Here is a 288,358-nt window from a genome sequence, read left to right as displayed (position 1 = left end):
CGGTAAACAAATGTATAATTATTGGTGCCACCTCGTGGTGTAGAGGTTCACTCGCCTGACTTTGATGCGGGCAGGCGCGGGCCCAATTCCCGCTGGTGGCGGTATGATTCGGAGTACAGATGGTTGTTTGTTTCTCTGTGTGCCCTATGACTGACTGACGACCAGTCTAGGGTGTAGTTTTTTTAATTATATATATATATATATATATATATATATATATATATATATATATATATATATATATATATATATATATATATATATATATATATATATATATATACACACATACATACATACATACATACATATATGTATATATAATATATATACATATATATATATATATATGTATATATACATACATGTATATATATACATATATATGTATGTATATACATATATGTATATATATATATATATATATATATATATATATATATATATAATTTATGTAGTTACTTATTTATGTTTTTATTGGGAAACATTGACTTGACTAGTCTGCCTTTCGCCTGAAGACAGCTGGGTTAGGCTCCAGCAACCTCTGCAGCCCTTTCGAGGATGGGCGGTGTGGAAGATGATTGATGAATGAAAAACAAAAGTATAATTAAATATGGAATTTGACGCAATAATGAATCTAGAATATTAGTTACGCACTATGCAAAGTACTTTGTAGTAAAAATACTGATTCCAGGAATTTTCACATCCTTTGCCTCCTGTAGGTGTGCTATTATTAGAAGAACAAAAAACCTTTCCCACAGCGGCTGTTTTGTTGCACATACAATAAAAATGAAATAGCACAAGTGACCCCAAAAAATCATGTTGTTAGATGTCAGACAAGAAAATAATTTTGACTCCAGTTACATGCAGACAATAGGTGTAGTTTTGAACAGGGATCATTGTCAGTGTTGATTTCAGGAAAAGTCACACTGTGCATCACACTGGTAAAGCCACCCATTGTTTCATCAGGTGAAGGAGCAACAGCAGGACATGTTGCCTTTGGAAGCTGTTTACTTCCCCACCTTGAGTGCAAGAAGGAAACAGAAAACTAAATAACATGACACACTGCATTGGTAGCGTGCATATAGTGTACCATTTTCTACCATTTAAAATAGTCCAAACTAGTGCTGTGACCAAAAAAGCATTTAATCAACATCAGGGTATTAGGAGAAAAAATAAAAGTGACTTGGTAGGAAGCTACTCAATCGATTAAAAATTCGGCGGTAATCCAGAGATACATTTTTGTGTTGAACTGTGCCTCAGCTATTATGGGGCTACAAATTGGTTATCGTTGCTTCACATTGTTTTTCTTCTTTGAAACACAGTGAGTGCAGGCAAAATTGTGTTTTCTTATTTGAAAACACTGTCAGTGGTTATACAACAAGTGTTAGCAAGGAGGAAGTAGTGAATGGCTATAGTCGTGGACCAACTTTAAATAAAAGCTTTATCAAGTACTGCTGTGTATTGGCCGTTTATTTTGAAGCGATTCCAAAACAATTGCAGCCGTAGGCCTCTCATTTCATCAAAACTCTGCAGACTAGCGAGGCCAAAAAAATCTAATTATTATTGCTATCTGAAAAAGACATCACCAAAATGTTTAAAACGTGTTCATTCATTCATTTTCAATACTGCCATTGGCGGGTTCCCGGGATGCCGGAGCCTATCCCAGCTTACTCCGGCAAAAGGCGAACTACACTCTTAACTAGTCACCAGTCAGTTGTATGGCAATGTTGGAATAATGATTAATACCATTAAATCATTATTAGTAATATTTAATTAAAACTGGAAGACATCGTTCACAACTGATTACAACTTGCAAGGAGATACACTCATAACGCGCCTTCGTTCCTGAGCATTCTGACGTGCAGTCTCCTCTTCTCTGTATTTAGTCGCACATAACTGAAAACATTTAATGTAATCTGATTCAAAACAATTGCATAAGGTAACCAAATAGCACCCTTGAGGCCGGCGTCCCAGTCAAAACAATTTATGAGTCCTTCGTAGATCATTGCGAACTTGCATCTGGGTGTCTAGGTTGCGAGGTCTATCTCCCAGTAAACAGTCCTTGGAGGGTGAGGTGTTATGTCAACAAGCTGGAGCCAGCAGGGTGACCTCGAGTTTGCCCCAGTTTCAAATTAAAGACACTTATACAAAAGTAATTAAAATACATACATCTATAATATTATCCAGAATAACCCCAACAGGCACAAACATCCATTAGAACGTGCAATCACACTACCCACATTATAGTCAGGCAAAAGAACCACTGCACCCAATATTGCATAACGGTGTGTTGTTGTTTTGGTACTGTTTTTGCTGGTACAGAATCCAGCATATTTCTTAACAGTGTCGGTCTGGATTTTCCCTTTTATTGCAGACCAAATATAACCTATGTTTTTTGTGGTCCCATTTAACAAACTGCTATGCAAATCTTTTTTTCTTTTAAATGTGTTAGTATCAGTCTATACTTGAGATTTTGTTTACATTTCCTACAGGCCCTGGGGAAAGACCCTGAACTGGTGGCCAGCCAATACGATATATATATATATATATATATATATCGTATTGGCTGGCCACCAGTTCATATATATATATATATATAGATATATATATATATATATATATATATATATATATATATATACATATATCTATCTATATATATATATATATATATATATATATATATATATATATATATATATATATATATATATATATATATATATATATATATATATATATATATATATATAGGCTGGCCACCAGTTCAGGGTCTTTTTACCATCCTCTTACAAGATGTCACAAAGAACGAAATGTCATTTAGGACAGCGGTCATCCAAATGTTTTTTAACTGCGGACCGGTAAAGTGCTTCCTATTTTCTAGTGGACAAAAGTATGTGGAGGGGGGATGGTGCACGGACGATGTCCACCACAGCAAAAACAAGTCACAAGCATAAAAGCAATTATTTATCACTTTTATAACAACTGTTCTCATTTCAAGTAGGAGGGAGATTGAAAACATTAATATTTATTTCTCTGACAGACTGGCACCAGGTCGCTCGCAGACCAGTAACAGTCCATGAACCGATGGTTGGGGACCACTGATTGTAGACACATAACACTGGATATATCAGTCTTTGAAAGTACCATCTTAGCACACACACACACATACACACACACACACATCTAAACATACGTTCATACAATAGTACATTAATAGTGCACAGTAATACACAGTGTAGAAAGCACAGAGTAGGACCTTGGTACATGAAAACATTGAGCAGTCCCTTTTTCCTTATCCTGCTCCCACCACTTGTTTAGAGTTCTCTCATGCTCTCCAATGAAGCGTATGTCTCAGAATCTCATCTTTTTCCTCCATTGTGTTACGTTCGCTTTCTCAACATCTACGCTCTCTCTTTACTTTTTGATATCCTTCATCTCCTTGGAGCACCTATGAACACATCCTTCCTTCTCTTCCTATATTTATCATTTTTATCTCACTGTCCCTCCTTCCCCGCTCAAGTCTCTACACTCCCTTTACGCCAATCTCAGTGGGCTAAAATCCCACTGGCTGAAAGTAAAGAGGGAGGAAAGAGCTTGAAATTGTAAAATGTTGAATTTTGACGATTCGGTGCGGCATTAAACACCAGCTACTTTCCCAGTGAAACCACGTGGTGGTAGAGAAGTAAAGGAAGGGAAAAACAAACAAGCAACCAAAACAAGTCATATTAATCACTGTAATTGTGTGGGTGCTTTTGGTACCCAAGCGGTCGGGTGCCGATGAGGGATAGTGCTGCTCACAGACCTCCCTCGAGCACATGAATCACAGCCAGAGTTGCTTGCCGGCCGCCACGGAACAAAAGACGGAGATGAAAAATGCAGCAATTAAGTGATTTGATTTCGCTGCTACCCTTCTGTATTTCTCTCTTCAAGCCTGTTTTAGAGCCACACCCACACACATGAACAAGAAAATAACACAAGATGGGGGTAAAAAAGAATTAATATGGAGAGAAGAACATGCACAGAAAAACATAAAATTCAACCATATTCACCACATGGACATGCAAAAACACATGCACATTCACATTCACATATGAGCTGTACAGTATACTGTAGCAAGAAGTAAAAGTTGATGAATTTAATTTATTCATGCTTTAGTCAATAGTTTACAGGATTGGTCTAACTATTCGATAAAGGGTGAAGTGGGTGCAGGATTTCATTCTACCGTAATCCCTCAAATATCGGGATAATCGAAAAATCGTGAGGTAGGGTCACCCCTATTATAACTACCACAATACATGCTTTACAAGCCTTTTGTGCCAAGTACACAAAATCAAAAAGTATATGTTTATTAAATATTATAACTATAAACATACCCAAAGACTGTAATGCAGGGGCGGCCAACTCCGTTCCTTGAGAGCCCCTATCCGGACTGTTTTGCATATCTCCCTCCACCAACACACCTGAATCAAATAATCTTGATCGGTATCAAACAACCCAACTCATTGGCCACACGTCATTTGTCACTTGGTCAAAGCAGTTGTGAGGAAAATATTTGGTCGGAAAAAAATTGATGCTTACATTGGCAGTACGTGGTCATTCGTTCATTTTCCTTACCGCTTACCGCTTATCCTCACAAGAGTCGAGGGGTTGCCTATCCCAGCCAACTGTAGGCACCAATTGGGAGGCACCCTGGATTGTTTGCCTGCCAATCCCAGGGCACAAGGAGACAACCATTCACACTCACACTCATACCTACATAGAGGCAAATTAGAGTGTTCAACCAGCCTACACTGCATGTATTTGGGATGTGGGAGGTGTAGTTCCAATTGGCCAATGAATTAATCCTTTTCCGAAAAAAAGGGAAAAACGATTGAATTTCTTTAAAAATAATAAATAAATAAAAAAAATAACTAAAATGTTGGCCACAGTAATGAAACAAAAAAAGAAGAGCACAGTTTGTTACATCATTCGGTTGTAGTGGTAGTATTCTCTTCAATAGCAAAATTGGATTTTGTTTTGGGGTATTTTACAAAGAAAAGGACTATGGCTTGTAGCTCAGCGAAGTCCAATCTATCGAAGTCAGTAAAGTACCCCCCGCCCCACGTGATAGGGAGACTTTAAATAGAGGGCATTTGCTGTTCACTGCATTTCATTCATTCATTATTTGTACCGCGCATCCTCATAAGGGTTGTGGGGGTTGCTGGAGTGCCTATCTCAGCTGAGATCCGGCAAAAGCCAGTCAGCTGTAGGGCACATAGAGAAACAGACAACCATTCGCACCCACAATCATACGACCAATGAGCGTGAATCGATCCCCCACTTGCCTGTACCGAAGTGAGGCGAGTCAACCACTACACCCTCAGGTGACTTTATTCACTGCATTTTCCCCCAAAATGTCTCTTTTTTTCAGGAAATTTACCAGTAATAGCTATTATTTGCCTGGTAATGTTCAAGTGTATGCAACACCCTGCAGTAGCTATTTACATTGTGTAAATATTAAATCTGATATTGCAGCCCGGCGGGTGAGTGGTTAGCATGTCGGCCTCACAGTTCTGGAGCTGAGGACTCGATCACAGGTCGGTCCTCACTGTGTGGAGTTTGCATTTTCGCCCCGAGCTTGGGCCGGTTTCTCCAGGTACTCCTGTTTCCTCCCAGATCCAAAAAATATGCAAAGTAGGCTGGTTGAACACTCTAAAATGCCCCTAGATATGAGTGTGCACGTGAATGGTTGTCCGTCTCCTGGTGCCCTGTGATTGGCTAGCCACTGATTCAGGGTGTCCCCTGCCTGTTCCCCGTAGTCGGCTGGGATTGGATCCAGCACCCACCGTGACCCTATTGAGGATAAGTAGTTCCGAAAATTAATGTCTGATGTCGCTAAGTGGCTAAGTGTGTTTTTCTTTTTATTTCTGCTATGCATCACCCAAAAAAAGTATTTTCATGATTTCTTATCTTCAATAATTATTTAGGCGATCATCTACAACTGGAGTATTTTGCTTAGCCACCCATTGCCAACTAAGGACCAGAGCCTCTGATTTGGAGGCGTTGATTCTCATCCTGACTGCTTCACACTTGGCTGCAAACCACTCCTGCAGGGGATGAAGATAGCCGAATTTCATTTGCGAAACTTAATATTAAATCTAGAATTGGTGAACAGAATCAATGACACTGGGCAATCTGGGAAGAGTCCAGCTCCCCGTAAAGGAATTCACATGATTTGCAGAAGATTGCTAGAAAGAGGAAAACATTTATTACTAATATTATCTTGCATTCTATAAAAAAATTACTACTAGTAATAATAATAATAATGACGATAATAATAATAATATAATAATTATTATTATGATAATAATATAATTGTTATTATTATTGTAATAAAATCACCATTTATAAATTCTGCTCATGTTAAAAAGAGAAAATCAACAAATTTCAGGATAGATTTATTAGTAAATTGACAAAGTTCTTTTGAGAAGAAATATTTCCTCTTTCCTCTTCTATTGCAGTCATATACAAATTTTCAGTATACCAATTTTCCTCCTACAAGCTGGAGGGTCAAAGGACCTTACACTAGGACATTTTAAATGCACGTGTCTGGCATGGGGGTGGGGCTTAACATGACAGGGCTAAGCACGTGCAATTAAGAGCAGGTGTAAGTGGTTAGGATGTTAGGTGTGTGTGGGCGTGTGAGCGTGTGTGTGCGGGGGTGCACATTTGCGTGGGGGTGCGTGTGTTTGAGTGTATGGCCAACCTCGGCATCAGGCCATGATGGACTACTTCACAGAGCCAAACATCCATTCAGCAGGCTGCACGCTCATTAATCCTGCCAAACTCCACTTGTTACATGCACGCACAGGAAATCATGAGGCTAGGTAAACAGGGAACTGCTGCAATCCATCAATGCGTGCCAATAAAGACAAGAACACACCAATACGTGGCTCATTTCCACATCTATGGATTGCTGGCCTCTCCTCTCCATTTTAACAACATATACTGAACAACTGGGGAAGAACTTGGTGCTAGTTCCATGCTGTAATCATAGACTGTAAAGAAGAACTGAAAAGAGTGCAGACGACGTCATGCATAGTGTTCGCGTTCTCTTCAGAAGCTTGCCTCAAGGCGGCAGTGGAACAGACGCGTTGTTTTTCTCCATGTTCATAAAGCCCATATTTGGGCAGTCTCTATGTTAGTCTAAGAGCAGGAACATCAACTCGGTAAAGATTATAAGCCTCGGAAAAGTGAGTAGCAATTGTCTATGGAAAGAGAAGTCAATTACTTTTGCGACTAATGCTTTAACAAGAGTTTGACATTATGCTAAATTACATTTGAGCGTTTACTGTAAATGTCATTTCAATGAAAATTAGACTTGGTTTCTTGTGATTCATTCAAGGTCAACATTTTATGTTTAAAGTTACAATTTTGTTGCTTTGGGTTTTATTATACACTTTAGAATCAAGAGTTTTTGCCTCGAGCCTTTTTGCATAAATTTGGCCTTATCTCAAACCTACCTCATGCACATGCATATTGCCTTCAAGGAGCACAACTACTGTACTGAGAGAGCTCTGGTTATGTTTTGTGCATTTCTTACAGAATTTCGATAAAAGGTCAAAAACTCACCCAATCAACGAATTTACATTTGAAAAGCTGAAATGTACACCAGATATAACAGAATCAAACATTTTGCCATATCAGCGCGTCGGCGCGTAGTTTTGATTTTATGTTTTCTCAAAAGAAGCAAACCGTTGTTTCGGAAGAATGATGTTTTCTAAAACCGAATTGCCCTGTGATTGGGTGGCTATGTATATGTATACATTGGAAATCTGTACCGTGCATCCTCGCAAGGGTTGCGGGGGTTGCTGAAGCTCATTCAATTTGAGCGAAAATCAGACTACATCCTGGACAGGTCAGCTAGTCTGTCATAGGGCACATAGAGAGACAGACAAACATTTGCAGGCCCAATCCCATCACCACCAAGCGAGAATCGACCCCCCGCTTACTCGCACCGAAATCAGGCAAGTGACCGTTTACGACTTAAGGCGGCGGTAAATGTTTTGATGCATGTTTTAATGTCTAATCCTACAAGTACGTTTCCACCCCACCAAGTTGTATGCTGTATTTGTATAAATTAGATCAGGAATAGGAAAAAAATAAAACCTTAAGAAATTGGTATCATTTTTTTGGTCTGATTCTTTAAAAGCTTTTTTTCCAGCTCCATGTTTTGTGTCAGACAAATGATATGGCCTGGATTTAGCACCATATTAGGGGAGAGAAATACTGCCATAACGCCTCGGAAGAAATCAATAGAGCTTGACCTCAGTTTGACCTTTAGTAAAACGGAGAAGTTATGGGATCACACTTGACTTGGTATTATCTTGTTTGATGTGTGGTTTCCAAGCAGCAATGCTCTCAGTCCTCATATTTCTTTTCTTTTCATCGCACTTGCCTCAATTGTTGTTGTTATTTGTTTCATGCCTAATTTTTGTGATAACAGACAGTTAATCACACATTCAAACCACAAAACAAATGCTATATGATGCTGGTAATAAAGTCCACTGGTTAAGTCCAGAGTTAGAGCAGATTTGTCATAGCAGTACTTCTCCCTCGATGGAAAAAACAAGACCATCAGCTAAATGTATTGTTTGACTGAGGGGGTACAATAGAATTCATGCTAATTTAGCCCTGGAAGGGTGGGCTTTCTAGTTTCTACACCATTTATGTCCCAGCTCTCGTATTAGAATCTGGTTCTAAATGTGACAACCCTTCAGGAAGATAGATTCTAACATGCTAATAAACACCATTACAAGCTGTAGAAACAACACAACGGTGGCAAAAATAAAATATAAAAAAAACATTCACAATAAACCCTCTCAATCCATGGACATATCGTATACACATAGTATTACCAAATGCTGAAAGGATCACCTGATTTAAGGACTCATAAAGGTTACACTGGATTACTATATCACAGTCTCAAAGAAATTGAAGAACCATCAAGGGCATTTTGCAGGGTGACCAGGCAACAATGGCTGTTGAATGAGCAACATCCAACAAATTGAATGATGCTCTACAATGATATCAAAAACAACTTGAGAGTCCATTACAGTTTGATAAAAGGAGAACGACCCTTCCTGATGACCCAATACTGAACTTCTCCCGCAATGCCTCAGAGGAAGACGACAACACCCAAACTAGGTTAAGCCAGTTGGTACCGAGCAATCAGAGTAGCTTATTGCCACATAGATGCTCTCCATTCAGACTTCGCGTGGTGATGGTGCGTGTGCAGGTGTGTATGTGTAGGTTTCTGTTACGGTACGAAAAGAAGCAGTAAACAAGGCCAACAGATGTTTCATATCAAAAGCCAGAGTGTAATAATTTGTTCGACTATTTTACACATGGACAGTTAAAAATATTAGATCTACAATAGGACTTAGTATTGGACGGGGACTGTATATGTAGTAACTTATTTAAATAGAAATTAATTTATTTAATAGATCAATTTCATCCACGGACATTACTACTTTTTAAAAGATTTGTTTTTGTATTTTTTGTTCATATTTTTATTTTATTTACATCAAAAGGGCTAAAATACGCTCTAAAATACTTGTATAGTGTAAAATGTGCTTCTACCTCATGTGCATGAAACTCAAGAACTTCAATTTTGTGCTCAAGGACACATGAACACAACTAACACATGAACAAAACACAAAGCTTTGAGAATCTTTCTCCACTTCTAGAACCACATCAAAAAATATAGGTATCCCATTTACCCAACAATTAACGCAAGCCAATCACACTGACCAATTGACACCAGCAAATAAACACATGGCTGCGTATAAACCTCCCATAAACAAGCATCACAGAGTATTTGCGCCCAGACTGAAGTCATCATGGGCCTGTAAAGCATTAGCCTCTGTGTGACTCGGGCCACTCCAGAAATAGTCCCTGTAATGTATGCTCACTGACATATTCTCTTTTGCACAATAGTGCCCTTAATAACACACTCGATTTCTGTTGGCATAAATAAGGGCTCCATTTCCATCTTATTTAATGCAAATGAGAGAAGCGGCACCCAAACAGGTAGTGGGAGTAGTGTGTGTAAGTGGAGTGTGGAAGTGTGTAGTCGCTGAGTGTAGAGGCATGATTGGGGACGAGCGAATTCAAATGAGCATTGGAGAGACCCAACAATGTGCCATCGACTCCCCCGCCGGCCTGCCATCAGTGTGACAGACAGCGTCACTTAGGGGCCAAGCCGCCTGCACAGTGCGCCATTACAAGGGCCAACGCAAAACCAATATTTATCCAAGCAAATGGTTCTCATGAGAGGGATGATGATTTCAGATATGAGTCGCACTCCAGTAGGAGGCGCTGGTGGAGCCATCAGCTGTGTTTCATTGGTCGAAAGACTTTACAAGACCTACAGAATTTGAGAGTTCACGTTGTTTTTACCAAAACCATTCATTACTGACACAAAAAAATGAAATTAACCACAGTATTGGAAAAAGCATCACAGCTATTTGAGATGGGCTCGAGAATTATTTGGATATCGGTCTGACTCTACCATCTTTAAGGCAAGATCTTACTGAAAAGTTAATACAACACTGGATTCAAATAAATGTTGTGAGGTTTATTGAAACAATGCCACAGCAAATCCGCACTGTAATCAAAGTTAAAGGCAATTCAATACAATTTTAGAGTATATGTATGATCTTTTTTGGGGGCGGGCAATGTACTTTGCAGTGTTCAGATTATAGTTTGGTTCATAAGAACTAACCCTTACCCTCAACATTATAAAGTACAATACCACTGTGGTGAACTAGAAGACCACACATTTAACACAATGCCTTAATGGCTCATTAATTTGGTGAATTAATAGTGCACATGTTATGTTATGTACATGTTGTGTGTGTAACCACACATTATAAGGCTGCGACTAAACGAGCACAATCCTGTTTAAATCAGAGCTAGACATTGTTACAGCCATACTAAAACAAAGCAATACTGCCAAAACATTTTTTCACGTAGATATAATCTGGTATCATGTAGAGGCTGAGGAGACACTGCAATGCTGGCCAGTCACCCAATGTTTTTTGCAATTAATTTTCATTGTTATTTTCAGTGTCTAAAGATTTTGTCCTCATCTTGACTTTAGTACTGTTGAGCTTTCCCGCAAATATACTCATTAAGGAAATTTTCTGTCAGTTTTTGACAGCGCTTTACCTGGACTGTTTTTTTTCCCAGTCTAAATGTTCACATGGAAAATTTACTTAAACCATCATATATGAAAGATATGCAATTCAAATTTCATAATGATCAATGACACAGACTAACTTAATTATGATGCCGCACACAGTGCCATCTATGATAGAGTGGCTGGCAGCTGGTGAAGGTAAACCAAAAGGTTTACAGGTGGATTTTGGTCAGAAACAAACCCCCATACACACTGGCATCAAGGAAAGGTTAATGTCTTTCTCTCTTGATTTCTGTATCCCCCAGATGAGGTCTGTGTGACTTACAGCAGGTCCAGACTGAATTAGATTAAATCATAAATTACCCACCGACCCCCATATCATCTGCATCGCCCCATCCGACTCTACCCTCGCTGGTCTTTTCCCTATCACATTTGGTTCCTTTCTTTCTTCTCCTCTTCCATTCCACATGCCTTTCTCAACCTCCTCTACTATTATTTTCCTCCAAGTCTAATCATTATTCTCTTGTATTCACCCCCTCGTTTTTTCCATCACCATTCGCTACAATAGAGTGTGGGTGCAACATTTGGCCACAGCGCAGTATTAGCCTCCACATGTGATACATTTTTCAGGTTAGGTGTGTGTGTGTTTATGGGATGCAGTGTGAAAGTAGCTCCATTGCTTATCTTCTTTTGCATTTGAATTAAAACATCTGTGATAGAATTTGGAGGGGGGTAGTGAATGGGGCCGCATGCTGCATGGTAATATCAACTGTTTTAATGAACTGAAATATATTTTCATTTTTAGTCAAAGACTTTAAGGAAGTTTAATTGCACTGACACGATCCAAAAGCAAATAGTCCTCTTCGCCAATTTGTAAGATGTAATGTGCTTAAACGATTGGAACCGATTCTGCTCTTGTTAGGTAATATGATTCAAAATGGTCTTGGCATGTATAAAAATTACACAAAATTGTACTATAAATCCAAGGATAAATAGCTGCCAGTATCTTTTTTTTTAAATTTTTGGTTAGGGCAATATTGTTACAGGTCTTGTGTGGGATTTCAATAGGTTGAGTAGTTAGACTAAAAATAAAGGCAACATGTCTTAGTTAGTGTGCCGAATAGCCATTCCTTTGAATTAAAACATTTAGTTATGGTAAAAATCATATCCAGCAGTATTTGAGATCAACGTAGTGTTGTGCTGAAAAAATTACCATGCATTGTTCAGATCCAATAATAAGACATCTGTGTTAATGATATAATATTATTATTTATAAACCTCCTAGTACCAAAGCTTATTTTAGCTTTAACCGAGCATTTCGGCTGAAAAAAACAAGCCAGCAATCGACCAAAAAAAAAACAGTACCTCCTCTAGTCCCCTTCAACCCCCACACCCTTCGCTCCAATGCTCCACTGGGGAGAAAAGGGAAATAAAATTGAGTGACCCTGCAGCACCCCCTCCTCCCCACTGCTCTCTTCATCCTCCCCCTTACAGTGTGAAATCAAATTTCCATGAAGCTCCCAAATCTGTTGCACAGTGAGGTGATTTATCAGGGATGCAAAGAGCATGCAGAAACAATCTTTATTACATCCATTTCCTGCTTGTCAGTCGGGATCATGTTGGCTGTTCATTAAAGGCGCGGCGCAGGTGAGGAGAATGCATCCCGATGCCTTGATAGATTGTCTGCTCCCCTGTGGTGACAGCAGCTGGATGGATTGAACAGCGGGGGGCAAGGAGGTTGGGGAAAAAAGCGCTGACTCTGTCGCTCCCCCTGTCAGACACACTTTTTACATGGCCGGCCTGTGTCATCTCTACCAAGAAGCCCACACCAAACATATATGCACATACAGGATTATAACAATCCCAATCACTGAGCAGTGAGTCTGCATGAATACAAACAAATTATATATATATATTTATATTTATATATATATATATATATATATATATATATATATATATATATATATATATATATATATATATATATATATATATATATATATATATATATATATATAAATAAAGTTGTGATGTACTGAAGGCGCAAAGTGGTGAAAGATGACAGTACATGTTGGTAAGGCACTGGCGGCCCGGTGGGAGTGGTTATCTTGTCGGCCTCACAGTTCCAGGGTGGAGGGTTCGAGCCCAGTTGGGTCTTCATAGTGTCGAGTTTGCATGTTCTTTCCCGGGCTGGTGTGGGTTTTCTCCCAGTACTCTCCCACATCGTATGAGCGTGAAAATGAAAATTTTCCATAATAAACGTGTGAAGGACCTTGGTTAGAATTTTTATTGCATTGCACCATTGCCAGAACAATACATACACATGAACTGTCTGTTCATGGCAAATAGATCCTCTTCTGATGAAGAGCTTGTATTAAGACACTGTATGAATAAAATTTACGACTCACGGGCCAAAGCAGAAGAGAAGAAACTCAGTGGTTTGAGTAAAAAGAGTCAAAAACGATAGTTCCTGTTCAGACACTGAGACTGGCGCGCCCCACGTTTCCATGTGATATTTTCCCTCACCACTTGGGAACAGTAAGCACAGGCAAAGGCTGGAGTATCAGCCACTCTCCCACCTGACCGGTACGTCTTCTGTGTGAAAGGATCATCGAGCGCAAGTCCGGCTTCAGGCAAATGTCACCAGTCAGGCATGCGCAAAATGATATTCTTCTCACTGATGGACAAAACCACTTACTGTATGTAGAGGAAAGACAGCCCAATGGAGGGAGCGGAGTCTGATTCTTCAGTCAGAAAATCTTCAGATACAAAAATATTATTTTTTTCTTTTTTTCAGAAACAGTCCTAATTACTGTACTGTGTAGTGTTGGGTAAGGTTGTTTTTTAAGTGGTTATGATCTTCAATACAAAAATGTGACTCAGTACAAACAGTACAGGTAGTGCAGTGAAGTACACAGATGAGAGAGAGTGAGAGACAGAAAGAGAGAGAGAAGAGAGAGAAGAGAGAGCAAGAGAGAGAGAAAGGATAGGAGAGAGATTTGTGGACAGCAACGCGCTCGTAACATAACATAAACTTTAAATTTAACTCAAAAGAACTTAGATTACTATACACACACATATATAAATATACGTTACACTAAATTTAAACATTCTCCATGCCTCAGAACCGAACGTATCCCATTCTGTTTTTTTTTATTATCGAACCAGTTACAACTCGCTTTGAAGGGTTTTGCTGGTGTCTTTTTCAGAAGCTTGCTTTGCTTTCAAGTACATGTAGACTCCGCTGGCTTTCTCGTAGATTATTAGACTCGGTCATGCTATCTCCAGTAAAAAAATGCAACCTGTACGGCCCAGTGTTCATAGATATCTTTAAGCGAGGGAGATGCGACGAGAAAGACAGAGCGATGCTGTTCTCATCAGCCCCCTCTGGCATACTCGGCCGCCTGGACGGCCGCCTCGGGAACCATCTTGTATTCTCGTATTTCAAATGTGTCTCGTATCTCAAGGCAAAAATTTGCTTGGAATTTTCCCCGTATCTCAATTTTGTCGTATGTTGAGACACTCATATGTCAAGGTATTACTGTACGTGGGATTTGATTAGATTCAACTGAACTCAACTAATATGAGTACAGTAGTTAATAGAAATTAACAAACAAGTAGACAACAAATAATAATCAGAGCTACTTGTATTTGACTTATTTCAGGAGTTCATACCCTGCGTCATGGTGAGCCCAACTAGTCAGAATTTCTTATGCTCCTCCTCTACCAGAAAAATGAAATTTCACATAAAGGGATAGGACTGACAAGGTCCTCTCCTCTGCCTGCCATCCTTCTTTTTTCCTCACGTGACCTCCTTGGCCCCTTGTACAGGTGGAAGAGAGCGCATGTGAAAGGGCTTTTTTGGGCTGTGCCCAGGTGAGTCCCATGGGTGCAGGCCCTGCTATCTGGCCAATAGCTAGCTGCTGCTAGCAGCTGGAGAGAGCTGGTATGAGCCAAAAAAGAAACTATGACGTAAAGGGCAAAGGGAGTGGCATTCAGTCCGAGAACTTGTTTGGATTCATGCACCCCAAAATGGAAGAAAATACGTTTCCCAAAATTTGACCATCACTGGGATGGTTCCATACCGAGGACCAAATTTCCATGGGCGATCGTACCGGTGTTCTTTGAACAGCGTTGATCACAGCATAGCTCCTAGGATCATTGGGACACACAAACCCCTCCACCACATGAAGATGACAACTCAAGAGAGGGAGGACCCTATGACCTCAGGTCATGTACTATCTATCTCCAGCATATCAACCACATTCACTTTCTGAACACTTCAGTAATCAGACTACAAACTACAAATCAAATTTACTACTACACTTTGCAAATACATAGTTTTAGACATTTTCTACTTCGTTTTCAATGAACGCATTGGAGAACCAAAGACAAATCGCCAAAGTGCTTGAATGCACATATATGAAAACAAGGCACACCAACGGAAGCTAGTATATCAATATTTCAGAATAGTGAGATTTCAATTAATTCTTGATGAATGAGTCCACAAGATGACACTCTCATTTCCCTGGTTGCCACATATTCCAATAATCAGATGGAAATAAATCCTCATTATGGCATGATTGGGACAAAAATTAGGAAGATGGTAGTGTTGGGAATGGAGGGGACACAGAGAAAGATGGTTACCACCACCCTCTTACCTTTCTGCATTTATATATTTTTAAAAAACACAATTGTACTAAATGGTGATTTACAAATGGCGGATTACTAAGTAGAAGTGATCAAAGTTTGGCACATATTCAAATTAGCTCAGTTGAATTCTGGAAGAAGTATTTTATTCTATTACAGGTATAAATGATGTTTTGCTTGGTGTAAGTGTTCATTTTTATTCCAACCCTATCATTTTGCACTGCTAATGTGTTTTGAGTGAGGTTTTTGCTGGAGAATTTTCTCTGTCACAATTTGGATATTGTACATTTGGGTTTCATCTATCTATCCCCATGATGACCTCCCTTGGCCTCATGCCACCCCAATATGATGCTGGATAAATATGGATAGAATTTTAATAAAGAAGAGCCTGTAGATTTCAACCATTCTTAACACCTCCAACACTAGGAACCAACAGACTGATGAACATACGGCTGTAGCTAACAGACAATGTGTTCAGCCAAGAAACAACTTCGCCTCATTGAGATTTGGCATTTCTTAAATTTTACAGGTGCCTCTTTGGTGCCTGGCTTATCTGAGGAACTACAACTTCACCGAAGTCCTCCTCTTTGGAGCCCATCCCAGCTGACTTCAGGCCAGAGGTGAGGGACTCTTTGAATTGGTGGGCCAATCGCAGGGTACAAGTAGACAAACAACCATTCACGCTCGCACTCATACCAATTTAGAGTGTCCAATTAGCCTACCATGCATTTCTTTGGAATGTGGGAGGAAACTGAAATACCCGGAGAAAACTCACGCAGGGCCAGGGAGAACATGAAAACTCCACACAGGTGGACGACCTGGATTTGAACCCAGGACCGCACAGCTGTGAGGAAGGACATACGCAATGGACTCCACAAGCATTAGAAATATTAATTCATTCATTTTACAAGCCACTTATCCACCAAGCATGTTTTAGGGATGTGGGAGGAAAATTGAGTAACCGGAGAAACCCAAGCAAGCCCAAGAAGAACATACAAACGCCACACAGTGAGGACCCACCTGGGATCAAACCCTCAACCCCAGAACTGTGAGGCCAACACGCTAACATCTCTTCCAACAAGCAACTGCTTTATATGAGTAATTTTAAACGTGACATTACAAGAAACATTATCATATTATATATTAGAAACTTCAACCTGGAGTGTGGCTGAATATTTACTTCACTGTTGTACTTTGCATGTCCTTCATTATTTTTTAATAGAAATTGTGATACTACAACAGGGTGAGTAGCTGCAACGACAAAACAAAAAACATTACAACCATAACTGATGCATGAGTCTGCCCTGGGTGCTGCACTGTAATCACAAATCTAACCAGCCTGGGGATTAAAAACAAACATTCATTCATGGAAAAAACGGAAAAAATGATTTCATCATATTTTAATGATTTTAGAGCAAGTGCATTAAAACAATGTGAACGTCATTTTTATTGACTGAGTGTTTGTAGGGTACCGTATTCAAGCTGTAGGTTACCGAATTTTATTGATCATTAAGGGGCTGGAGATAAACCATTCAGACAGTCATTCGTTTTCTGTTTTGCTTATCCTCACGAGGGTTGCAGGGGTGGTGGAGACTATATTGGGTGCCAGCTAATCGCAAGGCATATTGAGACGAACAATCATTCACGCTCAGACCTCGGGACAATTTAGCGTGTTCAACCAGACTACTAAGCATGATTTTGTTATGTAGAGAAAACCCATGCAGGCACAGGGTGAACATGCAAACTCAAGACAGGAAGTTCTAAGCCCAGCAGGCATTGCACCCTCAATTTCAGAACTGTGAGGGGGACCTACTAACCACTTTTCCCACCATGATGCTCGCAGATAAACCCAAAATGAGATAATAATCAGTCCAACGTCAAACATCAAGAGCAACCTATTCCCACCCTCACAAACATGCAGACAGCCATTACAATATACTAACTGAGCATTTCAATATACTTTGTTGTTGTTGTTATTGCGATGAGGAAAGAGAAAAGAGAGGAAAAATAACACAATTGCGAAAGAGCAGCTCAGTAGGGGTTTGAGTATCTGTGTGTGTGTGTGTGTGTGTGTGTGTGTGTGTGTGTGTGTGTGTGTGTGTGTGTGTGTGCATGCATGCGTGTGCGTGCATGTGTGTGTGTTTGAAAAGGTTGCATCTAGGGAGCAGCACTGCTTTGTAGTAGGGCAGAATAAAGATGAATGGAAGCAGCTAGTAAGCCAGCGTCCATCACAGATCCAGCCTTGGGGAATTTAAATACACAACCATACACAACCAAACACACTCAAACCACGCACACTTTTGACAACTTGGATATAACAATATACAGAGACTACTTCAGACTCGGTTAACATTACAGAGTGAAAATGAAATCGAAGTCACCCATACAAGCCCATAAAAAATGTATATAGTTAGTATTTGCCACAACAAATCACTACAAAGTTGGAAAACACACAAAACTAGAATCACACCTGTCAAACATAAACACTTACAATTGAAAATTCAACGTTACGTTCTTTTGGCCAGGAAAAAAGAACTATATAAGTCCACACCAAAAGCCAAGAGCCAATATTCAATACTAGAATTTTTTTACTTATACTGGGCTCCTGGGCAGACAATATTAAGTTCACAGTTTGAACATTTTAATCCTATATCTCTACATTGTGAATTTAGGAAAATCTGTCTGGTCATAGTTACGCTACAGTTGATATTGTTCTTGTGAAACTTTTAAGTCCTACTCTTGCACTATTCATGAACCAATAATCTTGAAATTCAGTAGCTATGTACCATGGGCCAATTATTGATTATTTTGTATCAGAGCTTATTAATTGATTGCAAAATGAATGGTTGAGAATTAGCCAGTAGAGGCCAGCCTTCTTTAGAATAGTGTCCAAACTATTCCAAAAAGGGCCACAGTGGGTGTGGATTTTTGTTCCAATGGATCCAACACAGAGTTTTAGTTTAACCAATGAGGTTTCTTCTGAACCCAGCTGCACTTGACGGCAATCAACTAATTACGGTTTAAAGGCACCAGATTGGTGACAATGTATCCTTTTCATCGGTTGGAATGAAAACCTGTATCCACTGGGGCCCTTGAAGACCGGTTTGGACACCCCGTAGTTTAGGGATTTTCCAGTGTAGGGCATTCACTTACAACTCATGGACCTATTGGTGCCTGTGATGCCTTTAGATTGTGTTTTCCCATAGAAGGCATCCTTCACCCTTAACATCTGCTCGTTTTTCTCCAAACACACAAATGATTTGTCTGTCAAAATTAAAGCAAGTGAATTTGCAAAACTCTCGCCTGCTTTTTTAGGGTTTTTTTTCTGGTGGAATTGGTGCTAAAATGAAATACAATTTGTGTTGGAAGAGTGAACAGCAACAATATGCCACCATTCTAGAAGAATATAGCTGAAAATGCTTGGCATACATACAGATGGTGTTCACAAAGCTTTTGTGGGAGGAAGTTCATTGTTGAGGTCACATGCAGAGCGCTTGTCGCTCCAACAAACACCTCAGGGAAGCTTTTAAATAAGTGTGAATTGCCAACCTTCCAGGACGTCACCTGATGGGAGCAAACTAAAGAACAGAAAAAAAGAAGTCTAACTTTGTGCTGTTGCAGCAGAAAATATCAACATTTTAAAAAGGATTCCTTTATCATTCCAAATTATGTTCAGTAATTTATTTTATATTGGGCCTATTTACACAAAACAACCAACAAAACTCATAGTTGATCTTATCTATTCCTTTAATTTAAAATGCCGCTTAAACGCCAATGGTTTTATTAGCCTATTAAGAATATTGTCATTCCCTACTCAAATGTATGTAAAAAAAAAACATAGTACATGAGAACCATCCATCAATTCTCTGCATCTTTTATACTCACCAGAATCATGGGTATGCTGGAGTGAGCGTATCACAAATAGCTCTGAATATTATTGTTTTTTATTGTGGTCTGAAAGGTAGGAACTGTATATCTGGTGCCATCTCTGCACAAGATGATAAAGATATCAGTCTTGGTGGCATCAGCAGTAATATTTATTCATTCATCTTCCATACCGTGCTCCCTCATGAGGGTTGCGTGTGTTGCTGGAGTCCTATCCCGATTTCAGGCGAAAGGCAGATTATACTTTAGACTGGTTGTCAGGACACACAGAGACAGATGACCATTCGCACTCACAATTATACTGCCAGCAGCAGGAATCGAGCCTGCGCCTGCCCGCAGCGAAGTCAGTCAAGTGAACCTCTACCCCAGGGGTCGGGAACCTTTTTGATGGAAAGAGCCATAAAGAATTCACATTTTTTAATCCTTGAGAGCCCTACTCCGAATTTAAAAGTCAACATACATGAAAATGTGTGCCTTTTTTAGTCACGACTCACGTCACCACTTTTAAAGTACAAAAAGTCTCTGAATTATTTTGATAACATTATTACATTGTTGCTAATCAATGAGTAGCAATGAAAATATCCATGCAGAAGAGTGTAATGAAAAAAGAATGATTATAAGGCGCTGGAGGTAGTGTCAATGCCATAATACCAACGTAAGGCTCCTATTGCTGAGCTTTATCACTAGCAGTTTCCATAGTTTACCTCACAGAGCCATATGTGGCTGCTGAGCCATAGGTTCTCTTCGCCTGCTCTACCCCATCAGAGTGCCCAGTAGTAATAATAGATTGTAAATATTGCATGTGACATAAACATGTTTTTCTCTTGAGGGCAGAAAAAAACAGGAGTTGTGTACATTGTATTTGTTGTGCTGTATCTATTTGTTGAAGTGGACAAAGTACCCTGTGGCTGTTTCAAAATATCTATTAAAATGGAAGCTTCTATTTGAGCAAATAACTAAGGAAGGTATATTATAGAGAAATTGTCAGTACTGGTGAATGTCAAAATTGTGCTGAGGGTACAACTGAGGTCTTGTTGTTGTATCACAGTTGTGTGTCAGTGTTACTGCAAGCCTCATCAAACCCAGACATCCATTTGAGATCTCGGGTGTCTACTTCTCCAGTCACACATTAAAATCTGACAGACTTGCCTGTCAGTGAATCTTTCAACATGTGGACAAGATCAGAGAGGGAAAGTGGGATACGTCCCCAAAACCCTGGTAAATACATAGACGTTCCCCTTTCTTTCACCCTTCTTGAAGGTAAGGTACTGGTCACTAAAGGTCTCCTCAGTTGCCTGTCAGTCCTCTCCTCTGGGAGGCCACCAACACTCAGAGCCGTCACATGGTCATATGGTGTTTTTAATTCCATGTCCCAAAACTCTAACAACAGCAACTACCGTACTCTAGGTCAGTGGTTTGTAGCACAAGGAAGGAAAATAGGTAAGCAAGAAAAATCCCAAATCATAGTTGTTGTTTTTTGATGATGAAACATTAAGAGTGGTGGTGCAGATGAATTGGTCTGAAAAAGGAGCTTTGAGGGAAACAGGTGGTGACAAAAACAACAAGCATACTTCTCAGAAAAAAGATGACACCACAAAGAAAAAGAAAAACAGAAGAATATGGAACAAAAAACAAACAAACAGAACACAAATGCTAAGATGCTCCCAATTTATGAAGTACAAAATATTTTTACAATGCCTGTTAATAGCAATACCCTATGGGTTAAAGCTATTGCACTGGTCCTTAAACAGTGAATGTAAAATGCCCCTATAAGAACGTAGGGTAACACTATGAAACTCACAATATTCCCCTCTATAATACTATTTCACATGTGAAAAGCAATGGAAGAACCTCCCCTGACTAACGCGTCTCTACAAAACACATTAATACACATTCAGTCTCTTCACTAGGTTGATGCATACAGCTTTGATCTGATGAAGTTGGTGCTGCGGAAGATGGGCGCACTAAATCAAACAGAGGAAATATGCACACTCACCCACATCAGCCTAAGGCCATCACAGTCTAACAATACAACTGAGAGAACACGACAGTATTTTTTTATACACTTAGTCAGTTAGCTTGAAACCCTTCAATGTTGCACGTTCGTGAATGAGCCCCAAATGCTGTGTGTTGTTACCGGAAAGGAGCCGAGAAGCAGAGGATAATTTGTGTACGGAATCTAATCAAATGGAAATTTGTGTGGTTGATGAGAGGTGGGAAAAATCCTAATAAAATATTCATGCATCCAAGACTGTTATTTATTTAAAACATTTTTATTAATTCATTTTTTGTAAACCGCTTATGAGGATGGGGTGGAGAAAACCCACGCAAACCGGAGGCGAACATGCAAACTCCACACAGTGGGGACCGACATGGGATCGAACCCTCAACCCCTGAACTGTGACGCCAGGACTCTAACCACTCATAGTAGTAATAGTAGTAGTAGTAGTAGCAGTAGTAGTAGCAGTAGTAGTAGTAGTAGTAGCAGCAGTAGTAGTAGCAGCAGTAGTAGTAGTAGTAATAGTAGTAGTAGTCATAGTAGTAGTGGTAGTAGTCAATTTAGAGTGTCCAATCAGCCTACCATGCATGTTTTTGGAATGTGGGAGGAAACCCACATAGGCCCGGGGAGAACATGTAAACTCCACACAGATGGACATGACCTGGATTTGAACCCAGGACCCCAGAGCTGTGAGGCCGACGCGCTAACCACTCGTTCCGCCGGGCCGCCCAAATTGTCGTATTGTTGAGTTTATTATCATCATATGTATAATTACTTAGTCCTCCCTTTGCTAATATAAATAATATGCTGAAGGGTTGAGCCTGGTACAATTTTTCAAAAATGTATGTCATATTCAAGAAAGTAAGTGGCAGGACAGCCACTGAAAAAAACACTACAGTCTTAGATGAAGATAATGTTTAAGAAATGTAATTTCACTGTGAATAACTAACTTGTTTGGGTTTTCTCCAGGTACTTTGGTTTTCTCCCATGTATCCAAAACATGGTAGGATGGTTGAACACTCTAGGTCTGAGTGTGCGTGTGAATGGCTGTCTGTCTCCTTGTGCCGTGCCCTGCGACTAGCCACCAATTCAGGGTGTATACCGCACGGTGCCCATATTTGGCTGGGATAGGCTTCAGCACCCCCTGCAAACCATGTGAGCATAATCGGTATGGCAAAATGGATGAATGGATTTAATTGTGATTGTTAGATGTGCCATGCATTGTGTAACTCATCACCAGATATAGGAGATTTGGACTGTATCATAGTATAACAGTATCATTTTACAAATTGGGATTTTTCAATTCAACATAAATAACAATATAACTGTTTGAGTATTATTCAGTCTTATTTCAGTTTTTAGAAAAATTGAAATACAACCCCTCCAAGCACTGTTTTGTAATTACAGAGGACCACAAGATCATAATATACTGTATAACTGCAAGGAAAATGCTGCTTACATCACTATATATTACAGACGCTCCCCTACTTACGAACGAGTTAGGTTTCGAGCGATTGTTCAGAAGTTGAATTTGTTCGTAAGTTGCTCAGTGCTATATTTTGTATTATAATTTATGTTTAAGGCCTATATAAGTATATTGAAGGTTTATATAAGTGCATTTGTATGTTTAAGGCTTGTATAAGTAACACTCATTGGTTTGTACTGAAAAAACATTTAATAACATGGAGAGAATACATACAGTACTGTATACATACATTAGAGAGAGAGAGAGAGAGAGAGAGAGAGATTTACTAGAAACTGTTCGAAAGAAGCTATCTAATGACGATTGCAGTTTTCTTTTTTTCATCATAAATGATACGGTAGCACTGTATGGCATCATTCAATTGATTTGCAAACTTTGTGCAACGTTCAATATTTGGGTCCTGCTGCTCGATCTTTATGTTTATAAATGGTACTGACAGTCGAACGATTCAAGTTATATTTGCGTGCAACGCTCACCACTTTCTCACACGCATCAAGCTTCGTTATTATTGCCAATAATTTCAAATGAAATGGCTTGCCTCTTCCTTGCACCTCCCTCAATAGACATAAATGCAATTTGCAGACATGTTCGTATGTACCGTTGTTCGTAACTCGAATGTTCGTAAGTAGGGGAGCGTCTGTACACACAAATCACTGTGTGTGTGTGTGTGTGCGTGCGTGCGTGTGTGTGTGTGTGCCTAAGTATGTTGCTTTGGAGAAGCAGCCAGGACACTGATCAATACACATGATAGGAAGCTAATCGCTCTATGCCAATGCAGGACCTGACAGCTACTAATAGCACAAACTCACAGGGGAATGTGTGTGTGCATGTGTCTTAATGGCAGACAGAGACTCTTTAGGGAGTGTTCTTCAAGGTTAGACTCAGGGGATGAGGGGCAATTGACCGCACTGTCTATGACACTGACCTCTCCACTGTCAGCACATTCATCATCCAGCAGTGACATATTATAGACAGCACGGGTGCACCAACAAAACTCACACTCAGACACACACTAAGACACCAGAAAAAAATAGGGAATAAACAGTGTGGTTATGTCAAATGAAGTAATTTCATAATACGAAAAACATGGAATAATAAAAATGATTGAAATTGTATTCCTACTGGTTAATCCTTCTTGTGATCAAATGCATTTATTTATTGTGAGTTTATTTTTAATAACTAGCAGGAGGAGCAATTGCATTGATTCATACCATACAATCAAGTTGTTCAGCGGAGCATATGAATGAGGAAATAATTGGCATTAATATTGCCAGGTTAGCTTGAGATTTGATTTTCCTTAGTGGTGATGGAAGGCGGAAGGGGTGTGGTTACTCTGAATTTTGAAAAATACAAAAATAGACAGTCCATAATAAATATGTATGGGAAAGCCAATTCAATATAACGAGTGAACAAAGAATGATTTGGAGCATTTTGATGATTGAAAGGCTGCGGAAAGCTGACAGATCCACCAGTGACTATGTGAACTGGAAGTAAGAAAGTGACCAAAGAGACGTGTGTGTGTGTGCGTGTGTGTGTACATTTTCTGATGACACTGTATGTGTGTTTGTTCCACTTCTCTGGAGGGGGCATGAGTGATTGAGAAAGGTGAGAAGGAAACAAAGAGAAATGTTTGCATGTGTGCATTGTATGATGGTGTCACCCCATGAATGAGTGACTATGGAAGCTAATAGGCAGCTGCAGCAGTGTGATACCAGCCAAGTCGCAGAGATATCGGCGCTGACATTTTGGGCTTCGCCACCCGTCCACTACCTCCTGGGAAAAAATGGCGATGACAGTGACAGTGGCCACACGCCTACACTCCCTTTTCTCCACCTCACCTGTCAATCACAATGCTGTCCTTCCTGAGGGTCTGTTGGATAAGACCACAACTGCCATTTTGACATGCAGCCGTGAATACACTTCACGGTCCAGGCTACTAGGACCTAGACTCTGATGCACTGCTGATCCATATCTGTGCCCCAAATCACCCACGCCTTCATTGAACACCTCAACCACAACTGCTGAAAAAGAGTGTCTGAGCGTGGATGCATATGACAGAGATTGATGTAGAGTAAAAATGAAACAGAGACAGAAAGAATTGAGAAATGTGAGTTCTTCAGAGTTCTAAAAAGCAAGTAAAGAAAAATGCATCAAGTGAAAGAGAGGAGAAGGATAATGCTGAGATACACTCTGCCCCCTCCTCTCCCCTTCTTTCGGAGAACCTCTTGGCCTCCCCTCCCTCGCCTTCTCCCTGCCTACCCCTGGGCCCTCTGGTGTTGCTCACTCCATTGTGTCAGCTTTCAGAAGTGCTCAGTTTGAGTGGCAGGCCGTCACAGATCAGTTCCCTGCTAAAGCGGCCCGGCAGGCCGAGGTGACGGGCCAGGAAGGGATCTAAGTGGGGTTTATCAGCGCTTCTTAACGCCTCTCCAGCTCTCTGACACAAAAGAGAGGGGGTATTAAACATCTAAAGCAAACCAAAAAGCGTGAAAGCTCCTTATAGGGCCGCGGGATTGGGGATGTGACTGGAGTCTTTAGAGAAATAGCAAAATGAGAGAAATAGGGAAGAAAAAGTGGGGCTGAAAAAAGGACATAGAAGCTGTACTGCAGGAACGTTGAGGGGAAATTTTAATGTTATTTCTGGCGAGTGTAAACAGGAGTGTAGCTGCTAAAAACACAGGCAGAATATAGCAAACGGGTGCGTTTGAAGAGCTCGCCACCCGATTTCATTGAACATTGGAATATCGTATGAACAACTCAACATAACAAATATGTCAAAGTGAAGAGCTAGGTGAGATTTTCTCTCTCTCTCTAACTGCGATGAACACTGGGGGTACTGTCATGTCATGGTTCTATCACTGCACCCACAGAAGACACTTCCCCGTGGAAGGCTGACTGAAGTTGGCCAATAAGCTTCAATCACTTTCAGATTGCAATTTAAAATACCCACCAAAAATTTGTGACAGCTGCATAATTCATGTGGGTTTTATGAATGCTACATTGTTGCACTGTATAATATTTTTGGTTGTTGTATGGTGAAGTTAGGTATATATGCGTGGTAAAATAAAACTAATAGCAAGGAGTAGCGAAGCATAGATAGTTTTCTAGTGCAAACTACAAATTCACTTCTCTTTTACTTGGTCAAACAATTAGCTGATTAACGTTGTCCTGATCCCACTATGTCTGAAAATCTGTCTAGGCTCGGTCTCCTTAGAATTCTAACACTTCTGCATAAGATTGTATCCTTGTTAAAATTAAAGAAAAAAAAAAAGAGTATAGAAGAACACAAGAGACAACATTTAACATTTTATCTAAAACAAAAAAGTATGCCACTTTATATGATGCTAACCGTGCTTGCTGGTTTAATGTAGTAGTATCTCTCACAAAGCATGGCAATTGTTGAAAATATTCTGCATGTTTTTGCTAGAAAAAAACTCAAGCAGCACTGCCTTAGAGAAAGATGCTTTCAATCTCAATGGGACAAACCTGATTAAATAAAAGAAAACAATGACTCATTTGTGACTACTACTGTGTAAGCATGTGGAACATGATTTACCAAGATCTAACTGAAGGTCCTGCATTTCGTGTTCAATCACTTCAACAGATTTTGAGCACTGTGGGGACTTGGTAAAATAAAATTTAAATACTGAATATAGCTGGGCATCCCGCCGGATGAGTGGTTAGCACGTCAGCCTGACATTTCTGGGGTACTAGGTTCGATCCCATGTCGGTCCTCCTGTGTGAAGTTTGCATGTTCTTTCAGGGCTTGCGTGGGTTTCCTCTAGGTACTCCAATTTCCTCCCACATCCCAAAAACATACAGGGTTAGGCAGGCTGTTGAACACTCTGAATTGCCCCTATGTATGAGTGTGAGCGTGAACGATTGGCTGGCCACCAATTCAGGGTGTCCCCTGCCTGGTGCCCGTAGCTAGCTGGGATTAAGCTCCATCCTTCGTTTGATTTAACTTGGGTGTAACAATTGTTCAGTAAATCTGTATTTAAAACTGAAAGAAGTCTGCCCTAAAGCGCTAATAATGCAAACAGGATCCAACAGTACAACGCTCAGTTTTAAAAAGAATGAAAAAAACGACAACAACTGAGATCTCAAATGACAAAGCACACGCAAAACACTGGAAAATAAAAAACACACATAAAACCAAAAAAAAAAAGAACAGTAGATCTCAGTTGACAAACCTCACATAAAAACACTGGAAAATGGAAAGAAACAAAAAAACAGTAGAAGACATTTTTAAAAATGCAATAAAGTACCAGTTCAAAATCTCCCAGGGAACCTACATAAGGACGAACTAAATATAATCACATCCTAAACAGAGAATAACAGCCGCATGTAGGATTTCACTTTGTTTGCATTGCAACTTATGTGAGAGAGAAAGTTCCTAATATGTTATTAATTGCAGAGCATACATTTTGTGGTCTCTTCTGTAAGTTATCTTCGAGGCCCCATATGTTAATATTGAGCCGTTTTCCACTGCCTGGCTAATTATATCATTAGCAATGTGATTATTACAATAGCTCAATGTTGCGTTTGCTGACTGTGGGTAAGATCAATTGGGATTACATAGTGGCAAAACCTTCCTTTTTCTGAGAAACCACCATGGACCTTGATTAAGTGTTTGCTGTAAACAATGGCTTGTTTTACTGCTTGCTGAAAATGAGATGGAGTTGCTTTCTCATTGTTCATTGTAAACAAATCAGTAATTGATAGGTGTTATAACAACTACTGTAAATTACACTGATTTAGAGAGGTTATCGCTCTACAAAAAATACTACAAAACTATTAGTTTACAATTATATTAGGTTTGTTCTTCCATTCTTGCACAGATGTCTGATCCTCTGTAACTAATTTCAATTGTCATGTAAATTGCACAAAAATAAGATGTATTAATTTCCCCAAAACAATACATTATACCATACAACTGCTCTCTTCTAATAGTTATTCCCAAAGTGTGGAAGACTTTTTCACTTTGCTGAGCTCTCAAGAGTCAATAAAAATATGCAAAGGGAAACTAAGGAAATTGCTTTTTACCAAGGCTTTTCAAGAATTTCCCATTTCAGCTTGCTGACTTAGTAGCTGGACAGTTGTTACAATATTAACATTTAATGTGCACAAAATATTTAGTGAACCTTCACTTGGCAACGTTAGACTGCTGGCTGTGTACTGAGCATATTTAGAATCTCAGCTAAAACTCTCAATGCAGCACCCTGATCAGTGAAATGCAATCTTCAAAATGGGAGCAGGTTAAGTGCTGTGAGTGAAATGTTCAGTTTTTACTTATTTATTTGATGGTTTTGCATGTTGTTAATTGTGCAATTTATTTGGTTTGTGTTATGGTTCTGGTTGTTTTTGGTTGAGGCCAGAGTTCTGGGTCACTCTGGATAAAACTCAAGGCCAGAGTTTGACCCGTTCCACCCATTTCTGCTGTCACGGGATGTCTCAGAGGGTGACTGTTTCCTTGGTAACATAAGCCATGCAAGTGGCTACATTGTGTACTGCTGGAAAAAGAAGTAGACAGCCTGAACGTGGCAAGAAAAGGTGCAAAATTCATCCTCAGGATGAGTAAATAACTTTCATCTATGAGTTGCAAGACATTTTTTGCTAATCAAAACTAGACACTGATTAAAACAACAGCTGCCCAAATGAATATCCATTTGCATATACATGCTGAGTAAAATCAGAGCCAAACTGATGGTGTGAGTTTATACTTAAGGTGGCCATGCAAATGTATTACACAGCCATGTCTAAGTAGCTGATGACACTGATTTGCTGGAGTTACAAATCTACTTCCCACTGAGTTACAGACAACCCCAATCAGGCCATTAAAAATAGAGAGAGAAAGAGAGGGAGAGAGAGAAAGAGAGATTGAGAGAGAAAGAGAGAGAGAGAGAGAGAGAGAGAGAGAGAGAGAGATCATTAGAATGATACGTGATTCAATCTACAGATTAAGATGAGCAGAATCATATTCAATACTATTAATTTTTTTTTAAATTGGAATGTTGTAGTTTTGCATGTATCATTTATCATACATTTGCTATATTTAATACAAGCTTTGCATCAAATTGAATGCATTCTTGATTTAGACAAAGAGTCATCATCATTTAATTTCTTGCCACCAATGAAGGACGTTTTGTTTATCCTTATTCATGTGCCGAGGTGTCTTGGAGTGCTTTCTTGTTTTGACTATAGTGATGAGATGGTGTGTTTTGGAAACTCTGATGTCCCAAAGTTATTATCCACCCTTCCCTTAAGAGTTGTGACATCCATGTAATCAGGGTCTCCAAATGTAATAAAAATGTACAAAAGAAAAGAAAGGGCAGAACGCTGTTGGGGAATTCTGACAATTAGCTCCCAATGACCATCCTCCTTGCAAGGGAAAATCCAAAATGGTGTCTTCCCTCTTCGTTTCTGCATGCTTTTATGGATGTTTAAACGGTAAGCCTGACAAATGTACTGAATTGCCCTTACCAGCAGCTTCCAGTCTTCCCACTCTTAATACCAAATCCCTTGCGTCTTACTCGTGTGTGTTCACATTTTCAGAAAACATAATGGTTACGATCCGATTACTATTTTTGCAAAACATGAGTTCTCTCTCTTTCTGCACAGACACGATAAGGTGAGGGGGCTAAACATTTTTCAAAAATACAAAGAGAGATCATTGACAAAAAATTGACAATTTATTTTGACTTTTAATCTATTTGCACAGTATAAATTTCAGAGTACCCACTCAACCACAGTTTTTATAAAGGGTCTCTGTAAGAGGTGGAATGAAATAAAAAGCACACCGTTTATTTAACCTCATCCTGGCCCTTCCATTCCCAAGCTTTATAAACTCAATCGTATTGACCGCCTGGGAGAGTTGGGGCTAACTAAGTGAAACATACTCGGCTGCAGTTGTGTGCACATTTGTGTGTGTGTGTGTGTTTTTACTGATTCTATCTTCCTTCACTTTCATTCGCTCTACTCTTTGTCCCTGAGGTGCATCAGGCTTGGGACTGCCGAGTAATTTGTCCCAAATTGAGTTCCTTTTTGCTGGCAGATACAGGCCACATCATGGCCATTTAGAGAGAGACAGAGAAGAGAGATAGATGGCGGGAGGGGATCAACACACAAATTATTTGCTAAATGTTCACACTAATTTCTCTCTTTACCTTTCACAGTTTTTTCCATTTTTCTCTTTTGTATATTTCCTTGCTGTCTCTGTGTCTTCAAGGACCACATGACCATTCACCAGCTACTTTTTTTATATAATTTTTTGAAGTCTCCTTGTGTATTTGAATATGAATAAATGGTTCTTTCCCTTTGCTGGATTTGCTGGATTCTGCATGTTCTCCCTTTTTAAATACCTTTTATTTCTTGATTCTGTGTAATTTCTGCTAAGGTATCAAGTGATTATTATGTGATTAGTGAATATTCCTTCCAAGCAAGATTTATAAATTAACAGTTGGTTCCTTCTTTGAATGTTTGCATCCTGCCAGATTTGGACACAATATGACATAGTACTCATATGCACAGACGTCTTGAGAGATAAAGTTTTCATTTTTAATGCTGGCAGTCCATCGGAGCTAAGTTGAGCACATCCGCTCGCCCTGATGTTGGCTCACTCCATTAAACTCAGCAGGGAGGCTGCAGGCTGATGGGGGGCCTTGCGTGAAGAATAGCAAGACAATGGAGATACGGTGCAAGAATGTTCATGTAATGGAGGGAAGACAGGATGGAGAGACCAATGAATGAGAACTAACAACACAGATTATACATGTGGAAAAGGGTGAATCTTTGACTGCAGGAGATTCATTCATTTCTTTTCCATGCCGCTTAACATCACAAGGGTTGCGGTGGGTGCTGGAGCCGATCCCAGCAAACTACTTGCACTAGGCAGGTTACACCCTAGATTTTAGGCCAGCTAATCACAGGGCACAAAGAGTCAGACAACCCTACACGCTCACACTCAGACCTTGAGGCAATTTTGATTGCTCAACCAATCTGGCATTTTTTTGGGAAGTAGGAAGAAACAGGAGTACCCAAAGAAAACTCATGCATGCACGCTGCAGGAAGTGAAAATTCAATATAGTTTTTTACTTTGGGCAGGAACTTTTATGTAACTCCCACTGTGCTTGCTGTTAACCGTGACTTCTCTCAGCATTGACTCTCATCTCTCATCTCGTCTTCTTCAGTTTTATCCGAGGTCGGGTCGCGGGGGCAGCAGCTTCAGCAGGGAAGCCCAGAATTCCATCTCCCCAGCCACTTCATCCAGCTCCTCCGGGAGGACGCCAAGGCGTTTCCGAGACAGCCGGTCGCCTCCATGGCCTCCTCCCGGTGGGACGTGCCCTGAACACCTCCCAAGGGAGGCATCCAGGGAGCATCCTGAGCCCCTCCCGGATGACTGAGCTTCTCACCTTATCTCTAAAGGAGAGTCTCGACACCCTGCGGAGGAAACTCATTTCACCCGCTTGTATCCGAGATCTCGTTCTTTCGGTCACGACTCAGAGACGTGATTATAAATGAGGGGGGAACGTAGATTGACCAGTAAGTAGAGAGCCTCTGCTTTTGGAGAGTCTGCATCACTGCAGACGCTGCACCGATCCGCCTGTAGATCTCCGGCTCCATTCTTCCCTCACTCGTGAACAAGACTCCAAGGTACTTTAACTCCTCTACCTGAGGAAGGACCTGATTCCTGACCCGGAGAGGGCATGCGACTTTTTTTCTGGCTGAAGACTATGGTCTCAGATTTGGAGGTGCTGATTCTCATCCCGACCGCTTCACTGTCAGTTATGAATTGTTCCAGCGAGAGTTGGAGATCGCAGGCTGAAGAAGCTAACAGAACCACATCATTTGCAAAAAGCAGGTATGCAATACTGAGGCCACCAAACCGGACCCCCTCAATGCCAAGGCTGCGCCTAGATATTCTGTCCATAAAAGTTATGAACAGAATCGGTGACATAGGGCAGCCCTGGCAGAGTCCAACCTTGACCTGCGTGTCCAAGACATGCAGCCACGGGTCCGATGACACGACCACAAAGTCAATCATCAAACTGGAGCCTAGGGTGTTCTGGTGCCAAGTGCACACATGATCCCTATGCTTGAACATGGTGGGCATTCTTCCCAATAACTCCCCTCCAGGTCTCACCATCATCGCCCCCATGAGCATAGAAGTCCCCCAGCAGAACGTGGGTTTCCCCCGAAGAAGCACTCTCCAGCACCCCTTCCAGGGACTCCATAAATGGTGGGTACTCTAAATTGCCATTTGGTGCAAACGCACAAACAACAGTCAGGTCCTGTAATGTAAAGACTGAACATGCAACTGTTAAAATCTCATACCTTCCTTGACATGATGAGGGATGCCAGTAATATTTATCTTTCATTTCTATGTGTTTCTCAATGTGAAAGATTCTTCAGGCAAAACATCCACAGTTCACCAACAAAAACATTATTTTCATGATTTAAGAGAGCCGAGAAATCTCTTCAAGATATTTTTTGTTGACTGTCATCTCAATATTGCTGATGCTCAACTGTATTACACTAGCTATGACATACAGTTGTACACTTAGGTAGCATTTAAAACAAACAAATTTTGTTCCTTATGCCTCCGTCAAGAAGGGTCACAGCAAACAATATGAGGGCAATCAAGGAACCACTGGTATGCCTTTCTCCCTACTAATGAAGGCGTTTTGAAAAAGTAATCTAATTCTCCAGCTGCAATTAAGGCTGGGAGTGCCTTGTCACTATCAATTATCTGCTCCTTCACTCATTTTCTTCAATGTGGATGCTGAGTCTGCATGACAGACAAAATCTATCTCATCTGTCAACCAGTGTGTTCCAAAACAAAAATATAAAGATTCGATAATGCAATCATTACAGTTGTTTGCAAAATGATTGTTAAAAATATAGAATGAATAATTTGCAGGCATTAGGCAGCAGGATACCTTCATGGCAGAATGCATGTCATACTGTTGACCCGAATTGAAATAGCACAAAGGGTTGTTGTAAGTTATACTGATTTTAACATGCACGCTGCAAACAAATATATAACATATAACCAATATTCTAAAGCCCTTGTCACACAATCGGGAGGCCAGTGTGAAAGGGGCCTGTGGCAACACGTAATATGACATCAAGATATCACGTAGACATAGCCACATCCAAGAAGAAAAAGTAGCAAGCCGAGCACTCTTGTCCCACTCACGAATGCACTGATTATCACAACTTTCTTCATTTTAAAGAGGAAAGACAAATTATAGCAGCCATAAAAAGAATTTACTAGAAGAGCGTTTCGACTTTAACATTAATATACCCAATGGAAGAGGATGCACATCGAGAAGTACGCACAATTGAACATACCGCTGCCCCAATTGCAAAGGAGCAAAATATATGGATACCAATTGGATACCAACTGGATCCAATTGTGTTTGAAGAACTCATTGTAAAATGGGATAAATAAAAACAAATTAAAAAACAAATGACCAATCAAATGATCAGGATTTACTCAGGTGATAAACCTGGTTGAGTAACTCTTCAGCTCAAGATTCAACTGCCTAGCTCCACCTCAAACAAAAACAGCCGTCTCACGAGCACATAAATTTGCATATTCTGGACAGAGTAGACAGGTGGTTTGAACTAGAGAAAGGCCATCTGAAGTTGAAAGCCTCTCTAAACAGAGGAAAAGACTTCTGACATCACCTCCCATCTTTCACATACAATCTATCTAAACTTACAAAGAGAATAAACAATTGAGCCTCTAACTAACATATAACCAATGGCAGACTGTAAGTGGCTGGATGGCTTTCACTCCTAGCCTGTTCATAATGCATATTAGGTTTAATTTCGTGCATGTACTGCATATTCCCTAAATCCCTGAATTAACCTATTATTCATATTCATTTATCTTCCATAATGCTTACCCTCATAAGTGTTTCATGTCTTCATGTCGTCTCATATGCCAGTGTCTTATCTTTGAGTAACATTCAGAATTTAGCAAGCTGTTGCTGTCAGGCTGCGTGAAATCTGTACTTCAGAGTCAACAATGTTGCTTCTGTGTGCTGTGAGTGAACTTGCATGTATAGTTGCGATAGCCAATCAAGTCACGAGTTGCGGCAGCAAGGCCTTCTAGTTGACTTCATTGAATGTGATTTTATGTGTCCAGTGATGGTATACCCACTTCTGAGATGTGGGCAGTGTAGTTAAACAAAACCAAAACACTTGCTTTTATAAATCTACAATCACAGAAGGAAAAGAAAACAGAGATTCAGTGGGTAATTTATTAGTAATGCCATTTTAAAAATAGGAACAGGTAGCTCGTGTTAGACATACCCAACCCTCTCCCAAGCTTTCTAACTTCAGTTGGAAAGAGTTTACTCGCCACTTTCAGCAAACTAATTAGTTCCTCCGTCTTACAGCTTGTGAGAACATTTGAGATTCTTCTTTTTGCTGGGAGTGCCTTTTGTTTCTTAATAGCACATGTACATTGGCTGGGATGTGGCCCACTTAGTGGAAGTGAATGACAGCCCACAACTGGCCCATGCAATTCGTCCCCACATTGATATTTTTGAAGCTTTGTACCTGTGGCTTTCTCACATATAAAATGTGAACGATTAATCACTCAAACTATCTATGTTGAGAATACCATTGGCCATTTTATTTTGCCTTGCAGACCAAAAATGATTATAGTCTTTCCTGGCGTTCGGACACATCCTGGTTACCACTCTGTAAAAGGCCACAAGCGCAAGGAATTGTGGGTATAACTGATATCACATTTGTTCCAAAAACATCAATACCTATCAGTTCTTTTTCTCTTTGAACATTATTAATCCATTAATATGGCTCTAAGAAACTCAATCTGCATTTTTAGGTTCTTTGAGTATTTTTCACACTAAACTTTTCTTTCACTTTCAAGTAGATATACAAAATTTTTAACAGCTAAATGGAACATTGACAAGAGAGTTTCCACAGAAGAAATTGTTGATGGACAGGGGCCTCTCTACAAGTCATCTTGAAGGTCTATTTGTGGACTTGGGCCTCGAATTTGGATGGTAAATCGTTGGGTTTGGAAACCTACGCCCAAGCTTGTGCTGACCCGATTAACCTCTTCCATGAACCAATAAACTCTGCTCAGATGAGTGATGAAACATCAGAACAGTCCAATTAATATACATGGCCCTTCCATTCATTCATCCATCTGCCCATCCATCCATCCATCCATGCATCCATTTTATTAGCTACTTTTGAGAAAAAAATCTCTGAGTGTCAATGTGTTTCCATGTTCATCATCAGCAGTTCTTGTCTTTGCCTCTCTCGCTTTTCTTTTTTCTTCTTCTTTTTCTTTTTCAATCGTGTTATTGAAAGTTAGAGATCTGTTTGCTAAGAAACTCTTTTTTTTTCATTTTCTTACAAAGTGCTTCAATACATCACACATCCAACACTGGCATTTGGAGTTAGACATCATCTTCCCCAAAATGGGGAGGCCTTAGGGGGGGGTGCTTTCTCTCCCCCTTTTGGGCTCTACTACGTGCATTTTCCTCTCTCTCTTACCTTCAATTCCCACCAGAGTTCCCCACCTGGGATAGAGACCATATCTTTCTTACCCACACTCTCCACGATTCCTTCATTTATAAATGACGAGTGAGGTATGAGTCAGGCCGGGAGCGTGGGGATGGGCGTTGGAGGGTGGAAGGTAAGTTGGCTGGGAGAGAAGCTGCGATGTAGGACAGTAAGCAAAGGGAGAGAGAAAATATTAAAGCGATAGAGATAGGGGAGACTGAATGAATAGTGTGGGGCTAAGAGAGAGAGGGTAGGGAGAAAGAGATAAGGAAAATGGAGAAAAGCTCAATGGAGTGAATTAAATTGGGGGACGAAAGTGGATGGTAAGAAGACAGCGCGGATGTATGTGTGTGTGCATACTTCATTCACAAGCTACATTTGTGCATCTTGCATGAGAAAATGGAAATCGACAGGGTATGAGCAAGGGCAGCCAAATGAGTTACATTTCCAGCCTGCATCTAGTGCAGCGTTGCCCTCCATTCAGCCTGTGGCCAGTACCCTTCTTAATTTCACTGTCTCTGCTCTTTTTATACTGAGGAGTCAGACTGAACTCTGGAGCTCCCTACCTAATGGAATGGACCCATGATCAACCATTAGAGGATTGGTGTTCCTTTGTGTGCCCCTGGGTACCAGTGCACTGCTTTTCCTTTTCAATCATATGCATGTTTCCTTCATATAAAGGTTTGTAGGCATGATGGACATTACAGCCAGGAGTGATCCTTTAAGGGTAAGGCATAAAAAAGTTGTTGTTTTTTTATCCAACTGTGGCTATTTTAAAAGGATGAAAACCATTGTAGAAGCAATGTGGATGTATGAGATTTCAGAGAAAGAAATATCCTGAATCTCTTAGACAGCAACCCCAATTGAACACAAGACATTTGAGTGATTTCATTTAGCCGGTAAATCCAGAACTCTTCTGCAATTACATTTGCTTTACTCAGATAGAAACCACACCTCTAAATGTACGTACAAAGAGGCATGAGAGGGGGGGATGTTTTGGGGCTGCTCGCATGGAGCGGATTGGAGATTGAATCTCTCGATGATCTGATAGCGAGACACTGAGCCAAGCTGTTCTGTAGTAATGCTATGCTAATGATATGGTAATGATATGGTAATCTGTCGTCGTTATTCCTCCTGACAGAAAAAAAGGCGAATCTTTGAGCCCTTTCACCATTGGTTGCAGACCGGGGACTATTTGATGTCAGAGTTCAACACAAAATAAGCACCTAAAAGTACAAATTCATACATGTCCACACTTGTACACACATTAGAAATTACTTTTAAAAAAGGTTTGCTAAATAATACTCGCCAGCTGATGATGTAGTGGTTCATTCGACTCCCGTGTGGGCAGTTTGGGATCGATTACCGTTCAGTGGCCGTGTGACTGTGTGCAAATATTTATCTGTCTCTCTGTGCCCTATGGCTGACTGGCAACCAATTTAGCGTGTAGTCTGCATTTCGCCCGAAGTCAGCTGGGATAGGCTGCAGCACCCCGTAACTCTGACCAGGATAAGCAGTGTTGAAAATGAATTAATGAATATATAAAATTCCAATTATCTTATGTTTGGATACAATGAATTGCACAGTCATCAAACTTGGATGGAAGGTGCATGTTTGGCAGAATAAGAAATAGTGAATTGCATTTAACTGATTGGACAAAAATTGCTATAGATATGATATAAATCAGACCGCTGACAACCAATTCAGGGTTTACTTGTCTACCGTTTATTGTTAGCTCTAGGAAAGGCTGTAGCACCCCAGCTTGTATATTATATATATAGATATATACCATCCCGTGCATTTCATATGCCCCCTTAAAACTAATGTGGTGATGAATCTGCTTTAAATTGATACATTTGTATCCTCGAATTTGAAAGGTAATTGTAAATGTCAGGGTAATCCAAATTGAGCACCACACAAGCCTACAATGTATTTTAAAAATGTTTTAGGCAACAAATATTGATCCACGGAATCAATATGGGTACAATCTTATCAATGTACCTCAAACGCAAAAATGTAGTCGGTCTCAGGGTTTCGGTGAAGCCTCTGCCACAGAGGTCAAGACACATCGACTCATGATGTCTATACAAGATAACATGCCCCGCTTGACCATCACTGGCTGCAGATGATCATGTGACATTGCTTGGCCAATCAGTGCTACGATGAATTTATATAGCTTGAATATGGAAAAATATATATTTTAAATATATTTTATTTTACACTAAAGTAGGGTTCGATGAATGCGCATATGAAACTAGTGGGGTTCGGTAGCCCCAACAAGGTTAAGAACCACTGTCCTATGATCATTGGGAAAAACAAACCTCTCAACCACAATAAAGTGATAACTCATTGGGGTGCTTTTAATATCGTATTAGGTCAATGAACTAATATGAGTAGAAAGTTGACATACTGTAAAAGAGTGATACTTTCTCATCAGCATTAGGCAAGTGGAGCTGCACGGCAGGACTGCAAGGATGACAGGACTATATTAATTCATTAATTTTCTGAACCGCTAAGGGTCACGGTGGGTGCTCATCCGCCCTGATACCATATTGGTACATTCTAAATTGCCTCTTGGTATGAGTGTGAGCGTGAATTTGTGTGCATTGGGACTTTTTGATGCGACTCAGGGTGGTCTAGTCAGTGTGTCTCAGAAGTGGAATGGTCCTGGCATTTTTAACAGATTATTTTAAATTATGCTTTGAAATCATGTGGTAGCCAATTGCAGCAATTTTCAAGCTCTTCTTATTTTACAAAGCTGCATCAGATCTGCATGGGACAAGGTGGTCAAATCAAGTGCCTGCATACAATAGGGACAATGGGAAGACAGAGACCAGAATGCAGTATCCAATATGCTCCTGGTAAAGGTCAAAGATATATTTTATTCATGATTCAGGCAGCAGAGGTAGCAACAGCACCAGGGCCAAGGTTAAAATGTGCTTGCATTCTGATTCTCCAAAGCCAATGCTGCACCTCTTTACACACAAGACCAGCGCATATACTGAGACATATCAACAATGACAATGCATTCACCCACAGCTAGCTCGTATCATTCATCAATAACTTCTCTGAACTGTGTTTTCAGTTGGTCTGCCAGAAGAAAAATCCTTGTGAAAAAGGCTGCCCCAAAATTGACCTCATTTTGACTGGCCATTACATTCAACTTTATCGGACATACGTGTACATATGTTCACTCAGCTTCCACTCGCAATTCTACTTCATTGGAAAAGGTCTTTGGATTTCTTATCAATTTTAATGGCTTAATAATTTTTCTGAAGGGGGAATGTGCAGACATAAGAGTTTTCTTACTGAACTTTCTTAAACTTAATTGTTTATCAAACTAGTAAATATTTTGTCTCTTGCACAACAACACTATGTATATTTAAAACATCATTCACCCAATATGATACATACAGTAGTACCTCTACCTAACCCTCACCCTGTGCAGACATAAGAGTTTTCGTACTGAACTTTGTTATGTCTGCACATTCCCCCTTCAATACATATTTCATACAAAATTGTTATACTTGTATAATTGTTAAATGTTTTTTACGTTTTTTTTCTCGTTGTAAAATACATGTCTCTACTTACAAAAAAGATAGAAAGTTACGAAACCCCTTTTGGAACAAATTAATTTCATAGGTAGAGGTACTACTGTATGAATTACATTGGGTGAATGATGTTTTAAATATACGTAGGTTTGTTGTGCAAGAGACAAAATATTTACTAGTTTGCTAAACAATTAAGTTTCTTCTAATTATGTCGGATGAATATTCATTCATTCATTTTCTGAACTGCTTTATCCCCATTATGGTCGCGGGGGGTGCTGGAGCCTATCCCAGCTAACTTCGGGCCAGAGGCAGGGGACACCCTGAATTGGTGGCCAGCCGATCGCAGGGCACGTGGATACAGACAACCATCCAGTCTCACACTCATACCTAGGGGCAATTTATTGTCCAATCAGCCTACCATGCATGTTTTTGGAATGTGGGAGGAAACCGGAGTACCCAAAGAAAACCCACGCAGGCCAAGGGAGAATATGTAAACTCCACACAGGTGGACCGACCTGGATTTGAACCCAGGACCCCAGATTTGTGAGGCCGACATTCTAACCACTCAAGCCGCCGAGCCGCCTCGGATGAATATTAATGATTGCTAAATAAAAATACTAATAATAGGTGGCACAATGTTTGAGTATTAAGCATGTTTACCTCACATTTCCAAGGTCAAAGATTCAATCCCGGACTCCATTATTGTGTGGAGATTGCATGGGTTTTCTCCAGGTATTCCAGTTCATCCCAGAAAACATGCATAGCAGGCGGAATGACCAAATTTTCCTTGATGATAAAACAATGCATTTTATCATCTGTTCATTCATTTTTTTAGTACATTACAAAATCTTAAAAATCCACTTCACAAAGCAATGCTCAGAATACCTGTACCCTTTTCGGACATGAAAACACAACTTAAGTATCCTCTATAGCAGGGATAGGGAATATATGGTTCGTGAGCCATAAGTACACATATTTTCATGTCGCTCAAGGAATATCATTTGACAATTTGAATTGTTTATGGCTCTCTCTGTCAAAAAGGTTACCAGCCCCCAGTCTATAGGGAGTACAGATTGCAGGTGATTATTTCACAAATTAGAAGATTTTGTTTTATTTAAAATTTTTAAATCAAATTTTTCTGCTCTACTGTCGGTGGCATGCCATGTTCAAAAGGCAGAAAAAAATCTCTAGGCAATGTAAATTACTGGGATATACATTCACTGATCTCTTGTCAACATTGATGCAGTTTAGAAGGCCTTTTATACAGCCAAGCAAGCAAGGGCGGTTGGTCCAATGATGCCTCTCTGTGGCCAATAGATTATAATGCAGGAAGAATCAGAATATCACAATAACTGACATTCATTTTCAATTTAAACTAGTATTCACAGTTGCCTAAAAGACTTCCAGCAATAGGTATAACACACTCTGGATTTGCCAGTTGAGAATTAGAGATTACATCCATTCACACTGTCACCAAAGTGAGAAGCGAACCCATGCTACTGTGGATGAAAATCTGGCGAAGGAACCACTATATCATTAGTCATTGAAAAAGATCACATTAATTGTCTTGCAAATTAAAATTGAACTGATACACAGAGAAGAGTGGTTAGTACGCCTGTCTCACATTTCTGATTTCGAGTTGTTCAATCCCCAATGGTTTCCAACCTTCCTGTGTGCAGTTTGCATGTTCTTCACAGGCCTGGGTTTTCTCCAGGTACTCCACTCCCACATCCCAAAAACATGCATGGTTGGATGGTTGAACACTGTAAACAGTCCCCAGGTATAAATGTGAACATGAATACTTTCCAGTTCCTTGTGCTCAGCCTCGGCTGGCCACCAATTCGGTGTGTCCCCACATTCTATTCAAGGGTTTTCTTGATTCAACACATGTGGTTGTTATCAGGTGTGGGCCTGGCCTGTGAAATTGAACTCAGTTTTCCTACAATTGTGATAAGTCACAGTTATTTTGTCACTTAACAAAGAGGGGCAATTACTTTTTCACAAAGGCCCAGACAAGTTTGTAAATTTTTCTGCCTTGGTAAATAGAATCATCATCATTTACAAACTGCATTTTCTCTTTTCTTGGAGTGTCTCTGTGTCCTATGAAAATTGATTTGATGGTCTGAAACCTGTGTGTGATAAATATGCAAAAAACACAGAAATCAGGATATATATTTGGGACAGTATGAATTGTTTTGTGTTTCTTGAGACACATTTTCTTCTAATGTATAAAATTTTAATCATACAAATGTCTAGTATGTAATGTTGGTACTGAACCGCAAGAAACACAAAACAATTCATAATGTCCCAAATACCTGCCTGCCAAGAATCCAAAGACAAAATGAGAATTCCACAGCTGTAGACATCAAAAGAAATATTTCACCCAGTCTGATGAAGTCTGGAATTTAGGCGTTACCAACCTTGATTCAAATGCTTCAAGAATAACAATGGCAGTTGAGTGAGGTCAGACACGAAGCTCAAAAGATTGAAAACCTAATCAATTGTCTCTACCTTTAGTTCGGCTTCTCATTAATGGGAATCTCTATTTTGCAATATGTCAATCCAAACAAACTGATCAAATACAGTCCGTTCTGTTGTTATATTTATGTAATTCAAGTCAAATCAACTGCAGCCTACCTGCAGTATTTTGAAAAAGCTGACAGCTGTTTAAATTCTACCACACCTTTCAGCTTCAATCTCTGAAGTTTCTGATTGAAATCGATTACCTAAGTCGGGGCTCGAACCCCAGGCATTCCCACTGAAGTGAAGACCAGGCTACGTAACCCACCCAGCAAGGAGCAGACCCCGGGCAGAGACAAAGGGAGAGGAAGGGAGAAAGAGCGCGTACAATGAACAGTGCTTGTGCCTCAGGGTCTACTGGGAAGCTGATAAAGTACCTGGACATTTTTATAGACAAACTACTTATTTCTGTCCTCATATCGCTTTGGAAGACTGATAACTTTATATTCCTCTCAGTCAGAGGAATGGGGGGCGGGTCCTCTCAAGAGTTTAATTGATCAAGCTGTAGCCACAAGGTCTTTTTTCTGGAGATAAAAGGGACTACCATTTTTGCCTGTACAATATGGCGATCTTTTAGAAAGTACTCTCAATGCTAAAATGGGTGGGAATGGGGGGGCACTCATTATGCAAAGTCATTACTGGCCTACAACTATTCTGCTTAAAGAGAGGGAGTTAATAGTAAAATTGTATCCTAAGGATTTCTAGAGGTCAAACGACCAGTCTTGTGATAACATTGTCTCTGAAGATTACTACTAAAATGTAAAGATAACCATTTTGAGGTCAACCTGAATACTTTGTACATGGTTTTTTTAAAAGGTGTAGCAACAAGGCAATTTATTATGTTTTGGAGCCTATGATGTCCTTATGAGATTAAAACACAGAGCATAGTAAACAAGTTTGCATCCGCTTCACATGATTAAAAAAACATCTTGAATTTTGTTTTACAATCATGGCATAGGAGTGATTTTTATTTAACGTGAGCGGACGTTTCGTCGACGGACAGTTGGTCGACGGACACTTCGTCCCCGGACGTTTCGTCGAACGGACGTTTGGTCGCTGGACAGTTCGTCGAACAGACATTTCGTCGACGGACTAAATATCTAATATCAAAATTATTAAATTGCGTATTATTGGCATGTGTGTACATCGCCGTATTCGCTCGCTCCCGGATTTGCTCGCTCTCAAAATTATAATCATGACAGAGAGAGAGAGAGAGAGAGAGAGAGAGAGAGAGAGAGAGTTTACAGTTGAAAGCGATCAACTAGGTAATCTCTCGCTCTCAAAATTATAATCATGAGAGTGAGAGAGAGAAAGAGAGAGTTTGACATTGATTGCATTGACAATGTCAGAGCATTAATATCTAAATATCTATAGTCTATAGATATGAGCATTAATATCTAAATATCTATAGTCTATAGATATTTAGATATTAATGCTCTGACATTGTCAATGCAACCAATGACAAACTCTCGCTCATGATTGTAATTTTGAGAGCGAGAGATTACCTGGTTGATCGCTTTCAACAGTAAACTCTCTCTCTCTCTCGCTCATGATTATAATTTTGAGAGCGAGCGAATCCGGCGACGAATAACATGTACACACACGCCAATAATACGCAACTTATTGATAATTTTGATATTAGATATTTAGATATTAATGCTCTGACATTGTCAATGCAATCAATGACAAACTCTCTCTCTCATGATTATAATTTTGAGAGCAAGCGAATCCGAGAGCGAGCGAATCCGGCGACGAATAGCATGTACACACACGCCAATAATATGCAACTTATTGATAATTTTGATATTAGATATTAATGCTCTGACATTGTCAATGCAATCAATAACAAACTCTCTCTCTCTCATGATTATAATTTTGAGAGCGAGCGAACCTGGCGACGATTATCATGTACACACACGCCAATAATACGCAACTTATTGATAATTTTGATATTAGATATTTAGATATTAATGCTCTGACATTGTCAATGCAATCAATGACAAACTCTCTCTCATGATTATAATTTTGAGACCAAGAGATTACCTGGTTGATCGCTTTCAACAGTAAACTCTCTCTCATGATTATAATTTTGAGAGCGAGCGATTCCGGCGACGAATTGTCCGTTCGACGAAATGTCCGGCGACGAATCCGGCGACGGATTGTCCGTCGACGAAATGTCCGGCGACGAAATGTCTGCTTAACGAACTGTCCGGCGACCAAACGTCCGGGGACGAAGTGTCCGTCGACCAAGCGTCCGTCGACGAAACGTCCGGGTACCATTTTGAAGGCTGAAAGCCTGTCAGGGTGCCAGTATTTCGGTATTTTTTGTGTCGAATCTAGCTTTCATTTGTGAACCACTTGTCTTGACCCTTGTGAGGACAAGCGGTACAGTAAAGAACGAATATTTAAATTTTAATCTCATAATATTAATTTTTTTCTTTCAGAATATTACAATAAATGACTTCTTGGCAGGTACTTCCCCACGGCACACCTGACAATGGCTCACTCAGCATAGTGGTTTCAGTGGGAAAAAAAACTGTATAAGTGGGTGTAACTCACCACCGAAAATGGCTATACACATTTTTTTATGCTTTTGAACACAAAAACAGATTCTCAAGTATTAAGGATCTAAGAAAATTGCAATAACTACCAGTTATATTTTATATAAAGGCCATTTACATTAGGTGCTTGCATTGTTTTTGTTCTTTAAGGAAAATGAAAAGACCAAATCCAAGAAATAATTAAAAGTAATTTTTATGACTGCTTACTTTAAACCTTTACTGCAGTTTTGTTAAAATGTACTGTGCCTGCTGTTTTTTCAAGTTTTAGTTCATGTTTTCATTTTCATATCTCCCAAAAAGGACTACTCTACTGGATGTAAATTATTTTGTTCTGTGTTTTGTATGCTTTATTTAATGTGATGAAGCTGGAAGGGAGTTTCCAATAGAAAGTCATTTGATTTTTTATGCATAATTACGGTGACAATGTATTCAATTTGGGAACACTGCCTATTATTTATTTACCTGAATGTGTGCAGATTCTGTTACATAATCTCAGATCTCGTGCAACATTGTTGTGTCTTTTCTAAAATCAACTTGTACTTTATGTGTAGTTGCATTGTGGGATGCACTCTGTTAACATCTTTCTTTCTTTAGTGTTTCATTCAAGAAATATTCACCCCCCCATTCTCGCCCAGGGGGAGTACATTGTTTGTAATGTTAAATGTTGTTTGACACTCCCCAAAAGAACCCTAATATTGTGATATACTATATCTATTGTTTGCAATAAGAGGCATCTGTAACACTCATCAGACATTTTCCCCATTCTTCTAAATACAATTTAACTTGATTTTATCCTGTTGAGCTCTCAGTCTGAATGGGATACAGTGCTTTGGCATTTATGTTGTGCCATTTGAACAAGTCAACAACACTGGATTATATGCGAAAAGAGCATGTAACAAAAGGTTCCGTTTAACCAATTTATTTAGCAATCAACAGAAAAACTACCCTACTGTCAACCTGACCTTTGCTTTGCAATCAACAATGTCATTTCTTCCTACTCCATGCTGTGTCTGCCACTGGTCAATGCCAAATCTGAGTAAAAGTGACTCACATGTACAGAACTGGTAATTGAAAGCTCAAAATATGATCTCAGGGGCTGTGACAGGAGATCAAATGTCACGTTCAAATTCAACAGAGCGCTGTAGAAATGTAGTGTATAGTTGGTCACTTTTGTTGGCCTTCAAACTTCAATTTTGATCTTAACCACGTAAAAAAATGTGAGGTTGGAGTTTGGGGATTTTAACAAATTGGCACACGGATTTGTTGTTGTTTGGGTGTTTGAACCACAGTGGAAATTTACATAACTAGATTTTTTTTCCATGGTGTAAAAACTTTGGCCAAGTTAAAACAATACAGGCCATATATGCTGTCATATCTGCTTTAAAAATGCCTTGATTATTTTTGTTCACATTGGGATCCATATCAGTTTGTATGGGACTGAATGCAAATGTTTCTGTGGATCCAACACTTCACTGAACAGGGAATGTAGCAGAGGCAATTTTAACAATAGTTCTGTTGCATTTTTTCATTGATATAGAACAGCACTGCATCTAATTAAAACGATTTGAATCATCATCTTTGTAGGGATTTAGCAGCCGGGTAATGGCTAATCCCGGGGACGTGTGAACACCGGTGAAGTGTAAAGAAACTAAGATAATATTAACTTAATTACTTACAAATGTAGAAAATATGACATATGCAACTGTACATCTTAACAACAACAAAAATGGAAAGAAATCCCAGTGAATGGCAATAGTTTTATTCACAATTGTTTTACCTACAGTGATGGAAGAGCATTCAATTATTCTCCCTTTCACTAAACATCACTGTCATAGATGAACAGATATATTTTAATTTAATAATTTGTTCAAACTGCGTGAAATTGGACTAGTTCTTATTACTTAATAATTTTGTAGCTCAGGTTTTTATGCTGTCAAACTATTATTCCATCATTTTGTCAGATAATCTGATCTTGAAGGGAATGACGATTTTTCACTGCTGGGACCCTTGCATGCAGTTAACTCAAAGATCATTTCGTGCTGAGCGGCATTGCCATAATCTTTATGTATTTATTTATGTCATAAATCATCTTTCTTACCTCTAGTTAAAATATGGTGGCAACGTGGAAGCGAATTATTTAGAACGATTTAAGAGTGACTCCTCCTGTCATTTAAAGGAATCACAAAGCCACACCCATTGTCACATTTTGGCCCAATCAAAAACCCAAACGTTTCTTGGCGCATGCGCATCGCTCAAGCGCGGGACAGTCCAGGAACACAAACAATGGAAGCACCGTACCATCAAATGAATGTACAAAGTGTTATTCAATCGAAATTCAGCAAGTAAAGGTATGTTTACGTTTTAGTGTTGTTTGCTTATCCAGTTGTTCAATTTTTTCATTGTTTTCATTTTCTGTAACTAACACTCTTCAGAGTCAAAGGTAAAGTGCCATCTAACATATTTACGTTTTCCTTAAGCGTCTACGCGTTTTACCCAGCATGTTTTTTTCAATGTAAAACATAACATTCTCTACGCTAAACAGATGTTGACACTTCAAACGTTTTTATGGAGGAATTGACTATGTTCGGTAACAAAAACATTTTTTTTCTCCACTTCAGATCTTTAACTAGAACTAGTTCTTAATTGGTAGCGATCATCATGCTGTTTGATTATTAAACCTTATTATGTTTTTTTATAATTATAAATACATTTGGCTCACAGTTCTGGGGTCGTGAGTTCGATTCCTGGTCGGTCCTCACTTTGGAGTTTGCATGTTATCTCCGGGCTTGCGTGGGTTTTCTCAGGGTACTCCCATTTCCTTCCACATCCCAATTACATGCAGAGTAGGCTGGTTGAACACTAAATTCCACCCAGGTATGAGGATGATTAATACAATGTTGATGAAAACTAAATTACATACTCCTTACAGTCCAGTGTAACACTGAAGTTCTTTTTTTCCATAGTATTTAACTCATTGATTGCCATTAATGGCGAGACAAGCCTTAGTGTGAAGGCTCATCTTTCAGTGCCATTGGCTTTCATTAATTCGCCCCTCCCAATCAAAATTGATTAGACACCTAGTGCTGTCAAAAAAAAACATAATTTGTGCATGAAACGGTTAACATAGTATGATGCCATATTTTCTTGTACTAATTGCATTGTTTTCACTTTTGACTGAAAGGTGACAGTGAAGGGCAGAATGGCAGACGACTTCAGCCAGTCCCTCACTCCGCCGGTGTCACCTACAGATGGTCTTTGTGAACTTTCCCCAGCAAGACCACCATGTTTCTGCTGCGCGGAAGCTAAAGATGATCCAATTGGGGCACTGTCAAGTGAGGGGTATACTGCTAGAGGGTCACTAAAAAGGTCAATGGATTTTAATGTCATTAACTGCACAAAATAACTGTATTTAATCAATAATTACATTGTTTGAACCAAATATGCAGGTTGTTGCTGTGTCTTGATCCTGCTCCTGCAGACTATGAGAGTGACACTGTGGAGATCTTTGGTTTGACCTGGGTTACGGAAACAGCATTGGTTGAATCCACAAAACTGCTTTTTGGCATGCTTAGGTGAACCTAATAAGTAATCACATTCATTCCATCTCTTCTCTAGTCAGCCACACTGCACATTTGGACAAACGGCAACTCAGAATTCAATGTCAACCCAACATGCATGCTATTGTAATTATGCAAAGACCAACTTGTGGTGATTTCATGCTTATTTTGTTACTCAAATTAGTAAATAATCAAACATGCATCCATTTTCAACACACCATCTTTGCCAGGGTCGTAGGGAATAATCAAACAGGTTTTGCATACTGTCGTAATTTGTATTTAATTAAACAAACCTTACAATGTGTTTTCCTATTCAGGCAAAAGATATACAGGCTCGAGACTATGGCACAACAGATCTCCCATGACTTTGGTAACTAACAAAGATTCTATATCTGTTCCAAAGTGCAGCTAATGTTTTTGCTATTTATGAATTGGCAAACTCAAATGTCGGGTCATTAAGTCGCTGGTTGAAATGTGAATCGATTTATCATGAAACATATGGAACTTTTCAAAGATAAAAGATTTCGATTTTTTGAGAATGTACTATACTGAAAAAATATTACAAATATTCTTATTATTGTAACCACTCTAGGGAATACATCCCAAAAGTAGTCTCCATGTGTACCTCTGTTGTTCTGTTGTGCTAACTTTCAAACATGCACTGAATCCAATTATGGTCGCTCATTTGAAGTCATCCATCTTCTGTACCACACATCCTCATAAGGGTTACAAGGGTTGCTGGAGCCTATCCCAGCTGACTTCGGCCAAAATGCAGACTACACCTTAGACTGGTTGCCAGCCAGCCGCGGGATATGTAGAGAGACTTTCGACCATTTGCACTCATAATCATAACGCCACCAGCGGGAATCGAGCCTGCGCCTCTCCGCGCCGTAGTCAGGCGAGTGAACTACTACCCCATCAGGCACCCCGTTTGAAGACATTATGACCAATTAATTACAATTACCGTAGAAAAAAAACTGGCAGCGGTGGAACCAAATTGGCCCTTGGCCGACGTTATAGTGATTACATTTTGGTTGAAGGAAAATTGTGGAGTCTCTCAAAAGTTTCTTGTATTTTTTAGGTCAAAGAGGCAACCTTCACTATGAAGCTTCTGAGCTCAGAGAACAGTGTGTTTCATTTCTTCAATATGTTAAAGTCTTCCTACACAGGTAGTCTTAAGAAGGAATTTGTCAGGGTTTCTGTGTAATATTTGTAATGCGTTTAACTTACCTGTGTTTAAGATACCTGAAGGCTTCCTACAGCCTTGATGAACATCCATCCCATCCTTATGAGGAATTGGAAGGTCAACTTCCATCTGTTCTAATAGAAGAGTTGATTGGCATCATCATACTCACTGGACGCCTTAAAGACTTGCCGGCGAACATTCAAAATGCTTTCACTATACAGAATCCTGCAAAGGTACTTCTGGCATTTCGAGTTTACTGTACAGTTTAGAGTGAGCGTTTAGGGTTACACTCGAAATACACGATATTCTTTGTTGATTGACTTAGCCAAACGCTGCACGTTTCTATTGTTCCAGAACAGAAGAACATTAACTTTGATCATCTGAAGCAAAGCTCCAACGATGACTTAGCAAAATGTTAAAATTTTATTCCAAATCAAAAAAATGACAAGACACGAGAGGCAGTAGAGGTCAAAACTGAACCTAATGTCCCATCATCGCCCCATGCGAAAAATATCCAGAGAATTTGACAGAATTGTTCAGTCTTTTTGAAGGGGGGCGAGAGGCGGAGCTACCGATCTGATTTGCTGTCGGGGGGTATTGAATCAGGCTAATGAGTTTGTGCGTCGTTGTGGTCATGACAACACTGATTATATTCTGTCAAACGCCAACAGTTTGCAGTTGTTGCACTCCAAAGGACAATTCAAATATGGATTACAGGGATAACAAGTATTGATAGTTTACAAAGAGGCATAAATATTTTATTGCAATTTAGTTTGCTATTGAATTGGTCACTTCTGTGTTCACAGATTTTGCCTCCCTCATGGCATTTGTTACACCTTCACCTTGATATCCACTGGTCAGTCTTGGAGATCCTCCACTTATTTGGCAACAAGATGCAAGGTATGTTAGCCTACACTCGCTTAGTTAAATATGTTGAAATGTGAAGCATTTCCTAAATGATGTCATTTTCAGACATTATCATATAAGAACAATTTAAATAAAGTGCATTTGTGCGACTATTGAAGAGACAGTGATGCAAATGTTTGATGGACAGCATTATTTCACTCTTATAGGGATTTGTTTTGATTGTAATGGGTGGTGTACCAGTCCTCTGACCTTTTGCAGCATTGTGCCCTAACCGTTTTAACACTTCTTCTGCCCAGGCCAGGTAGTGTACGCACACCAGTTTGTGGACCTGACTGGAGAGAACCTGACTGATGCCAGTCTGTTTGAGGATCACATTTGTAACCTCCTTTGTGACCTTACTGGTCTGGCCATGAGCAAGTACGGCAAGGTGGGTCTAAAGCAAAAGCACAAATAAAATAGCGATTAAGATATAGCACGAATGTAGAATTCATTTAAAATATTTTGTTGTGCAGACAACATACAGAACTCACTAGCATCAACGAGACTCACTCACTATCCATGATGTTACTAGGAACAAAATATGAAATACTTTTTCATAATTCTGCCACTTGCATAGTCTGTATAATATCGTGTATTAAGGGGTTTTAAGTTTTGGCAAAGAGTAAGGCATATTCCAAAAATAGACTTTTATTAATGGCAATAATGACCCCACATCCTGCAGCTGTAAAGTTGGGCTTTCAAAATAAAAGCATTGTGCTAAGTGGTAATACTCCCTCAAGCTAAGACAGGAGTGGCCAACTCAGGTCCCTTGAGAAACCGGAGTACTCAGAGAAAACCCATGCAAGTCCGGGTAGAACATGCAAATTTCACACAGGGAAGACCCACCTGGGCTTGAACCCACAATCACAGAACTGTGAGGCAAACGCGCCAACCACTCTACTACCGCGCCGCTGGCATTGATTATAATAAAGGCGAGTGATTTTTATTTATTCATATTTTTAGGTAAGACCTACAGAGGTTCTGAGTGGCCATCATTACCTCTGCTCCTGCACAAAAGAACTTTGGATCTTAATCATTCACCTTTTGCAATATAGGAATAAAAAGCTACACTCACAGGTGATGTAATATCGATGCAGATGTGTGTTAGTTTGTACAAATACTATATATTCACTCGCTTGTCTCTTTTATTTCTGTAGTGTTTTTGGGGCTATATGAATTCATTATTGAGGCCTCTGGTGTTAGGGAAACCTGCAGCAGAACAATTCAGTGGCCTCCCGACACACTGCAAGGACCCTCTCGGATTCTCATGGTGGCTGATCACTCATTTAGCAATGTTAGGGCAGTACAGTCAAAATGGCATCATCCAGGATGAGGTATTTTTTTATTGCAACTATCCCATTACTATTATTAAATACTGCATGTGTAAAAGTATTATTCTTGTTGAAAGTTGGTTCATCAGATGAGTGAATGCTAATTTTGAAATGTCTTTGATCTTTATTTTTTTTATCTCCTGCATCCATCCATCCATTCAGAAATCCTTAGAAGACAATTGGACATTCGTGGAAGAGTTGGTTAAATTGACTTGTAAACTACAGGTCAGCTCTTGATCAATTTTGTTAAACAAAGGGGGTGGTTGTAATTTGGTCTATGTCGATTATTACACCGCTCTAAATGTATATGGTTGTATAATCACAGGGAAGTCTTGGAGAGGAGCAGGTCAGGATGCATGTACACTGCTGTCTGTCTCTCTCTCTCCTATGGAAACCCAGTACCAACGTAGTTTCCATCCTCTGGGACTACTACGGTAAAAACCTGGTGAGCTCATATACTTGGTTTATTTCAAATACTTTTCATACATAGGAATTTCAAGTAGAAATATCAGGTGTTTCCAAGTTTGTGTGATGTGACATTTAGTTAAACAACTGGATAGTTATAATGTTCCGTCTTTTTATTCAAGGGTGCCACATTCACTGTACCGTGGCTTGGTGTAAGTGGACTGGGCACTTTGTGCAAGACACCTATGTCACTGTTGGAGCAGGCCCACAATTGCTGTGATCCACCTCCCATCCGTTCCCCAGAACTCACTCAGCTGTACCGTTCAGCCAATTCATTCCACATCTTCCTGCGAGTACTGGCACTGTGTCTGTCTCAGGATAAGTTGGGGGGAGTACCACAGAGACAGATCAAAGGAAGGTAAAGCTTGACTATTGGCACAAAATCAAACAACTGTATCTTTATGTTTCTATGCCAACGATGTATGGTTAATGGTTAAACAGAACGTTTAAGTATTCTTCTATCTGATGGCAGGCGGTACCACAAAGCTTGTTCGAAACTGTTGCTATAGTATATATATATTCTATCAACCTCATCTAAAGCTGCGTCCGCAGCATTGGCTCAAAAACACTTGGAGATAATGTGCGTGAGTGTTAAGATCTGGTGGTTCAATTGGCGTTTTGACAGTTTTTGAAAGGGTTTCAAACAATATCAACATGATTAGCTATTGTGTCTTCGGCTATACAAATCGGACTGGAACGGTAAGAAAAGTTTTCTCATTCCCAAGAGGAAACGGGCCTCTTCAGAAACACCGAAGGATTTATAACAATCATTAGGATGCTTTCCGTCTGACAGGGTTAGTTGTTGATAGTGTTTTTTTTCGTGATCTTATAATGAGTCCACTTGTTCTGTCGGCGCTGTCATGCATTCTAAGCCAAAGCTGGGCGCATGATTTAATGACTTAATTGTTTATCAATCAAAAAATTGATCTATTCAAACAAAAGAATAAGTCATGGTTTCCTGCAAGTACAAGCAGTCGTTGACTTGCAACCACATTCGGGCCTGTCAGATTGGTCCTGTGGTCTCAAACCGGTCCTCAAAGGGCCGCAGTGGGTGCAGGTTTTCATTCCAACTCAACAAGAGGATACCTTTTGCAAGTGTAATCAGTTAATCAGTTGATTGCAGCCAGGTGCTACTTATTTTAGAAGACACCTGATTGGTTAAAATGTCGGCACTGGATCGGCTTGAACAAAAACCAGGACCCACTGCGTCCCTTGGCGGAATCGGTTTGAGACACCTGAAAGCGATCTGGTCGCATGTCTATCCATGTTGTGTATACTGTATGGTGCATTTGTATTCCCCAATTCCAATTGAAGTTATCGTTTGCGAGACATGCACTCCTTGTTTTTTTTTTTTAAAGGGAGAGAGAGAAAAGAGCAGGCTCGTCAGAAAAGAAATGAGTTTGTGTTGGAATATTAACAAAATAACTCGCCAGTCCTTTTGTTGTTTGGAGGTGCAACACTTCTTTGTCGAATGAAAAGCACTTGAGTAGGTGTACAGTAGCAGTGTTGACAGATTGGGTGAACTTCCCACCAAACTTAGTGGTTTATATCTATGGTGTGATTAGTTTGGAGTCTTTGTGATCTGGCTACCCAGAGGTGCAACGCGCCATTAAAAAGCAGTTAGAAAGTGAAGAGGCATTATCTCCTGATTGACCTTTAAAGATCGCACTGTCATGATTCATGCTTCACGAATTTTGCATTTGTAAAGTCGAACAGACGTAACTCGCATTGGTCGTAAGTCGATAACTGCCTGTATATCAATCCGTATTGAGTTCGAGTAGGCTCCAATTTCAATGAATAAATTGAGATGAGGTAATTATGGTGTGCCACTGGATTTTTTGAAACTACCATGTTTTCTGGTCTACACCGCTGCTCAAAAGTTTTGCGTCGGTCACTCAGAGAATTTTGGGTTTTCCATAAAACTGTCACACTTATTTATTTATATATCAAATGAGTAGAAAAATAATATAAATATATTGTTTAGTCATTGACACAGTTGTAAATAATTATTCCCCCAAATTAATGGAACAACCCTTATGTTTGAATATGTAAGAACTCAATCAAGTCGTGGAACATCTTACATCACATACAAGCTGGGCACCAAAACAAGGCTGCCATAGATAAGCCTGCCTAATGACTTCCCTCTGTCTGGGATGAGCTCAGTAGCATTGCAGACATGGGGGCTAATTAGCTAACGAGCGTGGCGCTTAATTCGCCTTAGGAAAGCTGGGGTGGATAGCAATTGGGGTGGAGGGGGGTTTTCGGAGGGGATCTGTTGGTGGCAGGCTTTAGGGTGTATGCATTAAACCAGACTTGGCAGGAATAAATCCAGACCCTCATCATCCCCATTCCGTTCCCTCAACCGAGGCTATCACTCCCTCCTTACCCCTCAGGAGGCACATATACCTTCAATATTTGGGTAATCCTGGATGGCCTAGGGAAACGGTCATTGGAACACCTGCTTAAAGTCCAAGAAAATATAGTCCCAAATAAAGAGTATGATAGGATGAACACCAAAAACTGGGTGTATCGAAGACATCCTTTTTGGTTGTTAGACGCTCTTTAATTTAAGCATCTGTTACCTGCTGTTTAGATTCAAAATACATGTGGTTCTTGACTCTCTGGTCTGCTTAGTTTTGTGGCAAAGATCTTTAGGTGAGAGAGTTCTTGAAGTCAATTTACTCGTATTGCAAATCAGATTTCTCTATTGAGTTTAATTAAAATGTCATTATTCAGTTCTGATGCATGCAAAGCTGTTGAACTGGAGAATCTTGCAAAGCTGTCACACCCCACTGTATGCGGGTTGCATTTCTGAAGGGGGGAGGGTGTTTGTTTTTTTTCCTTTGAGTTTCAAAAACATACACACATACAACAGCATTTTCACACGCATATAATAATAACTAACTAGTTCTACCATAAAGCTGAGCGTTAACAACTCTTGCCAATGCAAATAGGGCATCACCGACACTGGTATCGGCATCAATACTGATTCAGCACTAAAATCACCCTATCGATATCAGAAGATTTTGTAGCAATGATCACAATATTAACTCTTCAAAATCAAGATTCCTACCAACATTGTCCACTGATAACACAGAGCTAGGTATTGAACTCAGTATCAGTGTAACACTAATAATAAGTGCTAATTTGCTGCACCAACAAATATAGAACAAAAAAACACTCCTAAGAAATTTAATTTTCAGTGTGAGAAAGTAAGACTATTTGTGAACCCATACATTTCTTGTTTGAAATCGATGTTTGTCTGTGACCTGAGTTTTTCTTTGTTTTCTCTCTGAGCCTAGTTTATTTTCAATTTACTATTGTAGTTATACTTCTGAAACAATTGTCTTATGGCCAGTCACTTTTGGTGTTTTGACCCAAGTAACATTACTACTTATCTTTTGCGGACTGTTTGTCAATGATTTTGGAAGATGAGAAGGCATTTTTTTTCCTTACCAGGTGAGTAGAATGCCAACTGAAAGCATGGCAGTAAGTGTGTGTGTGTGCGTGCTCCCGTGTTTTTATTGATTCTTTTCTGGTGTTGCAGTAAATTGGTTTGGCCGTAGAGAGGGACCAAGCGCCTACTGCTGTGTGTCTGAGTGTCTCTGACATTTAACATGATCTTTAAAGACATTTCTCCACAGTGCCCCCAGGATCTAACAGCATGCTGGTTGTTTCACCATTCTTATTCCCTCTCCCACTTTATTTATCCCTTATGACTCACGCAAACACAGTTGCAGGGCTGCCCAGATAGGCCAGATTTACCCCTCAGTGCTTTTAAGGTGATAGAGGCAGGTGGTAAATAGGATCATGGGAGTGGAATGTTTAGCCACCGAAGACTAAAAGGACACATTACCTATGAAGAAGTGATTCTGATTAAATGATGATAGCAATTTAATGTGCAAATTCTGCCATTAACATAGCACTTTCTATCTATTCTGTCATTTAAATGACCATACAGTAATACCTTGCGATACGATCTTAATTCGTTCCGGGACCGAGCTTGTATGTCAATTTACTCGTATCTCATATAAAATGTTCCCATAGAAATTAACTAAATACTACAAATTTATCTGTTTCAACCCTCAGAAAAAAACACCAAAAACAGGATATTGCAATGGAAAAATAGCTCTTTATTTGTTCTAATTAACCACCAACTCACAAAGTAACAAATACCTATCTAGTGGTTATGATCTTCAATACTAAAATGTGACAATATTCAGTAAGAGCAGACTAGCGCAGAGTGCGCGGAGGAAGGAGAGAGACTTGACAAGACCCCATTTAGTTTTTTTTTTAATTATCGGACTAGCCATGACTCGCTTAGAAGGGTTTTGCTGGTGTCTTTTTCAGATGCCTGTTTTGCTTTCAAGTCCATGTTGATTCCGCTGGCTTTTTCGTTGATTGTCTACCCGGTCATGCTATCTCCAGTAAAAAACGCAACCTGTAAGGCCCGGTCGGTGCTCGTAGATATCTTTACGCGAGGGAGATGCGGTGAGAAAGACAGCGATGCTGTTCTCATAAGCAGCCTCTCGCATACTCGGCCATCCGGGAACCATCTGGTATGCTCGTATCTCAAATTTGTCTCGTATCTCAAGGCAAAAAATTGCTCGGAATTTTCCTTGTATCAAATTTCTCGTATATTGGGACACTCGTATGTCAAGGCATTACTGTACTATTAAACAATATGCTTGCTGTCATTACTGGTTTTCTTGTTCTTTTTTAGGATTTGCTCAAAGTTCTCTTCAAAGAAGATGCAGGAATTGTCGGAGGCTGGACTTATGAATTTCCTGCTCCTGTTTCTGGTGGTTGCCAGGAAAGTGGAGCTGGAAGATGTTTCCAGTAAAATCTGTGAACTGTTAGCTTTCCTGCCTTCTGACTGCCCCCCAGGACACCGCACACTGGTGTGGATAGGACAGCTGTCACTGGTGTTGCTATTTCAGGTATGTTCAACCACCCAAAAAACGATAAGAGAAAAAAAAATGCAAGCATGGTTCAATAAAATAAATTTTGATCCTCTCTTAATCACTTTAATTTTTGTGTTCTATCATTTAGGAGAGGGGCTTGGATTTTGGCCCTCTAGCTAGTGGATTGGCCACATCCTTTAATCATACTGCTAAGGAGTTCTACAATAAAACTACGGAGGTGTCTCGTAAACTTGCCCTCTGGAGGCCTCTGGCTTCATACCTTGACGGGGTGGCTGAAGTCTTTGAAACAAGTACCAGGCTCAACCTATCAGAAGAAAAACTTCTCAATGAAGGGTTTGTTTGGTTGTTGCCAGCCTGTCGTCAGTCTGAACTCAACTCTGCACTTGGCTTCCTGCAAACTGTCCTCGCCCAACTCAGGTGAGAGATTACTTGTTTGTCAAAATTTTCACTCTCACCCATATTTTATTTTCCTCCCACTGATAAAATGTAAGGTAAGGTGGAAAAAAGTTCTAATCTGCCTGCAAATTTGTGCAAAGTTGCAAGTTTTGCTACCAAGGGTAATTGTTTTTATTGAGACTGGCACTAATCTAAAAAAATAATAAGATGCTATTTTGTACTAAAACCATAACGATAATTATCGTGAAATAATTTTTGTCAACAATAATATTAAAAACTAATAAAAATGTGATAATTTTAAACTGCAATGACAACACCCGACCACCACAAAGAACAGGGGCGCAGTTGCGAGATGAACGCTAGTTCCAGATTAAACGCTCAGGAGAAGAAGGGAATGATGGGGAAAACATGTTTTAGCTTGTTAGCAATAGAGTCTAACATGGAGCATTGACGCAAAAGGACAATGACTTGGTCAGAATAAGCGATTATGAGATATCAGGATAACACCGAGCCGACCCAAGTGAATTCTCCCTGGACGTTTTTGTTCTTTTCTTTTTTTAAAAATGCCTCGTTAGAGCAGCCTTATCGAAAATGTCCTTAACCCACTGTCCTCAGTTGAGGACAACCTGTAATGTTTTTCTTACTTGATATCAAGGTGGTTCCCCATTTTATGTAAATGTTGCAAAAATCTAAAACTTGTTATCTTGTGTTAAAATGGGTTAAGTTCATCAAACTTTCTTTTTTTTTATTATAAATGGCCATATGTGAGGTAAATTTACAGTTGCTTTTTGTGAGGCTGAAAATAGTCTCCTCGCCAATGGTGATGATGTCTTCAGTTTATTATTTTATTTATTTCATATTGCAAAGCAACTTTTGGTTTGAAGGCAAATTTATAGGAATCAAGATGCCTGTCAAAATTTCTCCAGATTTTATTCTTTACGTTTCATAATCTTTATTGCATAACAGAAACACAAAAATATATTTTTAAATTATCATATCTCATACTCTCTTTTCTTTATAAAGTAAGGTAACATACCATATTTTCATGACTATAAGGCGCACTTAAAAGTCTTAAATTTTCTCCAAAATAGACATGGCGCCTTATAATCCAGTGCGCTTTATATATGGACCAATACTAAAATTGTTATCACGATAAAATAAAATAAATCAGTCGATAGGGTACACCATCCTCTAAAGCTCTCACAACTACGGCAAGCAGCCCCCAACTCTACTATTTTCCCCGTAGAAAAAGTACTGGGCAGAGACTGCTGGGATATATAGTTATTTTGTCAATACACCCAGTATGACGACGAGCACACTAATTTGGTGCTCGCCGTCATTCCAGCTGGATTTACAAAAGAACTCCTGCCGCTAGGTGTTGGCGTCAACAGAGATTTCAAAGCTAAACTGCGAACTATATATATACAGTGGTACCTCGACATACGATCGTAATCCGTTCCGAGACTGAGATCGTATGTCGAGCTTTTCGGACTCGAGCGAACGTTTCCCATTGATATGAATTGAAAAGAAATTAATTCGTTACAACCCTCTGAAAAAACACCAAAAACAGGATATTGGATTGGAAAAAAATGTTTTATTCACTTATTTCAATTTTTGTTTCTTAGTAATTCATTTTAAATAAGCTCGAAACAAATCAAAAAGACAGTACAGCACAATGCTCTGATTTTGGTGGTTTCAAGGCACAAGTGGTGAAGAGAAATCACTCATCCTCTGTGGTATAGGAAGCCCTGCACTGACCCCTTTTACCAACAACAGAAATAATTATAACATAATAAAATAAAAACTATGCTTCTTGGCCTCTCCTCCACAATGAAACATGTTAATTTAGCTCCTCAATCCTTTGGGGTCAACAATTTGCCTATGGCACAATTATAAATTGTGGCAATTTAGTTGATTGGCAAATTTAGCAGGTGCATCATTATACCTATTAAGAGCCGTGTCGAATCTGCACACATTAAGATGATTATTGTGCCAGTGGCCGAGAAGGTGGCACGTCCGAGTGTTCACCCTTGATGGCACTTGTCCAACAAGCCAGTCCCAAGACTAATTCCCCAGTTTTATTCCATCCCATGTCTCTCGCCTTTGGTGAAGTGGGGGGTGTCACTGGTTGATGAGGTTAGCTGGCAGTGGCACAACCTGTTGGATCTGTTTTCCACAGAAACAATTAACTCCAATCCCCTTGGCTTAATAGAAGACAGGCCTACCTTTGAGGTCATTACAACCTCTCACTTGATATCTACCCTTTTATCGTCATCAGGAAAAAAAATCGACAGGAGAAATCAATGAATCTGGGTCATGATAGAATTGGGGGAAATTTTATGTCATACAATTTGAGAAATTCTTGCTGATGATGTAAAGCAGGAAAAATGTAATAATAGGTGGATAGAAATAATAGAATAAGATATTTTTCAAATTTTACTTGTTTAAAGATTGTAGTTTTTTTTCTCCCTTAAACTGTGGTAAATAAGATAAAGATAGGAAGTCAATTTCTACTGAAAACCTAATAGTTAACTAAGAACAGAATGCTAACATTAGCATGGTTTTGCAATGATGTTATGCCAAGTGTTGTAAACATCAAGAGTCATGCAATATATTTTTTGAGCTATAAGACTATTAAAATATTTCATTTTACGCTAAAATTACTCAAACTTAAAAACATTCAGGTACACCTTATGTTTGATTTCGAATTGTGCTTAATTACTTAAAACGCTTTGCTTGCAAATAACTGTATTATGCTCCTCCAGTCATCAAACCCACACATTAGCATACCTGTCAACCTCTGCCGATAACTGCCCTTATAAATGATTATGATTCCCCTTACAAACCCCCCAAAAAACCTTACAAACACCGTACTCGTACGGTGTTTGTAAGGTTTTTTGGGGGGTTTGTAAGGGGAATCATAATCATTTATAAGGGCAGTTATCTGCAGAGGTTGACAGGTATGCATTAGCCACATAATAAGTACTTTAATAAACTAATCGATAATCACAACATGACAAGATAAAGAACTAATGACAATACATAATAATCAGATGCGGTACAAAAAAGCATTGATCTGTACGGTGAGTTAATCAAGCCTGTGATAATAATTTGTGATGATAAATGTGTAGCAGAAAACAGAATTTTAAAGCCAAATTGAAAATATATTTTTCTATTTTGGAATTACCCATCCCCCTTTCAAACGTTACTGTTTTAGATAAAGCCAAATTTTATTACATTTGATAGATATGATTTTTTTCAAAAAAATAAATAAATAAATATGCTGAGTAATTTGAAGGCCAACTAGTTTTAAGACTAATCAGTTGATTTAATAATATCTTGGTCAAATGAGTTGACTTGTCTACTCAAAAGTGTGGATGTGTGGTTAATGTTTTTGTCTTTAGGAGACTTGTTTTTTAAGACCTTGTCACGTGCACAGGAGTAAAAAGAGGATCAGCTGATGTACTCATGCTGTGTCAGTAACTTGGCACAATTTTTCATGAATGTGTTTTTTTTGTGGGTACACAATGTAAGGAGTGTCAGTTAGCAGGATTAAGCAGTTTCTCTGACGATGCCTCGTACAATGAGGGCTGGTGTATGTGAAAGGCCCATTCCGCAGAAGTAACGAGGCTAATGAATTCAGAGTCTAATCGATTGTCTCAGCTCTCTCTGGATTAGATGCAACCTTGCTGGAAGGGAAAAAGTGAAATGTGTCTGTACAGATGGAAATGGGATAGTATGTGGATATGAGCCTGGGAGGGGGTTCCTACCCGGTACTCGGTGCACACCTCAACCCCTGTTTCCCCACACCCCCATCTGGGCAGATGAGGGGGGACAGGAGGATCACCTCCAGTCTAAATGAGATTACTGCTTCTTCAGCTGCTTATCTGGGCTAATGCCAGCCACTATGGGGCTGTTCGTGAGGCTGAGGCTAGGGCCAGGGATGAGCCAGAAGAGCCAAAGTACATTGTGTGCACAGAGGATCAGCACCATGCTCCCCCTCTATACACGTAATATCCTCCCCTCCTTCCCCATCTCATTCTACACTCTGCTGCTCTACACCACAGCACACCACAGCCCGAGTAATCCCCCAGGAGAGAAGAAAGAAAATACTTAAAACGCAGTGAGAGAGGAACAGTAGAGAAATAGGATTAATAATAAAAAGTAAGGTTGTGTGGGGGGGGTGAGGGGTGTTGTTTTAAAATCTTGCACAATAGATAAGACTTTTGCATTTATTTATCTGTGTTTTTCCAGACGGGCACATCAGTGCTGTGTCCAGTCACGACCCACCTTGACCCGGTGGACTACCAACAATCTTGGGAAAGACCCCCACCTAGCGGTAGCGGTAGCACTCTGGGCCCACTTCTTCCCCTTTCTTCGTGATTTGCGCCTCTCTCAGACACCTCCGGGCCAGTTGGCAGACGCAGCTGCGGGTCGGTATCATTTTCATCATAATCAGAGAGGACAAAGTGAGCCTGGAAAATGTGCACAGTAAAGGGTTAACGGGAGAAACTTAAATCTTGTTGCTTTTTGAACTGTCATGGAAAAATTGTGAACACAATCTAGAAAATGTTTAAATTATGTTGTAATTAATGGAATATATTGAAAACATGTTTTTTTGCATGAATTAATCAAGTCCTAAATCAATGAAGTGAGGGGAAGGTAAATTCGTGTTGTTACATACAGAAAAATAAAATGTCACACAGATCTTGAATGTACAAGTTGAAACATGGGTGTCTCTAACTATTCAAAATTATTTATTGACCTTAGGCTTCACACTTCTGGCATTCGAGCTACCTACCTCTGCCCCCCAGGACCTTCAACCCAGTCCAGTTCAGTCCATCTTGCAATGCTTTGGCTGGGACAACATCGTTCATCCACTTCTTGTCACGCGCTATCTTCCACATTTACTCCAAAACAGGTACAACTTAGCATTTTAAGTACTACCCACACTGACCGTACCTTTGATGCAAAGTTTCAAAAAGGAAATAAAAACACTTCTAATCTGGTCTATTGTATGCTGAGTCTTCAGGTACTGTGGATCTATGGAATTATATACACATTATTTGTTTTCCAAAAGTGTGTTCAGGTTCTTCATAAGGTGCAAAAGCAATCGTTCCGTGCCTGTCTTTTTCAGAGATCTGATGTCTTCACTTGGTGGTGATCGTGGCAATGCTGTGTCAGGATCGTCACAAAGTTTGTCAATCAGAGCCTGGTTCCGATGTGTCCTCCAGCAACACTTACACAAGAGCCCTGATGGATCTGACAGCCGAGCAGGTAAAGACAGTTTTTATTCTAAGTAGACCTGGGCGAGAGGACAAAAATTTTTATCACAATAAAAAATATATAAACATTGATCGTTATCGATAATAATCACTAACTATCGCATCCTGCGTCTTTCTAATTTGAAACTTCAAATTTCTGTCAATAAGTAAATGATTTTACTGGTTATTCAAATATCAAAAAAGCAATTATACCTTACTTAAAAAAATATACATGATGATTTTAAAAAAGTGTTTTTATTGTTCTCTCGTGCAATAAGAGATGAGACAACTACCTTCAAACACTATGTAAAGTAATGAATAATAAAACCCGCTGCAATTTCAACAGGCATCCTTATTTTTATAAATTTGCCTTCAAAACTGCTGTGAAAACTGCTTATCTTCACAATGTTCGCGAGGGTGCTGGAGCCTCTCCCAGCCCATAATGACGAAAATGTTATGGAAGTTATTCTTGCTAAAAATTGCCTTATAATGCTGAGCATTAAAGTATATTAAGTATCATTCATTTATTTTCCTTATTGCTTATCTTCACAAGGGTTGCGGGGGGTGCTTGGACATCTTCCAGCCAACTAGGAGTACCAGGCAGACGGCACCCTGAGTTGGTGGCCAGACAATCGCAGGGCACAAGGAGACGGACAACCGTATTAACTATAATTATTATCTAAATTGTATAATTACATTCTAAAAAAAACCTCTGAGATTGCTTAAAAAAGTAAAAACAAGGCGGGTGGGAATAAAGGCCTCACAGTGGGGGTCCTGGGTTCAAATCCAGGTCGGTCCACCTGTGTGGAGTTTGCATGTTCTCCCCAGGCCTGCATGGGCTTTCTCTGGGTATGATATATATCCATATCCTAAAATGGGACATTTATACCGAGAGATGTTACACGGATATATTTGATTGATCAAAAAAATGTACACGCTTCAACAATCAGGGTTGCGACCTCATTCATATGCAGTGGCCTGTCACTCGGGGGAGCCAGACACCACAAGTCCCATTCGTGTTCTCACTACATTTATAAAAATCGAAAAATCATAAACACTTTACCCTGTCTGAAGCAGACAAAGTCCTCCTTCAACTCCCTACCTTATCATTTTATATACTCAGGGCTAGCGGCTAACAACGCTAGCCCTAGCATCACAGCTTTCTTGGAGAACACTGTGACAATCAGTCAGTTCAAATCAAAACACCCTTAAAATGTTCTTCCATAATGGGATCAAACATCGGACCTTGTGTGTGCTTTGCTGGGCAGTCCTCGGAGTGCTGGCTGAAAATAGCTTATAGTTTACAGCAGATATCAATCTATTTAAAATTGTTCTATTGTAGCGCCATGTAACAAGAGATGAGGTCACATTTATATATGTGCTCAATTTTTCTCGTCTTTCTTGGTTATTTTTGCAATCCACAAATCTAATGGTGCCTAAGACTTTGCCATCGCAGTGTATGTATTCAGTCTGCTTTTTCAATACAGTAATACTTTGACATACGAGTGCCCCAACATACGAGCAATTTGAGATACGAGTAAAATTCCAAGCAAATATTTGCCTTGAGATACGAGACAAATTTTGAGATACGACCATACAAGACAGCCAGGTAGCCGAGACGCGAGAGGCTGCCTATGATTTCAGCGCACTCGCTGCATTTTCTTCATGCAAAGATATCTATGAGCACTGGACATTTTTCCATGTTTTTTTGCGTAAATCAGTGCCGAATTAAGGGAAAAACAATGGGTCCAAAGCAATCCGGTGCAATGAAGGGTATTTCGAAGAAAAGGCGTATGATGACAATCAATATTAAGCATGAATTAATCGAAAACCATGAGTAGTGTACGCGTGACTGAGCTGGCTTGCCAATACGTATGGTGAAGCAGAAAGTTTGCCTCGAAAGCCGCGGTGGAATACATTAGCCTATTTGCCTTGGTTATTGCACAAGAAGGTTTAAATTTAGTGTACCGTAAGATTAGAACTTTTTTTAAGTGTGTGTGTGTATAGGAATCTAAGTTCATTTAAGTTAAATTAAAGCTTGTTATGTTACGAGCCCATCCTTCAAGTCTCGCTCTCTCTCCCCTCCGCGCACTGCGTTGTACTGAATAATGTCTAATTTTGGTATTAAACATCATAACCACTAGTTATCTGTTACTCTGTTAGTAGATGGTAAATTACAACCAATAAAAATGGTTTTCCATTGTAATATCCTGTTTTTGGGTGTTTTTTTTCAGAGGGTGGGAACGAATTAATTTGTATTTAGTTCATTTATTTCTATGAGAAATGTTGATTTGAGATATGAGTAAATGGACATATGAGCTCGGTCCCGGAACGCATTAAGCCCGTATCTCAAGGTATAACTGTACATAAAATGTTTCTTATCTATGCATTGAACGATGCTCAGACCCTGTAGTGTTTGTGCCCCCTGTGGGGCAGCATGAGTCAGCAGTGCAGTTATTTTTCCCTAACCCAGAGGTTGTGGTTTCAATTCCCCACCCTGGTGACCTTCTCTAAGTGTTTGAGCAAGATAGTGAACCCCACGTTGTTCCTCACGCTACTTCATTAGTAGGTAAATAAGAATTGTGTCTAAGCGCTTTGAGTACCTTGACGGTAGAAAACACTATACAAGTGTAAGTACATTGACCATTTCCCTTATCCTGCAGACCAGGTTTTGGAGGAACAGCTTTGCGAACTGACCCGAGTGGTCCTGATGCTTCCTGAGGTGGAGAGTCTCCTGCAAAAAGCAAACCTCAGCCCAACCGCGTCAGTGACAAACCCCACTGCAGCCCTGGAAATATTTGTAAAGGTTTGTAAGATAATGGGTGACACGTGTGCTCTTTTGTAGCTAAATTAACCAGGTCTATCTTTGAATTTTCAGGCAATTTACTCTAAGACATACTCTCCTGTTGTTATTTAATGCAAAGAAGACCAATTGATTTAACATTTACATACTTATGAAATTAATACATAAGCTTTTATGTAAGAATGCAAGTCTGTAATATCAAGTCTTGAGTCATATTTGCTTTTTCTTGGGTTAGGCTGTAGGTACAGTGTATAGCAAGCTGCAGGTTTTGTCTGAGCGTTCAGCCATGGTGATAAGAGCCCTGGACTACATAGGAGACATTCTTAAACACATAAAACCTTCCTTCGTCAGTAAGAATCAGAAAGGAATTCGTCTAGCCTATTGGGCAGTAGGTAAGAGTCACAAGACCCAATTGAGAAAGCATGTGGACCCTTGAAACAGTCTTGTCAGTTTGCTTATCTTTCTTGGACCTTGTGTGCTAGGCTGTGTAGTGAAGCACTGGAGCCCCCTGTTGGTCACTTCCCGAGCACAGCAGTTACTCTTCCGCACTGTGGACAGACTGCTACTCCCCCACAATCTCGCCCAACAAGACAAAGCTCTCAGGGACAGCCTTCCACTCTATCTACAGGTTTGCTAAATGTACAAGTACATTCCCATATTTGTGAGCCATTCCACCGAAATCAGACGGCAATAATGAGATTTTTGGCTGCCGTTTTAGTCCTTTTGACAAGCTCTCCAAAACTCCAAAGATATTGGAAATCCAATTAGTCTAAGTGCAGTAATCACATTCAAGAACTTTCAGATTTATGGAAATGTAAGCTTCTCCCAAACTGAGAAAATGCCCAAAGAAGCCATGAGGCATTTTTGGATTTCACTCTATTGCACATGTGTCAAAGTGGCAGCCCGGGGGGCAAATCTGGCCGGCCGCATCATTTTGTGTGGCCTGGGAAAGTAAATCATGAGTGCCGACTTTCTGTTTTAGGATCAAATTAAAATGAAGAGTATAGATTTATATTAAATTTCCTGATTTGCCCCCTTTTAAATCAATAAATGTAATTTTTTAATCAATTTTTTTCTGTTTTTAGTTCAAAAATCGTTTTGTAAAATCTGAAAATATATTTTAAAAAAGCTAAAATAAACAATGTTTTAGATCTATAAAAACTGAATATTCAGGGCTTTTAATCCAATTATAAAAAAAAAAATCTAAATATATCTAAAATGGTCCGGCCCACGTGAAATCAAGTTGACGTTAAAGCGGCCCGCGAACCAACCCGAGTCTGACACCCTTGCTCTATTGCATTTAAAAGCTGATATCTGTGGCACTCTTTTCTTTTTCTAAATGCTTAAATAAACAATTTGGGGATGCAAAATTTGAAGTAAAATTTCTGAGGTAATAAGTTAAATAATAAAAAAAACACTTTTGATTAAATGCACATTGCCTTCAGAGTGGCTCATTTTGACACTGTGGCAGATGCACTTGTTTTTTGGTGATATGCCCCAGATTTGGTTGTGCCTCTATCAACACGTATCCGCCTGCAGGGTCTGTCAGTGGCTTGTAGTGTGTCCCAGTCACAAGGAATGTACCTCAAGCAGCAGCTTCGCTCCATCATCCAGAGATATCTTGATTATTTCCTTCCCACGTCACCTTCACTGGGCAGCGTTGCCAATCATCCAGTGCTTCTCAGCGCATGCGAGGACATGCCAAATACTCCTGGGTCTTCGTTGAGGAGGACAATCTTGCAGGTGCTCTGGTACGTCTCCACGATTAAATCGGATTCTGGTTTGAATGTCAATTCCCGATTTAAATTTCCAGCCGCATTACAACTTTTTTTTTTCTTTCCTCTCGTCAGCGAGAGCTTCCTTCAGTTCAAAGGTCATTGTCCTCCACCTCGCCTCGTGTCTGTCCTGTTATTCCTATCGGAACTTCTAAGACGCAACGGTGATTTAGACCCGGGCCTCCTCGTTATTCCACTTCCTTCTTTACTTCGTTGCTTGATGCTGGTCAGTGACCCTCAAGGTGAGTTATAATTGCGTTGGTTGACCACTTTTTAACAGGCACGTACGTGAATATCAGTAAATTCAATTTTCTAGGTGTGGCATTTGAATGTGTTGGGATATTCTAGAACATTTTGAAAATGTGACCTCAAGCCATTTGAAAAATTCGAGTGCGGTCGATTGGTCGCCGGTCTTTTGGTCGCCCGTTGTCGCGGTCGGGGCGACCAAAAGACCGGCGACCAAAAGACGGCGACCAAAAGACCGACGACCAAAAGACCGACGCCCAAAAGACCGGCGACAAAAGAAGGTAAAACAACACGGTCTACGCATCAATAAAAGCCAACAATGGCCATGAGCAGTTTCACTGACCCGACGTGAGAGTGTATGAGTTTGTATGTACATGCGTTGTCCCTTTAAGAAGCTACGTCAGTCAGGGTCTTAACAAGTTCTCCAACAAAACACAATAAAAGTACGGGAAATTTTGAGCTTTTCTTTAGCCTAATAATTAATAGGGCATTAAGTATGACTAAATAGTAATTCGCAGTTTGTATTTAGGGAATTTGAGCAACAATTTAAATGGTAATTATCACTTACCTTCCGGGCGACCAATCGACCGTGTACCGAAAAATTTGGGGTTGAATTCTCGTACATGTTTTTGTACAGTGAGGAAGCTGAGCACAGATGCACTCCAACTTGTGGTAGAGCGATGCACTGAGCAAGGCCCATGTGAGCAATTGATATCTGCGTTAAGGTAACTATTATGGTACAGTAAACAACAGTGTGGCAAAGTGTTTGGATTTTATGCATGCTAGATGTCATGATTTTATCGTGTTCATTTTATGTTCCAAGGTCATTTGTGGCAGAAAACGAAGGAGTCTACGACAGGCAGGTTTACACTGTTCTCGAGACAGTGGCTATTTTAGATCCTCCTGTCGTGAATGCCCTTATTCCTTCTCTAACGCTCACTTTGAGAAACAACGAACACAAGAGAGGACAAGGAAAGAATGCCACCTTAAGGTGAGTAAGCGGATAAGTCACATGGTATTCTTGTTGCTTTCTTTTAATTTGACAGCTTCTTCTCTCTGTTTAAACAGAAGTGCATACAAGAAACTGCTGTGCCTTCTCGGGGAGATTGGGCAGGCAGAAATAACAAGTTTGGAAGCAGAATGAAGGGCTAAGACCACAAATTGGCCCTAAGCATATTTTTTCATTCAAATTCTTTGTTGCAAAATGTTTTGTAATATATATTGTGAATGTTAGGTCACACGTGATATGAGGAATGTAGGAAAGATGCTGTCCAGAAGGTATTAAAACAAATATTGTGGAGTGAATTTGCAATATTGTAGAAGTGCACTGCACAATAGCGAGAGCTTTTTCTTTGATTTCTCCCTCCGATGCCGGTTAATACCTATTGAATATTATGCAATGTACGTGTATGACTTGATTGTATAATTCATTCATTTTCAAACCGCTTATCCTCACAAAGGTCATGGGTGGGTGGGTGCTCTTCTCTTTAGCCAATCCCGGCTAAATACAGACACCAGGCGGGGGATAGCAAGCCAATCACAGGGCACAGTGGAACAAACACCCATTCACGCTTACACTCATAACTAGAGGAAATTCAAAGTGTTCAACCAGCCTACCATGCATGTTTTTGGAATGTGGGAGGAAATCGTCGTATCTCGGGAAAACCCACCGGGGAGAACGTGCAAACTCCACGCAGTGAGGACCCACCTCATGCCGAACCCTCGACCCCAGAACTATAAGGCCGACATGTGAACCACTCCTCCCCGTACCACATGATTGTATTATATTGTATATATATTGTATAGTAAATGTGTAGGCTTTAAATGGCACAAATTAATAGATCATGTATTCAGTATTATTTGTAAAGTGAGTGCAGTCAGGTGCTGATAACTAGTGGGTTGGAATTCTCAAATACCCATATAAAACTGAGTGTTGGCAAGATTAGAGTTCTCCCAGAGGAGAAAAAAAATGGTGTCAAAAAGGTTTAATATTGTACGTTTTTGTAAGCCACAGCACTGCAGTGCTGATTTTCTTCTCACATCAGTGCAACTCTTCACTCACAGTAGAATTCATCTGTTGCCTGAATTTACCATTCATTTATAGCTGCTCAGTGATCAAAGATATTATATAATTCTTCATTGTCTATAGTTGTAGCAATAATACTTAAATCACATTTACAGGTTGTTGTTTTTTTAATAAATGGACATACAATATTTGCTCAAATAAAGGCTGATGAGAAAATTGCAACATCACACTGGATTTTTTGGGTTCAAGCAACCCATTTAGAAAATCAGGGGGATAAATGGAGTATCTGTACATTTATATACTGAGAATGTTAAGTATTGTATAGTTTGTTAATAAGCAAGACTTGGTCTTGAATATGGAATGATTTGTTTTAGAGATGAACATTACAATGCTGCAGTCATTTTCAAAAAATGTTGCTCAGGTTTATTGACTTGTTACATGATGGATAAAGAAGCACGTTGAAATAGTTCCGTTCCAGGCATTTAGTGCTTGCATATTCTGTATAAAAAGCCTATTTTTTAATGGCTAGATGACAGGGTGGCTGCTTCAAATTTTAGGGAAACACTATAGCTGACAGATTTGACTTGCAGCAAGTCTCATTACATTTTTTCATATTTTAAATATAATGTATCTGTTCCTCAGTCCTGTTTTAATCCTTTAATATAATGGAGTCCACCAGTGGATTAAACAGCACCAATCCGGTGATGGGGTATTTGAAGTGTCTGAAGGTTGGGGCATGTAAAATATGGAGCAGGGAGGAAACAAGTTGCAATCCCGTTGGAGGCGAAGGGTAAGGTTGGCCCGTAGAAAACTTCTTCTTTTCCCTCTCGACTCAGATCCAGAACCTGAAACGATATACACCCATGTTGATTTCTACGCTCAAAAACAAATCTCTTATATAGTTTGTGTGCAATTCATGTTAATTGTGTAAAAAAAAATCATAATGTGCAGATTTATATATCATTAAAATGCCTGAGGAAAATTGTGAGGAGTTAAATCATATTTGCATTAATTTCATGTAATATCCAATGAATGTCTTAATAATATCACAGTGCTGGAATTACTCTATTTTCTGTAGGAAAAAAAGTTTCAAATGTTGACATGCTCACCTGAATGCATGCCAGAGGTTCATTGGTCCAAATCGAGTACCCTCCAACCACATAGATTCTGTCATCATGGACCGCAACTCCAGACTCATTCTGACCTGAGAAGAGATTTAAGCGTCAAAAAAAGGACACCCCGACAGTTGCAACTCCCACGCGAGGTCCCTGTCAGAGATAAACATGCAGAAAGCAGGTCACGTAGAGGTGGTGATTGGAGAACCCAGTCCTGAACTTTTGCAAAACACCTGTCGTATACTAGGTAGCATATCTTGTTGATTTATACAGTATGAAAAACAAGCTGTTGTTGGACCAAGTCTTGTTGATGAATACCAATTATTTTGTCATGCTTCAATAAAAAGTCAATAATATGCTTTTGTACTCTAGTCCCCCAACATTCAGCATATTATTTAAATAATACAACACTAACCCTGTACACATGTATTATTGTTACCTTATCTGTCAAAAGGCAATTTTCATGAAACTTTGGAGGTAAAAAGTTTATTTAAAGGTACTGTGAAGTCATTTTGATGATATAAATACATGAAATCAGTTTGAAAATAAACTGAAAAGTGCTGAAAACATGGGCACAAGTTGAGAACTGTTGCAGAATCTCTGAGTTATTGGCAGTAACTCTTGGGCAGATTTTTCCAGTTTTTGTTTTAGGCGTGTTTAAAACGTGCAGTGTTGTTGCCATGAGAAGAAGTCCAGCAAGGACCAATCCCACAATGCCTTTAATATGTATATTTCCTGGAAAGTTATTTAAACTATGGAAAAATGAGAAGATAAAAAAACACTTAAAGAGGCACACAAATGGAAATCTATTTTATAAACAATCGCCCTACCACCCACGCTTATTGGGAGAGTTGGTATGATCCATTTGCAAAAGTGATACACCGCCATACACCCATGCAAACCTCTAAAAAATCAACAACAATAAGGTGTTGGAATTAGGATAAAGACATGTTTGTAACTGCAAAAGTACAAACTGGTTGAACATTAAATTGCCCTTAGGTGCCCTTAGTGTGAGCGTGAGATTGGCTGGCTGCTGTCTCCGGGCCAGAGGCGGGGGACACCCTGAATCGGTAGCGAGCCAATCGCAGGGCACGTGTAGACGGACAACCATGCACACTCACACCCATACCTAGGGGCAATTTAGAGTGTCCAATCAGCCTACAATGCATGTTTTTGGAATGTGGGAGGAAACCAGAGTACCCAGAGGAAACCCACATAGGCCCAGGGAGAACAGGCAAACTCCACACAGATGGACATGACCTGGATTTGAACCCAGGACCCCAGAACTGTGAGGCCGATGTGCTAACCACACCGCAAATTACACTCAATATTATTTTAAAGCCACCAAGTTCAAATAGTCTAAAACAGACCATACAATCAATCACAAGATGCGAGCACACCACATTTAAAAGGGGTGAGGGGAGCCATTTTGATTTTCGGCGAAAGAAATTGGCATATTGTTGGCCCCTCAAGATACATGTGAAGCATGCAAATCAAGGCAACTTTTTTGTTTGTTTTGAGCATTCTTCACCTGTGAGAAGACTGAAAGAGCAGCGGGTCCATTGGTCCACGTCCAGATTGTAGGAGTCGATGTGGCGCACCAAAATCCGGTCATTATTGTAATCCAGGTCATTCCCTCCGAGTACGTAAAGCTGTCTTTTCAAAGCTGCCATGACATGGTAGACCCGCCTCTGCAACATGGGACTGCGTGCTACCCACTGGTCCTGAAGGGGAGGGAAGGAGATGGGAGGTGAATGAGGGGTTTCAAGGCAGTTAGTATGAGGCAATATATATATTATATATATATTATATATATATATATATATATATATATAATATATATATATATATATATATATATATATATATATATATATATATATATATGTATATATATATATATATATATATATATATATATATATATATATATATACAGGTGAGTGGATGAATAAGATTCATAATCCAACATACTATATATATATATAGTATGTTGGATTATGAATCTTATTCATCCACTCACCTGTGTATGTGTATGTATATATATATATATATATATATATATATATATATATATATATATATATATATATATATATATATATTGCCTGGGAAAAGCGCACTTTGTGGAGAAGCACTATCATTTTCGTCATACGCAGCTGGGTATGATGACATACGCAGCTGGGTATGATGACAATTAGGCTTTTGTCTAGTCAATGATGATGACAAGCCTAAGTCTGATTTTATTTTTATTTATATATATATATATATATATATATATATATATATATATATATATATATACATATATATACATATACACATATATACATACATATACATACATACACACACACACACACACACACACACATATATATATATATACATTCCTTGGGAATTTGGTGTATTGCAGTATTCTCAGTACACTAGGTCAATAAAGTGACAATGAAGTTCTGCCATTCTATTTTAGACAATCCCCACTCATTGGCTAGTGTAGTTACAAAGTGTATTGAAGGTGAATTTGATTCAGAGGGTGTGTGCGCATGGCAGCGTTTATGCGAGAGCGCGATTTTTTTTCTGATTATTATTTTGTATTATTATTTTTGGAGACAGAGAGAGGGAGAAGGCGGGCTTGATTGAGGCACAGGAACTGTTTGTGCATGTGTGTGTGTTTGTGTTGACGGGTGGCCATCTGTTCAGGGTATAGTGGATGAGGGGGTTGCTGTTGCTCTGGCAGGTGAACGCAGATTGGCGGTGAATACAAATCAGCCTCCCCTTGCTTCCAGGCCAACATGAACAAACATGGACCCATATGGATGTGCGCTTTACATTCAAACATGCCACATACCTCCACATTATGTGCAGCCTTAAAAATATGCAGGGGCCTTGTTAACAGCTGCATACATAGACACACTACAGCTCGCTGTATTCTACTGTAATTAGCAGTATGAGAATATTGTACTTCAAATCCTATTTGACTGTGTGATTTCATAGGGCAGTTTGTCCCTAGCGGTGTGAGATCATCAGATGGGCTGTGGGAAATTATAATTTCAATTATTAAAATCAAAATTATTAATTGGAAAAAAAGAAAGAAAAATGCTCATATTTATCAGCGATATGTAGTGACACTTTTGTACCTCATTCATTCTCCGAACCGCTTGCTGCCAGTCCTGAAGCCTCTCCCATCTAACTATGGGGACCACGCGGGGGATACCCTGAACTCGTGGCCAGCCAATCACAGGGCACAAGGAGACAAAGGACAACCATTCACGCTCACACTCTAGGGGCAATTTAGAGTGTTCAATCAGCCTACACTGCATGTTTTTGGGGATTTGGGAGGAAACCAGAGTAACTGGAGAAAACCCATGCGAGCCTGGGGCGAAGATGCGAACTCCACACAGTGAGTCAAACTGGGATTGAACCCTCAACCCCTTACCTGTGAGGCCAACACTTTAAACACGCCTACCTGACTGCCCCTTTTATAACTATTTTTTGTTATTTCGTCACGAGACACTTTCTAACGTGAAATTACTCCCTAATTGCCAAGTAAACACTGCAAAACATTTATTCATTTATCTTCTGAAACACTTATCCTCACCTGGATTTCAGGGTGCTGGAGCATATCCCTGGTAACTATGGCCAACAGGCTGGGTACACCCTGAATCGGTTGCCAGGCATTTGCATACACATAGAGGGAAAATTTGGAGTCTTTAATCAACTGACAATGCATGGGGAGGAATGCAAAATGCACATAGGAAGACTGGACTGGACTGCATTGATTTTTTTGTCTTATATTTTATAAAGGAAACAAAGTGAGATGTGAACGTGGGTTCCCTCAATGACAGAGTTATGCATGGTCAGGGTTATCTACATAGTGTGGTTGAATAAAGGGTTGCCAGTATACTCTATAGAACAGTGTTTCCCAACCTTTTTTGAGCCGCGGTACACTTGCATGGAAAAAATCTCAAGGCACACCACTAGCTCAAAATCTTCTAATTTAAAACTATGTCACCTATATTAACATTATAAAGTCGTTCTCCTCAGAGTTTTATTAACAGTAATTAAATAATCCCCATCAAAATTTTCCAAAATCGATTTTTTTCACACCGATATAACGTCATCAAAGTTGATGTCCGCAGACCCCGAACAGCTTTAAGCTCGACTGATGTTAAAATAATTAATGCAATGTTTTTTAACCTTATTTAAATTTTTGACTTTTTCTCCCAATATTACGCAAAAAGTAATGTGCTCACAGAGTCTTTACGTCGCCAAAAGTTGATGCCCCTGAAACCAAACAACTTCTGGTTCACGTACCGTAAAAACAGGAAAATGACTTAAATCTCGTAATATTACGACATTTTTTCTTCCCAATATTACTTCAACCACCTAACATTACGAGAAAAGCCATTCTGTGCTGACACAACTTGAGATGAACTATTGAGATTTCTCTCTTGGATTATTACGATGTATGATTTCTTGTAATTTCCCGTGGAACACCTGAGAATCGCTCACGGCACACTGGTTGGGAAAAACTGCTATTGAAGGTATCATTTGTGAGGTAGTTACCTGATCTGTACTAAAAAATATAAGTTTTTAAATTAGCACAACTCATTTTATCAGGTCAAAAGTGTTAACTTGGTGAGTTACGAATACAAGAAATTACTGACTATAACACCAAAATTTAAATTAACACCATTAAAACAAACATTTTAATTAGCACAACATTCTGGAAGTTGTATTTTTACAGTGTACTACTCTACCAAGCCAAACTAAAAATAGCATTAGCCACCCATTCTACGCCAAATGACGCTTTAAAAGCAAACTAATGGGAAATATTTGTATCCTCTTCCTAACATAAATTGTGTTTGGAAGGTTTTTATTTTGTCGCAAACCTTTGTTTGTAAAGCCCGTATTTCCCTTTTAAATTGTGGTACTTTTGGAAGGAACATGCATTTGTGCATTGAGTAGCAAAACTGAGTACATTGTCTGCATCCATGAAAACTATGCCAAATCTTCTCGCCCAATGCCAAACAGCTTGTTATGTTGTTGCTAGTGACTCGTCTTTTGAGCTTCTGCTGGTGTTGGCAACACGTGTAGTAGAAGCACGCGGAAGAATGTTATGTTTGGTTCACATTCTGCCAACGGCTATTGTATCATGACGTCAATGTGTGCAGAAGACACGGACAACATTATGCCAATTGCTGGACCAATGAAATCACATTTTTCAGCTAAAGGCAGATGGCAGGTGTAGAGCAGATTCTCCCCTCACTGGAAACCAAGACATCATTGGATTCCCTCTGAATGGAGGGAGGTAGATATCCCAAATTAGATCTATGACCACTTCTAATTCAATTTCCTGAAAGTCTGTACAAAACTCTATCCTCCAAGATAACAACACTAGTGCCTGAGAGCAAGGTGTATCACACCACCAGAATCTGGCAGTGAAGAATGAATGACCAGTAAGCAATCCTGACCACAACATTGTTGGTTGGACGTTGCCAAAATTAGAAGCACAACCAACAAAATGACCAGAAATAAAGGTTGAGCAATGATTTTCCACCGCACAGCAGGTGTAGACAAGCATAAGGACGTGCCTGTTTTTTTTATGTTAATGGTTCTTTCAGGTCCTTTTCAGACTGCAATTCTGAAAAATTATTTAAATTGTTAAATTGCCAATGATTCCTGTCACCAAACAAGTGTCATTTGCAACAAACTGCTCTGCATAGTAATGAAGGAATTCATACATTTTCCCTTGGGTGCAACCCACAGAATCACCTTAGTTGCACTTCCATAAATCCACTACGTATTTGTTCAACAAGAAGCAATGTGCCATGCACCATAATACTCTCCTTCTACATGACCGGACGTTTGGTCGCCCGGACATTTGGTCGCCCGGACGTCTGGTCGCCGGACGTTTGGTCTCCCGGGTGAATATAATTTTGAGAGCTGGTTTCAACAGTAGATATTTAGATATTAAACTCTCTCTCTCTCATGAATATAATTTTGAGAGCTGGTTTCAACAGTAAACTCTCGGTCATGTTGTCAAACGTCCGGCGACCAATAGTCCGGGCAACCAAACGTCAGGGCGACCAAACGTACGGCGACCAAACGTCCGGCGACCAAACGTCCGAGTACCCTCCTGCTATACTTTTATTCATTCATTCAGCTTCTGTACCTCTTTTCTCCATGAACGTGCTTATTTACAATACAGGAGAAGTTCCATCTTAAAGATAATGTTAATACAATTGATTAAAATGGGGTTCTACATTTCATTGTGTAATTGTTCAAAATAATGCATTGCACAGCCCAATTCTGCCTCCAGTACAACTGTTTAAATTGGTAGTTACCTGATCTGGCTTGTATACCATCAGGCGATTCTGATACTGAGCTGTGTTTGTCACCCCACCTGGGAAACAAAATAAAATCATTCAGAAAACAGTAAAGGATTTAACAGCAAATGCAAACCTGTGTTTCAGTATGTATTGTTCATTTTATACACCAAACTAACAGGACACATGGACAATGCACTTTACAATTCCAATTGATCATGGATGAAAACATGGCATTGCTCTTTCTGAGCTGCAAAAAAAACTTTCACTCAAGGGTCAATTACTAAAAAAAATCAATAAGACACTGGAGTACATCTGACATTTTGTTCTGTCCAATTATCCAGAATCCAAGTAAAGCTCATTCACGTTCATTTCAGACTCACCCAACTACAGTAGAGTAGTACCTCTACTTACCAAAATAACTTGGATTTTTCGTAATTGTTGTATTTTATATTATTTTATATAGTGGTTCTTAATCTGGGTTCGATCGAACCCTAGGGGTTCGGTGGAGCCTCTGCCACAGAGGTCAAGACACATCTACTCATCATGTCTATTCGCAATAACATGCCCCGCTTGACCATTACTGGCTGCAGATGATCACGTGACATTACTTGGCCAATCAGTGCTGCGAGGAATTTATATATCCTGAATTTGAAAAAATAATCAAATTTCATTTCACAATTAAGTAGGGTTCGGTGAATGCTTACATTGAATTAGCATAATCTCCTCAACAATCTTTAATACTACCAATCTAAACCCTTTAAAAATAACATATTATAAAAGTATATCAATTTTGTAGCGGCCCGGTGAAGCGAGTGGTTAGCGTGTCGGCCTCACAGCTCTGGGGTCTTTGGTTCAAATCCAGGTCGGTCCACCTGTGTAGCGTTTGCATGTTCCCCTGTGTGGGTTTCCTCCGGGTACTCCGGTTTCCTCCCACATTCCAAATACATGCATGGTTGGCTGATTGGACACTCTACATTGCCCCTAGGTATGGGTGTGAGTGTGCATGGTTGACCGTCTCCTTGTGCCCTGCGATCGGCTGGCCACCGATTCAGGGTGCCCCCTGCCTCTGGCCCGCAGTCAGCTGGGATTGGCTCCAGCACCCCCCGCGACCCGAATGAGGATAAAGCGGTTCCAAAAATGAGGGATGAGATGATCAATTTTGTATGAAATATGGTGTAAATGCATGTATATATGCAAAAAAAGAGCAAAAATAAGAACATTATTTAGCAAGCCATTAAAATTACGCCAAAATAAATTAAATTAAATCTCAATATTAGAAACCGATTTGTTACAATATGTAAACAAGTAATACATATAATAATGTAAACACCCCAATAATAAACCCACAACTTCAAATTATGTTAGGGACATTAAAGAAACAACTCTGTGACGAACAAGGGTTGGCACAAGAATCAGGAGCTCAGAGTTTGAGTCTGCCAGCAAGACAAGGAAGGTCATATCTTGACTCACTAATTATTCTTTGACGTCGATGGCTCCTCTGCTAAACTGGCTGGCTTCGACAGCGCGCTAACCTTGCGCATCACAGAGCCACTGCTTCCTGCTTGCGAATGGGAGGCCAGAGAGGTGTTGGAAGTTATCTAATAGGAAACTCCGGCACGACAATATAAAAAGAAAAGAAATATTGGATTCAAGAAGTTGTAGCGTCGCATGTGTGTAGGGATGTCATGCATTTGCGGGCGTAAGTGCTGATGGTTACTGTGCTAATGTTGAAGAGAAATATTTCTTAAAATCACATATATTCTTGCATTGCTTTAAAATAATGTGTATTTATATGTAGGTTCTTAGCTATCTTTTTGTTTGGAGACAGGACATCTGGGGAATTTACGCTTTTACATAACTAATTCAGTTGCCCAAGCAGGGGGCCCGATTGTTCTCAATTCGTCTCCTTGGGACAGGACATGACTTGAGTCACACCCACTTGTTCATTTGCATGTACTAGACTTAAAAGGGGACTTGTCTAGGGAGCGTGGGCCTCTCTCCAACCCGGAAGCCCCTGAAGGGTGGAAGGAAAGGGAGCCCGGACTTGTCTGTATTGTCTAAATGTTCTGTCTATATGTGTTTTAAATTGTGTTATTATTCTATGTCCTCTTTGCACTTTGTTTTATTGTCTTGGAATCAAGTTTGTAACTTCTTCTGTCTACTTGAGAGAATTTAAAAAATTGCGAATAGAAGAAGCCGGCCTAGCTCTTTAACACACAAAAAAAATAGCATCTTCTAGAACACAGGTGTCAAAGTGGCGGCCCGGGGGCCAAATCTGGCCCGCCGCATCATTTTGTGCGGCCCGAGAAAGTAAATCATGAGTGCCGACTTTCTGTTTTAGGATGAAATTAAAATGAAGAGTATAGATGTATATTAAATTTCCTGATTTTCCCCCTTTTAAATCAATAATTGTAATTTTTTAATCATTTTTTTCTGTTTTTAGTTCAAAAATCATTTTGTAAAATCTAAAAATATAAAAAAAGCCAAAATAAACATTGTTTTAGATCTATAAAAAAAAATTGAATATTCAGGCCCTTTAATCCAGTTCAATTAATCCATTTATTTAAAAAAATCTAAATATTATATCTAAAATGGTCCGGCCCACATAAAATCGATTTGACGTTAAAGCGGCCCGCGAGCCAACCCGAGTCTGACACCCTTGTTCTAGAATGTAAATAGGTGTGCATGAGGTTATCCTGCATGGATGTCGTTGAAGGAGGTGAGGGGCAAGTGAATCTGTCTTACATGCTAACCCCCAAGAGCACTTCAGATTAACTCTTGTAAACGCTGCATGCAGTACGAAAGTATTACATTTCTATTTTGCTGATCGTTTGTAAGTTGGACAGCTGTACTTATCTTGGAACACTTATTCCCATATCAAAGTGATTCATAACTTGACAATTTAATATGTACAAGCATTCGGAAGTAGAAGAATCACTGTACTAAGTTTTGATTGGTTATGCTTTGTTCACTGGAGCACACAAAATGTATTTGCATTTCTCTTGTCACACGTGTGGGTAATATGAACTATATTTGATGAATTAATTGACTATGAAGTGATGTCATAAATGTACAGCACAAAGATCACACAAATACATGGAATTTTTGAGCGACTACCTGAGACCCAGAGCAGATTTTCAGCCACACACCCTGCATGGCATGAAAGTGAACGGTCGAAGGGTTGCACATACGTCCACTTATTCTTCTTAGGACAGTAACGCTCTACAGAGGGAAGCACCTGCCTCAGCTCATTCCTGCCGCCCACTGCATACAGGTACTGACCCAAAGCTCCCAGTACAAAGTGTTCTCTGCACGCCTTCATGGAGGCTATCTCAGTCCACCTGTTGGCCCTGGGATCGTATCGACAAGCAGTCCTAACGGCGCACGTCCTCCCACTGGTGTGCTCCATCTCCCCTCCTACGACAAAGAGGAAGTTCCCCATCACAGCCACACAGTGGTGGCTGCGCCCAGTGGGCATGGGTGCCAACTCGCTCCAGTTCGAGCCTCCCGCCACAGGTAGGTGATCTTGTGCAGCCGGATTAAAGTAACGCAGTTCCCGCACTCTGCACACCTCACGCTTTCTTCCGCCAGCTATATACAAGGTGAGGGATTGGAAGCGAGGCCTGGTGCGGGCTGACTGGTGAAGGGGCTGTGCAAAGGTGCCACGGTGATAATCCAGGGCTTCATCTACCAGAGCTGCAACAGTAGAGCTTGATTGCACCAGGGGGTGGCTACGGGCTAGGTGGTGCAGTGTTGAGATGTCCATCAGGCCGTAGCGGACTTGTTGCAGAAGGTCCTCAGTGTATTGGTAGCGGCAGTCATGTTCCAACCACATGACAACAAACTATAAAAAGAAGGTGAGGAAAATGAAATTGATAAGTAACAGTGGAATTTCCCAATTTCATGGACAATAGGATATTTGCCAATCTTTACAGTCTGCCACAATTAAATTAACGGCCTCTGATCGACTAATATCGACGATATAATGTATGCATTCACATTATCAGTTACACTTTACAATAGAAATACATAATGCCATTTTATGTTGTTGGCAATTCATTTGACATTTGAAATAACACCATTAAGCAGTTACCGTATTTTCACGACTATTCGGCGCATCGTATTTTACGCCGCAGTGTCAGTAACGAGTGCTATTTCTGTATTTTAGACACACAAAGCACGCACCGTTTTTTTAGACGCATATATATTATATATTATATATGGATGAACATCGAAACGCAATAGCGCTGGCTACCGGAAGTAGCCTATTTCCGGGTTCCGGTGCGCAGTGACTGCTGGGAAATATGGTTCTTGCACGCTACACCCACACGCTAAAAACACATTTTTAAAAAGGCAACGGAAGCAAAACTGAGTTCGGTTGTACTTTATTTAGACATTTTACAACTTACTCACGTCATCATCACCCACAAATCCATCAAAGTCCTAATTTTCTGTGTCCGAATTAAACAATTGCCCAAATGAGTCTTCCAAAACACCAGGTCCCGCGGTTGTAGTTCTTAAGCCTCCGGGAATGACGGCAAGCTCCGAGTTATTAAATAATATAATATATATATATATATATATATATAGTTCGCAGTCCACCTTTGAATGCTCCGTTGAAGCCAACATTTAGCGGCAGGATTTCTTTTGTAAATACAGCCGAAATGACGGCCAGCACCAAATTAGTGTGGTCGCCGTCATACTGAGTGTATTGAAGAACTCTATATCCCAGCAGTCACTGCGCAGTACTTTATCTACGGGAAATAGTAGAGTCTGGGGCTGCTTGGCGTAGTTAGTTGTATACTATACGTATATATACGTATATATATGTATTTATATACATATATATATATATACATATATATATATACATATATATATATATATATATATATATATATATATATATATATATATATATATATATATATATATATAGGCAAAAATGTTGCAAGGGCAAAAAAAACTTTTTAGGATTATTTAGGACGTTGTGATAGAATAATCAGTTTGCTACAGAAGGACATTTGTAAACATTTTTGACTGTTAGCACCCAAGAAGGTTCAAAACAGCATAAAAGCGAAAACAAAAATAGTAAAAGAAGGCAAAAATACTGAATAATATTTTTTTAGAAGGGAAGAAGGGAAGATACAATGTAGGACTCATAATTATTTTTTAAAGATGCCTACAGGCTATCATGAACGAGTCCGTCAAACCACCACAACATCTAAAAGTCAAAACTGTAAATATCCACAGGCACACTTTTGTTTAATGCAGCTGAACTGGGTAATTGAACTTCAGAGCTGCAGAAGGTTATTGAGTTTCTATGAGGTGTGAATGTGAGCAAGATTTTTGCAATTACTGGTTTCAAAATCACATAAACAAAGCAATTTTAATGTGAAGATAATTTAGGTTAAATGTACTCATATGCAATATGTGGCAATATTTTAGGGAGAAGTTGATGCAGGCCTAAATCATACAAAACGTTGTCTTTGTCTTAGCTTTGCTCTCCTATCAAACATCACACTTAAAGGTAGCAAACTGTAACAAACACACAAGCCAGGATTCCATCATTTTGTGGTAATAGCAGTGTGTTTGCCGTTGCTCAGCGTGCTTTCCTTCTCTTCAAAGCTCGGAAGTGACAGCGAGCGTGCATCCCTGTGTGTGTGTTTGTGTGTGTGTGTGAGTGTGCGTGTGCGCACGTGTGTGTTCGCACGGCGGCAGCTGACTGTGAAGGTCACGCTGCATCACACAACTTCCTCGGGGCACAGAATAAATCAACTCCTTCCGCTCCACACTGAAAGAGCAAGTGAGTGAGTATGCTTATGTGTGTGTGTAAAAATTGTGTGTGTGTATAAAGGGTAAAGTGAGAGAAAGAGATAGTGAGGGAGAGACAGGAGGCAATGGGGTGAGGTACATGAAGACAGAGCAAAGGATGGCACGAAAGAAGAAGAGAGAACAAAGGTTAGGGAAAATGCGATTTTCCGAGCGTGAGAGTCTCTGAGAAAACTCAGGGTGACAATGATTGACAGCTGAGCTATATCGTTCCGATATTGCTGTGCCCACCCCCCTCAGAATTTCGGCCGATGGCCCCCGCTTCCTGTCCGCTTCCGTCTGATGCTCAAATTAACCTTCTGGGCGCAGTGAAGGAGGCCTAAAGCAGCCTAATCAGGGACTGATTATGGCGATGGCGGCTGGTTAAGGGGTCAGCGTAATTGTGCCATCAGAGGCCTGATTGTTTTCAATCAGACGGGCGAGCGACTGACAGCTGGGGGATTGGGGCCCTGATAGAGGCGCGGAGGGCCTAATCAGAAAGGAGAAGAGGAGAAAGGGAAAAAGGGAGCACGAGCGGTGGAAGGAGGGAGGGCGCATAGGGAGGCTGATTGGTGCAAATGAACAGTCAAAATGGCAAGTCCTCACGCCGCAAAAACGCCTCACAATCTACGCACACACCTTGACACTTCATCAAACGGACACACCACTCATGCTTAGTTACACGCATGCATGAATGCAAGGCAATCAATCACATACAGTCAGAAAAAGACCGTTGTAATTGCAGGTCAACACAAACAAATAATACATCAGATGCAGATGGCAGTGTTTAATTTGTTACGTTAGCTGTGTTTGCCTAGTATTGTGCCAATCTTTCCTAGGTGTTATTTTGGTAGATGTACACCAAGATGCAATTAGCATGAGGATGAAAACTGTGGCATTGTTTCACATTTTCATCCGCCAAGTGAAAGAGAATATAGATTGTGATATCATAGTTCCAGGGGCTGTAAATGAATGCAATTAAGGCTGAACAATATTTGAAAATAATCGATATTGCGAATTTTGTGTGTTTGTGTTATAATGCGATATACTTACATTAAAGTCATTAATTCATTCATTTTCTGAACCACTTTATCCTCATTAGGGTCGCGAGGGGTGCTGGATGCTATCCCAACAACAATGCACACTCACACCCATACCTAGGGGGCAATTTAGAGTGTCTAATCAGCCTATCATGCATAGTTTTGGAATGTGGGATGAAACCAGAGTACCCAGAGGAAACCCATGTAGGCACAGGGAGAACATGCAAACTCCACACAGGTGGACCGACTTGGATTTGAACCCAGGACCCCAACTGTGAGGCCGATGCACTAACCATTCTCACCACCGGGCCGCATTAAAATCATTATATTCCTTATTTTTATGTTACCTGAACCAGAAGAAGTTCAGTCCACGTACAATGCGGTTCAAATGAGAAATCATTCACTGCAAAAATTCTTGGTGTTTTTAGGTCCCCCCAGCACGGGGTGCCCCTAGACCTATCCGAATACTATCTTAACAGTTGCCCTGGTTCTTTAGTATCAATTTTGAGTTTTTATGCAACAGATTAGCAAAAGTACAAACAGGCAAAATATAGTTAGAATTTGAGCACAGGAGCCCTGTGCCAACTTTGTGATGAGTCTAGAACAGGCCTCATACTAATGATGTCTGTGGCTTTGCCTAATGGGGCCAGGAGAAGCGAGTGGTTAGCGCGTCGGCCTCACGGCTCTGGGGTCCTGGGTTCAAATCCAGGTCACGTCCACCTGTGTTTAGTTTTCATGTTCTCCCCGGGCCTGCGTGGGTTTCCTCCGGATACTTCGGCTCCCACATTCCAAAACCATGCATGGTAGGCTGATTGGACATGTTACGATCGCGCCGAGACATCGTGGCGCGATCGGGGAGATTCTGACCCAGTAGCGGGGAAGCAGGAGGAAACGAGATGGGCTGTTCTCATGACAGTAACTTTTAATGACTCAAAAAGGCTTTACAAAACAACAAGGGCTTGTACATCCCAAAACGAAACAAAACCCGGAGTATGGGGAATAGTACCTTGTAGCGATGTATATGCTGTAACACGTAGGGTGTCACACAGGACGATCCGACAATCACTAACTACTTCCGTGGTACTTAAATACCCACATCAGGAAGTAATCAAGGATCGTTTGCAGCTGCTCTAACCTGACGGCAAGCCAGGAGGGACAAACGGGCCACTCCTGACAGGACATTTGAAATTGCACATAGGTATGGGTGTGAGTGTGCATGGTTGTCGCTCTCCTTGTGCCCTGCAATCGGCTGGCCACCGGTTCAGGGTGTTGTCCCCCGCCTCTGACCTGGAGTCAGCTGGGATAGTCTCCAGCACCCCCCGCAACCATAATGAGAATAAAGTGGTTCAGAAAATGAGATGAGATTTTGCCTAATGGGTGGCTTTGACCTTGGATCCATGTGATGTGTGTGAGCTCGACTGTCAATATACTAATACAGTGTGAGTAATACAAATATATACTATAGTCTATGAAAAATGTTTGTATAAGCAGTGCTTAAATTATTCTATAAGAAATAATAATTCACTGTCAAAATATAACAAATCCATAAAATGATTGTGCATTCAAAGCAGCAAATCCACAAAATCTTGCTTTGTGTCACAGGAGGTCTCTAAACTCAAAGCATTCATTCCGCTGCACTCTCACGGTTTGGAAACCACTCCGTCATATCGATTCACACCCACATTATTGTCCATTATATTTCATCTTTTATCAATAGGATCATGAAATCCCCCGCAAAATATTTAAATATTAAGACTCATACCTTGATTTTTGGTAAATAGGTGTTGAGACTAGAGATTTTATTTCCATGAGTTTCCATCTAAAACTGATAATTTAAAAATAAAAAAACTGAAAAAACATGTGAACTGAATTCATGTGGCCAGAGACCAAATGTTTATCACATTATACCTCACAGTTTTGAGGTTCTGATTCAACCAATGACTTCAACCAACTGATTACTACACTTTTAAGACAACAGTTTGGTGAAAATATATCATCTTCATTAATTGGAATTAAACCCTGCCCTAAATGCAGCCCTTGCGGACTGGTTTGGACACCCATGTTTTAAAATTTATATGCAAATCCTTTGCTTGCAATAATAGTAAACTTTTGCATACGTCACTTTCAGATCACACTAAGTGGCTGAATGGGGGAGGGGGGTTGGGATATGTATTCATCATTATTTGCAGGTAAAATATATGCATTGAATATGATTTATGATTCAGTTCACTTTTGTGAATTCCTGTGTAGCTTTGTTGACACATAATTTAGTTCTATCATTCTTTAAATATGCAGAGAACATGTTTTACTTCAATGGTGATTCATCTGACCGAAAAGAGGGAATTCAAGACCAAGACAAATCTCAAAAGTTTGCAAGACTTTGGTAAAACTTTTTCATTGTCTATTAAAAGGTTCAGCAAAAATGCAAATGCTCATATTTTTGCATTTTGGCAAATTCCAGTCTAACCCTTCTCTTCTGACTAATACATTGTTTACACAGAGAAGCTTCTGTTCTCTTGTTAATTAAGTCTTGTGGAAACCATAGAGTGAATTACTTTTATTGCATTAAAGTATCATGCTCAAACTATTGGTGATGTCAGTCATCAATATTTTTGGGCCTGTATATTTTAATTTCTAACTAATTACTCAAAAAAAACAGGACAGTAGTTTAAAATTTACAGATTATAAAAGTCCCCCCCAGATATTTGACCAAAACACTGGTTGATCCATTAATATCAGAAAATGGGCAAAAAAATATGTGAATTATTTTGTTTACGAAAATGCAAATATTAAGCACTAAAATAATAAATCTTTTTTTTACAGAAAAGCAGAAAGTATTCATTGTTGAGGGCCAGAAATTCAAAGGATTTGTACAATTTTATGTTCAACAAGTTATACAATTGATTGATCGATTATCAAAAGTTATTAATTCATTTGATAAAAGATTAGTTATCAATTAGTCGATTGTTTCACAAATGTGTTCTATATAAATTAGTTTGTTTCTTGGTGCCCTTCCAATCTTATTTTTTTTAATATACTTTTTTAAAAATATCTTTTGATGTTATTATACTGTATCAGGATTGCAAATGGGTGAGTGCATCTACTAATCTGATATTTTTTTTGTCATTTTAAGATAATTGGCCATTCATTGATAAATTGGTGTGTTAGACACACTAAGGGGGAGGAAAGTTATATAATAAATCATAGTGTGACATCAAAGTGACACATATTGTCAGGAGCAGCTCGTTTGTCCCTCCTGGCTTGCCGTTAGGCTAGAGCAGCTACAAGTGATTCTTGATTACTTCCCGATGTGGGTATTTAAGCACCACGGAAGTGGTAGTCATTGTCGGATCGTCCTGTGTGATACTGCATACATCGCTGCAAAGGTACTGTTCTCCATGCTCCGGTTTTGTTTCGTTTTGGGATGTACAAGTCCTTGTTATTTTGTAAGGCGTTTTGAGTCATTAACGTTACGATCATGAGCACAGTTCGTCTCGCCTCCTCCTGCTTCCCCGCTAATGGGTCCAAATCCCTCCGATGGTGCCACGACGTCTCGGCGCGTTCGTAACACATTTGCTCTTTTACAGAGCAATTTGATTAACAAACCACACAAAAGACACATTTTTATCAGGTCAGACTCATCTTACACAAAAAAAATTGGATTTCAGTGGAAGTCCCCCTAAAATAACATATACAAGAACCAAAGATGCCAAATATATTCTGTAATTCAGACAAAAAATACAATATATATGTTTACTATGACAATGAAAAGTTGCTATTGAACAACACCCACTACTTTTCCATACCTTCCATATGTCTTCTTCACTCAGCGAGGTAAGTCGGTCACTCTTGAGGACCTCATTGAGGAGGCGAAACGGCAGCTGTAGGGCCTCCTCCTGTCTTGTTTGGCTCAGGTCAGACAGGTGGCCCACCAAAAAGTCCACCACAGCCTCCTCCAATGAAGGAAGGTGGAAGAGGTCAGCCACACGGTACAATTCCAAGTAGTTGACGCTGCTGAGTTCCTGCAGACATGCAGAGACTGCTTTTACATCGCAAGAACCTTAAATAGCTATAAAAAAACTGGCTCCACTGCTCTTTAAATTAAAAAAAGGCCAACATTATTTCGAAAAATAGACGACAAGTAGCTGAATGTACATCTCTGACTTTGTTGCAAGGTGCTATTAACGTAAAGGCAATACAATATTATAGTAAAACTGAAGTCCTACTTGCGAACAAATGCCACATATTCCCATTTGCCAAACATTTATTACAGAACGCATATGCTTTATCAGACAAGCCACAAATGTGCCGTTTTTATATTACGCGAAAGCTGATTTCAATCTTACATTGTAATGAAAAAGCAGTGAGGGAGAAAGGCAAAAAGTGTGTGTGCATTTGTGGGGGTGTTGAATCAAAGTGTATTAAAAATGTGGAATATGACTGCCACCTTCTGGCATCAGTGACTAAAACACTAGTGCTGTATATTTCTTAGTATTGCCAGTAGTATGCTTGTTATCAATAGTAATCAGATTACCATGGCGACTTGAATCATATATTATGCATGTGTGTTTATTGTCACTGAAATTCATAAGCAATCACATGCACATTTCAGTTTGAGATGAAAAGGGCCTGTAGTAATCTGTTCCTCCATATTGTGCTGAAACCACCAGATGGCTCACAAGAGCAATATTTATGTTGGGATTTAATTGAGCGAAAAACTTGCATCATAACCTACAGTTGTATATTTATTACAGTGAACAGTGTTTCTGAATATACTGACCTTGTAATCACAAACAAATGTCAACCGTGGGATTTTAAATTATGTACAGTATGTTATGGATTTGAAATAACAGGAACAGTTCCAGGATGTGGACCAATGTGTGCAATAACCCATAAATCCCCAAAAAGGTAAAAATAATCGCAACTCATGCAGACTAAATGCACCCCAACTTAAAAAGGAGCATGTGTGTGTTTATACTCTTTATGTTTTAGGGTTAAAGATAAGATTTCCCCATCTTCCATCTGTACCTGATGATGTTACACGATGTTAAAACAAACAAAAAGATTTAAAATTAATACATCCATTATCCTAAATAGATTGATAGGATCATCACAGCTTCCCATTCTTCAGCCTGATTGACTTTGATTACACATTAGACAATGATTACATTGGGGAACCCAATTTTACTTGTTGTTTTATGTATGACGGTTCTTTATTTTTATTTTTTGGGGATTCACAATCTAAACCAGACCACAGTTCTTCTCTGTCACGTTGTTTTCTAAGTAAAAGAGCCCCGTTTTCTTAAAAGGTGCACTCTACTCGACTCTATTTTGCCCATATTTTGACATTTTTAATGAATAAAATTGGTTTGGATATGTTATCCAAGTAGTTTTTGATTCCACTCATGTTTGCATGCGAGATCCCTCTGCAGACACTACAATTTGTTACGGTGTGACATGATAGGCCCACAGACGTACTGTAATGTACATGCAGTTGCTGAAATTGGGAAACATTAGGGAGTTTCAGGAGATATCCCCAACTTTATGCCTCGATGCTGATGATGACCAGAATATTATTATATGTGTTACAGCTAATAGTGCACTGTGCAGTGTAAGTCCCACGCCAAAGCCCTTTTGGCAAAGCCTAGATTCAGCTGGCAAATGTTTTTCTCAACCAGATTATTCTCTTCAATCAGCGACTGGAAGGGGAGATTGCGGTCATGGCCTTAATTTGCATTTTTGGCCTGAAAAATTGCTCTTCCTCACCTAGATTTGGACAGAGCCCTGTGGGAAGTAGTTTAAAAGTTTTACTGGGACATCTGAAAAGTCATCAACCTGGGAGAGCGAGGCCATCCTGTGACATCTACTGTACTCAAGGTGGCTATGCAGGCAAGGCATTTATTCATTCATTCTAGTGATCGACCGATATGTTTTTCAGAACCAATACTAATAACTGATTATTATTAGTTAGAGGAGGCAGATAATCGATATTAGGAATTGATATTCATTTGCAGTAAAAGTGTAAAACAATTGTGTAAAAAAAATAATAATGAAGCCCTGAACTTCTTAGAACTTTATTTAATCACACAAATATATAGAGAAAGAAATGACAAAATCAAAATGATCAATTCCACTCCTATATTCATTCATCCAATCATCTTCCATACCACCCATCCTGGAAAGGGTTTCAGGGGTTGCTGGAGCCTAACCCAGCTACACTCTAGCTAGACTGGTCGCCAGTCAGTCGTAGAGCACACAGAGAGACAAAAGACCATCTGCACCCCCAATCATACCACCACCAGCGAGAATCGAGCCTGCGCCTGCCTGCAGCGAACTCAGGCAAATGAACCTCTACAACACGAGGCGGCCCCTCCACTCCTATATTTATCAAGAAATATATTGAGGATTCTTACAACTTATGTTGATGTATGTTATTGAATGGCGGCCCGGTGTTGTTAGTGGTTAGCGCATCGGCCTCACAGCTCTGGGGTCCTAGGTTCGAATCCAGCTCATGTCCAGCTGTGTGGAGTTTGCATGTTCTCCCTGGGCCTGCGTGGGTTTCCTCTGGGTACTCCGGTTTCCTCATACATTCCAAAAACATGCATGGTAGGTTGATTGGACACTCTAAATTGCCCCTAGGTATGGGTGTGAGTTGGCATGGTTGTTCCCCGCCTCTGACCGGGAGACAGCTGGGATTGGCTCCAGCACCCCCCACGACCCTAATGAGGATAAAGTGGTTTAGAAAATGAGAGGAGATGTTATTGAATGTGCAATTCAACTTTATTTGTATTGCGGCAAGGCAATAGATGGTTCAATTTCCATTAGTGTTTGTGTGAGTGTGTGTATCTATTACCAATAAAGGCCGCTGCGAATTGAAGCATATCAGTTGCAACAACATCAAAGGCCTTGACTTAACAAGCAGCTGGTCATTTATGTTTTTTCCCTCTCCCTTATCCTTACAAGGAGTGGAGGGATGATAGAACCTATCCCAGCCCATTATGGGTAGTAGGCATTGGACATCCTGATTTGGTTGCCAGCCAATCACAGAGCGTAAGGAAATGGAAAACCATTTACGCCAACACTTATTCTACCTAGGGGCAATTTAGAGTGTTAAAGCAGCCTACTGTGCAAGTTTTGGGATGTGGAAGGAAACCGGACTACCCATAGGAAATCAACGAAGGCACAGAGGGAACCTAACTCCATACCGGAAGATTGGAACCCACCAGAGATTGAACCCTTGATCTCAGAGCCGCAAGGCGGATGTGCTAAGCATTTGTCCACTGTGCCACCCTTTTATTTATATATATTATATGTTGACAAGCCGCCTCACGGTGTAGAGGTTCACTCGCCTGACTTCGGTGCGGACAGGCGCAATCTCAATTCCTTGGTGGCAGTATGATAGTGAGTGTGAATGGTCGTTTGTCTCTCTGTGTGCCATATGGGTGACTGGCGATCAGTCTAGGGCACATGTCTCAAACCGATTCCACCGAGGGCCGCAGTGGGTCCTGGTCTTTGTTCCAACCGATTCAGTACCGACATTTTAACCAATCAGGTGTCTTCTAAAATAAGTAGCACCTGACTTTAATTAACTGATTGCACTTGCAAAAGGTATCCTCTTGTTGAGTTGGAATGAAAACCTGCACCCACTGCGGCCCTTTGAGGACCGGTTTGACACCCCTGGTCTAGGGTGTCCTAGTCTGCCTTTTGAACAAGGTCAGCTGGCATAGGCTCCAACAACCCCCCGCAAGCCTTATGAGGATGCGCGGTATGGAAGATGACTGAATGAATTATATGTTGACATTATATAATCAATTCAGTTCAGAATACAGATTTACTCTTTTTATTGGGTCATTGATTTCTTTTATAATTTGTTTAGTTACTGTGGTGTCATGTCATCAAACAAGGAGACATATAAATGCATGCTGTCTATGACCTTAAAAGAGTAAGATTTGGCATATTTGCCTACCTCAATGAGGTAGTGGGAGCAGATACTGAGGAGCTCCAGCAGTTGAAGGTGGCTCCCGGCAGACAAAACATCCTGGATCACCGCTGGCTCCAGCACAATCTGCCCACACGAGAAGATTGTCTTTGTAATGTCTCATTAACACCCTCGATACATTTAGTGTATGTATGTGTTTTGAAAAGAAGAAAAAAAGTTAATCTATAGTAACTGTTGTTATATTCAACTATAAACATTAATCATGATTTTTTACAGGCTGAAGCCTGTCGAGAAACCACTCAAGTACTAAAGTAGTTGTTATTGTTGTTCATTTTGTTCTTGTGAAATATAACTTTTAAGTCCTACCTCTATGTTATTTGTGAACTAATCACATTGAACGTTGTAGCTATGTGGTATGGGCCATTAACTATCAATCATCTGAGCCTGTTTTATTTTTGCATATCAGGGTAGAATAACTAATTGCGGACTTGTTTTTTCCTGTTTTTTTATGAGTTTTTGTCTTGCTTTTGTTACGATCGCGTCGAGACGTCGTGGCGCGATCGGAGCGATTTGGACCCAGTAGCAGGGAAGCAGGAGGGGACGAGACGAACTGTGCTCATGACAGTAACTTTAACGACTCAAAAAGCTTTACAAAATAACAAGGACTTGTACATCCCAAAACGAAACAAAACTGGAGCATGGTGAACAGTACCTTTGCAGCGATGTATGCAGTGTCACGCAGGACGATCCGGCACTGACAACCACTTCCGTGGTGCTTAAATACCCACATCAGGAAGTAATCAAGAATCACTCGCAGCTGCTATAGCCTAACGGCAAGCCAAGAGGGACAAACGAGCTGCGCCTGACAGCTTTCAGCCTGTGATGTGTTTTAACACATTCATTCTTGCTTTTCCAGCAACCAAATGTGAAAACTGAATCCATCTAATTATAGTGTATCAATTATCACTATTATCACAAAGTGTAGGAGTATTCTGAAGCCAAGCTAAAGATTTAGAACGATTGAGACTGTGAATACCAACACGTCAGGCTCCTGTATTTTTAAGTAGCACATGAAAATACATATATACCAGTAATTGTCCAAACCTAAACTTTAACTATGTTATTTGACAATGATAACGCTGACTGACTTCTCTTCTTACCATTGTCATTATGAGGTTGACAATTGCATCAAGGTACTGTGATTATCTTCTTGAGCCAATTTTTTTTGATGATATTTGTGTTTTCTAAAAAGGGACTTACAATAAATATGCAATTTACTAGTGAATAGCAATGATGGATAGGTCTATTGGACTCAATCATCTTTAGAAAAATGGAAAAACATGCCAACTTGCGGGATTACACTATTTTACACAACTGTGTTTTGTCTGCTTTGGAGCTCTTTTGCTTCCTCCCAAGTTATTTCATGCCATATTAGTTTTGCACCTGCTGCAGTTTTCATTTGTGATTGTTCATATGTGCTTAAATGAAACCAATTCTGTCCTATTTCAAGATGCCTCCTAGTTATGAGTTCCAAGTGTCTGGGTGGACTAGAAAGTATTCTAGTTTGCATTTAAGTGGGAAGAATACATTGTTTTTCAATTGTATAAAATAATGCCCTCATTCTTCAAATCCCATTTGCAATTGGTAATAATACCAGAGAGAGATGCATGTAAATAGAACAAATTCAACAAACTCATGCAAACTGACAGTGTGTTCAATTTAAAATATGAACATGTGCATTTAAATTGCTCAACCTTTAAATTATATTTATATATGCAGTCAGGCAATTGTTATGACAGTTCTGAAATTGTAACCAATTCATTTGAATGAACGGCAGGATGAAATATTAACTAAAAGCTTCTCTTTGCTTCCTCATGTATGTTCATAAATGACTGAAAGAAATGCAATACTGCTAACATACATTACAAGTAAATATGCAACAATATAAGTATGTGCACGTCATGTGGCTTGAGTGGACTCCCCTACTTCTAAGAGGACAGGAGCAACTTGTGATAATCCATTCAGCAGTGCTGCCCTACTTAGCCACATAGCCATGACTGCAATGGTGCTTGCTACAAGGTGAGAAATATGACTCCATCAGCCTTTGACTTGATATCCAGCATTCAAAATGTATCATGCAGCGGTAGGCTGGAGTATTAAACATTATTTTGTGCAATATTGGACTCAGTCTCAGTTTTAATCTAATGAGTCAGATTTTCCAAAAATGTATAATAATTTAAATCACACAATCAATCCGTGATATCTCTGTGAAGACCAAAATTCACTTTCGCTATGCCCACACACAAATATGCGCTAAATTTTCCAGTACACACAACAGTGACAGCTCAAAAGTGTGGATGGTGAAGGTCTTTATTTCCTTTTCCATTAACATTGGTGCTAGAACATTTAAACCCCACACAGCCCAAAGTGTATTTTGCAACCAACAGAAAACTCTTTTCACTTTTTTTTAAAAATTGCAGCAAGTACAGTGGTACCTCGACATACGATCGTAATCCGTTCCGAGACTGAGATCGTATGTCGAGCTTTTCGTAACTCGAGCGAACGTTTCCCATTGAAATGAATTGAAAACAAATTAATTCGTTCCAACCCTCTGAAAAAACACCAAAAACAGGATATTGGATTGGAAAAAATGTTTTATTTCTTCTAATTCGCCATATATTGACAAAGTAATAAATAACGAGTGGTTTAATAGTAATAAAATGTGTTTAATAGAAGTCAAATTAGACGCATTTCGAAGTGGGAAGAGAGAGAGACACGGAGAGGGGGAGGGGGGATGTTAATTCGTTCCAATCCTCTGAAAAAACACCAAAAACAGGATATTGGATTGGAAAAAAAATGTTATTTCTTCTAATTCGCCATATATGTATTGACAAAGTAATAAATAACGAGTGGTTTAATAGTAATAAAATCTGTTTAATAGAAGAAAAAATAGACGCATTTCGCGGAGGGTAGAGATACACGGCATACACGGAGGCGGAGGGGGGGTGTTCGGGGGGACTTTATCCACGGCACTTTTAAACGAACAAACAAATTTAAATTTACTTGGATTAATATATACAGACACTCAAACATACATTTAATGTAACTTTACCCAAAACTGAATTCTAATTTTGTTTTAATTTGTTTTTACCTTCGTTTTCCGGGTTAGCGGTTTGCCACGCCTCCACCCTCACGTTCGCTATCGATGGGCTGTTTGCTGTTGTATTTCCTTCAAAATATTCCGAAAATGATGCACACAAATGTCCTCACAATAGGATAACGCATGACCACTTGCCAACGAGAAGTAGTCTTGAATGAGCGATCGCGGGAGCTAAGGCTAAGGAAAGAATAACAGGAAATGCAATAGCTGAGTTTACCCACGTATTGATTGTGGGTAATGAAGTTTTATTCTGAAAAAGGGGGCCATTGCCTATGGGTGTTGTGTGCACGAGTATACTTCATTACCCAGAAAGCCCTCTTTTTGCCCGCGCATGCGCGTTGTGCGTTTCCTGGTCAAAACTCTTCTGAATAAATCGTCCAGTGCTCGTAGATATCTGTAATACACGAAAGAGATGCGGAAAAAAGACAGTGCGCTACAATGATAAACAGCCTCTCATGTCATGGCCACCTTGCTTGGTCGCATCTCGAAATGTTGATCGTATCACGGGCGAATTATTCGATCGAAATTTTCGTCGTACCACGAGCTGATCGTAGGTCGAGGTACCACTGTACTTGCGAATTTTCACCTCCGAAAAGCACCTTCAGTTCTATCTTATAGGTGCAGGGTATCTTATTTTCATATCTCAGTAGGTGTGATTCCATGGGGAAGTTAACATTACAGTTTTGGGTGTTATTTTTACATGTGGTTAGTGAAATAATTGTGCTGCATATTAAGGTGTGTGTCCCTTCAACAGAGGTTATTGCGCTCCTTAATCTAATGCACCGAATACAACTGCATAAACAAATTTCCTGAGTTAGATTGTCAGGGTTTTGTCCTTGAGTGAATAAGCTTTGAGCAAGCTGAGGGTGTTTGCGGATTTGAAATAAATTTGTAGAAAATCCCACCAACAGGCAAAAAGACAAGAATACAAAACGCAAAGTTAAACATTAAGGTGAGGCAACTCACCTCCTAGACATAATGGAGTGATGGCTTTTTCCTTCTACAATGTTTCACTTGTCAAAAAACCTTTATAATACGTTTAAGTGAATTAAAGGTAGACTTAGTTTGTATACACGGCAGTGGCGGGCCATCAGGGCCTTCAAGGCCTTCTCTGCTGGCCTAAGAAATATCTGAATCATATTATATTTTGTCCATCAATACGTACTTATTATTCCAAATGGTCTGTTAGCTTCCTTTCATTGCTTTTCCCCCTGGTTGCACTGCTTCCAGGTGTGTGTTTTCATATTGAAGCATTTAACCAATCACATTTCAGCCATTATTTGTTGCCAGATCAGATCTGCCTCAAAGCCTGCACAATCAGTTCTTGCGGGCTCTGCTGCATTAAACTAGACTGTTGCTTTTAACCAATCAGATTTCGAGTTGGCAACCCCACAATGATTTTTCATAGGCGTTAGCATTTTGCTGGCTGGGACATGTCATTGCTTTCACAAACTATGATTGGCTAGTAGGCGGGCAAAAGCAGTACCGAGGCAGCCGAGATCGCAAACTCCACCCACTATGGCCGACAGAAGCAAAAACAAATAGATTCTGTTTGCTCACAAAGCTATTTTCTAGACGGACTTTTTCAGGAAAAAAATTGACATCATTAAGAAAGGGCGGTCAACTCCGAAGCTAGCAAGTCTGTTACAGCCGGGAAAATGGTGTGTGGGGCACTTTCAGCGCGCTAACTTAGCTCCACAAGCAAATAGTATATTATTGTGTTGATTTAATGCCATTTTCAAAACGGACTATGCTGGAAATATGACAGGACAGGCTCGACTTTCATCATTAGCTTCGATGGCGATAGGAAAGAAGGAAGAAAGAAAGGAGGATGGATATTGTGTGAAAAGGATTTTTGGTGAGTAAAATTACAAATATGGCTATATTCCTAAATAATATTTCGATTGTGGGCCAAGTTCTGATATCTGAAAAGCTCCAGTGTTTGTATTTAAGCTCCAGTGTTTGTATTTAATCACAAAATGCTGCTAGGAAGTGGATTTTACCCCAGTTTAATTTTTGGCGTTTCACCATTGACGTCCATCGCTGTCTTTTCCCGGGAAAAATCACCCACCTGGCCTGGTTGTAATGTCTCAAAAGCTCCAGTATTTGTATTCAATCAATAAATGATGCTAGGAAGTGGATTTTACCTAATTTTAGCATTTTAGTGCATTTTTTGTCATTTCATGTATGGACGTATCGACGTTCATCGCTGTCTTTTTTACCGGGGAAATGATACTCCGGGCCCGGTTCTGATGTCTAAAAAGCTCCAGTATTTGTATTTAATCAATAAATGCTGTTTTTGGCTGGATTTTACCCCATTTTCGGGCAATGTTTGCCCGTACGCCATTGACGTTCATCGCTGTCTTTTCCCGGGAAAATCACCCCCTGGCCTGGTTTTAATGTCTGAAAAGCTCCAGACCTTTCTGTGTGGAGCTTGAATGTTCTCCCCGGCCTGGATTTTCTCTGGGTACAACCCAAAAACATGCATAGCAAGCTGGTGGAATACTCTAAACTGCCCCTAGGTGTATGAGCATGAACGGTCTCCTTGTGCCCTGCAATTGTCTGGCCACCAATTTAGGGTGTCCCCCGGCCGGTGCCCATAGTTAGCTGGGTTAGGCTCCAGCACTGCCCTGCAAGGATAAGCGGTATGGAAAATGAATGAATAAATAATAAAAAAATAATAAAAATAAAAAGAGAGTACAATGGTACCTCGACCTACGATCAGCTCTACCTACGACATGCTCGAGGTACGATGAAAATTTCGATTGAATAATTTGCCCTAGAAACGATCAAAATTTAGAGATCAAGCGAGGTGGCCATGACATGAGAGGTTGTTTATCATTGTAGCACACTGTCTTTTTTTGCCACATCTCTTTCGTGTATTACAGATATCTACGAGCACTGAACGATTTATTCAGACGAGTTTCTCCTACGCATCGACCAGGAAACGCACAACGCGCATGCGTGGGCAAAAAGAGGGCTTTCTGGGTAATGAAGTATACTCGTGCACACAACACCGATAGCCAATGGCGCCCTTTCTCAGAATAAAACTTCATTACCCACAATCAATACGTGGGTAGGCTGTTATTCCTTCCTTAGCCTCTTAGCTCCCGCGATCGCTCATTCAAGACTACTTCTCGTTGGCAAGTGGTCGTGCGTTATCCTATTGTGAGGACATTTGTTTGCATCATTTTCGGAATATTTTGAAGGGAATACAACAGCAAACAGCCCATCGATAGCGAATGTGAGGGTGGAGGCGTGGCAAACAGCTAACCCGCCCAGAACGATGGTAAAAAAATAATAAACTAAATTAGAATTCAGTTTTGTGTAAAGTTACATTAAACATATGTTAATTTAAATTTGTTTTTTCCGTTACGAGTGCGTTGTCGTGTAAAGTCCCCCCGAAACCCCAACCCGCCTCCTCTGTGAGTCTCTCTCTCCCGTCGGCGAAATCCGCCCATTTTTAGTCATATTAAACACATTTTATTACTATTAAACCACTAGTTATGTGTTACTTTGTTAATAGATGGCGAATTAGAAGAAATAAAACATTTTTTCCAATCCAATATCCTGTTTTTGGTGTTTTTTCAGAGGGTTGGAACAAATTAATTTGTTTTAGTTCATTTCAATGGGAAACGTTCGCTCGAGTTACGAAAAGCTCGATATACGATCTCAGTCCCGGAACAGATTAAGATCGTATGTTGAGGTACCACTGTAGTGTCTTAGGCTTTGGAACTTTTTCTGAACTTTCCCATACCATCACTAACATTGAGTGAACTAAAATGAGTTTTTACATTGTGAACAAGAGTTTTAAAACATATTTCTGTGCCTGCTATATGATCAAGAATAAAAATGTTAAAATGCTATTTGAGCATTGCCTTTAACATTATTTAAGGTTCTTACTGTTTTGATTGGAATCTGTTTGACTTTGACGACCCACTGTTTAAGCTTAAAAACAAAACAGCAAAGAGTGTGTTGGAACACTTATATTTTACAGTCACGAATAAAACATCCCGTGACAGCATGTTTCATTAACCTGCAGGCCTGTATGACATGTGGCTGATGGATTGTAGTGGGTCATTATTTACGGTGTGAGGATAAGCATATTGCCCTCATCTCATCTGCTACCATCTCTTCTGGGCAGACGGATAGCTGAGCCAACTGATGCAGGCGGCTCGCAAGCCTGCAGTTGACCTACTTACACTCCCCGACCAACTACAGTACTACTTGCTCACTGTGGAAATAAAATTAGGGAGTAATTACTACTTGAGTCCATGGGCTCTCGGTATCCAAAATGAGCTGCTTGGTTGCTTGTTGGACTCAATATTGCTGATGGTAAAAAGGCTAGTCAAGGTCGTATGATATGATCAGACACTTGGTGAGAGTACACGAACAGTAGAAAAATGAATGCAGTGAGTCGCACATGCTATGCTATCCATGCTATGCTCAGAGTTGCCCAAAAATGTGACTGTGACATGGTCAACAAAATGAGCAACAGTGATCCATTTTAGCAATCTGTTTGTGCTAGAATTACTGGGTGTATTATAAAAAGTTGTCAGCTGCTTAAAACATGGTTTTCCACTGACAAAGTGTCCTTGGGTAAATTAATTATTGTACATAATTGGAAATCAGATAATGTTCTCAATAGTTTGACCTGGTTAAATAAAAGATCTGGGAAAAAATTGGGATTCCCTGCATAGATATTTATTGCAACAAGGGATTATTGATGCTATATTTTAACATAATTTCTTACATCACACTTACACACACGGTATGATTCACAAAATGCAATTTTGGTACACTCTGTGATGTAATGATTTCATGATAATAAAATTGAATTGAGCTGCTAAAATATTTTTGCGTTTTATCTGGAAATATATCGGTGCGACTTCCAACTCGTTTTTTCTATGACAGGTCATAAATGGTCCAATCATAAAAACTCCCTGAGTCCCAGAGGCACACTGCTGATTAAATTTATGATGGTGAGATTAAAGTGCTAATCTGCAAAACCCTTTATTTAGATGATGTCGTTGGCTGCATGAAAAATGGCACAGAGAAATGCCCAATTTAATGGGCAGAGCTGTAAAACAAAAACACTCTTAAAAGGATTAAACATGATTAATGCAGTTATTAATGATGAGTCCGGTATTAAACTGTAATATGGGAGAGGTGTAAAACCCAAATAAAATGAAAGATGAAATCTAGAGTACACCATTTGTACCTCTCTGGCTGCTAAAATGCTAAGGTATGTAATACCTTAACATACGAGTGCCTCGACTTACGAGAAATTTGAGATGAAAGGAAAATTCCGAGTAACTATTTGGCTTCAGATACGAGACAAATTTGAGATACGAGCATACGAGACAGCCTGGTGGCCGAGCCTGCGAGAGGCTGCTTATGATAACAGCAAACTGTCTTTCTCGGTCGTGACATGACACAGCGTGGGTCAGGGAAGGGGATAAAAAGCACGTCTGGGTTTTATTAGTGTGTTTAAGCGGACGTACATATCGCAGTGCACAACAAACTCTCAGCTAGCAAGGGAACCATAAAAAAGGAACAAGTACTGACTGAGAAGTATCTCATCTCATTTTCTGAACCGCATTACCCTCACTAGGGTCGCGGGGGGTACTGGAGCCTATCCCAGCTGACTACGGGCCGGAGGTGGAGGACACCCTGAATTGGTGGCCAGCCAATCGGAGGATTGAGAAGTATAACACTCCATATAATAGAATTAACTACTGATTGTGAAGTCATGTGATGAATAAGAAAAAACTATTCATTCCCTTCACATAATCCCATGATTGGATTGGATTGGATTGGATAACTTTATTCATCCGGTATTCGGGAAATTTCATTGTGGCAGTAGCAAGAGGGTGATTAGACAGAACAACAAAGCAAAAGGAAGGATTAGTGATATATATATAATTAAAATAAACGTTTTCTTTCTTTTATCAAATTATTCCATCTAGCTGCCTGACTACTGCATCTACTACTGCCTGTGAGTCTTTTTACCTGTCCAGTGTAGGCAAAGTCCAAGGCATGCTTGAGTCCAACGCTGGTCACCCCTTGCAGAGTCACTTCATCTGCCACACTTTCCACCATGCACAGGCTGAACATGGCCTAAAGACACAACAAAATAATGAAGCAAGACAATAGACTGTAGTTTTGCTCAGAGAAACTCTTAAATACTAATACTTAAATGTAATACTTATATGCATTAAGTGTGAGTTGTAGTTGCACTGGTTAATGAGTTGTGGAGCTGCAGAAAACACAACAACACAGTTCATTTAAAACCTGCCAGAAATACAAACAGCCAACATATTTCTGGTATTGATCACCTTTCTCTGGCTCAAAGTTAAGCATAAATCATAAATATCCCAATTCAGTTCCTTATGATACATAGCAACTCTATCATTCTGATATGTGTACCCAAGCGTACAACAATGTCAGTGAAAAAGTAAAGAGGCAGCCACGGTGACTAGTGTCTGACCCGCTGAGTCCAACTTTGCATCAGTTCATCAAAGCTATTGATTTCTGTCATGCTAGGATGAGTTGTCACCCACTGATAAGGGGACCAATTCAGCAGTGTGACAGTAAAGAACAAAAGGGTGATATTTAAAGCATAGGAAACAAAACGTAATAAGCCCCATAAATCTGAGTATAGTTACATTTATTTACTGATCATTTCCAGCTACTTCTCCCAACAGACGTACCAATTTTGTGAATAAATTTCAGCCAGAATTGGGGCATCATGAAAATAAGGAAGTTTGAATTAACATTAACCAAGTTATTATGCCATTCATTCATTTTCTGAACCGCTTATCCTCACAAGGGTCGCAGGGGGTGCTGGAGACTATCCCAGCTGACTCCGGGCACAATCGGGGGCCAGTCGTTGGCAGGGCACAAGGAGACGGACAATAATTCACACTCGCGCTCATGCCTAGGCGTAATTTAGAGTGTCCAAGCTGCCTAACATGCATGTTTTTGGAATGTGAGAGGAAACTGGAGTACCTGGAGAAAACCCACACAGACCCAAGGAGAACATGGAAACTCCTCACAGGAGGATTGACCTGGATTTGAACCCAGGAGCCCAGAATTGTGTGTCATATGGCCCAGGTATTTCTGATTGTCTCGTCAACCCATGTCTGTCTATTTAAACCCAGTGTATTTGTCAGTCCTTGTTGGATTGTCTTGTGTTAGTTCACGTGTGCGCTCCCCATGAACAGAGCTCCTCATTTCCCCATGTCTTCCCCCTCAGGTTTGGTTATGATCTTTGGTTCTTAAGTTCTTGTTATTTTTGAGATACTCAGGTTATTAAAGTTTTTGTTAGTGCAGCTTCACTCACTGTCTCTGCCTGTTTCCCTGCATTTTGGTCTTACCACACCCTGCAGTTGTAACATTGCGATTAGAATAGTTCGGGAACCTTGTTACATAGTATTCCACAAACTGTTAAATGAGAACAGTTACACTTGGAAAAGGCAATGCTACGAAGGCCAAAAGCAAGCTTGCTGTGATTTAACCAGATTTTGTGATTTATTGGATATTTGGTGGATGCGGCTGATGGGGGTCATGGTACATTCTCCTGACTTTGGCGCAGGCAGGGAGGAATTGATTTCCTACTCAGTAGCGTTGTAATTGCAAGTGTGAATAGTTGTCTGTCCGTGTGTGCCCTACAATTGACTTGTGACCAGTTTAGAGTGTAGTTTGCTTTTCGCCCCAAATCAGGCGAGTCAAGCTCCAAGCCATTTGAATAATATGGCGGAATGTAAAGCGGTTCCTAAAGATAGGCCATTGTCCAAAGTTTTGTAAGAAACTTAATTCCCTCATTAAATGAGAGGGAATTATAACATCATGTAAACCTTTTTCGTTTTCATGTGTAAATCTATCCCAGATTGATACATGTAATATATTCGTAGAGGACATACAGAACAATCAATCTGGCATGCCAGGTTAACTCCTGTCTTCTATGCAATTCATAAGTGCAATTCGGTGTCTGCATCACCTCATTGGAAGCACAAAGTTAAATCATCTCTTTCTATCATGAAAACAAAGTGCATTTCTCCCAAAACTTCAATTGAGTTTGTGATGATTCATGGCACACATTAACTTTAACTAGGCATCACCACCTCTCCTCAGGCTAATAGCCACGCCAGAGTAGGAACAGTTTGAATTCGTGTTGATTTTTGTCCAGTTCTTGCACAGCATAGTTGATTTACCACTGAGGTAATTAAACATATGCAGCCTCATTAAGCAAAGGAAGTCCTTTGGGACCAGAAAAATAAGGTAGAGGCACAGTAGTGCATCTGCAGAGAGCAGTCTATCAACTATAAAGAGCAGGGTCTTCCAAACTTCAGTTTGACAGGGAGTGTCTATAGAGCTTTTTGTCCCTTTAGCATGGCTGTTCTTGACCTTCATGTAGGTGCCAAGGGACATCTGATGATGGATGGCTGTGTTGACTCTGGATATACTGAATCATTGAGTCGTGTTCACTGCAGTCATTTTCCCAAGAAGCTGCAAGCAATGTGCAGGCCTGCGCGCAGCCTGATTTTTCGGACAGAATAAATGATTACTGTACTTATATTATTCAAACACATTAAACCATTAGCCTGCACATGTTTTGCCTGGGATGATTCACAATTTCACAAAGTTGTTTTTTGTGGGCATTAAAAAACATCAACTTAAAATGAGGAATTATAAAGGCACATCCATGCAGTAATTATATAATAATTATCTTATATTATTTTCTGTGATTGGCTAGCCACCAATTCAGGGTGTCCCTGCCTGGTGCCACAGCTGGGATAGGCTCCAGCACCCCCCAGGTAGGTGGCAGTGAATTAATATTCATTCATGATAAGCGTCTGTTCATTCGCTGCCATCCTTCCCACTTCAAACATATTGAATGTTTACTAGTTATAAACAAATTTTGTGAAAAATACAAAAAACTTGCTTTTCTGTTTTTTCATCTTATTGTACAATATCAGAGAAGGGTTTCCTGATTCATGTAATTCTTGCATCACCGTATTGTGGGATAATCATTATTGTGAGCCTTGTATTGCAAATTGTATCGTATCTACCCTTATTACATACTGCTCCCCTTTGTGGAATAGTTTCGACGAACCTGGTTTACTTAGCAAATGAACATTTTCCGCTTCACCCTGTCCTTCACCATCGAAGTCTGATCTTTCTGATCTTTTCTCCAAAACATCTAACAGAAAACAAGAAGCACTGGTTTCTGGGATAATGTGTGGAAATGTATTGCATAGCCCGAACGAAACAAAAATGTGTTTCAAATACAATAATTATCTTCGTAGAATATTCTGAACACCAATTTACATGCTAATAATGGTTTAAGTATAATTTTGATGCCAATCTCAAGTTACCAAAAATCAAAATGGCTCAAAAAGTCAAAAAGAGTCAGAGAAAAAAAGATTGTTTTTTTTTTTAATTTGTATTCAATTAGTTTGATATTCTAAGGTACCAAATGAAATGCTTTAGCTTGTAAATAATATAACGTTGACCTCACTTTTACTTTTGTCTAAGATGTGCAGAGCTCACAGTTCCATGGGTGCATAATGCTGGCGTGACTGATTGACTTTTCAGGCGTTTTAGTAATGTGACGACATTGGAAGAGGCAGGTGACCCATGTAAGTAATTCATGCTTGGTTAAGTATCTCATTACAATCACTCACCACTGAGTCAAATATTGTCTTAACATCACTAAAGGGGATGTCTGGTGACAGAAACTGGGTGAGGGACAGTTCTAACACGATCACGATTCACTAGCAGTTTAATCTCAAACGTTCTGACCAGTACACAAACCAGTACACTTAGCATGAAATTGTCCACCTTTTTTACAGCAGTCAAAAAACGAATTTTAGCAAGGAGTGGTGTTTGTAACATTTCCCTCAAACAAAAGATGAAATCCTTCAGGGCAATTTAGTTGGATTTACCAATCTGCCTTTTAATTTAAAGAAGGATTAGTTTTGATTTGTTAATTTTGCACTTTTCTTGTGAAGTTTTTGTCTTTTGGGTTGCCCAACTGTTATGGCTAAACTTTACCGTAATGTGGCAAGGAATTGCTGGGATGCAATTAGCAGAATAAATATATTGTAGCCTTTTAATTTGGTTTTGTATTGCATTTTGTATCAATACACACTGTAAATGAAAAATGAATCAAGTAATGAGTCAAAGATGCATTTAATTAAACATGATGCACTTAAACGTGTTTGTCTTGATGTGTGTCAAAATGGAACCAACTTTCAATGTACCTGAACAGTATAATCACAATTATTACTTGTAGAAATCCCGGTGTATTTGTGCATTAATAATATTTGTCATTAAATATCAGCCCTATTCACAAAGTTTTACAGTCATTAAAAAGTTTTTTATCCATGTGGATCAATCATCCACATACATAGAGATAAAAGGAATGATCAAAGCGGTAGATTTCAACAATGTTGAAATGTTTCAATCCAAATAATCAAATAGTTTCAAGCAGTTGTCACCAAATTTTCCCTTAATTATTTAAAAAGTATTTAGTTATAGAAAGCATCTCACACTAGGATGAGTGATTTACAAATAATCATTTGAAATAATAAACGCCAGCTGGGGTTTATACAAATTATCATTTTATTCAGCAACTCTTTATTCATTCAATAAAATAATGAAATGGTTAGAATCGAAGGTCATTTGAGCAATATTTAGAAGTATCTACATTAATCAGTAACAAAATGTATCTCAGTTTACATTATAAACTAAGGTGAACATTTGTATTAAGCTCATCAACATATAAAGAAGACAGCATAAGACATACAGAAGATACCTGTCAAAATGTTCATTTATCCAGAGGAATAAATTCACTGGGAATTGACTTGATTATACTTAGACTGTTCCTGTTGCCTAAATCTTCTGCAACTTCTTTTGCTACAACTCAAAAATGTAATCTAAGCCATGTAATGTAGCAAGTCGACAAACAAAATAACAAGTGTCAATAGATAATATTTCTGAATTTTACACAACAGGGTCTGTTTGTGGTGGCACAAAGTCTATAAAACCTCCTGCAGTCCGCATTGCAGGGCATTCATAAATCAAATGACTGTGTGCAGCTGGGAGTCTCATCTTATCTCATATTCTGAACTTCTTTTTCCTCACTCGGGTCACTGGGGGTGCTAGAGCCTATCCCAGCTTACTTCGGGCCAGAGGCGGGGGACACCCTGAATTGGTGGCCTGCTAATCGCAGGGCACAAGGGGACAAACAACCATTCACGCTCACACTCATACCTAGGGGGAATTTAGTGTGTCTAATCAGCCTACCATGCATGTCTTTGGAATTTGGGAGGAAATCAGAGTACCCGGAGAAAACCCACGCAGGCCCGGAGAGAACATGCAAACTCCACACAGGAGGACCGACCTGGATTTGAACCCAGGTCCCCCACTGTGAGGCCGACGCGCTAACCACTCAGGCGCCGGGCCGCCCCAGGTGGGAGTCACCAACATAGTTTTCGAGGAGTGTGGTACTATTCTTTTCAAATGCAAACTGGCATTCTGACTATTGTAGTGAGGCCTCTGACCATCGACAAGAATGATAGGGTGAAAACATTCTAATTATTCTTCCATTTAGTCTTAAAAAGTATATCGTCGAGCTGCCTCAATAATCAAAAGATACAGAGTATTTGTTATTTGCTGTAGTCAAATCATTTTTATCTCTTTGGAATGGATTCCATAACTGTTTTGTATGTGAGAGATAGGTTATGTAGTAAGCCGCCTCTGAGTAGAGATAGTCATTACACCTTTATGTAGACTAAGGGTGTCAGACTCGGGTTGGTTCGCGGGCCGCATTAACGTCAACTCAGTTTCATGTGGGCCGGACCATTTTAGGTATAATATTTAGATTTTTTTTTAATAAATGGATTAAAAGAACTGGATTTAAAGCCCTGAATATTCAGTTTTTTATAGATCTAAAACAATGTTTAAATAGCTTTTTTTATATATATTTTTAGATTTTACAAAATGATTTTTGAACTAAAAGCACAGAAAAAAATGATTAAAAAATTACAATTATTGATTTGAAAGGGGGAAAATCAGGAAATTTAATATACATCTATACTCTTCATTTTAATTTGATCCTGAAACAGAAAGTCGGCACTCATGATTTACTTTCCCGGGCCACACAAAATGATGCGGCGGGCCAGATTTGACCCCCGGGCCGCCACTTTGACACATGTGGGTTATGTAGTAAGCCACCTCTGAGTAGAGATGGTCATTACACCTTTATGTAGACAGACTTTCACTCCTCTGTCAAATCATCTGTCTTTCTGTCAACAACATGCACATTTAGGTCTTCAAAAGAGTACCACCTCTTCTTGAGGTGCAGACAGCTGAGTTTTGACACAAGACCCAATGGCCTTGTTCCGATGAGTCCTGCACCTGCTTAGTGGTTGTTAGGTTTACCTGGTGTATTTTCAGTATATTTGCAGTATAGTACTCACAAAATGCAATGTCCTGTCTATATCGTGCACCAGCCTTTATCACAGATTGTTAACATATTTCAAATGTACAGTAATGCTGTGTTGATTAACCAGCCTTCTGAGTGTCTAAGACATAACTGATACACATAATGACACTATTGTGACCCTTTTCTTTTTTATCCACCTTTCTCTTGTCCCCTCTGGAATTAGAACTCCTCTTTTCGCAAATGATCAGCTGAGCCATTTAAGAGTTTTGAAAGCCTTTTTTAAGTGCCTATGCTCTCTCCAGACCAATAACTTCTAACTAGACAGTCCCAAGAAGGTGAACAATCTGATGTCTCTGATTTAGAATATGTTCCAAGAAATGTATCATTACACTTCTTTTAGCATTGTTTAAATACCCAACAGCAGTTGAGGTTTGGCTTGACAATCAATCGCGTATTTTCACAATACAGTACATTTAGACTTACCCGGAAGTAATCACTGCATGCAGCAAGAATGGCTTTGTGAGCATGGAACTTTTGTTCCCCAGCCACCAGGGTGACATCACATAAAAGTCCATCTTTCCTCTGCTGGTTCAGGGCAGAAAGGACCGAGTCCTGATGGGACTTGGATTGGCAGAGTCTATGTCCTGTCAGCATCTCTCTGCTGATTGACAAACACACAAGCACACATATAATACAGTTAAACCCGGAATAAATATTTTTGAATTTGATATATTGATTAGCCTTCTGAAATTGAAGCATTGTATTTTTCCCCCTTTCTATTGGGAGATGAAGCGGCCGGGCGGTTGAGTGGTCAGCACCTCGGCCTCACAGCTCTGGGGTACTGGGTTCAAATCCAGTTCGGTCCACCCGTGTGCAGATTGCATGTTCTCCCTGGCCCTGCGTGGGTTTTCTCCGGTTACTCCAGTTTCCTCCCACATTGCAAAAACGTGCATGGTAGGCTGATTGGACACTCTATATTGCCCTTAGGTATGGGTGTGAGTGTGAATGGTTGTATGTCTCCTTGTGCCCTGCGATCAGCCGGCTGGCCACCGATTCAGGGTGTACCCCAGGACTGACCCGAAGTCAGCTGGGATAGCCTCCAGCACCCCCCGCGACTCTTGTGAGGATAGGGCAGTTCAGAGAATAAATGAATTAATGGATATTTGGTGTTGTTTAAACTTGGTAACTACATTGACTGTTGAAATGCTACCTAGCAAAAAAGGCAGCTAATACAAAGCAATACAGTGTCAAATTAAATCAGCATTTACACAAGTATATGTATACAAAAGAAATGTTGTGTCAACCAACGTCTGGTTATTGAATTTGCCTCTTATTATTAATAATATTTCCCAATCAAAGTATTTAATGATGTATATAAAAGATATGCTACATTGGGAAAGTCAATATGTCAGAGTCAACCTCTAAATGATTACCAAGTAATGCTGTATGCTATAAAGTAGTCAGGCAAAAAAAAACAAAAAAATCTCAACCCTTCTCCTCTTCTACGCCTCCATCATCAGCATGCCACAAAGTCCATACAAATCTGTCTCTGTCCATTTTGTGTTGGCTATTCCTGTGACTACTGCAGCCTGCCTGGCGACACACTCTCTAGTGTTTGGGTGTAGGACAGCGAATAATGGCAGTGAGTGGGTTTGAATGCATGTGTTTGTAAGTGGGTCCAGAAGTGTGATTACCAATGAGTCAGGGAATTTTTGGAAAGTAAGTCCCTTCAGGGGCGGCCCGGCTGAGGAGTGGTTAACGTGTGGGCCTCACAATTCTGGGGTCCTGAGTTCGAATCTGGGTCGGTCCACCTGTGTGGAGTTTGCATATTCTCCCTGAGCCTGCGTGGGTTTTCTCCAGGTACTCTAGTTTCCTCCCACATTGCATAATCATGCATGGCAGGCTGGTTGAACACTCTAAATTGCCCCTAGGTAGGAGTGTGAGAGTGAATGGCTGTCTGTCTCCTCATGTCCTGCGATTGGCTGGCCACCAATTCAGGGTGTCCCCCACCTCTGGGATAGGCCCCAGCATCCCCTGCGACCCTTGTGAGGATAAAGCGGTTCAGAAAATGAATGAATGAGTCCCTTCCAATGATTCCATGAAAATACATGGCTATAAAGTGAAAGGGAAAGAGGTATGAAATAAAACGAACATACGAATATTATAAACTTATCTTGTACGTATAAGACATAAGGCAATCCAACATTTGATGTCCTTGGTCTGGAAGAGGTAAAATCAGTTGGAGAAAAACGTAGCCTGAATGTTTCAATGTAAAGGGTGACCCCCCCCCCCCCCCCCCCCAAATGATTTTTTAAGTGCATATTGGCAGGCATAAGCAAGTGACAGCACTGTAAGACAGCGACCTTGAGCAAGCAAACACTGCCATTTTAGTGACCATGGTAAATTCAGAATGAAATTCACAGTATTCCACCTATTAAGAGGGTACAGTGGTCAATGAGGCATTTCAACAACAAATTATTCACAGGAAGAGCCCATCTGAAGGAAGTAATTTTAAATAAATGAAAATGCCATCATGGTTTCTCAAACGGCATGTTTTCAAGGTTTCCTTTACTATGAACAAAGGTATGTTTCTTGCATCACTTTTGGCTGAATTGGATTGATATAAAGGTCTTGTTTTTTATGTCTTCTTGTATAATATTGTCATATATCGTGGTAAATGAGGAAATTGTGGCATAGCGTTTCGAATACATTGAAGGTAGGAAAGAGCTATAGATGTGTAAGGCCATTTACCATTTTCCCCAGCAGGTCTACCTAATGGAATATGGAAGCAATTTTACTATCACAGTTCATGATGCCAACAAATAAACACGTACAGGATTTCAGTTTTACGCTCTATGTACATGTACGTATATCTGAGCTCACTACAAAAAAATTGTCCTTGTGAGATTGTTTCAATCAATTCAATTAATGCCAGGTGACGACTAGTAATTATTTGTTTTCACAGGTAATACCATGCATCACATTGAATCCAATACAGAGCTGCCAACTAGTCCCAAATTTTTGGCATTTACCCAGAAAAGCAACGCAAACACCGGGCCTCTGGAAACCTCCCGAAACTCCAGAAATCCCCAAAAATGTCACTTACTTTTTTTTGAAGCAACCAGTTCGGAAAAGTACCAAAATTCAAATTTTAACGCCTCAAAATTCACATCATCGCTATGGCTTCCGACATCTTGATTCAACTGCACTGTAAACCAGAAGAATTTGGAAACACGAGAGCATTATGAATCATCCAAGTTCCATGAATGATTCGTCTTGAGCGACTTCAGCGTGGCAATCGATTCGGAATAGGTAGGCTTTATCGCTTTAACATTTTACTTTTCATTTTTTGCATAAGGGAAGTAAACCACTAAACCACCAGTCTTTTGTTGTGAAACAAATCCTGTCATTTCCAAGGTTGTTCTAAAGGAAGTTCAAGTAGCGCAAAATGGATCACAATTTGGATGAAACTTTTAAGAAATCCAGAAACTCGCAGAATTTTATTGCTTCTTATTCGACAAAATATCCCAAAGGACCGACATTTGCACATTGCACAACATGCATGTGCGACTTCAGCGTGACACATGGTGGAATTACTGACAGTGAAACGCACGTAGAAGGACCCAAACACAAGGATACACTTATTTTCATTATGCTGTACTTTTTAAATAGTTTGCAAAAAGACAATATCTCAATTAATGAAAAAACATGATTATAACAGTTTGATTTAAATTGTCCTACGCTTATTTTTTTTTACATTTTATATTACGTAATTTTGCTTGAATCGCATTCATTCCAGAAATACTCTGGAAATGGGAAAACTGTACTCCTGAAATGGGGTCGACGGAGCTTGGCAGCTCTGCCAATAGGATCACATTTACTGTTCAGGTTGTGTGGACTGACCAGGTTTTTACCTGAGGCCGGGTTCAGGAGGCATGCCCTTGGACGCAGGATGAAGGGTCTTGTGAAAAGGTCGAGTGGAGGTGATATATGTCTCCTGAGGTCTGAAGTCTCCTCGCCGGCTACACACATCAGCCTGATAGAACAGAAGAGAGAGAGTGTCAGCTTTCGTCAGTCCATCCAATCCACACAAATGCAGTGTGGCAAGCCTCTGTGTGACGAGTGAAAAGATGCAACTGCACATCAACCATTATGTCACACCGTCAACTTCTCACTTGACTCACACACTGACCATTATTATTCTTCGAGTTTCCTGTGTGAGGGGTGGTGTTGATGAAAAGCCACACTGTGACAGTGACGGGCAGTTTTACATTGTTGAGTGGAATAATAAGCACTTTGAAAACACAGGCGGTCAAATTACACTAATAATTTATAATTCCTTGTATTTATAATTAAATTAAAATGTCAGATTGGTCATGTGTATTGCATCATATCCCAGGGCGTATTAGCCGCACCCTTAAAATTGCCTTTAAATCGTTGCATTTTACAATTTCTCGCGTATAAGCCACCCCTTGATTCACAAGTTTCACCTCCATATCCCTTTGAAGGGAAAATCTTAAGAAAAATCATCGTACGTTGTATTTCTGAGATACTGTATGAATCGAAAGCACATTATTAGGGTGTCAGGCTGTCAGACACTTTAACAAAACAAATGGCTGAGTGTTAAGACCTACCGTATGCATGCATATACATCTATGTGTATGTATGTATATATGTGTGTATGTACACGTATGTGTATATGTGTATATATATATATATATATATATATATATATATTCAGCAACACACATTTATTTATATATTTATTCATGTATTTATTGATTAACTTACATATTACCTATCTATTTATGTCTAAAATGCCTTTCCTATTTCTGCATCCTCACCCTCTTGCTACTGTGACAACGGAATTTCACAAATACGGGATGAATAAAGTTATCCAATCCAATCCAATAATTCATCCAGTAATGGCTGTTTTCTTAAAGCTAAACAGAAAATAACCAGCAAATAGTAAACTGTACTTGCCGACATCTGCTGGTATAGCAAGTCTTGTGCACATATAAGACGTACCCTTGATTCAGTCATCATTTTTTGAGTTACAAATGCGGCTTATATGCGGGGAAAATACGGTAGTACACCAAGCAATTACGTAAGGCATTAATGTCAGCACTGATTGAAAAACTTCCACACAGTAGGGTATTCTCATATGGCTATTAACAATCTGTTTATATAAGCAAAAGTGTAGTCTTGATCTCATCTTCCTTTACAGAGTAGTTCCTGGCAAGATGAAGTTATCGATCCGTTCAAGAGTGACCTTCAAATGCATGGCTACAGACAAATGCATCTGACAGATGAGGTCGAGAAAGGGCCGTTTGGCATCTGCAATGGCGACCAATGGATGATTGCTGAATTAAATACAATAATTATAATACAACTGGAAGAGGAGCATGTCAATTCAATTCTACAAACAAGTCAGCTTTACAGATTGGGCTGCATTTCCTGTTTTTGTGATAGTATACAGGTGCTTTTTGAATCATATAGTAGAAAACAAAATGCACTGATGATCGCATGAAGTGAGCCATTTTCGCTACAATAGTATTTTGTGTAAGACAAGAAAAAATACGAATTTATACTCGAATACATCATGAAATGATGAGTGATGGTGTAGGCTGTAGGAGGTTTGTGTTGCCTCATAAGTAGACCGTGGTTGGACTAGCACTTTCCAAAAGCTTCCAGCGGTCAAATGGTTTCTAAGCAACAGGCCAGCGCCTTACTCCGAAAAGTAAATCATACACAATACTATATATTGTAGACAGTTACATTCAGGAATGCATGTTGTCACATGTGCTACAGCTCACGCACCTCATATGTCAGTGTCCTGTCCTCGTACGAATCCTCTTTGACAATGATAATGTCCGATCCCGTTTCTGTAGAACCACATCTGTAGGCAAAACCAGCAAGCCCGAAGGTGAGCAACGAGTCTGTCAACAACACTTTATCTGTGTTAGTGACAGACTGTAGCACTTAGAATTTTTGCAACAGAACTCCGCCTCCATGGTGGTCACATGAATATGGACAAAAAGGGAGACGTAGCGTCTCCGTGTGGACAAAAGAGGAAAGCAATATAGGTCTGGACACCAGGGGGCGTCATGGAGTTTCGAAAAGTACAACTCTCAATTTTTCCGCTGCTTGGCTTGATTCTGTTTCCACGGACAATAATATTAGATGTCGCCACTGTAAAATAAGTAAAAAGGCAAGTTTAAAAAAACGGGAAGTTAAACAATTGCATACTTAAATTCGCAATCACGACATCGCCTTTTTCAGGAAATCAACCAAGATCACTCATCATATATTAAATTCATGGAAACGTTGCTTTATTTTTAAATGAAGGGGCGGGCAACACAATTTAAATTGGTCACATACACACGTTAGAAACACAAACATCCAATAACAAACACTTAATTGGTAAATTTTCATAATATTTACCCACTGCATTTCTTTCCACATTCCCTTCTGTAAAGAGTAACACTGAAATTTCCCATGGACACAAAGGCAACGCGGGATTGGAGTAGACCAAATGGAGCGCTTTGGGTCTTTTCAGGAAACAGAATATCAAATTTCATTCAGGATTTACTCCTCAATGTATCAGTGTATTTAGCGCAGCACTAATTCGCGTCATAACAGTTGTTGGTAAGCTTGTTTCTTTAATCCTCCCTTTTCGCTGTTTAAAACTTTTGTGCATTGAGCTCAATTGGAATGGGCCGCCTTTCCGTGGTTGGCAATGGAGGCAGTAATGTTTACAGCACACTCCCTCAAATTGCCATCAAACGGCGTCGTAACGATATCTACGGTTTTTAACCTGCAATATTCGATCCTTACTTGGAATGGTAATAGTCATTTATTACTCAATTTTCTCGAGTAGGCTGTTAAGATTGCTGAGTGAAATGCATGTTTTGTTAGCCTATTTTTGTGGGTTCCACATTCGAATATGTTTACAGGGACAGAATACATATGTATATTGTTTTTTTATTATTTACAATACATTTAACATAGAGTGGACTTCTCACTCATTCGGTTTTCCAAAGTCGATACATTAACAATAACTAACATTCATGCTCGATTAGTCAAAAAAGCTTAGATTTTCATTGAACTGAATCATTGTCTCATCTCATCTCCCATCTCATTCTCTGAACCTCTTTATTCTCACTAGGGTCGCGGGGGGTGCTGGAGCCTATCCCAGCTGACTTCGGGCCAGAGGCAGGGGACACCCTGAATTGGTGGCCAGCCAATCGCAGGGCACAAGCAGACAAACGACCATTCATGCTCACACTCATACCTAGGGGCAATTTAGTGTGTCCAAACAGCCTACCAGGCATGTCTTTGTAATGTGGGAGGAAACTGGAGTACCTGGAGAAAACCCACACAAACCCAGGGAGAACATGCAAACGCCACACAGGTGGACCGACCTGGATTTGAACCTAGGTCTCTGTGAGGCCGACGAGCTAACCACTGAGCTGCTGGGCTGCCCCTGAAGCATTGTGTATTTTTAAACTTTCAAACCTAATTGAATACGGTATTTACTTAGAAACAGAAAGTTTCGTGTCAATTCACCTAATTGGGGCCAATATATATGTTTGATATATTTGATGGTGGCCAAGATGGTGTATCATGAGTTTAGGGGAAAATTTCTTTATGGTAGCACAATAAGTATATATTATTTATTTTTGGGATGACTGTACGTTCTACATGACTCTGCCATTAAGGTGTACAATTGCATGGATTTTATGAACAATGTATATAATAGTATCAGATTCTGGATGTGTAATGGCTGTGCCGATTTCTTTTAATTCCAGGCATTTGGGATACCTCTCACTAAGTAAAACACATGCAGTGGGCTAATGGGAAAGCTACAACCTCTCCTGCTGTCATCACCTCCACTGAGATGACCCCGGGATAGGTGGAACAGTGAGAGCCAGGGGTGTTATTTATGCTAAACCTCCTCAAACGGATCTTAAAGAAACAAGTCTTTCCCAACATTTTTTCCTGGATTCCCAGTGGCCCCTTACTATAATGATGTTGCTTCTGTTGAGTCTGCTTTGGCTACAACGCTGCTGTGCTCACAGCCTCTTTACATGCGAGCCCATTAAGGTTCATCGATGCCTGGGAATGTCCTACAATATGACTTTCTTTCCTAACATGATGGAGCACTATGATCAGGATGATGCAGCTCATAAAATGGAGGTGAGTCTTTTTTGTATATACAGTCAAATACAGTCCTGCCTCTACTTACGAAATTAATTGGCCAGGACTTTTTTCGTAACTTGAAAATTTCGTAAGTAGAGATGTACTTTATATGTAAATTATCTTAATTCGTTCCACAGTCATCACACAACTACCAACTAAACAAGCGTCCAATTTTGTATGAACGATTTGAGGAAACACAAAAATGAGAGAAAATTATAAATGATTTATTAATGTCTTAAAATAAATCAAGCATATGAAAATGTGCCCTGCACCCCTGAAATAGTTTCCTCCGCGTCCATTATAAGGAGATGTGATACCTGCGTTTGTCCGCCAGATAGCGGCAAGAGCCCGTTCTACCATGGGCGAAAGCCGTACACTTTGTAGTACTACTTTTTAAAATTTTACGTTTGCCGTGTGTGTGTGCATGCGTGCGTGTGTGTGTGAGAGAGAGAAAATATATGCTGCGTTGCAATTGTACGGTTTTTAATCGCTTAATAAGAGGAATTGCAATCATTAATAATTTTGAGGCTGGCTCCACAATTCATTTTTTTTCATGCTTTTGGTTTGCCATATAGATGCTATGGGAAGATGTACTGTAAGTAATAGCATATTTATTCCTACTTGTAGACTCTGCTTATCTATCATTATACGATCACAGTGTTGTTTTATGAGTTATTTTGCTAAAGACCGAAGCAAGAGGAATGTAAAATTACAAATGCATGAGACCAAACACGAAGTCCCCATTTCTCCTCTTGCGCTTTGTTAAAGCATAGTATGGGCATTCATTTATTTTCTGTACTGCTTATCATCACAAGAGTCGCATGGGGTGCTGGAGCCTATCCCAGCTAACTATGGGCACCAGGCAGGGGACACCCTGAATCAGTGAACAGCCAATCACAAGGCGACAGACAACTATTCACGCACACACTCAAACCTTGGGGCAATTTGAAGTGTTCAACCAGCCTACCATGCATGTTTTTGAGATGTGGGAGGAAACCGGAGAAGACCCACGCAAGCAAGGGAGAACATGCAAACTCTACACAGGAATGTCCGAACCTGGGCAAAATGGTATTACTTATTTCAAATCAGACAATACCATACAGAAAAATCCTAAATATTTTTTTAGTGTATTTTTTTTACAGTGTGCCTACATTGTTTCTTTACTTGGCATGTGTTTGAAGAAATACTGTACACACGTTTGCAATCCTGTTGAATTTCAGTCTGAGAATAGTGCATGGCATTTTAACAGTATGAGAAGCCCCTATTTTCATCAATAGTTACATCATATCTCCCACCCAAAGGCTGTAGTATAGAATTACAGATGTTATAATGGCAAGAGTGATGATTTATGTGCTGAGGGAATCTTTTGTGTATGTGATCTGGCAAAGGTAAAGGCTTCTGGTTTCACATCAGCTTCAGCCAAAGGCAACTAATCATCAACTTTCTTGTGTGGAGGCTTTGATTTGTTCAGGAAAGGGATGGGCACGCCCACTGTCACACAATGCCTTGCTGCATACCAGAATGAATACACTCTCTCTGTTACTCTCTCTCTAGCTTCTTCTCTTGTATATAATCATACCTCGTATGAATTATGTCTAGGCGAGTAATCGAATTGGCGTCAGATTAAGCCTGAGCCCAACTCAGTATTTCACAACCAACTTTATAAAATATAGGTTCCCTGTTTTATCCCATAGCCCATAATTCAACTGGCAGTTACCTGTATTTGAAGTGTCAGAATATGAAGGGGATTACATCATCCAGTAACATACTTTTAACAAAGTAGCATAATTTGAGACTACTCAAATTTGAATAGTCATAGAGGTGGAATACGTATTTGGATAGAAAATCCTACCAACTGCTAACCCTGTGAAAACAGTTGGCACTTATCACCTTTGCAAGAGAAATTCACAGGGATTCCTCAACATTAACTGCAGAGAAACCAGGACATTTTCTGTGTGAAAAGCATGCAAACCCCAGCGATCTCAACTATCAGACTGGATTTCAGAAAGGGTATCAAAGGTGGATTAGCAGTCTGTGTTGATGTTTGTTATGGTCACAAATATTAGTGGACTGTTGGTTCAGGGCAAATGATGACTTTTCAATTATTTGAAATAGTCCGTAACTCAGTGGACCGGTAGGGGAGTGGTTAGTGCGTTAGCCTCAGTGTACTAGAGTCGAGGGTTCAATCCCAGGTCGGTCCTCACTGTGGATTTTGCATGTTTTCCCCAGGGCTTGCGAGGGTTTTCTCCAGGTACTTTGGCTTCCTCCCACTTCCCAAAAATTTGCAGGGAAGGCTGGTTGAGCGCTTTAAATTGCCCCTAAGTATAAGGGTGCGCGTGAATGGTTGTCCATCTCCATGTGCAATGTGATTGGCTGGCCACCGATTCAGGATGTCCCTTGCCTGGTGCGCATATTTGGCTGGGATAGGGTCCAGCACCCCCTGTGACCCTTGGGAGAATAAGTTGTTCGGAAGAGACGACTCAAGGGCTGAGTCTCATGGTAAAAGAAACTGATTTCCTTGTCTTCTATACGGTAGCACAAGAAAAAAGATTGTGAGCAATAAATGGTCTCCTTTGTGGTGTTGTTTCAAACTGCATCTTATGTTAATAATGTTAATACTTGACTCTGGTTGCACCCAATGACCATTAGCTGTTGCAGTCTAGCCTCGATTATCACGAATTCACTTCTTTGCGATTTTTCTTCTGCCATTAATTATTGTAATTTTTTATTTATTGTTTTATTTTTTCATAAAAATGTGAAAATCCACGCTGAAACTCGTAAGCGGAACCCACTCTGACTACTAGGACTCAGCACTGAAGAAGAAAAAAAGGGTTGTTATAATAGGAGTGACCCTACTTTTTCTGATTTTTCGATGTCTGGTCTACATTAACCACGATATTTGAGGGATTACTGTATTGCCATTTTAAAGAAGCTAATTAACAGATCCAAAGTAAAAAAATATATATAAAAAATCTGCACCAACTAATAATCCCCAATTAACAGTTGTGTTTAAGGTGCAATATTGAATGTTTACTCCAATTTTACAGGATCATTAAGTAAATAGGAACCGATTTCATAATGAAAATAAAACACCATGTATTTCTAAATATTCCTGTCATTGCAGCCATTCATGCCCCTGGCAACTCTTCGCTGTTCTCCAAATGTCCATCACTTCCTGTGCCAGGCCTTTTTCCCAGAATGCACTGAGGAGAACACGGTGCTACATCCATGCAAAGAGGAGTGTGAGGCTGTTATGTTCGATTGTCTGGAGAACATTCAGATTTTTGGCATCATCTGGCCTCCTGAACTCCAGTGTGACAAGTAAGACATGCAGGTTCACAGAAATTATGCAATATCAGATCATTTAAATGTTTATTCTGTTTTAGACTTGACTCCTGCGTTCTTCAAGACAATTCTAAGCTTCCTGCAACCACCCCAATGACCTCCACATCTGTTAAGAGGGACTTGGGCTTTTGGTGCCCACTGCAATTGAAAGCGAAATCTGGCCACGGTGCCTCATTCCTGGGTGCTCCAGACTGTGCTCCACCTTGTTCCAATATGTATTTCAAACCCCACGATATTGAATTTGCCAAGAGCTTTATTGGCGTATGCTCCATCATCTGCTTGGCTGCCACTCTATTTACCTTTCTTACTTTCCTCATTGATGTCAAACGTTTTCGCTACCCCGAGCGTCCCATAATATTCTATGCTGTTTGCTACAGCTTTGTTTCACTCATATACTTCATTGGCTTCCTGCTGGGCAACAGTGCAGCCTGCAGCAAGGCAGTCCATTCAACTAGTGTGGACACAGTTGTCTTGGGTTCTCAGAGCAAAGGCTGCACACTTCTCTTTATGCTTCTTTACTTCTTCTCAATTGCGGGAATTGTCTGGTGGGTAATACTCACCATCACCTGGTTCCTGGCAGCTGGACCCAAATGGAGCTGCGAAGCCATCGAAAAGAAAGCGGTAAGATTGAACAATTATTTCCGAAATGGAGCAGATGAAAATATTTTACTGTGTTCTGAGGAGACTGAAATTAATTTAAATTTCCTCAGTAGTGACAGGCTTAGGCTTCAAGGGTAATGTTGCATGTTAATCAAAGGTCTCCTGTGTCTTCTGTCTTCAGGTGTGGTTCCACTCTGTCGCCTGGGGTATCCCTGGGGCATTAACCGTCATGCTGTTAGCTCTGAACAAGGTCGAAGGGGACAACATCAGTGGGGTTTGCTTCGTGGGACTTTACGATTTGGAGGCCCTGCGCTACTTTGTTATCGCTCCTCTGTGTGTGGGCGTCATAGTTGGGCTCTTCCTCATCCTTGCGGGCATCATTTCTCTTAATCACGTGCGGCAGGTTATCCAGCACGATGAGCGCAACCAGGAAAAACTCAAGAGGTTCATGATACGCATTGGCGTGTTCAGTTGCCTCTACCTGGTCCCGCTGGTTACCTTGTTAGCTTGCTACATATATGAACAGAATCAACGCAGCACCTGGGAGAACACATGGATCAATGACCGTTGCCAAGAATACAGCATCCCATGCTCGTACAAGGTAGGTCTTAAACACTCCGCTAAATTGGAGAAGCAAGCTAAGAAAATATATTAACGCCAGACTGGATTAATTTTCTAAAATAGCTGCTTGAGTAGAGGATAGCTGGAGATACATTTTCGATGGCCAATAAGTGTCAGGCAAACTGCATAGTCGAAACACTTCGCAAAAAGACAAAATCACGACACTTACCGGCCACCGTACAATTTAGACTTACTAAAAAAAATATTTGCTTAAAAAAGAGAAACTCACTAAGCACAAGTGAAAAAGCTTTTGTTTTGGATGATCTATCAATCCATTTTCAACACAATTTATCCTGTTCGGAGTTGCGGCTAACTTGATTATCCCAACTATCTGCCAAAGCCAGCAAATGCACCGCCACATCAGCTAGCTTTGAAACTTGAACTGGTCACTGTCAATCACGGTATAATTAAAGAGCTTGACCATACACTGCCTGCAGCAAAACCAGCAAATACACCACACCACCAACGACCCTTTGTTTTTGTTTTTTTTCCAGAGGAAGAAAATATTCAAGGATCACTTCAGTTTGTTTCCTTTACCAAAAAAAATGTAAAGATGGGGGGATCTTTTTTGTTAAGCTAAAACTGGTGGATCATCGTAAGCTGTTAAGAACTGGGAAAAAAGAAGTCTTCAAATAAATAGGGTAGTTGTGACATAAAAATGCTCCAATCTTTTGCTTGATGGCCAACGTAGGAAATTCACAAGTCCCTCCAACATGCAGTTTTGAGCAGTCTTGCTCACCTAATTAACATAAACAATGCTTTCCAAATTTAACTGCCAATCCATGCCATAGTGAACTAAGCAAACATTATGTACACATGCCACTTACGTTTTTGCTGTACTGTGTTACATGAACGGTAAGTGTTCACAGCTTTAACAGTGATCCTTTTGTCGTTCTTCTTCCTCTCAGAAAACCGAGAATGAGCGTCCTGACTTCTCTCTGTTCCTGGTAAAGTACTTGATGACCCTGATCGTAGGAATATCTGCAGTATTCTGGGTCAGCAGCAAAAAGACTTGTTCTGAGTGGGCCTACTTCTTCAACAGGACCCGCAAAACTGAGTAAAGAATATTTTGGTTCTGTTGTCATGATGGTGGTCTTTTGTGACAGACATGTTTTAGGTTTTTGCTTCATTTCCCTACAATTTGTGATCCACAGTCCTATCAGTGAAAGCCGGCGGGTACTTCAGGAGTCCTGTGAGTTCTTCCTCAAACATAACAGCCGTGTCCAGCACAAGAAGAAGCACTACAAGTCAACCTCACATAAACTCAAGGTCATCTCAAAGTCTATGGGGACAAGTACTGGTGCCACACCAACCAGTGCATCGATTGGTGCAGGAACTTCACCTCTGGAAAATCACGAGTCCCACACAAAGGGCTACATAAAGGAGCACTTGGACAAGGGGACTTCTAGCCGAAGCTCCAGGCGTGAAGATGGAGATCGTGAGCGAGAAGGGGGAGAGAGACGTAGCAAAGGAGGGAGTTCTTGTAAAGTTAGTTGTCAATCAGAGAGTTTACACAGCAGAGTACCAGATGAAAGGTAAAATACATTTTTGTATGAAAATCATCCTTCAATATGCCTACTTTTTTCAAAGGCACAATTTTTAAAGATTTTTGACACAATGTTTATCATGCCGTATCTTGTCAACCAAGTGGTTAGCGCGTCGCTCTCACAGTTCTGGGGTTTTGTTCGAAACCAGGTCTGGCCACCTGTGGAGTTTGCATGTCCTCCCCAGGCTTGCGGGTGTTGTCTCCGGGTACTCCGGTTTACTCCCAGACCCCAAAAACATGCATGGTAGCACGTGGGCCTCACAAATTCTGGGGTCCTGGGTTTGAATCTGGGTCGGTCCACCTGTGTGGAGTTTGCATATTCTCCCCGAGCCTGCGTGGGTTTTCTCCGGGTACTCTGGTTTCCTCCCACATTGCAAAAACATGCATGGTAGGCTGGTTGAACACTCTAAATTGCCCCTACGTATGAGTGTGAGTGTGAATGGTTGTCCGTCTCCTCGCGCCCTGCGATCGGCTGGCCAACGATTCAGACCCTTGGGAGAATAAGCGGTTCAGAAAATGAATAAATGTTTATCATCCACCAATATTTCAATTTGAGGGAAATTTAATTAAACCATTGGAGGGTCGAACTGTCTCCATCATACAGTTTAACCTTGCTAAAGGTAAAGCCACTTTTAAACCACAAACGTTAAATTGCAGGTCCTCCTCACACAACATATCACACGGGTTGTAATAAATTAACCAGGACAAAACACAGTTATTATTATTAAAGATTGTATTACGGGACGATAAAACCTGCATGCTTTTTACTGCGAATACTGTTTTCATGAAGACAGCTTGCATATCTACAGACTAATTTTGTCTTTGTCCTAGAATGACACCAAAGAGTGAGGAGTCAGAAGTCAGACCAGTTCCAATTGTCTACCAGCATTCAGCTTTAAGCGCATCTCCCAGCATCGATGACACCACTAACCAGCAGGTGCCCGAGGTGTATGAGGAGAGAGAAAATATAAAGGACAGCAACTGCTGAGACACCATGTTTTAAGGATGTCCCACTAGACTGACGACAGGCTTCACTTCACTTGACCTTGATTGTATCATTTAGCTGATAGCGTTGTATAGTTGAGGAAAAGTTTCTTAAAGTCCAACAAATGTCACAATGCAATATTTTTCTCTGTATTTTAAAGTCATTTTGGGGTATGCCTACATCCTGAAAAAATTAAGATATTTAGTCATTTAGTAAAGTTTTTACCTATAAAGCTCTATGCCAATTACTTTAATACTATATGTGGGCTCATTTGAAGCCCAAGTTTTTTCTTCTATACTCAGTGGACCTTTTGCAATCACTGAATTAGTCACTACACTAGGGATTTTAACGTTAGTTGCTGTTTTTTGCTTTTGACCATCAGATTAAGAAGGTTAAAAGCCGCCTACTACTAAAAAAACATGTTAGAAGATCTCTGGATCATTAACTTTTTGTTTGTATTTTTATACTGCTTAATGTATATTTGTTTTGCTGCCTGTTCCTGTTATACATCTGTAAACTGTTGGTTGGCCATATGGAAGCTATTTTCAGTGTCATTAATTTGAGAAACACGTCTTTTATGGTTAACCAAGATAGATGTTTAACGTGAGTAATTCTGTGATCTCATCATTGGCATCACTGTTGTAAAACCAGTTGCTGGAAACAAAACTATTTGGTGACCAGAGGCTAGTACTTATTTTTATTGCGAAAGGATACGTTTGCAAATTTGCTACGGGGCTATTTATAAAACAGATTACACTGTAGTTCTTTGAATGATTTTTCTTTTCCTTTGTCTTGTTTGTTGGGTAAGGGCTGTTCTTCTTTATTTTTTTCTTCTTAAAATGTAACCTTGCTATTTTAGTGTCAGGGCCATGGATGAGGTTGATTTAAAGGGAATTCTTGTCCAATCATCTATTTCGAATGATGTGCCCTGTAGCATTTTATTGTATACTTTGACATTGTCTTGCTGCTGGCTTTTAAGGATTTTTTTTATAGTATAACATTAAAAGAATAAATAAAAATTGATGTACGCCATTCATTTGGGATCTGGTAAATATCTCCATTATCACAACACAGGGTTTGGAGTAGCGGCTCGGCGACTGAGTGATTAGGTTTTTATTAGAATCCAGGTCTGGCCACCTGTGTGGAGTTTGCATGTTCGGGCCGGGTGTACGTGGGTTTTCTCTGGGTACTCTGGTTTCTTCCCACATTGAACACTCTAAATTGGCCCTAGGTATGACTGTGAGTGTGAATGGTTGTCCGTCTCCTTGTACCCTGCAATCGGCTGGCCACCGATTCAGGGTGTTGTCCCCCGCTGTGTGCCCGATGTCAGCTGGGATAGGCTCCAGCACCCCCTGCCACCCTTGTGAGGATAAGCAGTTCAGAAAATGAATGAATAGCTTTTGCATTTGGCAATGAACTACTGCCAGGAGACGCTCACATGAACACCATGGCTGTTGCTGCGTTGTTTGCTTTGGAAGGGTTTCTTCAAGAAGGTTGACTGGCCCCTTCCCGCTGGTCCTTCCCCCACTGGACTAAAAGAGTGGAAAATTGGAGCGACTTCATGCTCCCTAAGTTCCTAGTTAGAGCGCCCACTTGCACACTGTGGTGATGATGTCTCTCCTTGTCCAGCGCTTCTTACTGCTGCTCGCCTGCGTGACTTTACCCGTGTATGGTGTGGAAAAGGTGAGAAGTAGAGCATACCGAAAGGATCCTGATGCTGACAAGGTAAGAGATTGCAAATATATCTCAATCGACGTGTAGCGATGTGGCATTTTGCAAAGTGGGGGACCTTGTGGACGACCAGTCATGCCGTGCCTCAGATGAGCCTCACATTTCTTTGTATAAAGTGCACTTTTATGTTTGGGATATCTTATTGCTGATGCGTATAGTAACTTAAATCCATATGCTATAAAAAATAAATAAATAAATAAAAACATCCCACAAGGGGTTGTGTTGACGTGCATTATGATTTGCAGTTTTGGAAATATGCCACTCAGATAGTTATGTAGTTTATTTAAACTTTAGGTTTTATTGTCAGAAATAATGCTAAATAGGAAGCAAAGCATCTGCCTGTATATCAATGTCTTGTTTTTATATAATTAAAGAGGCAAAGGGTGTAAATATATATATATATACTATATATATATATATATATATATATATATATATATATATATATATATATATATATATATATATATATATATATATATATATATATATATATATTTTTTTTTAAACTATTATTTCTCATCCCACCCTACACACTCCTAGCATTCTTGTACGTATTAGTATACATAGTACTATAGTGGGTGGCCTCTGGTGGAATAGAATTCACACACATCCTCTGTCCTGTCCTCTGTTGAGGATCTATCAACTGAAAGCCATCTCATCTCATTTTCTTAACGGCTTTATCGTCACTTGGGTCGCCGGGGGTGCTGGAGCCTATCCCAGCCGACTTCAGGCCAGAGGCAGGGGACACCCTGAATTGGTGGCCAGCCAATCACAGGGCACAAGGAAACAAACAACCATTCACGCTCACACTCATACCTAGGGGCAATTTAGAAGATCCAATTAGCCTACCGTGCACGTCTTTGTAATGTGGGAGGAAACTGGAGTACCTGGAGAAAACCCACACAAACCCAGGGAGAACATGCAAACGCCACACAGGTGGACCGACCTGGATTTGAACCTAGGTCTCTGTGAGGCTGACGCGCTAACCACTGAGCTCCTGGGCTGCCCCTCAACTGAAAGTGAAACTGTTTATTTTGTTAAGACTTACCAGACCCCCTTCCCCCTTCAATTTCCCATTAAAACTTCTACACCCTTCAGTCGGAGAAGCCCAAATACATCATCTGAGCTGCTCTTTTCTGACCACTGTGGAAGGATATGCTTAACAGAATGTTGTTCCATAATATAATTTTGTGGTATTGGAAACCCAAACTGAACTCTGCAATCTGAAGGATCACAATTTTTATTGTTAAAAAAGCATGGCAATCACAAATCCCCTTTGTTTTCATCATTCCAAGCATTCAAATTACACTTTAGAGATCAGTCTGTGCTACAGCAAGAAATGCATCAGGGTTCTCAGCACCTTCAGTCAAATACCGCCTTTATGCTTCATCTACAGTAATGGGCTGTGTTCAAAATCATTCAGTATAATTCATGCAAACATTAAAGTTCCATCTGGAAGTCAGTATTTTGGTCAAGTGGACAGTGAATCCATTCATTCTTGTGCTCAGAAAATCTTAAAACCTGAGATGTATTCTTAATTTTGTTCGAAATCAAATAGCCGCAGAAATATTTTATACACTACCAAATCTCATTTTTACCTATACTTTTCTGCAAATGCAAGCTTTCCCGTTTAATATAAAGCTAATATTACATCCACGTATCCTTCAAAGCCACTCAATGACTTTAACAGACTATAGACATCTGTTTCCCCCAGCTGAAATGAGAACACCACAAATCCTTCTACATAAAGGAATTTTTTAGATGTTCATCTTCTGAAGTACAGTTTTAGACAGCACCCGAGGGATTGAAACTGACTCATTGAGTGTGGTTTAGTAGCTCTTTGTTCTCATCTCCTGAGCCTCCCCCACAAACCTAATGTATTTTGGTTATGTACCCCTCACTGTTCCACATTTGCTTTTGGAGCAAAATACATTAAGCACACGCGTCCCTTAGGCATTAATATATAGGCATGGGATGAAACCGTTACAAGTCAAAAGGCCAGTTTTAGGTGGTCTTTATAGCAATAAAAATCTATAAATAGATATTTCAGAGTCACCTCATGATGTAAGTATTGCTTACTGTATATTGTACTTGTATTAGTCTTTCATTTTGACTATGGCAAATTTTCGCAGAACTGTGTATATATTTGAGTCAAATTACAAATGTATTATTCTTTAAACCTCTGGCTATAGGATTTTGTATCAATTAGACTTAGCAGGATTTTGTATCAATTAGACTTAGCCGGATGAGGAAATATCACCGCTAAACTCTCAGAACATCATCTACAACATGGTCTTAAGTCATTCAGCTGGTCTAAGGTGTTGGTCCCATTTCATCTTATTTGGATTTGACCTCTCAAAAGAATGTGGTTAAATATATTGAAAAATAAAGATATCAGATCAGTGAGAGTTTATTTTTCCTTTCTTTTTCCTAATGAATTTAAAAATAACTAGTCCAGCTTCTTATCGACAAAACAGCTGGCTAATTTAATGTTGCCACTCTGCATGAACTACACTCAGGAAGCAGGAAGTTATACAATGATCTCATTCTTAACACCCACTTTCACTCCAACTTGCTTGCTCCTGTAGTATGGCAGCTGCATGCAGGGTCCCGCAGGAACAACCGGCAGAGACGGTAACCCCGGCGCAAATGGCATCCCGGGAACGCCAGGTATCCCTGGACGTGACGGCCTCAAAGGCGAGAAGGGTGAATGTGTCAATGAGATCTTTGAGGAACCCTGGAGGCCTAACTACAAACAGTGTGCCTGGAACTCCTTGAATTATGGGATCGACCTGGGAAAAATTGCAGTAAGTACATTTGCACTTGCTGTAACCCACTTGATACAGTCATATTCTTTGCCAGCTGGAAAATATTGTTGTTAGGAAAAACATAATTCTACTAAATACTACATGGAGGAAAATCTGTAAAAGGAATTTAAAGCAGCTCAAGCTCAGCCACTGTTTAATCAGACCAGATCAGGAAAAGTGAATTTCTCTAATGAGTTTAAATTGTTATTTCTCACTGTGAGTCATAATCAAGCTATTGGTTTTATCTTTGCTTTTTTATGTCTTCTGGGAAGTAAGGCTTGTAATAAAGGTTGTACGTTGTGTTGAATGATTTGTTAATGATGTGAAAGACAAGAAGGATTGGCGAATAACATCGACAAATACATTCAATCATCTTTGCCACGCATCCTCAAAAGGGTTGCTGGAATCTAACCCAGCTGGGGAAAGGCAAACTGCACCCTAGAATTGTCACCAGTCAGCCTCAGGGAACACAGAGAGACAAACAATCAATCATACCATCAACAATTGGAATCGAGCCCATGCCTGGCCGCACCAAAGTCAGGAGAGTGAACCTCTACACCCGCAGGCACCTTGACAAATACAAACTTCCATATTATACAGTACAAGAAAGTGAACATATAAGCAACAGAAATCTTTGAATAGTGATGAATAGATAAAATAGTGACCTAGAATTTGCCATTCCCCACTGCTTTTTTGTAGGATTGCACGTTCACCAAGCTGAGAACAGACAGTGCCCTGAGAGTTCTTTTCAGTGGCTCCCTCAGACTCAAGTGCAAGAACGCGTGTTGTCAGCGTTGGTACTTCACTTTCAATGGAGCAGAGTGCACAGCACCACTTCCCATAGAGTCCATCATATACTTGGACCAAGGCAGTCCAGAGCTCAATTCCACCATCAACATTCACAGAACATCTTCAGGTATGAATTTATGAAAAAATAAAATATAGTGTTGTATGTACATTATTATTGTACACACAATGCCAGTAATATGCAACTTATTGATAATTTTAATATTAGATATTTAGATATTAATGCTCTGACATTGTCAATGCAATCAATGACAAACTTGCTCTCATGATTATAATTTTGAGAGCGAGCGATTCCGGCGACGAATAACATGTACACACGCCCATAATACGCAATTTATTGATAATTTTGATATTAGATATTTAGATATCAATGCTCTGACATTGTCAATGCAATTACAAACTCTCTCTCTCTCTCTCTCTCTCTCATGATTATAATTTTGAGAGCGAGAGATTACCTGGTTGATTGCTTTCCACAGTAAACTCTCTCTCTCTCTCTCTCTCTCTCTCTCTCTCTCATGATTATAATTTTGAGACCGAGCGAATCCGGCGAAGAATTGTCCGTTCGACGAAATGTCCGGCGACGAATTGTCCGTCGACCAAACATCCGTTCGACGAAACGTCCGGTCGACGAAGTGTCCGTTGACCAAACGTCCGAGGACGAAGTGTCCGTCGACCAAGTGTCCATCGACGAAACGTCCGGTCACGATTGTCAACCAAGCTTAGTGTTTTTTTGTGTTTAAGAACATATCATGGGCATTGTAGACTATATAATTAGAACATAGGTGGACACACAACACAATACATTCATTCATTTTCCATATCGCTTAACCTCACGAGGGTAACGGGGGTGCTGGAGCCTATCCCATCTATCTACGGGCACCAGGTGGGGGAATCCTTGAATTGATGGCCAGCCAATCGCAGGGCACAAGGAGACAGACAACCATTCGCGCTCACACAGCCTACTTTACATGTTTTTGGGATGTGTGAGGAAACCGTAGTACCCTGAGAAGACCCACTCAAACCCGGGGTGAACATGCAAACTCCACACAGGAAGGTCCTGGACCTGGGATCAAACCCTCAATCTTAGCAATGAGGGGCCGACACACTAACCACTCGCACACTGGTTTTCCCCAACACAATACATGCTGGGCTATTTAGAAAATTGAATATATCTATTTTACACTTTCTATTCTAGTCCATCCCAGGGGTGGAGGTTGATTTTAAATTGATATAAAGCAAAAGGCAGATTACACCCTTGGGGTTAATGAAAGTGCCACACTGAAAGTCAAGCGAATGAACAATTGTAACATCAGGGACTCAAAAACTTTCAGTTTGGAAATGTTGCAGGGTGTGCAAATTTTGAGAAATGTCAGGTTTCATTGGGAAAGATGATGTAAAAAACATCCCTAATTTAATATTACTAGTTTCATGTTGGCAGCCCAGTGGCACGAGTGCTTACCGCGTTTTTAGCATTTTACAAGGTTTCCAATACTTGTGGTAAGCTTTTCAGATAACTGGACAGAATTAAAAGACAAACCACAGTTTATGTCGAGCTATTAATTTCCATGGCAGTTTCAACTATTGTGGCGATTGGAAAGTAAACATTGGGAAAGGTCACATGCTATTACAGCAGTTTTGTAGCCATGCATTTTGAGTGTTCCCTACAATTTATGTCCTTTCTTTGTCTCTGTTCTTTTTTGTGCCAGTGGAAGGACTGTGTGAGGGTGTCAAAGCAGGGTTGGTGGACGTGGCCGTATGGGTGGGGACCTGCGCTGACTATCCCCGCGGCGATGCATCTACAGGATGGAATTCAGTTTCCAGGATTATAATTGAAGAGCTTCCCAAATGAAAATAGTTATATAAGAATGGGGCCAGCTTTGTGTAGTATGCTATCTGGTCTTCCAAAATTAGCATATATGGTTTACTGAGGCCTCGCAAGATTTCTGATAGGAACCTCAATGTTTTGCTGTCACAATTCACTCTTTCATAATCCAGTCTTTTTATAGGGAAAACTATCATTTGTACTGTATTGTACAGTATTTTTTTTCACTTGCTGGTGCGGTCGGCATTAATTGCCAACATGTACTTGTTTTACCGCACTATAAGGCACATCTTCAATATCTTAAAAGTTGCTGCATATATATAGGGGGCACTGGACATAGTAGTAGTGGTGGTGGCAGTGGTAATAGTAGGGGATTATTTTATGCATCCACTACATAGAGCTGTAGGAGTGGTGGTTATGAGTTGTGTTAGATGGGGCTGGGCTAAAGAGAATTTCATACAATGATTAAAAAATATTGATCCATATAGGGATTATAATGCACACTGCCCGGTTTAGAGAAAACTGAAGTCTTTTACTTGTGACTTATAGTGCGGAAAATACGGTATGTCTTTTTTTTAACTTGAATTTCCACTGTTTAATAAAGCAGATTTTTGTCCAAGTTTGTAACCTTTTGACTGCCCACATTCAAAAACGACACTATATACAACTAATGGAGGAGTGATGGTGATTGTTAGTACTTAAAAACATCAACAGGACAGAAAATAGCATCCAAACTTTCGTACAATTACACCCAGCTATTGATTAATTAACCCCCCCCCAAAAAAAAGGAAAATAGAAATAGCGAGACAACACTAGGAGTGTCCAGTTCTGAGTTTATAGCCCCCAAAATAATACAATTTAAAAAGAGAAAGTCTTTGTTTCTGGCTTAACACAGTTCATTACAAATGTATTTATGGTAATATTTTTAGGACAAGTGATGCCCATTGAATTATCAAAAATAGACAATTTAATTTCAGGTCTCTTGTATTTATCTCTCACACTTCATTTTCAGATCAATAGTTTTAACTGTAACTGTAGCAATTTTGGAGATACTCATTTGTGTTAAACAAAACCCTCAAATATTTATATGTAGTGCAAACATTTATCACTGGGCAGGAAAAAAATCATCCTCATTCCACACTTAGTAGAGAAACAAGGCAACTTATTTCATTCCTTTTCAATGGAACGCTCAAGGCATTTCACTGAAATTAATATTCCAAGTACTCATATCATGATTATCCATCCAGGTACTGTTGCTGTTGAACAACTCGGTTCAAGTCCATACTTTTCTTTTTTGCCATTGGAGCTTGTCACCTTGGATCAAGGAGGAAGCGGGAGACATTTTCATAAACTAAAAATGTAATGCAGCATGCTGGAGTGACACGAATCAAGTTGGGGACGATGCCTTTGTAGAACCCAATGGGGCCTTCATTCCTGCAGAGAGAGTCCTACACGATTACAAATGCTAATGCCGTACAGTAATCCACTGATCGCTTTATGAACATTTGCAGAAAGCATCACTGGTGGATGATGATCAAATAGTTTAGTCAACATCATACCTCCACGTCCGTTTGATGACATCAATAAGACCGTTATAGCTATTGTGCTGGTCTTGCAGTCGAGCGCGGACCACTTGATATGGGTATGTTGTAGCCACAGCGAAGATTTTGGATAGTGCTGCCATCGTGATGTATTCCAATGCATTCTGTTGAAATGCAATGATTACGTGATCAATGAACCAAGAAAAGTATTAGGTGCAACAGTTAGCCAGGCAATATACTGGAACATCAAGTGTGGTTTGCCACTGATTCAACTGAGGCTCGAGGGGTTAAATGACTCACAAGCTTTGCATCAGAAGGAACTTTCTTGTATTGATTGTAGTCTCTCTTGAGTTCCTCGTAGGCCATGAATTGGAGTGCACCGTGAGACGTTCCAAATAGTCCAGGAATGTAACCCTTTAACATTGGTATGCTTTGTAAGTAATTTCAATGACTTTCTGAACCATACAATGAACAAAACAACACATCACGGCCTTATTTACATAAAGAATTTTCATTAGCATTTTAGAAAACACGTGCCCAGACAGAACTAGGTTGAAAGGAATTGTGGTGATACTGCATTCACCTTTTACCACCATTTAGTTATTTTTTTTCTTCTATATTTTGGTGGGGGACATCCAGTGACACAATGTGAAAACGATGGCAGAATAACCCTCCAGTTCAAGGGTGTCAGACTCGGGTTGGTTCGCGGGCCGCGTTAACGTCACCTCGATTTCATGTGGGCCGGACCATTTTATAGTATTTAGATTTTTTTTTTTTAAACATGGATTAAAAGAACTGGATTAAAAGCCCTGAATATTCAGTTTTTTTATAGATCTAAAACAATGTTTATTTTAGCTTTTTTAAATATTTTTTTAGATTTTACAAAAGGATTTTTGAACTAAAAACACAGAAAGAATTGATTAAAAAATTACAATTATTGATTTAAAAGGGGGAAAATCAGGAAATGTAATATACATCTATACTCTTCATTTTAATTTGATCCTAAAACAGAAAGTCGGCACTCATGATTTACTTTCCCGGGCCAGACCAAATGATGCGGTGGGCCAGATTTGGCCCCCGGGCCGCCACTTTGACACATGTGCTCTAGTTAGTTGACAGCACCACAAGCCGTCAAGTGACTTGTGTAATTATTTTATAATTATGGACCACAATTTTAGCTTTATAATGTGGTTTCACATTGTGAAAGTTATCATTATCTTTATCCTGAATGTACACACAGAGCTATTGACAGTAGCGGTATTTGATTGATAGCTTAACATTGGACATTTACATCATTGGACAAACTCCCCAAATTAGAGAACTGAGAATGTCTTGAATTTTCTTCATTTTGAGGCCTTATCTTGTGTGGTCTAATCATTCAAACTTGACAAGGTTGTGTACAAATATTGTGTATTTTATAATATGTAACAACCATAATGGATGATACACACTTATTAAGACACAATTTGAGATTTGTTTCCCTAATATGCTTCTTGGATCAATTAAGATGGCAAAATGAAGACTGAAATACGGTAATTGTATGCTATTTCTTCATTGCCCGATATTGCATTGCCTGGTTCTCGCTACGTTACACAATGTCCAATGGAAAGAACGTTTAATTTCCTTTTGGAGACATTTATTGCTACTCTACATAAAAGGTCACCGCATCAAAATTGTGTGGATTTGGTGCCCTCTAAGGGCGTTCACGGAAAAGGGAGTTAAATACAGTTGTGTCATCTTTATAGCTGTTATCGCATGCATATTTAAACAGGTTTAAACATAATTACATAACCCAGATTTTAACAAGTTGATTCTAGCTTGTATTAATTTATGTATAACACATACGTACTGACCCTGTAGAGGCCTGGCACTCCCTCTGTGCGATAGATCTTGAGCAAGGCATCCAGCATCCCCTTGTATTGTTTACTAGTTGGGTCTGAACTGTACTGCAGTACAAGCCTGGTCTTAGTCACCCAAATGGGGTTAGTTATGGTGAGTGTCAAAATGCCTGTAGGGAGAGAAGCAAAGGTTATTGTTCCAATAAAAATTGAAATTTCACTGAAAGACATTTTGAGACACCTCACTGAATTTATCAAGTTGTTAAGGCACTTTCGAAGAAGAACAATACAAAAGAGTATTAATACCTGATTAAGACTTTAGTCCAAACTAACTAACAGTGTAGTTCACACTAACCTGCTTCGGCTGCGGACACCAGATGCTCTGTAGCTGTCAGTTCTGTTTGGCGGCCTTCCTTTACATAAGCTTTTATTGCATTGTAGCTGCGGATGATGGAATGCGTCATGAACCAAAATAAATGTCGATGGTAAATTAGTAGTAACACACTTACAAAAAAAAGTAGAGCCCCCAAGAGGCTCCAGCACCCCACACGTTGGGGGTGACTCCTTGATAGAGTCCCCTTAGTCCCTCCTGGTGCCACACGCTCTTCATACAATGCAGTATACCATTATACTTGGGTCTCAATTCCAAACCATCACTCACTGTTAGAAAAGACGTAAAAAAAGGTAATTCACAGTCCAAAAAAAAACAACAACAACATATGACTTATCAAAGGTTTGCTATTGTGTTGTGCTTGGAATCTTTAAAGAATTTCGAATCTGGTGACTGTTTTGATAAATAAAATTTGCAATGATCTTTTATTGTGAAGATAGCTGACGTAGAAAATTTAAATAAATAAATTCTATTAAAAGGGAGATTTTTTTTTAACTTGTTCAGTGATAACAATGATAGAATACTAAAACACAGATGTTTTTTTAAGGCAGTGGCTCCTTAGCCGGTAACCGGTCAAATAGTCCCAGGGGCTATTTAGCCAGTAACGGGTCAAATAGCCTATATGGCCTCATATGGCTATTTGCTGGTAAGAATTCTGTGTGGGGTAAATAGTAAGAAACTACGGCTATGGAGCCACTGCCTAAATAATAGTCATTATTTTTTCTTATTTTACCTTTCTGTCTTAATGATCTGATTTGGTGATTCTTAATGATCCCATTAACTTTGATTTGCTTTGTACTTTGTGCTTTTGCTTTGTTGTTCTGTCTAATCACCCTCTGCTACTGTCACAATGAAATTTCCCAAATACGGGATGAATAAAGTTATCCAATCCAAGTAAATCCCTATTCACCTAATGTTAAAATCTATCAATTAGCCATAACACATCAAATTTCAATATGATTGGTTGAATGGTTTAGAAAATCCCCTATTCACTCAATTATAGATAATAGGTTACCGGCTAAATAGCCCCTGGGACTATTTGACCGGTTACCGGCTAAGTAGCCACTGCCTTTTTTTTAATTCAAGTCTAAATCCAGCATTTGTCATTGCAGCATTATTGTCGTATGGGCACTCAAATTTTAAGAGCATAATGATCTTTCAATGTTTAGCATCATGTCTTACCTGCAAACCTGATTTTGACCAGGTCGAGAGGATGCAGAACCAGTGTTGAGACAACACCTCCGCTGAGTCCTGCGACCAGGTTTTCTACCTTCACATGTCTGAAAACCTGCTGGATATGTCCAGCGAGTGACACTGCAGATGCCGGGTTTTTACTACTAACGCCAATGGCATCATGATTTGGGCCGGTGCTCATGCTTACCAACGTTCGCTGTAGCTCGCAAAGCTAACTGTGTACACACATGTAGTCACAAATCATCAAAAGGTTTACTAGACAAGTCATAGTCACAGAAATAAAGTCGTCACGACGATGCAGCAATATAGCTTCTTTGAAATTGTCTCATCGCGGGCCCAACCTTGATAGTAACCCACGTTTTTAACATGTGGTGGTGTCAAACGCAGTTAAGTGACATTATCCAAAATGTCAAGTAGCAGTAACACCAGTGGTCGACCTTGTTGATCGGAAGTTCATCATCGAAGCTAACGCAAACTTTGTAGTTTATCCGGTTTTGAATTTCGGCATAAAACATCATGTACACGTAAACCTACTGAATATATAATATTCAAACAATGTTTTATTTCCATTTGAAATATCTTACAAGTATTTTATCATGTTATTTGAAAAATCATGTTATCATTCAGGTGTTTTCGAACACTACGTGATACATAATATTTGGCCTGGAAGCATTTAAGGATACTAAACACAATATTATGGAGGAAGTCGGGTAGTCTTCGGAGATGTGGACCTCTTACTTTTATTTTTGTTGCGTACTATAGTGAACTTCCTTTCTGACGTAATAGGACTTTGGGACAGGCATCCGATGATTCCCACAATGCACCGCGGTTTCCGCAAACGACTCTTCCTTCTTAAACATGTGCTGCAGTCTTTCGTGATTGTAAGGATCATTTTAATCCTGAATTGAATTAATTGTATTTCACCATTCTTCTTCTTACCATAAAATGAAAGTAAAAGTTCTTTCGAGGAACCCGGACGACTACGTCCGGGAAACCAAGCTAGATATTCAGCGTGGTAAGTAAAGTAAACCATCTTTGCTATCTACTTCTAGCCTGTGTAGATGTGGTAACATATTAAGAGTCATGCAATTAAAAACAACACATCAAATGATATTTTTAAAAACATAGTATTATCTTGTTTTTTTCTATATCATAAGGAAGTTAGTAATTTATCTAGTAATGGTTGTTTTCTTACTGCTAAACAGCAAATAACCAACAAATAGTAAATTATAATTTGCCAACGTCCACTGGTGAAAAATAGTATAGCAACGCTGTAAGTCTTGTGCGCATATAAGCTGTACCCTTAATTCAGTCATGTTTTTTTTTGTTACAAATATGGCTTATATGCGAGAAAATACAGTACCGTTTATTTGTTGACTGACTGTCTGAGAATTTGTCCTAAATATTAAATACAAAAAAAGATAACTAAAATATTTGTGGTTTGTGTCTATTGTTTCCACCAGTTCCTCGAAACTATGACCCCACACTTCACCCATTTGAAGTATGCAGAGAATATACCCTGGCCCTTAATGCCACTAAGCTCGATAGGGTGTTTGCAAAGCCTTTTGTGGCCTCGTTGGATGGACACAGAGATGGAGTGAACTGTATGGCCAAGCACCCCAAGAGCCTCTCCACGTTTCTGTCTGGCTCTTGTGATGGAGAGGTAATCATTCACTTACCATACACATGTATTATGGTTCAGATATTTCTTTATGTAGCATGAAGCCACTCAAATGTTTTTCTCTTATATCATCCATAGGTTAAAGTGTGGAATCTTCCGAAACGTGAATGCCTCTACACATTCCAAGCCCATGAAGGTTTTGTCCGTGCAATCATTGTCCGTTTTTGTGGAACGTCATTCTTCACGGTGACTAGTGTTTTCGTCATGCCAGAAATGCCTATTGATATCCCTGTAGTTTTCATATATCACTTCTAAAAGGAATGGTCTTGTTACAGGTTGGGGATGACAGAACAATTAAGCAATGGAAAATGGAAGTACCAGGTTATGGTGAGGCAGTGGAGCCACTTAATACAGTTCTAGGCAAGGTATGGAGAGCACAACCCCTTATTAGTTGATATAAAAAAGAACCAAGATCCACCTTCTCTCAATTACATGGCATTGTCCATTTGGGTACCTATAGCTATGTTGGTATCCAAATAGATAAAGTTCAACAAAATGAAGATTGTGAAACTAAATCCTTTTCCATTGCAGACAGTTTTCACAGGACTTGACCATCATCATCATGAAGGTTTGTTTGCAACATGCGGCCAGCAAGTGGACATTTGGGATGAGCAAAGGAGCAGCCCCATCCGTTCTTTTACTTGGGGTGTAGACAGCTTCAGCGCTGTTCGTTTTAACCAAGTGGAGGTAAGTCTCTGCAGTATGTTTTTCATTTGTACTTGTGTAGTTCTCTCTCAGAGTCGAAAACATTTTGCTTTAGTTGTTGCATTACACATCATACGACTTGAACTTTTTCTAGATTTGTCATAACCAAGGCTTTTTGCTGGTAGTTTTTATACAATGTGGTCTACCATTATACAATATACAAGCCTTAATCTAATGAGTGTTTATAAAAAATAATAATATTTATTTTCTATTTTTCTTTTTTGCCGCATCTTTTTCGTGTATAACCGATATCTACGAGCACTGGGCGGAGCGTTTCATTTTTTTTCCCGTCACTCAGCGCGAATGGCGTAGCGATCGCTAGTACGAGGAGTATATATTACTTCTCGTTGGCAAGTGGTCGTCCGTTATCCTATTGTGAGGACATTTGTGTGCATCATTTTCGGAATATTTTGAAAGGAATACAAAAGCAAACAGCCCATCGATAGTGAAAGTCAGGTTGGAGGCGGGGCAAATACTAGAGCCAACCCGGCCGGGAGAAGAAAGGTATAAAAATGTAAAACAAAATTAGAATTAAGCTTAGTGTAAGTTTAGATTAAATTTGTTTTTGAGTGTGTGCATCGTAATCCAAGTTCATTTAAATTTGTTTATGTTATATTACGATTCAACGGTGAAAAAAGTCTCCCCCGCTCTAGCAGACCCAGCAGATTTGATCACTTTTTTTCTGTTCACCCATAATAAAGTCTTTAAAAGAACCAAACTTCTTGAATGTTTTTTGTGACAAAGAAGTATCTTTTCCAATCACTCTATCAGAGAAAAATCTGAGTTGTAAAAATAACTGGAAACTGAAGAGAGCCATGACATTATGTTCTTCACAAGTGTATGATAACTTTTGACCACAACTGTATGCACATAAGGGACTCATGCGTAGGTTTAGCGGTCTACCATGCACTGAAAACTAAGAGTAAAAGTGCACAACCACAGAATTGTCCGCAATGATATATTTTCACCTCAATGGTCCATATATGTCCATAGAATGAAAAAGTGTAGGATGTGTTGGCACATAATTACACCTGGCTTGCATTTTATGCCCCATTTATATTTTACAAATAAAGTGGGGCATGCACATTGTGTTCAGTCGCATTACGTTGATAGAGACCACATTCCTAACAACCTATCACACGTTTGAAAAGTCTATTTATTATTTAAAATCCCATTATATCACTTTACCTGTGCCATGTAAAACCAACGCAAGTTTCGGTTATGGATTATAAGTGGCCTAGTTAAGTTTAGTTCACTATGTAATTTAACCGGTGTAGAATGTTAGCACAGACCCTGAGGTTGAATCAATTCTGTAATGCTGACCTTATTATTTTTTTGTCAGACTGAACTGCTTGCAAGCTGTGCCTCTGACAGAAGCATTGTACTGTATGACATGAGAGAAGCAGCCCCACTTAAAAAAGTATGGTGATGGCACTTTGTTTTTTCAGGTTTCAGTTTTGCATGCAGTTATATTTATTATTATTTTTTCCCCTTTCTTAGGTTATTATGACAATGAGGAGCAACACACTGTGCTGGAATCCAATGCAGGCCTATTACTTTACATGTTGTAATGAAGACTATAAGTGAGTAAATTGATAACAATATTAGACGTCCCCGTTTTTAGCAAATGTATTTTTATTGGGGGGAGGATTTGTTTGCCCTTTTTTCCTTGATATTTTTCAGTTTAGTTTTTTAAAGTTTCTCTTTTGCAATAAGTTTTGTCCTTTTACCTGTCTCCGTAGTCTTTACACATACGACATGAGACATTTGATGAAGCCGCTCATCGTACACGAAGACCATGTTTCTGCAGTGCTGGATGTTGACTATTCCCCCACTGGTAGAGAGTTTGCATCTGCTAGTTTTGACAAGACCATTCGCATTTTTGCCAAAGATGGTGGCCATAGTAGGTAAGCAAAAGGCAGAATTTGTTTCCTGTAACTTGAGTTCTAATTGAGCTTTGAAGGTGTTGGGAATGGTACACAGTCGATTGGTCGCCCGGAAGGTTATTGATAATTACCATTTAAATCGTTGCTCAAATTCCCTAAATACAAACTGCGAATTACTATTTATTCATACTTAATGCTCTAGTAATTATTAGGCTAAAGAAAAGCTCCAAATTTCCCGGACTTTTATTGTTTTTTGTTGGAGAACTTGTTAAGACCCTGACTGACGTACCTTCCCAAGGGGACAACTCATGTACATACAAACTCTTATACACTCACACGTCGGCTCAGTGAAACTGCTCATGGCCATTGTTGGCTTTTATTGATGCGTAGACCGTGTTGTTTTACCTTGTTTTGTCGCCGGTCTTTTGGTCGTCGAACTTTTGGTCGCCGGTCTTTTGGTCGCCGGTCTTTTGGTCACCCGCTGTCGCGGTCCGGGCGACCAAAAGACCGCGACCAAAAGACCGCGACCAAAAGACCGCGACCAAAAGACCGGCGACCAATCGACCGCACACGGTTGGGAATTATTGAAATGAATACTTCATCAAACACAAGACAGCACTTGAAAATAAGTATTAGCAAGTAAAACTGAAATCAAACTATTTGACGAGTACATGTCTAAAATGCCCATTCATTGATTAAACATTGAGTTTACTTCAACTTTTACTTTGTTTATGTGTTTGCTAGGGAGGTCTACCACACCAAACGCATGCAGCATGCCATCTGCATAAAGTGGTCAGCCGATAACCGCTACATTCTGGGTGGGTCAGATGAAATGAATATTCGTCTGTGGAAAGCGAACGCATCCGAGAAACTAGGAGTGGTAAGTACATTTTTTTACTAAAAAGTTTGGAACTCTGTTCAAATAGACTACACCCATTTAGATGAAACTTCAATCTTCCTCAATTGTCAGACACCCTGATTAATTACCTGACGGCTGACACCCACCTTGGCTTTGTCAGGATAAGTTAAACATTCTGATTGAGGGCAAGATCACTCTTATTAAGTGAAATTACCAGTAGAAGGAAGCCCAGCGGACATCTACTCACCTCTGCAGTTGTTTGATAAAATACTTAGGAATTAATTAGTATTGACATCTCTCAACACGGTTACCCAGTCAGACAGTGCAGTCTGTCAAAAAAATAAGTAGCTTTCTTTGCTCTGGTGAGATGTGCTCATCTGTTAAATAAAGATCCCTGTTAATGGTTATCAAGTATTTTAATTTAGCAAATATAATGTATAGCTTTGTAATAATAATCAATGCTGCCCTGCCCCCATTTCCTTCAGCCATCTTTACAAATCAGTCTCTCCTGCTTATTTTCTTAATGCTGCTGTTTGGAATTTTGGCTCACTTAGCGGATGTTTTACTGTCACTCTGTAAGGAAAGATTTATTCAAAAGTATTGCACTTAAAGAAATCAGACAGGGTCTGCTCCTATCAGCAGTTTAAATCAACCAATCACTTAAAGCGGACCGCTCGCAACATAATGAAGCATTAACAATCAAGCTGGAGCTGTCTTTGATTATCAAGAAATACAGAAATGCTGAATCAAGCCATCCGTGATAACTTCTCTTTTAAGTTGCTGAAGTTCACTTTTTTTCTTTGAAAACTTTATTTTAAGGCACAGACAACATCTTACATAAATTACTCACACAAAACTTCTCAAAGTATTTAGTATGCAAATAGCCAATTTCTTAGACATCTGATAATGGAGAAAATAAAAAATGGAGAATTATTTTTGATGTTGATAGTGTGCTATACACGTTATGAATAAAAAACTGACTGCAATGATGTGGACATGCCAATTTCAATATTCTATTCAAAATAAAACATGGATTAGATACAGACACGCATACATGACAGACCAAAGGTATTAACTTGAGAAAATGTATAATTTTTAGGGAAACATGTCGATTTTAAAGTTAATGGTGTCGACAAATCTCAAAGTTGTGGCAGGCAGCAATTGAGTGTGCCAAAGTTCATTATGAAAAAGTAACATTGGTAGTTTTTAAACAATTTGTTACAAGTGTTTGGGAACGATTAAGAACTATAAAAACATACGAGCATATGGTCTTGCTGCCAAAAATACGATTCATTCACCATCAAATGTATTTTCTAAAATATTCAAATACTACTAATAATTATGAGTTCTTCATGCACACACATGTCTACTCTCACAGTTTTCAGATACAGTGGTACCTCGTCATACGACCGTTCGTCATACGGAATGCTCGTCTTACGGGGGAAATTTCGATCGAATAATTCGCCCGTGATGCGGTCAAAGTTTCGTGATGCGACCAAGCCAGGTTGCCATGGCATTTTTTTTGGCATATCTTTCGTGTATAACAATATTTACGAGCACCGGATGAGCTATTCAGACCAGGAAACGCACAACGCGCATGCGCGGTGAAAAGAGGGCTTTCTGGGTAATGAAGTATACTCGTGCTCGCAAAAGTATCCCCGGTAGCAACTCTATCATAGGCGCCGTTCGATGGGACGCGAACACAGATGCTACAAGCTAAAAGGAGCCGCTAGCCAGCGCCCCTGTAGCTCCCATGAGAAATCCGACTCGGATCGCTGCCGCCTGTGCGACGAGGAAACAGAGTCGTCTGAACACTTATGGCTCCGCTGTCCGGCCTTAATGACCGAACGCTACCATCGCGGCTTGGGCAACTCCCTGGATGAACTTATCCGTGTTCCAGTGGCAGCCCTAGCGCTGCTGAGGGTAATCCTCAGGCGCCTGAGGTGAAAAAGAAGAAGAAGAAGAAGAAGAAGAAGATGAGCAGCGGGGCGATCGCTGATAAGACTGCTTGCTGCTCGTTGGCAAGTGGTCGTGCGTTCTCCGATTGTGAGGACATTTGTGTGCATCATTTTCGGAATATTTTGAAGGGAATAGTACGACAGCAAACAGCCCATCGATAGCGAACGTGAGGGTGGAGTGTTTGTTCTGTTTACGAGTGCGTTGTGTGGAGGGAAAAAAAAAACGAAGCCCCTCTCCCCTCGGCGAAATCCGGCCAATTTTAGTTAGATTAAACACTTTATTTCTATTAAACCACTCGTTATTTATTACTTTGTCAATATATGGCGAATTATAAGAAATAAAACATTTTTTTTTCAATCCAATATCCTGTTTCTGGTGTTTTTTTCAGAGAGTTGGAACGAATTAAATTGTTTCCCATTCATTTCAATGGGAAACTTTACCTCGAGTTACGAGTAACTTGTCATACGAGCTCAGTCCCGGAACGGATTAAGCTCGTATCTCGAGGTACCACTGTAATTTAGTTTTTTGTTTGTTTGAGATATTTGCAATTTCATGGTCATTCTTTGTCGTAATTCACTGATCAAAACACTGTCAGTGATGTGGATTAAATCCGACTTTTCCATTTCTCACGATTTAGCTTCCACCCCGAGAGAGGGACGTCACCAACTACCGCAAAAAGCTAACAGAGAAGTTCAAGCACTTCCCGCAGGTCCGACGCATCGCGCAGCATCGACATCTCCCGAAGGCCGTCTACAATCAGGCCAAGGAGCTGAGAGTAATGAAAGATGCCCGCCGCAGAAAGTGAGTCATTTTTTCCACTTCTGTTAAATAGTGCTCATTGAAGGGGGCGTCCATGGAGTCCAAGTGCATCGGTTTTGGTGCCTTGGTTTGCTGCCAGTTATGGCATCTTTCTTTCCATTCAGTTCATGGAAAATCCCCCTCACAGGGCTTCCCTATTAGAAATTTCCATTCCATCCTGTATGTACACATTCACTATTTAGATGGAGGATTGATTGTCCCACTTCACCCTGGCCATAGTACACTGTATTTGATTCACCAGCAGTTTTCTCAGTGAGCTAATTTGTGTGCAGAATAATGTGCTTTGTGTGGTTAATGTGATATTCTTAGAGTGCATTTGTGTAGTTGTTAGTAATTTTGCTGGTTGATCATGCAGTATTTTCCTCCTGCTGTTTGCTCACCCCTGAGTCTTTCATCCCATCTGTTATCACCAGCAGACTCTTCTCACTGTCTTTCATCCTTGTTTTTCAGGGAGAAGAATATCCGGGCACACAGCAAGCCAGGAAGTATACCTGTCTTGTCTGAAAAACAGAAGCACACTATTTCTGTGGTTAGCTAAAAACAGAACTGCAATATGAAGGGGCAACATACTCAGCATGTGATCAGACTGTTTTCACCTGGGAATCTTGAAAGCACCCTTTCACTGGAAATGCTTTGATGACAAGACAAAGCATTCCAATTTAACCTTTCAATTAATATCAAAGTGTGTTGTCTCGTGTTCAAATTTGACATGTTCAAGGTTCCTTTATACCTGACCTTTACCAGGGGTGCTTGGCAAACCAGATTGCAGCCAAAGATCATCTTGGGCATTGGAAGAAATTGGTTAACTATTACTTAATTGATCAGGACTCTTATTAGAATCTATATATGCCAGTGACATATACTAGTGTCAGGCAAAAAAAAGAAGTTGCTTTTGAGTTAGATGGTATTGCTTCCTGTCCACATATTCACCTCTGTTTATTAAATCAACAAATCCAAATCTAATACCAAGTGCATCTGCAAGAGAACACAGAATATATAATGACTTTTTTTTTTCTAACATTTTCAAAATTTTTATGTTTGGTTATGTACTGTTCAAGATTTTTGGGGTACTCAAACTATGTCGGGTAATACTGCTTTAATGCACACAATGTTGTTATTGTCAATGTGACTCCAACCAGTGGATGGATATATAATAATAAATTCAGAATCTGAGTATCCATTAAGACCTGCCAGTCAAGTTCACAATGCTTGTCTTCACTTTTTTTTTAAAACACTTCCAGTATTACTTTGATGTTTAATTAATTATATTCAAATCTTCCTGCATTGTAATTAAAGTATGAAACTCCAGATCTGGCTAAATGTAACTTCCATGAGGTTTATAATGCAACCATATGTGTAGTTCTTGTATATGTTGGGTATGTTCTTTTAAAATATATTTCAATCTCCTATTTATATTAGAAAAAAACTCATATGTTTGCTTTGGTATTATTTAGTGGTAAGTATTAGGTTTTCTAGAATGTTTCATTTAAAATTCATGAGCCAACATGTCACTGTTTGATTTAAAGCATTTCACCTACCTGTTGTTTGACGTGGTGCTAATTTGATTACAGGTCTTGTGAGGTATTCCTTCTATCCTCTTAAAGCTGTCATTTAAATCCAATCCCCACAACTACCTGCGTATGGTTGAGACGAGAGTGACTAACAAGGTTTCTGAAATGATGGCTTATAAATTTTTCTGGACAAGTGAGCAACAAGGAATTGCTCAACAATTATTTTTGACTACAGCAAATTATTCAGTCTTTAATTAGAGTGGTAAACAGAAAGCTAAAGGTTTAGCTTTCTATAATTGATGTGAATACATTTCTGCTAATTAAGTAGATGCAACTATTTCTAATTACAGGGAAACATTTGACATTTTTATTTCTTATTTTTACGTTTTTATTTTGTAGCAAAAAATACACTACATACCTGCAACTAATTTGTACGATGTTTAAACCAAGGGTGTCCAAATTTGTAATTTCTTTGAGGGACAGAAAATTCTAAGAATTCACGGGCCTAATTGAAATCCATCCCCTTACATTTTTCAAACAGAGAATTGTAGACATGCCCACCACTCACCCACCAGGCCACCCCATATATTGATTGGCCGTGGTGCACTTGGTAGGTATTGCAAGTTGTGTTGTCCGAATGGTCAGCGGTTTGATTCCATGCTATGATTCCCCATCTGTTGATGTGTCTTTGGGCAAGGTGTAGATTCCTATTTTGCCCTTATGTTGCATTACCTGTGAAGGCTGGGACTGTGTAAGTCAGGGGTGTTCAAAGTTTTATTCTTCAAGATCAGGGGTGGGCAAACAATTCCAGAAAAGGGCCGCAGTGGGTGCGGGTTTTCATTTCAACCCTTAAAGAGGACACCTTTTCACCAATCTGGTGCCCTACAAGTGCAATCAGTGGATTGCAGTCCGGTGCTTCTTGTTTTCTGCAGAAATCTCATTGGATAAGCTGTCAGTGCTGGATCGGTTGGAACAAAAACCTGCACCCACAGTGGCCTTCGAGGACCGGTTTACCCACCTCTGTTCAAGATCTACTTTTCATGCAGTCAATCTCCCGCGATCTACCTTTTTTCCTGGCTCCTGACAAAGCTCAGCAGTTATGTTTGTTGACTATTTCCAGGTTTATGAACATGTATGGGAGGGAGTAAGTGGGTACAGGGGTGAAAATCCACTTAGGGTTCATTCACTACTTACTGCAGATACGCCAAATTTATATACTAATAGCATTGCTAAGGGAATGCACAGACTGGATCCAATCTTAGTGTTGTGCGATCTACCGGTAGATCGTGATCTACGTATCAAGCACCCCTGGTGTAAGTGAATGTATGCTAATATAAACACTTTGGGTATGGTAAAGCGTGTAGATAATTTTCTATATAAGTAATTTTTTTACCCTATGTAAACACTCCTGAAACAAACATTGCAGAATTTGCAATATCTCGCAACTGCAAGAAAATCTCAAAATAGCTCAATTTATTACATTGTATTATTTTTCTCTTTTTTAATAGTGAGGCACTGTGTAAGTCAGCGGTCCCCAACCACCTGGTGGCGGTCTGTTAGAGAAACGAATATATTACCGTTTTCAATCTCAACCTCCTACTTGTAATGAGTAAAGTTGTTATAATAATAATGATAACAATAATAATAAATAATTGCTATTATGCTAGGGACTTTTTTTGTGTGATGGTGTCGTCCGTGCATCACCCCCCCCTCCCCGCTTCATCTTCCACAATCGGAAGATTGGACAAGTGGTTAGCGTGTTGCCCTCACAGTTCTGAGATCGAGGGTTCCATCCCACGTCCAGATCTTCTTCCTGTGTGGAATTTGCATGTTCTCCTCGGACTTGCGTGGATTTTCTCCGGGCACTCCAGTTTCCTCCAACATTGCAAAACGTGCAGCGTAGACTGGTCTCAGTGATTAGCTCCATCTAGTGTTAAAACTGAGAAGTGCATGGGAAAGTATGCTTCATTTAAGCTTCTTGTGTGGGTCATATTCAATGATTTTCTTGTCATTTGCTTGGAGCCAGTAAAAACTGGGCTGTGGGCCCGTTTGGTACTCTTAATCCTACAACATTAGAATGATCCATCTTGCGCAGTGGCTCCACTCCGTGTTTGCCGTGCTGCTTTACGCCTGCTGTCAATGAACATCCAAGCGTCCTCGGTTTTGGTTCTTCTACGTGTATCCGTCGCCCCGCCCCTTCTGCCCCCCGCCCCCCCCCCATCTCTCTTTACCCTCTTCATCCCTCGGTCGTTGCATCCATTTTTGTCCCTATAAGAATTCTCCCAACTATTACCAACCTGGACGAAAACAGCCAAACAGGGACCGAGGAGGCAGAAGGACTCCAAAACAAAGGATACGTGTTTTATTCTAACATGCGAGTGAAACCTTTCTGAGGGATGGCAACGATGGGTTAGACAGGATTTACCATGACTGCAAAATAAAAGGCAAGACTCGCGTTTCTCTTGAACATGTTGGCTTTATTTTTGGACCTCATCCTAAACGGGGATGATATTTACAACACTACGCAACATTCGTTTCTATTCGAGGCATCCATTTCTAGTATTGGGGTGATTTCTCGACAGCACTAATGTTTATGTGTTGATTTCACCCTGAACTATCTAAAATACTACCAATCGCCTGTTTGCAGTTTCGTTTCACAACCCACATCGCGCCGGATCTCCCTTTGTGAGCTTTAAATGGGAATAGATCATATTTTTTTGGCGTTTTAATTCTGCAGCAAACCATCATATGCATGAACCGTCGTGTCATCTATTAGCTTCGACGGGCTGTCTGTCGTGCACTTCTCTACGTCCCCCCCGATGTAAAATGTTTTATTGGCGTTATCTGAAAAACTAAGAACCCTTCGTTTCTGATGTTTGTAGCCACAGTGAGTAAAAGATGTCCGCTCCACAAGGGCCCAGGGGCGGTCCTGGCCCTGCTGCCTCGGCGGCCGGCGCCATGCCGGAGATGCCGGACCTTAGTCACCTCACCGAGGAGGAGAGGAAGATCATCCTCGGTGTCATGGACCGACAAAAAAAGGAAGAGGCGAAGGAACAGTCCATGTTAAAGTAAGATTTTGTCTGTGTGCGTGTGTCATTTCGTCCATACTGCTGCTGTGGATGCTAGCTAGTTGGTTGGTAAACTCCATGATGATGTGTCGTGGGGTCATGTTGCCTCTTGACATCCAAGCCATAGCAGAAATAGTCACGCTGTAATTATTATCATTACTATACCTTCATTATTCCAATAAATTGGAAAATGATTCATTTTTTTCTTATAGTAATTCAATATTTCCTCCATGCTACTGGGTTATACAGCCACACTATGCTGGAGTCGCTACGGACGCCATTGTCGCGTAAAAAAACACGCTTAGTTACTTCACCTTTACCCAGGAGCGTCATTGTCATTACACAATACGCCGCTGGAAAGAAGGGTCCCCAAACCGGTCCTCGAGGGCTAGTGTGGGTGCAGGTTTTTGTTCCAACCGATCCAGCTCAGACAGTTTGACCAATGAGATTTCAGCAGAAAACAAGAAGCACCTGACTGAAATCCACTGATTGCACTTGTAGGGCACCAGATTGGTGAAAAGGTGTCCTCTTTCTTGCTTGGAATGAAAGCCCGTACCCACTGCAGCCATTTGTGGAATAGTTCGGAGACCACTGATTTAAGGGGTCTTATGTGCCGGCCCTGCACGTGCACGTTTAAATGCACTCTCCCTCGATGCACTTAAGTCACAGAGATCTTTTCAGCACCAGGAGCTGTCCATTCAAGGCTGGCTGGTTGGGTTATTTTTAAGATTGACTAGGAGGATTTTTGTCATCATTCCGTTAACCTTTAATGTGTTAGCCGTGACTCTGCTTTATAGTGGGATGCTACCCACGTTGCTGTTTATTTATTTCAAAAAAGAACAACAGAAGCGGTTATTTTTGGTGGTTGTAAATGTCAATAATGATTATGTGGCTAAACCACCCGATGATGTAGTGGTTCACTCCCCTGACTTCGGTGAGGGCAAGTGTGGAATCGATACCCGCTCGCTGGCGGTGTGGTTGTGTGTGTGGATGGTTGTCTGTATCTATGTGTCCTACGACTGACTGGTGACCAGTCTAGGGTGTAGTTCGCTGAGCTCCAGCAACCCGGGACCCTGACCAGCTGGTGTTGAAAATGAATTTATGAACGATTGATTGTGTGGCTTATTTTAAAGCAAATGTCCTCTAGTAAGGCGACGTCAATACAAGTCCTGGTGTAAATGATGCGAGTGGCTTCTTACTGTAGTCGGATGCTGTTTGTTACTGCTGCACTCAAATTGATGAAAACTGTTGAGATTAAAATGAACTTGTCGTATTTTGTGATGTTGTGGGAATATAACACGGCATAGTTTAAGGACAGCATCTACTGCCTGACTCTGGTGGGCTTTAGAATAATGAAAATGCAGCCAAATTTGTGACTCACTTTACCCTTGTTTTCAATTTCATCTCTCATTGTCTCATTCATTTTTGTACATTCATTCATTCATTTTCTGAACCACTCTATCCTCACAAAGGTCGCGGGGACGCTGGAGCCTATCCCAGCTGACTTTGGGCCAGAGGCAGGGGACACCCTGAATCGGTGGCTAGCCGATCGCAGGGCACGAGGAGAAGTGAATGAGTTTGATGATATAACCAAATTCCCACATAAGATGTTCCTTGACCAGTTGAAAGGCTCTGCCTACACCCCCCAGATTGTTGTGCAGCCTTTTTTTGTTTTTAAAGATATTGCCTTTGAACCTGGCGATACATATTGTTATTGAATTATTGCCCAGGCCTAGCGCCGACAGATCATCATTGTCGGTTTGTTATTTTTACCAAGGAATAATTTTTGTTACAGCTCATATTCTCAGACTGCATATGTGTACCTAATTGAATGTCCATTAAAAGAATTTTTCTCAGATAACCAAATGAGTACAACTGCCCCACATTGGTTTATTCCCATTTGCCTCAAAGCTTGCCCTTAGAGACTTTAGTGTGAGCCGTCTTCTCTCTTCTACAAGCTTTTATGGTGCATTAGAGCTGTTGTTTTCCATCAGCAAGTAAATATTTGCACTAAGGAAGCATTCCTAATGGAAAGAAAGTCATGCAATCTCTACATAGCACTACTGCATGAGAAGCATGACTCATCTACTCTAAGACACAGTTACCTCAGCTGTGTTATGTATTGTTTGAGACCTTTTCAATGTCCCTCCTACTTATTATTATTGTATTATTACTTTATTAATATTATTATTATTATTGTGGTTATTATTGTTAATATTATTAATATTGCCATTATTATTATTATCATTATTATTATTAACATGATTATTATTATCATTATTATTCATCATTATTTATTATGATGATGATTATTTATGATGATGGTGATGATTATTATTATTACTATTATTATTATTATGATTATGATGATGATTATTATTATCATTATTATTATTATTACTATTATTACTATTATTATGATGAGGATAAGGATGATTATTATTATCATCATTATTATTATTATTATTATTACTATTATTATTATTATTATTATTTTGGCTCACTACTGAGCAACATATAACTCCCCATTCAACCACCTGATAGTTGAGTGTTCAGGACATAGTGCCCTTTGTATCTTAAATCCTCTAGGCTTGCCTTCTGCTGCAAAGTTGATACTGTAAATTAAGTACATAGCTTTTTCATCATTTATTGTTTCATAATCATAAAACGTCCTCATGCTGTTTTTTTTGGGTGGCAAGGACTTCTGTCGAGCTATTTTATCTAGTTTCATTGTCTGAATAGACAAGCTAGTCATCATGAGTCATCAAATAAGTAAATACCCTCTTTCTTTACCTATGAATCACTCAAGCATGGATTACTGAGTATATTTAGGTAACATTCATATGCCCAATGCTTAACCTGCAACGGATTAGCTTGTCTTTGAGTGATTAGTTGCATTGCCAGCAGTTCCTGAATCAAACACCAACACCACAATGGAGTCACCCTTTATAGCATGTGTATCTGTGCAGTCGTGGTCCAATCGCATAGCAGCATTTCTGGAAAGTGGCAGTTTCAACATTCACGTTTGGAATCCAACACAGGGAATCCCGGGTAGTTGATGGGCTGGAAGGCAGCTGTAATGCTGTCTTGCATGAATCAGCTAAGTTCTTCCTTCTTAGCAAACCCAATGCCCAAAGAGGGATGCAGCCATGCAGGCACCTCGGAGAACTCTTGCAAGAGCAATTATAAAGTACAGCTCCAGTTGTATTTGCACAATTAAATCTTCTGAAGTTATCAGCTAGCTCAGTGTTTCCCAACCAGTGTGCCGTGAGCAATGGTCAAGTGTGCCGTGGGAAATTGCAAAAAGTCATACATTCTAATATTCAGAGAGAAAAAATAATATGGATATAACGAGATTACAATTGAACTACTACAAGGTTAAAATCAAAATATGATGAATGTTAAATTATAGATGATACTCTTCCAAGATTCAAATTGTGAAACAGTTATTTTGTTGCTAATTTTCCTCTAACAAGAACCGGAAGTTTTTTGGTTTCTAGGGCATGAACTTTTGGCAGTTTGAGCACAACATTTCTTTTTGCGTGATACTAGGAGATTTAAGTCATATTTGGAGAAAAGTCATAAAATAATGCGATTAAAAAATTACATTACTTATTTTTGTATCACTCGAACCAGAAGTTGTTCAGGGTCCGCAGACATCAACTTTTGGTCACATTAGGTCAGTGTGGAAAATTTGATTTTTTAATCATTTTGGAGCTTTATGTGATTCCTGTTGATAAAACTTTGATGACAATGACTATTATTAACACAGTTAACATAGTTTTAAATTAAAAGATTTTCCGATGGTGTTGTCCCTTGTGATTTTTTCAATGCAAAAAGTGTGCCGCAGCTCAAAAAAGGTTGTGAAACACTGATGGAACCCCTTCGCCCACCCAACCAGATATTTATACACATTACTATTTCTGAGAATGTGTGTGTGTGTGTGTGTGTGTGTGTGTGTGTGTGTTTGTCCGTTAACATGGGACAACATGGAGACTAACATACATCTGATTTGAGTGCGATTTTGAACAAACAATCGCAAATGTGTGGCTCAAGGATGATACTGCACTCGGTTTTTGAATTTGGACCCATGTTTTTCAAAAAAGTAATTTTTGTAACTGGGAGTCGCATTTTTAAAGTCAAAAACTGCATCTTTGGGCTCATTTTGCGACATGGGACATGCGACACTTTTCGACAAAAATTACTTTGTTTATTTAAAGCACGATGAAGATTCCAAGTGGAGAGGCTTTGTCGCCCAAGCAGGTGGGACCGGCAAAGCCGGGCCCCTCTGCTTGTGGAATATAATTGAAGAAAGCATCAGCTTCCTATGATGTGGTGACCCGGAGAATGATCCGGACTCTCCACTTCTTCTTTCCTCCTCTGTCCTGCAGCTACTTCCAATTTCTGATTGTTGACTAAAAAATAAAGGGAGTCAGTTGTGCTAGTTCCCTGTTATTACACTTACTCTATTTCTCTTAAGGTGTCATATGAATTTAACCTGAACACCTTTCATACTTTTGACAGATGAGCCAGTACATTTGGTTTCCTACTGTTCAAGGAACAGGGGAATTCAAATCAGTTTCTAATGGATCTTCTGTGAGGTATTAATTACTATGGTTTTCTTCTAGGAGGATTGCATCTAAAGTGTTGCATGCTTTGTAATCGTATTGCACACGAAGCACGGTGTATAAATATTTTGGAATTCAGATCAAACATTGCAGAGATTAATCGATCATCTTTAGCCCCCTGATGTCTATTGTATCAAATTAGGCTCATGCCAAGATCAAAGCAGCTCAATACTTTTTTTGTTTTTGCAAAAATCTAAAACAAAAATCATACATAGAAACATGTATTTTGCAATGATTTTTTATGTTTGGGTGGTGGGGGGTTAATTTATAATCGTATTTCTTTATTATTAATATTATTATATTTTAGCTGCCCTTGCGAAGATGTGCGGTATGGAAGATGACTGAATAAGTGATTTAGTTTTAACTTTCTCATCTTGATTTAGCATCTACTTGCAAGCAAAAACAGAATTGGAATTTTCTGAAATTTATTATCATTTTATATATCTTGGGATCAAGGTCAACGTTATTTTCAACATACTCTATTGCTCGTCAGGCATCATGCTCTTGATTGAGTGCAAAGCCAGGATATTCATTCACAAGGGTCGCAAGGTTGCTGGAGACTATCCCAGCCAACTATGGGCAGCAGGCAGAAGACACGCTGATTTGGTGGTCAGCCAATCGTAGGGCAAAGCCACAGTATTTGTTCCATAAAAATCCTCAACAGGGCGGCCCTGTGGAGTGAGTGGTTAGAGCCTCGGCCTCACAGCTCTGGGGTCCTGGGTTCAAATCCAGGTCTTTTCCATCTGTGTGGAGTTTGCATGTTCTCCCTGGGCCTGTGTGGGTTTCCTCCGGGTACTCCGCTTTCCTCTCACATTCCAAAAACATGCATGGTAGGCTGCTTGGACACTCTAAATTTCCCCTCGGTTTGGGTGTGAGAGTGCATGGTTGTCTGTCTCCTCGTGCCCTGCGATTGGCTGGCCACCGATTCAGTGTGTACGCCTCTGGCCCGGCCGGAGTCAGCTGGGATATATATACATAAATCACAATCTCAAACAAACTACGAAAAAAGTAAGATTTATAATCTGGAAAATACCCTTATTATTTATTTATTTTTTTACCATAGAATGTCTGACAAAACTGTAACTGAGTCTAATACCTACCCATTTTGTATTTTTTTTAAATTTGGAGACTCTAAAATAGAGTTTTCTAGATTTGCAGAAATGATTTTAATGATGTTTATATATTCATATTAACACCATGTAATGCTCTTGTGGCAGCAAAGGGTGCGAAGAAATCTATGGAAGAGGCAAAGGCATGTGAAAAGTTACTGTGGGAGTGAGTAGAGGAAATGAGAAGAGAAAACAAGAGGAGAGACATTGACGTCTGAGATGCTATCAGGTCTTGTTGCTGATATGACAGCCTCTGTCCCACTGACAAGCATCAGCCATCTCCTATAGCATGCTTGGCACATCATACTTCATTCTCTCGCAGGCTTTGTTCTAAATAACATCTGCACTCGTCAGCATAGAATTCATTTTCTTATGGGCCCTTATCCCTCTAGCAAAGTTTGAAGGGATTTTCCTGCCCCGGTTGCGTTAGTTTGAAATGCCCTTGATGATGAATTATGGCTGTAGAAAATAATATAGAAAACAGCACTAACAAGAAATCTGGAATACAGGATACATGGGCAATGTGGTATTATAGATGCAGTATGGTCCTGTCAACCCTCTTATTTCTTATCATGCTAACTATTTTTGTTCAGTTCCCACTCAGTGCTGTTGCGGATATGAAATTGTGAATATAGGTGCAGAGCTGCCAAATATTATGAATCTTCCATAGTTTATTACGTGAGTCTTTACCAAACTACTTAAATACGAATAAAAATTACAAAAAAAAATCAAGCATTTGGGGTCCTGGGTTCGAATCAAGGTCAGTCCACCTGTGTGGAGTTTGCATGTTATCCACGGGTTTGCGTGGGTTTTCTCTGGGTACTATGGTTTCCTTCCACATTCCAAATACATGGAGGGTAGACTGGTTGAGCACTCTAAATGGCCCCTAGATATAAGTATGAGTGTGAGTGTGAATGATTGTCCCTCTCCTTGTGCCCTGCGATTGGCTCGCCACTGATTCAGGGTGTCCCCCGCCTCTGGCGGAAGCGATGTTGCGAGATCAACGCTAATTCCAATCCAATGCTCAGGAGAAGAAGAGGAAATGTGTTTTTAGCATGTTAGCAATAGAGGCTAACACGGAGCATGCACGCAATGGGACAATAACATGGCCAAAAGTGAGATGGAGGACAACACAGATCAGATCCACTAAAAGATCCAAGTGAATTCCAAGTGTTTTCTTACTTTTTTAAAAATACCTCGTACCTGTGCAAAGAGCAGCTTTACTGAAAATGTCCTTAACGCACTGTCCTCATTTGAGGGCAGCCTGTAATATTTTTCTTACTTGATATCAAGGTGTTTCCCCATTCTAGGTAAATGAAAACATTGCAAAAATATTTTTTTTTATGTTGTGTAAAAATCGATTAAGTTCATCCCAACTTTATCTCCTCTCTCATCTCATTTTCTGAACCGGACAACCATGCACACTTACACCCATACCTAGGGGCAATTTAGAGTGACCAATCAGCCTACCATGCATGTTTTTGGAATATGGGAGGAAACCGGAGTACCTGGAGTAAACCCACGCAGGCCCGGGGAGAACCCCAACTTTATTTTTATTTTATTAGTGGCCATATGTAAGGTAAATTTACAGTTTCTTTTTGTGAGGCTGAAAATAGTCTGCTTGCTGAAGGTGATGATGTCTTCAGTTGATTATTTTATTTATTTCATATTATCACAACTTTTGGTTTGAAGTCAAATTTATAAAAATAAAGACGCCTATCAAAATTTCTCCAAGTTTTATTATTTACTTTTTATAGTGTAAAGCGGGAGATAGATGTCAACAAAATACTTTTTAAATCACCATATTTTATATTGTCTTTTCTTATAAAGTAAAGGTGTTTGTATGTATGTGCCATCATTGACATTCAACCTGCACAAGAGACTAAAGATGGAAACTAGCCCTCGGCTACAATCTTGCATATTTACATATATATGTTCATTTACATTATTATGAATATGTTCATTAATATGTGCTTTCCCTTATTAAATAAAAATGTTCATAAATGAATAAGGGGTAATATCGATATCGACTGAAATATATATATATATATATATATATATATATATATATATATATATCATGATAACTATTTTTGTCATATCAATCAGCTCTAGTTCCAAATAGGTTTTGCATTTTGCACGCTGTCAAAACAGGCCGCCAGATGATATAGATTATAGTGCAGGGGTGGCCAAGTCCGGTCCTCGAGAGCCCCAATCCAGTCTGTTTTCCATGTCTCCCTCCACCAACACACCTGAATCAAATAATCGGGACCAGTATCAAGCTTCTGGATAGCTTTCTGATGAGTTGATCATTTGATTCAGGTGTGGGAGAGGAGGGAGATATGGAAAACAGACTGGATATGGCAGGGGTGGGCAAACCGGTCCTCGAGGGCAGCTGTGGGTGCAGTTTTTTGGTGCAACCGATCCAGCAAAAGCACTTTAACCAATGAGATTTCTGCAGAAAACAAGAAGCACCTTACTGCAATCCACTGATTGCACTTGCAGGACACCAGATTGGTGAAAGATGGCCTCTTTATGGTTTGGAATGAAAACCTGCACCCACTGCAGCCCTTTGTGGAATAGTTTGCCCACCCTGGGATAGGGGCTCTCGAGGACCACCCCTGTTATAGAGGTTCATCCACATGACTGTGGTGCAGGAAGGTGTGAGCAGGCACGGGATCGATTCCTGCTGCTTTTAGTATGATTGTGAGTAAAAGTTAATTTGTTGTTTGTGTTTTTTTAAATCTTTGCAATAATTAACTATTGAAAAAAGGAAACTATTTGAAAAGCATTACAACATTTGACAATATTGAGCTTCATTTTTGTACGCATTGCTGGTAAATGCCAAGTGGAAATGGGGGTCCAAAATCTGAAAATTCTCTTTACCCACTACTAAATATACATTTTGACGTTCTGCTGCTATGTAATTCTCCTCTCCTCCTGTTTTTTGTGAATTACTGACGACCAGTGCAGTCTGTACTCTCCCTTCTCCCTGAACTCATTGGAGATTGAACAGGATAAGAGGTCTGTAAAATAACTAAAATGCAGTTGAGCATCAAATCCACTAATATGAAGTACTTTCAGCAAATGAAAACAACTTGGGTAGTGTTGGAAATGGAAATAAATAATCCAATACCCAACTTTCCTTAGGCAAGGTGCCATGCTCACATTTTGTTGAGGCTGTGCTGGCGTATCAAAATGCTTATTATTGTAGCATAGTCGCGCAGACCTGCACTAAGGTGTTTTTTGTTTGTTTTTTTGAAAGACTATTTTTGGCATAATGGGTGGATTTATTAGTAAGGGAGCCGTGAGCTTTTTATTTTTAATCTTAGGCTGCCTTGTTGCATGTGAGCATGGCACTCTGCAGAACAGCATGTGCTGTTCACTCATCAACTAGATAAGTGTCAACACTTGGAGTTCACAAAGCAGTTGACCAGTTTGCTGGTGGTTGAGTATGATTTGACTTTCTGTTAGTTTCTGGCTTGGTACAGGACAATCAATTAAAAATAGTTGAACATCTTACTGTATTGATGAAGCATATGCATATGTGTATGTATATATATATATATATATATATATATATATATATATATATATATATATATATATATATATATATATATGTGTGTGTGTGTGTGTGTACGTATGTGTGTGTACGTGTATGTGTGTATATATATATACATATATATATATATATATATATATATACAGATATGTATGTATATGTATGTATGTATATGTATGTATATATATGTATGTGTATATATATGTATATATGTATGTGTATATGTGTGTATATATATATATGTATATATATGTATATACATGTATGTATGTATATATGTATATATATGTATGTATATATGTATCTATATGTGTATATATGTGTGTATGTGTGTGTGTATACATACATACAATCTGCCTGCCTGACCAATGTTATGTATTATGTATTATCCATGGTAATCCCTTTGAGGATTCTTTTTTATGATGTATTGTCGTTAGGAAAAATATATTTATCTCCGTGGGTTTTTTGTTTTAACCAGACTTCACGATGAGACTTTAACAGAATAAAAAAAAATGATATTGGGCAAATTTCTTCTTTTTTTTAGCCATAACTTTTTTTAGTCTAAAATAGAAGTAAGCTAAAGTGACAGTTTTTAAAGCTGGATCATGGTGCCAGGCCATCTCAAGCTTATGGTACTTAATGAGAATGTTGATATTCTGCACTCTATTTCTATGTCAAATGACAGGATTAGCAGTATATAAAATTAATGTATGAATGAAAGAATGATAGAGAAAAATCATGTTTTACATTTGTTTGTTAGACGCTTATGAGAAGCTAACACTGAGAAAAGCTGTTAACTAATCTGTGCTCTCAATAACATTCACTTATTCTCTGCTTAGTTTTTGACTGATTGATCAAATTGTCTAGTGGATATGTTGTCGAGATCATTGATGAAGAAACTTGATTTTGAGCAGTTTGACACTTACCAAATAGTATGTCTAACTCAGTCCCGTGTGCTGAATCTGACCCGGAGTGTAATAATTGGCCCGTGTGATCATTTCAATCATTGGATTGCTGATATAAAGATTAATTCATTCATCTTCCATACTGCCCATCCTTGAAAGTGTGTGTATATATGTATATTTATATGTATGTACATGTGTGTATATATATATATATATATATATATATATATATATATATATATATATATATATATATATATATATATATATATATATATATATATATATATATATATATATATATATATATATATATATATATATATATCTCAGTGGTACCTCGACATACGATCGTAATCCGTTCCGAGACTGAGATCGTATGACGAGATTCTCGTAACTCGAGCGGACGTTTCCCATTGAAATGAATAGAAAACATAGTTTTTTTTCCATGACAACGCACTCGTAAACGGAACAAACAAATTTAAATTAACTTGGATTAATATATACAGACACACTCAAACATACGTTTAATGTAACATTACACAAAACTGAATTCTAATTTTGTTGTAATCTTTTGTTACCTTCGTTTTCCGGGTTGGCGGTTTGCCACGCCTCCACCCTCACATTCGCTATCGATGGGCTGTTTGCTGTTGTACTACGTATTCCCTTCAAAATATTCCGAAAATGATTCACACAAATGTCCTCACAATAGGATAACCCACGACCACTTGCCAACGAGAAATAGTCTTGTAGTACATTTTAGCGATCACTCCGCTGCTCATAAAGACCGGCTTGCAACTCCCTCGTTGTAATGGCTCTGGTTGCAACCGCTTTGAACGGCGCCTATGAGAGAGAGTTGCGACCAGAAATATTACAAAGAGGGAATTGCGAGCCAGTGCCGCTGATGTTCTTAGGAGCAGCGAACGAGAAGTAATATAATACTCCTCGTATTAGATAATAAAAATAACAGGAAATGCAACAGCAGAGCTTACCCACGTATTGATTGTGGGTAATGAAGTTTCATTCTGAGAAAGAGCGCCATTGCCAATCGGCGTTGTGTGCACGAGTATACTTCATTACCCAGAAAGCCCTCTTTTTGCCCGCGCATGCGCGTTGTGCGTTTCCTGGTCGATGCGTAGGAGAAATGCGTCTGAATTAATCGTTCAGTGCTCGTAGATATTGTTATACACAAAAGAGATTCAAAAAAGACAGTGGCATGGCGAACTGGCTTGGTCGCATCACGAAATTTTGATCGTATCACGGGCGAATTATTTGATCGAAATTTCCGTCGTAAGACGAGAATATTGTATGACGAGTGGTCATATGACGAGGTACCACGCGCAACTTTAATTTACAGGTATACGACATTCTGATTATTCTATTTTATGCTACCACTGCTCTACACCATGAGGCAGCTGATATAAAGATCTGCTCATAGCTCAAATTTGTCTCGTATCTCAAGGCAAATATTTGCTCGGAATTTTCCTTGTATCTCAAATTTCTATATGTTGAGGGACTCGTATGTGAAGGTATTACATTTGTTGTGAAAAGAGAAACCCTGCACAATTTCTGTGCATTTATAATCTATTTCATTTTCTAAATCATGAGGGTCACGGGAGTGCTGGAGCCTATCCCAGCTGTCTCCGGGCAACAGGCGGGGGACACCCTGAATCGGTGGCCAGCCAATCGCAAGGCACAAGGAGACGGACAACCTTATATGCTCACACTCATACTTGGGGGAATTTAGAGTGTTCAACCAGCCTACCATGCATGTTTTTGGAATGTGGGAGGAAACTGGAATACCCGGACAAAACTCACGTAAGCTCAGGGCGAACATGCAAACCCAACATAGTGTGGAACGACCAAGGATCAAACCCGCAGCTCCAGAAATGTGTGCTGTCCACCGGTTCTCCCCACCATTTATAATTATTCCCAGTATTTTGATCTGCCTTGTTAGATGCTTTGTATGTGTAATCTAATTGGCACAAGAAGCAGAGTTGTGTTAAGATCTACTTAGGAGCTGAATGTTTCAATTTTCAGTATTACTTGGCTCAATATTAGGTTATACCATCACAATGCAATTCAACCCACATCACTGAACTGCTCAAACGGACCCCCAGAATGAATAGTGCCCTGTGAAGATTGTTTACAGTCTATTTGGCTAATTGCGCGATGTATGAAACTGCATAAGAGAGAAAAGATGGTTGTTATATTTTAAAAGGGTGAGCTGAGCATGAGAAGATGTGTCCATATATATTTTAAGTAGAGATTGATTTCTGTATCCAGACATGAAGCTAGAAGGTCTATGCTATGGTAACTGTCCATACAAAGAGACTTGTGTGTCTAAAATTCGAAGTGGTTGTGCGATTGTTGTGATATTTGTTAGAGGTTTCAGTGCAAATGATAAGAAATGTCCACGTAAATATGTATTGATTTTGTATTGCTGTCATCAGACATTAAGTCACAGATATATTGCAGATTTCAGCAAAAATGCGTGGAAACACTCAAGCAGGCTAAAAACCCCCACCCCCCAACAAATACATATTTAAATGAGGATTGATAGTACACTTTTTTTCTCCAGCCCTATATAAAATGTATAGAATATAACATTTTCTAAATTGTGCTTGGATCAAAACTTTCTATGGCAACATGCTTCATATGGAATTAAAATACATTTTATATTTTAGTTCTCAACATTGTTTTTTTCATGGTATTGCATAGAGAAAAAAATAGACACACAATTAGTGTCCAGCTGATTGTATGTAAGAGAACGGTTTGTTTATTAGTGGCAGTTTACACAAGGCTCCATCATGTGTTTGTTTTTACGTCTCTGTGTTCTCATTCAGCCTGTTAACGCAGGTGTAAACAGATGACTCAAACACAGGACACTGCGCTCTCAGCTCTTCTAATGAACAAATATATGTTAACTCTTTAATTATATTTCATTGTTGTATATAAGCGACCTGGTGGTAGAGTGGTTAGCACAGGGTGGGCAAACTATTCCACAAAGGGCCACAATGGGTGCAGGTTTTCATTCCAACCCATGAAGAGGCCACCTTTTCACCAAATCTGGTGTCCTGCAAGTGCAATCAGTGGATTGCAGTCAGGTGTTTCTTGTTTTCTGCAGAAATCTCATTGGTTAAAGTGCCTATGCTGGATCGGTTGCAACAAAAACCTGAACCCACAGCGGCCCTCGAGGAATGGTTTGCCAACCCCTGGGTTAGCACGTCCGCCTCACAGTTTTGAGACTAAGGGTTTGGTTCCCAATGCGTTTTCTCCCCAGGCCTGTGTGGGTTTTCTCTGGGTACTCTGGTTTCCTCCCACTTGCCAAGGCCATGCATCATGGTCTGGTTGAACACTCTAAATTAGCGGTCCCAAAACACCGGTCCATGGACCGGTACCAGTCTGCCAGCCACCTAGTGCCAGTCTGTCAGAGAAATAAATATTAACATTATCAATCTTGCCTTCCTACTGTAAATGAAAAAAGTTTTTATAATAATAAATAATTGCTATTATGCTCAGGACACAGTTCTGAGATCAAGGGTTCGATCCCACTTGCGTCCAGACCTTCTTGTGTGGAGTTTGCATGTTCTCCTAGCCCTGTGTGGGTTTTATCTGGGTACTTTGGTTTCCTCCCACATCCCCAAAACATGCATGGTAAGCTGGTTTGCACACTCTAAATTGCCCCTTAGTATGAGTGTGAGCGTGAATGGTTGTTGTACCTTTCTTGTACCCTTCACTTGGTTGTCACCAATTTTGGGTGTCTCCCGCTTGCTGCCCATACTTGGCTGGGATAGGCTCTGGTACCCCCAGAAGCCTTGTGAGGATAAGTGTTACAGAAAATAGAAAAGTTGCCTAATTTTAGAGATATCATTTGGTTACGAGGCATTCAGTGTTTATTTTGAAATCTGAATAACTTTTTTTTCTCCTTGTATGATTGTGGTGTTCACACATTGTTTATATTCTACTTCTTACATATTCCTCAAGAAAGAGGGTTGCATTTCAGTTTTGTAGTACAAGGTGCAGTAGATGGATTATGGGTACCACTGATTGCCATAAATAAGGGAAGATAAAGAAAGTGATGCACATGACATCACGCATGTAGCCGTGAGCCTAATGTATGGCAAGGTTTTGAAAACTTCTCACAAAGAACTGGCATAGAACGTACACGAGGACAGTGTACTTACTGCACATTGAAGGGTATGGATCGTGGACTATTCCTTACTCTGCCCGGGGTGATAGTAGATTTGTTAATGCATTAAAGCAATTGATCTAAAGATCTATTGTCTGAATGTCTGTTTATTTAAAATGTGGCGTTTTATGTGCATGAGATTTATCAACAACAACAAAAAAACCGTGGAGGCCCTTTTTCATCCCCATCGTTATGGACAAAGCTGATGCAGTGATTTCAGGATCTTGCCTTTTGACCAAAATCAGATTGAGGGTCTCAAACTAATCCCTTAATATTATTCATCCCACTACACATTGGAACGCATGGTTGTTAAGAAGTAAAATGAGGTCAGTCTGGTGGTTGTTAGTGGTGCTAAACACAGAAATCCTTTGAAAGACACACCAAATCTATGAAGAATTTCCCAGCATGCCACAAGCCACACATTGTTAAACAATTTTCCAGGCAGGTAAATTACCATTAATCGTGCTTGAACCATTAGGATTTCCCAGCATGCCACAAGCCACACATTGTTAAACAACTTTCCAGGCAGGTAAATTACAATTAATCGTGCTTGAACCATTAGGATTATTGGCATGTCTTTCTGTCTGTGCAGTATGACACCTAATGCAAGGAAATTATCTGATTTGTGACTTTGCTGCATTAAAGTTCAACAGGCTTTTCTGTCTCTGACAGATGTTCAAAGCTATCATGTTTAGTTTAGTTTCCCTTTTAGAGTGCAAGTCCTTAACTCATATTTTTGCCAAAGAGCAATCACATGATTTCAATTTGGTAAAGTTACTGGATGCTTCTGCTTCAGTGTGTAACACCCTAAGGCATGTGCATCACTATTTTAAAGTGAGATTTGATCTAGATTGCCCCGATGCTTGTCTGCCTGTATTGTATACTAAGTAGTATTCCTTCAATTAACGCGGTTAATGTAGACCAGACATGGCTGCGATAAACAAAAAAACGCGAAGAAGGGTCACCCTATTTAAAAAAAAGAATATAGATATACATATATATATATATATATATATATATATATGTGTATATATATGTATATATATATATATATATATATATATATATATATATATGTGTGTATATATATATGTGTATATATATGTATATATATATATATATATATATATATATATATATGTGTGTATATATGTATATATATATATATATATATATATATATATATATATATATGTGTGTGTATATATATATATATATATGTGTATATGTGTATATATGTATATATATATATATATATAATATATATGTGTGTGTATATATATATATATGTGTATATATATATGTATATACATATATGTATATATATATATATATTTTACTTCAGCTTGCAACTTTCAGTGTGGATATTCACATTTTTATAAACGAACAAAAAAATTAACAATTTTTTTTCCCCCAGAATTAAAACCGCAATGTAGTGAAGCCGCAATAGTTGAAGCTGCGATATTCGAGGGATTACTGTAGAGTGAGGCAAGTAAGAAGACTTCTTTTTTTTTTACTCTATTTTAATAACATTCTGGCCAGTTATTGTCCTAGCTTGCGTTGCAATTGGTGGTGTTGTCCCCTACTTCATAGGTAGTCAGTGATGAAGACCGCCATCCCAGTCACTTGTTCTACCCGCTTGAGTGACATCTGAGAGGCACAGACTGTGACGTTTGCTCCCGTCACGGCTTGCCCACTAAGGCTACCTCGCACGTCACCCGCTTTCACCGCCACAGCCACTCCTTGGTGGAAGGCAGTGTGGTCAGCCCCCTGTAACTGAACTTATGGTAGGGGCTTAGGGATCCTAAATTGTATATTAATTCACTCCTAACGTGCAATGGCAATCTAAAGGCACAAGAAGCGGTAAAGAAGGCTGAGACAACAACAGCAGGGTATCAATTACAATTCTATTGTTAGACATGACTGTGCTCTTATTATAGTCCTAAATGGGAATAGTCTACATGCTGCACCCAAGCAGAAACAACATCCTCATGCATACAGGTTACATGTGCTGATATGAGTCAAGGGTGTAGTGTAGCTATTGACATGCATTTATAATGGAATAAAATCTGAATATGTATCCATTTTGGATGCTTATTTTGTGATGGGAGGGATACAAACCCAAGTTTCTCCAGTTATAAGTTTGTCTCATCAGGCAACATCACTAAGCACTGTCTTTTTCCCTACTCTGAATATAAAGGGAGATAGCAAGATTGGGCAGAACTGGCACTTGTGAATTAATTTGATTCTGTTTCCGTATTCATCACGTTTCTTTAGGTTGGACTAGTCGCCTTTCCAAAGCAAGAAGAACAAACCAAAGTTTTAAACAAACTGCTATACAAGCAAATAATATATTGAAATAATATATTTGTGTCTATATCAGATTTGTATTTGTGTTTATTCATCCACCTATTTTAAGTACATGACGTATAGAGGAATTGTTGTAATAAACTAGCTTTGATTGAGTTAATTTATTACCGGTTCCTTAGTCAGTGTTTTCTTTATCTTGATTTGGAAATGAAGTTGTGTGTGTTCAATGTGTTAAGTGGTTTATGATCAGATGAGCCATTTGAGAAACTAATAGGGAGGAAGACATGGGGCTTTTTTTGAAATTCCTGGCTAATAATCTAAGGAAACAGATGGTTTTCGGTTATTTAAGGCAACAGATTAACCACTTCCATGTGGTGCATAAAACCTGCAGTTGATGGTTCCTGTTCAACATTATGAATGTTTGTCCTTGGTCAGGAGGTCTGATTTATACACTGTTAAATTACCTGTTCAGATGAGTCTGCCCTATGGATTAAATTTGATCTGTGTTAAGGCCAACCATCACGCCACGATACCGCTTGCCAGCCCCCTCAATTTAACAGCCTATCACACTTTTCCAGCTCCCTGTGCCAACTCAATAACACTGTTAGCGTAAAGATGAAAAGTAGCACTTATTTATGCATGCTACCTGTAAATTCATTCAGCAGAAAAAATATTTACAAGTAGTACATATGTAGATTTCCTATAAGTGGCGGACAGGAAAATGTCACACATTTTCTTCCTGGTGGAGTTTTGGCATTTTTGCAATTATGGGAAATGAAATGTGTTTTCCCTGCCTTTTAAGTAACTTGTTGGATTTCCGATTAAATAACAATGGATCATTGCTTTTATCTCTTGGGTCTTAATTGACTAATATAAATGTTAACATTAAATTTGTGACAAACTACTCTACAGAGAATACCTGACAAATATTTCAGATTTTAATAAGATATATAAAATGATGTTTGAGTGGTGAATGGATAGGACTTGCATCGTACATTTATCGACACAGACCATCACATTGCCCTCACCTTTTGCGCACACTGTATTTTTCAGACTGTTAATTTGCGCATGTGTATAGGTGGCACCAACCAAAGGATATAGAAAGATACCAGACATGGCTGCGATAATTGAAAAAACGTGAAGTAGGATTACCCCTATTATTACTACCATACTTCATGTTTTCGCACCTGTACAAAAATACAAGTACACAAGTGCAATTATAAAGAAGTGTATTTATTAAATATTACATTGATAGGCAGATGAAAAGACCCTTGTGTATTAATATCTAAATATATTCTATACATAAAAAAATAAATTCTTTAAGTACTGTTCTCCCAGTGAAAATAGTTCCTTGGCTTGATTTAAAAAAAAAAAACAGTTTATTTATGGCGAGCTTTAGTCCAGGTCCTCTTCGTCAGATTCAAGAGGCATTGGATCATCGATGAAATCTCCAGAAGGTGGCGTACGGGCAGCAGGAGGAGCTTTTGCGAGAGGTTTTTGGCGCACAAGGAAGATGGTGATGGAGAGTTATGACCGCTGTTTCTCTTTTTGTATAAATACGCCTTTGTACAAGGACATGGCACTGTCAAGACAATTGCCAAATTCAATGGCTCTGACCATGTTGTCATCAATCTCCTGGACCCGTTGTTGCAAACTATGTGCCATGTTGAAGATCTCCTGCAGATTTCTTAAAGTAAGACCACATTCTTCATCCTCATTGTTGTGCACTGACTCTTCTTCCTCACTCCCCGATGGCATCATTTTGACGTGGTTCTCAAATCCAAACAAAGCTGGAATAGGCTCGGCGTAGTCTTCCTCCACGAGGTTATGGACACTATGTGAAATAAAATCTGAACAAAATAGGAAAAGTCAAGATTTCCTCCTAGGGTTGCCAACTCCTGAGTTAGGCAATGCAAATGCTGGCCATACACGTCAATACCAATGAAGCTAATGTACATGGATGCCCCTGACGGGCATGCATGTGGATGCCGCTGATGGACATGCACGTGGATGCCATTGGCCCACATGTATGTGGATGCCATTGGCGCACATGTATGTGGATGCCATTGGCGCACATGTATGTGGATGCCAATGACGCCAATGTACGTTTATGCAATTGATGCGTATCCATGCCAATGATTCACATGCAAGCCACCTCGTGGTGTAGAGATTCACTCGCCTGACTTCAGTGCGGGCAGGCGTGGGCTCGATTCCTACTGGTGGCGGTATGATTGTGAGTGCAGATGGCTGTTTGTCTCTATGTGTGCCCTATAGCTGACTGGCGACCAGTCTAGGCTATAGTCTTCCTTTTGCCCGAAGTCAGCTGGGTTAGGCTCCAGCCACCCCCGCAACTCTTTCGAGGATGCGTGGTATGGAAGATGAATGAATGAATGAATGAATGAATGAATGAATGAATGAAAGGATGAATGAAAGGATGAATGATGCACATGCATACCCCTATACAGTGGGAAAACAAGTCTGGTGCTAGCAAGCTTTTACTTGCACTGCCAGTCAGAAGTTTTTGCATCTGCTGAGGTACATGTGACATGTTGCCAACCTTGTCTCAGCAGTGTGAAAAACAGATGATTCACAGCTCTTCAAGCTGCCACATCAATGTTTCTGTGAAGCAGCTGGCTTATAGGTGAGAGGCAGAGATATATTTGCCACTAAAGAGGAATGCATGCAAGAAAGCTCTTTTTACCCTTTTTCCACTGGTTAATTTTGTTTGCGAAAAAATGTACAATTCAAAGTGAACCCACTTTTTGATTGTTAAACATTGTTGATATTATTCTTAATCTCTTGAACATAGGTGAAACAACCTTAGGTTTAATCTCCTGAAACCATATTTACTTTTGTAATAGATGTGTGTTGACTATATGACTCAAAATGTGGGAGTAGTAATTTGCTGCTATATAGCACTATACAGAGATCATTATATAGGGGCTAAGTATGAATGACCAAAAGTTTGGATACATCTCAAAGGTGTTTATTTTTAGGAGTATTTACATTGTAGATTCTCACTCAAGGCATCAAAACAATGTATACGAACACGTGGAAATATGTCAACCGAAAAAGGTCAAATAATTGAAAATATTTTTTATATTCTCGTTTTTCCAAATGAGCCACCCTTTGCTCTGATTGCTATTATGACAGATGAAGCGATTTATTTTTTTGGGTGCTTACTGACGATCGCAGTTTCAGATTAAACAACATTGTGTCATGATGTTGTTGAGTCTCCGATAACTGACTTTGTTTTAAGCAGATGTCGGTGGTAATAGCATAGAGGCGCTCCATTTTGTAATATGATGGTCGTCTGCTCTGTTCGGTTCAATTCATTCGCGATAAACAAAATGGAAAAATGAAATTCACTGTACCACTTTGGACCCTAACAACAATTGTGCCTTTGGGCTCCCTTTTCCTTGCTATATTCCTCAAATCATGATGTTCACAAATTTTAGTTTTTAAGTCATTTGAGAGTTGTTTTAAGGCTCCAATGATGCCAGTCTTTAGAGAAGATTCAAGTAGGAGAAACACGAATGATATGCCAACCCTTGTACACTTTCAAATCATTGGGTTTACCCTTGTATGTAGAATGCAGCTCAGAAAGCTTACCAAACAGTATTTTACTATTCTTAATACTAAAACTCCTCAAGTCAAGAAACAACAAGGGTTCCATAAACCCTTTTGCACCTCTCTGAAATTACTTTGTTTTTCTGCTATTTTATATATTAAACTGAAAATGATGATCCATGCAACTATAAGTTGTGTCCAAACCTTTTCATCTCACTCTACTATAATTGAATTTTGGTTGTCTGAATGGCTACCTGTATTTTTTCTTTAAATGTAGTTCCCGTTTGAGTATTAAAGATAGATGTCGATATTGTTTGTTTAAGACAATATTGCCTTCTGTCCGATAGAGATCTGTGTGGTATAAGTGTTGCCAGTACTGACTCAAAACAGAGAAAAAAAATTCAATCTCGCTCATTTAATGTCCAGTGAAAAACAATAGACTGGACCCGCACTAGCCAGTGCAGGAGCACATGAAACATTTGGGATGTGGGTCTACAGAAGCGAGGAATACTTCAGAAGACATTCTCTCACTTTTTGGCCAGTTCACTTGCTTGCTGGAAGAAGACTCTATCAGATAAATATGGGGCTTGTAATGCAACCACAAGTCTGATGGGACCCATAAATCAGAATGTTGTAGGTCACTGGGAGAATACACTGCATGGGTAGATATGGACTGGCTCATTCAGGAACTGAGCAGCAGAAATGATGGGTAAATAGGACTTTATCTTCTCTTATATGCGTTCACTTTTACAATACTATTTTTATTATGTCAGCTGGATGCCTACTTGTGATTCAGATATTCAATTGAAATGCTTATGGTCATATTGTGGTACTTGTGTTTTATTCACACACATTTTTGATACCACTTTAAAAATATTGTTACAGGGGTCTCCAAACTATTCCAGAAAGGGCCGCAGTGGGTGCGGGTTTTCGTTCCACCCTATAAGAGGAAACCTTTCCACCAATCGAGTATCTTAGAAGTGCAATGAGTGGATTGCAGTCAGGTGCTTCTTTTTTCAGCAGAAACCTCATTGGTTAAACTGTTTGTGTTGGATCGGTTGGAATAAAAACCTGCATCCACAGCGGCCCTCGCAGACCGGTTTGCAGACCCATGAGTTAGTACATTTGCATGTTTGAAGGGTTCTTTTCTTGCTGGATCTTGTTTGTTTTCCTTGACTCAGTGGCATCTTGGTTAATATAGTCCACCTTTCTTTGATGTTTTAGTAATTCCATCAAATAAGACTGTCTGATTTAATGCTTGTTGTTTTTGTCAAAACCACTATCACCCTGTAACTGGCGTTATATCACCAAATCACCTTCTGATCACCATTTATTAATATTAAATATGTATTATTACAAATTGCCTACCATTCACAATATGTTACTGTCACGTTTTGTTTGGGATTGTGGTGGGTGTGTATGTGTGTGCATGTTTTCCCCTCCTCTTGTAGCCAGCTGTTTTGAGTTTATTTGATTAGCCCTTGTGTGTATGTTTGGTAACGTCTGGCGTGGGAGTATTGCTACCAATGCATTGTGTCCCATCCAGTAAGTCCTTTTTGTCGGTATGGGTGTTCCTGCTTTTTTTTGTCACTTTTGTATTCACCATCCTTGTCATTAAAAGCCCAAGTTTTGCACCAGCAATTTTCGCTGCTTTTTCCCCCCTGCAATCCTGGGTTCAACTTCGCCATGCAACCGACCACAAACATGTCAGTTACAGCAGTCTTATAATACAAGTTTGAGATTTTTTTTAACTCATGCTTGTGTTTTCACATCCATTTGTGTTCTTCATACACTATTTGATTTATGTTTTAGGATCAAAGAAGGACCAAAGCCTCAGTCGGCACAGTAAGTAAACTGCATTACCCAGAGTGCTGTAGGCTTTGAAACTTCTTCCTGTCATTTGGTGTTATGTGCTTCATGTGGCTCTGCCCTCTTTGTCTGAGAGGTAAACAATGTCAGTAAATTCATGGAATGCTGCTGCCGTAATAAGAGAATGTGACCAAATGTGATAAACAGAGTACTTCCATGATATTATTGACAATACCTTTTCTTTATCCACTTTCTTAAAATCTAGTCATAGGCCTACAGACTTCCCTTCGTTTGTGGCTGTGTTTCGCACCTTACATGTTGTCTGCACTTTGACTGGCTTGTGTAGCCTGAAAATCTGATCACTAGTTCTTTCCAGATTCTTGTTCTGTGGTGGATTCACTTTAACCAAGTCTTGCCGGGCAAACTTTACCCCTATAGTGTCTCCTTTCCTCAGATGAGCATTTAACGCTGCTCTCATTTCACTGGCTGTAGAGCTTTCTTGATTCAGCTTTCCCTTTGTTTCTGGATTCCTATTCCTCCATTTTTCATTTTAAGACACGATAGTTGTGTCACTGCCATGTCTTTGGCTTCCTCGCTCTGAGTGTCCCTCAGTATTGTCCACTTCCTTGAAATCACACATTCGCTTCTCAAAGTACATCCCAAAATATATTGTTTTCTCACGTGATGACTTGCTGCGCTGTACCTGTCACGCTTATTTGCTTATTTGAACAGGTGGTTTCCCTTTAGTGGGATCACTGAGCTGGTAAATAATGTTCTTCAGCCACAGCAAAAGTCGCAAAATGACAAGGAGCCCGAGCCAGACGTGTAAGTAATAGATGAGACACAGTTTGATCTTCTCCAGCAGGCACACCCACTACTTAGCAGTACAGTGCGTGTGAGCGCGCATGTATATTTGCACATTTTTTAAAGTGTTAGTGACATTTAAAATGATTTGTAATTCAAATGTTAGGAAATGGAGATGCAGCTTTACTTATATTGTATATACTCTACATGGACTGTATAATTTAGCTTTGGTTTGGAGTATGTTTTTGCAGAAGACACAGGTCAAGTAAATACAGTGCAGCTACTAAATTCGTTTTGTATTTATTTAGGTGTGGTTATTACTATCAAAATGCGAGTATTAAAATTGGCTTGATGGTCTAAAACAGGGGTGTCAGACTCGGGTTGGTTCGCGGGCCGCTTTAACATCAACTTGATTTCACGTGGGCCGGACCATTTTAGATATAATATTTCGATTTTTTTATAGATGGATTAAAAGAACTGGATTAAAAGGCCTGAATATTATTATTTTTATAGATCTAAAACAATATTTATTTTAGCTTTTTTTAAATATTTTTAGATTTTACAAAATGATTTTTGAACTAAAAACTGAAAACAAAATGATTAAAAAATTTCAATTATTGATTTAAAAGGGGGAAAATCAGGAAATTTAATATACATCTATACTCTTCATTTTAATTTGATCCTAAAACAAAAAGTCAGCACTGATGATTTACTTTCCTGGGCCACACAAAATGATGTGGCGGGCCAGATTTGGCCCCTGGATTTGGCCCCTGGGCTGCCACTTTGACACGTGTGGTCTAAAATGTTTTAATACCCAGTAATAGCATATCAAACAAAGAAAACAAAACAGAAAGAACTCCATGTATAGGCAATTGTGGTTTATCTAATCCAAACCAGATGTCTCCCATTGTACCAACCTATGAGAGATCACATGTTGCCACAGGGCATCCAATCAATGGAAAAAAAGAATAGTACTCATGATTATTATTATTATTATTATTTGGTTCCTCCATGGGCGGCCTGGCGGCTTGAGTGGTTAGCATGTCGGCCTCACAGCTCTGGGGTTCTGGGTTCAAATCCAGGGCAGACTACCTGTGTGGAGTTTTTATGTTCCTCCCACATTCTAAAAACATGCATGGTAGGCTGATTTAACACTCTAAATTGCCCCTAGGTGAGTGTGAGCGTGAATGGTTGTCCGTCTCCTCGTGCCCTGCGATCAGCTGGCCACTGATTCAAGGTTGTCGCCCGCCTCTGGCCCAAAGTCAGCTCCAGCACCCCCTGCAACCATAGTGAGGATAAAGCAGTACAGAAAATGAATGAATAACTGAATTATTAAAAGGAGCCGTCTAGATCAAACACTCAGAACAATTGGGTCCTCTTTCATTTATGTTTAACAACAGCAAGGGCTTCAAGTGTTCGCCAATAAATAAGGACTGGCGATTGTGAATATTGCACAGGTTCGATGTTCACATTTGAACCACAAGGAAATCTCACTATTGTGTAAGCACACCATACATACCACAAAAACAAGATTTTATGAAAACTGTTTCCTGCTTACGCAACATTACCGGTAATAACTGTGAATGTTAAACTCAGCATTATTATTGCATCCAAGGTCAATGATGAAATATAATAGAACATTTTTCTACTGCTTCATTCGATTACCTAAAGCAATTGCAACATAACGCTCATCACCTCATGATTATGATACCGTAATTTAATTAAACTTTCTGTGCTCTCACTGACAAAATATTTTAATTGATTACCTTTATCTACTTATTTACCAATAATATTAATTACAGTACAAAAACGGAACAACAGAAACATCATCTCCACAGATGTGTGTGTAGTTTACCCAAACTGCAGGGACATATTGTGCCATATGTACAAATAAAAGACTCATGTTACTGTCAACATGTCGCTTCTGGACCAGAGCCCAGAGGTAAGATAGCTCTGATAATGATGCTAGCATGAGACGGTACAATGAACATCATGTGATCACTGATAGGCCGGCTCACCTACATTTTGACCACGTTTGGCTCAATAGTAAGTCCTCACTATCAGACATAGTGGACTCACAGCCTGCTGCCTCGTAGCTCTAAATGCACTCATTAGTTACACCCGCACAATGGAATGAGGCTCAGTACACTGGAGCTCAAAAAGGCCATTTACGTAGCCAATAATAATCTATCGGTAGGAGGTTTTCTTTTAAAAATGTTTTTATCAGTCCACTTACAGTGTTAGTTTTATGATAATGTGTTTAATGCTGTAGAACTGTCATCTATTATAATAAGAAAGTGAGAGCATTAATGCTAATAATTGTTTCCTCACTAAATATTATTTACAACTTACAACTGATTAGAAACATAGCATTTGTTCATTCATTTTTTGGAACTGCTTATCCTCACAAGGATACGTGGGTGGTGCAGGAGCCGATCCCAGCTAACTGAGCGCACCAGGCAGGGGACACTCTGGGTCAGGGTGCATACATGTTTTTGGGATGTGGGAGGAAACTGGAGTACTTGGGGAAAACCCACGCAAGCTCGGGAGAACATTCAAACGACCCAGGATCGACCCTTTGACCCCAGAACTGTGAGGCCGAAGCACTAACCACTCATCTGCTGGGCCCCAACATAACAATATATAACAATACATCTTTTTTTTAATTCAAATTGTCCTGTTCAAGGTCGAAAAGAGATTCAGCCTGTCCCACGTGCCTTTGGTTGAAAGGTTACCAAATAGTGGTTAAATAGTGGAACTTCTCCAAATTGGAAACTTTGCTTGGGTTAATATAGGGATTGTAGGTAACACAGAGGAAATATATCACAATCAAATCATTAAAAATGAAATAAAATAAGTACTATAGATTGAAAAACTTTTAAATTGCCACACCCTTGAGTCAAAGCAACCCTGTAAATAAAAGTAATCTAGTTACTAGGATTTTTCTCCAGTTTTTCCTGAAAGAATCGTCCCAACTAATTGCCTGTATGCCCTGGTTAGAGCCAAACCACCATTCTTCCGATTCCGGCTGTACAGTGGTACCTCGACATACGATCTTAATCCGTTCCGGGACTGAGCTCGTATGACAAGTTTCTCGTAACTCGAGGTAAAGTTTCCCATTGAAATGAATGGGAAACAAATTAATTCGTTCCAACTCTCTGAAAAAAACACCAAAAACAGGATATTGGATTGAAAAAAATGTTTTATTTCTTATAATTCGCCATATATTGACAAAGTAATAAATAACGAGTGGTTTAATAGAAATAAAGTGTTTAATCTAACTAAAATTGGGCGGATTTCGCCGAGGGGAGAGAGAGACGCACAAAAGGGGCGGGGGGCTTCGGTTTGTTTTCAACACGACGCACTCGTAAACAGAACAAACACTCCACCCTCACGTTCGCTATCCATGGGCTGTTTGCTGTCGTACTATTCCCTTCAAAATATTCCGAAAATGATGCACACAAATGTCCTCACAATCGGAGAACGCACGACCACTTGCCAACGAGCAGCAAGCAGTCTTATCAGCGATCGCCCCGCTGCTCATGCGAGCTACAGGGGCGCTGGCTAGCGGCTCCTTTTAGCTTGTAGCATCTGTGTTTGCATCCCCTCGAACGGCGACTATGATAGAGTTTCTACCGGGGATGCTGTTGCGAGCCAGTGCCCCCGATGTTCTTATGAGCAGCCAACGAGCAGAGTCTTTTATCAGCGATCGCCCCGCTGCTCATGGTAGCTTCGGGGGCGCTGGCTAGCGGCTCCTTTTAGCTTGTAGCATCTGTGTTCGCATCCCCGGGGATGCTGTTGCGAGCACGAGTATACTTCATTACCCAGAAAGCCCTCTTTTCCCCGCGCATGGGCGTTGTGCGTTTCCTGGTCTGAATAGCTCATCCGGTGCTCGTAAATATTGTTATACGTACACGAAAGATATGCAAAAAAAAATGCCATGGCCACCTGGCTTGGTCGCATAACGAAATTTTGACCGCATCACGGGCGAATTATTCGATCGAAATTTCCCCCGTAAGACGAGCATTCCGAATGACGAACGGTCGTATGACGAGGTACCACTGTATTCCCATAAATGATCCTTAATTCCCATGGAAATCTTGCAACTTTGAAAAGTTCAAGAAATCAACAGTGCATATATCCAGACACACTACCATTCATGTACACATGAGTCAAGTCACTAGATGAAAAATGCAGTGCAGTTCTTCACATACAACAAGGTTGTCAGACTCGGGTTGGTTCGCGGGCCGCTTTAACGTCAACTTGATTTCACTTGGGCCGGACCATTTTAGATATAATATTTAGATTTTTTAAATAAATGGATTAGAAGAACTGGATTAAAAGTCCTCAATGTTCATTTTTTTATAGATCTAAAACAATGTTTATTTTAGCTTTTTTAATATATTTTTAGATTTTACTAAATGATTTTTGAACTAAAAACAGAAAAAAATGATTAAGAAATTACAATTATTGATTTAAAAGGGGGAAAATCAGGAAATTAAATATACATCTATACTCTTCATTTTAATTTTATCCAAAAACAGGAAGTCAGCACTCATGATTTACTTTCCCGGGCCACACAAAATGATGCGACGGGCCAGATTTGGCCCCCGAGCCACCACTTATTGAATAATACCCACAATAATACTGAATGTAAACCATGCTTGCCAATTTCATGAGGACCAATCATTGCATGTTATTTCTAGTGGAATGTGTGATAGGGGTACAATTTGTAGGTGAATTACCTTGTGTGTGCTTTGTGTAGAATAGTTGTAGTCATGGGCATTGTGGTGTGTTGATACAAGGCTGGGCACACCTTTCTGGATCAAAACAAGATTATCTACATTTGAATGAAATAGCAGATGCAGTTATAGGATAACAAAGGTGTTTGTTATTTAATTCTCTGATCCTGTTTGACATCGGCCATTTAACTTGCATTACCATTTTCGTCACCTTGTTATCAGACCTTCTGTCGGCAAATGAGATTTAGTGAGATCTGTTGAACAAGGCGACGCACTAATCTCTGCTGGGTTATCACACAAAGGCTGCGGCACTTCTAATCCCGCAGTGCAACGAGGGGCACGCTGCTGGCAAACCCACATGTTTGGATGTCACATGCACACAAACAAAAGAGTGCACACATGCGCACACCGGTTACTAGTCAGGTAGTGTGGATGGTCGCTATACTTAGGCTCCAAAGCATTGGCTGAGGGTAAAGGAAACACGTTCACTCAAACACAGACCTGTATGTGGTAAAAGGATAGCACTACTCAATAATTCACAAGCTCTAATGAATGTTGCAGTGGATATGTGGGGCGAAACCAATTCTAATCGCCATATTATGAAGTCAGCCCAGTGTTTAGTTTCTAAGGAGACGCTCAATTGACATGTGTCATACAAAATGCATGTGAAGAGCCATATGTTCTTAGAAGCCTCTCAGGACATGTCAAGAGTTCATCATTTACTGGAAAAGATCACGCGCTGAGTATCAGTATGAGGCCATCTAAAGTACAAAGGTGGTAATGCAAAAAGGTAGATGCGACATACCCACTATAGAGTACTGAAAAAAACCCATCTTTTGTGTATGGCAGAAACTGTAGCTTTACTATCATTTACATATTGTGTTAAAGCTGTTGGATGCTTTTTTAAAAAAAACTTTATGACTGTGATGAAGGTTTTGATACAGTACATCTAACAAAAATCCTCACCAATAATTCAGCATCATATTGGTTTAATTGCTAAAAGTATAATATTTATGTGAACTTAGTTGTTGAATAATTTCCCAATGGATTTTATTTTATTGTATTCACAGATATCCCCAGAAATTTTTGAAAAAAATAAAACAAAACTGAAAGACCCCATCACAAGTCTGTTGGATGAACCCCTAGTGCAGGGGTCGGGAACCTTTTTGACGAAGAGAGCCATAAACAATTCATATTTTCAAACATTATTCTTTGAGAGCCATACTCAGAATTTAAAAGTAAAATACTTGAAAATGTGTGGATTTATTAATCATTTCACCACTTTGAAAGTAAAAAAATGTCTGAATTTTTTTAAGAACATTTTTTCACTGTTGCTAATCAACAGTGAAAGAGTATCAATGAGAGCATGCATGCAGAAGAGCATAATGAAGAAAAATTATGATTCAAAAACCTCAAGAGATAGTGTCGGCGCCACAGTGTGACGCTCCCATTGGTGCGTTCGGGACTTAGGTGGTCTCTCACCAGCGGTTCCCATATTTTACCACACAGGTTAGCAGAGAGCCATATACACCCATCAAAAGAGCCACATATGGCTCCCGAGCCATAGGTTCCCTACCCCTGCCCTAGTGTTTCACCCATCATTATACCTGTTTACCATGTATCCTACTATCTGCCAACAGGAAGTTGCACCAGCAGTTTGAATCATACAAGGACCAGGTAAAGAAGATGGGGGATGAGACAAAGCCGGCTCAGGAACAGAAGAGCGAAGCCCCAACATGCGGGATATGCCACAAAACCAAGTTTGCTGATGGCTGTGGCCACCTCTGTTCATATTGCCAAACGAAATTCTGTGCTCGGTGCGGAGGACGAGTCTCTCTGCGGTCAAATAAGGTAATGCTGCTTTGCATGCTTGGAACTTACCATTTATATGGACACACATACATACAGATGTCCTGCCCTCAGGCAAATCCCTCTCTGCGCTACACAGTGAAATCATAATCTGGGAATTGAGCCAATGGTGTCTCTCACGCTGAATCATGTTTTCATCCTTTACAAGAGACTGTCTGCAATACTTTTGTTTTGATTATGTTTGAGGTTAGCTTAATGTGTTAGATTTCTACATTATTTCCATAATTCATATTGGTTTTTAGCTACAGTTGTTGCACTTTACTTCACCACTGGAGGGAACTATTTCTCTTTTTTAATCGTGTACCTGGGTAGCATTTGAAATTGTAATTGAGTACCATTTTGTTTGATAAAAGTAAAAATACTAATAATAAGAGGCTACATAAAAAGCAACTACTTAGTTACAAGAACCAGAGTTAATAAGCTTATTTATTTTCAACCCCTGCTCTTTATCTAAGCACTTTACCCTTTAAAATTCAGACTAAAAAAAAGAAATATCAAAACAGCAAACACATAAGCCAATTATTTTATATATGAAGGGTTTATATTTGGAACACAAGCTTAAATGTTTCACCTTGCCACAATGTACAGTAGTAGTGACACCTAACAATCTTTCTTACTCCCGATTCCCCACTCCCCTTTCCTTTTTCTATCTATCTGCTGCATTCCTGCTTTCATGGAATTGCACAGGAGGACAAAGTGGTTAGCAACATCATTTTCTGTATTTGCTGGGATTGTGTCTGAAGCGTTGTTGTTCCATTGCTGTGATGTATTCATGCACATACAGCAGCCAGAAAGTCATACAAAACTAACGACATTAATACTCAACAATAGTGTCTGTGAGTTTATCGCCTAATGCTAGGATAAATGTGACAGCCCAAACAATATGTTGTTCATGTCATTTTATTGGAATGTATCTCAACAATTATTATGGAGACTAACAGCTACGGTTGCAATAAAACAGAGGTCAAACATCAAATGAACCTCTCATCTGGTTATATGAATTTCAACGATAGATGTGAGAATTGAAGTGTCCTTTAGTCCGGTCCATAAATATTTAGACAGTGTTGAAAATTAGACGAACTGTTTAGAAATTAGAACGGTTTTCTTTACCTCCCAGTTTTTGAAGGACCAAATTAATGGGACAATTGACTGCTGAGCTGTTCATTCTGGGAATTGATGACTGCGATTGTAATGGGTTGGTGTGGGTTTATTAAAGAACTAACTGCTGACAAAAGCTGGATGAACTCGGGAGTGTATTATTACCCACTCATCTGCAGACAAATCTTTCAGAATGCATTAAAGAACACTTCAGAGTGAAAAGGGACAATGATCAGAATACTTCTGCGAAGGCAACCAAAGAGTTAAAACAAGCAAGTAGAGCATTTTCCAATGCCCAATAGGGTCACCTGACTTGAATCTGATTGAGCATTGATTTTCCGGGTTGAAGACAAAATTGAACTGAAAATACTTCAATAATAAGCTGCAACTTAAGACAGTTGCAATAGAGAATTGTCAAAGCATCACCAGGGTTGAAATCAGCGTGAATATTTCAATGTGATAGCGGCCTGGCGGCTTGAGTGGTTAGTCCGTTAGCCTCACAGCTCTGGGGTGCTGGGTTCAAATCCAGGTCGGTCCACCTGTGTGGAGTTTGCATGTCCCCCCAGGCCTGTGTGGGTTTTCTCCGGGTACTCCAGTTTCCTCCCACATTCAAAAAAACATGTAGGCTGATCGGACACTCTAAATTGCCCCTAGGTATGAGTATGGGCGTGAATGGTTGTCCATCTCCTCGTGTCCTGTGATGGGATAGGCTCCAGCACCCCCAGCGACCCTACTGAGGATAAAGTGGTTCAGAAAATGAATGAAAAAAATTTAATGTGTACTCTTCCCAGGTCAGCTGGGATGAGTGACAAATACTCATGAACATAATGAGAATAAACTATACACAAAAAATGTAGATGAGTACTAGTTATCCTTTGACCCATTGTTTGCATTTTGAGCCAATGAAGAGGTGTCATTCCTCAGAGTTGGAATTAAGAAAAATGTATTTGAGAAGATATAATGAAATCTGATATTTGTTGACCTGATTGCATGTGTGACTGGTATAGGACAAAGACTTAAGTAGAAGTACCATTACAGTACATGCGTTGCCATCATTTTGTTGTTATACATGTATGAACAGATGTACAACAGTTGATTTTCCTACCAATTAGGAAAGGTAAAACATTCTATTGAATAAGTGGGTAACTGGATACTTTATAGAGCTGGCCCATGGTCGTAGGGAAGTGCCTCTTAGTGAATATAGCCAATGACACTGATCATTCACTTGTGCCGTGGCCTTTTTACACTCAAGGTCAACCATTAATATACATTGTGGCTGCTGGTGTTAATTATTAATGTGATGCACAAAATAGAGTCTCATAAATGGGTCGCTGTGTAAGTACACAAACTGCTACAAGACCTGACATTTTGCCATCATTCAAGCACATTTGTAAGGTGCATGCACACACACACTCAAGAACGTAGTTCTTTATATCCATCACGCAACACAATTGTTTTTGAATCATAAAGTCCATTTACATTAGAAAGTGAAAATCATATGACTATTACTACCCACCTGTAAAACACAGACGGCTGATTTAACATAATTTGGTAGGTTTGTGATTACACTGCAGGCAGAAAGGTATTTCACCTCCATGTATGGTGTATTTCATTGACAAAACCCTATCTGGCGTTCTTACCCGAAGAGTGCAACAAAGCACAAGTGCTGCACTAAACACAATAACACAATACAATACTCATCTGATCTCATTTTCTGAACCGCTTTATCCTCTCTAGGGTCGCGGGGGTGCTGGAGCCTATCCCAGCTGACTTCGGGCCAGAGGCGGGGGACACCCTGAATTGGTGGCCAGCCAGTCGCAGGGCATAAGGAGACAAACAACCATTCATGCTCACACCCATTCCTAGGGACAATTTAGATTGTCCAATCAGCCTACCATGCATGTCTTTGGAATGTGGGAGGAAACCGGAGTACCCGGAGTAAACCCACGCAGCCCCGGGGAGAACATGCAAACTCCACACAGGTGGACCGACTTGGATTTGAACCCAGGTCGAAACGCTAACCACTGTTGCAAAACATTATAATGGCATACACGATACACGATTAAATTAAATAATGGAAGACAATTCCTCTCATTGACATAAACTTGTGTTGAGGGGTATATTCTTTTTTGTGTGTGAATAATGGCATGTAATGTAACAATGTTCAGCCAGTAGCACAACAACTGATTCATTAAGTGAAACAATTTTTCATTTGCACCTCTTAACTGCAGGTTGGAAGTTTCTCCTGTTACTTTGGTGCTATTTATGTGTGACGAGTGTATGCTTTGATTATTCTGCCCTACCATATTTTGGACAGGCCATTTATCTTGTACAGTATTATGTGTCAGTAAAACACGGAGCATTGGTGAAATCTGCCCTTTTCCCTAGACGTCTACTCTTTCTCTTATTCACAGATGGTGACAACCATCGTATTCTCTGAAACTGCATTGAATATTTACATGGCCATCTCTATGTTTTGAGTCGGCAGCAAATAGAGCTCTTGCACTCACATGGAATTTTATATAGGTAGTCTGGAATCATGAGGCTCCATCAGTGAACACTCAGAATTTTTTACTTGGAACATTGTAACTAACTCTAAATACATGACTCAATCATGAAATACATATTTTTTTTAATGAAGTCAGTATTCCCTACTCAAAATGTCTGCATGTCCTGGTGGGGTTCACCACCAGTCCTCTCATGCTTCCTCTAATGTGCTTTCAAAAGAGCCTGAGGAGCCTGCAGTCTCCAAGGAGGAAGTCATTTGTGATTAAAGCAAAAATTGAAATCAATACACGTGCTTCTTAGTCCCTTTTTAATTTATTTTAAAAGTCTGCCACATTGTACAATAGAACATTTGTTTAATGTGGCATGGAATTTTAGAGTGGCACAAATTTAAAAAAAAAATGATTATATAAGAATAATATGAAATTTCAATTTCAATTCAAGTATCATGACCATGCAGTATGCTTTATCATCTAAAATGATATCATACCAATTTGGGCGACGATCCATGTTGTTCATTTCATGGTTACTTTAGTTTGGTGGTCAACAATTTTGTGAGGACCATCAGGAACCGCTCATTTTGTGGTTTAGAAATTAAACACACAGGATTGTGCCATATATGCAGACTTTCACATTTAATTTGAGACTATTGACATCCAGATCAGTGGCACGATAGATGAGTTGTTATGACGTCTGCCTTATACTTCTGTGATCAAGGCTTCAATCTTGGTCTGTGGATTAAATTGACCCTCAATATGAGTGTGAGCATGAATTGTTTTCCCACTCCTTGTGCCTTGGCTGGCCACCAATTCAGGGATGTCCCTAGCTTGGTACCTATAGTTGGCTAGGATAGGCTACATCACCCTTGTGACCCTTGTGTTTTGCTATATTGTCATGTTATGGTAACAGAAATGTTTAAGAGGTTTCTGCTTTATTGAGAAACTTTTCCCGTTGAAATGGAGCATTAATCACTGTCAATAGCAGTCCGTGTGTTAGAAAGAGAATAGCAGGCATATTTTGTTATGTCCCACAATACTACAGTTCGTCTTCATTATCATAGCTAATTGATATTTTCACCTCGGTCAGCTTGATACAATTTCTTGTAATGACATTGATTAAGATCTAAAGCAAAAAGAAAATTGTTGTAAAAATCATACACACATCCAAACATGAGATGAGCCCAGAAATGGGCACTTTCACAATTTGATTCTGTGAGTGAAATGGAATTGAACATTATTATTATTACCGCATGGGCATGAACACGGGACAGTTCCTGTAACGTCACATCATATTTTTGTCTCTGTGACTTCATCCTCTTGCAGTTAAGGACAAAATTCACTGCTATGCGTGGTCACAGCACACAACGAATGACAAAGTGTGCTTAATGGGAAAAGAGACATTTTCAGTCAGCTTTCGGTGCTAACGCGTCGCTCTGGACGCGTAGCTGGATCGAGGGGGTTGCCGCATATATAAATGAATCTCTGTGATGTAAATGGCAGGCTGACCGAGTCATGGATTATCTAATGCAGCGGTGGTGAGATGCGTAACATCATTTGGCGGGTTGTTGCTCGACTCACATGCTTCTCTACACTGATTCTTATCGATCGGCTGGAATTGGAAATCTGTGTTTTTCATTCAAACCCCCTCCGTATTTGGATCCTGACTTCACACAGATGAGTGAAAGTAGGGCAGAGACTGCGTTGGTGTTGACGGAGCGGATGTGGTCGGTCGAGTCTCCGATGTAACCTTCACATTGCTCTCAGCAGCTGGTGTCTGGACGTGGTACTGTCCGTGGTTCTGAAGGTCGGAGTAGCTGTTTTGTTTGTCGGGAGAGCTGCAGACAGGCTGTCTTTCAGAGTGATCGAATTGTGTTCCTCTAAGCAGCACGATGGGTAAGCTGGCGAGTGTGACTATTTGATTTATGCTCTGAAATAAATTTACTGTTTACGTGCATAGTTGCATGCACCCATTGTAAAGAGCTACTTTAAGTGGTAATGTCTTTTTTCATAACCCTTGAAACATCTTAACCTGTTCATAACAAATTAAGAAAACAGATGCGGATCGGGATTGTGGGTACCACATAAACTAGTCACATGTACAATAACGGTGCAAATCTATTCCCCACCTCATTTCGGTGTCTCTTGAGTTTCAAAAAGGGGCATAAATATTCATGGAGCCTATTATTATTGCTGGTGCACACACTAAAATTAGAAGCTCATTAAAATGTAATTCGCCACGTGCAGCCAGCTTTGGAACATGTGAATGTGTTGCAGCGTGTCTTTTTTTTCATCATCTAAACATGCAGTGCATCACGCTCAATTGTAATGTAGACTGTGTGGTCTTGAAAGTGTCCAAGAAGCTTAATTTCCCCTGCAGTGTTAAAATAGAGGCTTACACGCATGCACAAATTAATATTAATATTAGTTGTATTGTGTTTGTTTTCAGATGCGTAGGTATGCTCTGTTACAAATTTGCTGTGGGAGTCTGTATAGAATGTTACTTCTTTTAAATTCATTATTCATTGACTGAACAAGATGCATAAAGAGACTACAGTTCCCCCAGCTGTGGCAATAATTTCCTCTGGAGTGTATTACCTACTAGGCTTATTGATGATTGCAGCTCAATTTGGGCGCAGTCCAGCCGGGTTGTTCCGAGAAGGGCATCACTCCCTGCACAATGAGTCTTTTGATGAGTCGTTCAGCTCACCTCAGTGCAGGTGAAGGAGAGGTACAGCAGCAATATGATACCGATGACAGCTCATTTGATGCCCCATCAATATTGCATTGCATATAGAATCTCCACTCTATACCTCGTTTCTTAAGTATTTTTACTAAGCTCACGCTCATAAAATTTGTCTCTCATGGGGTCTTGATACCCATACTAAAGAAATGCCTCTTTTTTATTTTTTATTTGATTAAACAGTACACCATTGCCCCATTCCTAAAATACAGTATAATATGCAAACTACTGATGGTGTGTCATTGAATGTGAAAAATAAAGTGTGTAATTGTCTGTACACTTTTTCAAAATAAATGTTAATAATTTGGGCAGCCCGGTGAATGAGTGGTTAGCGCGTCAGCCTCACAGTGGGGGGCCTGGGTTCAAATCCAGGTCGGTCCTCCTGTGTGGAGTTTGCATGTTCTCTCTGGGCCTGCGTGGGTTTTCTCCGGGTACTCTGATTTCCTCCCAAATTCCAAAGACATGCATGGTAGGCTGATTGGACACTCTAAATTACCCTTACGTATGGGTGTGAGCGTGAATGGTTGTTTGTCTCCTGCGATTGGCTGGCCACCAATTCAGGGTGTCGCTTGCCTCTGGCCCGAAGTCAGCTGGGATAGGCTCCAGCACACACCCCAGACCCTAGTGAGGATAAAGCGGTTCACAAAATGAGATGAGATGAGAATGATTTGATTTGACACTGAAACTGGATCTCAAATTGAGCACAGCACCTGTGCAATAATGCTGATTCACTCTCAGCCTCTTAAATAATGCTGTAGTGCAGTCTATTGACCACAAGGAGTTGCTCTCTGCTCTTTGCTGATCTTTGCATTGATAATGTTTAATTATTATCACACACACTTTAACCAAATATAATCTTAACAATAATAACGACTGTTTTGTTGATATTATGGCATAAGATACAAATGGGTGTAAATATTCTCTAACTCATTCATAGGCTTACATTATACAGTATATATAGTGGTGGTTATGTGTGGTAGTCTGGTTTTTAGCTTTCTATTTTTAGCAGCAGGTTCACTGACTATGAAATGTGCAAACACAAGGAGAAATGTCCCTGCCTGAGGGCTGCAGCCCCCAACCCCCTTCTTGCACTCAGCCATGGAGAGTCAAGATGAAGGGGAGAGAGAGAGAAAGTGTGTGTGTGTGTGTGTGTGTGTGTGTGTGTGTGTGTGTGTGTGTGTGTGTTTGTGCGTGTGTGTGTGTGTGCGCATTTGTGCATGTGTGTGTTAGGGGGGCTGGATTTTTACGTGCACGTACGCGTGTGTGTATGTGTGAGCGCTTATACGTATGTATACATTCAGGTCCATTAGTCTCAGGGCAGTGATGTTTTTTTTGTATCACCACAGTGAATTTGAAAAGTGTGTAAAGGTGTCTTGACAAAAATATTGTTCGACCAATCTGGGATGAAAACATTATTTTCCATCCATATTTTCAACAGTTCAAATGTGGCTGGAAAAAAAATCTAAACATTTGGGTTAAAGGGGTGGATGCATTTGGACACGTTCGAGACATTTACATTTTATATTTTACATCTTATCTTTATCTTTTATATTCACTATTGAATGTAATCTTCCCTGTTCTCCAGCACAATGAGATAAACAACCATTTACGAACATGCTCATACTTACGGATAATTTAGACCAGGGGTGGCCAAGTTCGGTCCTCGAGAGCTCCTATCCGGTCTGTTTTCCATATCTCCCTACACCAACACACCTGAATCAGATAATCTGGATTGGTATCAAGCTTCTGGACAGCTTGCTGATGAGTTGATCATTTTATTCAGGTGTGGTAGAAGAGGGAGATATGGAAAACAGACTGGATAGGAGCTCTTGAGGACCGGACTTGGCCACCCCTGATTTAGACCATTAAATTAGCTTAGGATGCATTTTAGGGGTGTGTGCGAGGAATTGCGAGTACCCTGAGAAAACCCACATATGATCAGGGGAAAACATTGCCCTGACCCCAGCACTCCAAACAAGAAGGCCGGATCCCACCTGGGGTAGAACCCTTGATTTCAGAACTGTGAGGCGGACGTGCTCACCACTCTACCATCAGTCTTCTAAACTCAATATGTGGTTCATAAATATTCTTTGTTGGGTGGTGTCTGACATGTGGAAAACATTTCAGCGTTCAAACTAAGCTTTTATTGTATTTCCACCAGTGCTTCGTCTTATTCTGGTCCTCTGAAAATGTTGAAAAACAGTTGTAGCTCTTCAATCACAGCAGCCCAACAGGCTAAAAGATTGTTTTTAACAGGCTTTGCATTTGAATTGATGCTCCCCTTATTACTTTGGTGCATCAACAAAAAAGCTGTCCTGGCAGCTCATGGTGTTGGCCAATGACTACCGTTTGAGTGAAGAGCTCTCTCCATGACCTCGGTTAAAGATACTTTCATGGCCTCTCTGACTACACTCCTGTGGGACACATACAGCTCAATTTGTAGCCTTTCAGCTTCCATTGTGTGTCAGTACAGTTATAACCCATCTGTAACATTGACAGCCTGTCATAAATGCCTCGTGTGTCAATATGATGTCTGCAAATGTGCAAATGTCTGAATTGAAAATAGAACTAAAACAGTGGTACCTCGAGATACGAGCTTAATGCGTTCCGGGACTGAGCTTGTATGTCGATTTTTCTCGCAACTCAAACGAACGTTTCCCATAGAAATGAACTAAAAACAAATTAATTTGTTCCAACCCTCTGAAAAAACACCAAAAACAAGATATTGGATTAGAAAAACATTTTTATTTGTTCTAATTCACCATCTATTAACAAAGTAACAAATAACTAGTGGTTTAATAGTACTAAATGTGTTTAATAGTACTAAAATTAGATGGATTTCGCGGAGGGTAGAGAGAGAGAGGTACGGGGGGGACATTTTGCACTGCAACGCGCTCGTAACATAACATAAACAAATTTAAATGAACTTGGATTACGATGCAACCACTCAAAAATAAATTTAATCTAACCTTACACTAAACTTAATTCAAATTTTGTTTTAAATTTTGATACCTTTCTTCTCTATTTCTTCTCTACAGTGGTACCTCGAGATACGAGCTTAATGCGTTCCGGGACTGAGCTCGTATGTCGATTTTCTCGCAACTCAAACGAACGTTTCTATTTGGCTATAGTTGGCTCTATTTGCCCCGCCTCCACCCTGACTTTCAGATGCAACCTATCGAGGGTTGTTTGCTTTTGTATTCCCTTCAAATTATTCCCAAAATGATGCACACAAATGTCCTCACAATAGGATAACGCACGACCACTTCCCAACGAGAAGTAGTATATACGCCATTCGTACTGACTAACGGGGAAAAAAACATGCAAAAAATATGCAACGCTCCGCCCAGTGCTCGTAGAGACATTACACGAGGGAGTTGCGGGGAGAGAGACAGTGCCCATGATCTTCTTATGAGCAGCCTCTCGCGTCCGCTGTATGCTCGTAGATCAAAATTTGTCTCGTATCTCAAGATAAATATTTGTCCGAAATTTTACTCGTATCTCAAATTGCTCATATGTCGGGGCACTCGTATGTCGAGGTACCACTGTAGAACTAATAGTTCATCTTAGTTTGCTGCATTAAACAAGGACCCACATCCATACTGTTTGCGTCAGCTTGTGGTTAGACTGCTGTATAGTTTCTTTAACTGCACATAATTATGAGTGTCACAATTTATTGAAGTGTTTAACTAACAGCATATCACTGTTTTTCAAACTTGTTTAACCAAGAACCATCCAACTAAATACCCACGTTCAAGTACGTACATCCTTTAAGGCCAACAATAAAGTACGGCAATATGGGGCTGAAATGTTCAATCAATAATGAATGAACATAACAGTAGCTCTAAAGCAAGGGTGTCAGACTTGGGTTGGTTCGCGGTCCGCATTAACGTCAACTCGGTTTTATGTGGGCCGGACCATTTTAGATATAATATTTAGATTTTTTTTAATAAATGGATTAAAAGCCCTGAATATTCAGTTTTTTTATAGATCTAAAACAATGTTTATTTTAGCTTTTTTTATATATATTTTTAGATTTTACAAAATGATTTTTGAACAAAAAACACAGAAAAAACGGATTAAAAAAAAATTACAATTATTGATTTAAAAGGGGGGAAATCAGGAAATTTAATATACATCTATACTCTTCATTTTAATTTGATCCTAAAACAGAAAGTCAGGACTCATGATTTACTTTCCCGGGCCACACAAAATGATGCGGCGGGCCAGATTTGGCCCCCGGGCCGCCAATTTGACACATGTGCTCTAAACAATAAGGCAGAGTTTTTATTTGATATTATTGACTTTAGATGTGGTGAAATAAACAACTTATCGTATACAAAAACTGAAATCTTAACTTGTAAATTGAATAACACACTATACAGTGTTCCGTAATGTTGATAACAAATTGTACTAGGACAGTAAAGAAATCCTCTAGGAGGACCACTGCACATAACATAAAGATGCTATCTGGTTGCTGGTGCAAAGTCAGCTTCAAAACATGGACATTCCTGATAGGAAGAGAAGCAGCATTCAAGTCTGGCTCGCACTAATAACTGTAATGCACTGACTCAGCACTGAGACTTTTAGGACGGGCGCTTTGGTAGGTAGCGTGCATGTGTGTGTGTGTGTGTGTGTGTGTGTGTGTGTGTGTGTGCTTGTGGGTGCCTATGAACGACTGCGTGCATGTGTGTGTGTGGACGAGGGATGTGCTGTAGCTGTTGGGCACCCCAATGGCTGTCCGGCCTGTCGTTGATTTGGCCTTCTCCATGTCTTCACAAACACACTCCAAAATAAGTTACAAACATATTAGCCTGTGTGCGTGGGCGTTTAGTGTGTCTATGGTGCGTATGTGTGGTGATCAGGACTGCTGTCTGCTCTTGGATTTGTGAAGCTAATGTGGTGAGCTGGCTGCTCCAGCTGCAAAGTAGAGCAAATGAAAACGCGGTATCAAAGAGCAGGGAAAAACCTCCATTTCTTGTCTTTGAGCGCTTCACAAAAGAAAGACATTTATATTATTTTCCATTTGTCATCGTGAATACATAACATTAAGTCCAATTGCATTACATCCTACACTCACTGAACACGGTAAGCCTTGCTAGTAGTGATCCAATTAACGATAATTTAGCTTATCAACAAATCAGACGGTTAATTCAACGATTAATCGGATAAATGGCACTTTTTTTGCAATTACCTTCACTATTTAATAATAGTAATAAAGAATAAATAATAAACTAGTCGCGTCGGCCGCAGAGCTCTGGGGTCCTGGGTTCAAATCCAGGTCATGTCCATCTGTATGGAGTTTCCATGTTCTCCAGTGGCCTGAGTGGGTTTCCTCCGGGTACTCCGGTTTCCTCCCACATTCCAAAAACATGCATGGTAGGCTGATTGGACACTCTGAATTGCCCCTAGGTATGGGTGTGAGCGTGCATGGTTATCTGTCTCTTTGTGCCCTGCGATCGGCTGGCCACTGATCTGGCCCGGAGTCAGCTGGGATAGGCTCCAGCACCCCCCGCGACCCTAATGAGGATAAAGCGGTTCAGAAAATGAGATGAGATGAGATAATAAACTAGTTAAATTGTCTTAGGCATGTTTTAAGTAAAAATGCAGACAAAATAAATGACTACTGTGATCCTTCACTTCGCAGCTTCAATTTTCGCAGAGCGTCACTACATCGCAGATTTTTTTCTGAAAAAAAAGTTCATAAAAATGGGAAAATCCACGATGAAACTTGCAAGCGTAAGCGTAAGTCCCCTGCCTTCCGCTTGCCACTAGGAAAATGGCGAAAGACAGAGGACTGTCACTCAACTCAGCACTGAGAGAAAAAAATGGTGGGCAGCGGGCGGTGGCCGTCATTTTTATCCAAGCGGCCGGGAGCCCTTGTTAAGAGGGTTGGAATATATCAGAAATGCAAGCCCTGTGCGACCTTATGCCGTGACGCTTATTTGAAAATAACATAAAATAGAATTCATCTGGTGCAGTTGAATCAAGATGGCAGAATCTGTAGCGATGGTGTGAATTCCGAGGCATTCAAATTGGAAATGTGTTACTTTTCCTAAATGGTTGCTTCGAAAAAAAAATTAAGCGACCATTTTTTTGAGTTTTCAGATTTTAGGGAGATTGTCAGGAGTTTGCGTTGTCCGGAGTAAACTCTGGAAATTCCGGAGAAGTTGGCAGCTCTCCTACTGCTGATCAAGAAAGAGCAAATACAGCTGGGTACATGACTCGAAGTTACGCCTTGGGCAGAAAGTCCCAGCGAGTTTTTATCAATTGCGCTCTCAACAACTTGGCGCTGAACGTCTCCAAAACCAGAGAACTCAACCTGGACTTCCAATGGAACAAGGCCACTCCGCCCCACTGATATCACTTAGACAACCTAATCTTGCTTATTATTGCTCTTTAACAAAACAAATGGCTGAGTGTTAAGACCTACCGTGTGTATATATATATATATATATAAATATATATATATATATATATATAAATATATATATATATATATATATATATATATATATATAAATATATATATATATATATATATATATATATATATATATATAAATATATATATATATATATATATATATACACACACACAGGATGAATAAAGTTATCCAATCCAATTTCTCACTTAATTATTGATTATTTATGTATTATTTTCTATTTATTTGTTTGTTTGTTGTTGTATTTGTGCACTTTGTGGAAGCTTTAAATCTCATTATACTTATACTATGACAATAAAAGCATTCAATTCAATCCATTTCAATCCCGTCTGTAACATAAATGTATTTGGATGCAATTGTTCTTATTTATTTTAGCTGACCATCAGAGGTGTACTTCTCTACTCAGTTCTCTGCGATATCTATGGTCAGTGTTCATGCAGCTATCTGCTGTTGCAGTATGTTAATCAAAAACACAGTTTACAAGTTAGTATGCGAGAAAAGTCACTGATGTGGTACATTTTCCCAACTGCAGACAGCATGGGCTCAGTTGCCACTCGGTGACCGTGTGAATATGAGTGTGAATAGTTGTCGGTCACTTAATGTGCCCAGTGAGTGACTGACGACAATTTCAGGTTGTAGTCTGCCTTCCATCTGAATTCAGTTATGCTCTCGCACTCCTCGACCCTGAACAACCCTAAAAAATTCTATGCCAACCCCAGCCCCATGAAAATCAAGTAAATCTTTATGTCGAGATGTCAGAAGACTCACAGACATTTATATATTTTCAGGTTTATTAAAGGCTGCTGCATGTGTTTAAAATCTATATAGGTACTTGTATATTTAAAAAAAAAACATCTTTTACTTCATTGACACCAATGTTCAATAGTTCATTTTGGTTTTGTGGGGTGAAAATCTTTTTTCAATTTTCAAATAAGTCATATGCTACTTTCATTGTCTATATATTGGGTTTGAAAAGATTTCCACCCATGAACAGTTGTATTATTTGTTTTGTGAACAATTTACTTAGCATACTGTACATTCACAACCCACTCATTACAGCTTCTCATAGACAATATGCAAGTGGATAAAAAAGTCTAGTTCAACTGACAGGTTTTCATGATACAGAAAAAAGATGGGCAATTTTAATTTTTTTGTCCATCAGTCTACAGTATAACATGTAAAACTCAATTGAGAAAAAAATGCGGACAATAAATTTTTAAAAATAACGAAAATATAATGGTTGCAAAAGTGTTTACACTGTTTTACAACTTTGAATGTGGTGGTTTTCAGATTAACCAGGTACATTTAGTATTTGTTGGGGCACAAAGCAGTCCAAAAAGTTTCCATAACATTCAATGTCTCATTCCTATGATTAGTTGTTAGATTTAATAAAAGAATAATACGTACATAAATTTCGATAGCATAAAGTATACTGTATTCCATTAAGTGGAGAACATATGACACAATATGATGCAGTAATTGAGAAGATTTAAAAAAAAAAAAACTTTTCTGCTAAGATTCTAACAGTGACATTGAAGAAGCTGAAAGAATTTCCTGAAAGTGCTTTGTTTAAAATTATGTGACACTCTCATATATAAAATATGAATATGTCTTAGCTATAGTGTATGACAAGGTGGAATCCTTATAAAGATAAATATACAAGTGTGGCTAGATTTTGTAAAAACTTGAAATCTTCCCATTATATGGGAAAATGCGGCCATGCACTTTGAACATAACTTCTAAAAAGCTATATTGGACACAAGCCAAATACTGTCTGTCACCATAAGAATACCTTACATGCATTTTGGTAGTATAGTCATGCTAATTTTACTATTAGGTGTTAGCACAAACCCTTATGAATTGGTGAGCTAACTCCCATGTTTAACCTGAATTAGAACGTAAAGTTTAATTTTGAACATAAAGACAACCAGTTATATGTATTTGGGTGCGACCACATTATCACAACTGTTTGTTCTTTACTTCCGTTCCTATTTTTATTATTTTTCCACACTCAAAGTTGTGAAATGATTAACCTTCCGCTAATTATTTTTACATTGCAAAAACCTGCCATTTGAAAATAGGTGTGTCAAGTTTTTACATCCACTCCCCATTACTTCTCACAAGACTGACAATTATCTATTTCTTTCCTTTAGGTGATGTGGGTATGCAACTTGTGCCGAAAACAACAAGAAATCCTCACCAAATCGGGAGCGTGGTTTTATGGTTCGGTGCCTGGTCAGGTGCGTGCCGTTTTTGAAGGCGGGCCACAGGGGAAGAAGGCCAAACTGCAGGACCCGTCACTTTACCCCTACCAGGGAGCCTCAGGGGACTTGACACCAACGTCAGACAGAAGCAGACGTCACGGCGGGCTCTTGCCAAGACAGGCGTCCCTTGACAACGGCTCGCTGAGATACTCTGGACAAGGCGATGCAACCATAGACAGGTTAGTCTTAGAATGCAAACACAGATGTATACACTATGAATATGGGAACATTTGTTCTGTAGTAGTCACACTTTATACTAGATGCATTCAATATATAGTAAACCAAACAATACAGCTGCTTTATAGAACTGACTGATAGAAGAGAAGAATAAATACTAAAATAGTATGTAACTGTTGCCTCCTTTCAGAATTATCAAGGCACCACATAAAAACAGCTCGTACGTAGAGCCCATGAGGGTTATAAAGGAGACACAGACGCAAATACTGTATCTCTCTGTTCTTTGATAGCCGTCCACCCAGCTCACTCACATACACCAGAAAACATATGTAGGGAATTTTACAGTGTGCTTCTTTTTTTCCAGAGACTTCTTTGTTTAATCTATGTTGGCTAGTTTAAATTTCCAAAGGATTGTACAGAATATACTCTTACTTCATATGAAAAAAAGAAGTAATTTCAAAGGAACACAGTTACACACTGTTATGCTTTTAGGGACTCCATTTAGTTTCGTAAATCATCATATGAGTACCATGAGAGGCAGTTAACATCCACATGGTGGGTTCCTACTTTTTCTTACCAAAGGAAATATTGTGCCTGCATAAACATTTTAATGGTAGTTATCATGGTATATTATTCAACAAAACCTTCCCATCATCAATGTTTTGAGACAAGCATTAGCTGACCTTAGATTAGAGCACATGTGTCAAAGTGGCGGCCCGGGAGCCAAATCTGGCCCGCCGCATCATTTTGTGTGGCCCGGGAAAGTAAATCATGAGTGCCGACTTTCTGTTTTAGGATCAAATTAAAATGAAGAGTATAGATGTATATTAAATTTCCTGATTTTCCCCCTTTTAAATCAATAATTGTAATTTTTTCTGTGTTTTTAGTTCAAAAAGCATTTTGTAAAATCTACAAATATATTTTAAAAAGCTAAAATAAACATTGTTTTAGATCTATAAAAAACTGAATATTCGGGGCTTTTAATCCAGTTCTTTTAATCCATTTATTTAAACAAAATCTAAATATTATATCTAAAATGGTCCGGCCCACGTGGAATCCAGTTAACGTTAAAGCGGCCCGTGAACCAACCCGACCGAGTCTGACACCCTTGGATTAGAGCATAGGGAAATTTCTACCAAAATCTTTAAGATCTTGTTATTTTTAGATTTGATCTGTAATCTCTGTTAACCGTGCTTCCGCAATATCCTCAATGCTGTTCTACCAAAGGAGGATTTTTAGCCTACATTTTTAGGACAATTGTTGTTGGAGTACAACTCATTGACATGATCCATGTTTTCATGCAGTTCTTGGTAGTCTTGGATTCTCCACCTGCAGTTTATGTTAGTTCCTTACATTTTTGATTGCATCGCAGCTTTAAAAGAAATTTGTCATGGTTAGAGGTCATTTGAAAATTGTGATAATGCCGAGTATGATTGAGATGATTACAGTTTTCGGTTGATTATGGTTGCAGCCGTGGAGGAGTAAATTGAATATTTGAATTCCGCTGCACAAAATGCCAAGAGTTGGAGAGATAAAGGCTAGGTTATTTTCTGGCTCTTGCTCAAGAGGTGAAGCACTGTTTAAACAACACTTTTATGCTCATATTTCTTACTTGTAGTGTGTTTGTTCTGTGCGTGTAATCCACAACACAAATTAAAGTGGACCCATCCATTTAGCTCAGTGTTAAATACATTTTCCTTTGATGATTTATGATTAGTGTAAAATGTATATTTGAATGAAAACCATTTTCTTTATATACACTTTAAACAAGTGTCAAATTTGTTTATTTTTCTCATTTATTTAATCAAAGAAAATGTGACCGGTCAGATTTTGAAATAGCGTTTGCGAATATCATTTTTTTAAATTTATTTTTCAATATCCTAACTTTAGACATACAAAATGAATTGTTCACCCCACACATAATCACATGCCTGTTGATTCAAAACCAATAATGACACAGTTTATCCATTCCCTTTCACTCAAGGTGCTGTTGGGGCTAAAAGAACAGCACAATATTTATGCAAGACAGCTTGGTTCTCTTTCCCATGTCGGCCTGTTCTTGTCATTTACTGACATCTCTGAATGAAACATTTGACCTCACATACGTTTTTAAAAATATATATGCATACCCCTTGTTTGTAGATTAATCCAGTGTTTCCCAACCTTTTTTTGAGCTGCAGCACACTTTTTGCATTGAAAAAATCTCAAGGCACACCACTCGCTGAAAATCTTCTAATTTAAAAATATGTTGTCTATATTAACAATGTTCCCTCTAATTTTTTGTTTGTCTGGGCAGAAAGACAACCTCCCTGAGCACACTGAGTACCAGTGTGAGCAACATCATCATTGCTCGCTATGGGCACACACCAGTATCACACCTGCCATAAGCAGGTGCATGTCTACTACACATAAATGATTTAGTAATAATAAAATGTAATGATTAATATCTATGAATGGGCGGCCCGGCGGATGAGTAGTTTGTGCGTCGGCCTCACACCTCTGGGGTCCTGGGTTCAAATTCAGGTCGGTCCACCTGTGTTGAATTTGCATATTCTCCCTGGGCCTGCATGGGTTTCTCTGATTACTCCATTTTCCCACATCCCAAAGAGATGCATTGTAGGCTGATTGGACACTCTAAAATTGCTCCTAGGTATGGATCTGGGTGTGCATGGCTGTCCGTCTCCTTGTGCCCTGCGATCGGCTGGCCACCAATACAGGGTGTCCCCCGCCCCTGGCCCAAAGTCAGCAGGGATAGGCTCCAGCACCCCCCGCGAGTGATAAAGTGGATAAAGCGGTTCAGAAAATGAATAAAAAATATCTATGAATAAAACATCTTCATAAATGCCATTAGAATATGCACAAATCCGACTTAAATTTTATTCTTTTTTACATATCTGTCCTTCTCACTTCTCATTCTCGTTCAAATGACTTTTCTGCTGAACGTGTAACTTGAGATAGTCAAGTTTCCATTTATATGCAATATTTATCCATGATTTTGCTTTGATTTATTGATCATTAATGAACATATTTATATTCATGTTAATGAACATATATATGTAAGATTGTAGCCAAAGGATAATTTCCATTTACTATAGTCCATTGTGTAGGTTGAAGACAAACGATCACACATACTAGACACACGCACGCACGCACACAACCACACACACAGCAGATTTAGACAGTTCTCACCCAATTTCACCGCTTGTTCTTCTATTTGCACAGTAAAGTAGAAAGGAATGTATGAAGAAATATTAAAATGTAATTAAAAAAATGATAGAAGGGCTGTAAAACATGAAAAACAAGAGTGGACAGAGCTACTGCCACTGGCTGCCGCGTGAACGGCGCCATCATGGGGGAAAATGATTTTTTTGTGCGCTCTATATGATTTGTTGTGCGCTCCATATGATTTGCTGTGCGCGGAGAAGACGAAAGTAGTGCACAATTGCACATGCGCACAGCTTAGAGGGAACATTGTATATTACCATTATAAAGTCATTCTCATCAAAGTTGGAAGGGACATGGCAATACTCACAACAGAAACTTGTCAATGACGCAAAAAGAAATGGACAAACAAAGGGGACTTAAATACGCTTACATGGGTTAACAAGACAAAGGGAAGAGGTGGGTGACACATGAGGCAGCGGATAGTCTGAGACACATAAGGGATGAGACAATAGGTGAAAACAATGAACAATCACAAGGACAAGACAGACAAAGGCAGACATGAGGAAGAAAAACAATGCCTCCTGGAGCCCAGCTAATTAGCATTTATTGGTATGTCCAACTTCCCCCAATATCATCTCATCTCATTTTCTGAACCGCTTTATCCTCATTAGGGTCCCGGGGGGTGCTGGAGCCAATCCCAGCTGTCTCCGGGCCAGAGGCGGGGGACCCCCTGAATCGGTGGCCAGCCGATCGCAGGGCACAGGGAGACGGACAACCATGCACACTCACCCATACCTAGGGGCCGGTTTCCTCCCACATTCTAAAGACATGCATGGTAGGCTGGTTGGACACTCTAAATTGCCCCTAGGTATGGGTGTGAGAGTACATGGTTGTCTGTCTCCTCGTGCCCTGCAGTCGACTGGCCACCGGTTCAGGGTGTCAACTCTTGCGAGGATAAAGCTGTTCAGATAATGAATGAATGAATATTCACACTGTTTATAAATACAGATACACAAAAGTAAGTCAGGCATCAGTTCATGAATAATGCTCACACAAAACTTCTAAAGTCATTTGATAAATAGAAAATATCAACTGTCATTGAGAGGGAAAGACTTTCATTCTATCCATTAACGGCATCTGATCCATCCCTTCATCACATGAATCAGTGTCGATATCTACATAAATTGCTGTCTTCATTCTGAATGATCTATCAATGACGTCCTGGACAGTGTTTTTCTTTGCTGGTGGCATTCTGAAATGGAAAACAAGTCATTCAAATAAACATGCATGAAAGTAAAACATGGGCATACATTCCCTTTGGTAAATAATTTCAATTAAAACATTTCCGAGGCGGTCCGGCAGCTTGAGTGGTTAGTGCGTCTGGGGTCCTGGGTTCAAATCCAGGTATGTCCACCAGCGTGAATGGTTGTCCGTCTCCTCGTGCTCTGCAATCGGCTGGCAGCCGATACAGGGTTTCCCCTGCCTTTGGCCCGAAGTCAGCTGGGATAGGCTCCAGCACCCCCCGCGACTCTAGTCTGGATAAAGCCATTCAGAAAATGAATGATTGAATGAATAAAACATTTCCTAATTTATACTTACACATTCAACCAAATTCACTAGGCGGGGACATCCTGAATCAGTGGCCAGCCAATCACAGAAGACAAGGGGATGGACAACTATTCACCCTCACAGTCATACCTAGAGGCAATTTAGAATGTTCAATCAGCCCATCGTGCATGTTTTTGGGATGAGGTAGGAAACCGGAGTACCCGGAGAAAAGCCACACAAGCTCGGTGAGAACATTCAAACTCACATTCATACCTAGAGGCAATTTAGAGTGTGCATCCAGCCTACCAAGCATTTTTGGGGGATGTGGGAGGAAACCGGAGTACCTGGGGAGAACAAGTAAACTCCACACATTGAGGGGTACACGGTCGATTGGTCGCCGGTCTTTTGGTCGCGCAGAAGGTTATTGATAATTACCATTTAAACCGTTGCTCAAATTCCCTAAAAACAAACTGCAAATTACTATTTAGTCATACTTAATGCCCTATTAATTATTAGGCTAAAGAAAAGCTCCAGATTTCCCGTACTTTTATTGTTTTTTGTTGGAGAACTTGTTAAGACCCTGACTGACGTCCCTTCCTAAGGGGACAACTCATGTACATACAAACTCTTATACACTCACACGTTGGCTAAGTGAAACTGCTCAGGGCCATTGTTGGCTTTTATTGATGCGGAGACCGTGTTGTTTTACCTTGTTTTGTCGCCGGTCTTTTGGTCGTTTGTCTTTTGGTCGCCGGTCTTTTGGTCGCCCGTTGTCGCGGTCCGGGCGACCAAAAGACCGCGACCAGAAGACCGGCGACCAAAAGACGGCGACCAAAAGACGGCGACCAAAAGACCGGCGACCAATCGACCGCACACGGGGTAGCTATTGCCCCGTACAATACAAAAAAAATACAATAATGAAGAATAATTGTAAAAAAGGGTTAACAGTCAACTTTTGTATAGCACTACGGTGAGCACTGTCCCTGAAAGGGTTCATTTGTTTTGCAGTGTTAATAGCTTGAGAGATGGATTGGATGTTGCTGCTGTAGTTGATTAATAACACTGACCTCGATGGCTTGGCGTCCCTCCCTCCCCAGAGTACCGCTCCTGTATGTGCGTGTCGGTAAAACGCGAACTCCCTCTTGAGAGGCGTTGCTTTTACGCCACCGCATTGTCATGACGAGCGCGGTAGCGTGAGTCGAGACGCGGAAAACCCCTGACGACAGCGTCACCACCGGGATGCTTTGCGACGTATCTGCTGCCGTGCGCCTCCACAGAGCGCGCGGAGCGAGAGCTATGACAACCAGTGGCTGGCAAGCCTTGCATCCCAGTGCAGGAGAGCGCGTGTGCGTGTGTGCGCGCGTGCTAGCGAAACAGCCTTTCCTCGACAAAAAAAAAGACAACTTGGATGTGAGGCAGCTGGTACACGGCTAGGGGAGATGCAGCTCCCGGCCGCCGTGTAAGGAAGGATGCGTCCCCACCTCAAGCATCCTGCGGGCGACCACTCGCCTATGACCAGCGGTGGAGAAAAGACGCCTTTCGGGCACCGGCACCGCGCTCTTCCTGCAAGTCTGAAGAATTATGACCAAAGGATCCCACCCGGAATGCATCTCATCTAAAGACACGTTTGTCGAGGAGCCGCCGGAGAAATATGGAACTTGATCGGAATCCTCGGCGGAGATAATCAGCAACATAAACCGAGGAGAATCGGTAGCGGGGCAGACGGAGGCTTTGGGATGTATTCTGGGTGAAAAATAAAATAAAACGGCGAAGAGGTACGCTGCTGTCGAACACAAAAGGAAGAAGAAGCAAAGCAGGAGGGCGAAAATGCAGTTTGAGACATTGCGTCAGTTCTGTAGCTCGGTTCTATCCCATTTCAATGGGGCTTTCTCGGCGCCTCAGAACATATTGCAGACCGAGCTGCTGGAGCAGGCGCTGAACAACATAGGGTGAGTGCTCTAATTTATGGGAAAGGGCTTCCCCGTTGCAGTCTTAAAGCAGTATTGGTGCTAGGAGGATTTTACGTTTATTGATCTGCAGCCATGCCCGCGTAAAAGCAGCCGCCGCTAGGAAAAAAAAAGAAAGCGATTCCACTACTACTACTGCTGCGGATGCTTTTGCAGCTTTTTCTTAACAGCTAATATCGGTCATATTCGTGGGTGTGCACGTGCGTGTGGTATACGTGGAAATGTATGCACCGAACGCGCGCCTAGGTTCAAATAACCAGTTTTGGTGATGATGATTGGATTGGATAACTTTATTCATCCCGTACGTATTTGGGAAATTTCATTGTCACTGTAGCAAGAGGATGCGAATGCAATGAACGACGAGATGCGACTTGTATTGCTCTCCAGCGCATCGCTGCTGCAAAGTGTGTGCGTGTCTCATCGTGGCTTTCGTGTGTTACCTTAGAGAAGAGCATGAGCGAGTTAAAAAGCGGTGGAGTTGAACTTGCGCTCAGGCAGTAAGAGCAGTGCTGTATAGACTACAAACCCACACAGACACATCCACCCACACTCTCAAATGCATGGCACAGTGTTCTCGTTCCAGTAAGAGGAGCACTCCGGCAAAAAAATGATACTAATAGTTACTATATACTTTTAAAGCTGGGCCACATGAATATAAGCATAGGAACCAGGGTAATTGTATTACTATTATTTATTGATTATTTATCTGTTGGTTTGTTTGTTGTTGTGTTGACTATTTATTCATTGATTATTTATTGTTATTATTTAGAGGGTGGCCTAGTGGATGAGTGGCTAGCGTGTCGGCCTCACTGTGGGGGATCTGGGTTCGAATCCAGGTCGGTCCAACTGTGTGGAGTTTGCATGGTCTGGCCTGTGTGGGTTTTCTCCGGGTACTCAGGTTTCCTCACACATTCCAAAGACAGGCATGGTAGGCTGATTGGATACTCTGAATTGCCCCTGGGTATGGGAGTGAGTATGCATGGTTGTTCGTCTCCTTGTGCCCTGCGATCGGCTGGCCATCGATTCAGGGTGTCCCCCGTCTCTGGCCCGAAGTCAGCTGGGATAGGCTCCAGCACCACTAATGAGGATAAAGTGGTTCAGAAAATGAGATGAGATGGTAATTATTTATTGAGTTTTTGTTTGTTGGTTGTTATTTATTGATTTTTTGTTTGTTGGTTGTTATTTGTTCATTTCATGGTGAAGTTTTAAATCTGGCCTGAAGTCAGGTGGGATAGGCTCCAGCACCCTCTGCAACTCTACTGAGGATAAAGCAATTCAGAAACTGAATGAATGAATAACACTCAGATAAGAAGCTAATGTTTTTTTTTTGTTTCCTGCTTTTTCAGTTTTCTGGATTCATCTCTATGACTATTAACTACGTAATTGTCATTGAAGATGATACACTAAACAGTTGTAGTCAATTCATTCATTCATTCATCTTCTGTTCTGCTTATCCTCACAAGGATCGTGGGGGTGCTGCAGCATATCCCTGCAAAGCGGGGGAAACCCTGACCTGAACTGTTTGCCAGCCAATCACAGGGTATTTCATTCTCAACACCTTTTTCCCTGAAGCACTAATCACTGAACTAAAAATGATCTGTTTCTTATATTGACCACACATTAACTTTGTCATATTATGACTTAAAACACTGAAACTAAACTCTTAACAGATTTTATGTTGATTTATAAATAAACGCTGTGGCTGTCACTGATAGTGATAGATGAACAAGAGTTGCCCTAAAAGCAAGTGTTTTTATATTGACCACACAGTAACTTTCACATGTTACCACTGACAATAATGAAACTAAAGAAATAGCAACAACCTTTTTACTGTTGCTTTAATGTGGTTAATAAATTAAACAAATATTCCTCTGCTCCAGTGGGATTTAACAGAAATGTGCTAGATAGAGAATCTCTAGTACAGTGTGTCAAAAGAAGTTGGATTTTGGGGGAAAAAAGGAAACAAGTTGAATCTGGCTTTGATGCACTGGAGCATGTCATGATTAGCCTGCTAAATGCTTGTATCACTTGCAGAGAGGCCTCTGGTCTTCTGACCTTACTGCCATGACAGATACATTATGTAGACCTCTTGCTAACACTGTGATCTTGCCCTTTTTTCTGCTGCTCCCCGCCACACGGCGTGATTTCAAACTGAACAACTAGAGAATATCTGCTTGGAAACAGGAACATTTAACATCTCATCTGGGAGATTCCTAAGGTCTTCAAAAATCAGTTAACCCACTCTGTTAGAGATTTAAGGATTGCAGACAGTTCACAAAAATAGAGAAATCAATTGCCATGTATAGTTTTTTAACTGCAGTTAAAGTGGTGTGTCATTTTCTTTTCTCTTCATAGTGAACACAGCAAGCACATCCATGTGTAGCCTAATCAAAAGCAACATTTAGCAGTTGATCCAGCTGAGTTTATGAGCATCCCAGTTAGTGCACGGCTTCAACTAACAACCATAGAAAATGTCAAATATCCGACCCTGAGGCGAGCAAAATGTTTATACCCGCTGATTTCTTTGACGGTGATTAACATATAACAACATAACTTGCTGGAGAGCAGCAGAGAGTGCTCTTATCAGTGACTTAACAGGTTACTGTCACTTCAACCTTGGCCATTTGTGTCTGAGGTCTCTTTCTCTTTTCGTGTCTTTCTTGCCCAGACCTTCCATGCTTGCTAATGGGCGTATGCTTTTAGATCCAGCTTTCATTTATTATGCATGTGTGTATCATCCGAGGTCCTAATGGGGTGAGGGGACCTGTTCTTAGAAGGCCCCAATGGTTCTGAATTGAGTGCTCCATGTATTCAACACATACAGGACATACACGCCTACTGTACATACACACACATCTTCAATATTTTCCAGGTCTTCAGTGAACAGCGACAGTGTGTTTGTTTTTTCAATGGCCACGACATCAGTCTTCTTGCACATATTTATTATTGTAAACAGTGTTTTATTTTAATTAAGACATCTCTGAATGGAATGATGATGTATCATCAAATCATTGTTATTCTGTTCTTGATCAACTCCAAACTCAGCTACATTATCAAGGGTGTGCTTTTATGAGTCATCCTCCTACTGTCAGTTGTTGATTTCATCTCCTCGTTTCATATTTTATTCCTCTAGTGTAGCATATGCGCAACTGTGCCTGCATTTTGAGTTTTATGGGCACTACAGCATGTACAGTTGGGCATTAGAAAAGAGAACTTTTCAATTTAACTCTCAAGGCCTATTTAATCTCTTTCTGCCCACAAGTGTTGTAGGCATGATATTCTTTATGACAACTTTAACTGATGATTCATAACTTAACAAAACAAAACCCCCAAAAACTTTAGTTTGGCTGTGAATTCAATGTTAAGTGTTTTGAGAAAATACTATACAGTGGTACCTCGAGATACGAGCTCAATTCGTTCCGGGACCGAGCTGGTATGTTGATATTCTCGTAACTCGAATGAACGTTTCCCATTGAAATGAACTACAGACGCTCCCCTACTTACGAACATTCAACTTACGAACAACGGTACATACGAACATGTCTGCAAATTGCGTTTAAGTCGAAAAATGTTCGTAAGTCCAATTTTGTATTTTTTTCCGAGTAGTGCTTCTTTCCGCCGCTAATACCGACGCCTGGCGCTGTGAGGGCTCAGCTCACCCAGCATCTACCTTCTTCGTTGCAATGCGGAAGTGCGTGAACGTATCTCCAGTGGGCAAATAACCTTTTTCATTTGTATCATTAAATATCTCGTGCATCCATTATTGAATATGGTTGGTAAAAAGCGAAAGGCTTCTATTGAGGGAGTAGCAAGGAAGAGGCAAGCCATTTCATTTGAAACGAGTGGCAATAATAACGAAGCTTGATGCGCGTGAGAGTAGTGAGCGTTGCACGGGCATACAACTTGAATCGTTCGACCGTCAGTACCATTTATAAACAGAAAGATTGAGCAGCAGGACCCTTATATTGAACGTTGCACAAAGTTTGCAAATCAATTGAATGATGCCATACAGTGCTACCGCATCATTTATGATGAAAAAAAGAAGAAAACTGTGCAATCGTCGTTAGATCGCTTCTTTCGGCCAGTTTCTAATACATAAATCTCTCTCTCTCTCTCTCTCTCTCTCTCCAGTACTGTACATATTCTCTCCATTTTATTAAATGTTTTTTTCAGTACAAACCAATGTGTGTTACTTATACAAGCCTTAAACATACAAATGCACTTATATAAACCTTCAATATACTTATATAGGCCTTAAAGATAAATTATAATACAAACTATAGCACTGAATCAACTTACAAACAAATTCAACTTATGAACAATCGCTCGGAACCTAACTCGTTCGTAAGTAGGGGAGCGTCTGTATTAACAAATTAATTCGTTCCAACCCTCTGAAAAAACACCAAAACAGGATATTGGATTGGAAAAAAATGTTTTGTTTTTTCTAATTGCCATCTATTAAAAAAGTAACACATACTAGTGGTTTAATATTACTAAAATGTGTTTAATAGAACTAAAATTAGACGGATTTCGCGGAGGGTAGCGAGAGGGACAAAGAGGGAGGCGGGGGAGACTTTGCACCGTGAATCGTAATATAACAAACAAATTTAAATGAACTTTGATTACGATGCAGACACACTCAACAATAAGTTTAATCTAACCTTCTAATTTTGTTTTACATTTTTATACCTTCTCCTGGCCGGGTTGGCTGTTTGCCCCGCCTCCACCCTGACTTTCACTATCGATGGGCTGTTTGCTGTTGTATTCCCTTCAAAATATTCCGAAAATGATGCACACAAATGTCCTCACAATAGGATAACGCACGACCACTTGCCAACAAGAAGTAGTCTTTAATTAGCGATCACTCCGCCAACGGGAGCTAACAGGCTAAGGGGGGAAAACACTGAAAAAAATGCAACGCTCCGCCCAGTGCTCACGGAGACATTACAAAGAGGGAGTTGCGACCAGAGACATTACACGAGGGAGTTGCGACCAGAGACATTACATGAGGGAGTTGCGGGGAGAGAGCCAGTGCCCCTGATGTTCTTACGAGCAGCCCATCGCTCCGGCATTTGCGCTGAGTGACGGAAAAAAACACTGAAAAAAATGCAACTCTCCGCCCAGTGCTCGTAGATATCTGTTATACACGAAAGAGATGCAGCAAAAAAGACAGTGCACTACAATGATAAACAGCCTCTCATGTCTTGGCCACCTGGCCTTCTTGTATCTCGATTTTTTTCTCGTATCTAGAGATAATTATTTGCTCGAAATTTTACTCGTATCTCGAAATGCTCGTATGTCTGGGTGCTCGTATGTCAAGGTACCACTGTACATTGTTGTTGTTGGCATATGACCGTCTCTGGAATTGACGTATATGGTCTTGAAAAGCTTAGATTCATATGGCTGTCTTTGATATTTATGTGTTTTTCTTTGTTTGCAAAATACACTTAGTCCGAGTTGGATGTAATAATATTCTTATGAAAATGTCAACGGTAAAGGTGAATGATTAACTAACATCTCAACGACTTTAGGGTTTTTACTGCTGTAATAATCTAATTTCATGAACCTGATTTGTTTTTATGATTATTTTTAATTTCATTTTAGCATTTTCATTAGAGTAACTGCAGCCAACTGCACTGGCTGCTAAAACATAGCACACAGCACAGCTATACTTTGTTGTGGCAAAGTTCTGTTACTTTCCATCAAGATATGATGACAATTTATATTGGCTTTTATTAATCAAATGCATAATCTCTTGGGTGTTTGTTTGTGATGTTACTTGGGCTTTGTCTTGAAATGGAGGGTGCGACATAAGGCCAGCCACGAGCAGGGACACAGCATTGCCGGCAAGCAGTGCTGCTTGTAACGGAGGTGGACAGTAGATATGCTACGGCAGGATATAATTCTCCCGCTAAATTTCTGGAGTTCCTTCTGGGGGTTGCAAAATTCCAGGTGGCCAAGTATGCGAGAGTCTGCTTATGAGAACAGCATTGCTTTGTTTTTCTCGCCGTATCTCCCTTGCCTAAAGATATCTACGAGCACCGGGCCGTACAGGTTGCATTTTTTTACTAGAGATAGCATGATCGAGACGATAATCTCAAAAAAAGACTGCGGAATCTACATGGACTTGAAAGCAGCGAAACCCCTCAAAGCGAGTCGTGGCTGGTTCGATAATTTTAAAAAACGAACACTCGGTTGTGAGGCATGGGGAAGCCAGGAAGTTCAGATTTGAAAGCCGCAGTGGAATACATTAACATATTTGCCTCGGTTATCGCACAAGAAGGTTAGTGTAGTGTAAGATTAAAATGTATTTTTAAGTGTGTGTGTATAGTAATCTAAGTTCATCTAAGTCAAATTTAAAGATTATGTTATGTTACGGGCGCATTGCCATCAAGTCTTTCACCTGTCCTCTCTCTCTCTTGTCCGCGCATTCCGCGCTATCGCCTGTCTGTACTGAATAATGTCACATTTTAATATTGAAGATTATAACGTCTAGATAAGAATTTGTTACTTTGTGAATAGGTGGTAAATTAGAAAAAATAAAAATATATTTTTCCATTGTAATATCCTGTTTTTGGTGTTTCTTCAGAGGGTGGGAATGGATTCATTTGTATTTCGTTCATTTCAATAGGAAAATTTTTTGGGAGATACGAGTAAATTAACATACGAGCTCGATCCTGGAACACATTAAGCTCGTATCTCAAGGTATTACTGTATGTGGACTTCGTGTAATGAGACACAAAGCACTGCTAGAGATGAGCCATAATACAACACAGTGGGATATCCCCCTGACAAGTGTCGTATAATCCAGCACTGGCCCATTGTAGGTGCATTCTATTCACCTCCAATTCCACCAAGGGCCCGCTGAATTTGTAGTGTTACTGCGACTGACGAACGTGTAATCTTCCTTGAGCAAGCGCTGGCATGGGAATGGAGGAGAGCAGAACATGCTTCTGATGGCAGAAGGGTTGTGAAGACATACGTAGATGACCAAGTACCATTCACTTTACTAATGGACCCTGGCTGTGTCACATGGTCATATTTTACTGAATGACAGTTGGTATGTAGGTAGTTTTTAAGGCCCACTGTCATCTGGGAGTAATTCACTGAATTCGATAGACTGGAATTTCATGAGCCATAATTGTTCTTTTCGTGAAAACAAAAAAGTGCAAAACACAGTTTTAATCCCATTTTGCTGTTGGCCAGGAACTAGAGTCAGTCAGTGGAAGCGATATAAAAAAAGGCTTTTTCACGCACAAGGCCTCATTCATTTAGTTTCAGTTTCATGTTTCAGTTCCTTTTCCAAGAAATTAAATTGTTTTTATCGGAACATTGTGCTGTACAGAATAACACGTAAAAACCATCGTTTTAATATTTTAAAATGATGAATTATTAATATTTCAATCATATTGCTTCAGACCATATCACAGGTTTATCATTTTGACTGCACTTGTAGCTTTAAATTGTACCCCTCTGCATTTTAACATAAAAAAATCTGTCATTATGTAAAAAACTGGAAGAAATAAACTGTCTAAAACAATCACCAGAAAGCTATTTTAGCATCTTTTCTCAAGCTGATTGCTAAAGTATCTGGCAATCATAATTCACTAATTACTATGCTTCAAAATGTTATCATATCATTCTTCAAAAGTACAGTTATGATTACATTTCATTAACTGGCCTAAGACAATTGTGCAGTCTTGGCTTCAAACTAGCAACAAAACTTTAAAGTAAAATTGCTTTAGTCTTTTCATAATTTGTGTTTACAAAAACAAAACATATTGAACATGTATGAGCTGTTATATAAGAACCTACACATCACGCATAGTATTTATTTTAAACATATGAATAAAATATGTAAATGCATAACATTTTACTCAAGAAAGTAGTCATTTTACTAATCATACTATCCAATGCCATAGGGGCTTGGATAGTTCAGAAGTGATTGATGTTCCCATTGCACTTTATGATAATATGGATTATGAAAAATAAGATGTCCATAGTGATGATGGTGATAAGGAATTGCCTGCTGATTATTTTGTGAGTGGGAAGTTATCACTTCGAAACAAATCCTTTAACTATGTTGGAATATTGGACAATTTGGAGGGTGATAAGATCAGTGCCATGTTTCAAAAGCAAAGTCTCAAGAGGTTTGCAGATTGAGAGCCCAACTTTATACATAAAGGAAGAAAATGGAGGTCACTTACTCCAAAAACTGTCCACATCACAAGAACTTGGTGGTACAGCAAGTAGGAAGCACAACTTTAGATTACCCTCCAGAATTGACATTGGGATGCTAAATGAGTGAGCGGTTGATAGTAAGTATTTAGGTGTTCATTTCGAATGTTGTGTTGTTCGTGCTTGCCATGCCATACAAATTTGGGTTTAAGGTTTAGAGCTGCTTTTAATTCTTAAAGTGTGCTTAATTTGTGCTGTGGGCCGTGTTGTAGAATGATTAACTGAATATATGAATAATACTAATTATATATTAATTTTGTCTTATTTTAATAGACTTCATTAACTACTTCTGCATGTGATTTTGAGTCCGAGTCGCCTGATTTTGAAAATCTGCCGATACCTAGTCCCTGATACCCAGGAAATATATAAAGTAGTAGAAAAAGTACTGTATAAAAATGCCTTTTCTCCACCCAATTTGAACAGAGCTATCCCAACATTAGAATCGTAGAAACTATATCCCCTCAAAAAAGCAGAAAGGAAAATCACAAATCCCTTTTTTTGTGCAGCACCAAAATAAGGTTGAAAACAAATAGTTTAAACAATGTATCTTGCAAAAACAAACTTATACAGCAAATAACCCTAGTCACCCAGTAGGATAAATTGAGCTATTTTAGTTGTGATTTGTTGAACATTTACTTTTTTACTGCAAGGTTTGTTTCAATAATATCAATATAGAAATATTATAAAATAACTTGTATAGCTATACATTTTTTTGCATTATTAATATATTGCATTATTTCACCATGTACCATAGTGTATTTTCCCCAATGGCAAATCTTATCCTACACCAGTCGCAAGTTGTACCACAATACTTCTTATGATTAACACACTGCTGATTTAAGACCCAATGCTATTATTAGTGCTAGGATGCACCACATTCCAAGCTGAATGTACATTTTTCAGTTGCAGGCATTATACTGTTATCTTCTTGCTTGAAAGACACAAAGTAAACCCTTACCCGACTCTCCTCAACTGTGTATAATGAAGAAATATACACTTTATAATATATGTAATTTAGGATGCTGTCACTTAAAATGGAAACATGGTTTGTTGTTTACTTATAAATGATCAAAGTGATATACTGTCTGTATGCAGGCTTAGAATTTGCCAATTCAAAGTATTCTTCAGTGATGATGCTGTTCCTGAACTTGTCATATCCATTAATTTCCTCCTTCTTTGCTGCATATTCCATGACGTTACATCTAGTTATATTCTGGCTATACTCATCCCTTTTCTGTACCCTCAACCCCATGGTGTTGTACCTGGGTGTTGGCAGCACTCTGCTGCTGTAATTAAACCAGCCTTTTATTGGCTTTGTCCTCGCCAAGGGAGATATATGCTGGAATAAGGGAGGCCCCGGTTTATTGCCTGGGCGTCTTAGAGAGGAGTTTTCAAGATTGCACACAGGAGAGGGGAACAAGAAAGAGCTAAAGAGAGTGTTAAAGTCACGAGAATGGAAAAATAAAAATGATAGCCTCTCACACAAATTGAGAGTAAGTTACAAACTGAAAGAATTCGCTACATATACTTTACGTATAGCTTGTTTACAGTGAAACAGGATGTGCAAGGCAAATAAAAGCAGCAACAATCGAATAATTGCAAGAAAAATGTTAGCCCTTGCAGAGCTGTGACATATGAAACGTTGAATTGTTTTTAGTTCGGCATAAGACAGAAGATTAACTGAATAGATGGAATTTTCCTTTCAACCATATACTTCAATGTGTGATGTTATTTGTCAATGTCAGCAACGATTTAGTAGTTTGGAGAGAGTCTAAATTTGCCTGACTTTGCTGTTATTGCCTCCTGTCAGTGTAAGGCTTTTGTAAAAGAGTAGGAACACAAGTCATTTCACAAGCCATGTAGTGCCCATAGTATGAATATGGTCCATTGTTAATGCGCTCACTTGATGTATTTTTAGCCCAGAAAAACAAATCCCACTTTCAGTGTCAATCACAATAGTCTGTTTTGGAGCAATGTATAAATAACAAATTGCCTCCGAAATACACACTTCAATGTGCCAAAACTCTCGTGTCACAGATGTTCTCCACCAAGGGTGCGTTGGAAAAGCATTTGCTCTGCTAGAGTCCAATCATTCGAACTTGTAGAAATTTGCAGTTTGGTCATTTGGAGTGGCACGGACGCCAAACAACAATCATGCGTTTCAAACCTGCATCAACACAGAAACAGTATGCACGTAGGGTTTTATGCGCACATGTCTCCCGGCAATCCTGACACTGTAGCAGCCCAAAATTTCTTTCAGTCACTAGTTTAATATTTAAAAAACACTAGACTGTACTACCGATTGTCTAGCCACAGATCGAACATAAGCTTTCCAATTACGTAAGTCACACAACGCCTACGTCTGTTATGTGTTCATCGGTTGCGGAGCAGAGTGGAACCCAAATGCGGGAAGTGGAGGCAGACAAAGGAACGAGCTGGTGCACAAACGTAAGGGTTAATGGTGAAAAAACGACAGAATAAACAATACAAAATAACAAAGAAAGTAACTGAATGAGGAAGCACACAGACAGGGAGACGCACACTGACGAAAGGCAACATAATCAGAGACAAAATAATCGCATGCCCGACAGACCAAGACATGGGGTTTAAATACACAGACAGGGGTTGATGACAATAACAAATCATCTGGGTCACATGAGGGAAGGAGAGCCAAAAAAGACACAGCAGGTGACACTCATGAACAATCACGCAGATATGACACAGCCAAACACCAAACCCCAACAAAACATGACAATCAAAATACAAACAAACTTTTAATTTTGTAAAGGAAACACAATCAACAGCAAACATAGTGCATCATTCAACTATATAAATTTCACAAGTTTGTTAAACCTGGCATGCATATACTTAGCTAGAAATTAAGTGCATATTTACAATGTATAATTTGGTTCAAAATTAAATGTACTACATACCTTCCATTTCACACTACCCAACACTAACTAATTTAAACTTCAGACATATTCAAATTGATCAGTAATGCATAAAAATCCATAGATTAAAGATGTAAAGTTCAATGCATCGTTTATGGGAGAAAGTCGTCGGATTCTGAATGATCAAGTTCACCCTTCTGTCAAAGAGGTGTTTTTCTAAATCCAAAATATACTGCCTCGCAAAATTAGCTTAAACTCAATATACTGAGCAGGGTTGCGAAATCGGAAAAACACTCTGCAGCCCTCTGACCCCATGAATCCCGTCCAGGTCAACTAAAGACAGGACAAAATACAACGTCCGATTTAAGATGAAATGTTCCTATTTTATAACTACAGAGATCCCTCATTACTTAGCAGTTCACGTTTCACTGTCTCACCTGGTAATATCAATAACAAGAACACGAGATTTTTTGCGGTACTTTGGCAAGACATTGTCCTTCTCTGCCTTTTCATATTATATTCTCATTAAAAGAGCCAAAGATGTCAGGCGAACAATGTCCTCCACAAATAAAAGTATCGCATGTCCAGCGATATGAGCATTGTGCGATGTTGTGGTTCAAACGAGACATTGTTTAAGCCTAATTATGAGCATTGCATTTCTCAACAAATTAACATATTTCAATGTAACATACATCTCATGACAAATCCCAGTTACGAAACCACTTCTGTAACAAATTAATTTCGTAAGTAGAGGTACCACTGCAGTTTATATACGATAAGATTTACTTCACCTTTTATTTGGAATGCAAAATGGACTTGAGATTCTTGTACAGTTTATATTACCAGTATTTCCTATATTCTTAAATTATAACAATATATTGTTTTTATGATTGGCTGTTTTTCATGTAATCTTTCCACCATGGAGTAAATCCAAACCCGAATCATGCTCTAATTTTTATAAATTACCAAAAATATACTTCAAGAAGTCATGTGATAACAGAATCAGGAAAAAGCTTAATCTAACATCTGTGTCTCTCTAGCCCATCGATGTCATCATACAGCTCATCTCTAGCTTGTTCTCAAATCCTCTTTTAGAGCGCTGTTTTTTACAAGCTCAATGAGATTAATTATCTCCATATTTGCAAACACTGCACCGTGTGCGGTTCCCCAGTCTGCCGGAACATGTACAATTAGCTTATTTTATTTGGCTTGCAAATGAGTCAGCCCTCGCGATAGTTGGCAGTCTCGCTGGGCTCTTCTGCCATGCAGCCAAAGATTGATCAAAAGCCTACGTATAGTTTGTCAGGGAAATGCTGAATAAACAAAGAATAAGGAGTTGCAGTAACTGCATGCTGCATCTCCAGTATTTCTTTGTCTTTCATTATTTCATTGATGAGATATGAGAAGCATTTTGACAATATTGTGAATTATTCTACTGAAAGTGAGTTTTCCCGGTAATTAAAATATAAATTATTTTATTGTAAAGTCCTCAATTGGTCCATAAATTTATCTGTTTTTCCATCCATCCACCATCCATCCATCCATCCATCCATCCATCCATCCATCCATCCATCCATCTATCCAACCACCCATCCATCCAATCATCCATCTATCCAACCATCCATTAGATGCTCACTTTGATCCAACTGTAGGCATTTGTGAATGTGTAGCAATGATCACAATTTGGTATGTTGGTCCGTCTCCTCGTGCCCTGCGAACAGGGTGTCCCCCGCCTTGTGCCCGAAGTCAACTGGGATAGGCTCCAGTATCCCCCATGACCCTTGTGATGAAAAGCGGTTCAGAAAATATATTAATACATTAATGGTATGTTGGTCATTATCGTTGTCTGCTCCATCAAGTATTTGTCTCTTTAACATTTCTCACCTGTCTAACCCTGTCCCCATAGTACCTTTTGCCACTATTCTATTTTTTCTGTACATTTACTTGAGTAACTTTTTCAAAACTTGTACTTGTCTCAACGCACATTTATTTTACCTCTACTCAAGTGTTTTAATTAGGAAACAATGCTACTTTGACTCCACTAGAATGAGTCTCATTAGGCTTGCTACTTTCATTTGCATCGCGGAATCATTAACCTGATGTGAACTCACCAAGATCTATTCATAAATGGGAAATGAACATGGGGATCATTACACAAAACACTAACTTTCGGCAGCAACAATAAAATGTTGTTCAACTATTAGTCAGTAAAATGAGGGAACTACTAACAATAAAGATAAAGCACATATTTAGCCTAGATTATTTACAATTACTACTAAAAAGTTCAAACCAGGCAATGCGTGTCACTAGTCAGTCATCTCCGTGTCGAAATTATTACCATCACGTTAACACATTATGCTTTTTTCATGTGGATGTAAAGTCAAATATGATGAAATATGTTTAGGAAAATTTTTATCGCCACATAATGTAGTGCCATCAATAGTTGGTTATAGTTTCCTCTTCAATCAGAATGTTCAAAGCACATCATGAAAGTCTCCAAAATGTTAATTGAGTGGATGGTTTAGTGTAAAAATATTAGACTGGCAGTGGTAATCCCAGAAGGTGAGTTTATTCTTCCTTTGAAGGCGTATGAAGTAAGAAGTTACATATGAACTCAAACCTAAACCCCCACAATGGTTTAATCTGAACCACATGATCATTTCTCAGTAATGATTTTACAAACAAAGAGGCATTGCCTGCCTTGTCATGCCTCCACATCACTACTTTATGCTAACAGGATCTCAATCCAAGTTGTCTGCTTCTGCATTCACATAGTCACCTTGCTTAGTCCAGCCCAGTCACTCAGTTCGGCCCCAGAGATGTTATTTTAGTTGGCAAGAATTATTAAAGCCTCCTCTGACTCAGCCCTGAGCTTTTTCATTACCTTCTCACTTGAATCGTCAGAGAGCCAGATAGCGTCACTGCCTCTGATTTCAAATGCACCTTACTCATTCATATGAAAACTGCATACTTAGCAAATCCAAGAGTTGGTACGGCTGGATGTCCGTGTGTCTTCTAATGTGAAGGAGAGAAAGGACAAGAGGTCCATTCCATTGGATAGCGGGTAATGAGGATGGATACAATTCCATTCAAAATCTGTTACAATTTTCCGACAGAAAACTCATCTTTAAGAATGATGGCTATTAGAGTCACTTAATAACTGATCATATGGCTTTTGCAAATCTATTTATTTTTGGTGTGACTGCTATCTCTACAGTCTAAGTAATCTACTGATCACTTAAATTGGTTGTTATATAGATACATTTGTGAGTCAGTTTAACTTTATATTTTAAATGTGATATGAAATTAGGCGGGCAGCCTCATGGTGTAGGCTGGCGTTGTCAAACCGGTCCTCAAAGGACCGCAGTGGGAGCAGGTTTTCATTCCAACTCAACAAGAGGATACCTTTTGCAAGTGTAATCAGTTAATTAAAGTCAGGTGCTACTTATTTTAGAAGACACCTGATTGGTTAAAATGTCGGCACTGGATCGGTTGGAACAAAGACCAGGACCCACTGCGGCCCGGAATCGGTTTGACACGTGGTGTAGGCTGTAGGGGTTACATGCATTATAGGTGCACCCAGCGTGGATGGGAAAGGGTTTAAAAAAAAAATCCATATCTACACTACTGTGTTTGCAAGGCTTTTTTTTTTTCAGAAGTCTCCTTAAAGTTGCTTGTCCAGCTTTAGTACTTGGAGCCCTACATCACTGATAGAAATACGTTTAAAAAAAACTTTTTGGCTAATTAGGGCATAAAATATCACAAAAAATAAGCATTACTATAAGTTATATATGCTACTTTTAAAAAAGTTTGGGGTCACCCAGACAATTTTGTGCTTTCCATCAAAAGTCACTTTTATTTGTCAAATGATTTGAAATGAATAGAAAATATAGTCAAGAGACGTGTGCGGTCGTTTGGTCGCCGGTCTTTTGGTCGCCGGTCTTTTGGTCGCCGTCTTTTGGTCGCCATCTTTTGGTCGCCGGTCTTTTGGTCGCCGGTCTTTTGGTCGTGGGCTTTTGGTCGCCCGGACCCAAACAACGGGCGACCAAAAGACCGGCGAACAAAAGACCGGCGACAAAACAAGGTAAAACAACACGGTCTACGCATCAATAAAAGCCAACAATGGCCCTGAGCAGTTTCACTGAGCGGACGTGTGAGTGTATAAGAGTTTGTATGTACATTATTTGTCCCTTTAGGAAGGGACGTCAGTCAGGGTCTTAACAAGTTCTCCAACAAAACACAATAAAAGTACGGGAAATTTGGAGCTTTTCTTTAGCCTAATAATTAATAGGGCATTAAATATGACTAAATAATAATTCGCAGTTTGTATTTAGGGAATTTGAGCAACAATTTAAATGGTAATTATCAATAACCTTCCGGGCGACCAAAAGACCGGCGACCAAACGACTGAGTACCGTCAAGAGATTCACAAGATTAGAAATAAGGATTTTCAACATCACCTATCCTGATCATGATGACGGGATACTGGAGTCTATCCCAGTTGGCTTCAGTCGAATGTCAGACTACCCATTCTAAACTGGTCGGCAGTTGGCCGAATGGCATAGAGAGAGACAGGCAACTATTTGCACTCACATTCACACCGACACCGAGCTGGAATCGATACCACACTGCCAGCGCCAAAGTCAGGCCAATGAACCATTACACCATTAGTTGGATGTAATCAGTTGTGGGGGTAGCTTGACCATAATGTAAGCCAATCCAATTTATGCTTCTAGAAGCGCAGACTAAAAAATAATCAGATACAAATAAAGTTAGGTCTGCAATGCTGTATTTTTTATTGAACATTCTAAATTGCCCTAAGGTATGAGTGTGAATGTTTGCCCGTCTCCTTGTACCCTGCGATTGGTTGGCCACCAATTTAGGGTGTCGCTCGCCTGGTGCCCACGATCAGCTGGAAGAGGCTGCAGTACCCTCCGCAACCGTTGTGAGGATAAGTGGTACAGAAAATGAATGAATATTATTTGTAACTGCGATCGGCTGGCCACTGGTTCAGGGTGTCCCCCACCACGTGCCCAAAAATCATCTGGGATGGGATCCAGCACCCTCTGTGACCCTTGACCCTGAGTCTAAAGTTTCAGAAAATGAATTAAAAGTGAATGACTGAATTATTTTTAACCATGTAAATGTTGAGTTTTGTTTTTTTATTAGTAGTACCCGATAAATTTAAGTGGGATTTTTGATGGAAAACCCCAAATTGTCTCTCAACAAAAACCCCAAATTTTCAATGATAATGTACCTATTGCTATCAAAAAACTCCTAGTTTCGTGCTCATTTAGGATTGCTGAATTCTCTGGACATTTCTATTTCTGATCCTTAACCTTATAAGTGCTGTATCAGCAACATACCCTTCTCCTGCCACTGTTTGATTCCACACATCAGTCTGTCACAGGCATCCTCAGCCATTGCCTTGTGTAACTCAGAGCCAACCTCTTGGGAAGGATGATGCAAATGCGGTATACAAAACAGGGGTAGATGATTGGAAAGTAGCAGAAACAGACGTAAAATCAATTCTAGAGTGAAACGCGTGGACTACACGTAGTCAATCTTAATATGCATACACACATCCCCACAGAATAAACCAAATATAGCTCAAACAAAGTCACTTAAAACTAGCTACATCATCAAAGTGTCAGTCCTAGGAGACGTATGGTATTTGCATAAATATAAAGCCTCAAAATGATATGGTAGAGATTTTTTTTACTCACTTGGTCATCTGATCTTCCTTTCTACCTCTTCTCTTTCTTTTCATTGACTGTGCCAAGCATGCACTCACGTATACAATATAAAAACCCCATGCTAAGATTGATAATATTGCATGTTTTGCTCTGCTTGTGATTGGCAAGAATTGTTCTCATTTCTGGTAGATCGGGATGTATTGCTGTCTGACCTTCAGCCTTTTATAGCAGTCAAATGATGATGGTGTTCATCCTGATACTAAGAACTCTGAGAGCTGAAGGATTGTTTGCGGGAGGGTTGTAAATTGCTATCCAGTCATATACAGTAAGGGGCAGGAAACTGTCTGTGCAGCAGTATTTCAGGAAAAAAAACAGGGTGTACGGTGGTTGCTGAGCCTTCTGTTTGCTTTTATTCTGTTCTATTGGGTGGTAACACCAGCATATATTTATCGTATTTTCTTGACTATAAATCGCCCCTGAGTATAAGTCGCACCAGACAAAAAAAATGCATAATTAAGAAGGGAAAAAAACATAAATATAAGTCGCACTGGAGTATAAGTCGCATTTTTGGGGGAATTAATTTGATAAAATCCAACACCAAAAACATACATGCCATCTTGAAAGGCAATTTAAAATTAAAATTAAATAGAGAAAAACAGGCTGAACAAGTGTACGGTATACTAACGTTACATGACTGACATGCCTGGTAATGTCAGTAAAGATGTAACATATTAAGAGTTATTCAGATAACTCTAGCATAAAGAACATGCTAACAAGTTTACCAAACTATCAGTTTCACTCCAAATCTCCCCTGACTCGAGAAGTAAATAATTTCACACATAATTCGCACCAGAGTATAAATTGCACCGGCCAAACTGTGAAAAAAACTGCGATTTATAATCCAAAAAATGTGGTACTTAGATATCTATTTTTTTCATGGGTCTCACTGAGATATTATTGACGAGAAGTATAGCAATAAACTACTAATCTACCATTTGTCATTAATGCTTTTATTGTCTTGAATCTGTAAATTCAAGAATAGTCACTTTCCGCTTTCTTTTGCCTATCTTGTTTCCCTCCTAAGATGTGTTGTTGTCATTAGTGGAGCACATTTCTTCTTCAGAAAAGAGCATTGCGTATGGTGTCGCGTCTTAGTTTTCATTTAACTTGTCTCTTAAACCTAGTATGTGTCTCCACTAACTGGTTAGACAGCACGCTTAACTGCCATCTCAATGGCTTTGATCTGAAAGAGTTAAACTGCTCTTTTGCATTTGCTCCTGCTAGGTTTTTCATTAATAGAAAAAAAACATTTACAAAAATAATAATATGCTTCTGTTTCTCATAGTGAAGCTTGTTTGTCAGTGTTGATTGACACTGCTCTTATTTGTGTGGAAATTCCACCCAAGGTTGAAATACTTGCAGAGACTGTTGATTGACTGACTCATGAAACACATACCACTGGAAAAATATCCGCAACACGAAATGATCAATTATACAACTATTTGTATTTTTAAAAAAAGGTAAATTTAAATGAGGAATCTGCAACAGTGAGTGTGGTTACATACACAAAACTTATCAAATTCCCAGGTGCAACAGTGAGTGTGGTCACATACACAAAACGTATCAAATTTCCAGGTGCAATCTATGCTAATTTTAATGACCATAAAATACAGTATACAAGGCGTTTGTTGATTTGAAGGCCCATCGAAGATTTATATAAATGTGACGAAAACAGCCAGCAGAAGTTTTTCCGAATGAGTGGAATAGCAGTGGATTCAACTGTCAGGGCCCACCGACCTTTGGAGTAAAACAAAGTTAAGAGGTCGGGTCATGTAACCGAAGTAATGTGAATGAGTTTTACAGAGTTGTTGTCCCACGCGCCCAACCCGGTGGCTCACATACAGCAGTTTCATTTTCTACATAATTAACACATGGCAGGGTGGGTACACGCACGACTGGGTGCAACCAGATTCTTTCAGGTGAAAAAAAAGGCTGATGCCAGGATTAGTGAGCCAATTGCAAAAAGCAGAACGTCGCTTCATCAATACTCAAAGGTGACTTGTCTTTATACTGGGTTTCCCACTTCACATTACTAACATTGCTTGGGCACTCACCCTATCTGACCTATCTCCTCTTGTCTTATCCTTCAGATACTAGGGGCCCCCTAACAAGCACTGACAGAGACAGTAATAATCCACAACAAATGCACATGTATAGATTTAAAAAATGTGTTACAGTATTTATATACTGTTTGCTAAGTGTGCTTCAGTTAAGAAACAGGTAGTGACCAACACTAATCAAGACCATACAGACTGGCTTGGCTTAGGTGCATACCACAAGCATGAAACAAGTGTAATAATATGAATTGATCGGATTGGAATTGTCTCTAGATAGCTGAATGAATAGTCAAATTAAATATATGTTTTCTTTTTTGTGTGTTTCTCATATCTTTCATACAAAATTGGTACACTTTGATCATTTTTAGAGGGTTTAGATGGTAATATATTGAGGACCGTGGAACGAATTATAGCATTTACATGTCTGCGTCTCTTCTTACGAAAAATCCAAGTTATGAAACGAACTCTGGAATGACGTAATTTGTAAGTAGAGGTACTACTGTATTATATAAACAAAAGGAATGTCTGTGTCTGGTTTGTGCATTTAGGAGCACCACTTCCCTTGTTCCTGTCCTTGTTATTGTTACGATTGTCAAGAAACAGAGTCAATGCAAGGTCACAGACAATGATTTCTGAGAATTTACCCACAATAGGATAGGATTGTAAATTCAGATGGAATGTACTTAGTAGATTACAAATATGACTTTCTGCCATTTGTCTGTCCAGATTAATTACTGGCTGATCTACTATGCACTAACCGCATCCTTCTCTAGACATTTTCCTCAGCCTATGATGACATCACATCTGCATTTTTCCCTATAAGGGGATGTGATGGAGGCGGGACATCACTGGGCACTTTACTGACTCAATTGCTGCAGCAGTCAGACCATAGTGTTGGATTTTTTTTATTATATTGCTGCAGCAGTCAGACTTCAGAATAGCATTTTAGGCACCCTGCTGCTTCGCGCGTAAACCTCTCACACACCATATACAGTAGATCCATTTTTCGTTGCAGGACATGGTTTAGTTGAAACCTTGAGAACCTTACCTCGGTACACTGAGATTATTGTCCTTGTCATGCGTGCTGATGGACAACCTTCACCAGTTTCGTAGCTGCTGTGGAGATTAAGGAACTATAACATAACTACACAATGTCCTCAACTCATTTACTGCTTTTGGCAACAGTAGATGGCCAATCCTTTTAAACTGGGAAGGCAGGCATCACTCACTGTGAGCCCTCCCAATTCAATTGGATTGGATGTATATCACTGTCATTGACATACGAGTGTTGCTCCATTTGTAGTTATTTCCATGATTATTATTCCTGTTTCTGTTTGACTTTGGATTTGTGAAATATAGTTTTGTCTCTCCAGGAGCCATTCTTGAATAGCTAATTTAACAAAACACTTGTATTTTTCCTCCAACTTCATCTGAGTAATGAGGAAAAGTCTCTCTGGCACAGGATACTAAGATGGGATGCTGTAAATGGCCATTTTGTATTGTTCAATACTAAAATATGACATTATTCAGTACAATGTGGAGTGCGCGGAGGACAGACAGAGAGAAAGAGAAACTTAACGGACGACAACGCGCTCGTAACATAACATAAACTTAAATTTAACTTAAATCAATGGTTCTGATTGTGTTGAAGGCTCCCCTTTTTCAGATGCTTGCTTTGCTTTTAAATCCATTTAAATTCCGCTGGCTTTTTCGCATATTGTCGACTCGCTGACGCGATCTCTCCCTAACTGTTTTTCTTTCATCCATATTAAAAGAAGGCTGTCCATCTCGTAATGAATGTCACTGCGCAGCTTGGAAATTATACCCTTTATACCATCCTTTTGCTTAAGGATGGTACATATTGTCATCAATGTTCCCCCTAAGCTGCGCGCGTGCGCAATTGCGCACTACTCTCGTCTTCTCTGCGCACAGCAAATCATATGGAGCGCACAAAATAAAATCCCTTTTTTTTTTGCTGAGACCGACGCGCGAACCACTCATCCGCCAGGCCGCCCATTCATAGATATTAATCATTACATTTTATTATTACTAAATCATTTATGTGTAGTAGACATGCACCTGCTTATGGCAGGTGTGATACTGGTGTGTGCCCATGGCGAGCAATGATGATGTTGCTCACACCGGTATTCAGTGTGCTCAGGGAGGTTGTCATTCTGCCCAGACAAACAAAAAATTAGAGGGAACATTGATTGTCATACTCCTCTCGTATTGGCGAGCCAGCTCAGTCACGCGTACACAACTCATGCTTTTCGATTATTTCGTGCTTAATATCAATTGTCATCATATGCATTTTCTTCTCACTACCCCTCATTGCATTGGCTTGTTTTGGACCCATTGTTTTCCCCTAAATCTGCACTGATTAATGGAAAAAATGCAACCGTACACCCAGTGTTTGTAGATATTTTTACGCAAGGGAGATGCGGCGTATCTCAAATGTCTTGTATTTTGGAGCACTCGTATGTCAAGTTATTACTGTACAGTGGTACCTCGAGATACGAGCTTAATTCGTTCCGGGACTGAGCTGGTATGTCGATATTCTCGTAACTCGAACGAACGTTTCCCATTGAAATGAATTAAAAACAAATTAATTTGTTCCAACCCTCCGAAAAAACACCAAAAACAGGATATTGGATTGGATTTTTTATTTTATTTCTTCTATTACGCCATCTAGTAACAAAGTAACACATAACTAGTGGTTTAATAGTAATAAAATGGACAGATTTCGCGGAGGGGAGAGACAGATGGACAGAGAGAAGGGGGGGAACTTTCCACGGCAACGCACTCGTAACAAAACAAACAAATTTAAATTAACTTGGATTAATATATACAGACACTCAAACATATGTTTAATGTAACTTTACACAAAACTGAATTCAATTTTTTTTTTTACCTTTGTTCTCCGGGTTGACTCCACCCGGACTTTCAGTGGGAGTTTTTAAAAGGAACGCATCAAGGGTTGTTTGTTTTTGCCTTCCCTTCAAAATATTTCGAAAATGATGTGCACAAATGTCCTCACAATACGATAACGCGCGACCACTTGCCAGCTTGTCATGGTGCCTATTTTCTACAAAATCAGAAAACTCTTGCCACTTCGCTAGCATGTCTTTGACATCCTTTGTAGCCAGGCGGTCCCCTCTTCCACATCCTCCTCGCTACTGAGTTCCCGCAACTCCTCCAAATGTTCACTCTCCTGGAGCTCGATTAAATTATGTGTCATCAGTCCTTCGTGGTGCTCGGCGATTAGGTCATTCACATCTGCCTCGTTAACCTCCAGCCCCAAGGAATTTCCAAGTGACACGATATCATCCATGACAACAAGCAAGCTTTGTGACACGTACTCCACTCATATTTTTCAATTATTTCGCGCTTAATATTGATTGTCAACGTTCGCCTTTTCTTTGCACAACTCTTAATTCCACCTGTTTGCTTCAGATCCATTGTTGTTCACTTTGTATTATGCATTGACTAACGGGGAAAAAACAGGAAAATGCAATGCTCCGCCCAGTGCTCGTAGATATCTGTTATACACGAAAGAGATGCAGCAAAAAAGACAGTGCGCTACAATGATAAACAGCCTCTCATGTCTTGGCCACCTAGCTTTCTCGTATCTCAAAATTGTTCTCGTATCTAGTGATAATTATTTGCTCAAAATTTTACTCGTATCTCGAAATGCTCGTATGTCGGGGTACCATTGTACAGTAATACCTTGAGATACGAGCTTAATGCATTCCGGGACTGAGCTCATATGTCAATTAACTCGTATCTCAAATCAATTTTTCCCATAGAAAATTACTAAATACAAATTAATCCATTCCCACCCTCTGAAAAAAACACCAAAAACAGCATATTACAATGGAAAAACATCTTTTTATTTTTTCTAATTCACCACCGACTCACAAAGTAACAAATTCCTATCTAATAGTGGTTATGATCTTCAATACTAAAATGTGACATTACCCAAACAAAAATCTCCAAAAGGAAAGAGCCATCTATCATTTCTAACCATTGTTGTATAGCTCATAGTGTACCTTTTTAACCTTAACCTACACTTTCATTATTTTTAGCCCCCTTTTGATTGTTCATTTAATCATGTGACTCGATTGCAGTGCTGCATTGCTCAACTTCTTTTCCCTTCAAACATCCCATATTTTACCTGTACAGTAGTTCATGAACCATATTAAAGGCTCATCCATCATTCTGCCCCTCCTGCTTAAGTCACCTTTTTATAGCATTGAATACTGTACTATAGGGGCGGCCCGGTGGACGAGTGTTCAGCACGTCAGCGTCACAGTCCAGCTTGCGTGGGTTTTCTCCAGGCACTCCGCTCTCCTCCCACATCCCAAAAACATGCAGTGTTGGCTGGTTGATCACTTTACAGTGCCCTAAGATATGAGTGTGAATTGTTGTCCAGCTCCTTGTGCCCTGTGATTGGCTTTCCACCGGAAATGAGAACATTTGATCCATCCAAATTTACTCTAGTAAAAAATATTTTTTTTTGCACATATAAGAGAAATGAAATTTAACAAATTCTATGGTTGTCATTCCCAGGAGACGAAGTCCATCTGCATCCAGGGATCCAAACCAAAAATACGACCAAAGGGAGGGGGTTGACCATTCACAGTATGCCCAGACAGACGGAAGCATGCCCAGATCACCGTCCGACTATGGGGATGGGGACCCCCGGCGGGCTCCGCGGGGCCCACACTTGTACCCAGACGTAAATGCAGCATGGACTGGCTACAGAGACCGGCAGGGTCCTGGACGCTGGCACTCCCAAGAATACCCTCTGGACCAGGAGCTAGATGGACCTCACAATGATTATGAGCTCCAGAGACAGCGACAGGAGGAGTTCCAGACACGATATCGCAGTGATCCCAACCTGGCACGCTATCCCGTTAAGCCACAGCCCTATGAAGAGCAGATGAGAATGCATGCGGAGGTGGGCCGCCTAAGGCATGAGCGACGTCATAGTGATGTCTCGTTAGCTTACACTGAGCAGGATGAACCGGCACCCATCCGGCTGTCACGTCAACATCTCACTGAGCGCCGTCCGCCTATGGTGGGACAGCGGTCTTACTCTGTTGACCGCTCCCCGTCAGGGCCCATGGGTCCTGGCCTCGGTGGCCATAGAACATCAAACCACAGCCCCCCAACACCCCATCGCAGTCCTGTGCTAGGTGACCGATCCGGAGATCTACAGAGAGGTGACATGGCTGGAGGAGGGGAATCTATGAGGAGACAACAACATCATTTGGACCCCAATTCTGCTGTCCGCAAGAGCAAGAGGGAGAAGATGGAAAGCATGTTGAGAAATGACTCGCTGAGTTCGGATCAATCGGAGTCTGTGCGTCCTCCACCCCCAAAGCCTCACAAAAATAAAAAGGGAGGGAAGATGCGGCAGGTGTCGCTGAGCAGCTCTGAGGAGGAGCTTGCAACTACACCGGAGTACACCAGCTGTGAGGATGTCGAGATAGAGAGTGAGTCAGTCAGTGAGAAAGGTACGTAAACACGACTTTAATGTCACTCTCTGTATTTACTGTTTTTACCCTGCAACTATTCAAACTCCACTCTAATTTTATTAACCTCATGTTGTTGTTTTTCTACAGAGAAGGCAGATTTGTTTATTGTTGTTTCATGTTTATAATAATCAATTGTGTGTATATAACTGTCCGGTATAACTTTCAGTCAATTGTTTGCTTTCTCTGTATCCTTTAACAGTGTTTAATTTTCAGGGCTCATTGTTTTCCTTTATACCCTCTAATATTTGATTCCCTATAAACAATTATTCATACCTGTCAACCTCTGCCGATAACCGCCCTTATGAATGATTATGATTCCCCTTACAAACCCCCCAAAAACCTTACAAACACCGTAAGAGTCGTACGGTGTTTGTAAGGATTTTTGGGGGTTTGTAAGGGGAATCATAATCATTTATAAGGGCAGTTATCGGCAGAGGTTGACAGGTATGAATTATTTGTCATAACCATAAATACTCATCCCCCCAAGAATCAGCAGCGGAAAGTGTTGTTTCCACCAAAAACAATTTAATAATTAGATTTGGCTGCCTCGTGGTGTAGAGGTTCACTTGCCTGACTTCGGTGTGGGCAAGCGCGGGCTCGATTCCCGGTGGTGGCGGTATGATTGGGAGTGCGGATGGTCATTTGTCTTTCTGTGTGCCCTGCGAATGACTGGCCACCAGTCTCGTGTGTAGTCTGCCTTTCGCCCAAAGACAGCTGGGTTAGGCTCCAGCAACCCCTGCAACACTTTCGAGGATGGGCGGTATGGAAGATGGATGGATGGATAATTAGATTTGACAAAATTGGCTTGAATGAGTGCGATGAACTGCATCACCAGAGGTAACGCAATGTTCATGTTATGGCATGACCAAGTCGCGTGTATGCAATCCACTTGCAGTGTATTCTGACCAGTCTGATGGTCAGCGCATCCAGTTTTATTCCTAAATCCTATGATCACGCTAGACAACTGGTTCTTAACCTGGGTTCGATCGAATCCAAAGCCTCTGCTGCGGAGGTCAAGAAACATTGACTCAATGTCTATACACGATAACATGCCCCGCTTGACCATCAGGGGCTGCAGATGACATTCCTTGGCCAATCAGTGCTGCGAATAATTTTTATATCTTGAATTTGAAAAAAAATCATGATTTTTTTTACACTAAAGTAGGGTTTGGTGAACCCGCATATGAGACTGGTGAGGTTCGGTAGCTCCAACAAGGTTAAGAACCCCTGCGCTAGAGTGATCAATCTTCTGAAATCGATCAATAGGCTTCTAATTGAATCAAATCAAATTTTGGGAGACATGGTAAAAACTGCAAAAGTGTTGTTGTGCAAAAAATGATATAAGCACTCCCAGTAAATGCTAGCGGTTTAACCAACAAGATGGCTGGTTATGATAAATGGCATGACTAGAAGAGCATTTACATCGACACAATTCCCCTATGTGAAAAACACTCACATGACTGATACATTTAGTCTTGATCTTGCTTTGTTTTGTTATGTAACTATTGTGCACACTGAGAGACACTATCCACAATCGCTGATACATTATTGATGAGGGCCTTTCCAGGTAGGCACTCAAAAAAAGTCAGGAGCATGCAGGCTGTTTTTGGGTCAGACTTTGGTTCTGTTTGAATGTCAGTCATATTTACGCGCCAGCCTGTACAGGAGTGAGTCAAAGAGCAAACTTTTTCATTCCATTTCATATTCAACACCACTTGTCCTCATCAGGGTTGCGGGGTGTTGGAGCCCATCCCAGCTGACATCGAAAGCCGATCTACACCCTAGACTTGTTGCCAGTCAGTCGTAGGGCACACACAGAGACGACTATTCGTACTCATAATCACACTGTCACCGACCATAGCTATCCTAACTCTAAAGCCCAAATAGTTGACCTAGGCAGTTCTCTTCTGTTCTGCAGCTGAAGCAAAAGTAAACCAATCAACCTTCACTCCAGGCCAATCGGCTAAGAGACAGAAAAGAGGGCATAAAGCACCTTTTGGCCATATGTGGTCTGTCAGCATCTCAGTGTTTGTGCACTCAGCTTGCTTGGATGGGAGATGAGACGTAATTGCAGGCTAAGCAGGGTGCTTTTTATACTCTCAATACTCCAAAATCTTAAGAGTGCTACAAAGAGAGGACGGTTTGATGAAATGCGAAGAAAAGGAGTTATGAGACAAGAGGGTGTGCCAGCTCTAATAGGTCTGGTACGTGTCTGTGAGAACCGGTTACTGATTTACCGCTCTGAACATCTACCTACCTGCGTTATATATTTTTATTGATTCTCCTGACATACAGTCCCATAGTACTACAGAACAGAAATAAAAGAGCACTGCATGGCTAACTACAGCAGTGAAGTGGGCATTGTGATCATTCTTAATAATTCTTGACTGTGTAAATGTGTTTTGCAATCCTGTAACACTATTAGACAACTGGAAACCATTTATTTTAAAACAGTTGCTGATGGTGTCGTGTTTCACTTAGGTGTCTTCTCTTCAGGCAGCATGTATTCTTTTTTCATTTTATTTGGTGTGTATGTAAGTTTGAGTGGTAACCTCTCCGTCTATGGGTCATGTTAGTAAATGACAATCAGCCGTTGGTGAATTCCCTCCTGTGGTGGAAGTGAAGTTTGTTAAACAACCTGCGACCAAACTGCACGGTTTAATGTGAGTAAGTGTTAGTTAACGGAGCCAGGTTAAATTTAACAGGACAAAGGTTAATTATACAGCAATGTATTTTAAAAAACTTTACTGTGAATTTAGCGACACTATCCCCTTGGTAACATATTCTACACTGTTACACAAATGCCTCTTTTCTACATCTCTTGAGTTATAGTAAAACCAGCATCAATAATTAATGATCCAATTAATAGTTTACACTGTTTTTATTGAGCTGTCAAAGTGATGGAGAGCGTGCTGGTGGTGAACTCCGCAAGCTGCCTGCACGCTGCCTTTGTCCTGAATCAGCACTTTGTGGTGCCTGGGAGCCATGGGCAAACAGGCAGGGCTGGTCATAGACTGCTGATGCCCACAATTCACCTCTGTGAAGAGTTTCTTCTGCTCCTAAAAACTACACTTTGGCATGTTGGGGATCAGGATCCAATTGTGAATTGTGCGACAGTTAATAAAACTTGAGATTGGAAAAAGAATACTGCATGGCTCTTTGTGCTCACACCAGTGTCCACTCATTTGAACAGATGTGAAGGATGGTTAAGGATAGATGGTCAATATAGTATAGGTGATATGGTGTTTTGTTGTGTTTTTGGAAGTGTATGTGAACTTAAATATGTTGTCAAGTTGAAGTAATTCAAGTTGTCAAATTAATGAAAGTAATACAAGATGTACAAGCATACAAATAAAAAAACATAAGGCTGATTGAACATGGTAAATTATACCAACTAGGTGTGAGCATGAATGGTTGTTTGTCTCCTTGTTCTCTGTGATGCGTTGGCAACTCATTTGAGCTTTGACCTACAGTTGGCTCCAGCATCTCCACGACCCATGTGAGGATAATCAGAACGGAAATGTAAAAAAAAAATACTTGAGCGGTTCTCCCCATTGTGGTTGAAAACAGAATCCACACTTGTTTTTGAAGACTGATAACATTTTTTTATGTTTTCCTGGCCTGTTCAGCTAGAAGAACTTTTAAGGCTTATCCATCCATTTTTTTATTTGGCTGAGCATGTTTACGGTTACTAGGAACTGGGTGGGGCCTATCCCAGAAATCTACTTACTGTGGACTGTACCCTAACTTTGTCCCGGGCGCATGTTTAAGAAAATAGCAGTTTACTCTCACTCCGACGCTTATTGGTGCTGAACTGCTGCCTGCATCAACGCGCGGTAAATGTACTCCCACTACACTAGTATTCATTTTACACGTGGTCACAGTTGGTTCAGTCATCACAAGTATGATCAAATATTCATATGTCGGGTTTGTTCAGAACACCTGTTCTTGTTCAAGGCATAGTTGTTAAATGTTTTAAGGCCAGGACTTGTTTATGCCGGTCAATGTCTCCCTGAACTCAACAATCTTTGCTTAATGCACTTAGGCAAAGGAGTCTAGCCAAGAACTGCATTGGTTAATTAATTGATCAGGAGCATTTTGTCCATGGAGTGTGATGTGTTTTAATCTTGTCAGTTTTGCGTCTCCCAGGTTAAAAGTTTGGCCTTGGGCAAGTGATTTGTTCAATGAAGTTTGCCTAGCATGCTGAAATACTCTTGAGTGTTTATGCTGCTGACACAAAACCAGCTGGGGAGGATAATCACTGTTGTCAGCTGTTGTTAAAGGGTCACAGAGGCTAAAGGCTGTCAAGGGAGCTCATAGTGTTTTATCAAAATGCATAATTCATTTTCACGCAAACATCTCATAGCTCCTATGGATTATGGTAATCACATGGCTGCCAACTACTCCGGAATTTCAGGAGTTTCTCCGGAAATGCAATGCAAACTCCGGGACTCCGGACAACCTCCCTAAACTCCAGAAATCCCCCAAAAATTTTACTTTTTTTTTTTGAAGCTGTTAAGTCAATATGCCTACTCGGCATATATATATATATATATATATATATATATATATATATATATATATATATATATATATGTATATATATAAATATATATAATGCAACAGACAGAGTATACGAAGACATGCACATAAACAAACATCTCAGCAACTTCAAATTATGAATTCCAAACAACTTTACATTAAATAGGACTTGTTATATTCTTTATTCACGTTTTACAGTTTTAAGATTTTGCTAGTAGGTGGGTTATGGCTAGCCGTATTACCTTGCAATATAAGTCAAACACACCACTTTCTTATTTGAAGTTTTTCTCTAAAGGATGACAAGGCCCACTTATTTATTTTATTCACACCAATAATTTTAGATAACGAACTCCGTGAAGACAAACGGCAGTCAAAAGAGAGTTGTTGTTGTGAGGCTCAAATGGGAAGCCAGCGGAGAGTTAGGCAGGATGCAATGCTACGGTGACAGTTTCAAAATAAAATAACGGAAACAAGAAATTTACTTACATCTTGTGGGATTTCATAATTTGGATGTTTCGTAATCAGAAAATTTTGTATTTAGAGGCATTTGTAAGTAGAGGTACCACTGTATGTATGTAAATATTTATTCTATCATCTGGCGTGTCCAAACATTTACCACAGCATAGAAATTGAGTATTCCAAGTTTCTTACACTTGACAAGATATCCAAAGGCAAAGAGAAGGGCATACAGAATAAATTAAATAAAATGTCCTCATTTAGCATTTTTTTTTACAGTTTATTTTATTTTTTGTCTTGAAAGGTGCTTCTGAATTACTATAATTTTCAGATTTTATATGCTATTATTTTTATCCTCATTTTTTAAGCCTGCGCCTTATTGCCAATGCGTCTGTTTTATGGATTTTTTACAGTTTAACAAGGTGCATGTGCTTTGGTCTAAATACAACTTGGTACTACTATAGTTTACTCCGGCTGATATGTGGACAAATTTCCATTTTCTTTTAAAATTTGGTATGTGTGGCGTATCGGCTGTTGCACTCCAAAAATTTGGTAAATCTCCCATCCATCTTCTGCTTATCATTATTTTACCGATTCTGAGGTGGATATGCTAAACATTGTTACAAATTCTGTGAATTTGTTTTATTTTAATATATGATATGTTTCATGTGGGTGATTTCCTGTGGTGATGCCTAAAATGACAATGGAGAAGAAAGCAAAATAAACTAATCTAAAGGTTGCATATAAATTTTCACTGTGCAATAATCAATATTAAAATAATCAACACTAATGTTGATTACAATTATGCGTCAATCACACTTTCCCTCAGTAATGATACTGTGTTCTGGCATTGAATGAAAGTAATTCTCATGCACACATTGATTGACAACTTGTAGTTTAGTATGTCTTTGTTCCCGTTGTGGGATTACCGTGAATCGAACCAGAAACATTTCTGATTACTGGGTAGTTGTCGCAGCCTTGTATTTTCATTGCGTTTGTTAAGTGGGTACCTTGTGTGTTATCGACTTAACTGTTATTTTGCTTTCTCCGTAGGAATTACATAAATTCTGAGAATTTGTGTAGTATGTGCATTGGGGTCTTTGTGTACTTGGATCTGTGTATGAGTGTGTCAGGTTGTGTCCTGTTGTGCTTTGTGGTGTCCTCACTGCTCCCTCTTGCTGTCCTCTCTCGTGCGTACACCCTCCCCCACCTTACAGGAGATTTGGATGGCCATTGGTGGGACCATGCGTCTTGGCATACCAGCGATGCCTCCCCAATGTCTTTGGTGAGACATGTGGAGACCCCTCCCTCCTGCCTCATAACCTCTATCTGTCTCTTTCTCCTTCTCCTCTCCCATCCCTTGTATTCCAGAGTCTATTGTCATTTCACATTTCCTTTGTTTAATTTACACCTTTGCATGTTGTTTTTCTGTTTTCTTTCTGTTTTTATCCCACACCTTTAGGGGACAGTCAAAGGGGAAAAAGAAAAACAATTGAGCAGGCATTTATGTCTGAGCCGGCACACACCTTATCTGAGAGGCAAAAGAAAATGGTGCGCTTTGGGGGACACTCATTTGAAGAGGACTTGGCGTGGTGTGAACCGCAAGTTAAAGACTCAGGAGTTGATACGTGCAGTAGCACTACCCTAAACGAGGAGCATAGCCATAGTGAGAAGGTACTGAGACAATCTAGCCTGCATATTTTTTTAAACCTATTTATGACCTCCCCATCTTTGTTTGCTCTGTGTCACTAAGTGTAAGTAGGTTAGATGTTTTGTGTTTTTTTTTCTCTGCGTTTTAATTGACGTTTTCTTTTACGATTTGTCCCTTCTGTTTTGGGTTAATCGTGGGTGCACCTTGCTTGGTGTGGCTGAAAAAAAGTCTTACAGAGACACCTTCTTTGCTTGCTACTTGTACTTGCTGTTTTGCTCCCCAATAGAAAAGACATACCCTACGGTAATAGTAGTAGTAGCAATAGTAGCAGTAGTAAAGATGACCACTTGCAAAGAACTTCTCTGTTTGTCATGACACAGGAACGTGCGTCTCTCCTAGTTGCATGGCCGTTTTCGTATGTTGTGTTGTTGCTCTGCAGCGGTCCTTTTAGGGTGACAGGCAAACCGTAGGCCGTCCCTCTCACTCTGCTCCCCTCCCCCACAGCACCCAGTCCAGAAAAAAACCTTGGCCAATAATTCACCCACTTTTATACAAAAATACACTTAATGGTCAGCACACCTGATAGGAAAGATTGGATTTTTTTTCTTTTCTTTTCTCCGCATATTTTTCTTTTTTCCCTTCCACTGCTGCGTCTCTTGTGTTTACCTCATGTGTGTCTCACTGCTTTGTTGTGTGCAATGTGCTTTTCATATTATTCTCTTTTCTTTTTCATCTCTGTCACCACTTTTGCCTCTATTATCAAAGATGATCGTTTCAACCCCTCCCATAGGCTGCTATCCCTTCAACAATTCTTCCCCCAAAATGATTGTATGTGTGTAGTAAGTCTTTTACATGAGACACTGCCTTTCCTACCCCAAGTTTGATTCATTGGTTAAGTGATGCTGGGGCTGCCTGCTTAAACTGCATGGGGCACTGCATGACGCTCACTCCACCTTTAAATCTGGCAGGTTCACCCAAGATCTGGAAAAAAAGAATACCATTTCAAATTCCAACATGTTACCTGACTTACTCATAACGTTACTGGAAGCTTAGTATTTTAGGAATAAAATTGGGGAAAAGAAAAGCACAAAAAAAGAATAAATCTGCTATTTTACTCTAGCTTGTGTGAACTTTCCCCTGCTAAATCAAAAAAATTCTCTCCCAAATGCCCCCATTCATTGAACTTATCTAAAGTGATCACTTTCAAGTTTGAAAACACGAGGTGTGTTGTGGCTCTGACTTCATAGCATCCAGTGACGTGGCAGCCTTCCAAAGACGGGGATCGTCTAATAGGGCGCATTTTGCTCAATAAGAGAATGAAAGATGGAACTGTGCCTCGAGATTCAGGAGCTCTGCTTGGTCTGAAGGTAAGCTGACTCTGGTTGCTGGTTGATATTATTCTGATTTCCCTGTGTGGTTATGAAGTTACACATTGCACATGTAGCAAGCATTTCACATAGACTAAGTGTCATGGCTGTACCTTGCATACTTAGATGATTCCATATGCCTGCAATTTACAGAAAGTCGTGGCAGATAGGGGGTTGAATAATTACTGATTAAATGAGCTTCTGAAAAAGACACGTTTGTGTCTGCTCAGTGCCTTTGTGCATTTCTGTCTCCTCAGCAGCAAACGCACTCTGCAGTCCAGCCAGTCAGTCCATCATTCAAGCTGCCAGCTTTGCCCTCACAGTCCATCCCTCTGTGTTCTGCTTTGCGAGACCGTCGCTTCGGCCTCAGCCTGTTACATAAAGCCATTTCATTTAGCAGACTTCCCTAAGCTCCTTTGTATGTTGGCATTCAGCCTCCATTAAGCAGGATTTTATTTGTATGATGAGAGTGGAGTATGGCATCCATACTACAGTACTATTCGAACCCACAGGATTGCACTGGACTAGCGTGTGCTCCAAAAGGCTAAAGCATTACGGTGGACATTAAAATCTGAAAGAAAACGAAACAAAACTAAATGTATTCTTTGATTTTAGAAATACTTTTAAAAACATTACTTTAGCATCACACAATTCTTGGAAACTGGGGGAAAATTGTTACAGCGGTATGTACGATAACTAGATGTTACATGCGCACAGGTTTTCTTTTAAGGACTCAATTTCCATCATTGTTTAGTTGCAACTACACACATCTCTTCTCCTTACGCAGGTGGTAGGAGGAAAGATGACAGAATCGGGTAGACTTTGTGCTTTCATCACTAAAGTGAGAAAAGGAAGTTTAGCTGATACTGTCGGGCACCTCAGACCAGGTACTCACAAAATCCTAACCATATTACAACTATATATGTTCTCATGGAAAGAATAAACATTTGTGTATAATAAAATATGGGGATTTACAGGTGACCAGGTGCTGGAATGGAATGGAAGGCTTTTACAAGGAGCTACATTTAAAGAAGTTTACAATATAATTCTAGAATCCAAGCCTGAACCACAAGTGGAACTGGTGGTCTCACGGCCAATTGGGTGAGTGCTTATTATTCTAATAAATGCGCTGCTGTGATCCTTATATTGCACTTCCTGGTTCTGTATGTTTGTAATCTAAAAGTGTTCAAATGCAATAACATTTCCACATAAATTATAAATGCATTATTATAATTTTTATATCAGTATTAATGTTTATTATGATCAATATTGAAATGTACAGTTTAATGGAAAATCTACCCACCTCATTTTGATCAATAAGACAAGGTTCTAGAGCTTGGCGATATGACAAAAATTGTCATGATAAAAAAATACCAGTCGATATCGATAATTATCACGATAACTATCACATCTTTTTTGTTTCAAATTTGACACTTTAAACTACTGTGAATTATTAAATGTATTACTTTCCTCCTTATTCAAATATGAAAGTAACTGTTACCTTACTTAGAAAATAGAATAGGAAATATGATGACTTTAAAAAGTATTTTTGTTGTTCTGTTGTGCAATAAAGATAAGATAACTCCCTCCTTACACTATGAAAAGTAAAGAATAAAACCTCACACATGGCGATTTACAAAAAAAAGTTGGATGAACTTTACCCATTTTAACCGAAAATAACAAGTTTTAGATTTTTGCAACGTTTTCAGAACATTTACATAAAATGGGAAAACATCCTGATATCAAGTAAGAAAAATATTACAGGCTGTTCTCAAATGAAGACAGGGTTAAGGACATTTTCAACAAGGCCGCTCTATGCACAAAGGTATTTACAAGGCATTTAAAAAAAAAGAAAAAAAGAAAATGCCAGTGAAAATTCACTTGGATCTGTTAGTGGGTTAGCTCGGTTGTTGTCCTGCATCTCATAATCGCCAAAATGTCCTTTTGCGTTCTTGCTCCGTGTTAGCCTCTATTGCTACATGCTAAAAACACGTTTCCTCATCATCCTCGTCTCCTGAGCGTTGGTCTGCATTTTTGTTGAAACAGCACCCCCATTCTCTGTGGTGGTCGGGTGGTGTACGTTTAAAATTAAATTAGTTTTTAATATTATCATTGACAAAATTTATTTCACGATAATTAGCATTATCGTTTTATCACCCAGCTCTATTTGGTTCAATTATTTACCATTGCTTTTGTCATGAACTGTGTTGTGATCTCTCACCTCAAAAAGTAAATAGAGCAACAAGTAAAGAAAATATATGTTTAACGTAACGTATCAGTTGCCGAAGTATACATGTATATTTTTGATATTCCGTCCCTGTGTTGCTACATATGGGATTGCCCGAACAGCATGTTCCTGCTGAACCATTAGCTTTTGGAATAAATGCTCTAGCTATGTTAAGTAATTTTAAACAACTTTTAAACTGACTTCTTTTTCATTTTTGTAATCTGTCTACAATATTTTTTATGCCTTTGTACTTGGCCATCAAATCAAAATTTTCAGTTTTAAGGTCTACTAAAGTTATCTAAATTACTTCTATAATACTAAATACCAAAATAAATGGAGAAACTCATGACACTCTTCCAAGTTGGAAGTTTACGTACAGTAAGGGATTAGGGATGTCACAATATCAGAGTATTAAAAGTGCCAGTTACACATTAGACAAACAAAAATACAGCAAGTGCCACACCAAAATGTGTAAAAAAAAAAACAAATAAAAAAAACAAAAACACATTACATTACCAATTTGGCGGGATTAATGTGTTAATGTGTAACACTAAGCAAATGTGGTTGGTCAAACGGTCAAGTCTACCAGTAATAGTGGTGATCAAAATAAGCAGCAAATTATCTCATTTGAAACGAAGGTGGCTATTATCAGGAAAATTGATGCTGTGAAACGTGCTGTGTTGCCTGAATTGAGTTTATTTGAAATTAATATTTTTATTTTACAATATTCTGTTCAGGATTCAGCAATTTTTTAAGATTCGGTAATAGAATTTATGGATGTATAGTTCAGTATGAACAGTCATACATTACTGGAATGTACAGTAACAACTTACGTTCATTTTCACGTTACATTCGGAACGTAACTAAAATATAAGATGAGGAGTTATGGATTAGAAAATGTAATATTGCCTATTAAACTTTAATATTTTATCAGCAAGAAATAATGTTATATAATTTACAGTAGCAGGTGTGTTCTGATTTCTTTCCCACTTCTCTTTCTCCATTGTGAGAACACGCAAACAGCAGCGGTTTTAAAATAAGTCCATTTTGTGCTACTAAAAGGTCTTCCGTGGGAATGAAGACTAATGTCGTACTAAATGTCATTAAAGCAAAGCGTGTTCAGCATTAGCTCATTGATTCATTTGACCTCATCGTTTTCGTTTTTCCTCACGTTTTGTCCCCTCAGAGATATTCCAAGGATACCAGACAGCACACATGCACAACTGGAATCAAGTAGGTCTTTTAACATTCCTTCTCTATTATATAATCCCCATTTAACCAAATATTCAACCAAGTACAAAATCTGGCACCACTTTAAGTCAAGTCACATTTAGTCATATAGCCCTTAATCACAATAAATGTCTCAGAGGGCTTCATAGACCCACATTTGTCAGCAAACGATGACATCCACAAATCTGAATCCCCCACAAGATAACCAAAAAAAAAAACAATGACCCACAATAAAATACAATGCTATTATGCCTATGAAAGTTTAGAAATACAAGTATCCTGTATGTAGTTTGATATTCAACAGGACTTGTATAAAATCTATTAATGCATAAAATACTACAACATTTTGGCGCTCTATTAATTGTGTTTCAGGGCTTTCATTCTTAAGTTCTCAAAATCAAAATGACCTTGTTTGTAATGTTTTTAATATTTTCTCTGTTTTCGTAGCTATATTTTCTAAATGGTGGCCTCATGTTGTCTTTAAGGTTCAAGTTCTTTTGAGTCCCAAAAGATGGATCGCCCATCCATTTCTGTCACCTCCCCAATGAGTCCCAACATGCTGAGGGATGCCCCCCAGTACTTGTCCGGACAGCTTTCAGTAAGTGACCTCACAATGTCATATGGAGTATAAGAAATTTATAGTGATAAATGGCCTAGTTCCTTGGAGATTTTAGACTTGCGCCACATTCCACTGATGTATGTTTTTCCCCTTCGTATAACTTCTAATGTGTACGTTGACACAACATGAGAAAATGGTGGGCTAGTTTGGGAAGGTGAACAGGCGCAGAATCACATCTATTCCACTGACTTTTTCACCATTACACTCTGGATTGTCTGTGATAAGATGTGTCAATTTACTTGTTTAAATTATCAAGTTATCCTGTGGAAACATGTATTTGTTTGTGTACTGGATGTTTGAGTGTGTATTTTAAGTGAGACACGTTTTCACGTGACAAATTCTCAAACTTTAAAACAATTTTAGTTCAATATCTGTAAGCAAAAATATGTGTGGACAATAATAGACAAATTTGGAGCTGAAATCAGCCAAGTACACTTGTCGGAGAAGGAGGAAAGAGAAAAATTCATTCATTCATTTTCCATAACGCACATCTTGGTAAGGGTAGTCGCTAGTCAGTCGTAGGGCACACAGCGAGACAGACAACCATTCGCACTCACAATCATACCACCACCACCAGCAGGAATTGAGCCCACGCCTGCCCGCTCCAAATTCAGGCGAGTGAACGTCCGAGTACCGGTGGTGTATAGTGGTACTCGGACGTTTCGTCGAAAGACGTTTGGGCCCCGGACACTTGGTCCCCGGACGTTTGGTCGACTGGACGTTTGGTCGACTGGACATTAGGTAGAACGGACGTTTGGTAGAACGGACGTTTGGTAGAACGGACGTTTGGTAGAACGGACGTTTGGTAGAAGGGACGTTTGGTCGCCGGGTTGTTACTGTTGAAACCAGCTCTCAAAATGATAATCATGAGAGAGAGTGAGTTTAATATCTAAATATCTAATATCAAAATATCAACAGTAAACTCTCGAACACGGCGACCAAACGTCCGTTCTACCAAACGTCTGTTCTACCAAACGTCCGTTCTACCAAACGCCCGGTCAACCAAACGTCCGGTCGACCAAACATCCGGTCGACCAAACGTCCGGGGACCAAACGTCCGAGGACCAAACGTCTTTCGACAAAACGTCCGGTCACGACACCACCAGGCGACTTGAAAGACAAAAATATATGTCGAAAAGATACAATAAAAAGTAAAAGAGAAAAGCGCCCTAAAATTCCACATACCTGTTTTTGTGTATGGGTGAATTGTGAGTTGTTGTTTTGTGGGATTTTGGTTTTATTGCATTTCCTTTGTTGTTAATTTTGCCTATCCAGAGCCAAAGCCTTAGTAGAAGAACACCGCCTATTCCCCCTAGGGTCCAGGTAATGGGCCCTGCCTGAAGGGCACCCTCTATTTGGTCTTTACTCTTTGACTGTTTATTGGCCATTTTCTGTTTCCATACTTTGGAAAATGCATTTCCAGGGAAATTAATGCTTCTTGTTTCCCTTTCAGTGCAGTGCCTTGTGTTACATTCTTCTATTTGATTTCCTGCTATCACAATTTTAATTCGAGTTATTATGTATTGCTCATTTGAACCCATTCATATCAGTTTGCCACGGCAGTGCATGCCCAACTAATCACATCAGAAAAATAATATTTCCATTGCCTTTTTCAAGTTGCTGAGATTAACGCTCTTCTAATACATAGTGGAAAGAATCTTAGCAGAAGCAATTTAGGGGACTGTCTTAAGAACGAAAGGTTTGGACTTATTTGCTACTTCCTTCCTTGTAGAATAAACCCACTTTTTTACATAACCTGTGATCAAATATCCGTCCTTGTGTGTTCAGGGCTTGCGGAAATATAAATAGAATTGATAAATGTTTATTCAATCTGCCATTTTTCAGTAAAAAGATTTAATATTACATGTAAACTCTTTTTTTTGGCGAAATAATAATTTAATAATAATGCACATGGAGCAGCTGTCCTTCATAGCAAGGGCCCCAAATTATATTTCAGATAGTGACTTCTTTATCTTTATGCTTGTTACCCCAGTATAACAAATGTTGGACATGGGATCAACAAATGTTATTGTTTTGCCATTTGTTTTAACCAGTAAGTCTATCATCACAATATTAGACAATATGTTTTTTGTTTTTTTTAATTTCCAGGTCCTGTTAAACAATCAATTTGAAATCTTGATATATTATCATCCCATGTTTTGCAACTATTAATATATATAAACATAAACATATGCATAGTAATATTTGAGATTTATATTGGGCTTTTTAATGGACCCTTTGCTCCTACATTCCAGGCATGTGTTGGTTAATTCCAAGTAACATATGCAGTAAAGCCTCATATTCCCCAAAGTGTGACCTTGAACAAGATGTTTTATGCAAAGACATGTAATATAAAGAGCTCTTATTGTGATGCCTTTAGAATTCAGCCTGTTTTAACTCTTTTGTACAGACACTGTGACAGTGTACAAATTATTGACGTCTTGTGGTTTGACTCTGTTATGAAGTATTGTGTTTAATTAGGATTTAACATATGCTCTCAACTATGTGATCACATTGTGTTTGATTAACTTGTGATATTCATATAGTGGTATGTTTTTGACAGTTATTTGGAACAACTAATTTGGTCATGCACTCCTATCTATTTTCACATCTGCTTTATAAAAATGCCTTGGCTATTAATATTTTTCAGTGCTGCATGGTTAGCTGGTAGTTGTAAGTGCTGGTGCAAACCTTCTCCATAATCATATTCTTGAAGAAGTATGGACAAAAACTTAGAAGTTGTCTCTTTTTCATTTCATCCAATTACTTTAAGGCCACTGTTAAGAGTTTTACTTCTTCTAAGTGTCTGCTTTTGGAGTCCATACTTCCTTTTTACCACCTTTGATTACTCTTGCAAGAGCATGATTGATTTGTCAATATCAGTGCCCTTTGTCCAATATTGGAGACATTACAGACAACATCATCACTGCTAGATGCCGTTATTTCCCCTGAGCACATGCTGGCAATGTTAGAGCATCTTTCTTTTAGTATTTCACTTCACCTTTGATGAACTAAAATCCACATGAAAACCAGCCAGTTTCTTTCCATATTGTTTATTAATCTTTTCAAGAGAAACACTTGGACGATAACAGCAGACTCAAGTACACACAATATATAACACAAACACAAAAGTTCAACCTGCACTTCTCTTTGGTTTCAACACATAACTTTTTTTGCTGGAGGACCTCCTAAAGAGTGAAATATAAAGTTAATATGTAATACGTAAAAGCCAGCACTTTCCAAGTTTTAATGATCTTGTTATCTAACTAAATACTTTAAAGCATTTGACCTTATTGAATAATGATACTACTATATATACAGAGGGAAAAATAATGCATGCCAAGAAAAAGCCTGGTGAAGTTGTCTTCTCCAGCATTATTTACTTTGTGCATTCTCTCTTTGATTTAAATATGTTTATTTCCTGCCCTTGTAGGTCAAACTCTGGTATGACAAAGTGGGCCATCAACTAATAGTCACCATACTAGGAGCCAAGGACCTGCCACCCAGGGAGGATGGTCGACCCAGAAATCCTTACGTGAAAATCTACTTCCTCCCTGACAGAAGGTAAGCGTGGGGTCTCATTCAATTTCATGTTAATGATTGCTGATAAAATTTGCTGACTTTTTCTGTGTTGTATCTGTCAACACTGAAGTTAGTTCAAAGTTGTGTCTCTTGTGCTTGGGTCTATTTCATTTTCTGATTGTAAATATCCATGATACTAATTCATCCAGTGACAAAAGCAAGAGAAGAACAAAAACAGTAAAGAAATCCTTAGAGCCAAAATGGAACCAGACCTTCATGTATTCACCGGTACATCGGCGGGAGTTCCGGGAGCGTATGTTGGAGATTACATTGTGGGACCAAGCCAGAGTGAGGGAAGAAGAGAGTGAATTCTTGGGAGAGGTAAGAAAAAAGACATCAGTCTGTAAACCAGGGGTGGCCAAGTCCATTCCTCTAGAGCCCCTATCCAGCCTGTTTTCCATATCTCCCTCCTCCACCACTCCTGAATCAAATGACAACTCACCAGCAAGCTGTCCAGAAGCTTGATACCAATCCTGATTATTTGATTCAGGTGTGTTGGTGGAGGGAGACATGGAAAACAGACCGGCTCTCGAGGACCAGATTCACTTATCGGGAGTTCATTTATACATCTTAACACAAAAAAAAATTACATGTATTCAAGCTTCTGTTCAAGTCGCATCAGCCAAAAAAAGCATAGCCAAATATTATTCTGTTTGTTTTTATAATACAGTTGTACCTCCACTTACGAAATTAATTGGTTCCAGAACTTTTTTCGTAACTTGAATATTTCGTAAGTAGAGGTGTACGATATATGTAAATTCTCTCATTCATTCCACGGTCCTCACACAACTACCAACTAAACTCTTGAAACATGGATAATGGTTGTTGAGACAGCCAATTGAATTGAATGCTTTTATTTTCATTATATGAGATAGAATGAGAGCGATGAAATGAGAGCCCAGTTCTAAAGTGAGAATCAATACATCTGTGACAATATTTTCAAAATAAAATAATGGATAAGGAAATACATTTACTTTTTGTAACTTGGATCTTTTTCGTATCTCAAGTCACTCATTTGCATATAAAAAATGTGTAACCTGAAAATTTCGTACCTAGAGGCATTCGTAGGTAGAGGTATGACTATATGTCTCAATATGCTGTGCATATAAAACCTTATTTCTTTTGGAAACACACTGTTAAAGTTGAATGCTTTTCCAAGAGAAAAGGATTTCATTGAGTCTGTAAGCCAATGTTGACCTTTCCATATGATTAGATACTCATTGAACTGGAGACAGCTCTTTTGGATGACGAACCTCACTGGTACAAGCTCCAGACCCATGATGTCTCTTCCATCCCACTCCCCCGCGCCTCCCCTAACACTCAACGAAGACAGCTTCATGGAGAAAGCCCAACGCGACGGCTTCAGAGTAAGGGCCGACTCTTGCACTTGTCATAAAGCCTTGCTAATTTACAGTACCATCACAGTTTATGTGCTGTCCATCTCATCAACCATGCTGCTTTTGCTTTTGCAGACAAAGGCTCATATTCATACTCAGGTAAAGGTCCTGCACTCCTAGGTGGCACCATTTATGGAGCATTTGAGTGTCTGCTGCTATCCTTTTGAATGATGCATTCCTTATGTTTGATGTACAACCTGTCTATTAAGGGCACATATGTCTGCTCCCTCATTTCTGTTTGTATGTGATGAACTGGATTGTAGGTTACACCACTTTTTGAATCCATACAGGGTAGCAGACATAAGACCCCCTCAACAAAATTGTCTCTACCTATTAAATATCTAACAGTCCCCACCTTGCAACCTGCTACATTTCCCAGAGAAAAACTGCATTCAGCCCTCGATCTAATGTGGTGTTTTAACAATAATATAAAATTCCATTCCGACCGTCCTGATTGATATAAACTTCCTTTTCCTTTGTGATAATACCCCAGACAAACAGGTCCCTTGAAATTCAATCTTATTTTGCTGTGCTTGCATTTGTGTGATTTGAATGTGGATGTTGTTTAAACTGGTAGAAGATGCAGTGAGCATTTTATAGTGGGTCCAGTAAAATGCTTTGAATTAAAAAAAATGTTTTCCTCAGTCGTTTTTTTGTTACCTATAGTTAAACATAGAGGATAAGCTTAAATAAAAATAATGCTTCCTTTGATAGCTTCTGTTAGAAGGCTTTTACTGGGTACCCAATGATCACCAAAGGGGGGTGAAAGTACTGACACCCATGAAAAGTTTTGGGACAACGTGAGGTGAAAGGTTGGGTACAGCATTACAAAGTATAGCCCCTTTTCTTTCATAATAAGAAAGAAAAAATCTACTTGATTCTACTTGGATATACAAGGACCCCATTAATTTGTGTGTCTGTCCAATGGATAATATTTTCTATTGTGATTCATATGAGTCATTGCATTCATGAAGGCATATCTGATTTTTGGTCTGCAGAAAATATATGCTTTTTTTTTCCTCCACATGTTCTGTAAATTATGTAAGCCCTCAGCCAAACACATTAAACATATTTTATTGTTGCCTTTAATACATTTAACACTTCTCACATTTTAAATCTTAAAGGGTCCCAGAGGATAAGTGATGGCGAGATATCCGACTACGATTGTGAAGATGGTGTCGGGGTAATAACAGGTAATAGGTGTATATTCTGTTTCTGGTACCTGGCACCTATTTACATTATACCTTGTGTATGGATCGAATGTATAATTTAAGCCTCAGCACAAAGGGAAATATGTAAAGTTTAGATGCAGGAATTAAGACTGTGCATCCAGTATTAGTTTCTGAAGCTGCAAGGAGAGGAGCTTTTATCTCCCTCTTCTCTGCAACTCACTGCATGTTCTTGCCAACGCTACGGTGAAACGCCTACGCTGTACATCAGATTTAGAGTCTGAACTGTTATAAGTTAAAGACTGACAGACAGAAAAAACACACTGTCCTGATGAAAAGTACTTGCAATGTAGCTCCTGGGTTATATTTGATCCTTTTGCAAACAGCAAAACCATTCATAATGTGCTAAGACATGGTCTGTTTTACCCGTGGAGATACTACAATGTCTAAATTTGCACAATACCTCCCATAGTAGCACAGTGACATATTGGTTGAGATCAAGGGTTTAATTGCAGGTGTGGTGTTTGCATGTTCTCCCCCTGCGTGTGTGAGTTTTCTCCGTGAACTTTGGTTTTCTCCCACATCCCAAAAAGGTTTATGCCAGGTTGATTGAGCAATCTAAACTGTTCTCAGGTTTGAATGTGCAGATGTTTTTGTCATTGCGATTCGATGGCAATCAATTCAGGATGTCCCCTGCCTGCTGCTCATAGTAGGCTGGGATAGGCTCCAGCGCCCCCGCGACCCTGGCGTGACAAGGAAAATGAAGGAATGAATGAATTTACAGCTGAAAGTTAACATGCTTTAAAAAAAAAAATCCAAATAATCAACCTATGTTCACCATTTTCACAGACTACCGACAAAATGGGAGGGACTTCCAGAGCTCCACATTGTCTGTCCCAGAACAAGTGATGTCTTCTAACCACTGTTCCCGGTCGGCTGAAATACATCGAGCACGTTCACGCTCCCCAAGTGTTCCCCCACCTTCCAGGTAACTATCAACTTGTATGTATACCAGTTGAAGAATAAGTTTATTTCGTGTTTGTTTTTACGGGAATGTTCATTTGTGACCATGTTTCTAACAATCCCATGAATTGTTTCATTTTCTTTTTCCATTCAAATAGCAATTTTATACATTTTATAAAATATCTTGGTTAATTGTTTAGAGATAAGCTGTGATAAATCCCAAAAAATAGTTTCTGTATTCTGCATTATTTGTGGTGGATTTTTCAACAATACTGACTGAAAAAAAAAAGAACAAAACATTTTTTTAGTGTCATATAACGCTTTACAGATTCTGAAAATATGCCAAGGCTGCATACGATACCAAGATCTCGCATGAGAGGAAACGAGACCAGTAAAATATTATTTGTCCTGTTTCTCAAAGTGCCTTTCCATAGCCCTGGCATACTCAGACCATACTTACCTTCCTCCTTTTTGATCATAGTTCAGATTTTCCTGGGACCTGCTCTCCAAAAACAAAAAACAAAAATAGTGTTTTGTTACCTGCGGACCCCTTTACTTCCAATTGTTCATCTTCATTTCCTCTTTGACACCATCTTAGATCCATCTCTGTCTTCTTTCCTCCCTCCATGTCGTCGCAGCCATTTTCTCACCCTTCCTCGAACCAGACATACTCAGACTAGTGATGCTACTCAAAAGGAACACAGGTAGATGCTGACCGAATCGTGCATGTTTCAACACAATAAACTACAAAGTCTCGCTCGATACACGGTCTTTTGTTTTCACAGTCTTTTTCGAGAAAACTCCCATTTGACTGTGGATTACTTTGCACTTACAGTATGGCTCTTCGAACAGTGTCACCTTCACTTGTTAAAACCAGTTTATTTTTCTTACATCACATAAACATAGTAATATATATGTTTCATCTTATTATTGTAACTTGAGTTAATCAAAAAGAGATGGTTCCCTATTGATTGTAGCTACAGACTTAAAATAGACTTCTTTATTTCCTTCAATTGCATTGGCTCTCTAAATGATGGAGCACATGCCGGACTTTATAGTAAAACTGATGAGGAACGATCACCAACCAAATACCTTACCCGTCCTTCATCAGCATTTCGTTTTCAGTATCATCTTTCAGTATTTCATTCATTCATTTCCCGCAGTGCTTTTCCTTACAAGGGTCGTGGGGGGCGCTGGAGCCTGTGGGCACCAGGTGGGGGACACCCTAAATCGGTTGACAGCCAGGGCGCAAGGAGACAGACAACCTTTCAAGCACACAGTCATACCTAGGGGCAATTTAGAGTGGTCAACCAGCCTACCCTGCATGCTTATGGGATGTGGGAGGAAACCAGATTACCCGGAGAAAACACACGCAAGCCTGGGAAAAACATTAAAACCCCACACAGTGAGGACCCCCCTGGGAATCGAACCCTCGACCCCAGAACTGTGAGGCCCACGGCCTCATTCAGTATTTCATCTATCTTTTTAAATTTTACAAACAATCATCTCATTTCTTCTCTCAAAATGGATGTGCAATCTTCTAAACACAATGAGTCCTCGGGTTACAACATCAAATCCGTAAACCCGAAATTTGGTGTGATTCAAATACATAAAAACAAAATATAAAATACACTTCGCAACCCCTGCAAGGGTACGCAGTATTGAATAAGAATGAATGAGTGAATAAAATACACCTACACTGCTTTACAGAAAGCACCCAACATTATTATTTTACCATACATCAATCAATATACATCACACAAATGTATATCATTGACAGGAAATACCAGTTTGCCTAAACTATGGATGCTAATACTTTTTTGCTCAAATATATACTTTTCAAGGAGACAACTTTTTTTCCAGGGCAAATATAAAAGCTCAGCAGCTATGTTCGTATGGTGATATTCTTTGAACGCACGATCGCGCTGTTTGACAGCGTAAATCCCATATCCTGGCCTAAGCCTTTATATTTTTATGGGGTGTCCGCAACAATGAAACGACGTAAGGCGCAAACCAAGGACTCCCTCTATTAACAATTGCAAAATATCCATTTTGCATTCATGAACAAGGAACAAGGGTACGCAAACGACTAGCAAATGGAAGCTTAGCAGTTCAAAGCCGGATTGTAGGAAGACAACCAACCAAATCTCACCAGTTGTGATATTTTTTCCCAGCCGAAACCACCGTGTGTACCCAATCTGCCGTGAGGAAGCAGTCAGGTTACTGCGTTCCACTAGGATGTCCCGTGCCTTTTCTGAGGGCGCCTACTCTTCTGACTATGACTTCGAGAGGTATTGACATGCAGCGTTGCTGCATCTGTGCATCTGTCATCTTGACGTCTATATTTATGTTACCGTGATGCCAGAAAATGATATCCTGTTTGATATCGGTTTCTGCCGAGGAGACATCACTGCTCCAAAGTTGTGTAATTGTACGTGAGTGGTACACAACTGCCTCTGTGCTTGTAGGCTGAGGCTTGGAGCTATTCATGTTGCTGCTGTCAGCTTTATGACTTTTCAGTAAATTGCTGGCCAGCACGTGACTGTTGCTTTGTGGATGTCGTCATGTTTGCCTTTTACATATATTATGCAAGGAGGCGTATGTCTATAAAGGCTGTGCATGATTCTTAGCGTACTTCTTTATATTCTATTGACACCTATCCTTTTTGCACACCAATACTTGGGCATCTAGGATCTATTGTTAAGTCACTGTGGATTCTCGCCTTAAATTCTCGTGTCCGGCTACAATGTATATTGAGTTGGTAACACCAGTATTCCCTCAGGACCATTGCTAGGGCCCCAGTACGCAAATACAATGAAATTTTCTCTCGCAAAAACATTGAAAATTATCACTCAATGTTCAGCGAACCATCTTTACTGAAGTGTACTGAAAAGTTTCTTGTCACTTTTTATTCATTTATTTATTTATTAGAACAGCTTAGCACGGGACGTGTTTTTCTTCATATGGGCCTGATGCCCCAACTCTACCCTAATCCAGTTTGTTTGTCAGTATTCAGTCAGATTAAAAATGAGTGAAACTTGCTGAGGACACTGAGAGGAGGAAAAAAATAATTGTATAATATGGACACACGTAAATCATTTTTATGCACTAGGGGACCTTTTTGTCTTTTGGCAGGCTTAATTAGATGGGATTTCTGGGAGACATGCAACGAGGACTTATGTGTGGAACTTGTGATGAAGTGCACTGCCACAAGATTGCCCCAAGACACAATTCTTGTGACCCAAAGCACGAGCATTAAAAAAAATTAGACACATATTATGAAACCTAGACACATATTATATAAAATAGTGAATATACCCCCGTAAAAATAATAATACAATTTAAACCAATCTGAACTGCCGAATTTTATCTAGGCCATTACTGTACATAATTATTCAAGGCAATAAAGCTTTTTTAAATCACTGGTTAGTTTTGCCAACATTTTTAGACAATAACTTTTAATAACATTTAAATTCAATTCAAATCTCATTTCATTTCATCTCATTTTCTGAACCGCTTTATCCTCACTACGGTCGCGGGGAGTGCTGGAGCCTATCCCAGCGGACTTCAGGCCAGAGGCGGGGGAGCCAGCCAATCGCAGGGCAAAAGGAGACGGACAACCATTCACTCTCACACCCATACCTAGGGGCAATTTAAAATGTCCAATCAGCCTACCATGCATGTCTTTGGAATGTGGGAGGAAACCGGAGTACCTGGAGAAAACCCACGCAGGCCTGGGGAGAACATGCAAATTCCACACACGTGGACCGACCTGGATTAGAACCCAGGACCCCGGAGCTGTGAGGCCAACGTGCTTACCGCTCTATCCACCGGGCATCCCTATTTTTTTAAATTGAAAATATTTTGTACTCTCCCTGCTTAATACAAAGACAAACCCAGAAGTATTAAACTTTGTATTTCTAACATTAAGTTTAAGATGGATTACTGATATTCATTATTTGAACTATTACAATGTATTAGCCAACATGCATGCTCATGTACTATTGCACTTAAAGTATTGTATCTTCATTTTTTTTTCATTTTAATGGGTTTTTTATTCATTTTGTGTTGTGTTTTATAAGTTAATTGTTAATAATTCAGTTAATTCTTGTTATTTGTGTATTTAGTTTTGTTTTTTAACAGCTCCTCAGAATGTTTGTGTACCCTGAGTGCCAAAATGCCTTTTTTTACTGGCAACAAAAACTCAATGTCATAACCCCACGGTGCACAACAATACCTCAAACATTCTTCACATGAGCACTATACCACTTGCATGAGCACACACTTCAATACATTGCACACCACCTTTATGTCACCACAGATTCTCTGTAAGAAACTCCAGCCATCAAATGGCAGAACAAAAGGATGACCCACCTAATTCAGTAATTCATATATGCTGGGAAGGCTTTATTGTTATATTTGTTTACTGTTTACTGTCATTTGACTCGTAGAAAATACTTAAAATCTCAGCTACCAAGTTACTGAATTGTATAATGGTATGTTTTTACATATACCATAAAGGACCACACATTTTTTTGTTCCTGGATGCTTCCAGTTGAGTAACAGTAACAAGAAGTAATTTGATACTGTGAACCTTGAATGTATTTTTATTCAAGTTTTCATACATTGAAATAGAAATCTGATCATTAGTGCAACCCTCTTAACGTGCATGTGGATTCTTTGTCCTCTCTTTGGAAAACATTTATTTTATAAAATTACTGAATTTTCCAAGTGAAAACTGCTGGCTAACGGCAAAAACACGTGTGGTCCTTACAAAGCACATGACAAACGACGGTGTGGTCCATAAACAAACGCACCCATCGGAGGTTAACCAAAGTTATCCACACTGACCTCCCTTCCATCCAGCCCTTCCGTGCCCCATGGGGCCCCACTGAGTTCCTGCCTATCTTTCAATAACTTCTATAGGAACCACGGAGCCATGGATAGACACGAGTGTCACAGCAGGTCCCGTTCTGCAGACCAGCGGCCCACAATAGAATGGCCTGCATCCCGATCACGCTCCACCGAACGCCCCCACGACTCATCGATGATGAGGTCCATGCCGTCTCTACCATCCGGGAGGTCAGCCCCTCCCTCGCCTGCCATGACGAGGTGTGACGCCAAATTGGATCGTCAACCAACTCATCACAATTTCAGAATCTGACCTTCGTTAGACATTCCTGAGCGATTTGGGAGGGAGAATCGATTTAGGTTTTTTTTTTCATCAAAAGAGGTCCAGTCAAACTGATATGGTGCGGGACTCGGACGTTTCGTCGAAAGACGTTTGGTCCCCCGGACGTTTGGTCGACCGGACGTTTGGTCGACCGGACGTTTGGTCGACCGGACGTTTGGTCGACCGGACGTTTGGTAGAACGGACGTTTGGTCGGGTTGTTACTGTTGAAACCAGCTCTCAAAATTATAATCATGAGAGAGAAAGAGTGAGTTTAATATCTAAATATCTAATATTAAACTAACAGCAGTAAACTCTCTGTCATAATTTGACAGCGAGCGAACCCGGCGACCAAACTTCCATTCTACCAAATGTCTGTTCTACCAAACGTCCGTTCTACCAAACGCCCGTTCTACCAAACGCCCGTTCTACCAAACGCCCGTTCGACCAAACGTCCGGGGACCAAACGTCTTTCGACGAAACGTCCGGTCACGATATGCTGCTAACCAGAAAATTTAGCAAAAGGGTGAATTAGATGAAAAGAAACTGGATTTTAGTTAGTATATTAATTCAATCTGCATATTAACTATACAAGGTTCATTATATAAGAAAACCCTGTTGAAAAATAATTCCTCGTTTCCTAAATGTTCTTGACTAGCAGCGTTTGGGTAAACTAGAAGCAAGCATTTACGCACAAGCTTCACCTCACCTTGAAAGCAACTAACCAGACTAACACTAACCGAATGAGGGAAATAATTTCACCATCACCCAACACACATAATCACAATAGGTGCTGCCTTTCACCCAAATGCACTCACCTTGCCCATTTTTTTGTTGACCTGATTACTGATGCTGCATTTTATTTAAATGTCTGAAGCACGCTAATCCTGGCACCAGATACCGTGCTCATTAATTTTGATTTTGGACACACTGCTCATACACCTGCGTGAGTATAGCAGTGTTGGGCCAGACCTTCCTTTTTGATTTATTACTAACATCAACTGACTGATGCTTTTTACCCCCTTGATGGCATCCCATGTTTGTTTTTCTATGTGATTTGAGTTCAAGCCCTTTTAGAGATGGTTCGAACGCATGGTCTGCTGATTCTGCATTGAACTTTTTTCTTTCTGCAGCTTGACGACTGACCGCACATGCGTTTCAACGCCTCTTTTTTGTTTTGTTTTTGTTTTGTGTTTTTTTTTTTGCAGCTCAGTTCCGAACAGTTGATGTGTCCCCTTACCCCCATGTCATGTGTCAAACGTCACTGAAGCATAACTACATTGAATTTTAGATTGATGGTTGTGTTGTCAGCAATCTCATGTGGAGTATAGTTTGGTCAAAGCAAATCTTTGACTTTAATTGTTGTTTACATTTACATTGTCAGATTGAGGACGTCCAATATTGATCATGTATTTTTAGAATGACACTATGATATCACTTAATGCCTCGAGTCAACCAACAGCCTTAACTTTAATGGGGGTGCCTCATCTACGACAAGCGGCATCCTTATTTTTTTGTCTTACCACTTTTAACCTTTTTGTGTCATGTAGGGCGCACCCTCGTAGCGGATCGGTCCAGACCAGCCCGAACAGTACGCCAATGTCCCACAGACGAGGTCGGCAACTCCCTCAGCTTCCATCCACAGGAAAAGACAGAAGTAAGTCTTCCTATGTTTTTTTTTTGCGGAGGTGAAAGATAAATGCTTCTTCTTTGATGTGGTCTGAGCGATTTTCCATGAAAGAGGTTTCCCAACATGTCTGCTCGGTTCCTTATCCATTTCCCTCGTAGAAGATGGAGTCGAAGGAATTGATCCTTGTGAAGGTCTGTACCTGTGTGTAAGGTGTTATGTCTTCAGAGTGATTGGGTTGGGCCAAATCTGGCGCTGAGAGCAAACAAAACTTGCCTGCATTGGTGGTGGTGGACATGTTTGACAGTACGTAGTGTAGTGTAAATCCTCTTTCATCTTATTGCTGTTCTTCTGTGTTGGATCCTACTTGTAGTGCTGTTTTGAAATGTGTCTTGATTTGGCAATTTTGGGGGGGGGAATTTTGTAAGACCAAATATTTGGTCTGACTTACAGTAATTGGAGGATAAGACTGGGACAAGGCTTCTAGGAATTCAAAAGCACAGATAGTCTTCTAGCACATGTCAAAGCATTACCGAGTCTCTTTCATTATTGTCAGTGTTCATTACGGCTCTTCTTGTCGGCCCTAAGCAGCTCATTTCTCTGTTGTTCTCTCTGTCCTGCCATTCTTTAGAAATTCTTTCCAAATATTTTTTGTAGTACTCTCAATGTTTTATGTTTCTTTCAACAATACATTTTAAGACATCAGCAACTTTGTATGTGTGGACCATTCCATTACTTATTGTTCACAACAACAACCAGGGCCAAACTAGTACAATATTTCACACTAGGAGCTTTTCAACCATTCAGACTGCATATTCCCCACCCTAGTTCGCCCTTCCCTTCCCTGCTAAAAAAAAATCCAGCATATGCTGGTTTCTGCACCAGCAAGTACCAAAACTCCACAAATCAACCCCAGTTCAGTTGCTAAAAATCCAATATGTGCTAGTTTCTTTACCAGCTGGACAAGTACCATCTTGACAATGTTTTATTGGCATAATTTTAGCCAGGTAAATTTTCAAAAAACTACATGAACAACAAGCAACAGTAATTTATGTAGTATTTCTAAGTTTTCAAGTTGCACAGGTTGAGCTATGTAAAGCTCTAACAAATTTTAATAATGCACTAAACATTAGACTACAAAAATGTATGTGTTTGCACAACATTTGTTTTATATATATATATATATATATATATATATATATATATATATATATATATATATACATACATATATATGTATATATATATATATATATATATATATATATATATATATATATGTATATATATAACAAAAACATATTTTCTGTGTTCGGCATATTTGTCTGCATATCTCTTCGTATTCACTCATTATATTCAAATTATGAATGATTTTTATTCACTACAGCATTTTAAAATGTTCTCATTTGCCTTCAAGATATGAACTGTTTTCGTAGTGTAGCATCGTGAACTGTTCACAATGTTTGAAATTGATGACACATTATGTGCCGCCGTCTGTGTTTCCACCAATAGCATATTGTACTGAAAAGATTCAAGGGGCGCCATTAAATGGGAGGAAAGGCAAGTCCTTTTGCATTTGTGATTGTGTGGGATAATTTTTATGAATGACTCAAGGCCTTTGTGTGTGGTATTATTTACTTAGCTCCTCTATTATCTATACATACTTCTCTGCACCTGATTGTGGAAAAACAGACATAATTACATTAGAGGCATGCATGGTTATCTTGTGTTTGAATTGAAATGTCATATGGATAAAGAACTTTAATTTTCATCTCAACATCCGAGTTTTCTGGACTATAACAAATCCTCAGCGTCACTTTAAAGGACAGCTTGAATATTACATTACAAACCACTTAGATTGGACTTGGATTACTGAATGCACACATATATTAATGATTTTCATTCTATGATATTTCCTGCTTTGTTATAGAAGAAATATTCTACAATAATTTCACATTTGTCTCAGAAGTAAATATGCTACTACACCTAGTGACCAGGAGATGTCGCACTTGTCACAACGAATGCAAACATTCTAAACAGCAACAGAGCTGTCCATTATTTTGGTGCTGAAGAGGAAAGGCGTCCCCTTCTCGTCTCACTTTACATTTTCGTTTTAACCACCGTACACGTACATTTTATTTTAACTAAGTCATTTGAAGATGCATAAAAATCACCTTATTTTAGGACTTGAACCAGGGTGTTATTGTCAATATATTTTGTGTGTGTCTCACCGTAGAAGTAACTTGGGAGGACCAGCAGCGAGGGCTTAATGGCTCGCTGTCTGATGAAGGGATGCATCCCTCCCTCAGTATCACAGGTTTGTTGATCTGGGTGGCCTTTCTTCTTGGTGTGATGTCTTATTTCAAGATTTTTTTACCTCAATTTAAGTTGACACACTCGGCAAGAATCATCCAATAATGTCAGATGTACTTCAGTTGTTATTGTAGGAGGCAGGGTACTTTTTGGATTGCGTTTTAAATGTAAGAAGGAAACCACAGGGTGGCAGCTTTTGGTTTTAGCTCTCCTTTGTGTGTGTGTTTGTTTGTGATGTTGCTGTTCTGCATGGAGTTGATAGATTTGGATGATGATAATTCCAATAAAATGCGGGATTAGTGTTTATCATGTCTGCCTCAGAGTTGTAAGATTTGTCTTGTAAGTATCTTTTTGGGACGTTTTGTGTGGATTTTGCATGATATCCCTTGACTTTTACGTTTGTCTTTTGGGTTGTTTTACTGAGGGTATTGTGACATCTTTATATGCACCCAAAACAAGTGTTTTTTTCTGTCTATGAAAATGTGAGTGTGAATGCTTGTTTGTGTACGTCTATACATATGAAAATTGAATGTACGTTATTTGTATCATATCGATTATACACAACTTTCTTCCACAGTTTCCAATAGTGGTTCTGACATACACAGTCTAAAGTAGTGATAAAAGGTACTCAGGCACATCACAATTAATAATCACACGAATTCATGTAACACTATGCAAATCTTAAATGTCTATTCAAATAGCACAATAGGTCAAATAATCCTAAAGAATTATGGCTGGATATGACTTGACCCGTTTCTCCTTGTGTGTTGCTTTTGGAGATTTGCCTTTTTGCGAGGCGTAGGAAAGAGATAGTACTTAAATAGGAACAATGGACTAGAGGTCAAATGCTGGTTGATGATTAAAACACAGTTATTCACTGATGGCAAATCAAATATTTTCCTGAAGATTGCAAGATTGAAGTTACATTTTCCAGCTGAAAATGAAAAGTCAACAGAGAGGGAGAAAAAGGTGTGAATGAACAACCTTAAAGCATCGCAGCAATGCAACATTTTTTAGTTAATACTCTCTGCATTAATCTCTCATCTTACTTTATGTACATTTCCTATTGCCTCTAATAAGTGTTCTCTTTCTTTTCATTTTGACACTTTCCTGCGTATAGCTCTTCTTTGTGTATCTTCTCTTTATGTTTTCCCAGCTTTTTTCCAGCCTTCACAAAGTTGGCTTATACAGACTTGATTAACCTCTCCTTAGATTCTAGCACCCCCCAAAACCTTCAACGCCAAAGGGGTCAAGTTTCCGTCCGGTGCAGTACATTAACAGACTAATTTATTACAGCTTTTTTTCCCTTTAAAGCACAATTCCTGGTCATCTCTGTAATATGCTGGAAATCTAAGACTCTACCTCATTTCTTACAGCCTCGCACGCTCTTACTCAAATTTTGATTTTATGGCCATAGTGGAGTTTTTGTGTTCTTGTATGTTTTTGTTTTGACTGTTATGTGTTCGATGTTGATCATTGTTTTGTCATTGTTGTATTGTATTCTGTTGTTTTGTGTGCCTCCCCTTCTCTCAGCCTTTATGTTTTTCATCCTGACCATTCAAACAGCGGCCTTTCTGTAAGTGGTGGTGTCTCACACCTTCTAACTTCAATTCAACTCCTTGCATCCTCTCAATTCTATCTTCTTCTCCTCTGTCTGTCCATTCTGGATGTGATCTTAGATGATACTGCCTCACCAAATTGGACAATCTCAGGTCTGTCCTTTCTTTGCCATCATCTTCCTTTTCTATTTCTGCTTGGACTGCCCACAACCGCCCCCCCCCCCACCCCCCCCACCCCCTACACACACAAGAATTCCTCTGGCTTACTCATATCACCCACTTTTTTAACGCTTTGCTCGTCATTTTATCCCCCAAGTGTTCTGGTCATAATGCTTCTAGCTTCTTTTTTTTAGTTTAGTGTTTATTATTTAGTTATTTTGTTTGCTTGTTTGTTTTTGGGGTGGCGGGGGGTCTCATTTGAGATCTCATCGCCTCAACAATCAGTTCCTTACTTAAATCATGTCTTAATAGATGTGTTGAAGTTTACCTCACCTGGTCAGTTAAAAAAAACTGTTTATATGTTTTATCATGAAAAATTGCATCCAAGAGTGTTCATGTTAATGTTAATTTAGAAAAGGTAGCTAGATTGTATTACCAAGACACCATGATGGATGGGTAATGCACGCAACCATATTTGCTTCTTCCAGTCAGCAGGAGTTGGAGAAAATGATGTCATAATGAGGAAAATGAGACTTGGTTTTTATTCCGGTGATTATAAGAAGAAGAAAAAAACAGTCTGATTTGTCAACAGATTTCCCAATTTTAATAATAATAATAATAATAATCGGACATAGGCTTTGTCATCATCATTGACTCGACAAAAGCCTAATTGTCATCATACCCATCTCTGCGTATGACGAAATTGGCAAAATTGAATTTAGCTTCATATTAGCCCTTTCTCTATCATTTTTTTCATTCATACATACATTTTATATACTTCTCATTTTATCCTATGTGACATGGTGTTAAAGTGCAGAATATCAACATTTTCCTAAAGTACCATAAGCTTGAGATGGCCTGACATTATGATCCAGCTTTACAAGCTGTCACTTTAACTTACTCTTATTTTAGACCCCCCAAAAAGCAAAAAAAAAAAACTAGAAACCCCAGTAGTAATCATTTTGTTGCAATCTATCATTTAATGTATCATCTTGAAGTCTGGTTATAACAAAAGCCCAAAAAGACAAGTATCTTTTCCCTAAGGATGATAAATCATAAAAATCCTTAAAGGGATTACAGCATAGAATAAAATATTGGTTAAGCGCAATTTTTTTTAAACAAAAATATAGGTAACAATATACATTTTTTAAATTTGAATCATCACATCACGTGGGCGGCCTGGTGGAAGGGTGGTTAGCGCGTCAGCCTCACAGTTCTGAGATTGAAGGTTCAATACCAATTTTTTGAGTTTGCATATTCTTCCTTGATTTTGTGGGTTTACACCCAAAACATGCATGGTAGGCTGGTTGAACACTCTAAATTGATCCCTAGGTGTGAGTGTGAGCACGAATGGTTGCCTTTCACCTTGTGCCAACTCAGGGTGTACCCCGCCTGGTTCCCATACTTGGCTGGGGGAGGCTCCAGCACCCCTCGCGGACCTTGTGAGAATAAGCGGTTAGGAAAATGAATGAATGATTGAATATCCACTACCAAGTCCAAGCACCAACTGAAGCTCAAATCATATAAACTGATAAACTGGTAAACTTTGAGTTTTTAAATGCAAAATGTTGATGCTTATCCCACTGATGAATGTGTGTATAACACTATTAATTGGCGAGACCCATTTGACAGTTTAAGCAGTTAGAGAAGGATGCCAGCGTGGGTTCAGTTATGTGTCGGGCAAGGACCGTGAGACATGATTTGACCACAGCAGAGAAGATGGGGTCCAGTGGATAATTTCATGCCAGACTGGTTTTGGGAGGTCATCCGTGGTTGGTGAGGGAGTAAATATAAATCTGGTGTGTGGAAAAGAGACAGGTGCAGACTCTTTTCAGGCATGATGACTGGAGAGGTAGCCTGTTGGTTAAAGGTGTAATATAATGTTAAGTTAAACATAAAACAAAGAATAGTATTTATTTGCTATTCGCACTTTCTGACACTGCATGTCTGTTTGTATATTGAGGAATAAACCACGGCATGATTAATTGATTTGAATTGGTGAAGTGATTTGAATTGAATTTAAATGATATTAATTTGTTATCTTATTGAAACTAGCAGTAATTCGTCATGTTTTGCAATGAGCATTGGGAGTGTGATTGCCCAAGACGGATGGCTACCTGTTAAATGTGTTGCAAAGCTTGTTTCTTTACTCAATATCTTGATGATTTTCAAGCAGATCATTCATTTTTCTCCCATCTGATCAGTTCTTGTCACAACTCATAAGTCATAGCACAGCAGAAGCTTGTCTCCGATCACTGCAGTGTTACCCCCTAGCATACTTTCACTTTTTACTGTTGATCTTCAAATGACAACTAATTTTCTCTGCTTAGGTATTGACATGGAGGAGAGGACCAGGCAGATGAAGATGAAAATGAACAAGTACAAGCAGGGAGCAGGCTCTGACTCACGGCTAGAGCAGGACTACCACAAGGTAAAAACATTTCTATATATATGCATTGAAATACAGTGGTACCTCGTTTCACAAATGCCTCTAAATACGAAATTTTCAGGTTACAAAACACGTTGGTAGGCAAATGACCGTTCCAATATACAAAAACAATATCCAAATTACGTGTGCGTGCGTGACTGGATGGCAACCAATACAGGGTGTCCCCCGCCTAATGCCCATAATTAGCTGGGATAGGTTCTGGCAAACCTATGACTTTTGTGAGGATAAGCTGCTTGGAAAATTAATGTATGAAAAAAGTCAGTCAGTATATATATTTGTAAGTGTTGTCAAAGGAAGCAGTGGATGTCCATTCTTTTCAAATCACTCTTTTGTAGCAGCCTTTAGCAACATATGAAGATATATTCATCTATAAAATCCACAGCTCTTTTGATGTGTGTGACAAAGCTTCCAACAAGCTTTATTGGCAGTATTGTAGTTACCAAAATCCATATAACGGCAAAATTTTGATATTTTTCCTTTTAAAATATCATCAGGTAATGAAGATATGGTATACTAATAATTATCCTTAGTTAGTCATAAATGGTGGCCCGGCGGCTTGAGTGGTTAGCACGTCAGCCTCACAGCTCTGGGGTCCTGGGTTCAATCCCACGTTCGGACCTTCCTGTGTGGAGTTTGCATGTTCTCCCCTGGCCTGTGTGGGTTTTCTCCGGGTACTCCGGTTTCCTCCCACATCCCAATAACATGGTAGGCTGATTGGACACTTTAAATTGCCCCTAGGTATGAGTGTGAGAGTGAATGGTTCTCCGTCTCGTCCTGCCCTTTGATTGGCTGGCCACCGATTCAGGGTGTCCCCCGCGACCCTAGTGAGGATAACGCCGATCCGAAAATGAATGAATGTATGGATAAATAGTCTTAAATGGCTTATCTGGAGCAATAGCAAACATCTACTCTTGCGGAAAAGTCGGCATGCACCTGAAATTGACTGCTATTATTGCGACCATAAGACGCCACTTCTGTATTTAATACATACATAAGGAACTATGTATTATTGGGTGCAGTATGCTGTATCATGCATACACGCTTAAATATTATACGCTACCATGCAACATACAATAGCTTGTAAACACGTTAGCATGCATACTAGTGTATGTTTTTAAAAAGGCGGCAGGAGCAAAACTAAGTTCGGTTGTGCTAATTTTAAGTATGTAGCAATGTACTCACTTTGCATTTAAATTAAACATCCCCAAAAGGAAAAGTGGAATTCACAGACATTACCAGAACTCTGGATTTCTTTCCTGGTCATGCTTTGCCAGGCCTCTGCTGTAACGGTCTTCTCTTCATGCTTGTTGTTTGACCATTTTCCCTCTATTTTTGTCTTCAGTACGTGAATGCATGGTCAAATGGATGCAAGAGATGATATTGACTTGTTTGATATTCCACTCCATTGCTTTAGAAACCTGTTTGTTTGCTTTGGCGCAGTATACATCTGCTCACTGAAGTGTCATCCAGTGCATTCTAAAGCATTATGGGGGAAAACAATTTCATAATTTGGCCTGAAAGTTTTCAAATCATTATTAAATACAAGGCCACCATTACAGAGCCAAGTCACCGACAGTGTTTTTATTTTCTTTACCAACCATTTTTAGAGACAATTTACATTGTAAATTGTGTATACATGTATTTAAAAAATTAGGCATCTTTTTTAAATTTTATTTTATTATTTACATGTCATTAGTTAGCCATATGGAACTTTGTATGGTTCGGAAAAAAGTCGGTGGTGCAGTTTGAGTTTCCAAGATTCCGAATTCAGATATACTGTTTGCTAAATTACTTCATTTTAGACTCAATTAAGTATTTTTTAAGTAATGAGGTTAAAGTCCAGTAAATGAACAATACGCTTTCGTTGGGTACTGAAATCTTGGAAGGTAAAGAAATGTGACTTTGACAATTTGCAGAGGCAAGTGTTTACTACCTCTGAAGTGATCATGGAAGGACATGTTTTGAAATCTCTGCCACAGGCTGCTGTCTTCCCACTGTCTGGGACTCAAGAGTCGCTTCCCAGCTTTCCTTTTATGTATGTGTTATGAAGACTCTCACTTTAGAGACATCCAGTGTGCTCAGTCTGCTGCATAAAGCAGAACAGTACATGAGCGGTCTGTTGAATAATATCCTGCTCGGAAACTTCATTGACAAAACAACATTCAGAATTCCCAAAGACTTATTCTTAGTCACACTCACCCATAAACATTCCTTGAAGGCCATGTCAGCAATATTAATACTAATATGCATGTCCACAAACAATGATTGTCTGGTGGAAAGCGCTTTATCACTAAGGCCGTCAGTTCGTGCCTTCCTATGTCGTTCCCCTGCTTGTGTGGACTTTCTCCAAGTCCTCAAGTTTCAATCCAATTTAAAAAGTGTGCATCCTACAGTTTTGTAAGAAATTAATTGCACCATTAATCATAGTGAAGCAAGTCAAAATGCAGAGGAGAAGCTATGGCACAACAATCCCCTAAAGTGTTATTATACAACATTGGAGGCGCTGCGTGTATTTTTGGTATGTAGGTGTGTTATGTGATAGGACAGTGTCGGGTACGATGAAGGGAAAGGTCTGGGGGACAGCGGTGAGGACAGCCATGATGTATGGCTTCGAGACAGTAGCTCTTGGGAAAAATAAGGAGGCAGAGCTAGAAGTAGCGCAGATGAAGTTGCTGAGGTTATCCTTAGGAGTGAACAGGTTGGATAGGCTTATTAATGAGACAGTTTCAACGTTTAGAAGACAGGGTCAAATAGACCACTTTGATGGTTTGTACATGTTCAGAGGAGCTATAGGGACTATACCAGTAAAAGGATCTTGAGGGTAAAATTTTCAGAGAACAGGTCTAGAGGTTGACCTAGGAGAAGATACATGGATATGTAGTGGGGGAGGTCATGAAAGTGGATGGTGTAGAGGAGGATGAAGCAAAAAACTGGGCAAAGTGGAAAAGTTGATTCGCTTTGATGACCCCTCAAAGGAACAAGCCGAAAGTGTAGTGGTAGACTGACTGTTGGTACCCGTTAACCTCCTTTCTCCATGTATATGACCGATAGGCTGAGAAAAGACAACCCTTATTTTATAAATAAGGACAGAAAAATTCAACTACAGTAATACCTTGACATACGAGTGCCCCAACATACGAGAAATCTGAGATACGAGGAAAATTCAGAGCATACTTGACAGCCTGATGGCCGAGTCCACGAGAGACGAGAGGCTGCTTATGATAACAGTGCACTGTCTTTCTCGCCGCATATTCCTCGAGTAAAGATATCTACGAGCACTGGGCATACAGGTTGCAATTTTTTACTGGTGATAGCGTGACCGAGATTTTATCTGAGAAAAAGCCACCTTAATCTACATGGACTTGAAAGCAAAGCAAAAGTTTGAAAAAGACACCAGCAAAACCCATCAAAGCGAGTCGTGGCTGGTTTGATAATTAAAAAAAAAACTAACTTGACGAAACGAACACTCGGTTCTGACTCATGGAGAAGCAGGAAGTCCCGCCTCGAAAGCCACGGTGGTAAACATTAACATCTTTGCCTCGGTTATTGCACAGGAAGGTTTGAAGTTAATGTAACATAAGATTAAAATTTATTTTTACGTGTGTGTATAGTAATCTTAAGTTCGTATCAGTTAAATTTAAAGTTTATGTTATGTTACGAGCACATCCCTCAAGTCTCTCTTCTATCTTTTCACTCTCTCTCGTCCGCGCCGTCTGTCTGTACTGCGTAATGTCACATCATAGTATTGAAGATCATAACCTAGATAGGTATTTGTTACTTTATGAGTAGGTGGTGAATTAGAACCAATAAAATGATGTTTTTCCATTGTAATATCCTGTTTTTGATGTTTTTTCAGAGGGTGGGAATGAATTAATTTGTATTTAGTTCTTTTTATGGGAAAAGTTGATTTGATATATGAGTAAATCGACATATGAGCTTGGTCCTGGAACACATTAGGCTCGTATCTGAAGGTAATACTGTAATTTCCTCGAACCTCCCGAACATAGGAACATGTTGCTGTGACCTACTTAAGGTAAACATTCTGGATTTAATTCTAAAATGTATATGTACAAACACACTACTGGTTCTCACTCAAAGAGCCCCCTGCCTTGAGTGAAGCATGTAGGTACTCTATTACCATATTTTTCAGACTATACATCACTTCATAGTATAAATCGCATAATCCAAAAATGCATTATAATGAAGATAACTGACAATAACCCCATATATAAAGTGCACTCGGTTCGCAATTTCATGGACTCTGGTTTAAATATAGATGCCTGCTAATTACAGATTACTAGAGTAAAATAAATGTATATAAGCATACACAATAAATAGAATAGAATGTTGATGAACAGTATCTAAAGATATAAAGTGGTGTTTAGTTGAATATAGTCTTCCACTAAAATCCTCATGTGTCCTTCCGACTACTTTAATCGAAATATCGTCAAGTCTCGGTATTTTACCATTGGGCACTCGTTGCTGCAAACTTCTGGTTTTATTGCACCACAATGCTCAGGTTTGGAGAAACAATCCCGATCTAGGTAAGGAAAATGATCTTTAAAACCTCCAGACTACTGAGGGACTGTGCAGTAACCTCAGTCTCAATCTGCAGAATGTCCCCACCTTGAGAACTTCCTGTGTGTGGCTCCAGTTTTTTACCTAGATCTACAATGTCTTGTGTGTCTTGTGTCTGTCTTGCTACTGCAACCAAGAAATTTCCCGAATACGGGATAAAATGTAATCTAATCTAATCACTATGGCACAAAAAGAAATGTATGAAATTGTAAAATAATGTGAATTTAAAAAAAGAAATGTATGAAATTCTACTGTGTTATCTAAACACCTGCAAGGCAATAACCTGTTTGCTCCATTCTTCAGCATTCCGGCAGGGATCCACGGGGCTCAGATAACCTCTCCACCAAGTCATCTGACAGTGATGTTAGCGACGTGTCCGCTGTGTCGAGAACCAGTAGCGCCTCTCGGTTCAGCAGCACGAGCTACATATCTGTCCAGTCTGAAAGGCCGCAAGGAAACCGCAAGATCCGGTAGGCTGATCTCCACTTTGGGCATCGCTGATTTTTTTTCACTATAAAAGCAACATGCTCTTTACACAAGTGGACAAATCCCCCACAGCTGAAATGTACTTTATTCTTGTACATGTTCCATGTTCAGACATTTTCAACACTGAAATTGTTTGAACCTGGTTGATCCTCAAGGAGAAAATGCACCAGGTAGATTACTGTGTCATTTTTTTCAGCCCTATGAGTTCAGATTTGGCTCTGTTGCAGAAGAATCTTGAACCAAATGGTTGAACTCTGATTTCAAGCTGTGAGAGAAAATTGTCCACCAGTTGTCACAACTGTTAAAAAAAATCAAACACTTGCCATCATTTTGATGTTTTTTAAAATCAGATTTTAAAAAAATATATATCTCATGACACGATTAGTTCTTCATTTCTCATTTGTGTTATTGCTGTGTCTGCTTTTGATCTTGGGTGGTCTACTGTATATCTGTGTTTGGGCTTTTTTTTCTCACTTGACACTTCTCATGCTTTTGTTTGGCTTTCTTTCTGCTGTGCATGTGCTGCTGTATTGTTTCTGTCTCTGTCTACAGCCATTTGCAATCAAGGACCCAGTCTCGGGAGGGGGATGAGCATTTAAATGAAGTTCTAGAAGAGGAAGAGACAGACAGGACAGGTGGAGGTGAAGGGAAAAGGGCCAATAAAGAGGGGATTGTGCAGGGAGAGAGGAAGGGATCACGGGACAGAATAGAAAAAGACAATCAGCATCATGAAGAAATGATGAGCGAAGACGACTTACACCAGAGGAGTGTCTCAGAGACTGACCTCAGGTAACAAGTATGGCAGCCTCTAACTACAAACTCCTACTAATCAATGCAGTATAAACCTCCATATGCCTTCCTCTACACTTAATATGTGAAGCATCACCAATGTGCATGCTTACCTAACAGTGTTGAAGATAGACGTAGGGATGGGAGGTAAAAAAGCCTCCTAATAAATACACGAGACCCCTACGTCTTCGTGGTTTGGGACCCACTATATACAGTTGTGGTCAAATGTTTACATACACTTGTGAAGAACATAATGTCATGGCTCTCTTGAGTTTCCAGTTATTTCTACAACTCTGATTTTTCTCTGATAGAGTGATTGGAACAGATACTTCTTTGTCACAAAAGACATTCATGAAGTTTGGTTATTTTATGACTTTAAAACAGTGCCATGCACTTTATACTTACAAACAATTGTTTGCACTGGTGCTCTTGGGACCCGCAGCTGCTTTGAAATGGCTCCAAGTGACTTTCCTGACTTGTTCAAGTCAAGGATTTGCTTTTTCAGATCCATGCTGAGCTCCTTTGACATTCCCATTGTAGCGTTTGTGGGCGTTTGCATCCAATGAGCCCTGTTTAAATGGCCTTAGAGAAGTCACCAGCTGTAGTCACTCACAATCAGTCACAAAAAGTTAAGAGGCCATGTTATGAAGCTCATTTCAGTGACACAACTTTCTAAGTCACCAAAACTGCTAATTCATGTTGCTGTATATGTATATTTTTGACCCAGCAGATTTGATCACTTTTTCTGTTAACCCATAATAAAGTCATAAAAGAACCAACCTTCATGAATGTTTTTTGTGACAAAGAAGTATCTGTTCCAATCACTCTATCAGAGAAAAATCTGAGTTGTAGAAATAACTGGAAACTCAAGAGAGCCATGACATTATGTTCTTCGCAAGTGTATGTAAACTTTTGACCACAACTGTATATATATGTATGTTTCTTGAAATTTGATCTTATTTTTAGCAGCCAACAAATAAGAGGTGCCGTATAAGCTTTTGTTCAATCATTTTTGGCTTTGGAATTTTTTTTTACAAAGCAATTACCATGGCCCTCTGGTCCATTTTCTTATTCCTATTTCTGGGAGTTCAATGTATTAATGGATGAGCGATCTCACACCTGTCCTTAATCTTATTGGAAGAAACTATAAAGCACTATCAGTCCACCACGTACATTTTAATGAAATACTTTTTGTGTCAGGGCAAAGTTATTTCCAGTACAATGCAATCAACTGTAGCCTCAAGAGAGCATTCATGTTTGATGGAAAGAAAAAAGTATGTCATGTTCTATAGAAAGACGACACTGTCCCAATTATCAAGTGGACTTCACAGCAGGAGCCTCTTAAGTCCTAATACTAACACGAGTAGTGCTTAGTATCTATCTTGGACTTGTAAAAACCCAATTAAGATAAAAGCAGTGTCCTCTCTTTTGGGCTTTACACGGCACCCGTGTCTCACAGGCAGACTGCATAAAAACAGCTCAGAAAGAAAGATTTCAACTTAGTATGACAAACTAGATGAATGTAAAAGTAAAATGTAAATGAGAACCCTGGAATATAGTCAGGTGTCCCTTGTTTTACTTTAATGGCTGCATGCACTGTGTGTTGCTTCACTGTTTTATATGTGCTTCTGCTGGATGTCATTAGTTTGTCTCAGTTCCTCAGTGTTACTGTGTGCCTACCTATCATTTCCATCTTACTCCATAGTCCCAACATTACCCCAAATCTCCCAGATTGATTTTCCAGTGCTGCTCCAGCCATTTTTATTGCCTGTCAGTTCACTTTCAGTCCGGTGAGAGGTTTGTGACAACATGTAACATACAAAAAAAGAGGAGAAAAAAAGAGTAGTATCTGTAGTCATACCATTTTTCTCTCAAGCTGAATTGAAGACATTGCTGAAAGTGAGCTGTATGTATCCTGCTTTTAACGGAATGAAAATATTCTCCTTTATGACAGCTACAGTATACATTTGGGTTAGAAGGGACTTTGTTTGACCTCTCTAAATTTGCAAAATTGTCAATACAATCACAGTACAGTGGTACCTCGAGATACGGGCTTAATTCATTCCGGGACTGAGCTCGTATGTCGATTTACTCGTAACTCAAATGAACGTTTCCCATAGGAATGAACTAAAAACAAATTAATTCGTTCCAACCATCTGAAAAAAAACACCAAAAACAGGATATTGGATTGGAAAAACGTTTTTATTTGTTCTAATTCGCCATATATTAACAAAGTAACAAATAACTAGTGGTTTAATAGTACTAAAATGTGTTTAATAGTATTAAAATTAGACGGATTTCGCGGAGGGGAGAGAGAGTGACACGACACCCCAACACGATGACAACCCCCAAAACACCCCTAAAATACTCTTGAATATGTACGATGTGAATAAAACCTCAGAATTAACCGAAGCGAAATTAAGCCCTCATCCAAATCCACTTAAAACTCAGCAGAAAGAAATGAAATGTGCTGTTAAGAGAGGTAACTTTCCAAACCTAAGACAGCTGGAGATAATTTCTCATAAAGTGTTGTCAAAAACACCTGTAGACGGATACAAAAGTAACTTTAAAGATGCTGCAAGGTCATTATGATTTTCTTCTAAAAACATGAATTGTGTTAGAAAATAAGTGCTGAGAACAACTGACTTCTAAATCTGTGAGTTATAGGCAAAAACTCTTTTGGTCTGATTTTTTTAAGTATTAGTTTTAGGAGGCTTTAAAACACACCTTATTGTTGTCAGGAGTCAAATCCCAGTGTAGTAACTACTTTTTGGCCAGCACTACTATATAAGTCAGTCAGTTTCCCATTTAAGTAGGGACCAATACCACAAGCCCTTTAATATGCTTATTTCTTGTACTGCATAATGCACTAATCAACAAGGTGATGTTATTTAAACTACTGAAAAAAGAGGAAATAAAAAAGACTTCATTAAGAGCCACACTATTACATTAGAGACCTATTTTCCGGAATCCTCCCCTCACTTATTGTAAATGTTGGCATGGCATGGTTTCTTTATTTACTTTTTTCTTTTTCTATGTTCAACTCAACAGCTTTAAGATTTTCATCTACAAAATATAGAAAAGGAAAAGATCATATTACTGCATGAGTTAACATAAACAATGAAGTATCTTAGTGTCCAGATGAAATTTCACATCATTCAAAGCTTGTAGATTAACATTATAATACCTGCTATCGGGCACATGTGTATAATTTAAATTAGCAGACAGCTTGCCTCAAATTATAAAATGTTTGTTCATTGCTCAGCCGTGCTCAAACCATGAAAGCACTAAAGCAGAGTGATTTAACAGAAACATCGCTACAAGGTACATTTACTAGTGACTCATCCCCTATGTATTCAGGTCACAGTGTAAATACACATCTACTAGACATTAAATGAGCCTGCTCACATTGGCTCAGTACACAAACACCATAAGAGCCAAATGTGTTTTTAGTCTTATGAGAACTTCTGTTTCGCAGAGACACTAAACAGCGGTTTATTCATTTAAGTAAGTGTTAAGGCCAGTGTTTTCAAGGACAGGGACTTATACCACTGACTTTCACACTTGCAGGGTAATCCAGGTCACCCTTTTCCAGGCTGTGCATAATGACTGCATTCTTTACAAATTCACACAAGACAAAGAGAACATTTCGGATCATTAAAATCATATGAAAATGACGTTATCATCTAATTCATAGCAGCTAATCTTAGCTCATTCATGCTTTGGTTAAACCTATGATCATTATTTACCTTTTATGCAAAGAGCTACACCATCGAAAGTGTGTCTTGATTTTCCTCTTTATATATTTTCATTACAATTTGCCATATAGTTTTATTAGTCCAAACAAATAATGCATAATGACTGCATTCTTTACAAATTCACACAAGGCAAAGAGAACATTTCGGATCATTAGAAAAATGTGAAAATGACCTAATTCATAGCAGCTAATGTTAGCTCATTCATGCTTTGGTCAAACCTACGAGACTACATCATTATTTACCTTTTATACAAAGAGCTACACCATCCAAAGTGTGTCTTGTTTTTCCTCTTTATATATTTTCATTACAATTTGCCATATAGTTTTATTATGCCAAACAAATGCATTTCTTAAACTAAATTAATAATTACAAAAAGGAGTGGAGTTTTGTCCAGCAGCAAGTACTTACTTTATTTCCAAAAACCCCAAAAAACAAGATTCCTTGGGAATGGATAATGCGCAGAACATTTTTATTAAGTAAAAATTCATTTTAAAGGAAAACGCCCAACAGCCTTAAACACTGTCAAATATTCAGTGTAGAAAAAGGTTAAATTATGCGTAGTATCCTGGAATAGGAAAATATTACTTTTTAAAAATTATAATAAAAAGCATTTGAACAGGGTTTACTTACATACAATGCCTTGGGGCCATTGTGTTTATTTAGTAGTCTATTCATCTTTCATTGAATGGGCTTTGTTTGAAAGCTTGTCAACATGCTTCAGATCTCTTTTAAACTTAGCCAATACTTCTCTAAGCAATTTCCAACTAAATAATTATGACATCTGTATTAAATAATCCACGTTACTGATCCCTTTTTAAGTATACATTATTTGTCCTCAGCAGAACCTGTCAGCCCAGTCACTAGACATAAACATTTTTAAAATGCAGAACAAACCTTTGTGTTGCCCACAGTGAAGACCTCTGTCTTATTTCACAGGAAACAACCAGACAAAATGAAGTCTAAAACCAACCAAATCTCAGTGGAATTTCATTTTCAGAATCCAAATTTGACAGTCATTCCAATTTGGAAGACTGATAAATTTATATAGATTTATTTTTATCCCTTTTCTAGTTGGCCTGAACTGATCATCGTACACATTCTTTAAAACAGCATATTAGCGGAACTCATTTCAAGTAATTGATATACTTCATAGTCAAACCCCATGTTCATCCTTTAATTATCTCTCAAAGGTAGGTTATGAATAATGTACATGAAGTGCTCTCATCATCAGTGATGTAAACCCCATGACACAAACTATAATTTGTCTCTTAAATATAGCCTAACCCGTGGAGCTAATATAAAACCTTAATTTGGGATGTGACCTAAAAAGGGGGTACTTGACTAGAGAATAGGGTGTCATGACAGACCAAAGTGCAGATTTTGGAAATGTCCAACTATAATAGTAACATTCTAAGTAGCATCACGTAAACCACATGATAAATTTGATCAGGATTAGCTATATATATTCATTAATTTAGCATGTATCCACACGCACTTTGAGCCCGTAACTCATCTATACTGTAAGTCAGGAATTCCTGTACCTGAACTGTCCTTTTCTCCTTTTTATCCCACACCTCCCCATCTCCTCTCACTCTCCTGTCACCTGCCCTTTCTGCTTTCATCCTTTCCTTCACTTTACCTCTGCCTCCTCTCGTCACATCCCTCCCGCTGGCCTCTTCCTGTCCTTTGGCCTGTTCTCTTTTCTGCCTCCCCTGTCAATGGTGGTGGCTGACAGTGACTTTGCATCCAAAATGAAAAACAGGCAGATGGGCTCATCGGGCGGCGTGAATATGACTAAGAGCACCAGCATCAGCGGTGACATGTGTAACCTGGAAAAGACAGACGGCAGCCAGTCGGACACCGCAGTCGGTACGGTAGGAACTGACGACAAGAAGAGGCGCTCCAGCATTGGTGCCAAAATGCAGGCCATGGTTGGCATGTCACGCAAGAGCCGGAGCACCTCTCAACTCAGCCAAACAGGTAACCCTCCATTATCCCTTCGTGAGTATGTGCATCTGTCCTTTCTTCTTACTCTGTGTCTCATACAGTGATGCTGAGCCTCCATTTATTTCGAGTACTTCCTTTTCCCAACTTTTAACTTAGACAGGTTTTGGACCAAAAGCGTTTGCAGGAGATAAAGCAGACAGCGTGACTTTTCCCCTCATGTCTTCCTCTTTCCTCTAGGCTATGTTGACTCCTGGAGATTCCTCTCCTGTTTCCTCATTGCTTCTTATTGTTACAAGTCTCATTCTTTTACTGCTGTAGAGTCGCATGAATGATGCTGACGATTCCTGCTGCCTTTACAGTAATCATTTTCTTTTCAAATGTGTCACAGCTGTTAGAGCTTGGATCTTGTTGTCAAGCTTCTGACTTTGCTGTCAGTCAACTGATGCTCATTTGAAAATGCCGCTGACATTTGTAAAAGCCATCTCTTATTGCTTGTGTGTATCAGTGCAAATGAGAGAGTATGTGATGTCACATTTGTTTGTTTTTTTTAAATTGAATTTTTATTTTCGACAAGTTTCGCCCTGGTTGAGCTGTGTTAACCCCAGCACCCCGTAACTATGACGAAAAGTGTTGACAACAGATAAAGGGATGATTTTTTTATTTCTTCATTTTTTTTAAATTCAATTTAAGCCTTTATTAAGTCCCAACAGTTAAAAATGGCTGCAATTTTTTTTAATCAGAAAGGCAAGAACAAACAATATTCCCCGTAGTAATGACATATTCATATAAGAAAAGCCTAAGTAAGAAAAAATAACTACAAATCATTACCAATTCATTAAGGTCCTCTTCAGTATCTTTTAAAAACTCTAATAAATCTGGAAGGAGAACGGCATGCTACTAGTTTCCTTCTTGCAGCTGTCTGTTTAAAAATAAATGAATAATTGGCATAGGTCGCTCCTGGTTATAAGTTAAGTTGATTTAATTAAGTGCCTATGAAAAATAGTGTGACTTAATTTCCAAAATAGGTTCCATTTTGCAGTTGTTATCGCCTTTTCTTTTTGTCACCTTGGGCTAGCTTCCCTGCGAATCACATACCTATTAACGCTTTTGATTTAAAAATTATAACGTTGTGAAAGTCAGTGCTACAAAGTTTTGTAGAGTGGTCAAGGTATATAAGCATGTCAGTCTACCTCACATGAATCAAGTTAAGGCTTTTAATGAAACTTCATTAAAAAGTGTCTTTCTGTGGAGAGTTATTATAAAATGCCATTCAATGAGAATGGTTGGTTCTGTTTTTATTCAAGTAATTTGGGCCTAATGGTTTAAATCATTCAGCAAGGTGGTGTGCTGCCTAAATAACTCCTGAATATATCAAGAGTAAACTTTTGGAATATTCATTCATATTCTGAACCACTAATGAATGTTGTTGGGATGTGGGAGGAAACCAGAGTACCCGGAGAAAACCCACACAAGAACATGCTAACTCCACACAGTGAGGACTGACCTGGTATCAAACCCTCGACCCCAAAACTGTGAGGCCAACGCGCTAAAATACTTTTTTTTCAGTTTAGTGTAGGTTGGCATGTAAATTCATGTCCATCTAAGTCAGAGGTCTCCAAAGTCAGAGGTCTCCTCGGGGGCCGCTGTGGGTGCAGGTTTTTGTTCAAACCCATCCAACACAAACAGTTTAACCTATGAGGTTTCTGCTGAAAAAAGAAGCACCTGACTGCAATCCACTGATTGCACTTCTACGATACCAGATTGGTGGAAAGGTTTCCTCTTACAGGTTGGAACGAAAAACCGCACCCACTGCGGCCCTTTCTGGAATAGTTTGGGGACCAGTGATCTAAGTGAAAGAGTTAAAACATGAGCTTAAATAATGATACCTATAACAGGATTGACTATTTTGAGATGGATAGTGCTCAAAATGAATTTTCTATCCGTGTGTTTCATTATGGCTCTAGAAGCAAGTATGCCTCTGGAAGCTTTTTAAAGTAAAAAAAGGCATGCATCTGCATCCACTTTTCCACCTGTCCGGATCTGTGATTAGCACATCGTCATCATAGTTATGCTTCAGGGTGGAGTACTAAACTTGTGATGTAGGCGTTCTGTCAAATGTTGCATACACATTCTCCCACGGCATCTTTCCTCCTCCGTACTCCGGAGGCTCTTGGAGGTGAAAACTTATAATTACATGTTTTAATTCACTTAAGCACGCATGGCTGACTCGTGTTGCAAGTGGATATATATGCTTACCGACTGCCCAAAGGCTGGGGTATTCTTTTTTTTGCCATCATCCATCCTTAGCTATTGGATTGTTGCCTATAAAACGAGTGCCTGTGAGTGAGCAGAATACTTTTTTTCTAAATTAAAATGATTAAATGGTTTATGTTCAAAATATTATGCAAAAAGCTATGCAAACATCATTTCCAGCCTTAATTTGGGTTTTTTGGCATTTCCGAGCAGGCGAATTATTCACAGGTACATGCTACCTTATAAAAAAGACACTGGGAGCTGCAAAAAAATAAACATTTTAGCCTAACAATTGGTTATTTTGATTGAAAGCCACTTATGAATAGGAAGAATGCAGCATACAAATGAGGAATTAGCTTCATTTGTTGATGTTAATTTGGTAAGAGATTTTTATTAATTGATTTTTTTTCCCGTGGAACATTTTGCTATGTCAATATCCCATATTACATTATGGCCACCTGTGAGTTATATCCCCATGGACAAAATTGTTTTAGTTCAATTTTCAGGTGTGGCTTGAAGGCAGTTTGCTTTATTTTCTGGATGATACAAAAACATTCCAAACTATCTGAAGGCGCACACAGTTGAGAAATAACGAGTAGACAATTTTTACATCAATTAACATTTGCTTTCCGATAACATTACAATCCAACGCACGCTTATTTTTGCAATGACCAATACACTTCGGAAACAAGATTACCAGGACAAATTTGTGAAATTTCCCAAATACGGGATGAATAAAGTTATCTAATCTAAAAAATAACACTAGCGAACACATAAACATACAATCTACATCCAAAAATTCCAGATTTTAACCACTTTCCCATATGTTAGTGAACAGAACATGCATTTTGCACACCGAAAAACTGAGGTGACAAGTCGAACCTACTGACTGAGGTCAGCGTGCTGACCACTACTTTACCATGCTTCCCTGTATTATATATTCTTAACATTTGCCAACAAATACAAGCCTTGTCGTTCGTGTGGTTACTTGTACGTCTATTCAAATGGAACAAGGCCACATGCTTGTGGCATGACAAAATATTCATCCATTTCCTGAAGCACTTCATCCTCACAAGGGTCGTGGGGGGTGCTGGAGCCTATCTCAGCTGACTTCAGGCCCAAGGCGTGTGACACCCTGAATCGGTGTCAAGGCACATGGAGACTAACAACCATTCACGCTCACACTCATACCTAGGGGTAATTTAGAGTGTCCAACCAGCCCACAATGTGTGTTTTTGGTATGTGGGAGGAAACCGGAGTACCCAGAGAAAACTCACGCAGGCCCGGGAGAACATTCAAACTCCACACAGGTGTACTGACCCCAGAACTGTGAGGCCGACGCGCTAACCACTCATCCGCCGGGCCGCATGACAAAATATAAACTTCCAATTTTATATTTTTAGCCTTTAACCGCAAACAAAAATACGTACACTTCCTGTATCTTTTTTCTCTTACAGAAGTTATTCAGTTAGTCAGCAAGCATGATGACATGTGGACAAGAGTGTAGTTTGTTCAGTCTTGCTCAGTCAACATGATCCCATTGCATCCAATATTTCAATGATTTCCACCCATTCATATTTGGAATTATAGCAATAGACTCATCCAGGATTTTAAAAACTTTTGACAATGGTATGGCATTTTGCATTGCAAACAGACCAAGTCAATAAAACTCTACTCCTCTTCACAAGGAGGTTGTCAACAGTGTTGTGCAAATATGTGCGTAAGCATGTTTGTGTGTGTCTGGCTGATATCACTCCTTTGCGATGTGTTTAAAGTGCTCAGGACCTTCTTTCTGATGCTCAGTCTAGTCTCTGGCCTCATCAATCAGCATGATTTCCTCATTCCACTTCTAGGATGTTACACTGTTCTCTATTTATTATTACACAATGGATGGAATCCTTCAGATTCCTGTCCTCTGATGTATTTTGGATTTCCAGTTATATTGTCGCTCTTCTTTTGGTCTGGACTGGCACCAAGCCACACTGTGTGTTTAACGGTAACATCTTATTAGTCATGCTGATGCTAACCTGCAATACAAATTCTTACCCTACAATTCGAAAGCCCCCAAATTAAGAATGATGTTTTTCTCTCAGTTGTAGTTAAAACTCTTAAGTCAATGTTATCTGACCTAAAGAAACCTAAATCCATCTAAATTGTTACTTCACCCTTTGCTGTAGTTAAAAGTATCATCATTATTCTAACAAGAAATAAAACAGTTGAAGGTATGATAAGAGATAATTGCTAACCTTTTTGAGGTAAACACATCTATTAGTGGAACGTATCTTTCGACAGTTCTAATTAACTTGTGATCCCTAAGACACGTGCCATGTTTGGTACGTGTATTTCCTAGAGTGTCCATGTGCCCATGTGCAGTAGGTAGATGAGTAAGAATAAACTTGAGTGCAGAAGTTGAAACAACACGTGCACGATGTGTTGTTTGAGTAGATGCCATCTAATGTTGCCACGTGTCCTTTGACGCACTTGGCGGGGGAGACCACGACAGATGGGAAACTAATTGTTGTATCTTTCTTGCTTGACTCGGATCATTACTTTGTGCTGGCTGTTGTAAGAACAGCATATTGTCCCTGTTCTTTCATTGCCTAATTCAAGTCACCACTGTGACCATAATTTTATATCATTTATAATGAAATATGTTACCTTAAATGCATTAAACGATTATTCAGAAGACAGGAGCGTCTTCAGAGACAAGTAATTATGAAAACAGTGAAAAACATCCAGTTTAGAGGTCTGTGATAATTAAGGCTACATTCAAGTGATTGATTTTCTTCTTCCATCTCTCATGCCTTGTGATTGGTTGGCCACCTATTCAGGGTGCCTGGTGCCCCTAGTCCGCTGGGATAGGCTCCAGCACCCCCCATGGGCCTTGTGAGGATAAAGGGTTTAGAAAATGAATGAATGAATGATAAATTGACGATGATGATTAATTGGTCGCATAATTTAGATTAGAGTAGATAACTTTATTCATCCCGTATTCGGGAAATGTAATTGTCACAGTAGCAAAAGGGTGAGAATACAGACACAGGAAAATACATTTTAGACACAAATAAATAGGTAATAAATAAGATAATAAATATATATATATATATATATATATATATATATTAATATATATATACATATATACAAATAATTAAATATATAAATAAATACATAAATAAATAAATATATATGAAACTGTCAGATAACATCATATACAAACGGGTGGACAGTTGTAAACAAAAAAAATCTTAAAAACAACTGTCAACCATTCAGATTAGAGCATAAACAAACTAACAGATATAATACAAGATTCAAACCTCTATTTAGATTCTTGACCACTTCTTGGAAAAGCAGACCATTTCCATCAATGAAAAAATAGCTGGAGCTGCATAGTGAATTGTACAGAAACATTATATTTACAGTTTTTTTTTAATCAAACACAAGTGATTTGGAGTTGGTCTTTCATTCAGGATTATTATCCCAAACACTGCTAAAACAACAAAGGAGTTCAGAAATACAGAAGATGAAGGCTTTACACTATCCAAGTCAATTTCAAGATAATTAAACCTTATAGAAAATGCATTTATTTGCTAATCAAACCCCAAATCGTTCATTTATTGTACTGCTTATCCTCACAAGTGTTGTGGAGGGTGCTAGAGCCTATCCCAGCTGACGTTGGAGGACAACTCTGAATTGGTGGCCAGCCAAGTGCAGGGCACAAGGAAACAGACAACCATTCACGCTCACACTCATACCTAGGGGCAATATAGAGTGTTCAACTAGCCTTCCCTGCATGTTTTTGGGATGTGGGAGGAAAACAGAGTACCCGGAAAAAACCCACACAAGGGGAGAACATGCAAACTCCACACAATCAGGACCCACCTGGGATTGAACCCTCGAACAGAACTTTGAGGTTGACAATGCTAAGCACTCAGCCCACCGCTTTCACCCGCAATAAAATATTTAAAAAAAAACAGACAGTATAATGAGACTGCAATAAACCTGGAAAAACATTATAAAATAAGAATTTTGTGACTTGGTAATGACAATGAGTGATATTGTTATTGCCAGGAAAGAATGTGTTTAGTCAAAGTCTGTGATTTTAAATCTGCATGTACAGACCTGCTCACCTAAAAACAGTGTTCAGATTCAAACAATGCAATCCAGGGATAAAAATGCCTGAAAATGTTTCTGTCTTGTTTGGTATTCGTATTTTGATGTAACATCTTGAGGTTTACAAATATGGATTTTTGAAAATCCGAAAAAATGTTCGACGACTGTCGAAAACTCAAAGTGCACGCTGATTTTCTTCGACTAAGTATTCATACCTAGGGTGTACATAGATAGGCTTTCACAAAGACGCACAATAAGATGAGCCATTAAATGTGACCCACTTACTGTCGTAATTTTACTGTTTTCTCCAAGTACCCACAGATGTGCAAGTGTATAGTTGTAGGCTGGGCTGACCCAGATGGAACCGTAAGTGTCTGACTTGAGAAGTAGGTTCCATCTCTCAGAGTAGGTCACACTTTTTTTTTCTCATTTTGGCTGGGTCTGCGACCTGTACGCAAATGACCATTTTTTTAACGCAAAGATGGGTATTATAGGTGTTGCCTCGACTTAGAATACAGTAATACCTTGAGATACAAGCTTTTCTTAGTACAAATAAAGAATTTGATATATGTTTATTTGATTTCTATTGATAAAATGTTGATGAGAATTACTTTATACAGTGGCACCGCTACTCTAAACATTTCTACAAAGTAGTCGTACCTCTACTTTCGAAAATAATTGGTTCCAGAACTTTTTTCATCAGAAGAGCAGTGCTTTATATGTAAATTCTTTTTTTCATGGTTCTCAAAAAAACTACCAATTAAACCCTATTAAAAATGAGAAGTGTTCCACTTTTGAATGAAAGATGTAAGAAACAGACAAAAATGAAACAAAATAAGATTTTTTTTTATAAATGTATGTATTAAAATGAATAACAACCATGCAAAAACATGTCCTATTCATGTAGTAGTACAGTAGAGTAAAGAGTAAGCTAACTTTAGCACACAAACATATGCACATAAACACACATCTAAACAACTTCAATTCATGAATTCAAAACAACTTAGTATTACATAGAACTACAAAGGACTAACAGTCTCAGTCTCGTCATTCAATACAGAGAGGCCATGCCAAGGTGTCGTCCCGTTTAATGCTTCCTTCTGCTTCAATAGCGTAGCGGTGCTAGTAAGTGAGTTACAACCGTCTGTGTTGCCTTGCGATATCAGTCATCCACACGCCACTTTCTCAACTTTTGTTTTTCGATGAATAACAGGGCCCGCTCATTCATTTCATTTGCACCAATAATTCAATAATAAGAACTCAGTGACGCCAAATGGCCGTCAAAACAGAGTTGTTGTTGTTGTGCTAGTAAAGCAAGTCGCTATGTTACCGGGACAATTTCAAAATAAAATAACTGATACTGGTAATGCATTTACGTTTTGAGAAATATTGTTTGGATCTTGTTTTCATATGTTGCAACGGTCATTTGCATATCAAAGGGTTTTGTAACCTGAAAATTTCGTACCTAGCCATTTGTAAGTAGAGGTGCGATTATTCAGTTCATGAAAAGCTTCAAGGGGAACATTTTGTCTCTAAATACAAAAAAATCTTCGAGTTACAGAATGTGAAATCTCAAAAATTCAACATCCTCTTGTAGCATCCTGTATTTTATTTTGAAATTGCCATTTATAGAGTTATTCTCCCAGTGGCTATTAGCGGGTTAGCAGCCAACAGCAGAGTATGAGCGCAACCCTCCAACCAAAAGCCTAATTTTGCACATATTTCATACAACATTTTTATGCTTTTATAATCTTTAAAGGGTTTTAGGGAATATGTTTGGGATCGGAGAACAGTTGGAACGAATTAAAGCGTTTACAATCAAAATGTATCTCTATTTAGAAAAATACACATTACGATACCACTTCTGAAATGTATTCACTTCATTTATTCACTTCATTTCAGCTTGTTTTAATAGCTTAATATATAAATGTATTTCCTTTTTTTCTTTTTTTGCAGTTTTGCACATATTTCATACAAAATTGGTGTACTCTTATCATTTTTAAATAGAAGTACCACTGTATTGGCAATATAGGCTGCAGAGTTTTAAATGTTATGATTTTCTGCTGGTTGTGTGACTTGAAATTTTTTTAATGTAAAAATTGTGACTCGACCAAAATAGGTTGGGAAACACTGGTTTAGTCTATATTTATCTGAATAACTATTAATTTGTTAAAGATACCTAGTATGTTGTTCTCCCTTTATTATTAATATAATGTATATTGTCTGCTTTGGGGGCGGTTCAGGAATGTTTTGTGTGTTGGTCTCACAGTTCTGGGGTCGAGGGTTCGATCCAAGGATCCTCTCTTTGTTGGGTATGCATGTTACCCCTAGGAATGGTTGCTCGTCTCCTAAAAAATGTAACTTGTACTCCAGTGTAATGTCTGTTTTATTCACTTCATTGTACATTTTTTGGCTGCTGCGATTTATACTCAGGTGTGACTTTAAGTGGGGAAAAACAAAGTACTTAATCTATTGTGTGAATATAGACATGAAGGCGTGTTGTTAACTGATTTTTAACTGTTTTTCTTGTCAGACTGGAGAATAGTGTTGTAAATTGAAGGGCTGAGAAATCTTTTAATTATGGATTGACTTCAGACGGATATAGGTGCATCAAAAATCATAACTGTTGTATGATTATGAACATAAAATTTAGAATAATAATTTTAGGGTAAGCGGTCTAGGCAACCGATCAAGGGAAATGGAATAAAACGGCTATTGATGGATGGTAGATGACGTTTTTGGATTGACCATGTGAATCTTCTGGATTTTTCATTTTGTGCAAACAGAATTCCTCTTAAGTCAACACAGCTGTGTTATTCTAGTAATGGTAGGGAGGAGAATTAAGGAGCCAAATCAGGCACGTGCCGCTCCAGCGGCTGCTATGTGGCTGAGGTTCTCTCACACATAGCAAGGCAGCTGCCAGACAGAATGACAGCTTGTTTTCACTGGCCTCTGTGAATGGCAATGTGAAGCGAGGAGATTGTGATACCAGGGATGGAAAGAAATACTGATGAATATGAATGAAAATACCTATGATGGATTGTGCAAAGGAGCAAAATGGTGAGCAGTGGGAAAGAATAAGGGAATGGAGAAATCAAGATAATTTCTTTCTTTAAAAAAAATGGGAAAAAAGACTTAATGAAAGGAGATTGCTACATATCTTTTGGAAGACCTTCTGCATCCATGCTGAGGTCTAAGAAGCCTGGCCTTCTGATTGGAGGAGCTCGAATCGACTCTCTTCCCTCCCCCCTTGAAAATAGAGGTGCTGCAGGGAGCATCAGCCATACACACACAGTAGTCCCAGCCACTGAAGCAACATCCACCCTGAGATTCACCTACAGAGAGACTACCCAACAGCCTAGATTGAGTTGCCAGACAAAAACTGTTAGTTGAGCAAATTATAGACCATTGATTTTTGAAGCTTGACCTACCAATCAGTTGATTCACTGTATTGACGACGAAGGCTAGTCATCATGGGCAGGCAGGGACACGATAGCTCCGCTCCAGCTACTGGCATGCGTATACAACGCTCCCAGAGTAAGCTGAGCTTGTCCGCATCATTCGAGGCGCTGGCAGTCTACTTTCCCTGCATGAACTCCTTTGATGAAGACGATGGAGGTAAGATGACTGAGAGAAAAAGCATGTGGATTTTGTCAGTTGTGCTTCATTTTGCATTGTGTGATAGCTGGGCCAAGACACAATTTTGTTTCTCAATGCATTTAGAAGAAAAATACTAGTAGCAAACAAAGATTTTACATATGGCATTGGTGCATGCCTAGAATTTATAATGTGGTGTAGGCCCAGGCAGAAAAAGAAGACATTTAAATGATGTCACCAATGACCCTTCGTTTACTTGGAATATGTCACTGTAATTATGTTTTTTTAATCCATAATATTGTTACTTATTAATGGAATGACATCTTTGAGGCGTAGATTTCCATTGCCAACCGTGTCCAATTCTGAGCACATTCTCCTGTTGTTTGGTGAATACAGTTGTTAAGTGTGAACGAAGCATCAATATGAACATCAAAATTAGGCTAAAATTAAGATTTTCAAACCAGTCACCATCTATTCAAACTGGTGACGCACTAGTATAGTCATGGTTATCAAATAGCTATATATAAAGTATGCTAATAGGCAGTATATGCTTGAGCTGGGACAGTAAAAACATATTTTGGATGTAGTGAAATGAGTTGTTTCCAATAATCAAGTCGTAACTTTTTGCCTGTTTTCTTGTACACATAAGCAGTAACAGCTACATTCTTTTAAAAGAAATGTATGTAAAATGACCCATTGAATGGAGTCTGCTGATAGCAGCCCAAATTGACCCTCTTCACATGATTTAATCATATTTTTCAGCGAGGTCGTTATGTAGTTGTATGACACCATTTCAATTCATCATTCAACTCACCTCAATTAATCTAATTGACGCTTGTGTGTTTCAAAATGAAATATTCCCTTTTCACTCTCTTTTTGACCCTTGAACTTCTTCAGTTAATATTTACATATGTAAGGGAATTAGTGACTTCTGCACGCCATGTTTTTTCGACACTATACAGTTGATTTACCATTAATATATGTTGGGACTGATTCTGTTGTCAAGCAACAATGAGTAAGCGATTTAGCAATATCATCTCAATCTTAAGCAATTGAAATTGGTCTGCTATCGTTCTAGTGTTTGTTTTTTAAGCAGTAATATGTCGCCATGGGCACACTAGACTGGACACCAGTCAGTCGTGGGGCACACATTCAGGCACATAGTGGCAGACAACCATTTGCTCTCAGAAACGCACCGCCACCTAGTGGGAATCGATCCCACGTTCTTGCTCTTACATCGGCACTTGCATAATCCCTTTACCAGTTGATGGTGATTAAATATTATGTAATTTGTAACATATTCTTCTCAGTTCAAGTGCTTGCCAGAGTAAATAATCTTGTTTTCATACATCATTCTATCTTCCTTACCATTTATACTCACAACGATCACAGGGGTGCCGGAGCCAATCCCAACCAATTGTGGGGAGTAGGTGGAGGACACCTGAATTGAATGAGATGAACAACCACTTACGCTCACACTCATACCTAGGGACCACTTAGAGTAGTCAAGCAGTCTACCATGCATGTTTATAGGATGTGGGAGGAAACAGCTAATGATATAAAAATGGCTAACCACTGGTATAAATTTCTTTTGTGTTTAACCATTATATCCTACGTTATCTGAGGTCATGGTGCCATTTTGTTTGTGTGCAGAAGCCGGAGGCAAGAAGTTGCGCAGCACTATCCAGAGGAGCACAGAGACAGGCCTAGCGGTGGAGATGAGGAACAGAATGACGCGTCAGGCCAGCCGAGAATCCACAGACGGCAGCATGAATAGCTACAGCTCTGAGGGAAAGTAAGTAGACCAAGTTTTTTTTTCTTTGATTTGAATCTTGCAATACTGACTGAACTTAAGACAGCTCTTTACCTTGCGTTATTTGACACAGAAATGCATATTTGTATTCTAGTCTCATCTTCCCCGGTGTGAGGTTGTCCTCAGAAGCCCAGTTTAGTGACTTTCTGGATGGGCTCGGGCCCGCACAGCTAGTCGGTCGACAGACACTGGCTACTCCGCCAATGGGTACGCACAAATTTTCAAATTTCTCAATGGAGGATCTCTGCTTCTGCTTGCAATAATCGAATGCAAATTGTTTATGTTTTTAGGCGACATCCAAATTGGCATGGTGGACAAGAAAGGAGCTTTGGAGGTAGAAATCATCAGAGCTCGTGGCCTTGTAGGAAAACCAAGCTCCAAGGCACTGCCAGGTAATCATAGGCTGAAAATGAGCGATAACCATTCCTGTTGGACTGTGAAAGTGATTCCTGCTGTCTACTCCTTTTCTCTTAGCACCATATGTTAAGGTCTATCTTTTGGAAAATGGAGTCTGCATAGCCAAAAAGAAAACAAAAGTAGCAAGAAAAACCTTGGATCCTCTTTACCAGCAGCAACTGCCGTTTGAGGAGAGTCCCGGAGGAAAAGTCTTACAGGTTCGGAAGGAGAGACCGCATTGTACCTTCTCTTGTCACAACTATTTAACTCACTTATTTGAAATGTCCTTTTTCTTCTTTAGGTGATTGTCTGGGGCGACTATGGACGCATGGACCATAAGTCTTTCATGGGAGCAGTTCAGATACTGTTAGATGAGCTGGACCTGTCCAACATGGTGATTGGCTGGTTCAAGCTTTTTCCTCCCTCCTCGCTGGTGGACCCAACTCTAGCCCCCCTGACAAGAAGAGCTTCCCAGTCCTCACTGGACAGTTTCTCACGGTCATAGCAGCGTGCAGGCTTGATAGCGTTGTTGTAGCAGCCAGTGTTGCGATGACAGGTCACACCCCCCGGTTACACTGCATGCTTGATGTTGTGTCTTCTGAGCCTGTTTCTAGGGGAGCAAAAGTGATCCTGTGTTTTGAGCAAAAAGGTTGCACATCTAGTGCACGTGGCAAAGCGCATCGCAAACGCCAGGCGGCCAGGATTGCCAGGCGATGTGTTGTTGCTGTTGGGGGGGAAACTGGAATGAACTCCTTAGCACGAGGAATTTGTCATTTCCAGGTTTTCATCCAATTCGAAGCCATGGGGGTCAGTACTGGGAACAGCTAAACCAGTTCTACAGAAACCCTTTTTCGAATGAATAACCAACGTTTGGCTTTGATTTCATTTTTGGGTTTGTTTTAATTCGTTTATTTTTCCTGTTGTTGTTGTTTTTTATGTCTAAAGTGGTGACAGTGGTTTTCACCAGATGCTTGGTCATGCCCTGCCAATAGGCCGAGCTGTAGGTGGGCTTTTTGAAGACCATTAGATGGGCGAGGTTGCTCTCAGCTTGAATCCACACTTCCCCAGTTCCAGAGAGAAAATAGCCTGCAGACTCTCAGTTTATGTGCTTAACCAAACTGTGCTGGAACGTCATCAGACAGAATCAATCAGAGGCAATATTGCAGTGACTACAAATAATAAATAACGAGTGATCAAAGGCCCTGTGAAAAGATGTGCAATCTACCATCTAGGTTTCTTTTTTTCGCTTTTAATATAATAATATTGTATGGAAAAAATACCTGCGAAAAAAAATATATTTTCCTTTTTCAGTTCATTTGCATGAATACAAATTTAGCTGAGTACAAAAAAATAATTTTTCTTGAGGCTGTAACTTGCAAAAAGATGAAGAAAACAAGTAAAACAGAGCAGCCATTTCCAACAATTTCTATTATTTCTAAAGATACATTTCACTAGTGCATGATTTTCAAGGGGAGTGAATGCAACATCATAATGAAGATAAAAGTCATTGGTTATCAATCTTTAGATCATTTATGAGTCAATAAGATAGGGGAAACAAAAGGAACATTTTCGGATATTTAACAAATAAGGTTTTATGACAAAAAAGTGATAATGAGACTAAATGTGAAAGATTTAGTACTTCATTCTTTAAAAAAAAAGGCTCAGATAAAGATTATGTGAAACTTGTTTCTCTTTTTATTCCTTCTCCCGGAGTACTTCACATTGTACTTTTCACTTCTAACATTGTCTCCTTTTTGTGTCCAGATTTGGTCTGGTCCAAATTTGCCTATTTTACTGTCTTTTATCGTTTGGGTATGCATTTCAGTTCAATTTTTATTTCGTTAACAAGCATGTTGAAAAGGATTTTCTGCAACATGGCTTGGGCACACCTTAAAGTCAGCATGTTTTGATATAAGATGATATTTGAAATTTTTGCAGTTTCTTGTACAGTGCATGTCAACATCATTCATTTTTCTCCCTCACATTTAATTCAATGTTACACTAAATTCATTTCCAGTCATCCAATGACCAATATTGACGTTTTTAACAAAACATTCCACTCCTTAGGTCATATTTTTTTGAAGACGTTGAGGAAAAAAGTGACAAGGAAAATATTTTCTACTAAACAGGGGTGTTTTATTTCATTATTGTTGACAAACATGCAAAAATGTTCTGTACTGGTATAGCAAAAGGACTAGACTATACGTATGTAATCAAAAGGCAGCAAACCTGCAAAAAGAAGCATTGCTGGAGTACAATACAAGCACTCTTTATGAGATGAACTAATCACAAGTTCAAATTACATGGAATATTGCCACAGAAAATGTTTTTTCTTGTTTTAATGAAAATGACATTAATTTAATATATTTTTGTTAGTTTTCTTTTAAAAGCCAAGACCTGGTTATTTTTTATTTTCTATTTTTAGTAGTTTTAAAAACGTCTCATGTATGGGAGGTATATGAATCGTATAGCTGCGGTATGTCTGACTGAAAATAAACTGGGGCATTATTCCTTTTCCACATGGAGATAATGAATTTTAATGTCCAATGATTTTTTTTGTCGCTGTAACAAGCTGCAGTATATATTTTACTTTTTTGATTTCCATTGTACATACATACATAGATGTCAGAATTTAAATCAACACAAAATACCGTGACAACACTCTTCTGGAGCAGGAAAAATGCCTCACCTGATGAAAAAGTTATTTATCCTTTTGAATGCCTTTTAATTTTCTCTTTTTTTTGTGCAATGTGTTAATGCCAAGGCCATGTCTTGGTTAAGTATGGTTGAGTACAGAGATTTATGTAAGTTATTTTTCAAATTAAAAATTAAAAAAAATGATATTACACTAACTCTGACTTTTGGCTTTTTGTAGCTGCATGTGAGCACAAACATTCATAGTGTATATTCTCATCTCAAATAATTCCAAATTGTCTGTCAGCTTCCTTTCATTGCTTTTCAGCATAAAATAAGTGTCGATAAAACTGTTGCTTTAAGCAATTCGATTTCGAATTGGCGACACCAACGCCTTCTTGCAGGCGTAGGGATACGTCATCGCTTTCACAAACTACGATTGGCTAGTGATAGAGTGGACTAGTCAGTGCTAGCAAACTATCTGTAGCGAACTGCATAAGGAAATATATGTACCCTTAATAATATTTCAATTGTATGAGGTTATTATTTATGCTTTTTATGTGCCGCAGCAGTAGCTGCAGTAAAGTTTTTTTTAATCCATAAAATAGTTATTGAGGGTTGGATTGATTCAGACGTAGCAGTACTGAAGGCGTACATGTAAAATGCACAAAAAAATAGACACAAAAATACTACATTGTTTTCATGATAACGTTATTATGAAGACAATGTATTTTTTGTGTGTATATTTTTAGTAGGCGTGACCGAGGTCAGAGTTCAAATGGCCGCCGCCAATCTTCAAAAATGGCGGACGAGCCATGAGCCAGTACGGCAGTGGACTGCACAGCAGTTCAGAAGTGACGATTTACCGAAGAAAGACCTGATAAACCTCTTACAGGACAATGCAGCGCATTCGGTACGTTGTCATTTGGGGATTTCGAAGCCCCAGTTCTCACTTTAAGAGTGCTTTTTGACGGGAACATGCTTAGTTGGCGTGATGTAGCTCCATGTGGATGGAGACAGCAAAATGTTTGCAAACAAATTGGCTACATTGCATTACTTATTGCCCTTTATAGTAAAAAAGAAATCATTCAATTGTGTGTTTCAGCTCCTCAACGAGCAGACTGCTGGGAAACATCAAGAATGTGGCCAAAACGACCAAAAAGGAGCAGCTTGTCAACGCCATATCGAGCTGATTATCGGCAAAATGAGTCGTTTTACTTTTAAATACTAGTTTCTATTTTCTCTCTCCATGTAATAATTAAATGTCAGCATTCAATGCTTTGCTCAATTAGCTTGTTTTTCATTATGATACATTCAAATGTTGAATGAAAGTGCACTAACTGATCTGGTGTTGATTTTTAATAGCAAAAACCTGTGTGGATAACTCACACCCACAAGTGCCATCAAATAAACAGTGCACTTATAGAATATATACCAGTGGTTCTTAACCTTGTCGGACCTACCGAACCCTTCTTTCATGTGAAATAAACTACGAATTTTTTTCTTCAAATTAAAGATAAATAAATTCATCTTAGCACTGATTGGCCAAGCAATGTTACGTGACCATCTGCAGCTATTAATAGTCAAGCCGGGCATGTTACCGTGGATAGACATGATGAATCGATGTGTCTTGACCGTGTTAGAGGCTCCACCAAACCCAGGTTAAGAATCACTGATATATACCTTTACCCTGGGCTTGTACCTTTTCATTTTTAGTTTTAAATGTTTTTTTTTTACAAAACCCTAGTGAGACATTCATTCAACAATAGCGCAGGGGTCATTTTTGTCTCAAGTTTAAACATATGGTAAATTAACCATTTTTCTTCAGTGTACAACATCTCCTCACTGATACTTGTCGTTATGGAGCAGGAGTCTCTAACTCCAGTCCTTGGGCACCTGTCCAGTATGTTTTCCATATCTCCCAGCACATCTGAATCAAATGATCAACTCGTCAGCAAGCTGTCCATGAGCTTGATCATGATTTTTGTGTGTTGGAAGACATGGAAAATAGACTGGATAGGGGCCCTTGAGGACTGGAGTTGGAGATCCTGGTTATAGAGACTTGGATTATTTTTGATTCTCTGCCTCTGCAGTGGACACAGAAAAAGCAAACCAAGATACTGAGCTTCAAAGTCATCGATTTAGTTATTCGATTTAGTGCTGAAAATATTCGTTCCCGGTTGTGACAGGCTTGCTTGCTTCGGAGTTGTCCGACCTTTCTTAATGATGCCCAGCTTTTTTTGAAAAGTCCGTCTTGAAAATGGCTTTGACAGTAAATCTGCAAACAATTCAATTTCTTCTCCCCCTTCAACCATTGGGGGTTGACAAAACCGCTATTAAATCAACACAACAATATATTTGCGTGTGCAGCTCGCTCCAGATACCGATTGTTAGCTCTGGCTAGTCCACTATCACTAGCCAATCATAGTTGGTGAAAGCAATGACGTATCCCTACGCCTGCGAGAAGGCAATGACGTATCCATACGCCTGCGAGAAGGCAATGACGTATCCCTACGCCTGCGAGAAGGCAATGACGTATCCATATGCCTGCGAGAAGGCAATGACGTATCCCTACGCCTGCGAGAAGGCAATGACGTATCCCTACGCCTGCGAGAAGGCAATGACGTATCCCTACGCCTGCGAGAAGGCAATTAGTTTCGCCAACTCGAAATCTGATTGGTTAAAACGACAGTTTGATCGATGCTTGTTTTATGCAGCAGAGCCAGCAGAACAGATTATGAATGCCTCAAGGCAGATTTCTGACCCTGTCAACAAATAATAGCTGAAATGTGATTGGTTAGATGCTTAAATATGAAAACACACATCTGGAAGGTGCAACCATGGGAAAAGCAATGAAAGGAAGCTGACAAACAATTTGGAATTATTTAATAAGTATTCATGGACAAAACATAATTAACATCGGTCTGTGATTCAGATATTTTTTTAGGCCAGCTGAGAAGGCCTTGGAGGCCCTGACGGTCCACCACTGATGTATACATATACACATATATACATGTATACCTATATACATACATGTACACCTTTATATATATATATATATATATATATATATATACTATATGTATATGTATATGTATATATATATATACATATATATATATATATATATATATATATATATATATATATACTATATGTATATGTATATATATATACATATATATATATATATATATGTATATATATATATTAGTAGAGTTCATTCATTTTCTGAACCGCTTTATCTTTACTAGGGTCGCAGAAGGTGCTGGAGCCTATCCCAGCTGATTTTAGGTCAGAGGAGGGGACACCTGAATTGGTGGCCAGCCAATCACAGGGCACAAGGAGACAAACAACCATTCACGCACACACTCATACCTAGTGGGGAATTTAGAGTGTCCAATCAACCTACCATGCATGTCTTTGGAATGTTGGAGGAAACCGGAGCACCCGGAGAAAACCCACGCAGGCCTCGGGAGAACATGAAAACTCCACACATTTGGACCGAGCTGGATTTGAACCCAGGTCCTTTCGACACTGAGGCCGACGGGCCATGCAAACTCCAGACAGGAGTACTGACCAGGATTCGAACACAGTGTTGTCACATTTGATTATTTGGTGTCAATTCTTCTTAGAGATAAAAGCAACATCAACAAGCATTAAATTACACATACTGTTAACTGAAAGTCCTAATTCTCTTACATTGTATTTGAAAAAGATCATGAAGGTAGTAAATATTTCCGTAAGATTTAAAAAACAGAGTGCAAATATGATACATGTTGATATATCGTTTGATACAAGAATTTTGCCGTTGAGATTACCCTCCTCACATGGCTAGCCTCGTGCCATTTAGACCTCATACCCAGCTTTGGGAAGGTCCTAGTACAGCAAATGTGTTGTGTATAAGCCAAATAAATGTCAGTTTAGTGAAAATAATGATTCTCAATTCATTCCTCTGTGTTTGAAAAGGCACAGCCACCATTGTAAATCTGTCTTCTTCCTTGTTCCATCCACTTCTACAAGCCAAAGTTAGTGGAGTTAAATAGCATGATTTGTTCCCTGCTGGCGAGATGATTGCATTCTTCAACATCGGACTGCAAAAAAATCTCAGAGGGCTAAAGTGGTCCTGAATTTTGCTGCACGGGAGCGGGCAGGCGCTGCCGGATTCATTGTACGTACTTTAATATCTCACCAGGACACTTTGGTCCCATGCATTACTGTTACTGACTCGCCTACCTTCCTCTTTCACAATATATCGTGTTATGACATTTGTGACCATAACCCAAAAATCTATCTCTATCTCTATACCTATATCTATATATAACAAATAGCTGTCATAAAAATAGAATTTGTGGTATTACCTGATTCCAGATGTGTGTTTTCATATTGAAGCATTTAACCAATCACATTTCAGCCATTATTTGTTGCCAGATCAGATCTGCCTCAAAGCCTGCACAATCTGTTCTTGCGGGCTCTGCTGCATTAAACTAGACTGTTGCTTTTAACCAATCAGATTTCGAGTTGGCAACCCCACAATGATTTTTCATAGGCGTTAGCATTTTGCTGGCTGGGACATGTCATTGCTTTCACAAACTATGATTGGCTAGTAGGCTGGCCAAAACAGTACCGAGGCAGCCGAGATCGCAAACTCCACCCACTATGGCCGACAGAAGCAAAAACAAATAGATTCTGTTTGGTCACAAAGCTATTTTTCAGGAAAAAATGGACATCATTAAGAAAGGGCGGTCAACTCCGAAGCTAGCAAGCCTGTTACAGCCGGGAAAATGGTGTGTGGGGCACTTTCAGCGCGCCATTTTCAAAACGGACTATGCCAGAAATATGACAGGACAGGCTCGACTTTCATCATTAGCTTCGATGGCGATAGGAAAGAAGGAAGAAAGAAAGGAGGATGGATATTGCGTAAAAAGGATTTTTGGTGAGTAAAATTGCAAATATGGCTATATTCCTAAATAATATTTCAATTGTGGGCCAAGTTCTGATATCTGAAAAGCTCCAGTGTTTGTATTTAATCACAAAACGCTGCTAGGAAGTGGATTTTACTTCAGTTTAATTTTTGGCGTTTCACCATTGACGTCCATCGCTGTCTTTTCCCGGGAAAAATCACCCCCCTGGCCTGGTTGTAATGTCTCAAAAGCTCCAGTATTTGTATTCAATCAATAAATGATGCTAGGAAGTGGATTTTACCTAATTTTAGTGCATTTTTTGTCATTTCACGTATGGACGCATCGACGTTCATCGCTGTCTTTTTACCGGGGAAATGATACTCCGGGCCCGGTTCAGATGTCTAAAAAGCTCCAGTATTTGTATTTAATCAATGAATGCTGTTTTTGGCTGGATTTTACCCCATTTTCGGGCAATGTTTGCCCGTACGCCATTGACATTCATCGCTGTCTTTTCCCGGGAAAATCAGCCCATGGCCTGGTTTTAATGTCTGAAAAGCTCCAGTATTTGTATTTAATCATGAAATGCTGCTAGGAAGTGGATTTTGCCCCATTTTTGTGCATTAATTTATTGATTATTTTTTATGTGTCACAGCTGTAGCTGCAGTAGAGGTTTTATAGCCATAAAATAGTTTTTGAGGGTTGGATTGATACGTTGAAGGCGCTACCAGAAAATGCACCGCCCGCCACTGATATATATATATTTACATATATATATATATATATATATATATATATATTTATATATATATATATATATATATATATATATATATATATACATGCATATAGATATATATGTATATATATATATGTATATATATATGTATATATATATATATATATATGTATATATATATATGTATATGTGGGTCTCTCGCTCTAGCTCGCTCACTGTCTATCGCTCTAAATATCTATAGCTCTATATATAAAAAATAGCTGTCATAAAAATAGAATTTGTAGTATTACCTTGATACAATTATTAATGCATATGTATATACAGTGGTACCTCGACATACGAGCTTAATCCGTTCCGGGACTGAGCTCGTATGACAAGATTCTCGTAACTCGAGGTAAAGTTTCCCATTGAAATGAATGGGAAACAAATTAATTCGTTCCAACTCTCTGAAAAAAACACCAAAAACAGGATATTGGATTGAAAAAAATGTTTTATTTCTTATAATTCGCCATATATTGACAAAGTAATCAATAACGAGTGGTTTAATAGAAATAAAGTGTTTAATCTAACTAAAATTGGGCGGATTTCGCCGAGGGGAGAGAGGCTTCGGTTTTTTTTTTTCTTCCACACAACGCACTCGTAAACAGAACAAACACTCCACCCTCACGTTCGCTATCGATGGGCTGTTTGCTGTCGTACTATTCCCTTCAAAATATTCCGAAAATGATGCACACAAATGTCCTCACAATCGGAGAACGCACGACCACTTGCCAACGAGCAGCAGTCTTATCAGCGATCGCACCGCTGCTCATGGGAGCTTCGGGGGCGCTGGCTAGCGGCTCCTTTTAGCTTGTAGCATCTGTGTTCGCATCCCCTCGAACGGCGCCTATGATAGAGTTGCTACCGGGGATGCTGTTGCGAGCACGAGTATACTTCAT

General features: G+C 39.5%; 7 protein-coding genes across 41 annotated transcripts; 5 read left to right on the top strand and 2 right to left on the bottom strand.

Annotated features, from left to right (window-relative positions):
• Window positions 1-46,648: 46,648 nt before the first annotated feature.
• mms22l (MMS22-like, DNA repair protein) lies at window positions 46,649-68,964 on the top strand. Its single transcript, XM_077598657.1, has 26 exons — window positions 46,649-46,734; window positions 47,568-47,752; window positions 47,833-47,958; window positions 48,261-48,313; window positions 49,025-49,112; window positions 49,185-49,362; window positions 49,936-50,029; window positions 50,293-50,423; window positions 50,999-51,112; window positions 51,193-51,369; window positions 51,529-51,591; window positions 51,692-51,811; window positions 51,954-52,189; window positions 56,555-56,771; window positions 56,884-57,173; window positions 61,407-61,585; window positions 61,923-62,073; window positions 62,290-62,429; window positions 65,080-65,222; window positions 65,455-65,611; window positions 65,702-65,847; window positions 66,759-66,970; window positions 67,070-67,236; window positions 67,878-67,965; window positions 68,064-68,231; window positions 68,309-68,964. The coding sequence occupies exons 2-26, from the start codon at window positions 47,586-47,588 to the stop codon at window positions 68,382-68,384; spliced, it is 3,681 nt and encodes a 1,226-aa protein (XP_077454783.1). The 5' UTR covers window positions 46,649-46,734; window positions 47,568-47,585; the 3' UTR covers window positions 68,385-68,964.
• Window positions 68,965-69,663: 699 nt separating this feature from the next.
• Window positions 69,664-113,226, bottom strand: klhl32 (kelch-like family member 32). Of its 5 annotated transcripts, none has more exons than XM_077598393.1 (11): window positions 112,941-113,225; window positions 111,035-111,156; window positions 107,604-107,781; window positions 100,679-100,786; window positions 91,534-91,632; window positions 87,374-87,589; window positions 79,834-80,560; window positions 76,732-76,790; window positions 71,913-72,105; window positions 70,376-70,470; window positions 69,664-70,111 (listed from the first exon to the last, which is right to left on the bottom strand). In XM_077598393.1, exons 2-11 carry the CDS (start codon window positions 111,055-111,057, stop codon window positions 69,950-69,952), a joined length of 1,860 nt encoding a protein of 619 aa, XP_077454519.1. In that variant the 5' UTR covers window positions 111,058-111,156; window positions 112,941-113,225; the 3' UTR covers window positions 69,664-69,949. The 5 variants fall into 5 exon arrangements, with proteins under 5 accessions (XP_077454519.1, XP_077454521.1, XP_077454522.1 ...); XM_077598395.1 differs by having other exon boundaries at window positions 111,024-111,156; window positions 112,941-112,957; XM_077598396.1 differs by lacking the exon at window positions 91,534-91,632 and having other exon boundaries at window positions 112,941-113,226.
• Window positions 113,227-113,615: 389 nt separating this feature from the next.
• Window positions 113,616-123,455, top strand: fzd6 (frizzled class receptor 6). Its single transcript, XM_077598399.1, has 8 exons — window positions 113,616-113,768; window positions 114,932-115,319; window positions 118,447-118,643; window positions 118,709-119,288; window positions 119,449-119,868; window positions 120,797-120,945; window positions 121,043-121,423; window positions 122,266-123,455. The coding sequence occupies exons 2-8, from the start codon at window positions 115,149-115,151 to the stop codon at window positions 122,420-122,422; spliced, it is 2,055 nt and encodes a 684-aa protein (XP_077454525.1). The 5' UTR covers window positions 113,616-113,768; window positions 114,932-115,148; the 3' UTR covers window positions 122,423-123,455.
• Window positions 123,456-123,907: 452 nt separating this feature from the next.
• LOC144073401 (collagen triple helix repeat-containing protein 1-like) lies at window positions 123,908-130,200 on the top strand. 2 transcript variants are annotated; one of them, XM_077599174.1, is made up of 4 exons: window positions 123,908-124,102; window positions 126,742-126,960; window positions 127,660-127,876; window positions 129,474-130,200. In XM_077599174.1, exons 1-4 carry the CDS (start codon window positions 124,028-124,030, stop codon window positions 129,614-129,616), a joined length of 654 nt encoding a protein of 217 aa, XP_077455300.1. In that variant the 5' UTR covers window positions 123,908-124,027; the 3' UTR covers window positions 129,617-130,200. The 2 variants fall into 2 exon arrangements, with proteins under 2 accessions (XP_077455300.1, XP_077455299.1); XM_077599173.1 differs by having other exon boundaries at window positions 123,919-124,144.
• A 212-nt stretch (window positions 130,201-130,412) lies between these two features.
• LOC144073433 (solute carrier family 25 member 32-like) lies at window positions 130,413-135,033 on the bottom strand. Its single transcript, XM_077599246.1, has 7 exons — window positions 134,542-135,033; window positions 133,478-133,628; window positions 133,324-133,409; window positions 132,984-133,138; window positions 131,431-131,544; window positions 131,149-131,294; window positions 130,413-131,023 (listed from the first exon to the last, which is right to left on the bottom strand). Exons 1-7 carry the CDS (start codon window positions 134,732-134,734, stop codon window positions 130,900-130,902), a joined length of 969 nt encoding a protein of 322 aa, XP_077455372.1. The 5' UTR covers window positions 134,735-135,033; the 3' UTR covers window positions 130,413-130,899.
• Window positions 135,034-135,337: 304 nt separating this feature from the next.
• Window positions 135,338-143,646, top strand: dcaf13 (ddb1 and cul4 associated factor 13). The gene is made up of 11 exons (XM_077599245.1): window positions 135,338-135,568; window positions 136,017-136,216; window positions 136,313-136,420; window positions 136,510-136,599; window positions 136,766-136,921; window positions 138,282-138,359; window positions 138,440-138,522; window positions 138,682-138,846; window positions 139,570-139,705; window positions 142,281-142,444; window positions 142,913-143,646. Exons 1-11 carry the CDS (start codon window positions 135,499-135,501, stop codon window positions 142,998-143,000), a joined length of 1,338 nt encoding a protein of 445 aa, XP_077455371.1. The 5' UTR covers window positions 135,338-135,498; the 3' UTR covers window positions 143,001-143,646.
• A 2,554-nt stretch (window positions 143,647-146,200) lies between these two features.
• Window positions 146,201-281,998, top strand: rims2a (regulating synaptic membrane exocytosis 2a). 30 transcript variants are annotated; one of them, XM_077599385.1, is made up of 33 exons: window positions 146,201-146,417; window positions 146,856-147,041; window positions 169,133-169,165; window positions 169,862-169,954; window positions 176,316-176,526; window positions 191,486-191,572; window positions 191,648-191,775; window positions 221,965-222,914; window positions 229,396-229,607; window positions 230,832-230,951; window positions 231,739-231,838; window positions 231,929-232,052; window positions 234,365-234,411; window positions 234,894-235,006; window positions 236,303-236,350; window positions 238,461-238,591; window positions 238,759-238,930; window positions 239,823-239,976; window positions 240,082-240,105; window positions 241,131-241,199; window positions 242,025-242,163; window positions 244,313-244,429; window positions 247,065-247,250; window positions 248,860-248,966; window positions 255,298-255,398; window positions 260,298-260,464; window positions 261,033-261,269; window positions 266,790-267,007; window positions 278,591-278,732; window positions 278,845-278,957; window positions 279,041-279,142; window positions 279,225-279,364; window positions 279,448-281,998. In XM_077599385.1, exons 2-33 carry the CDS (start codon window positions 146,872-146,874, stop codon window positions 279,649-279,651), a joined length of 4,959 nt encoding a protein of 1,652 aa, XP_077455511.1. In that variant the 5' UTR covers window positions 146,201-146,417; window positions 146,856-146,871; the 3' UTR covers window positions 279,652-281,998. The 30 variants fall into 30 exon arrangements, with proteins under 30 accessions (XP_077455511.1, XP_077455506.1, XP_077455510.1 ...); XM_077599380.1 differs by having other exon boundaries at window positions 191,486-191,775; XM_077599384.1 differs by lacking the exon at window positions 244,313-244,429 and adding an exon at window positions 242,777-242,842 and having other exon boundaries at window positions 191,486-191,775.
• The last annotated feature ends 6,360 nt before the right edge of the window (window positions 281,999-288,358 follow it).

The sequence above is a fragment of the Stigmatopora argus genome, chromosome 4, assembly GCF_051989625.1.
Source record: "Stigmatopora argus isolate UIUO_Sarg chromosome 4, RoL_Sarg_1.0, whole genome shotgun sequence".
NCBI classification, from domain to species: domain Eukaryota; kingdom Metazoa; phylum Chordata; class Actinopteri; order Syngnathiformes; family Syngnathidae; genus Stigmatopora; species Stigmatopora argus.
The sequence above is the reverse complement of the archived record's forward strand: the minus strand, read 5'-3'. Positions and strand labels throughout refer to the sequence as shown.

What these genes read in the sequence shown, in the direction of transcription:
- mms22l (XM_077598657.1), top strand. Translation starts at nt 47,586, where the DNA reads ATGGCAGACGACTTCAGCCAGTCCCTCACTCCGCCGGTGTCACCTACA. An exon ending in CCCTGGAAATATTTGTAAAG is followed by an intron (nt 65,223 to 65,454) that starts GTTTGTAAGATA and finishes TTCTTGGGTTAG; the next exon opens with GCTGTAGGTACAGTGTATAG. An exon ending in ACAATCTTGCAGGTGCTCTG is followed by an intron (nt 66,971 to 67,069) that starts GTACGTCTCCAC and finishes TCCTCTCGTCAG; the next exon opens with CGAGAGCTTCCTTCAGTTCA.
- klhl32 (XM_077598393.1), bottom strand. Translation starts at nt 111,057, where the DNA reads ATGCCTCCTGAACCCGGCCTCAG. An exon ending in TGGTATACAAGCCAGATCAG is followed by an intron (nt 72,106 to 76,731) that starts GTAACTACCAAT and finishes CCTCCCCTTCAG; the next exon opens with GACCAGTGGGTAGCACGCAG. An exon ending in AACCTCTGGCATGCATTCAG is followed by an intron (nt 70,112 to 70,375) that starts GTGAGCATGTCA and finishes ATATCGTTTCAG; the next exon opens with GTTCTGGATCTGAGTCGAGA.
- fzd6 (XM_077598399.1), top strand. Translation starts at nt 115,149, where the DNA reads ATGATGTTGCTTCTGTTGAGTCTGCTTTGGCTACAACGCTGCTGTGCT. An exon ending in GCATCCCATGCTCGTACAAG is followed by an intron (nt 119,869 to 120,796) that starts GTAGGTCTTAAA and finishes TCTTCCTCTCAG; the next exon opens with AAAACCGAGAATGAGCGTCC. An exon ending in AACAGGACCCGCAAAACTGA is followed by an intron (nt 120,946 to 121,042) that starts GTAAAGAATATT and finishes TGTGATCCACAG; the next exon opens with TCCTATCAGTGAAAGCCGGC.
- LOC144073401 (XM_077599173.1), top strand. Translation starts at nt 124,028, where the DNA reads ATGATGTCTCTCCTTGTCCAGCGCTTCTTACTGCTGCTCGCCTGCGTG. An exon ending in AGGATCCTGATGCTGACAAG is followed by an intron (nt 124,145 to 126,741) that starts GTAAGAGATTGC and finishes TTGCTCCTGTAG; the next exon opens with TATGGCAGCTGCATGCAGGG. An exon ending in CATTCACAGAACATCTTCAG is followed by an intron (nt 127,877 to 129,473) that starts GTATGAATTTAT and finishes TTTTTGTGCCAG; the next exon opens with TGGAAGGACTGTGTGAGGGT.
- LOC144073433 (XM_077599246.1), bottom strand. Translation starts at nt 134,734, where the DNA reads ATGAGCACCGGCCCAAATCATGATGCCATTGGCGTTAGTAGTAAAAAC. An exon ending in TGGGGGCTCTACTTTTTTTT is followed by an intron (nt 133,410 to 133,477) that starts GTAAGTGTGTTA and finishes CATCATCCGCAG; the next exon opens with CTACAATGCAATAAAAGCTT. An exon ending in GGTGTCCGCAGCCGAAGCAG is followed by an intron (nt 133,139 to 133,323) that starts GTTAGTGTGAAC and finishes CTCTCCCTACAG; the next exon opens with GCATTTTGACACTCACCATA.
- dcaf13 (XM_077599245.1), top strand. Translation starts at nt 135,499, where the DNA reads ATGAAAGTAAAAGTTCTTTCGAGGAACCCGGACGACTACGTCCGGGAA. An exon ending in AAGCAGCCCCACTTAAAAAA is followed by an intron (nt 138,360 to 138,439) that starts GTATGGTGATGG and finishes CCCCTTTCTTAG; the next exon opens with GTTATTATGACAATGAGGAG. An exon ending in AAAGATGGTGGCCATAGTAG is followed by an intron (nt 138,847 to 139,569) that starts GTAAGCAAAAGG and finishes TGTGTTTGCTAG; the next exon opens with GGAGGTCTACCACACCAAAC.
- rims2a (XM_077599380.1), top strand. Translation starts at nt 146,872, where the DNA reads ATGTCCGCTCCACAAGGGCCCAGGGGCGGTCCTGGCCCTGCTGCCTCG. An exon ending in ATCCACAGGAAAAGACAGAA is followed by an intron (nt 248,967 to 255,297) that starts GTAAGTCTTCCT and finishes TTCTCTGCTTAG; the next exon opens with GTATTGACATGGAGGAGAGG. An exon ending in AGCTACAGCTCTGAGGGAAA is followed by an intron (nt 278,733 to 278,844) that starts GTAAGTAGACCA and finishes TTTGTATTCTAG; the next exon opens with TCTCATCTTCCCCGGTGTGA.